General features: G+C 42.6%; 2 protein-coding genes, 2 long non-coding RNA genes and 1 pseudogene across 5 annotated transcripts; all 5 read right to left on the reverse strand.

Moving 5' to 3' along the window:
• Positions 1-2,933: 2,933 nt before the first annotated feature.
• Positions 2,934-8,723, reverse strand: LOC116374852 (uncharacterized). The gene is made up of 4 exons (XR_004210826.1): positions 8,651-8,723; positions 7,060-7,173; positions 6,759-6,867; positions 2,934-3,114 (listed from the first exon to the last, which is right to left on the reverse strand). It is a non-coding gene; the product is annotated as an uncharacterized LOC116374852 (long non-coding RNA).
• A 1,700-nt stretch (positions 8,724-10,423) lies between these two features.
• On the reverse strand, positions 10,424-42,789 carry LOC109895639 (PHD finger protein 19). Of its 2 annotated transcripts, none has more exons than XM_031830401.1 (15): positions 42,591-42,789; positions 41,394-41,607; positions 41,046-41,127; positions 38,793-38,888; positions 37,773-37,867; positions 37,364-37,512; positions 36,889-36,984; positions 34,222-34,290; positions 30,015-30,135; positions 29,832-29,899; positions 29,404-29,550; positions 29,166-29,232; positions 21,442-21,527; positions 20,482-20,577; positions 10,424-14,282 (listed from the first exon to the last, which is right to left on the reverse strand). In XM_031830401.1, exons 2-15 carry the CDS (start codon positions 41,574-41,576, stop codon positions 13,940-13,942), a joined length of 1,698 nt encoding a protein of 565 aa, XP_031686261.1. In that variant the 5' UTR covers positions 41,577-41,607; positions 42,591-42,789; the 3' UTR covers positions 10,424-13,939. The 2 variants fall into 2 exon arrangements, with proteins under 2 accessions (XP_031686261.1, XP_031686260.1); XM_031830400.1 differs by having other exon boundaries at positions 41,394-41,611; positions 42,591-42,787.
• A 1,268-nt stretch (positions 42,790-44,057) lies between these two features.
• LOC109894863 (TNF receptor-associated factor 2-like) lies at positions 44,058-55,710 on the reverse strand (annotated as a pseudogene).
• An 18,543-nt stretch (positions 55,711-74,253) lies between these two features.
• Positions 74,254-240,093, reverse strand: LOC109894862 (fibrinogen C domain-containing protein 1). The gene is made up of 7 exons (XM_031830402.1): positions 239,352-240,093; positions 208,576-209,061; positions 186,897-187,056; positions 186,324-186,460; positions 145,871-145,967; positions 81,870-82,049; positions 74,254-76,094 (listed from the first exon to the last, which is right to left on the reverse strand). The coding sequence occupies exons 1-7, from the start codon at positions 239,421-239,423 to the stop codon at positions 75,832-75,834; spliced, it is 1,395 nt and encodes a 464-aa protein (XP_031686262.1). The 5' UTR covers positions 239,424-240,093; the 3' UTR covers positions 74,254-75,831.
• Positions 240,094-283,330: 43,237 nt separating this feature from the next.
• LOC116374767 (uncharacterized) lies at positions 283,331-285,948 on the reverse strand. Its single transcript, XR_004210708.1, has 2 exons — positions 284,997-285,948; positions 283,331-283,546 (listed from the first exon to the last, which is right to left on the reverse strand). It is a non-coding gene; the product is annotated as an uncharacterized LOC116374767 (long non-coding RNA).
• Positions 285,949-288,358: the final 2,410 nt, after the last annotated feature.

Here is a 288,358-nt window from a genome sequence, read left to right on the forward strand (position 1 = left end):
TAGAGCATTGCAGTTGTCTAACCAAGAAGTAACAAAAGCGTGGATACATTTTTCTGCATCATTTTTGGACAGAAAGTTTCTGATTTTTGCAGAAATATGGAAAAAAAAATTGTCCTTGAAACAGTCTTGATATGTTCATCAAAAGAGAGATCAGGGTCCAGAGTAACGCCGAGGTCCTTCACAGTATTATTTGAGACGACTGTACAACAATCAAGATTAATTGTCAGATTGATGTTGGTGTTACCTTAGTCAGAGATCTATCTCATGTCTCCGCCTTAACAATCGTCGTCCCAAAGGCAGGAAGGCAGCCAACAGGTTTAGGTCTGCATACAGTTAAGCCCATAGAAACGCACTGGGCTTATTTTGGCGAGTGAACCCTCTCACTTCCTCTCTGCCATATAGTCATGCTTGCAAACCAAAGTCTTTAAAGATACAGTGCATTCGGAAAGTATTCAGACCCCTTGACTTTGGCCACATTTTGTTCCCATTCCTCTCTGCAGATCCTCTCAAGCTCAGTCAGGTTGGATGGGGAGTGTTGCTACACAACTATTTTCAGGTCTCTCCTGGGATGTTCGATCGGGTTCAAGTCAGGGCTTTGGCTGGGCCACTCAAGGACATTCTGAGACTTGTTTCCGAAGCCACTCCTGTGCTGTCTTGGCTGTGTGCTTAGGGTCATTGTCCTGTTGGAAGTTAGAGCTTCGCCCCAGTCTGAGGTCCCGAGTGCTCTGGAGCAGGTTTTCATCAAGGATCTCTGTACTTTTCTCCGTTCATCTTTCCCTCGATCCTGACTGGTCTTCCTGCCACTGAAACACATCCCCAAGCTTCACTGTAGGGATGGTGCCAGGTTTCCTCCAGATGTGATGCTTGGCATTCAGGCTAAAGAGTTCAATCTTGGTTTGATCAGACCAAAGAATCTTGTTTCTCATGGTCTGAGAGTCCTTTAGGTGCCTTTTGGCAAACTCCAAGCAGGCTGTCATGTGCCTTTTTACTTGGCTTCCGTCTGGCCACTCTACCATAAAGGCCTGATTGGTGGAGTGCTGCAGAGATGGTTGTCCTTCTGGAAACTTCTCCCATCTCCACAGAGGAACTCTTTCAGAGTGACCATCAGGTTCTTGGTCACCTCCCTGACCAAGGCCCTTCTCCCCCGATTGCTCAGCTCTAGGAAGAGTCTTGGTGGTCCTAAACCTTTTCCACTTAAAAATGATGGAGGCCACTGTGTTCTTGGGGACATTCAATGCTGCAGACATTTTTTGGTACCCTTCCTCAGATCAGTGCCTCGACACAATCCTGTCTCGGAGCTCTATGGACAATTCCTTCGACCTCATGGCTTGGTTTTTGCTCTGACATGCACTGTCAACTGTGGGACCTTATATAGACAAGTGTGTGCCTTTCCAAATCATGTCCAATCAATTTAATATACCACAGGTGGACTCCAATCAAGTTGTAGAAACATCTCAATGTTGATCAATGGAAACAGGATGCACCTGTGCTTAATTTCGAGTCACATATAGCAAAGGGTCTGAATACTTGAAAAAAAATATTTACCTTATTTATATACATATACTTATGTTTAATAAATTTGCACAGAAAAATATACCTGTTTTTGTTTTGTCATTATGGGGTTGTGTGTGTAGTTTGATGAGGGATTAAAAAAACAAACAAATTAGAATAAGGATGTAAGGTAACAATGTCAAGGGGACTGAATACTTTCCGAATGCACCGTATGTTCGCCCTCCGGTTGGTATTGTCATTGGAACAATTGAGTCCTTTTTGAAAAGACTACGGGCAATTATCTATTTTACAAGCATTCTGTACAATAGAAATGAAGTATTTCCTTGTTTACCACGTCAAATCTACTGTGGCAATTTAACTGACACTTTGTATGAATGGAAACCAAGGTTGGTGTAATTTTATTTGTTTAATATTTGTTATCCATAATGGTAATTTATTATCAAGAAAAATAAGAAATGACCCTGGACTGCCTATATTTGAAATACATCAAGTGAATCTGGAGATTGCATTATTTGTGCCAGAAGGAATTGAACCCACGCCAACATGGTAGGCCTGTATGTGCGCGCTGAAGGCAGTGGCCCTAACCGCTAAACCACCCCAGGCCGCGATTAAACTCAATTTTGACAGTTCATTCATTATCTTAGGATACACTAGAAATATATGTCGTTGCCTAGTGGAGACCAACATCTAATGTTGTTATTAAGTTATATAAAATGACGGTTGTTGATATGTATGGTTGAATTTCAAATACTTTTTTGCACATTTGAATGTTGTAGTAATAGGACATAGGCCTATAGCATTTGAGCGAGTGAGAGAACATTATTGTACGATAGAAAGCCCTGATCCAAATGACTCGACTGCCCCAGAATGGAAACAAAGAACTGCTAATTTTTAGCCAATCACAAGGCTCGTTTTAATTTCCTGATGCATCAGGAAAATTCTCTTTCAGACAGCATATGCAGCAACTATATAGAGATGATGACTTGGAATGAAACAAATGTAATATACACAACAACCAAATATTTTATATGGTTAGTAAGTTATAAGCAGTCAGTACCATCATAGGGCTTTTATTAATTGTTTTTCCGTGTTCTTACAGCATTCAATCCGCATAGTGCATTTCATGTCAAAAATAATAATCGAAACCGAAAACCGTGATTTAAGAATCGAATCCAACCTCAAAAAAAGACTAATCGCTCAGCATTAGTACAGTTCATAAGTAATTTCAATGCACTTTTATGACTCAAAGAAGAGTCTTCAACTATAAGGTGCATTTTTGAGCTATCCCAGCTGTGCCCTTGAGGAACTAGAGCAGGCACACTTGTAGTTGTTAAGTTTGGAACACAACCCGGCATCCCCACCATCACACAATTATTGTTCAATCGAGTGCAGGCTCAACTGAATGAACAACAGAGACGGAACACAATATGACATTTTATTAAATAGTTTGGGGTATGGCCTCATCTCCGAGGAATGCTCCTCGGAGCCCGATAGTGATGACAAGTAGCCCTGGGAAGCTGTCATCGGAAAGGAGTAACAATGACGGGCCTCCGGGTTATTATAGCTGGTGGTAGGGAGATGGATGGTTGTAGAAAACTGTTGCTGAAAAACAGCAAGTGGTAGAACATGGGTAAGTTGACATATAAATACATCCCAAGATTTACACCCATTGGAGAGACAAAAGCGATACTTTAATGATTGAGCCCATAGATACATTTGTATTTTTTAGTTAACCAGGCAAGTCAGTTAAGAACAAATTCTTATTTACAATGACGGCCTACCAGCAAGCGTGCAGAATGTGCATTTTTATGCTAAAGGTAAATGACATTCCGCACATGATTAATAGGAAGAGGAGAAGAAAGAGACGCTATGCTGATGATACCTTTGTATTAATTTCCATATAATTGGAGACAGAGTGAATTATGTTATGCTGGTTGATTAAGTTAAACGACATTCAGACCAGCCTTCCTTATTGAACTTTCGTTTTCAAACTACATTTGTTTACGCAATCCTAAAAAGGTCCATTATAAATTGCAATTTGGGTCAGGTGGGCATCATTTGAAAGCTTATTCTATTGCCAACATGACTAGTTATAAAAAGTTATAAAATATGATATTTCATTGTTAGGCTTTCACAATGCAATTCAGGGAAAAAGTTCTTCAATTTGGTGCGCATAAAAGGAGTCATGAGTGCATTCAGGTGTGTGCTGTGGCAAATTTTCTTCACAGAAGACAAACGTCTCAGGGGATGACACCATGTCATCGTGTAACTGTACATCAAACATAGTGATCATAAATGTTGGCTAGGGCTGACCCCATTTAGTCGACTGGTCGATTGTTTGGTCGATGGGCTGTTCGTCATCCGAGATTTCTTTAGTCAAGCAGTAGCAAAAGAAAATATTAAATTATGGTATACAAGACACCTGTCTGATTAGTGCATGTCTGAATGGTCTAATCCTTTGTGGAGGCGGCACAGTACATCAGTCTAAGACATTTGCTACTGAAATTGTATGTGGTTTTATTACGTAAGAACAATGGTGCAACACAAATAAAAATCATACTTTATAACAAATGTGGGGGTTATCCAGTGTTGGATAGTGGTCGCTGTTCGCGGTTCTGAAACACGTAAGTGTGCTGTTGAATTGGCACCTTCTCCTAGACCATGTTGCTATGGTGCATAATAGCAAAGTTACTCAGCATTGGTGTTGAGAACAATGCGGCAGACACAGCAGAAGACGAGAAAACAGTCCTTGCCTTAATTGTCTACATCAGTCTCAACGTCAACAGTGAAGAGGCGACTCCGGGATGCTGGCCTTCTAGGCAGAGATGCAAATAGAAAGCCACATCTCAGACTGGCCAATAAAAATTAAATATTACGATGAGCAAAAGAAGAGAGACCGAACAGAGGAACTTTGCCTAGAAGGCCAGCATCCCGAAGTCGCCTCTTCACTGTTGACGTTGAGACTGGTGTTTTGCGGGTACTATTTAATGAAGCTGCCAGTTGAGAACTTGTGAGGAATCTGTTTCTCGAACTAGACACTCTAATATACCTGTCCTCTTGCTCAGTTGTTTAATAGCCTACTGATTCCGTGAGCACCAAGCCTCAGTCGACCACAACATGATGGATAAACAATTTCACAAATTTGGCTGTTTTTAAATCTTTAATCTGTAATAAAGGCTTTAAACATCTGCCATTTTCAACCGGCATACGGTCGGAGCACTCTTTTCCACTGTTTTTCCACACTTTTATGTTGATGTTTTATCTCTTTCTTTCTTATTTTTTTTCTCTTTTTAATTATCCCCATTCTGACAAACAGCCTTAATTTCATAACCACAAGCAACTTTTTCCAATCAAAGTTTAATTTTCCATTAACTTAAATCTTGGCTAAATTCATTATCAGCACTATGACTCAAATGCAGAAGAAAATGTGTTAGCCTACTCCAGTCCTAAGGCAAGTTAAAGCCTGCACAAAATGTTTTCTGGTGTGATATTAAATTATTAATTCCAATATTTACAACGAGTAGCCTAGTTCGCTATGCTTCCAATTGCTGCAGATGAATACTTTGTATTTTCTTTGTCAAAGATGGAGTGAATAGACAAGACTATACATTGCCTTGCAAAAGTATTCATCCTCCTTGGCGTTTTTTTTCTAATTTGTTGCATTACAACCTGTAATTGAAATGGATTTTAATTTGGATTTCATGTAATGGACATACACAAAATCGTCCAATTTGGTGAAGTGAAAAAAAGAACTTGTTTCGGAAAAGTGGTGGGTGCATATGTATTCACCCCCTTTGCTATGAAGCCCCTAAATAAGATCTGGTGCAACCAATTACCTTCAGAAGTCACATAATTAGTTAAATAAAGTCCACCTGTATGCAATCTAAGTGTCACATGATCTGTCACATTCTCTCAGTATATATACACCTGTTCTGAAAGGTCCAATAGTCTGCAGCACCACTAAGCAAGGGGCACCACCAAGCAAGTGACACCATGAAGACCAAGGAGCTCTCCAAATAGATCAGGAATATATCAGAAACTTTGAACATCCCACGGAGCACCATTAAATCCATTATTAAAAAATTGAAAGAATATGGCACCACAACAAACCTGCCAAGAGAGGGCCGCCCACCAAAACTCACGGACCAGGCAAGGAGGGCATTAATCAGAGAGGCAAAGATAATCCTGAAGGAGCTGCAAAGCTCCACAGAGGAGATTGGAGTATCTGACCATAGGACCACTTTAAGCCGTACACTCCACAGAGCTGGGCTTTACGGAAGAGTGGCCAGAAAAAAAGCCATTGCTTAAAGAGGAAAATAAGCAAACACATTTGGTTATTTGTGCGAGACTTCCCAAACAAATGGAAGACGGTACTCTGGTCAGATGAGACTAAAATTGAGCTTTTTGGCCATCAAGGAAAACACTATGTCTGGCGCAAACCCAACACCTCTCATCACGCCGAGAACACCATCCCCACAGTGATGCATGGTGGTGGCAGCATCATGCTGTGGGGATGTTTTTCCCATCAGCAGGGACTAGGAAACTGGTCCGAATTGAAGGAATGATGGATGGTGCTAAATACAGGCAAATTCTTGAGGGAAACCTGTTTCAGTCTTCCAGAGATTTACCTTCCAGCATGACAATGACCCTCAGCATAGTGCTAAAGCAACACTCAAGTGGTTTAAGTGGAAACATTTAAATGTCTTGGAATGGCCTAGTCAAAACCCAGACCTCAATCCACTTGAGAATCTGTGGTGTGACTTAAAGATTGCTGTACTCCAGCAGAACTCATCCAACTTGAAGGAAATGGAGCAGTATTGCCTTGAAGAATGGGCAAAAATCCCAGTAGCTAGATATGCCAAGCTTATAGAGACATACCCCAAGAGACTTGCAGCAGTAATTGCTGTAAAAGTTGGCTCTACAAAGTATTGACTCAAGTTCTGTTTTTTTTGTCTTACTTCTTGTTTGTTTCACAATAAAACATATTTTGAATCTTCAAAGTGGTAGGCATGTTGTGTAAATCAAATGATACAAACCCCCCCAAAAATATATTTTAATTCCAGGTTATAAGGCAACAAAATAGGAAAAATACCAAAGGGGGGGGGGGGGGTGAATATTTTCGCAAGCCACTGTATATTTTACTACCACTGTACTCTGTTGTTTGTCAGGGAAGTGTTTCATCCCATAGTATAGTGGGGTGATGTTTACAAGTCTGGTAGGGGAGGAGTTGGTGGGGATTTACTCACTGTCGTCTGTGGCTGTGTAGTCCCTGGGGGTGTGGCTGTCTGTGGGCACAGTGGGGGTGTGACGTAGTAGCCAAACTGCCCGGCGCTCCTGCAACAGCAGCGGGTGGATCTGAGGAGCAACCAGGACAGAAGGGAATGAGGGAAACTTAGGCTACAGTTGCTACTGAACAATGGGACAATTCACTCCAGGAGGCTGGAATTCCACTCTCCTTAAAAAGGTACAAATATAGGCCTAAATGATTTTCCATCTCTTCAATACTCACACCATATATTATTCATTATTTGGACAGGGGTTAAATACCTCATTTGTCCAATAGAAGTAGCTGATAGTCGGTAACTGTGCCGAACTTGGGCTTCAGTATGGCAGGCTCAGTGAAAGGCTGGCCGCAGGATATCCATGATGAGCTCTTAATATCTGCAAAACGTGTACAAACTAAGATATTATTACTAACAGTAGTCTATCTGTACATATAAGCAAGTCCCTTTATTGGAATGGATGAAAAATGTGTGCACATAAAACTTAAAATGTCAGCATCCCAGATGGTACAGTGGAGATGTGATCCATGTGAGCTCTGATAAAGGGGCAAACAATACTTACCCATATGACATAGACAACATCAAGACAAGAGGTCGACCGATTATGATTTTTCAAAAAAGAGGACCAAAAAAGCAGATACCGATTAAACTGACGATTTACATAAATAAATATATATATATATATATGTGTAATATTGGTAATTACAACAATACTGAACACTTATTTTAACTTAATATAATACATCAATAAAATCAATTTAGTCTCAAATAAATAATGAAACATGTTCAATTTGGTTTAAATAATGCAAGAAAACTGGTGCAATATGTGCCATGTAAAAAAGCTAACATTTAACATCCTTGCTCAGAAGATATGAAAGCTGGTGGTTCATTTTAACATGAGTCTTCAATATTCCCAGGTAAGAAGTTTTAGGTTGTAGTTATTATAGGACTATTGCTCTCTTTTCCATTTGTATTTCATATACCTTTGACTATTGGATGTTCTAATAGGTACTTTAGTATTGCCAACCTAATCTCAAGAGTTGATAGGCCTGAAGTCATAAACAGCTCAATGCTTGAAGCACAGCGAAGAGCTGCTGGCAAATGCAGGAAAGTGCTGTTTGAATGAATGCTTACGAGCCTGCTGCTGTCTACCACCGCTCAGTCAGACTGCTCTATCAAATCATAGACTTAATTATAATATATTAACACACAGAAATACGAGCCTTAGGTCATTAATATGGTCAAATCCGGAAACAATCATTTCGATTTTTTTTAATTGTGAAATACGGTACCGTTCCGTATTTGATCTAACGGGTGGCATCCCTAAGTCTAAATATTGCTGTTACATTGCACAACCTTCAATGTTATGTCATAATTATGTACAATTCTGGCAAATTAATTACAGTCTTTGTTAGGAAGAAATGGTCTTCACACAGTTCGCAAGGAGCCAGGCGGCCCAAACTGCTGCATATACCCTGACTCTGTTGCACAGAACGCAAGAGAAGTGACACAATTTCCCTAGTTAAAAGAAATTCATGTTAGCAGGCAATATGAACTAAATATACAGGTTTCTAAATATATACTTGTGTATTGATTTTAAGAAAGGCATTGATGTTTATGGTTAGGTACACATTGGTACACATGAGTGCTTTTTTCGCGAATGCGCTTGTTAAATCACCCGTTTGGCAAAGTAGGCTGTGATTCAATTATTAATTAACAGGCACTGCATTGATTATATGCAACGCAGCACAAGCTAGATAAACTAGTAATATCATCAACCATGTGTAGTTAACTAGTGATTATGTTAAGATTGATTGTTTTCTATAAGATAAATGTAATGCTAGCTAGCAGCTTACCTTGGCTCCTTGCTGCACTTGCATAACAGGTAGTCAGCCTGCCACGCAGTCTCCTCATGGAGGGCAATGTAACCTGCGTCCAAAAATGCAGATTACCCAATTGTTATGAAACTTGAAATCGGCCCTAATTAAATCGGCCATTCCGTTTAATCGGTCGACCTCTAATCAAGACTCAAGGGGATCCTTCAATAATCCTCCACCTTTCGCAGTAGGGCATTGGGCTCATTCTTCTGGGCTCATCAATGCTGTGGTACAGACTGGTTAGGTGACTCAAGTCCATCAGGCACAGTCATTTAGCTACTGAGCTTGACTGTTTTCATACTAAAATTAAATTGAGGGTAGGGGAGTATTGCCTATACTAGGCACTGTAGGCAGGCAGCATAGACCATGTCATTACAGGGCAATGCTGTATTTTCAGTAATCCCCATTTTTCTGGAGAATAAGGTTACTACCCGGGGTCAAATGTCCCTTGCTTGTGACATCCTCTGTCTACAAATTGAAGTTGTCTACAGCTTGAAGATGGATTTTTTTTACTAATTTGACGTTAACCGTATGATAGGTTACACCAGTATTGTCAGTTAGTGTGTACCCATATCAGATTGAAGACATACGTTTGAGTTTGTTTAGTGCTCCTCCAGTTGATTTTTTTATTTTTATTTTCAATGGTTGCATCACTCGTCTATATTCGGTCAACTACTGTTTTTACAGGATAAAGCTTTTATCCTGCAACTTAATATCTATATTTTGGTTGCACAACTTGGAAACAAGTAAAAGGAAAGAGACATTAATACAATGTCTCTCTAGGTGCTGAGTGTTCTCACCCGTCTTGACTCATGCGTAACTTATTATTTTGATAGGTAATGTTAGCTGACTGGCCTTTCGCATGAATCGAATGACATTTAACATGAACGTCAACAGTTCTAACGTAGCTACAAGCTTTTAGCAAATACACAGCAGCCCATTGATTTGAGATACATCCCCTTTTCATCGGTGCTTGAGTTGGAGGTTTAATTTAAAACATTAACGTTACTTACCGCAAACACTCATCCAGCCTTGGAATTGACATCGTGAAAGATGGGGTCACCAAATTCTCATTATTTCGTAGAGCGCACTTTTTCACGGGGATAACAAATACAGTGGCGTCTCCCTCGGCTATTATTGTTTGAGGTACTTTTACGTTAAGCATTTTTTCACTTTTCAGGACCATAATTATGCACGACTTCCACAACTTCTTCGCCACGAACTCCGCATTTCAGACTCCAAAGTCAAACTCTCGCTGACACACTGACTGGAGTGTAAAACGCCTTAATTATATAGAAGAATTAACTGTCTGGCATGGACTTGGGTGGGATAAAGTCTCGGTCGGTTGCACTTTTATTTTTTATAAATTACTTTGGGAACTTATGGGACATAGGTGTATTTAGCCTTGCTGAAGATGTCTTCAAACATCATCATTATGACTTTCAATCACAACAGATCTGATCAGTCTGTATCGTGCTATTTTGCTGCCCTCTAGTGCCAGTGATGTTCAACGTTTAGAGAGCAAAGATAAAAGGTTGAACAATTATTAAAGGAAAAGACATGGAGTCTTCTCCTGTAACACTTCACACATGCTGCTCTAGTAATGCTAAAGCCTTTTGTGAACATATGTGGGTATGGTTTTTAGATCATGCACCATTTTACATTTCTATTCCTGTGTGAATCGGGTTTCTTGGGCACCTTGCCGTTACCATGGAGTTAACTGATATGGCATCTATCCAAGGAGCAAATACACACATCTCAAAATGCTTTTAATTACAATTCAAAATACCAAATAAAGATTTTACAAATTACAAATAAAGGATGCACAATACTCGCTGAGAGATATCATTTCTAACAAGCATAGCAAATAGGAGAAATGGAGAAATGTATACAGTATGTTCTCTATCTACATGGGCATGTTACATGGTAAAAAGGCCTATTAATGTAAAACAATGAACAAAGTTTACCATTGACATGTCACTTCAAGAATCATCCAAAAAATTATATTAAATGGAGACTCCATAGGATAGATATGAATCTACTCATGTAAACAATTTGTTTTAGAGTGAATACAGTCATACTGTAATTTAAAGACATAAGAGCATAAATGGTTGCAAAATATCATTCTGGAAAAATATTACAATTAGCTTCAAACTTTTCTTATTAATAATATAAACGCATATAGCATGTGACTTCTGATCACAAATTTCCATATTCATCAATTAAAACTATTTGTAAATAATATTTGGTTATTTAGTAAAAGGAATTGAAAAAAACAATACTTGCATAGTTTAAGATGTCAATAGTGCAATGAAGCAAAGGGGGTTATGCACGTAGAAATGTTAATAGGAAAGCATCATTTATCTTTTATAATGTACTGACTTATTGAAATCAAATATTTATTTTCTGTATCATGTTCATTAGGCAGAAAAAGAAGGAAACAAAATGAAACAGGGAGGGACGACCTGGACTTGTCATATGAAGCCCTAAACACAAATATTTGACACGACCCAGGTTTCACTGTTAGTGAAAAATAAATCAACAGCATATATATATATATATATATCTTGAGGCAACACAGAAATAACTATGGATGGGAGGAATATGTAAAGAAATCTTTGGATATTGTAAGAAAATAAACCAAGACTACCCCTTGAAGTCCATAATATTCTCATTGTAACTTTCTAGATTTAAAATGTCAAAAAAGATCTTACAGTGTCTAAAAGTACTATGTTAAGCTCTCCATCATCTGCATTGCATTTCCGGGAAAATACAAGTTTTGCATCTACTAAGCCAAACTACCTATGTCAGCATAAACAGAGCCAAAGGAAAACCAGGACTATACACTATATAAGAGGTGCTTGCAGTGTTTGCCAGTGTTTCCCCCTATATTCATTTAGCAGAGGCGAGCTGCCGCTGCTAAATTGTTGCCACCACTCCAAAAAATATGAAATTATACAGTGCATTCAGACCCCTTGATGCTTTCCACCTTTTTTTTACATTAAAGCCTTATTCTAAAATGGATGACATTTTTACTCATCAGTACTTTGTTGAAGCAAGTTTGGCAGCAATTACAGCCTAGAGTCTTCTTGGGTATGACGCTACAAACTTGGCACACCTGTATTTGGAGTTTCTCCCATTCTTATCTGCAGATCCTCTCAAGCTCGGTCAGGTTGGATGGTGAGCTTTGCTGCACAGCTATTTTCAGGTCTCTCCAGAGATGTTTAATCAGGTTCAAGTCCGTGCTCTGTCTGGGCCACTCAAGGACATTCAGAGACTTGTCCCAAAGCATCCCCATTATGCTGACACCACAATGCTTCAACGTAGGGCTGGTGCCAGGTTTCCTCCAGACGTGATGCTTGGCATTTAGGCCAAAGAGTTTGATCTTGGTTTCATCAGACCAGAAAATCTTGTTTCTCATGGTCTGAGAATCTTTAGGTGCCTTTTGGAAAACTCCAAGCGTGCTGTCATTTGCCTTTTACTGAGGAGTGGCTTCCGTCTGACCACTCTGCCATAAAGGCCTGATTGGTGGAGTGCTGCAGAGATTGTTGTCCTTCTGGAAGGTTCTCCTATCTCGACAGAGGAGCTCTGGAGCTCTGTCGGAGTGACAACCGGGTCCTTGGTCACCTTCCTGACCAAGGCCCTTCTCCCGATTGCTCAGCTTGGATGAGCGGGCAGCTCTAGGATGAGTCTTGGTGGTTCCAAACATTTCCATTTAAGAATGATGGAGGCCACTGTTTTCTTAGAGACCTTCAATGCTGCAGAAATGTTTTGTGTACCCTTCCTGAAATCTGTGCCTTGACACAATCCTGTCTATGAGCTCTATGGACAATTCCTTTCGACCTGATGGCTTGGTTTTTTCACTGACATGCACTGTCAACTGTAGGACCCTATATAGACACTTGTATGCCTTTCCAAATCTTCTCCAATCAATGTTTTTTGTTAAGGACTGGGGGGGTAAGAAACAGAATCTAGCTAAAACATCGGTAAAATCCTAGAGGAAAACCTGATTCAGTCCGTTTTCCACCAGACACTGGGAGACAAATCTACCTTTCAGCAGGACAATAACCTAAAACACAAGGCCAAATATACACTGGATTAGCTTTTTTTTTTTGCACTGTGCCCAGCCTGCCATAGGAGTCGCTAGTGCGCGATGTGACAAGGACATCCCTGCCAAACCCTCCCCTAACCCGGACGACGCTGGGCCAATTGTGCGTCGCCCCATGGGTCTCCCGGACAGGGCTGGCTCCGACAGAGCCTAGACTCGAACCGAGAATCGCTAGTGGCATAGCTAGCACTGCGATCCAGTGCCTTAGACCACTGCACCTCTCGGGAGGCCCACTGGAGTTGCTTACCAAGACAGCGAATGTTCCTGACCGGCCAAGATATAGTTTTGATTTAAATCTATGGCAAAACCTGAAAATGTCTAGCAATGATCCAACAACCAATTTTACAGAGCTTGAATTTGGAAAATAATAAAATGGGCAAATGTTGCACAATTCAGGTGTGGAAAGCGCTTTGACCTAACCAGAAAGACTCACAGCTGCAATCGCTGCCAAAGGTGCTTCTACAAAGTATTGACTCAGGGCTGTGAATACTTAAGTGAATTAGATATTTGTGTATTTCATTTTCCCTACATCTGCAAAATGGGGTAGTGTGTGTAGATGGGGTATTGTGTAAACAATACATTTAATCCATTTTGAATTCAGGCTGTAACAGAACAAAATGTGGAATAAGTCAAGGGGCATGAATTCTTTCTGAAGGCACTGTAAATGTGGCTTAGATATGGCATATTGCTGTTATTGTGAAATAATTCTAAACAGAAAGTTTTTTTAAATACTGTGAAAAACTATTAATAGAGCAGAATATTGTTGAATTTAGGGACACAGAGCCTGTATTTTAGTAGTGCGCTTTCGACAGTTTTGCTCCCATCCTTTAGAATCAGTGGTATTGTTCTTTCTTGGAACTCTGAGCCAACTCTTTCGCTATTTTTACCATCACAAACCTACTCAAACTAGCATCCGGAACACAGTTTTTCAGGCTTGTTACTATTCAAGATGCTCAAGAGGACGCTACCAAATTGGTTCAATATACCCAAAATAATATTATATACTGAAATAAAGATAGCACTGTAGAGCAAGAGAAAGTAACATGAAAAAAATAAACGAGTACAACCAGGTAGGCCTTGCTATGCCGATCTTGCCCATTACTCCCCCTTCCTCTGCAACACCTCCTGACTGCAGCAGCCAGCCAGTCTGGCCGGCTAGGTCAGTAGGGAGTGGTACCCTCCCATTCAACCAGATACTGCACCTTCCCCTCTGGAGTGACCCGGCGGGCCAGCACCTGGTACTTCTCTCCGCAGGTGAGCCGCCCCGCCGCCCCAAAGTAGTTGGTGATGGACGACTTGAGGTGGGAGAGGGAGGAGTCGTCCTCGCTGATGCTGTCAAAGGTGTGGCTGTCGATCGCGTTGTCCAGCATCGCGGAGGCAGCCTCCTCTCCTGGTAGGCTCAGCTCCATGGGGCTCAGCTCGCTCTCCACCACCTCCTTCTTAGTGGCCAGCACCGTATAGTTAGAGGTGGGCAGCTTCCTCTTACGACTGCCAACATTCTTCCTGCAACAAGTTAGAATAACGGGTTCATTAGGGCATGCAGCAAAAAACATTTGGATAATCCATCTGTAGATGCTCTACAGCAGGGTTTGCCCAACCCTCTCCTCGGTCCCCCCAGACGTTTCGCATTTTTGTTTTAACCCTACACTGACACACCTGATTCAATTGATGATTAGTTGACTAATTGAAATCAGGAGTGCCAGTTTAGGGTTAAAACGAAAACTCTGAAACATCGGTGCGGGCCTGAGGAGAGTTGGGAAACACTGCTCTACAGACTATCAGTAACATTTCAACTAGCTAGCTACTAACCCTTACCTGGCACTAAACTTAACCCTTAACCCTGCCCAGGACCGAGTTTGGGAAACCTTGTCTTATTGGACAAGTCCAGTTAGTCCCTCCCTCTTTCAGTCTGTTTTATTCCATTTGATGCCTAATGAACGTAATGACCCTGATATCAGCAACCTATTGAAACAAAAGTAACGACTGTTTCCTGAATTTACAGCTTTTTGTGCTTTGCTGTGCCACCAGTCATACCTTTGTGGAGTCAAACACTTTTGTACAACTGGACATTGGACACCTACTGCGATTGCGTTACACAACATGGGTCAAGATATGTTTCTTGCCTTGCTGTTAGGAACAGGGCAACATTGAAAGGGGTCATTTTTGGGGTAGTATTAAGTGTGGAGGTGGAGCAATTGAAGTAGAAATTCCTGGTTTTTGTGACACCCGCTGATTGGTGTGACGCAGACCCGGTAGGAAGCATGGTGAAACAGATGAGTCATTGTAGGTCCTTTTGAGTCAGTCTTTACCTGACAAAGTCATATTAGGATATATCAGTTATCCTGTTAGAGCTATTGTGCAGAATCTACTGTGCTGTTTCAGGTGCAATGTTTATGGTCATGTTGCAGCACTTTGTAGGAGGGAGATTCCAAGTTGTGGGAAGTGTGCAGGAGGGAAAGGGATAGACAATTGTGTAGTTTCGGTGGATAAAGTTGTGTGTGTGTCAAATGTAGGGGTGTTGATGATTCTGGGGATCGGAAGTGTCCGGTGCAGGAGAGGCAAGTGGTCAGAGTCAGAGTAGTGCAGAGAGTTTCGTATGCTGAGGCAGTGATGAAAGTGGAGGAGCGATATGGCCAAAATATCATCTCATTGTATTTTTGACGGTATTTTATATTTTTGATTAATAAAAGTTCTACATTTGCTTTATGAGTAGTGTGTGACCCTCTGGTGGCAACAGAGAGTTGAAGTCAGAAGTTTACATACACCTTAGCCAAATACATTTAAACTTAGTTTTTCACAATTCCTGACATTTAATCCTAGTAATAATTCCGTTTGAGGTCAGTTAGGATCACCACTTTATTTTAATATGTTAAATGTCAGAATAATAGTAGAAAATGATTTATTTCAGCTTTTATTTTATTCATCACATTCCCAGTAGGTAAGAAGTTTCTATACACTAAATTAGAATTTGGTAGCATTGCCTTTAAATTATTTAACTTAGGTCAAGCGTTTCAGATAGCCTTCCACAAGCTTCTCACAATAAGTTGGGTGAATTTTTTCCCATTCCTCCTTACAAAGCTGGTGTAACTAAGTCAGGTTTGTAGGCCTCCTTGCTCGCACACGCCTTTTCAGTTCTGCCCACACATGATCTATAACAACAAATGAGCTCCTTTAGTGACGGGGGTAGAACTAGGTCTGTGTGGAAAGCTGCGTGAGAGAGAGAGACTCAAGTAGCATAGTAAACTATAAAAATGGATGTTACACACAGCGTATCACATTTAACAAACCAAACATTCAAATACTGTTATAGAAGGTAAAGTAAAAACCTAAACCGGTCCGTGCATCAATACTGGTATATAATAAAATATGGTTTACCGCCCAGCCCTAGATCCCAGTGGGTAGTAGATTTGTGCCAGCACAGAGGGATAGGTCAACAAGTGAGCTTTGCTTCAGCAAGGTTGGCTTCTTAGCAATGGTTATCAAATGTACTGCAGAAATGGAACGTAAATCACAGAGAATAAATGTTGTGGTGGCAGCTGCAGAGAAGTATTTAGGGATATGAGATTGGACTTCAAAAGAGTTACAGGGTGTGTTGAAGAGCGACGTCCCGTCATCCCAGGCCTTTGGCATGGTGCAGGAGCAGATAGGGTCAAAGTAGTGGGAATGGGGTCGTGGGAAACTGGCAGCTGCAGAGAAGTACCTGGGTGTGCAAGATTTTACTGCAGAAGAGTTAATGGGGTGGTGATTTAAATGTTTATTAAATAGTGGTATATAGGTCTAGGGCTAGTTGGTGGTACAAGATTTTCCTTTTAGGAACAGGAATAATGAAGAGAATGTAATGTAGGTAGGCCGTGACTGGCCTCACACTTTAGTACAATAGGTGGTGGTGTATGCACCTTTAAGTTGGATGCAATCCACCAACCCAATCCAAAAGAAGACTGCGATTATTAACATGACTTGGATCAGCCTCCAGGGGTAGCTGTGGTCCGCTACATGATTTTTCTCTGTCTCATTTTCATGCCCAATAACTGTGCTGCTTTTACATTCCCTCCTCAATGCCACACTTAAAGAGCGACTGCCTTTAAAAAGCAATAAATCCCTTTGAAAATGTCCTGTGTGGCACCCCGTATCTGGTAGTTTCCCCAATTCTTTACACTCTGAACATATCAAACATGCATGCATGTATGTATGTATGTGTATGCAGAGTACCAGAGGGGAAACGGACAGGGCAGAGTAACATCAGTGTAAACATCATCATCACAATCAGTCCTCTCTCTCAGGGCTCTATTTGAACAAACCTAAAGCAATGATAAATCCAAGCACTGGAAATAGCGTTATACAGTTGAAGTCTACATACACCTTAGCCAAATACATTTAAACTCAGTATTTCACTATTCCTGACATTTAATCTTAGTAGAAATTCCTAGTTTCAGGTCAGTTATGATCACCACTTTATTATAAGAATGTGAAATGTCAGAATAATAGTAGAGAGATGGATTTATTTCAGCTTTTATTTATTTCATCACATTCACGGTGGGTCAGAAGTTAACATATACTCAATTAGTATTTGGTAGCATTGCCTTTAAATTGTTGAACTTGGTTCAAACGTTTCGGGTAGCCTTCCACAAGCTTCCCACAATAAGTTGGGTGAATTTTGGCCCATTCCTCCTGACAGAGCTGGTGTAACTGAGTCAGGTTTGTAGGCATCCTTGCTCGCACACGCTTTTTGAGTTCTGCCCACACATTTTCTATGGGATTGAGGTCAGGGATTTGTGATGGCCACTCCAATACCTTGACTTTGTTGTCCTTAAGCCATTTTGCCACAAATTTAGAAGTATGCTTGGGGTCATTGTCTATTTGGAAGACCCATTTGCGACCAAGCTTTAACTTCTTGATTTATGTCTTGAGATGTCGCTTCAATATATCTACATCATTTTCCTGCCTCATGATGTGAAGTGCACCGCCCTCCTGCAGCAAAGCACCCCCACAACATGATGCTGCCACCCCCCGTGCTTCACGGTTGGGATGGTGTTTTTCGGCTTGCAAGCCTCCCCCTTTTTCCTCCAAACATAACGTTGGTCATTATGGCCAAACAGTTCTATTTTTGTTTCATCAGACCAGAGGACATTTCTCCAAAAAGTACGATCTTTGTCCCCATGTGGATTTGCAAACCGTAGCCTGGCTTGTTTTGAATGGCGGGTTTGGAGCAGTGGCTTCTTCCTTGCGGAGCGGCTTTTCAGGTTATGTCGATTTGGGACTCGTTTTACTGTGGATATAGATACTTTTGTACCTGTTTCCTCCAGCATTTTCACAAAGTCCTTTGCTGTTGTTCTGGGATTGATTTGCACTTTTCCCACCAAAGTACGTTCACCTCTAGGAGACCGAGCGCGTCTCCTTCCTGAGCGGTATGACGGCTGCGTGGTCCCATGGTGTTTATACTTACGTACTATTGTTTGTACAGATGAACGTGGTATCTCAGGCGTTTGGAAATTTCTCCCAAGGATGAATCAGACTTGTGGAGGTCTACAATTTATTTTCTGAGTGCTTGGCTGATTTCTATTGATTTTTCCATGATGTCAAGCAAAAAACACTGAGTTTGAGGGTAGGCCTTGAAATACATCCACAGGTACACCTACAATTTACTCAAATGATTATCCTATTAGTCAATTAGCCTATCAGAAGCTTCTAAAGCCATGCCATCATTTTCTGGAATTTTCCAAGCTGTTTAAAGGCACAGTCAACTTTGTGTATGTAAATGTCTGGAATTGTGAAACAATGAATTATAAGTGAAATAATCTGTCTGTAAACAATTGTGTCATGCACAAAGTAGATGTCCTAACCGACTTAGGTTAAACTATAGTTTGTTAACAAGAAATGTGTGGAGTGGTTGAAAGACAAGTTTTAATGGCTCCAACCTAAGTGTATGTAAACTTCTGACTTCAACTGTAGGTCCTGGGGGTGTTTCAGAAATATGTTAGCTATTTTCACAGCCGTAATTATGAATGCAATAGCTGGCGGTGGCCCGAAAGGGCCGGATTTTGATGAATAAACAGTAGTTGTGACGAGGGCTTGGCCCCTCACTGGCCAATCAACGCAGTCCATAGGCTTAATACTGCCTGCGTTTGTCTCAAGTTCTGTAGGTTGTTGTCATCAACTTCAATTCTCGTCCAGGTCCATTGTGGATTGATCCTACCGTTTATTAAATAGCATAGGCTACGGTAATGAGTAATGAGTAATAGCAACAGTATGTTTGGAGTTGTAATTGGCTTCAACGAGCCTAGCCTACATATCTTTACGTATCGCACTTCTCCAAAAATAACAAAAGACTAGGCTCCGTAAATGGTATTGTATGTGAAGCATGTTGTCAATAAGCAAAATACAGCCTTGGCCTACCGTTGATACTGCATTATAGGACTGAATCCTTCAATAAGTTTGGATAAGGGAGTCTTTCGTAAAAACATGAGGCGCTCTTTAGAAATGGGGATGGTTACTTTTATGGAAATGCTACTTTGCAAGACCAGGATAAAAAAGGCAAAACGCATTGCTGTTGAACCATAGGCTTCTTTTGGCTATAAGCCAGAATACAAATGCGCACCTTTCTGATGCTGCTAAACCAGCCTTGATTAAGGAGGGTAGGCTATGCTTGGTTTTGAATCAAATTAAATGAAATTATGTTTCTAAACCAGATGAATTGGCATAAAAGGCACATTTTTCCTTCCATAGGCACTGTGTGTCATGCATGGCTGTGTTTCCGCTCTCAAACTCCATGCCATTATAAACTGCGTTACCATTAAGACCTGCTTTTTGTGGGTCTGAACTTCCCATTAGCTCTGCATGAAATTAAATTTTGCCACCCCTCCCACCTCAGGGCAAGCGAGATGACGATAGACAGGTAAATTACCAAACCTTGCATTAGGGCCGTAAAATGGCAGTTTATACATGACGAAATTGCAAACTAACATGTGCCTCCTTAGTGCCAGCTGGAAATAGAGCCACAGGAGATGTCAGCAGCTCCACCGGGATGCCAAACAGTATGATTTTCAGTCATGAAACAAAACACAGTAAAGGCAAAGACGAATGATTATTAATATATATATTTTTTAAACCTAGCATAGAGTATCAATACACTCTGTATGTCAGACTTCAGAGCCCCTCCCTCGTGCGAGGAGCCAGCACCGAGTGTCGCCAAATTAAGCCAGTCAGTTAGGGAGCCCAGGGGTGTTCGCAGATATCGGGAGGGGTGGTGTTTCACAGTGTTCAAATAATTCTGTCATCGGGGGGTTGTGAATGTGGATAGAGTGAATGTATAGTCACTTCCATTGCTAGGTTCCAACCAAGTTTAAGCAAATATTCAAGCTAATATTGGAAGATGTAGAGGAGCCAACCACATTAAATAATCCAGGACCTCACATCATACTTATTTTTGTGTGCTGTCAAACATGTTTTGGCTCTCCTCAACTCCTCACATAGGACAATGTCCAAGAGCTTAGAAAGCGTGGGAGACAAAATCTCATCTGACAGCCCGGGCTGCAGCGGTTCCAGTCTTATCGATCGGTTTGCAACACATTCCACACAGTGGAGCAAAATAAAGAAGACAGGACCTCCTCCTAATGCCGACACAATGAACAATTTGCAGAGGTAACCGTGCGTGAGGGAGTTGCCTTTTCTAACAATAAAAGTCTTGGTGACTCTCGTACTGTACCTGAAGTCGTAGGAGACACTGGTGGTGGCGGACCCAGAGGTGCTGGCAGCATCTGTGGAGTCCAGGTCAAGACTGAAGGTCCGTCCCGAGCTAGTGCTGAGGAGTAAACAGCGTCAGCTCCGTTCAGACGCTGGAAATAAGTGCTAATCAGAGGATTTTGTGGCCCCTGGACCAGATAGAATAGTCCTATTTTGTCGTTTCTAATCCTAACCTCAAAGGAAAATGTACATTATTACCATGGTCCCTCACCCTGCGACTTGAATTTGCAAGTCACTGTTCTGCGCCCATATAATAAAAGAGCCTGCATGCTAAAGGCGTGTGCATGTGTGAGAAAGTACTATATCTAGCTAATGGAAGAAAGTTCATGTAATGCTTCAAAGCTCCCACAGACTATTTTAGCTGTTCTCATCCTCCAGCTCAGTTCAGGTGCTATAGAGTTATGACCAAGCCTATTCCACTCCTCACATTCCGACAGTGTTAGTCCACTTTTTGGCGTTGCACCAGCTATTCCCCGTCTCTTGATTTTCCTCTAAAAAAGCTTGGTTGATTCTCAACAATCCCCAAAGTGTTTGCCTTTCTTTTATTATTATGCACTGTTCGGGAGATAACCTTTACAGGAAAGCATAATTAAATCCCTTCGTTCGACACATTGATGAAAATCATCAGAGGGGTGACAAAACAACACTGCCAGAGGTTGTCTTTCAAAGGGAAATTCATGTAAATTAAGTAGATAGCTAGGGCCTTGAAAATGATTGCATTCAATCGAAGTCAATGTCAAATGTTTGCAGTAGTACAGAGTTCATTGGAAATGAGCATCTAGACAAAAGTGTTCAAAATTACACTTAGAGCTGGTTTTCAAGACACATTCCTAGATTTAAAATAACTTTAAATTGATAAACTCCATTGAACATGCTACTTAATCTGTCAGGGAAACTGGCCCTTAGTATCCAAACCATTTACCTTTTGAGGCTTTGTAACTCATCCAATGTGAAGTCAAAGATGTTGGCCATATGATGGTTGGTGCTCCAGGCTGAGGTCAGGTCATTCTACATAACAAATCACACACACACACGGTATTATAGTACTCAGCCAGTGTCATAAACAGACAGTCATCATCATCATCATCATTACTACTGTTTAAATGCTACATGCCAGAGATCAACTAGATTCAGCCTGGGGCAATTTTCTTCTTTCATAAGAAGATGATCAGGGGGCCGAAACATAGTTACTAATAATATTTTTTTACAACAAATTGACCGCAAGAAACCCTAACAGATATCATATTTGATATCAATAAAACATTTTATTAACTAAATGTATTTAGGGGTAGATCAGCTTTAATATTGCAGATAGATTGTGGCTTCCATCAATGTAATTGTCTGCGTAATTTTCAATCTCCCATATATATTTTTTGTACAGTACCAGTCAAAAGTTTGAACACACCTACTCATTCAAGGGTTTCCCTTTATTTTGTATAAGGGCTATTTGACCGAGAAGGAGAGTGATGGAGCACTGCATCAGATGACCTGGCCTCCAGTCACCTGACCTCAACTCAATTGAGATGGTTTGGGATGAGTTGGACTGCAGAGTGAAGGAAAAGCAGCCAACAAGTGCTCAGCATATGTGGGAACTCATCTCTGAGACCATCTATTTTTCAACTGTGCTGTGATGTTTCACAAACATTCTGAACCTTTATATTCTCATAATTTTTACAGATTGTAAATTAAAGATACAACATTTCCCTAAGAGTATTATTACATCATTGATCGATTGACTATTAATTTTTTAATCACCCAGCAGTGCTATTTGCAGAGAAAGATTCAGGTAAATGTTGCAATTCTTCAGCTATTCCTGAACCTTCGACCAAAAACCAGCTAAATATGGCCAGTACCAAAATAAATGATCTAATAATTCTCTATTCACAGCAAAATCTGCAGAGCAGGGATGGTTGTGTCCCCATATACTTTTGAAGTCGGAAGTTTACATACACCTTAGCCAAATACATTTAAACTCCGTTTTTCACAATTCCTGACATTCAATCCCAGTAAAAATTCCCTGTTTTAGGTCAGTTAGGTTCACCACTGTGAAATGTCAGAATAATAGTAGAAAGAATAATTTATTTCATCACATTCCCAGTGGGTCAGAAGTTTACATACACTCAATTAGTATTTGGTAGCATTGCCTTCAAATGGTTGAACTTGGGTCAAAAGTTTTGGGTAGCCTTCCACAAGCTTCTCACAATAAGTTGGGTGAATTTTGGCCCATTCCTCCTGACAGAGCTGGTGTAACTGAGTCAGGTATGTAGGCCTCCTTGTTCTATGGGATTGAGGTGAGGGCTTTGTGATGGCCACTCCAATACCTTGACTTTGTTGTCCTTAAGCCATTTTGCCACAACCTTGGAAGTATGCTTGGGTTCATTGTCCATTTGGAAGACCCTTCAATATATCCACATCATTTCTCTCCCTCATGATCCCATCTATTTTGTGAAGTGCACCAGTCCCTCCTGCAGCAAAGCACCCCCCCAACATGATGCTGACACCCCCATGCATCAATGTTGGGATGGTGTTCTTCGGCTTGCAAGCCTCCCCCTTTTCCTCCAAACATAACGAAGGACATTATGGCCAAACAGTTCTATTTTTGTTTCATCAGACCAGAGGACATTTCTCCAAAAAGTAAGATCTTTGACCCCATGTGCAGTTGCAAACTGTAGTCTGTCTTTTTTATGACGGTTTTGGAGCAGTGGCTTCTTCCTTGCTAAGAGGCCTTTCAGGTTATGTCGATATAGGACTCATTGTACTGTGGATATAGATACTTTTGTTCCGGTTTCCTCCAGCATCTTCACAAGGTCCTTTGCTGTTGTTCTGGGATTGATTTGCACTTTTGGAAATTGCTGACAAGGATGAACCAGACTTGTGGAGGTCTACAATTTTGTTTCTGATGTCTTGGCTGATTTATTTTGATTTTCCCATGATGTCAAAAAAAGGGGCACTGAGTTTGAAGGTAGGTCTTGAAATACTTCCACAGGTACAACTCCAATTTACTCAATGATGTCAGTTAGCCTATGACAGCACTTTCCTGAATTTTCCAAGCTGTTTAAAGTCACAGTCAACTTAGTACATGTAAACTTCTGACCCACTGGAAATGTGATACAGTGAATTATAAATTGCACAATTGTTAAACAACAGATTATGCACAAAGTAGATGTCCTAACCGACTTGCCAAAACTATAGTTTGTTAAAACTTAGGGATAGGGATAGGGGGCAGTATTTTTACATCCGGATGAAAAGCGTGCCCAAAGTAAACTGCCTGCTACTCAGGCCCAAAGCTAGGATATGCATATTATTAGTAGATTTGGATAGTGTCTGTGAGTATAACTGAACTGATTTGTTAAAACTTAGGGATAGGGGGCAGTATTTTTACGTCCGGATGAAAAGCGTGCCCAAAGTAAACTGCCTGCTACTCAGGCCCAAAGCTAGGATATGCATATTATTAGTAGATTTGGATAGTGTCTGTGAGTATAACCGAACTGATTTGGCAGGCGAAACCCCGAGCACAATCCATCCAGGGACATTTTTTTTTTAGGTCAATCTGTTTTCCATTAGTTTTCTATGGTAATCCCTTTTTATTAGGAACCTGCTTGCAGTTCCTATGGCTGCCACTAGATGTCAACGTTTGTTTTCGTCCGGTATTGAACACAGTTTATCCAGTCTTAAATTTTTATCGATTATTTACGTTTTAGGATATCTAAGGTTGGATTAGGAAATTTGTTTGAAATGTTTGGACCAAGTTTACAGGTCATTTATTAGATACCTTTTAGTCATGTTGGGCGAGTTGGAACCGGTGTATTTCTGAATCAAATGATCCAAATAAATGGACATTTTGGGGATATAAAGAAGGACTTTATCGAACAAAAGGACCATTTGTGATGTTTATGGGACATTTTGGAGTGCCAACAGAAGATGATCTTCAAAGGTAAGGCATGAATTATAGCGTTATTTCTGACTTTTGTGTAGCACCTGCCTGGTTGAAATATGATTTTCATGTGTTGGTATGCGGGGCGCTGTCCTCAGATAATCGCATGGTCTGCTTTCGCCGTAAAGCCTTTTTGAAATCTGACACTGCGGCTGGATTAACAAGAAGTGAAGCTTTATTTTGATGTATTACACATGGATGTTTTGAGAGTTTTTATTACGAGTATTTCTGTTTTTGAATTTGGTGCGCTGCAATTTCACTGGATGTTGTCAAATCAATCCCGTTACCGGGATTCGAGCGGGAAGGGATCACTAAGAAATTAAAAAGACATTTGTGGAGTGGTTGAAAATCAAGTTTTAATGACTCCAACCTAAGTTTATATAAACTTCCAACTTCAACTGTATATAACATTCTACTGGTTGCAATAATTTGTATAATGATTTAAAATTGAAAAACTCAAAAGTTTTGAATCCAGCGTTCTTTTGTGTATCAGTCCATAAACCATGTGCCATGGAATTGGTACATCGAAAAATCTCTTCCCAACCTACAGTGCATTCGGAAAGTATTTAGACCCCTTCACTTTTTCCAGATTTTGTTACATTACAGCCTTATAATAAAATGGATTAAATAGTCAATCTTCACAAAATACCCTATAATGACAAAGCAAAAACAGATAAGAAAACATTTATGAAATATCACGTTTACATAAGTATTCAGACCCTTGACTCAGTACTTTGTTGAAGCACTTTTGGCAGCGATTACATCCTTGAGTCTTCTTGGGTATGACGCTACAAGCTTGGCACACATGTATTTGGGGAGTTTCTTATCTGCAGATCCTCTCAAGCTGTGTACAGTTGTATAGGGAGCAACGCTGCACAGCTATTTTCAGGTCTCTCCAGAAAGGTTTGATTGGGTTCAAGTCCGGGCTCTGGCTGGGCCACTCGAGGACATTCAGAGACTTGTCCCAAAGCCACTCCTGTGTTGTTTTGGCTGTGTGCTTAGGGTCGTTGTTCTATTGGAAGGTGAACCTTCACCCCAGTCTGAGGTCCTGAGTGCTCTGTAACAGGTTTTCATCAAGGATCTCTCTGTACTTTGCACCGTTCATCTTTCCCTTGATCTTGACTTGTCTGTCAGTCCCTGCCGTTGAAAAACATCCCCACAGCATGATGCTGCCACTACCATGCTTCACCGTAGGGATGGTGCCAGGTTTCCTCCAGATGCTTGGCATTCAGGCCAAAGAGTTCAATCTTGGTTTCATCAGACCAGAGAATCTGGTTTCGGTGCCTCCAAGCGGGCCTTTTACTGAGGAGTGGGTTCTGTCTGGCCACTCTACCATAAAAAGGACCAAGGCCCTCATCTTCTGATTGTTCAATTTGGCCAGGCGACCAGCTCTAGGAAGAGTCTTTGTGTCTCCAAACTTCTTCCATTTAAGAGTCAGGGAAGCCACTGTGTTCTTGGAGACCTTCAGTGCTGCAGATATTTTTTGGTAACTTTCCCCAGTTCTGTGCCTTTACACAATCCTGTCTTGGAGCTCTACGGACAACTCCTTCGACCTCAGGGCTTGGTTTTTGTTCTTGGGACCTTATATAGACAGGTGTGTGCCTTTCCAAATCATGTCCACTCAATTGAATTAACCACAGGTGGACTCCAATCAAGTTGTAGAAATATCTCAAGGATGATCAATGGAAACAGGATGCATCTGAGCTCAATTTCCAGTCTCATAACAAAGGGTCTGAATACTTCCGTAAATAAAGTATCCGTTTTTGCTAGTAGTTTGTTCTAATTTTGTTAGCATTCTGGTGATAGAGGCCCGATGGGCTTTTCTTGCACCCCCCCGTGTGCTATGATGATAATACCATAAATCCCAGGATGAGAAAAGGACAGTATGACGATTTGAAAATCTGGATACCGTCAAAGACTAATTTCAAACCTTGTTTACATTTGGAGCTGATTTACTGGTCTTTTTACAGTCTTTTATAGACGGGTTGGTTGTATAGCAACAAAACCGATGCGTGCAAAACAGACTGGGTTAGCTTAGACTGTTGAGAACCATATTTTGCCTCCACATGTTAATTGAAAACAAATACATTTGCACAATGAGCACTTGTTGTCTCTCAAATACATAGTTAACGATGTTGGTTAGCTAGCTAGCGAATGTTTTTCATATTAGCATAGACATGACAGCAGTCAAAACAAGACATCAATAACAAGATACAACGAGCAGAAACGAGCCACCTACGCTTCCCCACATGGAATCTTCTTTTATTTGTTGCTAGCCATCGGACTGTTCAGAATCATAACGCACACACTTTCCAGGTCACATCGATGCGTGCACATGATTTTCGTGACGTGGTCAGCCAACCCGTATATTTCCAACAATTAATAATAATACGTTGTGTTTTGCTCAGAAAACTTGGGGGCCAAATAAAAATCACTTGGCCTGCGGGCTGCCAGTTGGAGAACCCTACTATATGCTTTGTCTACATTTTCAAATCAGAGCACCTTCCTCCTTCCAGTGAGGCAGTATTAGCTTAATTACTAAGAAATGTCAGAGGTCTGTTGTTTGAGATGAATATGCCTGGGGACCAGACATGCACTGCTCTGTTCAGGGGGATTTGTCAGTAAAATGCCTCAAAGGCCAACTGTAATCCCCTTTTGAGTAGAACTGTGGAGAGAGACAGTGATGAGGGCAATGACACATAAGTTCTTCATGGGACATGGCAGAGAGAAGACAGACTTTTAGAAGATGGACAGTGGTCAGAGGGAAAGAAAAAAGAAGAGCACAGACAAATGGAGAAGGGAGGGATTCCAGCCACGTTGATAACCATCAGAGATAGGAATGAGTGAAAAAACCAGGGGTTTGGATCGTTCAGTGTGGTTGAAACTTGAGGTCGACCGATTAATCGGAATGGCAGATTAATTAGGGTCGATTTCAAGTTTTCATAACAATCGGAAATCTGTATTTTTGGGCACCGATTTTGCAGAATAAAATAATAATAATACCTTTATTTAACTAGGCAAGTCAGTTAAGAACACATTCTTATTTTCAATGACGGCCTAGGAACGGTGGGTTAACTGCCTTGTTCAGGGGCAGAACAACAGATTTTCACCTTGTCAGCTCGGGGGATCCAATCTTGCAACCTTACAGTTAACTTGTCCAAAGCTATAACCACCTGCCTCTCGTTGCACTCCACAAGGAGACTGCCTGTTACGAGAATGCAGTAAGCCAAGGTAAGTTGCTAGCTAGCATTAAACGTATCTTATAAAAAACAATCAATCAATCATAATCACTAGTTATAACTACACATGGTTGATGATATTACTAGTTTATCTAGCGTGTCCTGCGTTGCATATAATCGATGCAGCGCTGGGGGATGATTTAACAAAAGCGCATTCGCGAAAAAAGCACAATCGTTGGACGACTATACCTAACCATAAACACCAATGCCTATCCTTAAAATCAATACACAGAAGTATATATTTTTAACCCTGCATATTTAGCTAAAAGAAATCTAGGTTAGCAGGCAATATTAACCAGGTGAAATTGTGTCAGTTTTCTTGCACGCAGAGTCAGGGTATATGCAACAGTTTGGGCAGCCTAGCTCATTGCGAACTAATTTGCCAGAATTTACGGAATTATGACATAACATTGAAGGTTGTGCAATGTAACAAGAATATTTAGATTTAGGGATTCCACCCGTTAGATTAAATACAGAACGGTTCCATATTTCAAAGATATAATAAATGTTTTGTTTTCGAAATGATAGTTTCCGTATTCGACCATATTATTGACCGAAGGCTCGTATTTCTGTGTGTTATGTTATAATTAAGTCTATGATTTGATAGAGCAGTCTGACTGAGCGATGGTAGGCAGCAGCAGGCTCGTAAGCATTCATTCAAACAGCCCTTTCGTGCGTTTTGCCAGCAGCTCTTCACAAGCACAGCGCTGTTTATGACTTCAAGCCTATCAGCCTAATAGCTGGTGTAACCGATGTCAAATGGCTAGCTAGTTAGCGGGGTGCGTGCTAATAGCGTTTCAAACGTCACTCGCTCTGAGACTTGGAGTAGTTGTATCAACCTTGCTCTGCATGGGTAACACTGCTTCGAGTGTGGCTGTTGTCGATGTGTTCCTGGTTCGAGCCCAGGGGCGAGGAGAGGGACGGAAGCTATACTGTTACACTGGCAATACTATAGGGCCAATAAGAACATCCAATAGTCAAAGGTATATGAAATACAAATGGTATAGAGAGAAATAGTCCTATAAATACTATATTAACGACAACCCAAAACCTCTTACCTTGGAATATTGAAGTCTCATGTTAAAAGGGACCACCAACCTTCATATGTTCTCATGTTCTGAGCAAGGAACTCAAACGTTAGCTTTTTTACATGGCACATATAGCAATTTTTCTTCTCCAACACTTTGTTTTTGCATTATTTGAACCAAATTTCATTATTTATTTGAGGCTTTGATTTTTATTGATGTATTATATTAAGTTAAAATAAGTGTTCATTCAGTATTGTTGTAAATGTCATTATTACATTTTTTTTATATATTTTTTTTAATAGACCGATTTTTTTGTTCCTCCAATAATCGGTATCGGCGTTGAAAAATCATATTCGGTCGACCTCTAGTTCAAACAGCAGAAAGGTGGTTCGATGTGAGGTGTTTTGAGAATGAGGGAGGATCGTGTGACAATCCGAGAACTTACATTGGGAATGGCGTCCTCCAGCAGCCATTTCGACCTTTTCTTCCTCCTCTTCTCTGCCGGGAGAGAGCTAAAGAGACAACTTTCACTTTCTGACCAAACAATAGGATTATTGGGTGACAATTCGGCACAGCCTTATAGCATCATTAACATTGATTAACACTTTCTGACAGCCAAGACAGGCCTCATTGAAATACACAGTTTCCCATGAAAACAAGCATATCACAACGCCGTGAAATACCTGTTCCTGTCTGGGCCTTTCTTTCGTCCTCTCCATCCCTCGTTTTGGGCCCTCTCGGGAAAGAGTTTGGAGGGAGGGTTCGGTGGAACGCGTGTCCTCAGGCGGAAGATGCATTTCCTCTTCTTGATCTCCTTCCCGCAGAGAAACCTGGAGAAATACAGAGGGGATGTTAAGGTCATGGTCTGGTAAAGGAGGTGTGATGTCAACAAATAAACCTTCAGCAGAGTAACATGTCTGTTGTAACAAATACTCTTATCACCCAGAACAAAAAGTAAACAACTTACTGAATGTTGGGGGCCATACTATATTATTGTTAGCTGGACATGAGAATTACATTGGCAGATTCAGTATATGCTGTTGATGGGATTTCCAATTAAATAGTAGTTTTATAATGCATTATCTGAATACAACGGAGAGAGATGTCTTACTTGCTCTTGTAGTTGTTCAGAGCATCAAGGAGATATTGGCCTCTTTCTGTTGGAGGAGTATTGGAGAGCTGTGGGGAATATCAAAATGTTAGTCTGATGCAATTGACTTGAGATGGCATTAATCAACTTCCTATCCGGATTCCTACTCAGAATACAGGCAGGAATTCATTTGGTGGTTCTAACCTTGCCCAAATGGAAATGCTCCCAGTTGTTGCTGACAAAGTTAAGGATCTCCTCCAGCTCAAAGTACTTCTTCTTACTCTGGACTCCCAGGTTGTAAAGTGCCAAGTGCACCACGTCCACCCTGGATAAGAAACCAGGGACAATCAGTGAGCTCAAAATAGAGATGAAATGAGAGGGGAAAAAAGATACGCATGTTTAACAGAAACCAGTCCCTCCAGGATCCCACGATTGCAATTGTTTTTGCCAATTCAACAATTTCCCACATATTATGCAAGGGCTTGTAATATCTTATGCTTCACAGAGTCATGGCTTAATGATGACACTATCGACATACAGCTGGCTGGTCATATGCTGTACCGGCAGGATAGAACAGCACCGTCTGGTGAAAAAAAGGGGTGGCGGACTATGTATTTTTTGTAAATAACAGCTGGTGCACAATATCTAAGGAAGTCTCGAGCTATTGCTCGCCTGAGGTAGAGTATCTCATGATAAGCTGTAGACCACACTATCTACCTAGAAAGTTCTGTATTTTTCGCAGCTGTTTACATACCAACAGACTGAGACATTTAGACAGCATTGAATGAGATGTATTACAAACAAGGAAACGCTTCTAGGTTAGACTACTGCAATGCTCTACTTTCCGGCTACCCGGATAAAGCACTAAATAAACTTCAGTTAGTGCTAAATACGGCTGCTAGAATCCTGACTAGAACCCCAAAAAATGTATCATATTACTCCAGTGCTAGCCTCCCTACACTGGCTTCCTGTCAAAGCAAGGGCTGATTTCAAGGTTTTACTGCTAACCTACAAAGCATTACATGGGCTTGCTCCTACGTATCTCTATGATTTGGTCCTGCCGTACATACCTACACGTACGCTACGGTCACAAGACGCAGGCCTCCTAATTGTCCCTAGAATTTCTAAGCAAACAGCTGGAGGCAGGGCTTTCTCCTATAGAGCTCCATTTTTATGGAACGTCTGTTACCCATGTGAGAGAGGCAAACTCGGTCTCAACCTTTAAGTCTTTACTGAAGACTCATCTCTTCAGTGGGTCATATGATTGAGTGTAGTCTGGCCCAGGAGTGGGAAGGTGAACGGAAAGGCTCTGGAGCAACGAACCGCCCTTGCTGTCTCTGCCTGGCCGGTTCCCCTCTTTCCACTGGGATTCTCTGCCTCTAACCCTATTACAGGGGCTGAGTCACTGGCTTACTGGGGCTCTCTCATACTGTCCCTGGGAGGGGTGCGTCACCTGAGTGGGTTGAGTCACTGATGTGGTCATTCTGTCTGGGTTGGCGCCCCCCCCTTGGGTTGTGCCGTGGCGGAGGTCTTTGTGGGCTATACTCGGCCTTGTCTCAGGATGGTAAATTGGTGGTTGAAGATATCCCTCTAGTGGTGTGGGGCTGTGCTTTGGCAAAGTGGGTGGGGTTATATCCTTCCTGTTTGGCCCTGTCCGGGGGTGTCCTCAGATGGGGCCACAGTGTCTGATGACCCCTAATGTCTCAGCCTACCGTATTTATGCTGCAGTAGTTTATGTGTCGGGGGGCTAGGGTCAGTTTGTTATATCTGGAGTACTTCTCCTGTCCTATTCGGTGTCTTGTGTGAATTTAAGTGTGCTCTCTCTAATTCTCTCTTTCTTTCTCTCTCTCGGAGGACCTGAGCCCTAGGACCATGCCTCAGGACAACTGGGCATGATGACTCCTTGCTGTCCCCAGTCCACCTGGCCGTGCTGCTGCTCCAGTTTCAACTGTTCTGCCTTATTATTATTGGACCATGCTGGTCATTTATGAACATTTGAACATCTTGGCCATGTTCTGTTATAATCTCTACCCGGCACAGCAAGAAGAGGACTGGCCACCCCACATAGCCTGGTTCCTCTCTAGGTTTCTTCCTAGGGAGTTTTTCCTAGCCACCGTGCTTCTACACCTGCATTGCTTGCTGTTTGGGGTTTTAGGCTGGGTTTCTGTACAGCACTTTGAGATATCAGCTGATGTACGAAGGGCTATATAAATAAATTTGATTTGATTTGAATTGCCCTCCCCTCTCCCCCTCTTTTACACAGCTGCTATTCTGTTGTTATCATCTCACTTTAATAACTCTACCTACATGTACATATTACCTCAAATAACCGGTGCCCCCGCACATTGACCATTTCTGTATGAACCTCGCTTTGTGCAAGGGGGCATTGTCATGCTGAAACAAGAAAGGGCCTTCCCCAAATTCTTGCCACAAAGTCGGAAGCACAGAATCATCTAGAATGTCGTATTAAGATTTCCCTTCACTGGAACTAAGGGGTCTAGCCCGAACCATGAAAAACAGCCCCAGACCATTAATCCTCCTCCACCAAATTTTACAGTTGGCACGATGCATTTGGGCAGGCAGCGTTCTCCTGGCATCCACAAAACCCAGATTCTTCCATCAGACTGCCAGATGGTGAAGCGTGATTTATCACTCCAGGGAACATGTTTCCATTGCTCCAGAGTCCAACGGCGGCAAGCCTTACACCACTCCAGCCGACGCTTGGCATTGCACATGGTGATCTTAGGCTTGTGTGCGGCTGCTCGGCCACGGAAACACATTTCATGAAGCTCCCGACGAACAGTTAATGTGCTGATGTTGCTTCCAGAGGCAATTTGGAACTCGCACATGATTTTTACGCGCTACGTGCTTCAGCACTCTGCGGTCCCGTTCTGTGAGCTTGTGTGGCCTACCACTTTGCGGCTGAGCTGTTGTTGCTCCTAGACATTTCCAATTAACAATAATAGCACTTACAGTTGACCGGGGCAGCTCTAGCAGAGCATACTTTTTTAAAGCAATGGGTAACGCTGCTTCGAGTGTGGCTGTTGTCGATGTGTTCCTGGTTCGGGCCTAGGTAGGGGCGAGCAGTGGGACGGAAGCTATACTGTAGGACGGAAGCTATAGACTGGCAATACTATAATGCATATAAGAACATCCAATAGTCAAAGGTATATGAAATACAAATGGTATAGAGAGAAATAGTCCTATAAATACTATATTAACTACAACCTAAAACCTCTTACCTTGGAATATTGAAGTATCCTGTTAAAAGGAACAAACTTTCATATGTTCTCATGTTCTGAGCAAGGAACATTAAAACTTTAGCTTTTTTACATGGCACATATTGCATATTGGCACATATTACTTTCTTCTCCAACACTTTGTGTTTGCATTATTTAAACCAAATTGAACATGTTTCATGATTTATTTGAGGCTAAATGTATGTATTATATCAAGTTGAAATAAGTGTTCATTCAGTATTGTTGTAATTGTCATTATTACAAAAGAAAATAAAAATAATAATGTTTAAATCGACCGATTATACGGTACCGGCTTTTTTGGTCCTCCAATAATCGGTATCGGCGTTGAAAAATCATAATCGGTCGACCTCTAGTGTCCACCTACTTTTGGCCATGTCGTGTATTTTTGGAATAAGGCAGAAAACAATTATATGAGTAATAAACATTAGTGAACTGCCGATTCGTAATGTTTGATTTGGTTTTCTTACCGATGCATGCTTCATTTGGATCGGTTTGGGCTCCCGCGGACCGTTGCACTTGCAGCTTACATATTTGAATCGTGACCGATGCGTATCGGTGAATCGTTACATCCCTACATAATATGGTTGAATCAAACCATATTTTTTACAAATTGGACAATATTGCCATGCAAAACCTCATATATATATATATAAACAAATAAAAATAAATCACACAAAATTCCTTGAAGGCCTGAAAATCTAAAGATGAACTGATTGTAATGTATCTAGAGCTGATAGCAATTAATTAGTGCCGAACCCTCACCTGCAGCATTCACAAGTATAAGGTGCATATCAGATAATAAGGTATGAGTATGACAATGTATTTCATCATCTCCATAAATGGAATTCTCAATTATACATCCCTATGGGTTAGCAGATAAGAAATTGGGTTTAGAGAGAGGTGTAAATGTAGTCCTCTTAATCAGAGCTATTGTGCTGCCTGAATCGTTCACAGCTCCACTATGTGTATTAACACCAATACAGTGCAATACTGTACAACTTTATCTATCCCTACGACATTATGCGCACAAGAGCACAATCATTGCATACATGCATACATCCTGCACTATACGACACAAATGCCTTTTGTATTCTTAAAGTACCCCTGAGTGAGCCTCAGAGGTAGGTAGGAAAATAATAGTAGCCATTTACCATCGGAGAGCCAGGCGCTTAATGTACTCCAGTCCTTTATTACACACGGAACAGATGAACAAGTAAAACCTGAAAGAGAAAGGAAGAGAGATCAGAGGAGGAGAAAGCACAGGTCACATGCCTCAACGGGAAATCAAAATCAATATTGGCCCTCGGTCACCTGGCTACACCTTCGACTTCCATGATATGTCTTATGACTTCCCAGGATTTGCTCTGACCGTAGGGCTGAGCATTACAGTGCATTCGGAAAGTATTCAGACCGCTTCACCTTATCCAAATTTTGTTTCATTACAGCCTTCTAAAATGGAATAAATTGTCATTTTTTTCCCCTCATCAATCTACACAAATATACCCCACAATGACAAAGTAAAAACTGTTTAGACATTTTTAGCTAATTTATTCAACAACAAAAAATGAACTATCAGATTTACATAAGTATTCAGACCTTTTACTCAGTACTTTGTTGAAGCACTTTTGGCATCGATTACAGCCTAAAGTCTTCTTGGGAATGACGCTACAAGCCTGGCACACCTGTATTTGGGGAGTTTCTCCCATTTCTCTCTGCAGATCCTCTCAAGCTCTGTCAGGTTGGATGGGGAGCAACGCTGCACAGCTATTTTCAGGTCTCTACAGATGTTCGATCGGGTTCAAGTACAGCCTCTGGCTGGGCCACTCAAGGACATTGAGTCCCAAAGTCACTTATGCGTTGTCTTGGTTGTGTGCTTAGGGTCGTTGTCATGTTGAATGGTGAACCATCGCCCCAGTCTGAGGTCCTGAGCACTCTGGGTTTCTGTTCTGCACTTTGTGACATCAGCTGAGGTAAGAAGGGCTTTATAAATAAATGTAATTGATCATCAACGATCTTTGTACTTTGCCCCGGTCATTTCCCCCTCAATCCTGACTAGTCTTCCTGCCACTGAAAAGCATCCCCACAGCATGATGCTGACACCACCATACTTCACCGTAGAGACGGTATTGGCCAGGTGATGAGCGGTGCCTGGTTTCCTCCAGATGTGACGCTTGGCATTCTGGCCAAAGAGGTCAATCTTGCCTTCATCAGATAATCTTGTTTCTCATGATCTGAGAGTCCTTTAGGTGCATTTTTGCAATCTCCAAGCGGCTGTCATGTGGCTTTTACTGAGGAGTGGCTTCCGTCTGGCCAGTCTACCACAAAAAGGCCTGATTGGTGGAGTGCTGCAGAGATGGTTGTTCTACTGGAAGGTTCTCCCATCTCCACAGAGGAACTCTGGAGCTCTGTCAGAGTGACCATCGGGTTCTTGATCTCTCACTGAACAAGGCCCTTATCCCCCGATTGCTCAGTTTGGCCGGGCGGCCAACTCTAAGAAGAGTCTTGGTGGTCCCAAACTTCTTCCATGGCCACTGTGATCTTGGGGACCTTTAATGCTGCAGAAATATTTTTAGTACCCTTCCCCAGATCTGTGCCTCGACACAATCCTGTCTCGGAGCTCTACGGACAATTCCTTCGACCTCAGGGCTAGGTTTTTGCTCTGACATGCACTGGCAACTGTGGGACCTTATATAGACAGCTGTGTGCCTTTCCAAATCATGTCCAATCAAATGAATTTACCACAGGTGGACTCCAATCAAGTTGTAGAAGCATCAAGGATGATCAATGGAAACAGGATGCACCTGAGCTCAATTTCAAGTCTCATAGCAAAGGGTCTGCATACTTATGTAAATAAGGTGTTTCTGTTTTCATTTTTAATACATTTGCAAAAATGTCTAAAACACATTTTCGCTTTGCCATTATAGGGTATTGTGTAGATTGAGGCAAAACATTAATTTGATACATCTTAGAATAAGGCTGTAACGTTACATTTGGAAAAGGTCAAGGGGTCTGAATACTTTCCTAATGCACTGTATATCAATTTGATTCATTACAATTGATTTTATAGCGCAATGTTCCAAATGCCTGTATCAAAAGAATCATGTTTTCATGAGCTTTTATGTCTTTCTGGTCTCGTCTCCTTCACTCTTCTGTGCTGTGTGCACTGTGCACAGGCTATGATGTTCAAACAGTTTGAGATGGACAGGAGGGTGTATTCGTAACAGTTACTCTCTTTTTAGCAAGCAAATAGATCCAAGTTGGCTCGACTTTAAATATGAGCTGGCTACTCACTAGCATGTGCCTACTACTAGACGTTGGTCATTATTAGTGCATGTGCATGATTCTGGTTACATTTTCTTCAGAAATTGCATTTTCATAGACAGACTTGAAAGACAGATCAGTGATTACTGAAAAAAAAAAAAAAAAAGCAGGTTAAACTATTTTGATTAAATAATTATTTGTGGGTTTTATGGTTGTGGAAGGCTTATAGTTAACCTAGGTAGAATTTTACATGCAGTTTATTGACCTTTACGTGGTTGCCGATTAAAGACAGCAGCCCCCCGCACCTCACTGATTCAGAGCGGTTGGGTTAAATGCTGAAGACACATTTCAGTTGTACAACTGACTAGGTATCACCCTTTCCCTTATTGCACAACAAGGCTTATTCAGGGAAAATGTTTTTTTTAAATCACAATATACAGTATATCGTAAATCCCCCATGACTTTGAAAAAAATCTAGATATGATTTTTAGGCCATATCGCTCAGCCCTACCGGACCGTGAGAATAAAACCTCTTGTTTGATAACAATGTTACGCACCTATCTCCAAACATCATGGACTCCTGTAGGCACTGGATACAGGCCTCATGGAACCACTGTTGACACCGAAAACACTGCAGCATCTTCAAGTACCACCTGGGTGGAAAGCAGCCATTTAGTGAAAAGTAGTAGTCACTGAATGAGCAACAGTGCTAAGAGGCATCTTTCTGAATCAAATACAGCTGCTGTGCCCATCTGAATCAAATACAGCTGCTGTGCCCATCTGAATCAAATACAGCTGCTGTGCCCATCTGAATCAAATACAGCTGCAGTGCCCATCTGAATCAAATACAGCTGCTGTGCCCATCTGAATCAAATACAGCGGCTGTGCCCATCTGAATCAAATACAGCGGCTGTGCCCATCTGAATCAAATACAGCTGCTGTGCCTTCATTGAGTCACAAAACCTGCTAATGGATTTTAAAAGTGTGGATATGTAAATGCTATGCTACAGTGTGTCTAGCCAGCACACTCACTCTCCAGGTCCTCCACAGTAGCAATAACACTGTTGGTGATTTGTGCGGTGCTGAGAATCCCACTCCAGCTCTGCTGGGTTGTAGGTAAGCACCTGCTTCATGGCCTGCAGTGCTTTTGCTATAGCGCCCTTTTTGAGAGCTCCCCCTTTCTGTGAAGAGAAGAAACAGCCACGTCAACATGGTTCGGCAATAGGACAGTGATCTGTAGGACACATCATAGCGAAATGTTTTAAAACAGAAAACAAAAATGTGTTTTCTTATTGGACATGTTTAGATAGTGCCTCTCCATTTCACTCCTTTTCCAAATGTTTTCTCACTACTGAACTAGACCCTAGATAAACAGTCATTTATACATTATATTAGTCAGTTTTGTTTTCCTTGAGCAGGTTGTTCTATTACTAATACTCACCCGCACAGCTAAAGCAAAGATGCACCTCCTGCAAAACCATGGTGACAAATCCATTGAGCTCTCCACCTCTGGCAGGTGGCACTGCTGGTGGTAACCTGGAAAAACCAAAAACAAGAGGACCAAGACCATTTCAGAACAAACCAAGCATTTGGGTTCCTCCCCCGGAACTCCAAAGTGGCGGAGCTGTCTAAGGCACTGCCTTTCAGTGCTAGAGGCGTCACTACAGACCCTGGTTCAATTTCAGGCTGTATCACAACTGGCCGTGATTGGGAGTCCCATATGGCGGCGCACAATTGGCCCAGCGTCATCTGGGTTAGGGCTTAGAATTGTAAATAACAAATTGTTCTTAACTGACTTGCCTAGTTAAATACTGGTTAAAGGAGGAGAGAGGAGAGAGGATGCAATTGAGATTCTCCCAATGACTTTAATTAAGTGCCATGTAAAAACCGAACCAACGAGACCACAGCCTGAAGACAGGACCTGCAAACCGTAGACTGCAAATGGGACCGGACTCTATAAGACAAACATCCATGGAAAGTACTTAGTTTAACGTACACAGGCTTCAGTAAATTATGTTATGAGTCACAGAGGCTTGGTGTGCACTTGCCTTGTCCAACTTGAAAATGTCCAGTTCCACTTTAACTGTAGAAGATAACTTGATGCAGTTAGGCTACTTTTGATCAAGTTGGACACATTGTCCCCATCTTAAGTTCTGTATGTTGTTCCAGTCCATTTACCACAGTTCAAAGATACAGCTTATGCTTTTAGAGTAAGTGTTAAATCATTAAAAGAGTTAAACAAAGTTATGGAAGTAAATATAGAAGCATACAGAACCCTGTATGCAATAAGCAATGCAATCTCCTTCCACTTAACCATGGCTTGTAAAGAACCAACATCCTCTTGTAGGCTATATCAGGGCAAGATAGATGGGTGTAGCCACACCCTCCTTTAAAGGGGAACTTCACCACTTATGTTTTAATGTTGAAGTGTCAGACTATACATTACTCTACAGTGACTCACCTATTCCACATTTCCCACATATCAGGATCTCATTGTCAGACACCAGCACCATTTCAGAACAAACCGAGCATTTGGGTTCCTCCCCCGGAACTCCAGCTGCATGTTTTGGGAGAGAAGAATAGCATTAGGGTATATTCAATGATGAATGAAGAGCTGGAGTGGGATTCTCAGCTTTCTCATCGTTCAGCTACATGAAACCAACATGTAGACAAAACATGCAAGATATTAAATTAGAAGCAATCGGCAGGGAATTACTGACATAAATCAGCCTTTCAATGAAACGTGACAGTTGAAGAGTTTGAAGGACAGCTAAATCCTTTCGGGAAGTATCTAAATATACCATTAAGTGGCCTACTACATAGTACAAGTGTCGGCTAGCCAATGAAAAAGTGTTAAGGAATAAAGGCCTAAAACAGCTTCATGAGGTTCCACAGAGCTACAGCACAAAATGTCAATGATTTCCCGTTAGGATGTTGTGCAATGCTGTTCAAAGTGGATTACATTACTAATGGCTTTTAGAGCGAGCTTTTGATATGTTGAACCTGTATGGTGTAGATCCATATTATCAGAAGACATACAGTGGGGCAAAAACGTATTTAGTCAGCCACCAATTGTGCAAGTTCTCCCACTTAAAAATATGAGAGAGGCCTGTAATTTTCAACATAGGTACACTTCAACTATGACAGACAAAATGAGAGAAAAAAAATCCAGAAAATCACATTGTAGGATTTTTAATGAATTTATTTGCAAATTATGGTGGAAAATAAATATTTGGTCAATAACAAAAATGTATCTCAATACTTTGTTACATACCCTTTGTTGGCAATGACAGAGGTCAAACGTTTTCTGTAAGTCTTCACAAGGTTTTCACACACTGTTGCTGGTATTTTTGGCCCATTCCTCCATGCAGATCTCCTCTAGAGCGGTGATGTTTTGGGGCTGTTGCTGGGCAACACAGACTTTAAACTCCCTCCAAAGATTTTCTATGAGGTTGAGATCTGGAGACTGGCTAGGCCATTCCGGGACCTTGAAATGCTTCTTACGAAGCCACTCCTTCGTTGCCCGGGCGGTGTGTTTGGGATCATTGTCATGCTGAAAGACACACCCACATTTCATCTTCAATGCCCTTGCTGATGGAAGGAGGTTTTCACTCAAAATCTCACGACACATGGCCCCATTCATTCTTTCCTTTACACGGATCAGTCGTCCTGGTCCCTTTGCAGAAAAACAGCCCCAAAGCATGATGTTTCCACCCCCATGCTTCACAGTAGGTATGGTGTTCTTTGGATGCAACTCAGCATTCTTTGTCCTCCAAACACGATGAGTTGAGTTTTTACCAAAAAGTTCAATTTTGGTTTCATCTGACCATATGACATTCTCCCAATCTTCTTCTGGATCATCCAAATGCTCTCTAGCAAACTTCAGACGGGCCTGGACATGTACTGGCTTAAGCAGGGGGACACGTCTGGCACTACGTCCCTAGCGGCGTAGTGTGTTACTGATGGTAGGCTTTGTTACTTTGGTCCCAGCTCTCTGCAGGTCATTCACTAGGTCCCCCGGTGTGGTTCTGGGATTTTTGCTCACCGTTCTTGTGATCATTTTGATCCCACAGGGTGAGATCTTGCGTGGAGCCCCAGAATCGAGGGAGATTATCAGTGGTCTTGTATGTCTTCTATTTCCTAATAATTGCTCCATTTCCTAATATTGCAGATTCAGTCTTCCCAGCCTGGTACAGGTCTACAATTTTGTTTCTGGTGTCCTTTGACAGCTCTTTGGTCTTGGCCATAGTGGAGTTTGGAGTGTGACTGTTTGAGGTTGTGGACAGGTGTCTTTTATACTGATAACAACTTCAAACAGGTGCCATTAATACAGGTAACGAGTGGAGGGCAGAGGAGCCTCTTAAAGAAGAAGTTACAGGTCTGTGAGAGCCAGAAATCGTGCTTGTTTGTAGGTGACCAAATACTTATTTTCCACCATAATTTGCAAATAAATTAATTACAAATCCTACAATGTGATTTTCTGGATTTTTTTCTTCTCATTTTGTCTGTCATAGTTGATGTGTACCTATGATGAAAATTACAGGCCTCTCTCATATTTTTAAGTGGGAGAACTTGCACAATTGGTGGCTGACTAAATACTTTTTTGCCCCACTGTACATTCATTGAAGATGTTGGGTGTAGTACGTGTGACGTTAATTCACGTTTTTTATTGAACACTGTGACAACAACAATATTCTAGTCCCTCTTCACTCACCATGTTGGATGTCTTTCCAGAGAACCCAGAATTTTGAATTATCTTCAAAAGTGACAAAGCAGCTCTGCTTGGAGGCACTCACCTTGAATGGAAAAGTGAAAACAGCCAGTATGAGGCAGGAGGCAAGTTGTTCACAGCAACCTTATTACAGTTTTATTCTCATAGTGTATTACAATAGATTTTTCATAAAACAGGAATAACAGATGTGGTCCCAGAAAACTACAGAGAAACCATCACAGTTTGTGAATAGCGGTATTTGGGTATTAAATCAAATTAATACAAACCATTGTGTGGCAGTATACTACAGTATTTGACTGATAACAGGAATGTTTTCTATTGAGCACTTACTCTCTGGACCTTCCCCAGGTAGTATAGGCCATCAGACCATCGACACAGGACATACTGGCCCACAGTCAGGCTGCTCTCCAGGTCTGTGAAGCTCCGCTCCCTCTTCTGGGGTAGACGCTTGGCATCCAGCCCCTTCTTCGGCTCCACACTGCAGAAGTCATCTCTGTATGCTGACTCCAACATGCTGCAGCTGGGCTGTCCACACACTACAACACTTCCTAGGTGAATCAGGGTGTTACATCGTCATTTTGGTAGACACCGTATGTCCTCCTGATCACAACGTTATGGAGGTTTAGTGGTGGTTTAACATCGTCCTGTAATTTTGGGGTTGTTGATCACATGTATGTATTATTACTGTGTCATACAAAGCCTACAAAAACATATTTACGACATATGCCCATGCTATCATGAATTCCAGCCCTTCAACATATTTGTTTTAACACCCCTCCCCTGTTCTGAGGCTGATGTCTGATGACTCAATTTTGTCCTGCGTGTAGATCGCAGCACAGCCTACAGGTTTGACTCATCAGCTAACTACAGCCAGCCTGCACATTTGAGTTGGACTTGTCAAAGCAGTCGCAGATTGCAGCACTTGCTCGAGCCAAACAATCGTGCACAGCATTAAAAAGTAACATGGCTTACAAACTTGTAGTAGTTAGTAGGCTATCAAACTATAGCAACTCTCGAATGTAACTTATATCAAACTGATAATAGACTGGTTGATTGGCTAAGTTAACGTACATCAATAAGATGATGGTCATATCGCCAGCTCAAGCTGTTTTAAGTATTTTCTTCTGCAAATCTGATCGGACACTTTTGCATCTCAACAGGATGTCTTCTAGAGTCACAAAACGTTGCTGGCTAGTCTAAAATGCTATCTATCAAATGTAGCTAACTATAGTAGCAATATTGAATATAGCTAGCTTGGTAACTGATAAAGTAGCTGCTAGTGAAGTTAGCCTGTTAAACTGTGCTGCAACTGTCAATGCAATGAAACGTATCTGTTGCTTGGCCCTGGGTATAGTGTATCGCATATGCATTAGGAACATATATTTTAGCTTGCTAGCTAAATGTAATCTATAATGAATAACCGACATATGAGATTGAGCACGTTACATAAAATACTAGTTTGAGACATAAAAACTAGGAGATACAAAAACACATCAAATATAGCTCTAAGGTATCCAGACTTCTTACCCCCTTGATAAACTTCCAACCCAGGTTCGATAAAACTCGAAATATTGTTGTTGCTGTTGAGTAACGTTCCATTAGCGAGGAGTTGTCTCTTCTTGCAAATATGTGTACAGGCGCTAAAGTTCAAACTCTTCTAGTCGCCATTTTTTACTTTTTCCCGCGAATCATTTAGGGTTTTGCCTTAGCTATGTGATTAACATAAACACATCATCACCATACAGGAAGTTCAATATTTCCTCACAAAGTGCGGAGGAACAGCATTTGTTTTCTTCAAATGAGCCCCTTACGTTTTTCAAATCTCTACATGTATTTTTTTTTTCAATCACATATATTTTCACGCACTATTTGTTATTATCAATGATTGTAATACTATCTACGCAACACTGTACTACCACTAGGCTTTACTACCCTAGTCATCATCCTCACCACCACCATCATCACCATAGGACTAATAATATATTTTTGTAAAGAATTATGATTTTGAAATGCCTGCAACATGTATTTAACATTACTGTTGCACGATATTAAATGTATACCTTTTTTTGAATGTAATAAATAACACACAACATTAAACAAATAACATGTTTGGACAAGTCATTTGAGAGGTTTTCAAATCAAATTCCTTGAGAATCCTAGGATTGCTATACTAGCACTGACGTAAGATTGCGGATTCTGCCTTGTTTATTTGAGCTTACTCTCAAGCAAATAAAAAAACATGAAATCCAAAGAGATCTCTATTTACTTCCACTGTGCTGCTGTCTGTTCATGAGGATTTTTCTAATGGCTCTATGCTGAGAGGAAATGTCAGGGATCAACTGAAATGTCATTTAGCAGATGAGTTGAGGGGACAATTATTTTACCAATTCTATGCTTTCTAAAAATCTGTTATGTTATATAATTGCTGATATATATAACTTGTAAGTACTGCTACACTCTTGTAAGACTTTTAAAATGATCTTAAATGGTGAAGTTTTAAGCAATCTAAATGCAACTAATCGAACACCTTTGTAATTAGCCTGCATGAGCCTGTGGATATTGTTTTTTTACCAACTTTGTCTTTTTTTCCCTGGGAGGGGTTCAGATCAAAGACAGGAAATGATATTCAAGAAGTACATAGATAAAGAATCGAAAAACAGTACAAAAAAACATGGAAAAAACACCAAAACACCAAGTTAATAAAATGAAAAGTTGATAATTGGCCTACAGTATCTGTCCCATCTCCCCCCCCCCTCCTTCTTAGTAGGTATGACCCATTCCTATTCCTCCCCCCTACCTACCTACCTACCTACTTGTCTGTCTGTGTAGTGTTTCAGAGGTGGTACATAAAAAACAATTGTGTTCAAATTAAGCACTCTCTAATGAAGGCCTATTTTATTCCATGTGCATAGAAGACTGTCCCTGTGAATTGACTGTCCGACACCACTGTTTTTTCCGTTTTAGGTGAAATTGAAAGAATACTGTACCAGGAGATTACAGGTTAGGCCTATTCCAATGGCCAGAGATGGCCTCCTTCATTTTGTAGCTAAGGTCAGACAGCCTTCAGATGAAATTACCGTCATATGAGACCTCCTGGTGGGCGCAGAGGCTTTCTATCAGGGAGCTGATGACAAGATCTTTCCTGGCCAGTCTGTGCTGCTGCTCTGACACCGACAGGGCAACAACCAATTCAATTTAACTTTATTAATCCCCACAGGGGCAATTAAGAAGTGCATGCGTCAACTATCTTCCCAAATTACAGAAAGGTAGGCTAATACAATCAAGAAAGTAACTTTTGTGATGCTCCTAATTTGTAGTGGTGGAATTGTAGCCTTAGTATTGCTGCACACACCCACTATTCTTGAAGAAAATGAGAATAATAAAATGCTGGTCTGGCTGAATATTGAGGGGGAAGGGAGAGCATCAAATGTCACATCTTGGTTGGATAAAATGGACTGTTGACAAGAATGAATTTCGCCTTCCTGAAAAATATCCATTTATATCCCGCTTCCGCAAACGTTCCTCTCCTACTCTTAAAGTAGAGAGCCTCTTCTCATGCTCATAGAATAACCCCTAACCCCCCTCCCCAAAAAATGAAACAGATTTCATCTTCTTAAGAAGGCATAGTTAGGTTACAAATATCAACATTCTCCACAATAAAGTAGGCCGATACAAACAACAGACATCACGCAGAAAACTGTTGATGTCTGTTGTCAGATACATCTATTTGGTCCCCTCTATAATTTGTTTCTCGCCGAGCTTTCTGAAATGGTATTGTTGTCGCAGGTCTTGACATTGCAATGTAGCTGAATCACCCCCATTATCCTGGTCAGATAACACGTAACTAAATATTATGTTTAGGACCTTTCAATTTCAGCTGACTGTCTGAGATATGTTTGTTTTGAAAATATACAATTACTGCTTCGTTTTGTTTACTGTTCAATAACGTTTTGTTTTGGATTTGAGAGAAATTAGAACAGTGATTTAAGATGACATTTTAAAATATAAAATTACATCGCACTTTTCTGTTAATTAACGGCCGGTGAAAAAAGCAGAGAGACCCTGGTAATGTGTTTTAATAAAAAATGTACACTCAAAACTATTGTTTGCTGGAGATAGAAATCTGTTTCATTTTTGGGGGAGGGGGGTTAGGGGTTATTCTATGCAATGTTACATGAGAAGAGGCTCTCTACTATAAGAGTAGAGAGAGGAACGTTTGTAGAAGCGGGATATAAATTGATGTTTTTCAGGAAAGTGAAATGCATTCTTGTCAACAGTCCATTTTTCCAACCAAGATGTGACATTTGATGCTCTCCCTTCCCCCTCAATGTTCAGCCAGACCAGCATTTTATTATTCTCAAGACCAGTGAGTGTATAGAGCAATTGTAAGGCTACAATTCCACCACTGCAAATTAGGAGCATCAGAAAAGTTACTTTCTGTAATTTGGGAGGATAGTTCACGCATGCACTTCTTAAAGGCCCAGAGCAGTCAAAAAATATATTTCCTGTGTTTTATATATATTTCCACACTATGAGGTTGGAAGAATACTGTGCAAATTATGATAATGCCTTTAGTGTAAGAGCTGTTTGAAAAGACTGTTTTGGTGGGATAGAGTTTTGGCCTGCCTGGTGCCATCAGGTGGTAAATTAGTTAGTGAAACGTGTGGTGGAGCAGGTCTACCCAAGTGCAGACTCAGACGAGGAGACAGGGACAAGTTTTTATTGAAAAGCAGTAGGAGCAGGGTAAGCAAGTCCGGAGCGGAATCCAAGAAAGCAGTAGAGCGGGGGGGGGGGGGGGGGGACTGACGAGGACTGACGAGATGAGGGACTGGAGACAGAGACCAGAGTCAGAGCGGGCGGAACTGTGGCGGAGAGAAAAGGAGCATCAGGCTAGGGAAAACTAGGCTGAACAGGATAACAAGATCTATGCAGGAACAGGCTTGAACCGCAGACTGACTGAGCAGAGGCTATGATCTGGCAGCGTGGAAGTGGCAGGGCTGAGTATTTGTAGAGTTCTTGAATATGGAACAGGTTGCAGCTGGTGGGGATCTGCTCTGCCTCCAGCACACCTGTCTCCACTCACACAGAGAGAGAGGGAGGGAGGGAGAGAGCACTGGGGGAGTGGCAGCAGGTTATGGAGACACAGGATGAGAAGTAGAGGGCGTGGCAGGAGCTGATGTAACAAATAGACCAGTAAGAAAGAGGGTTCCAAACCTCTGTCAATAACAGCTAGTTTTCAGTTTTCCCCTCCGCCTCAGACCACTCCGAGACAGTCCTAAAGTTCTGTGGCTTTCTGCTCCCTTTCGCTGTGGTCCAAAGCTCTCGGCAGACCCCTGCCCTTCCCAGATCAGTGGTGAAAGGGAATATGGGGCAGCAGTAAACATTGGAGACACTGCTGCTTGAGCTGCGCTGTGGGGACCCAACCAATGTCACACTGACCTCGTCCCCAACAAGGTTTTCCACTAGAGACCAATTCTAACTTATTTTGTACAATTCTCAGCGACTGTAGCCCCTGCAGTATAAAACCACAGGAAACCATACACTGGCTATTTATTTCCAGGAGTAAAAACACTTCATACCAGGGCTGAACATTTGAGAATCTCAGCAAGATTGTCAGTGACAGGACTTGCAACTTAGACGAGGTGGTTAGTTTGACAGCTACTGAGTGCACGGCTGGAAGTTAATTATTTGGGCCTGTCTTACCTGTAGCTCTGAGGGGCACATAGAGCGGCAGCATGTCGGGAACACTGACATGTTGTTTGGACAGGCCTTCTCCAGGTGACAGGCCAAGGCCTTTTGCAGCACCATGTGACCACAGCCAATGTTGCAGGGGATCAGGGCATACTCACACTGCTCCTGGTGGTCCTGAAAGAGGATTCAAAACCATTCAGAAATCACAATAAACTAACCCAAAGCTCAGCACAACATTTCAGTGAATCAATCCACTTGGAGGATAAACATCTTGATAGCATCCCAAAGTCAATATCAGCCATCAGGGGCAATTGTCCTCATTAGTTCTAAAATGTATTCATTATTTTGGTACCAATTTAAAATATTTTGTTCTTAAATTGTCTGAAGGTTTTCTTCAACAGGACTTTTGTTTTAGTGAAAAATTGGGCCCTGACCCTGATCTAATTACAGTGGGTAGGTATTACAATGGTCACATGGTGATAAAAAAATCCATTTTTTATTGTATCATTCACAAATGTGTAAAACAGTGTCAATACCTCAAAGTCCTCGAGAATACTCCTCCAGGAGCACCCTTGGTTAGCACAATGCATTTTCAACTCCAAGATCTCCTTATTGATGGAAGCATCACTGAATAACTGCAGTAACACATAGGAGAATTAAGATCAACTTTCAGTACTTCAATTACTAATTCAGTCCTAAATTCAGTCTCACCATGTTAAATTTTCCTCAGAGGGAAAATGTGTTTTATTTTATTTCTACATATCACACCGGTGCAATCTTCAGTGCTAAACTGGTTTAAATAACAATGTTCTCTGGCTGTCATTGTTGTTAGTTGATACACCTTGAAGTGGAACTTTTAAGCTCTGCTGTGTCTCTACCACTCAAAAGCAACAAACACACAAAGCCATTTTATCTCTTTAATCATCATAATAATAACAATGAATCATTCAATACAACAGTAGCTTCTTAAAACTGACAACCAACAATGAACCCACTGTGTAAGTAACAGTCAGAGACAGTCAAGCCTTTGCTTTGTGAGCATACAAGGGAAGAGGAACGTACATATAAAGTAAAACATTTGAGTTACTGTTTAACAAGCTTAGTTTCCATTCCACTCTGATGCTCAAAGTATTCGCTGTGGCCAATTAACCCAATTGAATCAAGATATAGGAGTCATCTGTCCTGAAAATAGACTTTTCCAACTGATATTGATATGAATATATTCAAGGCCTATTATTTTAGCACAACAAACCAAAATCCTACAAGTCAACAAGTCAGACGGTTATGGGGTGTCTCTTCTGCCTAGGATGTTTGGAGGAGCTGATGTTGAACCCCTTTCTGATGCTGAACCCCATTCTGATGCTGAACCTGTCACACCCTGATCTGTTTCACCTGTCTTGTGATTGTCTCCACCCCATCCAGGTGTCGCTTATTATCCCTGGTGTATATATCCCTGTTTCCTGTCTCTCTGTGCCAGTTCGTCTTGTATGTTTCTCAAGTCAACCAGCGGTTTTCCTGTACTCCTGCTTCTATTCTCGTTTGCTAGTGCTCCCGGTTTTTGACTCTTGCCTGTTTTCTGGACTCCGTACCCACCTACCTGAACATTCTGCCTGCCCTGACCTTGAGCCTGCCTGCCACTCTGTACCTTCTGGACTCTGAACTGATTTTGACCTTTTGCCTGTCCACGACCATTCTCTTGCCTACCCCTTATGGATTGTTTAATAAATATCAAGACTCAAACCATCTGCCTCCCGTGTCTGAATCTGGGTCTCGCCTTGTGCCCTTATAGAACCACATGCTGACCAACATGGTCTCATTAGAATAAGTTGAAATAATGCTTTTTTACCAATCTAGTTGTCACGTATGCTGATGTATTAGTTATATGTTACCTACTGACATAGCATATCACTTATCATTATAATGACGTATTTGTTATAGGTTACCTGCTTACATAACATATCACTTATCACTAGAATGATGTATTGGTGAGACACGTCTCAGCCATAGAAATACAATATTGACTTGAATGGGAATGTCCGTTCTAGCCGTTCTCTTTATATGGTCTCAGGGCCTCAGCAATGGACTAATTCACGTTGGACAATTACAACACGTGGCATGTTGTCAACTCTACAGACATTCTAATTACACCAGTCCATTCTAGCATCTTTTCACATTCAATTTCTTTCCTAAACCTTATATCCCCTGAGCGGAGTCTCACCAGAGCAATGAAAAAGTTCAGGTTACTGCAATTCTCTGGTGAGTTCAATTGTATGACCTTTCTGCTAAAATCCAACTACAGGCTCTGATCATGTCTCCTGTTTTGGGGAGCTAAATAGTATGCAATACAGTGCATTCGGAAAATATTCAGACCCCTTGACTTTTTCTACATTTTGTTACGTTACAGCCTTATTCTAAAATTGATTAAATAAAACATTTTCCTCATCAACCTACACACAATACCACATCATAACAAAGCAAAAACAGGTTCTTATAAATGTTTGCAAATGTATTAAATAAAAAACAGAAATAACTTTTTTACATAAGTTTTCAGAACCTTTGCTATGAGACTGGAAATTGAGCTCTGGTGGATCCTGTTTCCATTGATCATCCTTGAGATGTTTCTACAACTTGATTGGAGTCCACCTGTGGTAAATTCAATTGATTGGACAAGATTTGGAAAGGCTGTCTATTTAAGGTCCCACAGTTGACAGTGCATGTCAAAGCAAAAACCAAGCCATGAGTCGAAGGCAGATCTGGGGAAGGGTACCAAAAGATTTCTGCTGCCATGAAGGTCCCCAAAAACACAGTGGCCTCCATTAGTCTTAAATGGAAGAATTTTGGAAACACCAAGACTCTTCCTAGAGCTGGCCGCCCAGCCAAACTCAGCTATCTGGGGGGGGGGGGGGGGGGCAAGAGGTGAGCAAGAGGGAGGTGAGCAAGAACCTGACAGAGCTCCAGAGTTCCTCAGTGGAGATGGGAGAACCTTCCAGAAGGACAACATCTCTGCAGCACTCCACCAGGCCTTTATGGTAGATTGGTCAGACGGAAGCAACTTCTCAGTAAAAGGCACAACAGCCCGCTTTGAGTTTGCCAAAAGGCACCTAAAGGACTCTCAGACCATGAGAAACAAAATACTCTGGTCTGATGAAACCAAGATTGAACTCTTTGGCCTGAATGCCAAGTGTCACATCTGGAGGAAACCTGGCACCATCCCTATTTTTCAGCAGCATTGACTGGGAGACTAGTCAGGAACGAGAGAAAGATGACCGGAGCAAAGTACAGAGAGATCCTTGATGGAAACTTGCTTCAGAGTGCTCAGGACCTCAGACTGTGTCACGAATCCTTCCGAAGATGGTGCCTCTTCCTGTTTAGGCGGTGCTCGGTGGTCGTCGTCGCCGGCCTATTAGCTGCCATCGATTCCCTTTCCTTTTGTTTCTGTTTATTGGGTTTAATTGGGTACACCTGTTTTGAGTTAGTAGGCTATTTAAGGGCACTAGGCCCGCTGGGTATTTGTGCGGGCTTGTTCTCTGTTATTTTGGTGTTGGTGTATTAGTGTTCTCATTATTTTCCGGACAGTTTTAGTCCTGTGTATTTTGGACGGGTTGTTTCATGCTCCCTAGTGTTGGCATGTCGTTGGAATAAATAGATTCACGTACGATATTACCTGCTCTCTGCGTTTGACTCCTCCACCGCACCATTTATAGAAGTCGTAACAGACTGGGGCGAAGGTTCACCTTCCAACAGGACAACGACCCTAAGCACACAGCCAAGACAATGCAAGGGTGGCTTCGGGACAAGTTTATGAATGTCCTTGAGTGGCCCAGCCAGAGCCCGGACTTGCTTTGTCATTACGGGGTATTGTGTGTGGATTGATGAGGGGAAAAAACTATTTAATCAATTTTAGAATAAGGCTGTAACGTAACAAACTGTGGGAAAAGTGAATGGGTCTGAATACTTTACGAATGCACTGTAACTCAATCAGTGTTATCTGGATCATTTATTCTATCCAGCTAAAATATTTACATGTATTTTGCGTAGGAACACAAGTGCTCGAATTGCCAGAAGTAATGAGTAAAGGGGAATGCTTTGGATAACACTAGAAGCACCACTATTATAGAGCCTCTATTTGATTTGGTACCTACCGTAGGAATGCATTGAATCTTGCCTCCCAATGTTAGAGCAGTGCCCTTCCCACTTCATGCTCATTCACACAGCACCTTGGTGTCTGTGTCATGCAAATTAGTCAAATAATGAAAAGAGGAAATGATATTCACACATTTATGTAAACATACAGGGACATGGGGAATTCTTTAAGAGCGGTTTCATTTTTGATTCAATTCATCCCATGTCATTGGTGTTGTTTTTTTACAGGACATTCCACTTATTGAGGCTGCAGTATTACATAGAGACTGAAAAGGTAACTGTAGCCTACATTTCAAATGGTCTTATAAAAGGATATCCTTTGTGTTGTTAAAGCAGGTCTTTCACCAAAGCTATCTACCTATGTGTGCCATAAAAACAGTTTTCCATTTCTCAACTTCATAGAGGCCTGCCATATCATTCCACCCTATCCACTTGTACTATACAAGCATATATGCAAAGTGCAGTAATACTATACATACATTGTCTGATGTCAGTATGCTTGTTTCACTCTCTGAGCTCGCATCCTCTTCTTTGCACATTTCGCAAATGTTCCTAAACAACATCAATGAACATGTGGGATTTGATTTAAATACAATAAACACAAATATGTTAACATAAAAGTGTAATATCTTAACCTTTAAAAACATAAGGGGAAGGCAAAAAAGGGAAATGTAGGCTATATTACATACAAAGACCTGGCAAGAGTGTGATAGGAGGAAATGGTTCACTTTGGTTATGAATGACTTAGAATATAAACAATTGGAATTCCTTAACCTCACTAACCAATGAAAACAAGCGAGGCAGTAGCGGTGGCTGCACAAAGTCTGACGTGCCTCCTTCAGTACGTTATTACAGTTGCTGCACAGGTACTTCTGCTGGGGTACATCATCGCAAATACTTTGAGGAAATCCAGAAGGATACTCATTTTCACCTGGGGCAGATGAATCACTAGAAGTTGTCCTCTGGTTTTAAACTAGACTCCATCTACAAATCACCAAGTTGTTTTAAGATTGTAATTGTCACTATTCTCTCCCACTATATGATGCGTCCATTAAATAGTGTCAACCTTTATCATTTTGAAGAGAGAAAAATTCAGTGGGTTTCCCCCCTATGGTAACCCGGGAAACATGTTAAAACCAAAAACCCCATGTGTGGTGCCAAGCAAAAATGTACTTTACAGTGAGTACGCATGGTGTTCAAATGAGGGGAAAAACATTTCCAGGAGCCAGTTTTCGCAATGCTGTTGTCTCTCCCTTTATCTCTCACACATACACACACACAAACATTTATTGCAGTTTATTTCTCTGAATGTGTGAGGCAGGTTCAATTGCCTCAACTACAGTCACTTCCGCCAAATAGGAAAGTCCCTGTGCCATAATTTTCACACATCCTGCCTGTCATCTAGCACAGAACACCACGTTTGTGATAGAGGCCCATTATTTACATGACAGGTGTGTGCGTATTGTTGCTGTTACTGTCAGTAAAAATGTGTTGTACAGAAGAACTCATCAAATGATCACAACAATGAGCACATTACCAAAACATGTCAACTTTTCATACATTTGTGGAGGTTACTGTTACAAAACACCAAAAAGTGTGCCTAATGACATTCTGCAATTGTCATAGATTAGGGCTACATTAATTGATGCGTCTTGCTGTCAAATTGACTTTTTTGCTGTAGCCTGAAAAGTCGAGACATGGAATTGGGGCTGAAACAAACTGTCCCAGAAAAATGGCATGGTCATCCTAATACACACAGTCAATTTACTAGACTAGGCTACAATGTGTATTACCATTAACTTCAAATAGGCCCAACAGTAGCCAGTGCTGTATTCTAGTGTGGTAAAAAAAAATGTGTCTAAACTCCGATTGCCGGTTGTGGTGATAAAAAAAACGCTCCCTATACTTTCAATGCATTTGTCTGAAAAAGAAGGGTAAACTGTGTTACTCTCCACTAGGCATACACCACTGCCGAGGCAATTTTACACACATAAACATAAGCAGGCTTCAGATAAAGCTGCTTATGCCACGTTCAAAATAACTAGGAACTCATAAATCGCAGAGTTCTGACTTCAGTGCATTCAAGACAACTGGAACTCGGAAAATAACGAGCTCTGACTGGAAAAATAGTTTGAATTGTCATCCAACTTGGAATTTTAATTTGGAAACTCAGGCATCTTTCTAGAACCACGACATTCCGACCTGAAGATCACTGGCGTCATGATTTGACTTTTTTTCCCAGTTGTCTTGAAAGCGCCATTAAGATATCACAACGTTAGCAATTATATTCTGTCATCACACAATCACCATTTAGAAACAGAGAAAATGTATTGATAAAGGCATTGTAAACAGATCATGTGTCATAAAACACAACGTTTCTTTCCTTACGGCTATTATTTGTCATTATTACGCATTTAACAAGTGTATTAGAACATTGACCTTAAACTCTGTAGGAATCCTGGATCTTTGAGATCTCAGAAAAAACGCACTGTACATGTAACTGTGACAGTTCTCAAGGGCACACAAATCCAAAATAATGTAGGCCTATGCCATTGCAAAATCTAACCTCAACTACTTATAGCCTACTTGTTGGATGGCTAGTGATATTGTCGACCATCATCAGCTGATCCAGGAAAGAAAATAAATATTTATATAAAATAATAAAGCTAAATACATGGTCTACTTCTTGTGGCCACGGACAGCACGGAGAACACCAATGATAACACCACAAATGGCGAAAATGATGATTTACAAAGGAACATCTATGCGTTTGTTAAGGGAGCTCAACTGAGGCCGAAATGTAGCACTACTGAGTGGACAGAGCTGCTCTACAGAATTTATACCAATTATGGACAGGGGTACTGTTTGTAGAAATTTGGAAGCTTTTACTTTCATATTTACCACTGCATTTGAAAGAAATAGGAGAATGTTGAAATTAGCATTGTTGTCAGAGTCCGACCGAGGGTGGCTCCCCTTCCCGGTCGGGTGGCGCTCGTGGTCGTAGTCACCGGCCTATTAGCTGCCACTGATGGTCTTTCCTCCCCCTCCTTGTATGTTTATTGTTAGCACCTGTTAGTGAGTCATTAGTTGGGCTTTATTAGACAGCCGGTCCGCCTGTTTCTTTGTGCAGGATTAATCATTGTGACCTTCGTGTAGGTAGTAGAGGAACCTGTTTGTTCTTGGTCGTGTATTTTCTGCTGTACTGTTTTCGTCCCCCGTGTTTGGGGCATTTGATTTTGAGCTCCCAGTGTTGCGTGAGTGCATTAAAAGAGCACAATATTGCACTCTCTGTTTCCTGCGTCTGACTCCACACCCACGACACCCGGAGCGTTACAGAATCCCGCACCCTTTTTGAACGGAGTCAGCAGGAGCAGCGGCCAACCCTCTCCCATCGATGGAGGAACGGGTTCTCCACCACACCACCGTCCTCCATCGGATCTGAGATGGATCAAATGATGGAGAGAATGGACCGATGGGAGAGGAGTGGTCTCCTCTCTCCACCTTCGGCACCCTCTGATGCTCCCGAGGGCTTATGATGGAGCGGCGGCGGGGTGCCAGGGATTTTTACTCCAACTGGAGCTATACCTGGCCACCGTCAGACCCACTCCCTCGGAAACGGAGAGGGTGAGTGTCCTCATCTGCTGCCTCACGGGTAGTGCTCTGGAGTGGGCGAACGCAGTCTGGAATGGCCCGGACTCAGCGAAGGAGCACTACCCAGAGTTTTCCAGCCGCTTCCGTGCCGTGTTTGATCACCCTCCAGAGGGCCGAGCGGCGGGAGAACGACTATTTCATCTCAGGCAGGAGAAGAGGAGCGCCCATGATTACGCGCTGGAGTTCCTTGGCAGCAGGATCTGGGTGGAACGACAGGGCCCTTATTGACCACTACAGGTGTAGTCTCCGGGAGGACGTCCGCAGGGAGCTAGCGTGTCGGGACACCGCTCTTTCCCTGAATGAGCTAATCGATATGTCTATCCGATTGGACAATCTACTGGCTGCCCGCGGGCGTTCGGAGAGGGTCCTGTGTGTTCCACCCCCCAGCCCCTCCGCTCCCATTCCGATGGAGTTGGGAGGGGCCGTGCCGAGGGGTACTGCAGGAGGAGGCCTCCCCTGCACCAGCTGTGGTCGGAGAGGACACACGGCCGATCGGTGCTGGGGGGGTCCGTCTGATCACCCCAGGTGAGTCAGGATCAAACTCACCCAGAACCCTCTGTTGGCCACATGTTTGTCTTAACTTTTTTCCCTCATCCCAGCATAGGGCGCAAGTCGATTCAGGCTCTGCTGGGAACTTTATGGATCGCGGACTCGCCCTTAAGTTAGGGGTTCCGCCGGTGCTGATAGATTCTCCCTTTCCCATGCACTCCCTAGATTGCCGGCCATTAGAGTCAGGGATGGTCAGGGAGACCACGGTGACGCAGGGAAATCATAGGGAGCGTATCAGTCTTTATATTATTGATTCGCCTGCGTTTCCAGTGGTGCTAGGGCTTCCCTGGCTGGCCCCGCACAATCCCAAAATTTTGTGGAGACAGGGGGTTCTCCAGGGGTGGTCAGAGGAGTGTTCTGGAAGGTGTTTGGGAGTTTCCATCGGTGCCATGTCGGTGGAAAGTTCAGACCAGGGTTCCACGGTGTGCATTCCCCCCGAGTATGCCGATTTGGCAATCGCTTTCAGTAAAGGGAAAGCGACTAAATTACCACCTTATCAACCGGGAAGGGATTGTACAATAGATCTCCAGGTAAACGCTGTGCTTCCCAAGAGTCACATGTACCCATTGGCGATGGAGAGATATGTCACGGAGTCGCTGGGACAGGGGTACATTCGGCCCTCCATCTCACCCGTCTCCTCGAGTTTCTTTTTTGTGAAGAAAAAGGAGGGAGGTTTGCGTCCGTGTATTGATTATAGAGGTCTAAACGCCATCACAGTGGGGTATAGTTACCCACTACCTCTCATCGCTACGGCGGTGGAATCATTTTACGGAGCGCAGTTCTTCACAAAACTGGATCACAGGAGCGCATATAGTCTGGTGCGTATTCGGAAGGGAGACGAGTGGAAAACCGCATTTAGTACCACATCGGGCCACTATGAGTACCTCGTCATGCCGTATGGGTTAAAGAATGCTCCAGCCGTTTTCCAATCCTTTGTAGACGAGATTCTCAGGGACCTGTGCGGGCAGGGAGTGGTTGTTTATATCGATGACATTCTGATCTACTCGGCCACTCGCACCGCGCATGCATCTCTGGTACGCAAGGTGCTTGGTAGACTGCTGGAGCATGACCTATTCGTCAAGGCTGAGAAATGTGTGTTCTCTAAACAAGCCGTCTCCTTCCTGGGTTATCACATTTCCACCTTGGGTGTGGTGATGGAGTGTGACCGCATTAGGGCCGTGCTTAATTGGCCGACTCCGACCACGGTGAAAGAGGTGCAGCGGTTTTTGGGTTTTGCCAACTACTACCGGAGGTTTATCCAGGGTTTTGGCCAGGTAGCGGCTCCCATTACCTCACTGCTGAAGGGGGGCCCGGTGCGGTTACAGTGGTCAGCAGAGGCGGACGGAGCTTTCAACAGGTTGAAGGCGCTGTTCATGGATGCACCCGTGTTGGCGCATCCGGACCCCTCTCTAGCATTCATAGTGGAGGTGGATGCCTCCGAGGCTGGGGTGGGTGCCGTGCTATCACAGCGCTCGGGTGCGCCACCAAAACTCCGTCCCTGCGCTTTCTTCTCAAGGAAGCTCAGCCCAGCGGAGTGTAACTATGATGTGGGGGACCGGGAGTTGCTAGCGGTGGTCAGAGCTCTGAAGGTGTGGAGACACTGGCTTGAGGGGGCTAAGCACTCCTTTCTCATCTGGACCGACCACTCGGAGACTGAACCAACGTCAGGCAAGGTGGGCCATGTTCTTCACCCGGTTCTGGTTTACATTGTCTTACAGACCGGGCTGACGCACTGTCCCCCCTTTACGACACGGAGGATAGGTCCACGAACCTACTCCCATCCTTCCCGCCTTGAGGCTAGTAGCACCAGTGGTATGGGAGGTAGACTCGGACATCGAGCGGGCATTACGGGTGGAACCCGCGCCTCCTCAGTGTCAAAAGTACGTGAAAGTACGTGCCGTTTGGTGTTCGGGACCAACTGATTCGGTGTGCTCACGTCCTACCCTCCTCGGGTCACCCTGGGGTGACGAGGACAGTGGGGAGCCTTCGGGGGAGGTATTGGTGGCCCACTTTGGCTAGGGACGTTGAGGTTTATGTCTCCTCCTGTTCGGTGTGCACCCAGAGTAAGGCTCCTAGGCAGATTCCTAGAGGGAAGTTACAACCCCTCCCCGTTCCACAACGGCCATGGTCGCATCTATCCGTAGATTTCCTGACCAATCTTCCCCCGTCTCAGGGGAACCCCACGGTTCTGGTGATTGTGGATCGGTTCTCTAAGTCCTGCCGTCTCCTCCCGTTGCCCGGTATCCCTACAGCCCTACAGACTGCGGAGACATTATTCACCCACGTCTTTCGGCACTACGGGGTGCTGGAGGACATCGTTTCTGATCGGGGCCCCCAATTCACGTCCCGAGTATGGAGGGCGTTCATGGAGCGGCTCTGGTGTGGAACGAAGAGCCCGCTCATCCCGGCGGATCCGCCAGCATCGGGGGCGGCTCTGGTGCGGGACGAAGAACCCGCTCATCCCATGGATGCAGCAATGGACCTGGGCTGAACACTGTGCCTGGACTGGACCTCGGTATCAAGGAAGGCTCCTGCCATGGAGCGGGACTGGACACCAGATCTGGACTGGACAGGGGGGGTGCATTCTATGTTTTGTTTTCTATGTTTCTATGTTTTGGCCAGGTAGTGTTCTCAATCAGAGACAGCTGTCTATCATTGTCTCTGATTGGGAATAATACTCAGGTAGCCCTTTTTCCCTCCTTTCTGTGTGGGTAGTTGACTTTGTTAGAGGCATTATTGCCGAAGTTAAGCTTCACTGTCGTTTCTTTGTTTTCCTGGCTACATTTTCTATAAATAAAAGGAATATGTACTGAGCATACACGCTGCACTTTGGTCCACTTCTTACGACGCCCGTGACAGTATTACTGGTCTAGATCAGCCAATATGCTAGATGTAGTTTGAAGAGAGCAGAATTGGAGAGACTTGCACTTTCTCTTCAGCTATTTTTAATAGCCTACCTTTTTGGAGTGTTCAGACGGAAAAATATGGGTGATCAATATTTAGGCCTTTCTAGGCTATAGCCTAATCATAGGCCTATTTTAGGAAGTACATTTCCTTGGAAAGATAACTGCCCTGTGCTTCTCCGCCATCGCATTGGCTATAGCCTACTCTATTGAATTGAGACCACATGCGCGGGTAGTGAACTTGAAGCAGCAAGAATTATGACAGCGACAGAACATAACCAACATTTTATTAAATGTAACCATGTTTGATCTTTTAGGAAATGTTAGGTTAAAGTAATGAAATACCAAGAAAATATTGTTCATTTGTCAAGTTCCTTTGAAGTGTTGAATGGTCCAAAGCCAAGCATCTATCCTGCAACATTCCTAGAAAATTGTGAGAAGGTTGTTTGCAAAATAACCATATGACAACCACACTCTCACCAAGCTTTAATTAGAGCTACCCTCCTACTTTTTTCAATTTCCGCCTGAAGACATACCCAAATCTAACTGCCTGTAGCTCTAGCCCAGAAGCAAGGATATGCATACCATTTGAAAGAAAACACTCTAAAGTTTGTGTAAATGTGAATTGAATGTAGGAGAATATAACATAATAGATCTGGTTTACATAATACAATGAAAAAAAACATACGTTTTTTAAAAATTGTTGTATCATCAACTTTAAAATGAACAAGATAAAACAAACAATTTCAGTAAAAAATATGAGGGCAACAGTACTTGTGCAAAGTTTCAGAATGATAACTTCCAAAATGAGTGTGCTACATGACATTTATCATGAAGTCACCCAGGTGTCCCACACAAGTAGCCCAAATGTACCCAAGTGGCCAAATTGGTGAAGGTATACATTTTGAAACAAATAACTACCCCCCAAAAATTGAGAAAAAAATATGGAAAAAATATATATACATTTACAAAATAACATGGGTAACTATTTACACACTTTCAATATTTGGAAGACCCTCAGTCCTCTATCAAATCAAATGTATTTATATAGCCCTTCGTACATCAGCTAATATCTCAAAGTGCTGTACAGAAACCCAGCCTAAAACCCCAAACAGCAAGCAATGCAGGTGTAGAAGCATGGTGGCTAGGAAAAACTTCCTAGAAAGGCCAAAGCCTAGGAAGAAACCTAGAGAGGAACCAGTCTATGAGGGGTGGCCAGTCCTCTTCTGGCTGTGCCGAGTGGAGATTTTAACAGAACATGGCCAAGATGTTCAAACGTTCATAGATGACCAGCAGGGTCAAATAATAATAATCACAGTAGATGTAGAGGATGCAACAGGACAGAACCTCAAGAGTAAATATGAACAGTTTAGGGTTCCATAGCCGCAGGCTGAACAGTTGAAACTGGAACAGCAGCAAAGCCAGGTGGATTGGGGACAGCAAGGAGTCATCATGCCAGGTAGTCCTGACGCATGGTCCTAGGGCTCAGGTCCTCCGAGAGAGAGAAAGAGAGAATTAGAGAGAGCATACTTAAATTCACACAGGACACCGGATAAGACAGGAGAATACTCCAGATATAACAAACTGACCCTAGACACCTGACACATAAACTACTGCAGCATAAATACTGGAGGCTTAGACAGGAAGGGTCAGGAAACACTGTGACCCCATCCGATGATACCCCCGGACAGGGCCAAACAGGAAGGATATAACCCCACCCACTTTGCCAGAGCACAGCCCCCACACCACTAGAGGGATATCTTCAACCACCAACTTACCATCCTGAGACAAGGCCGAGTATAGCCCACAAAAATCTCCGCCTCGGCACAACCCAAGGGGGAGGCGCCAACCAAGACAGGAAGATCCCATCAGTGACTCAACCCACTCAAGTGACGCACCCCTCCTAGCGACGGCATGAAAGAGCACCAGTAAGCCAGTGACTCAGCCCCTGTAATAGGGTTAGAGGCAGGGAATCTCAGTGGAAAGAGGGGAACTGCCCAGACAGCAAGGGGGGTTCATTGCTCCAGAGCCTTTCCGTTCACCTTCACACTCCTGGGCCAGACTACACTCAATCATATGACCCACTGAAGAGATGAGTCTTCAGTAAAGACTTAAAGGTTGAGACCGGTTTTGCGTCTCTCACAGGCAGACCATTCCATAAAAATGGAGCTCTATAGGAGAAAGCCCTGCCTTCAGCTGTTTGCTTAGAAATTCTAGGGACAATTAGGAGGCCTGCATCTTGTGACCGTAGCGTACGTGTAGGTATGTACGGCAGGACCAAATCAGAGAGATGGGTAGGAGCATGCCCATGTAAGGTTTTGTAGGTTAGCAGTAAAACCTTGAAATCAGCCCTTGCCTTGACAGGAAGCCAGTGTAGGGAGGCTAGCACTGGAGTAATATGATACAATTTTGGGGTTCTAGTCAGGATTCTAGCAGCCGTATTTAGCACTAACTGAAGTTTATTTAGTGCTTTATCCGGGTAGCCGGAAAGTAGAGCATTGCAGTAGTCTAACCTAAAAGTAACAAAAGCATGGATGCATTTTTCTGCATCATTTTTGGACAGAAAGTTTCTAATTTTTGCAATGTTATGTAGATGGAAAAAAGCTGTCCTTGAAACAGTCTTGATATGTTCGTCAAAAGAGAGATCAGGGTCCAGAGTAACGCCGAGGTCCTTCACAGTTTTATTTGAGACGACTGTACAACCATTCATTTTTATTGTCAGATTCAACAGAAGATCTCTTTGTTTCTTGGAACCTAGAACAAGCATCTCTGTTTTGTCTGAGTTTAAAAGTAGAACGTTTGCAGCCATCCACTTCCTTATGTCTGAAACACAGGCTTCTAGATTGGGCAATTTTGGTTCTTCACCATGTTTCATTGAAATGTACAGCTGTGTGTCATCTGCATAGCAGTGAAAGTTAACATTATGTTTTCGAATGACATCCCCAAGAGCTAAAATATATTGTGAAAACAATAGTGGTCCTAAAACAGAACCTTGAGGAACACCGAAATTGACAGTTGATTTGTCAGAGGACAACCATTCACAGAGACAAACTGATATCTTTCCGACAGATAAGATCTAAATCAGGCCAGAACTTGTCCGTGTAGACCAATTTCGGTTTCCAATCTCTCCAAAAGAATGTGGTGATCGATGGTATCAAAAGCAGCACTAAGGTCTAGGAGCACGAGGACAGATGCAGAGCCTCGGTCTGATGCCATTAAAATGTCATTTACCACCTTCACAAGTGTAGTCTCAGTGCTATGATGGGGTCTAAAACCAGACTGAAGCATTTCGTATCCATTGTTTGTCTTCAGGAAGGCAGTGAGTTGCTGCGCAACAGCCTTCTCTAAAAATTTTTGAGAGGAATGGAAGATTCGATATAGGCCGATAGTTTTTTAAAGATTTTCTGGGTCAAGGTTTGGCTTTTTCAAGAGAGGCTTTATTACTGCCACTTTTAGTGAGTTTGGTACACATCCAGTGGATAGAGAGCCGTTTATTATGTTCAACATAGGAGGGCCAAGCACAGGAAGCAGCTCTTTCAGTAGTTTAGTTGGAATAGGGTCCAGTATGCAGCTTGAAGGTTTAGAGGCCATGATTATTTTCATCATTGTGTCAAGAGATATAGTACTAAAACACTTGAGCGTCTCTCTTGATCCTAGGTCCTGGCAGAGTTGTGCAGACTCAGGACAACTGAGGTTTGGAGGAATACGCAGGTTTAAAGAGGAGTCCGTAATTTGCTTTCTAATAATCATAAAGTTCATGAATTTATCACTGCTAAAGTGAAAGTCATCCTCTCTTGGGGAATGCTGCTTTTTAGTTAGCTTTGCGACAGTATCAAAAAGGAATTTCGGATTGTTCTTATTTTCCTCAATTAAGTCAGAAAAATAGGATGATCGAGCAGCAGTAAGGGCTCTTCGGTACTGCACGGTACCGTCCTTCCAAGCTAGTCGGAAGACTTCCAGTTTGGTGTGGCGCCATTTCCGTTCCAATTTTCTGGAAGCTTGCTTCAGAGCTCGGGTATTTTCTGTGTACCAGGGAGCTAGTTTCTTATGAGAATTTTTTGTTAGTTTTTAGGGGTGCAACTGCATCTAGGGTACTGCGCAAGGTTAAATTGAGATCCTCAGTTAGGTGGTTAACTGATTTTTGTCCTCTGGCGTCCTTGGGTAGGCAGAGGGAGTCTGGAAGGGCATCAATGAATCTTTGTGTTGTCTGTGAATTTATAGCACGACTTTTGATGTTCCTTGGTTGGGGTCTGAGCAGATTATTTGTTGCAATTGCAAACGTAATAAAATGGTGGTCCGATAGTCCAGGATTATGAGGAAAAACATTAAGATCCACCACATTTATTCCATGGGACAAAACTAGGTCCAGCGTATGACTGTGACAGTGAGTGGGTCCAGAGACATGTTGGACAAAACCCACTGAGTCGATGATGGCTCCGAAAGCCTTTTGGAGTGGGTCTGTGGACTTTTCCATGTGAATATTAAAGTCACCAAAGATTAGAATATTATCTGCTATGACTACAAGGTCCGATAGGAATTCAGGGAAATCAGTGAGAAACGCTGTATATGGCCCAGGAGGCCTCTAAACAGTAGCTATAAAAAGTGATTGAGTAGGCTGCATAGATTTCATGACTAGAAGCTCAAAAGACGAAAACGTCATTTTTTTTTTTGTAAATTGAAATTTGCTATCGTAAATGTTAGCAACACCTCCGCCTTTGCGGGATGCACGGGGGATATGGTCACTAGTGTAGCCAGGAGGTGAGGCCTCATTTAAAACAGTAAATTCATCAGGCTTAAGCCATGTTTCAGTCAGGCCAATCATGATCTCTTTCAGTAATGACAGGAATGGAGGTGGTCTTTATCCTAGTGAGATTGCTAAGGCGAACACCGCCATGTTTAGTTTTGCCCAACCTAGGTCGAGGCACAGACACGGTCTCAATGGTGATAGCTGAGCTGACTACACTGACTGTGCTAGTGGCAGACTCCACTATGCTGGCAGGCTGGCTAACAGCCTGCTGCCTGGCCTGCACCCTATTTCATTGTGGAGCTAGAGGAGTTAGAGCCCTGTCTATGTTGGTAGATAAGATGAGAGCACCCCTCCAGCTAGGATGGAGTCCGTCACTCCTCAGCAGGTCAGGCTTGGTCCTGTTTGTGGGTGAGTCCCAGAAAGCGGGCCAATTATCTATAAATTCTAACTTTTGGGAGGGGCAGAAAACAGTTTTCAACCAGCGATTGAGTTGTGAGACTCTGCTGTAGAGCTCATCACTCCCCCTAACTGGGAGGGGGCCAGAGACAATTACTCGATGCCGACACATCTTTCTAGCTGATATGCACGCAGAAGCTATGTTGCGCTTGGTGATCTCCTAACATCGTTGGTGCCGACGTGGATAACAATATCTCTATACTCTCTACACTCGCCAGTTTTAGCTTTAGCCAGCACCATCTTCAGATTAGCCTTAACGTCGGTAGCCCTGCCCCCGGGTAAACAGTGTATGATCGCTGGATGATTCGCTTTAAGTCTAATACTGCGGGTAATGGAGTCGCCAATGACTAGAGTTTTCAATTTGTCAGAGCTAATGGTGGGAAGCTTCGGCGTCTCAGACCCCGTAACGGGAGGAGTAGAGACCAGAGAAGAATCGGCCTCTGACTCCGACCCGCTGCTTAATGGGGAAAACCGGTTGAAAGTTTCTGTCGGCTGAATGAGCTCAACATTCCTACAGCATTTCCTTCCAGAAACCGTGAGAAAGTTGTCCGGCTGCGGGGACTGTGCCAGGGGATTTATACTACTATCTGTACTTACTGGTGGCACACAGACGCTGTTTCATCCTTTCCTACACTGAAATTACCCTTGCCTAACGATTGCGTCTGAAGCTGGGCTTGCAGCACAGCTATCCTCGCCGTAAGGCGAGTGCAGCGGCTGCAATTAGAAGGCATCATGTTAATGTTACTACTTAGCTTCGGCTGTTGGAGGTCCTGACGAATCGTGTCCAGATAAAGCGTCCGGAGTGAAAAAGTTGAGGAAAAAATAAATAAATATATGAACGGTAATTAAAAAGTGAAAACCGTAAAGTTGTCAGGTAGCAAAACAGGTTGGCAACAAAACGCACAGCAACTCGAAAACAAGCCTGCAAGTTGTGACCGGAAATGACGTAACCAGTAACCAAATTGGTGTGAGAGGCCCGATGATGGCTCCGAAAGCCTTTTGGAGTGGTCTGTGGACTTTTCCATGTGAATATTAAAGTCACCAAAAATTAGAATAGTATCTGCTATGACTACAAGATCCGATAGGAATTCAGGGAACTCAATGAGGAACGCTGTATATGGCCCAGGAGGCCCTGCTAAGGAACAGAGCTGGGTTCAAATACAATTTAAACTTAAACTGAGCTTGCCTGGCACAATCAAATCAAATCAATCAAATCAATCAAATCTGTGCAAACCTCTCCCATTTGGCACTCCAGGCAGAGTAGAGCAAACTAGAGCTCAAGTATTTGAAATATTTCCAATAGTATTTGAACCCATGTAACCCATGTCTGCTGAGGAACAGAACAGCAGGAACGCAGCCTTCTTATGGGGTAATGATGACAGTGGCTCAACACAATGATATTATTTAATCCACATCGCTCTCCAGTTCCTCTTGTATTCCTCACATAACAGCCCTGTGCTGTCAATGTCATTGTCAAGTACATCACCAAATGAGTATATTGCTGCAATATGGTGGGATAATTAGAGTGCTTGGCTGGACAGGGCACACACAGATGAGGACTCTGTTAATGCATCAGCTACTTGTTTCCCAGTGCCATAAAGGCCTGCTGTGAATTGCATGATGATGCTTGGATGTTATAGGCTATTCCATTCAACCGTTGAATTCTTAATCGTTAGCTGCCTCATGGACAAACGTGTTTTGAATAGAGCAATAGATAATATGCTTGTTTCAGCAAGACCATTCTAAATATTTGAAATACTTCAAATTTTTTAGACCACAATTTATTTAACCCCCACCTGTGGACGTCGGGCCCTCATACCACCCTCATGGAGTCTGTTTCTGACTGTTTGAATAGACACATGCACATTTGTGGCCTGCTGGAGGTCATTTTGCACGGCTCTGGAAGTGCTCCTCTTGCTCCTCCTTGCACAAAGGCGGAGGTAGCGGTCCTGCTGCTGGGTTGTTGCCCTTCTACGGCCTCCTCCACGTCTCCTGATGTACTGGCCTGTCTCCTGACTTGTGTGGGTTGTAGACTCCGTCTCATGCTACCACTAGAGTGAAAGCACCGCCAGCATTCAAAAGTGACCAAAACATCAGCCAGGAAGCATAGGAACTGAGAAGTGGTCTGTGGTCACCACCTGCAGAACCACTCCTTTATTGGGGGTGTCTTGCTAATTGCCTATAATTTCCACCTGTTGTCCTTTCCATTTGCACAACAGCATGGGAAATGTATTGTCAATCAGTGTTGCTTCCTAAGTGGACAGTTTGATCTCACAGAAGTGTGATTGACTTGGAGTTACATTGTGTTGTTTAAGTGTTCACTTTATTTTTTTGAGAAGTGTATATATATACACACACACACAATGTATTCTAGGCTGATCTATTCAATTAGCCTTGTTCTAGTCTCCGGTGAAGAGTAATTAAAAAGGCATAGATGTGTCGACTGGAGTCAGATAATCAAAAATAGGGATGACACAGAAATAGTTCTGACGCACCAAGGGAGACTCATTTAGAAAATGTAAGTGTTTAATACATTTTGTGGAGAACATTTAAACACAGTATAAGGATTCAAGAAAACGCAATGGACATCACCATATTCAGGGAAATAACACAATCAGGAGAGTTGGCTTAGATTGAAAACATCCAGATGTAATAGTCATTGCAGCATAGACTGTTTCCAAATGTCTGCCTGGTCTCATTCCTTTCCATTCAACACAAAACATTTATGCATCTTTTTTTGGGGTAACAAAGGGGAACAAGGGTGAAGGACATTGTGCATTTAGGGGAAAAAATATGAGAACAGCAGTCAGTTGTCTTCCTATGGGGGAGTTCTTTTGAAGTACATGCACAATTTCATGCCTTAGAAACTTCCCACGGATCGTGGGTCAGGGCTATTAAGGTATTGGATAAGGTATGCAGTTCAGCAGGTCACCACTAGAGGTTCCATAGGTTCTTAGTCACAGACACTCATTTTCAGGGGTTGGGGAGGGCGGAAGGGGGGTGGGGGGTATATAACAGTTTTTCAATCCTTTGGTACATTTTTCACAAGTGTGTGATACATTTTCACAACTCTCAGTACAAAGCTAAAAATAGATCATCAAAAAGGCAGTTGTTACAAAACTAAGCACATTTTCAACTGACTAAGTGCAACACATATCAGTCACTTTTTCACCAAACTTAATCAGTGTTTCATCTAGAAATACACGTTTCACATTGCAATACATGTTCATATAAAGTAATATTCCTTTCACAATGCAATTCTCACATGAATTTTTATATGATTTTTGTTTGTTCTGATATTTCTTAAATGTCTTCCTTTTTGTATTACGCCTGCATTGTTTTGCATTGCTAGGTATTACTGCATTGTTGTGTATTGATAGGTATTACTGCATTGTTTTGCATTGCTAGGTATTACTGCATTGTTGTGTATTGATAGGTATTACTGCATTGTTGTGTATTGATAGGTATTACTGCATTGTTGTGTATTGATAGGTATTACTGCATTGTTTTGCATTGATAGGTATTACTGCATTGTTGTGTATTGATAGGTATTACTGCATTGTTGTGTATTGATAGGTATTACTGCATTGTTTTGCATTGCTAGGTATTACTGCATTGTTGTGTATTGATAGGTATTACTGCATTGTTGTGTATTGATAGGTATTACTGCATTGTTTTGCATTGATAGGTATTACTGCATTGTTGTGTATTGATAGGTATTACTGCATTGTTGTGTATTGATAGGTATTACTGCATTGTTGTGTATTGATAGGTATTACTGCATTGTTGTGTATTGATAGGTATTACTGCATTGTTGTGTATTGATAGGTATTACTGCATTGTTGTGTATTGATAGGTATTACTGCAGTGTTGGAGCTAGAAACACAAGTATTTCGCCGCACCTGCGATAACATCTGCAAATCTGTGTACGCGACCAATAAACTTTGATTTGATACTTCTCATTTGTTTAAATGCATTTGACTATTAATTAATCTAACTTCTCCTAACTGATAATCACTAAACCATTTGGTAAACCTATAGATTTTAAACGGGTTTGTCGACTAATAAGATGGAGAACATAATGCAAGTGTATGTCTGTGAATTAGAAACATAAAGTATATGTACTGTAATATTATGACTTAACTCACAGTTAAATCTGACATTGACAATATCCAAGATGTACTGTATGTAACATGCATCCCCTATACAGTAAACCTGTATCCACAATGAAGTTGCTGGGGTGGGATTCACACTGTTTTAGTCAAATTGCATTGGCCAATACAGTACTGTAATACCATAATATATAGTGCATTCAGATAGGGGCAGCTGGTAGCCTAGTGGTTAGAGCATTGGACAATTAACCAAAAGATTGCAAGATCGAATCCCCGAGATGACAACGTAAAAATGTGTCATTCTGCCCCTGAACAAGACAGTTAACCCGCTGTTCCTAGGCCGTTAATGAAAATAATAATTAGTTCATAATGGACTTGCCTAGTTAAATAAAGGTCAAATAAATAGTAGTCAGACCCCTTAGCCTTTTCAACGTTACAGCCTTATTCTAAAATGTAATAAATAAAATATTTTCCCAATCAATCTACACACGATACCCAATAATGACAACTTTTTCTTGCAACTGAGTATTCAGACCCTTCGCAATGAGGCTCAAAACTGAGCTCAGGGGCATCATGTTTCCATTGATCATCCTTGAGATGTTTCTACAACTTGATTAGGGTCCACCTGTGGTAAATTCAATTGATTGGACATGATTTGGTAAGGCACACACCTGTCTATATAAGGTCCCACAGTTGACAGTGCATGTCAGGGCAAAAACCAAGCCATGAGGTGGAAGGAATTGTCCGTAGAGCTCCGAGACAGGATTGTGTCAAGACACAGATCTGGGGAAGGGCCCCAAAAAATATCTGCAGCATTGATGGTCCCCAAGAACACAGTGGCCTCCATCATTCTTAAATGGAAGAAGTTTGAAAACACCAAGAATCTTCTGCCTGTCTGCCTGACCAAACTGAGAAACCGCAGGAGAAGGGCCAAAAACCTGTGAGGTGACCAAAAACCTGAGTTCCTCTGTGGAGATGGGAGAACCTTCCAGTAGGACAACCATCTCTGCAGCACTTCACCAATCAGGCGTTTATGGTAGAGAGGCCAGACGGAAGCCAATCCTCAGTAAAAAGCACATGACAGCCTGCTTGGGGTTTGCCGAAGGCACCTAAAGGACTCTGACCATGAGAAACAAGATACTCTGGTCTGATGAAACCAAAATTGAACTCTTTGGCGTGAATGCCAAGCGTCACATCTGGAGGAAACCTGGCACCATCCCTACGGTGAAGCATGGTTGTGGCAGCATCATGTTTGTGGGGATGTTTTTCAGCGGCAGGGACTGGGAGACTAGACAGGATCGAGGGAAAGATGAACGGAGCAAAGTACAGAGAGATCCATGATATAAACCTGCTCAGGACCCCAGACTGGGTGAAGGTTCACCTTCCAACAGGACAATGACCCTAAGCACACAGCCAAGACAACGCAGGAGTGGCTTCGGGAAAAGTCTCTGAATGTCCTTGAGTGGCCCAGCCAGAACCTGGACTTGAACCCGATCTAACATCTCTGGAGAGACCTGAAATTAGCTGTGCAGCGATGCTCCCTATCCAACCTGACAGAGCTTGAGAGGATCTGCAGAGAATAATGGGAGAAATTCCCCAAATACAAGCTTGTAGCGTCATACCAAGATGACTCAAGGCTGTAATTGCTGCTAAAGATGCTTCAGCAAAGTACTGAGTAAAGTGTCTGATGCAAATTAGATAACTGTTTTTTATATATACAGTGGAAGTCGGAAGTTGACATACTCCTTAGCCAAATACATTTAAACTCAGTTTTTCACAATTCCTGACATTTAATCCTAGTAAAAATTCCATCTTAGGTCAGTCAGGATCACCACTTTATTTCAAGAATGTGAAATGTCAGAATAATAGCAGAGAGAATGATTTATCTCAGTGACTATTTCTTTCATCACATTCCCAGTGGGTCAGAAATGTACATACACTCAATTAGTATTTGATATCATTGCCATATCATTGCCATTTGGAAGACTCATTTGTGACCAAGCTTTAACTTCCTGACTGATGTCTTGAGATGTTGCTTCAATATATCTACATAATTTTCCATCCTCATGATGCCATCTATTTTGTGAAGTGCACCAGTCCCTCCTGCAGCAAAGCACCCCCACAACATGATGCTGCCACCCCCGTGCTTCACGGTTGGGATGGTGTTCTTCGGCTTGCAAGTCTCCCCCTTTTTCCTCCTAACATAACTATGGTCATTATGGCCAAACAGTTCTATTTTTGTTTCATCAGACCAGAGGACATTTCTCCAAAAAGTACGATCTTTGTCCCCATGTGCAGTTGCAAACCGTAGTCTGGCTTTTTTTATGGCGGTTTTGGAGCAGTGACTTCTTCCTTGCTAAGAGGCCTTTCAGGTTGTCGATATAGGACTCGTTTTACTGTGGATGTAAATACTTTTGTACCTGTTTCCTCCGACATCTTCACAAGGTCCTTTGCTGTTATTCTGGGATTGTTTGTACAAATGAACGTGGTACCTTCAGGCATTTGGAAATTGCTCCCAAGGATGAACCAGACTTGTGGAGGTCTACAATTTCTATTCTGAGGTCTTGGCTGATTTCTTTTGATTTTCCCATGATGTCAAGCAAAGAGGCACTGATTTTGAAGGTAGGCCTTGAAATACATCCACAGGTACACCTCCAATGGACTCAAATTATGTCAATTAGCCTATCAGAAGCTTCTAAAGCCATGCCATCATTTTCTGGAAGTTTCCAAGCTGTTTAAAGGCACAGTCAACTTAGTGTATGTAAAATTCTGATCCACTAGAATTGTGATACAGTGAATTATAAGTGAAATAATCTGTCTGTAAACAATTGTTAAGTAGATGTCCTAACTAACTTGCCAAAACTATAGTTTGTTAACAAGAAATTTGTGAAGTGGTTGAAAAACTAGTTTTAATGACTCCGACCTGTGTGTGTAAACTTCCGATTTCAACTGTATATATACACACATTTGCAAAACTCTGAACCTGTTTTTGCTTGGTCGTTATGGGGTATTGTATGTAAATTGATTAGAGATGTTTTTTCTCCCTTTAATCCATTTTATGATAAGGCTGTAATGTGGAAAATGTAAAGGGGTCTGAATACTTTCCGAATGCACTGTATGCACTGTATGAGACTGCACATTTTTCTATGTGACAACAGTGAGAATGGAACCCACAACTCGTGTTGCTAGTGCCATGCTCTTACGAACGGAGTCATGTACTGGACCACTACACTACATAAGTAGAATATACAAGACATGATTGCTGTTACGTTCCCCAGCAAGAAAACCAAAAATTGTTGCTCAAACAGAAAGGGAATTAACAAAGAGTCACTGACAACAACCAAAACAAAACAAGGTAGGGTTCTCGGAGGGATTCGTAAAAGACACTCATGGGGGTATCCACTGAAAGTTGACTAGCAATAACAACTGTGACCTAAAAAACACCCACCATGAGCACCTTCTAAATTTTCCCAAGAAGGCAAACACTAAACTTAAAGATCAGACAAAGAATGTTTTTCTAGAAATCAAACAGGGAGTGCCAACTAAACCCTCCACATCTCTCAAGAGAAGTGGAGCACTGCACTAGCCACTCTTAAATATCACCTGGGCCAGCACAGGTAAAACACCTTCCCCCTAATGAGATGGCAACCAGCACAGGTGTAACACATACGGACTAATGAGGTGACACCAATCTGTGCGCCCTACGTGCTAACGTGCTAAAGTCCAACCTTTAAAACAAAAATGGAAAACCCCAAAACTTGTAACAATTACGATACAAGTGTAAGATGCCATTCCCATGAGCGTACCATTCTCCTTCAGGCCATGGATCAGGCATGCAATGACCTCAATCCAGACCTATGTCAGGCTTGGATTCGTCATGCCAAAAGGTTTTTCCCCAGATGCATGAACAATGTGGACCTGGGGTTGAGAATGTTTGGCCAAAAGCTCAAGACAGACTTGATGCAAACTAGTGCCTGCTTCTTCAATTTATTTAATTTGTTTCATTTGATTATAGTACACCTGTGATGTAATTATTTCTGTGAATCATTTTTGTGTATGTCGTGTTCAATGATCGCACCTTTGATCACACACGTGATAGAATTGAATGAAATTTGATGTTCAGTTGATTTTAATGGGTAATGCAAGTGTTGTGAAAACAGTTTAATGTACCATAGCATATTACATTTAAAGGGAAATGTATCTTGATTTTTTTGGTATTGGATTACCTGGTTGATAAAATAACTATACTGGAAAAGAAAAGTGTTGGTCCCATGTTTCATGAGCTCAAATTTTAGGCACAAATTTGTTTACATTCATGTTAGTGTGCGTTTCTCCTGACAGGTGTGGAATATCAAGAAGCTGATTAAACAGCATGATCAATACACAGGTGTACCTTGTGCCGGGAATAATAAAACTACACTTTAAAATGTGCAGTTTTGTCACACAACACAATGCCACAGATGTCTCAAGTTTTGAGGGAGTGTGCAATTGGCATGCTGACTGCAGGAATGCCCACCAGAGCTGTTGACAAAGAATTGAAAGTAAAGGATTTCTCCACGTTGTTGGAGCCTCACAACCGCAGACCACGTGTAACCAATAGCACTAAAGCAATTTCAAAAACTGTACTAATATTGTAGTCTACAGTATATCTGTAGAAAAACTATATTTTTGTCCCTTCCCCCAATGACAAACTGACAGTACTCTGTTATTGAGAATGTTTTATTCAATGTCCCTCTTATGGTGGAATTATCATCTAATTGAGTAACTATAATGAGTGATAAGATTAGGCTACAATCATAAGAAATTAAAAACTAAGTTTGTAAAGTGATAAATGTTAGTTCTTATAGTAATACCTTTATTTTAAAATACTGTGATGAGACAACTTTACACATCTAAACACAATGTTTTCTTGTTTTATTCATTTTGAGACAAAAACATAGAAAGTATACTGAATGTCAATCAGAAGATCTGATTATTAAGTGCTCATATTGGACTGAGGGATCTTTTACAACAACAGCTTACCATTATAAACACACTCATAATAATACCAACATTAAAATCTCACTTTAAGTGTGTTTCAGCCTAACTTAAACAGACCTCTCTACCTATCACCATATAAGCAATATTTTCACTCAACCTTTAAATGGAAAGACTAGCCGCATCATGACAAAAACAAACAGTAAATGAAACATAAATACAAAATGCATAGGAGACCACCACATTCCCGGCAAACACACCACACAATGTTGTCTCAATATTGACTCCAAGTTGTGAGCCTCAATGTGCCATTTCTACTTTGTAACAACCCTTTGTCACTCTGACTTTTATAGGCACCACCAGATCTCGGTTCAAATACGATTTCAGGTATTTCAATTACTTTACAAAACAAGTATTTAGATATTACATGTATGAGTCTTACTTCACTTTTTAATCACACTATTTATTTGACCTTTATTTAACTAGGCAAGTCAGTTATTAAGAACAAATTCTTATTTTCAATGACAGCCCAGGAACAGTGGGTTAACTGCCATGTTCAGGGGGCAGAACACCAGATTTTTACATTGTCAGCTCAGGGAGCTGATCTTCGATCTTGCAACCTTTGGGTTACTCGTCCAATGCTCTAACCACTAGGCTACCTTACGTTGGTGTCTCATGAAAGATGCCATGTTACATTTAAAAAACAGCAGGGTTTCAAAAAGCTTGTCGGACATTGAGCAGCGATCTGGTCTGAAGATACGCCTTTCAATGCTAAAATGCCGCTCCACAGCTGCGGAGGATGCTGGGACATGTAAGTACTCAGCAGCAACTCTGCTCAGTGTTGGGTGTGTGTGACTGTGTGTTTTCCAGAATTTCAGAGGATCAGTAGTTGGTGGAAGATATTGGGTGATTAGGTAATCCTCAATATCTTTGTTCTTTTTGATAACATTTCACCAGCCCCATCCCTCAGCAGTTTAACCTCTACAGGATAGGTGTCTCTAAACCGGAGTGGTTGTGACTAGAATGACGTTGTATCCAACAGCCAACTTTCCTGGGACATAGACATGTCTTATATGGGGAGAAAGTTTAAATTCTTGTAAATCTAACTGCAGTGTCCAATTAACAGTAGCTATTACAATGAACAAATACCATGCTACAGTTTGAGGAGTACACAACAACAACAAAAACGTATCACGGCAACTGGTTTGATAGATTCACCTCTGAAGGTAAATAATGTACTTACAATCAGTCATCTTGCTCTGATTTGTCTTCCTGAGGGTCCCAGAGATAAAATGTAGCATCGTTTTGTTTGATAAAATCCATTATGTTCAAATGTATGAACTGGGGTCTACAGTTTGACCCCACTGCTGTCTCTGACTCCACACCCACCCCACCCGGCCATCTAGACGTGTGAAAGTTAGTGTAGAAGATAAAAAAAACATTTATTACCATAGCATTTTTGTATGTTCTCTGTAGTTATGTACTTGAAAATTTATCAACTGACCAATTTGCCATATTTGGGCAAACTCCTGGCAGACTTGATACAAAATAGTGTGCAGTAATGTAATTCTCCACTGGATCAGTCTTAACCTTTGCACACACACTGCTTCCATCTGGTGGCCAAAATCTACAATCTCCTATCTGAAAGTATGGCCTTTCTCTTGCATTTCAAAGATTAGCTACAGGCAGTTAGATTTGGGTGTTCTTTTAGGCAAAAATTGAAAAAGAAGGTCTGATCCTTAAGTAAACAAAACAGTGTTGGGGTGATTGCCTTTGAGGGTGAAGTCCCTTTGAGCAATTAATTGATCGATTTACTTAGAACATATATTCATAGGATTGTATATAAACATCTGGATTTTGCTAAACATTTAGAGCAGAGTATTTGAAATATGTTTGGTGAAAATATATTTGAAAAGGGTTTCAAATAGTGTTCCAGAAAAGTATTTGAGAATACTTTCAAATAAAATTTGATAGACTTTATTTGTTAAATTTTTTAAAATAAACATTCAAATACTCAAATAAAAGTCATTGTTTTGGGCTGTATATTTAAAAATTCTCAAATACACAATAAAAAGCATTTTTAATAGCAGATACAAATGTATTTGAACCCAGGTCTGGAAACTACACAGATGTACAACTGTCTGCTGCCTCCAAGGTATCGAACACTATATCATATCACTGTAAATAATGAGAAAGACATACACTCATACTGTACCAGTGACACAATGTCATTCAACATCTGGGCAGATGAAAAGGCTGCTTTTTGCAGGGAATGAATTACCAGCCGTTGTTGTGTTATGTCACAATGTTTTCGTATTTTTTAAAACTTTGGTTGCCCATAAGGGAATCTCAATTTTTGGTACTCTGACTGAGTAAAGAACACCGTTTGCCTGACTTTATCAATCATCTCCTGTACACACACTGAAGATGACAGACTAGAAGGCTTCAGGAGTAAGCAAAATCCAGTATATTGAAAGGACTAATTTGAGTTGAGTTAAGATAGCATATCAGTGAATAGAATTGGTTCTCAGAGGAGATGAATTTATAGGTTAGAACCTACTGTCTGAGGTTTCCCCCAACAACTGGAAGGCTACACAGATCCAGGCCTCTGATTATAATTGGCACACCGCTGGCCCAGCTCTTTCACGTATTCTCTTCATTCTCTCTACTTTCATTGTAACAGGTCACACATGCATGTTGCTCAAAGCCACTCTTGTGGGATCATTGTATTTGTAAATGTTATGTAAAAAGGCAAGGCTGCCTTTTGTGAAGTGATTGGGTTGGCTTTAAAACCCCTGTCTGACCGATATAATGCTTTGTCATGAATGTGTCTTACTGGGGCACTTCACTGACACATGATCTGTACAAGGTATGTCTAGGGGTCAAAAAGGAGCTAGGGGTAAACCACAAGATCATGTAACTGACTGGGGTTCAAACCTGTGTCTCTTGCGTGTCTCAAGACAGTGTTAACCTACTGAGCTAAAGACTGAGCGTTAGCTCAGGGACCTATCACACGTATTCAGGTCTCAAGCAGGGTTCCTCATCTCGTGAGCGTGGTTCACTGAACCCCCTGCGTAACACTTAGGAGAACTCAGACTGCTGTCAGATGCAAAGTTAACTGTACATACAAGCAGCTGGGACAACCCAAATAAATAGTCGGAAACTCAATTCATTCAATTCAATTTCACTCAAGAGAATGAGAAAAATCCTAACATTTCATATTTCAAAATTCCACAGCTTTCCTTTTAAAAGCACAACAATACTGTGGTTCTGACATTGCCTGCATTATTTTTTTAAAATAATACTTAGAAACATGATCAGATCAGCAAGAAGCTGCAAAAGGTTACAAAACCTTGGAGGTTTCAACACAACACCACAAAATGGTCGACGTTTGGAGGGGATTAAGAATGTTTTTGGACAGGGGTTACAGTACGAGCAGATTAAGGTTCAGAGTCCTTATTCTAATTTTCGGCAGGTCGAGTGTCTTTAATAACGCCTAAGTCCATCCATCTACTGTTTCTTGTGCTATCGGTTCCCTCTCATTTGTTCTCCTCTGTCGTGGCTCTAATCTTCATCTCAGTGAATTTAAGGGAGTACTGCCAGCCCGTCCAGGAGGACCACTCGATGCCGTCGGCGTAGGAGGTGTGCGGCCCACGCAGGTACTGTCCATTCAGGTTGGACGTGTGGCAGTTGCGGTACCACCAGGCACCGTGGTAGAAGGAGGCACAGTTGTTCTCCGAGTGGTCGTTATCTTGGTCCTTGGTGGTGAATTTCATCCCGTTGTGTTTGAGCATTGAGTCACCTTACAAAGACAGACAGACGGGAGGAGGGGTGGGTGCAGAAACAGGGAGGAGAGGGAGAGAGCGAAATAGAGAGAGAGAGAGGGTGGGGAATGAGAGAGGTTGCCAGCATTTTAGCACTTTGACAGGATCATGATGACATGTATGGTGGTATATGTGTGAGAGGTTTAAAAAGAAAGACCATTACTGCTTGGTGAAATATAACATTATACTGAAATAAATGAAAACCACAGGGATGGACAAGTAAATTACTCTGCTATTGTCAGGTTCTGTGTTAGTGAGTGAGAGAGAGAGGGAAATGTGTTGACATGTTAGCTCAGCTGAATCGAACACAGCTTGTTTCCAAAGCTAAGCAGAGTAGATAGAGGTTGATCTGGATAGTATACTTGTTCTCACTGAAGATTATTACCCATTATATACCAGTATGAGTGAATGTTCAGGCAGGAATTGGTGGACTGTGGCTTCACCTTCAATATAGCTCTTTATTTAGGTTGATGGCATGACGTTGAAACAAACATACCATTTTATTATCAATATTGAAACATGGTCAAATAAAATATCTCTAATCAAATATGAAATTCTACATAAATTCAACCACACAATGTTTAATCAATATAGGATAAAAATATTAGTAAAATGTCTATGTGGAACTTTCAACATTTATATAGTTCTGATGAATATGTTGAAATTAGATTGATGTAACAACCTGTTAGTCAAGTTAAGTCAATGTATTTAAGTTGAAGTTTTACCCTAATTTCAATGTTTACAATGTTGGTTGAAATGAGATGAAAACAGTGCTGGTTGATGACGTTTTTCAAATCCAATCTAATTTCCACTAGGATTCCACGTCACAATACATTGACGAATTACATTAAAACAACATTTATTCAACCAGTGTGTGCCCAGTAGGATATGTGTGGGTGGATATGGGTGGTGTTTGTGTGTATCTGTGCATGCTTGCATATGTGTGTGTGTGTGTGTGTGTGTGTGTGTGTGTGTGTGTGTGTGTGTGTGTGTGTGTGTGTGTGTGTGTGTGTGTGTGTGTGTGCAGATCAGAGGAAGACTGGTGGAGAGGCTGTAGGCTGTGGTGGTGGCCTTATTAAACCCTATGATGTATGTCTCAGGGATGTAATGCAGCAGCCAGTGGTGCATTAATCAAATCCCCTCTGTGCAGCACCACGCTCTACTCTGAAGGTGCTAATTCTACTGTGGCTGGACCAGGCAGCTCTTAGCGACAGCTGCTTATTGCCCATATAGCACTAACTCCATTTTTTTGTATGGATATCCTCTCAGATTTGGCTTCCATATCATGCCTCGTAATCATGGGCTGATGGTAAGGAGAAAAATCTCCCCCTAACTATCACATTATGCAGATTACAGATCCTGTTATATATTTCAATTTCCCACCAAGTGCCTCAGACTATAGACTTATTTAACCCTTGTTTTACTGGGTGAGTTGACTGAGAGCACGAAGTTACACTGTAGTTTAAGAGGTTAGATAGGGAATTTAGCCAGGACACAGGGTGAAAGGGAAATTTCTAAAATGTTCTACTAAATATTCATAATCTCCTGCACCACTCCAACATCTACATACAGTAGGTGAAAATGGCACTTTTCTATGTTTTGTAGTAAAAAAAAAAGATAGAGGAAGATAAGTGATTCCAATGACATCATTGGTGTGCATCATGTGATTTTAACCAATTATGAGTAGGCATTTCCTACTAATTTGTTGATGATGTCATAGGAAACACTTGTCTTCCTCTATCTTTTTTTTAAACAAAAAAAACATAGAAACGGCCATTTTCACCCATGTTCATGTTGGGGTGGTGCTGGACATTATGAATATGAAGTTGAACATTTTTGAAATGTCAGTTTACTCCCCGACTCATACAACAATGAAATGGAGTTATTACAGAGCACATTATTTGTTTTGTTCGTGCAGATGATGAAAGAGCATGGTGATAATAATAGTAAAACCATGCAATGCACAAAGGGAAGAGTCAGTTTATTAGGGCAGAGTAGGATGAGTCTGCCTCTCTTCCTATGGAAAAAGTACCCCAGTGTATTGTATGCCCCACCTATTGTACATCTATTCTATTCTGACTTTAACCGCTTCAACACACTCGTGGATTACCGCTAATAAAGGTTGGCAAACTTTTAAATATAGAATAATTGTAAACATAGTGGCAGGATATGATAATGGATGATTAAACCTCTTAAACTCCTTAAGATGCCGTGTAAATGGATGCCTACTGTACCATTATAACAAATGTAATGTAATGTAATGTTGGACACATTTTAATCAAATATCCTGGGAGAAACCTACAATGAGAGCAGCGAAAGTATTTAAACATGCCCCAGAACTCATAATCATATTCACAATGAATACATTAAAAACATCAGAGGGAAATGATGTGCTCCTCCACAAGCATTGTAATAAAACATATTCAACACTCCTGTGGCCCTAGTAATGATATGGTTAAAACACTTTGGTTAGGTAACAAACTGTCATTAAAGAGTTTCTTTCAAGTTCTGAGAGTAAGCACTTAAAAGTGTGAACAGCTAGTGTGCCTAATCAACACAGGTAATTGCACGTTCGCCCTATTTCTCTGCCGGTAGAGTACTCATTTCATGTTTATATATGATACACAATTCTGTAGTATATAACCATAATATTGTTGTTTAGGATAATAGTTCAATAATCTTTGCAAGGATTGAAGATTAATTATCAAAAAGTAAAAGGCAGCGACAGTTTTCTGTGTGAACGGATGCAGAACAAACGGGGGGGAAAGACATACAAGTACCGTCTTAGTCGATATGTGAACATATCCTTTATCATTGGTTTTGACTGTCCCATCTCAATCTGTTCCTCCCAAATGTCACTTATAACTGAAACCAAATATATGAAGAACAAATCATTTAAATCCAGGTATTGAAAGCACACTCAGGACTGTGCTGAAGTCAAAACAGTGCTGCTGCAGAGTAACATTTTATTAAGGTCCAATGCTGCCGTTTTCTAAAATGTCAATATCATAACATTTCTGGGTAACAATTAAGTACCTTACTGTGATTAGTTTTTTTTTACCATTATAATTGAAAACAAACAAACACTACATGTACAAAAGTCTGTGGACACCCCTTCAAATGAGTGGATTCGGTTGTTTCAGCCACACCTGTTGCTGACAGGTGTATAACTTTGAGCCATGCACAGCCATGCAATCTCACAGCCATGCAATCTCCATAGACAAACATTGGCAGTAGAATGGCTTTACTGAAGAGCTAGAGCTGCCCTGGTCAACTGTAAGTGCTATTATTTTGAAGTGGAAACATCTAGGAGAAACAACAGCTCAGCCACACAAGCTCACAAAACTGGACTGCCGAGTGCTGAAGTGCATAGTGTGGAAATATCACTACCAAGTTCCAAACTGCCACTGGAAGCAATGTCCACACAATAACTGTTTGTCGGGAGCTTCATTAAATGGGTTTCCGTGGCCGAGCAGCCGCACATAAGCCTAAGATCACCATGCGCAATGCCAAGTGTCGGCTGGAGTGGTGTAAAGCTTGCCGTCATTGGACTCTGGAGCAGTGGAAACGTGCTCTCTGGAGTGATGAATCACACTTCACCATCTGGCATTCCGATGGACGAATCTGTTTTTTGGTGGATACCAGGAGAACGCTACCTGTCCGAATGCATATTGCCAACTGTAAAATTTGGTGAGGAGGAGGAATAATAGTCTGTTTTTCATGGTTCGGGGTAGGCCCCTTAGTTCCAGTGAAGGGAAATGTTAATGCTACAGTATACAATGACATTCTTGACGATTCTGTTCTTCCAACTTTGTGGCAACAGTTTGGGGAAGGTCCTTTCCTATTTCAGTATGACAATGCCCCCATGCACAAAGCGAGGTCCATACAAAAAGGTTTGTCAAGATCGATTTGGAAGAACTTGATTGACCTGCACAGAGCCCTGACCTCAACCCCATTGAATACCTTTGTGATGAATTGGAACGCCGACTGTGAGACAGGCCTAATCGGCCAACATCACTGCCCAACCTCACTAATGCTATTGTGGCTGAATGGAAGCAATTCCCTGCAGCAATGTTCCAACATCTATTGGAAAGCCTTCCCAGAAGAGTAGAGGCTGTTATAGCAGTAAAGGGGGGGACATTAATGCCCATGATTTTGGAATGAGTTCGATGAGCTGGTGTCCACATACTTTTGGTAATGTAGTGAAGCTTCTTAGCGAAGAGCAACTTTTCAAGCAATAATTTTAGCTAGAACTGTCTGGGAGTGGGGAGGAGAAAATTGAAAACTAGTTATTTTTGGCAGAGAGGTTTGAAACTCTTTCTTTCTTTCTTATTGGTATATTAACTAATTTACTGCCTGGTGAGGCAGGCCAAAACTCTATCCCCCCCAAAAAAGTGTTTTCAAACAGCTCTTACACTAAAAGGGCATTGTCACCATTTTCACAATTTGACACTATTATTCCAAGCTCATAGGATGGAAATATAAACTGAGTGTACAAACATTAAGCACACCTTCCTAATATTGAGTTGCTCCCCCCACTTTTGCCCTGGAAATGAATTGGGGCATGGACTCTATAAGGTGTCGAAAGCGTTCCACAGGGATGCTGGCCCATGTTGACTCCAATGCTTTTCACAGTTGGGTAAAATGGGTGGATGTCCTTTGGGTGGTGGAACATTATTGATACACATGGGGAACTGTTGTGCATGAAAAACTCAGCAGAGTTGCAGTTCTTGACACAAACCGTTGCACCTATGCTGTACCCCTTTCAAAGGCACTTAAGAATTTTGTCTTGCCCATTTACAGTCTGAATGGCACACATACACAATCCATGTCTCAATTGTCTCAAGGCTTAAAATCATTCTCTAACCTCTCCTCCCCTTCATCTATACTGATTGAAGTGGATTTAACAAGTGACATCAATAAGGGATCATAGCTTTCACCTGTATTAACTTGGTTAGTCTATGTCATGGAAAGAGTAGGTGTCATTAATGTTATGTACACTCAGTGTATATAAAACACAGGAAATCACAATTTTGACTGCACCTAGGCCTTTAAACAAACTTCTTTTCTTAAAAAAAAAAAATCCCGGAGCCTCAATTCGTCTGAACAAAAACAACAAGAGAGGATGAAAAGTCAATTTTAATTGATAAGATTGGGAATCAATGTTGCATGAATCCCTGGCAGCAGACGTTTAAAGACAACCTCACTAATTAAATCAAGTGGAAGCCGACTGTTTGTTTATGTCAGGCCATAATAACCTAATGGCCTGCTTTTTTTGCCGTGGCCACAGAGGCATCCTACAGCTTCATCATCCCTGCCCTTTCCAGCAGCCCTGGAAGGTCATGATTTTGTCCAGCTGGGCCCAACCATGAGTGAGGGGCTGAGGAAGGGGGAACCTGAGACTAACGGAGTGGAGGGACCCAATTAATGTCCAAAAGAGCCCTCAGCGACAGAAGAGCTGAACCGTGGAGAATCACACACATATTGCCTGGATGCTGCTGCTCATGATCTACAGCTGATGTAGAACAAACAACAGCCAGAGAAAGACTCTTATACTGGTGAACAGATGTCTGAATTGGATTTTCCTGATATTTGGATGTTTAGAAATTGTATTTCTTCCCTGAGAGGGGGGCATTGACCAATAGGAAGATCAGTACAATTTATAAATGCTTTAAGGGGCATTTATGAAGTCTATGAAACAAATGTGTATGAGCCATAATAAATGGCTACAGTACAGTTGGATATTGCAGTACCTGCAGTGCCTGAGTAATCAGCAATAGTCAGCGGGTATCCATCTTCATCCGGGTCAACGGAGAACAGTCCCACTCCAAAAGCTCCATACTGGGCGAAGGCTGTGCTGTTCTCAAAGTCCTCCAGGTCAATGCGCAGCTCGTAGTTGGCTTGGGTGGTCAGGGCATGCATCCTCTTCAAACCTGAGTTTGAAGACAGAGGAGAGGCTGGTCATGATCTGAATTGAACAGCTGTGATTAACACTAGAACCGATCAAGTTCATGTATTTAAAAACATTATTACTCTGTCCTTTTTGAAGTCATGCCCGTCCGTTCTTGACTTTCCATCAATACATCCATATAACACGCTGTCGGTGTATCTTAATGTTACAAACAAAACTGGAGTTATAACCCGTTTTAGGAGGGCACGTCATTTTTGAATGGTTTCCCCCATTGCCTCTCCTCCAGTGCCCAGCTGATAATCATCCCGATAATTGCCTCGAAACTGAACCTAAACTATATCCAAACTAATTCCACACATATCACAACAGATCAAATAAATGAAGTATGATGGGGAGGGAGAAAGGGGGTGAATTGGTGAGTTAATGAGCGAGGGGAAGCTAACGATGCATGATAATGTAATTACCAATTGAAGAACAGGGTGGGCCATTCCATTGTATTGATCTGTTCTAATTATAATCTCAAAATGGTCGGTACTCTATCAGTCCTCTGAATCCAAACAGTCTTATCCGTCTGATCTGGCCTACTTGGAGTGGGCTACACTGTGAGAGAGGGAGTAATTGTACATGCTGAACGGCTTTCAATATCTGGGAAAAGATCCAAGTCGAGCAGCAGTTGAGCAAGTGTTGGAGAATGTAGTGATGAGGCTTGTGGAACCTTATGATGGCAAAGGGTGAAATGTCACCATGGACAATTTCTTCACTTCACTGTCATTGGCGAACAAGTTGCTTGCAAATAACAAGCCTAGTCGGCACCATGAACAAAGTGAGTCGCTCCCTCCCTCCCTCTGCACAAAATAAGCCACCTGCACAGCTGTTGTACTCCACAAAGGTGCTGTTGAACGACAAGACAACAATAAAGAGAGAACTGTAGACTTACGCAGTACAACCAAACAAAGGTATATCAAAGTGTGTCAAGCAAGTGAAAGTTACGAAGATTTGTGTCAACTGTTAGGATAAGGGATAACAGCTAAATTAAATCCAACTGATGCCATCGTGTGAAGACGAACACAATGTAAGCACGAGCTGACAATAATTGCCTATATTCCTATATTAATGCCATTATTGCTTTTGTGACGATTTTCGCTATTTATTAAGGCCACTTCGTGCTTATATTACTGTTTAGGCTACTGATGTTTTCATAATTTGACCGCACATCTTGCTGATCGTGCGTCTTGCTGGCTGTGCGTCTTGGTGGTTGGGGTATTTATTTTATTTTGTTATTATAAAAAGAAGCTGTTACTGTGTTCCAACACATATGCTTTCTGTTTCATAGTTGTAACAAAGGCACTCATGAATAAAACTGATTGAACACTTGAATTGAGGTGTTTTTTTGTGTTTCTTTGTTTTTAGTATAGCCTACAGTAACATAAAAAAACGAATGAAAATGCTATTGTTATTTGAAATTAAAAAACAATGGTATTCTAATGTTACCCAAGGCCTACATCAACACAGCCAAATTATTATTTTTGTTAGAATTTGCAATTATTGTCAGCTCATGCTTACATTGTGTTCATCTTCATACAATGGTAGAACTAGGTTTGGAAAAATGAAGCACTTACATAACTTTCCAGCATTGAACCATTACAAGGCACAGTAACCAACTTTTTGGGTGTTTTGGACTAAACTTTCATAGAGTTAACCATTAGTTTGCTAAATTGTCCCCCTGGGATCCCAGTCTTGCTGTCAGCCATCGTGGGCAGCGATAGTTGAAGACAAGGCATCTGACAGCCAGAGGCAAGGGTGCTGTAGAGGGGCAACGCACTCTTGGATCAATAGCTCCAGGGGGACCTTATTCCAAGCAGAAAAGAGAGATGAGGCTTTACACCACCCCCCCCCCCCCCCCTCTTTCTCTGCAAGTGCTGTATATGGGTTCTTGGTAAGGAACTACTGTGCTCTGCCTCATATGAATTCTCTTTGTAGGCCATAGACTGGTGTATGTGCTGTACCACCAGGACAGAAAATCAATAGGCCGGGAGGTTTTGCCGCTGCTAAGCCAAGCATGCTGCCTTTCTACAACTGTTGTCGACAGTTGTGGAATACCTCGTATGGTTCCTAAAAGTGAATCTCCCACTGCAGGTGGCCACATTAGTTTTTACTGACTGCTTCTTGCTGTTTGAAATGCTTAGCAGATGCTATAGGATCATTAGACAGACAGCCAGTGAGGATAACATTTAGGAGAAAGTCACGATTAACATTAATCACAGATTTACCGATAATGCTCTGTATTTACACTGTCCTTGCTGTGCTATGGTACGATGGTCTCACTTTTTTTTGTTGAAATAGCTAATGTTTTCACACAGACTTCTTGGAACGCATTGCTAGCACAGTGATTGACCAATTCACTTCAGGGCTGTTGGAGGAGTGTCTAAATCGATTTTAGATTAAGTTAAACTCCAAAAGGTTCAGCACTCGAGAATGACCTTAATACGACAGTGTGACTGGGCATGGAGAACGACACCAAGTAATCGCGCTACACCCTAACCTGCCCCCCTCCTGGTGCAGAGAGACACAGTTCAAACAGCGGGTTCCGCTTGATAGACTCCTCCCAGCAGCCGGCACATCGCCATAGTACGTCATCAGGCATAAACAGTGTTGTTTAATGGATACATTTTTACAGCAAATAGATGGGCTATTTACACTGGAAGGTCGTCATTACAGTCTCGACAATGGCACCCACAGATACAACGGTGTGCCCACTCGTACACCTGTATCGATAGAATGAGATACACTATACAGTACCAGTCAAAAGTTTGGACAAGGGTTTTTCTTTTTTTAAACTATTTTCGACATTGAAGGAACCAAAAAAGTGTTATACATATCAAAAGATATGGCCAAAATATCATATCATGGTTTTTCTTTCTTTTTTGACGGTATTTTATATTTTTGATTAAAAAAGTTCTACATTTGCTTTATGAGTAGTGCGTGACCCTCTGGTGGCAACACATATATTCTAAATTATTTCAATGGGTCTTTCTCCATTTGGATTGTTTTATACTGTTAAATTCAACTTCAACCTAAAATAATTTCCTGCATTTCCATCAATTTCTGTATTTCTTGCACTCATTTGAGATCATTTCAACACTGCCACGATATGGGCAAAAATACTAGGCCTTATTTTTAACCAAATGTTGCAATTGTGATTTAGATCAAAACACTTGGGTGAACTTTTGGAATCATGGAAATGGAAAGGAAACAAAGTGATGTTCTGTGTTTCCCAGGGGACCCTATAAGCTTTGGCTACACTAAATCTTTATTCATGAAGCCAACATATTCATGCTTCACCTATTCCTCTTTGATTTAGAAGATACTGTTGCACCATCACACCTCCCCTTCCGTGCTTCATGGTGGTAACCACATGTGGAGATCATCTGTTTACCTATGTGTCTCTCAAAGAGACGGCGGTTGGAAACATTATCTCAAATTTAGACTCATCAGACCAATGTCCATTGCTCTTGTTTCTTGGCCCAAGCAAGTCAATTCTTCTTATTGGTGTTCTTTGTCACATGCGCCGAATACAACAGGTGTTGAAATGATTACTTACAAGCCCTTAACCAACAATGCAGTTCAAGAAAGAGTTAAGAAAATATTTACCAAATAAACTAAAGTAAAAAAGAATAAAAAGTAACAAAATAAAATAAATAATGGGGCTATATACAGGAGGTACCGCTATAGAGTCGATGTGCGGGGCTACAGGTTAGTCGAGATAATTTGTAGGTAGGGGTAAAGGGACAATGCATAGATAATAAACAGCGAGTGGCAGCAGTGTAGGAGGACAAAGGAGTGTATAAAATCGAGCACAGAGCCATGCAAATTCCATAGACAAACATTGGTAGTAGAATGGCCTGTACTGAAGAGCTCAGTGAGTTTCAACGTGGCACCGTCATAGGGTGCCACCTTTCCAACGAGTCAGTTTGTCAAATTTCTGCCCTGCTACAGTATAGCTGCCCCGGTCAACTGTAAGTGCTGTTATTGTGAAGTGGAAGCGTCTAGGAGCAACAGCGACTCAGCCGAGAAGTGGTAGACCACACAAGCTCACAGAACTGGACTGCCGAGTGCTGAAGCTCATAGCGTGTAAAAATTGTCTGTCTTTCGCGGTTGCAACACTAACTACCGAGTTCCAAACTGCCTCTGGAAGCAATGTCAGTACAATAACTGTTCGCCGGGAGCTTCATGAAATGGGTTTCCATGGCCGGGCAGCTGCACACAAGCTTAAGTTCACCATACGCAATGCCAAGTGTTGGCTGGAGTGGTGTAAAGACCGGCGCCATTCGACTCTGGAGCAATGGAATTGCATTCTCTAGAGTGATGAACCACGCTTCACCATCTGGCAGTCCGACGGATGAATCTGGGTTTGTCGTATACCAGGAGATTGCTACCTGTCCCACCTCATAGTGCCAACTGAAAGGTTTGGTGGAGGAGAAATAAGGTTCTGGGGCGGTTTTTCATGGTTTGGGCTAGGCCCCTTTAGTTCCAGTGATGAGAAATCTTAATGCTTCAGCATAAAATTGCATTCTAGATGATTTTGTGCTTCCAACTTTGTGGCAACAGTTTGGGGAAGGCCCTTTCTTGTTTCAGCATGACAATGCCAACTTGCACAAAGCGAGGTCCATACAGAAATGGTTTTTCGAGATCGGTGTGGAAGAACTTGACTGGCCTGCACAGAGCCCTGACCTCAACCCCATCGAACACCTTTGGGATGAATTGGAACACCTACTGGAAGACAGGTCTAATCCAACATCAGTGCCCAACCTCACTAATGCTCTTGTGGCTGAATGGAAGCAAGTTCACACAGCCATGTTCCAACATCTAGTGGAAAACCTTCCCAGAAGAGTAGAGGCTATTATAGCAGCAAAGGGTGGACCAACTCCATATCAGTGCTCATGATTCTGGAATGAGATGTTCGATGAGCAGGTGTCCAAATACTTTTGGTTATGTATATGAGTTACTTTTACGACTCTCAACTATTGGACCCACCCACAAGCTGGAGCTGTACACGTTATCATGGCATCATCCCTAATATGAAATCCTATGTACTAGTTTTGCCCCTGAAAGAATATGGACTAGAGCGGCTATTCCCAAACTGCGGCAATCCCGTCGGGGGTACGCCAAATAAAAAGGTAATTCAGATTTTCAAACAGTCCATTTCGATTTTCCAACGGGGCTATACCTTTGGGTGATGTTTTTTTTCTCACCTGTGTAGCCGCCTATTTGAGTTTTTGGAGCGAGCATTAAGATGACTATCGAGTAGTAAGACATGTATAAAAGCAATAGATACCATTAATAAGAAGGGGCTAGAAGCGTCTTATATGGTGAGCTACCAAGTGGCTAGGACAGGCAAGCCCCCATACTATTGTGGAGGACTTAATTCTTCCTGCTGCCGCTGATATGGCTTTGTCAATGTTGGGGTACAAGACCAGAAAAACTATACAGACAATGCCTTCATCAAACAACACTGTTTCACAACACATCAGTGACATGGCAGGAGATGTTTTGAAACAATTACTGCTTCGCATACAAGCCAGTGAATTCTATGCATTACAGCTCGATGAGTCAAAAGATGTGGCAGGCCTGGCACAGCTCCTGTTATATGTCCGTTACTTTTATGGGGGGTCAATTAAGGAAGACATCCTATTCTGCAAACGATTGGAAACCACGACAACAGGAGAGGATATTTTTAAAGTACTGGACAGCTTTGTGACATCAAATGGACTTTGGTGGTCAAGATGTGTTGATATCTGTACTGATGGCGCAAAAGCCATGAAAGGGAGACATAGTGGAGTGGTAACGCGAGTGCAAGCAGTTGCTTCCAACACCACTTGGGTATACGGAAGCATCCACTGAGAGGCTCTTGCTGCCAACGGAAAGCTTGACAGCTTGACGTTTTGCACACTCAGTGAAAATGGTTTAACTTTGTTAAAGCAAGGCCCCTGAACTCTTGTGTATTTTCTGCATTTTGCAATGCTATGGGCAGCAACCATGTAACACTTTTTACAACATACTAGAAGTGTGCTGCTTATCAAGGGGCAAAGTATTGACACGTTTTTTTGAATTGAGAGACGAGCTTAACGTTTTCTTTACTGGCCATAATTTTCACTTGTCTGACAGTTTGGATGATGTCGAGTTTCTCACATGACTATCTGGGTGATGTTTTTTCTCGCTTAAATGATCGTAATCTAGGATTATAGGGACTCTACGAAACTATATTCAATGTGCGGGACAAAATTGAGGCTATGATTAGGAAGTTGGAGCTCTTCTCTGTCTGCATTAACAAGGACAACGCAGTTCTTTCCATCATTGTGTGATTTTTTGTTTGCAAATGAACTCAAGTTTACGGACAATGTCAACTGTGATATAGTGAAGCACCTGAGTAAGCTGGGTGTGTAATTACGCAGGTACTATCCCGAAATGGATGATACAAACAACTGGATTCGTTATCCCTTTCATGCCCTGCCTCCAGTCAACTTACCGAGCGTAATCAAAATTGCAACAAGAGGTTCTATGAAAATTTAATTTAATCAGAAGCCACTGCCAGATTTCTGGATAGAGCTGCACATAAAGTATCCTACAGGCACTGACTGTGTTTGGAAAATTATCTAAGACTGAGACTCTCTCCAATACAACCCAACATTGCAGAGTTATGTTCATCCTTTCAAGCACACCCTTCTCATTCGATCAAAAGGCTCCTCAACAGCTTCTACCCCCAAGCCATAAGACTGCTGAACAATTAATCAAATGGCCACCGGACTATTTACATTGACACCCCCCTCCATTTGTTTTGTACACTGCTGCTTCTCAATGTTTATTATCTATGTATAGTCACTTCACCCCTACCTACATGTACAAATTACATCAACTAACCTGTTCCCTCGCAAACTGACTCGGTACCTGTACCCCCTGTATATATTTCCTTGTTATTGTTATGTTATTATGTTACTTTTAATTTTTTACTTTAGTTAATTTGGTTAATATTTTCTGAACTCTTCTTGAACTGCACTGTTGGTTAAGGGCTTGTAAGTAAGCATTTCACAGTAACGTCTACATGTGTTGTATTTGGCGCATGTGACAAATAAAGTTTGAAAAACATTTGAGAGTGCGCTGATCCTGGTGCTAGAGGGGTACGCAGCTGGAGGTTGAATGTTTGAATGGTTACCCAGACAATTTTTTTATTTTATCTTTATTTAACTAGGCAAGTCAGTTAAGAACAAGTTATTTTCAATGGCGGCCTAGGAACAGTGGGTTAACTGCCTGTTCAGGGGCAGAATGACAGATTTGTACCTTGTCAGCTCGGGGGTTTGAACTTGCAACCTTCCGGTTACTAGTCCAACGCTCTAACCACTAGGCTACCCTGCCGCCCCACAACAATTTTGGGGACCAATGGACTCGAGAATTTGACATATTCCAAATACATTCACTGTATTTTTAAGACACCCACAGATAACCCAGTAACTACAGTAAATGAACCAGCACAGCCTTCAATGTCCTCTCAGGGTGAACTTGTGTGGCTGTCAGTGTTGTCAACACAAACCCTCTTTGATACTCATGGCTTTTTAGGCATTGATCGCTGCTACTGCCTGATAATCCCTCTGCAGGGAGCATTTTTCAGAGACTCTGACATTCTCCCGAGCCTGCAGATCACAAGAAACAGAGAACAGGAGAACAACACCGCAGGCAAACAGCTTCCTATTCTTGAATACATTGTCTTAATTTTGGGCAACTACACTGTGTTGTTTGTGCCTTTAAACATGTGCTGAATTCACTGTCCATTTCATCAAACAAAATTGAAATCCTTATTGAATGATAAGCTAAAGGATGACTGGACATGTGAAACTGTGGAGCTCGAGGATATCTTAGACTATATGCATGGTGCACAAACGCAGGCAATGATGTGGGACTGTCTGTATACACTGAGCGGTACAAAACATTAGGAAAACCTTACTAATATTGAGTTGCAGCCCCCCCACCATTTGCCATAAAATCTAATCAAATTGTATTTGTCACATGCGCCGAATACAACAGGGAAATGCTTACTTACAAGCCCTGAAACCAACAATGCAGTTTTAAGTAAAACATAGATGCAAATAGTCTGGGTAGCCATTTGATTAGCTGTTCTTGAGTCTTATTGCTTGTGGGTAGAAGCTGTTAAGAAGCCTTTTGGATCTAGACTTGGCGCTCCGGTACAGCTTGCTGTGCTGTAGCAGAGAGAACACTATGTCTAATGTGGCTGGAGTCTTTGACACATTTTAGGGCCTTCCTCTGACACCACCTGGTATAGAGGTCCTAGATGGCAGGAAGCTTGTCCCCAGTGATGTACTGGGCTGTACGTACTACCCTCTGTAGTGCCTTGCGGTCGAAGGCCGAGCAGTTGCCATAACAGACAGTGATTCAACCAGTCAGGATGCTCTCGATGGTGCAGCTGTATAACTTTTTGATGATCTGAGAACACATACCAAATATTTTCAGTCTCCTGAGGGGGAATAGGCGTTGTCGTGTTGTGTGTTTGGACCATGATAGTATGTTGATGATGTGGACACCAAGGAACTTGAAGCTTTCAACCTGCTCAACTACAATCCCATCAATGAGAATGGGGGTGTGCTCAGTTCTTATTTTTCTGTATTCAACAATCATCTCCTTTGTCTTGATCACGTTGAGGGAAAGGTTGTTATCCTGGCACCACACGTCCAGGTCTCTGACCTCCTCCCTATAGGCCGTCTCATTTTTTATTTTACCTTTATTTAACTAGGCAAGTCAGTTAAGAACAAATTCTTATTTTCAATGACAGCCTAGGAACAGTGGGTTAACTGCCTGTTCAGGGGCAGAATGACAGATTTGTACCTAGTCAGCTTGGGGGTTTGAACTTGCAACCATCCGGTTACTAGTCCAACCCTCTAACCACTAGGCTACCCTGCCGCCCCAATGCCGCTCATTGTTATCGGTGATAAGGCCTACCATTGTTGTGTCGTCGGGCAACACATAATGATGGTGTTGGAGTCGTGCCTGGCCATGCAGTCATGGGTGAACAGGGAGTACAGGAGGGGACTTAGCACACACCCCTGAGGGGCCCCTTGAGTGCTACGTGTCGATAGTGATTTAGGCAGATTACCTTAGTGTTCTTGGGCACATGGACTATGGTGGTCTGCTTGAAACATGTTGGTATTACAGACTGAGTAATGGACAGGTTGAAAATGTCAGTGAAGACACTTGCCAGTTGGTCAGCACATGCTCGGAGTACACGTCCTGGTAATCCATCCGGCCCCGTGGCCTTGTGAATGTTGACCTGCTTAAAGGTCTTACTCACATTGGCTACAGAGAGCGTGATCACACAGTCATCCGGAACAGCTGATGCTCTCACGCATGCTTCAGTGTTGCTTGCCTCGAAGCGAGCATAGAAGTAATTTAGCTCGTCTGGTAGGCTTATGTCACTGGGCAGCTCGCGACTGTGCTTCCAGAACATCTTCAATTCATTGTGGTATGGACTGCAAGGCAGTGTTTCCTCTGCATTCATTTAAGTGTGGCGCTCTGCCATGGCAGAATCATTGCCGCTACACCAAAAGAAACATCATATTTCTACCAAACAGAGTTTCAATAATGTTCTGTAAATCACATTCACTTTTCTTGGTAATAGATCATCTATTATTATTTAGCTCTGTGAGCTGTGGTAGGCAGCCTGCAACTCAAGAAACACAGCGTGCCAGTGACCGGTGTGCAAGTGACCAGTGCTCGATACAGACGCTCTGCAGCGCAAAAAACTATTAACTTGAATCAGCTCAGAGTGCTCCTGCTGAGGAACTGCAAGAAAGGTATGCTAGCTTGTTTATTTGACTAATGTTAGCTTGCCAAAGGGTTAACTACATAAGCTGGCTATAACCTAAAAATTCTACTAACATAATTTAGATCTATAATATTGTTGCCACAATTGTAATGGCATTTAGCTATCCAATATCCACAAGTATGTTGATCATAGAAACATAGTTATCTAACGTTACTAGTCAAGCAAGTTAGCTAGCTAGTTTGTTTGGAACTGTAAGTGCAAGCAAGATAGCTACATTCATCAGTCTTTGATTTGATCTTTTTCTTTTCTCAGATGAGTTTATTGAAATATTTCCAGACACAACAGCAAAAGAGAAAGGGAAGGCAGGGACAAGAGTGTCAGGTAATGTTACCTTACCTAGCTAACGTAAAATCAGCCTGAATTAAATAAAACTTTCTTTAGTAAGCTAACTTTTTAAAAGCTTAAGCTATCGTTTCATAACAAGTGTATGGCTTACTTTACTAGACAGAGAAGAGGCAGAATCTCGGGAGTGAGGTAGGGATGCAGGAGGGACAGAATGGAGGGAAGGAGAAAAGGAGAGAGGAGAGCTGAGAGAAGGAGAAGAAAGAGGAATAGATAAAAGGCCAAGTGCGCACCACCGGCAATCCGGATGAGACCCAAAGTGGCTTAAAATTGACAGACTGAAGCCGTGCCTATATAATATGCCACATGGTTAGTCAGGTTAGTCAAGGGAGGAGGAGGGGGGGGGGGCAGGTGGAGAAGACCAGGGAGCAGTTCTGGGCTCGGTTCAGAGAGGAGGTAAAAAAAACGTTTTCAAATGCTGTGATGAAACCAATGTTACATCATGTGTGTTGGATAAACTAAAACAAATATCTATTTATCGCTTATTTTCTGTTTTTTTGTTGTTGTTGTAATTAAGTCTTGTTGGCCTCCAGGACAGCCGAGACTGGAGGTTCCAACACCTGGAGATTCTGGGGGCCTTCAGTGTGTTGGGACCTCAGGTAGCGTTCTCTAGTAAGATGATAAACACCTTTAACCTGACCCTCCTCTCCAGGCACTTTTTGCAAATGCCAGAGGCTGCTGTGCTGCAAGAGTGGCACTCTTACAAGCAACATGTGCTAGCTGAGGCATTCAAGGTATGGCATGAGTGTGACAATCTTTTGAAAATAACATTTTGCTCAACCCTTTTTCCTGTTGAACTACCACTCTGTTAAAATAAAATAAAATGTTATTTGTCACATGCGCCGAATACAACAGGTGTAGACCTTACAGTGAAATGCTTACTTACAAGCCCTAAACCAACAATGCAGTTTTAAGAAAAATACAAAAAAAAAGAAATATAAGTAACCAATAATTGGTTACCTTGTAGCGGGGGTACCGGTACAGAGTCAATGTGCGGGGACACTGGCTCTTCTTTAATGTTGTACATCTTTCTGTTTTTCATGTATTTTAGACCAGCCTTCGCTGTTTGATGAGCGGGGGCAGTCTTCCCCTGCCTTAGCCAGCTGGCAGCAATCACACTGACCATACCATTGTCTTCCGTTAATTGTGAGAGGGACTTCTCTGCAATGAAACGAGTAAGAACAATTAAATGTGAAAGTAGATCCTCTTTGTCCCTCTCCCTTCTCTTATTATACTTTCTGTTACTTCAGGTCAAAACAGACTGCAGGGAGAGAGAGCATCTAGCCACCTGTGGCTCTCCATCAACACCCCCCCACTCAAGGAGCTCAATTACAGGAGAGCTTTGAAAATCTTTTTTCCCAAAGCCCAGAAGAATAAAGTGCTCTGACAAAGACTGTAAACTATGTCAGAACTAGGTTTTTATCAAAACCTGGAAAGAGATTTCCAATGCTCTCTTTTTGTGCTGAACATGAATAAGTGGGCTCTAATTCATGTTCAGTCAAATGTTCCTCTGTTCATTTTGTCAAGATACAATTATTTATTTAATAAATAAGGTCTCTGTTGTGTTTCTTTAGATAGCTGCAGCATTCAACCTTAAATTGCATCCTGTATACTATAATCATTTTACCAATATGTTACTGAGCTCATTTCTGGGGGTGTAAATTATATTTTAGATGGTTTATTAAAAATAAAAAAGTCACCAGAACTGTCACACCCTGACCTTAGAGAGCCTTTTTATTTCTCTATTTGGTTAGGTTGGAGTGTGATTTGGGTGGGCATTCTAGTTTTTCTATTTCTTTGTTGGCCGGGTATGGTTCCCAATCAGAGGCAGCTAGCTGTCTATCGTTGTCTCTGATTGGGATCATACTTAGGCAGCCTTTTTTCCACCTTTAGTTTGTGGGATCTTGATTTTGTAAAGCCTGCAGAACTTTACGTTCGTTTTGTATTCTGTCGGTGATCATTTTAAATAAAGTAAGATGTTCGCCTACCACGCTGCACCTTGGTCTAATTCATCGAACGTAAAAAGAACCAAGCTTTTCAGTGCTTATACATATTTTGTTTTAGGGGGGAGGACCCTGGAACCCAACAAAAAAGGGGGGACACCTATCTCAAGGCAAAAAATTTAACATTTACGAGCATCAAAGGCATTCATTTGGAAATTAAGCATACTACTTATATTTAAACTGCACTTTCCTGTACATTTCCATAATTGTGTTTAGGTTTTAATTAGACCCTTTGAGAATCTCTAAACCTCTCAAAAATAACATTCTTTGCAGTGGAGACATTTAACAGCATATCCATTATCTCAAACTCAATCTGAACATTCAGATAATTGATAATTGGCAATGCCTTCAATATTTTTGTTAATCACTTTGACACATAAATTAAGACTTATGACTTAAGACTTAAGTCATAATTACTCTTTGCATGGATAAGGTGTTGATGGAATTATTAATAATCAGATAATGAAAGTCATTAATGGCCCCGTGCAGTCAAAAACATGATATTCCTGTGTTTTATATTTCCACACTATGAGGTTGGAATAATGCTGTGAAATGGTGAAAATGATGATAATCCCCATTTAGTGTAAGAGCTGTTTGAAAAGTTTGCCGAGATTTTGTGCCTGTTTTGGTGGGATAGAGTTTTGGCCTGATTGGTGAAATCACCAGGTAATAAATTAGTTAATAGACCAATATGAAAGAGAGTTCCAAACCTCTCTGCCAATAACAACACATTTTCAGTTTTCCCCTCTCAACTCAGACCACTCCCAGACCACCATATCAACATTCTTGCTTGCGAAATTACCTTTTGCTAAGAAGTTATTTTGTTTCTTTCTAACCATTTTAAATGGAAAACTATCACAGTAAGGTACATTTTTACCCATAAATGATTTGATATTGAGATTAAAACAAAAATGAATGTATTGGACATGTAATTATCAGATATGACTTTAGTGAAAAATACACGTAACATAAAGTTGAGGCAGTTGTTTACATCTCAAAGTAGGTTTGAATGGTGATGCCTACATGTCACTATCGCTGAAGTGGAATGATTATGTAGAAACTGCAAATTGGTCAAATATTTGAAGACTTATTCATTCAAAAATAAGTTTGCATACATTTTAAGGTGAGAAATTATTGTACCAATTCTCTGTTTGGAGATTGGCCACATTTGATACACATTGTGGTAGGAGGAAACATTGATCTCTCAACCTGGTTCTGATCACAACTAGACTCCCTTTCTCCTCAGATGCAACATTCCTTGCCATCAATTATTAAGAACACACTGTGCACATCAGCAGCAGCAGCAGGATTCTACTTCTCAGTAGAGCTTGTTCTTGGTAACACATCTAGCTCGGCTGTTCTCCCTTCCCTGTCAGATAATGGCAAAGAGAGGGAGGTGAGAGGTAGAGGAGGACAAGGAGGAGGTGGAAGATGAGGAGGAAGAGGAGACACGAGCTGACTTCATAGAGTACATCACACAGATGTCAGTGCCACCCTTGAGAGTCGCAGGTCTAGTTTAGGGGGTCTTGAACGCCTCTCAGAAAGGGAGATATGGATCCCCTCAGTTTTGTCCTAAATGAATCATCCCGCTATGAAACCTGGGGCCCGCCCTACGTCCCCATATTTTCTAATTTCTGTCTTTCTCTATGGCTTTGGCACCATAGACAGACATACACCACTGCATCAGTATTCATTTGATTTATTTCCAGCGCTTGTCTGCATTGAAGAGGCTTGGGTTTTCTGTGCAGGATTGCTTTGGCAAAACTGTTCTCTGCCTTCAGCGCAGTTCTATGCAAATAAGGGTGAAGATTTAATTAGGCTTGATGCGGCTCTTGTTTTATATTTTACATTCTTCTCTGTGAGAAGAATCCTCCTGGTATCAGCAATTCTGAGGGGAACACTCCCGGGGGAGTCTCCCGAATATCCAGCTAACCTCTGTCATTGTATAACCTCCAGGCTTATGAAATAGCGATTATTCAATTAAAAATAAAGTGCCGTTCTCTGCTAAAGCTGAGCTAATGAAGATTGTACAATAAGGATGGGAAGAGACTCCTCTCCCCATAAGAGGGACTGCATTAGAATAATCCTAGATGTCGTCATCACTCACACACTTCTCTTGGATTTAGCCATACGAATAAGCACAATTGTCTCCCTCTGTTCGTACTCCAACTAAACAAATATTGGCCTCCTAGCTTGGTAGTCAACCACTCTCTACAAAGAGTCAATTCATGAGAAGTTGGCCGTTGGTGAACGCTTTCGTCAAACATGGCATTACCACGGTCCTGTTATGTACAGAAGAATTGAAGTAGCTGAACACCACAGATGGATACATTGTATTTACCACACAAACAGCTGTGTTGGGCTGAGTGATTTATGCACACATTTAAAGAAGACAGTATAATTCATTCAAAGATGATAATTCTCCATCAGTGTATTCACTTATCTCTTGAGATAAATATGACTGGATGCTCAAATCTTTTTGCTGTAAACTCTTCTGAACTATCGGAACTATCAGCAATGATAGCGATGACATTCTGAAATTCTATTCTGGTTGTATGATGGTATCGAGAAAAACGCAGAGATACAACCAAGCTAAATTCACTTTTAGGATCATCAGCATCTTATCTTCCATGGCGTTGACCTGATTTGACCTCCTCGGCTAGTCAGGCTTTTTCTCCCTCTGAGCACTTGGCAAAGTACACACGATTAGTCATTACGCCACTCAGATGCAGCTATAGTAAAAATGAGTGATGGCGAGTTCCAGAGGTGGGACCAAGTCATTGTTTTACAAGTCACAAGTAAGTCTCAAGTCTTAGCACTCAAGTCCCAAGTCGAGTCCAAAGTCAAGACTGGGAAGTCCCAAGTCAAGTCTCAAGTCAAGAAAGACAACTCCCAAGTCAAGTTTCAAGTGCTAAACTTTGAGTTTCGAGTCCTAAACAAGTCATAATGTGCTCTTCACCAAATGTAATACCATTTCATATTTTTAACAAGAGTAAGAGTTAGCATATTAAATTTACGTAAATCATGAATGCTTTTAAAAATATATTTATTTATTACTTTCCAAATAAACTTTAAATTTCCATGGAAATACATGGGTAGCCATGAGAAAGACACATCAATATGACAACAAAAACAAAATATTGTAGTGCTCTCTCTCTCGCTTTCCCTCCAGATATACCCTAGACACATAAATCAATCCTGACATAAAGTTAAACATTTATTAAAAGGTACATCAAAAAACTGCTACTGATCTTCAAGTAGGCCTACAATTTGAACACTGGCCTGAATGTCTGAGATAAAACCTGAACATGGAGACTGTGTGTGTGTGTGTGTATGTGTGTTTGTGTGTGTGTGTAATGCATAAACAGTTTCATTTTTTTCTCTTTTCTCAGGGCCCTATGATGTATTGCATTTGCAAAATACCAAATTCGATAAAAGTCTGTCAGTCATTTGTGCACGATGAGGTCGCGGTATGATGCCACCATGGCTGAAGACACGCTCCACCGGAGCACTGGAGGCAGGCACTGCCATGACCCTGATGGCCACTCGGGACAGTGAAGGAAGATGCTTCATGTTCATTGCCCAGAACAAGAGGGCATTCTGTCCTTCGCATGTGTCAAGGTAGTGACTTAGCTGTAGTGCTGGAGAGGTCCCAACAGCTTTCTTCTGCCTCTTACAGTATGCTGCAAACAGCCCATCTTCTTGTCCAAGACTATGGTCCTCTTGCTCTTCCTCATCAACAAGAAGCATAGCTTGCTCAGTCCCTGCAGCATCTTTCACAATCAGATCTGGCAAAACATGTAAAAGCATAGCAGAAACTAAAGGGCCGGTATTAGAGTATTGGTGATGCAGTGGGTTAAACTGAACAAGTATTATTGTTGCAGTCAATTGTATTGAATTATGAGAAAAAGTTACATTAAACTCAATAATATTTCACTTTCACTCTTTGTGCCACCTGTTCCTTGACCTCCTCCTTGACCAGCACATGGTGCTCCACCCACATCAGAGAAAAAGCCTGATCCAAGGCAGCTGCTTTGAGGTAGACTGGATCTGAAAAGGGGGAAGTGATTCCATCTTGTGTCCTGGCCATTTTCACATTGATGAAAATTCCAAGAAATATTTTGTTCAGGGATGCCTGGAGACTTCTGACCAGGCCGCTCAGGAAATGGACTTGAGGCTTCTGCTGCTCCAGGTGGTGATTCAGGGACAGGACTGAGGGAACAACAGAACTTATTGTGACTATCTTCTCCCCCTGTGTCATAACTGTTGCTTCTCCAAATGGCTTCAGGATGCCCACCAACTCCTTCAACTTATTCCACTCCCCTACTGTGAACAACAACTCCTTGTGCCCAGCCTTTTCTAGAACATGACTGAGCTTTAGATGGTCACGTTGGATAACTGCCTTCACTTGTCTCAGTGTTTAGTTCCATCTTGTGTTGACAGCAGCAGGGATTCAGCCTCAAACACCTCTGTGTTGTGCTTGTATGCAGCAGTGAGCTGATTTTTGATAACTTTGAAAGAGAAGGAGTCATCACTTTTGTTTCTTTCAAGCCATCTCCCACCACCAGCTGGAGAGTGTGATCATCAAGGTGATCTTCGTCATGTACTTCATCTTCTTGTTCAATGGGGAAGCACACTGTGAATGCTTTTCTCATGTTGGCAGCATTGTCACTAATGATATAGTCCAATTTATCTTAAATGCTGTACTCACCACATATGGCCTCAAATTGCTCACAGATTCTTTTGGCCGTGTGTGGGCCTTTGAAGCGGTCACAGGCCAAGAGATTGGACTTGAGCTGTATCCACTCTCCATCTTTCTCCATACAGTGCACAGTGACACCAAGGAACCCCCTCATCTTTCGGTCGGACCAAATGTCCACTGTGACTGAAACAAGGTCTGTGTTGCTCAACTGAATTTTCAGTTTTGAACGTCTCTTTGTAGCGAGGTTCTCTACTTTTGATGTCAATGTTCTATGACACACTGGGCTGTACTTACTGTCAACCACTTACAGAAAGTGACAAAAGCTCTTGTTTTCCACAATAGACAGAGGCAAGTTGCAATAACCAGGTTGGACAGTACTGCATTGTTGATAGCTTTGTGCTGTGGATGATTCATGCTGTACTGCCCTACATGGGTCTCCATGAACTGTGCGCAATCGGGAGATGTAGACACACACACACACACACACACACACACCCATCCCCACCCTGTGTGTGGTTACAGTAGGCTAACATATAGTATGTCAATGGTTTTAGGAAAAGCAGTAACATCATGCAGGATTTAGGCTACCAACTGCCTAGCCAGTTGCAGCTCAATCTTGGGTGCAATGATCACGTTCCCCGCACTGGCTGACTGTGTGGAGGCTCATTGATTTAACATTATGTTAGCCTACATGCTACACTATCACAGTTATATATAGCTGCTATATTAGCCACGACTTACCGTTCTTTGTGCAGCTTCAAATGTTGAACAAATTTGGAAGTTGTTGCTCCTCCGTTTGTTATTTTCTTCCTGCATGTTTTGCAAGTTGCAATCTGTTTTTAGTTGACTACAGCGTAGTCTTTATAACCGAAAATAATAATTTGGGGTATCATCTTTCCAAGGGCTCCATCTGAATTCACCCGCCAACGTTCCTCTGTACTAGCACGCACAACTTTTTCTCCACTGGCACAATTTGATTGGCTGCTGTCCGATTCCAACTGTAATCTGTTAAATGAAGAGTTGACGTGCTGTACACTTTTTTAAATGGCATCCTTATTCATATTTGGGCTTGGGGAGGGTATCAAGTCAGTTCGAGTCAAAAGGCTCTAGTCCAAGTTAAGTCATGAGTCATTGGTGTTAAAGTCAAAGTCGAGTTGCAAGTCATCATATTTGTGATTCGAGTCTGACTCGAGTCCAAGTCATGTGACTCGAGTCCACACCTCTGCCGAGTTCTCAACCGCATCAAGATGGTGCCGATAGAGATGGCAGCTTTGCTTCTAGTCCTTAGGAAACAGTCCAGTATTTGTTTTTTTTAATGTATTATTTCTTACATTGTTAGCCCAGAAAACCTTAAGTGTTATTATATATAACCGGGAAGAACTATTGGGTATCAGAGAGACGTCAATTTACCAGCACAACCAGCAATACGACCATCAATACAACTTTCCCAAAGCAGATCCTTTGTCTGTACATCCCAAAGCATTTGACCTGATTCCAGAGGCCGACCCAAAACAACACCGCCGGAGGAGAGGGTGCCGGAGCGATCTTCTAGTGAGGCTTCGGATGCGCGCACACCACCCACCGCTTCCGAGTATATTACTTGCTAATGTCCAGTCCCTAGTTAACAAAGTCGACGAAATCAGGGCAAGAGTTGCTTTCCAAAGAGATATCCAGGATTGTAACATACTCTGTTTCACGGAAACATGGCTAGCTGGGGACATGCTGTCGGAGGCCATACAGCCAACTGGATTTTCAGTGCATTGCGCCAACAGGAAAACCTCTCAACGGTAAGAAGAAGGGCAGGGGTGTATGTTTCATGATTAACGACTCATTGTGTAATTGTAACAACATACAGGGACTCAAGTCCTTTTGTTTACCTGACTTAGAATTCCTCACAATCAAATGCTGACCTTATTATCACCCAAGAAAACTCTCCTCGGTTATCATCACAGCCGTGTATATACCCCCGCAAGCGGATACCAAGACGACCATCAAGGAACTTCACTGGACTTTATGCAAACTGGAAACCACATATCCTGAGGCTGCATTTATTATAGATGGGGATTTTAACAAAGTTAATTTCTGAACAAGGCTACCTAAATTCTATCAGCATATTGATTGCTGTACACGAGCGAGTAATACACTCAACCATTGTTACTCTAACTTCTGCGATGCATACAAGGCCCTCCCCCGCCCTCTTTTTGGCAAATCTGACCAGGACTCCATCTTGTTGCTCCCCTCCTATAGGTAGAAACTAAAACAGGAAGCGCCCGTGCTCAGGTCTATCAAACGCTGGTCTGACCAATCAGATTCCACGCTTCAAGATTGCTCCAATCACGTGGACTGGGATGCGTTCCATGTAGCCTCAGATAATAACATTGATGTATACGCTGACTTGGTGAGCAAGTTAATTAGGAAGTGTATAGGAGATGTTGTACCCACTGTAACTATTAAATCCGTCCCCAACCAGAAACCGTGGATTGATGGCAGCATTCACGCAAAACTGAAAGCATGTACCATCGCATTTAATCATGGCAAGGCGACTGGAAATACAAACAGTGTAGTTATTCCATCCCTAAGACAATCAAACAAGCAAAGTGTCAGTATAGAGACAAAGTAGAGTTGCAATTCGACGGCTCAAACACGAGATGTATGTGGCAGGGTCTACAGACAATCATGGATTACAAAAAGGAAACCAGCCCTGTTGCGGACATCGATGTCTTGCTTCCAGACCAAATAAACAACTTCTTTGCATGCTTTGAGGACAATACAATGCCACTGATGCGGCCCGACTAATGACTATTGCCCCGTAGCACTCACTTCTGTCATCATGAAGTGCTTTGAGAGACTAGTCAAGGATCATATCACCTCCACCCTACCTGTCACCCTAGACCCACTTGAATTTGCTTACCGACGCAATAGGTCCACAGACGATGCAATCGCCATCACACTGCACACTGCCCTATCCCATCTGGACAAGAGGAATACCTATGTGAGAATGTTATTCATTGACTACAGCTCAGCATTCAACACCATAGTACCCTCCAAACTCATCATTAACTTCACTAGGGTAGGGGGCAGCATTCGGAATTTTGGATGAAAAGCATGCCCAAATGAAACTGTCTGCTACTCAGTCTCAGAATATAGGATATGCATATAATTGGTATATTTGGATAGAAAACACTCTAAAGTTTCCAAAACTGTTAAAATAATGTCTGTGAGTATAACAGAACTGATATGGCAGATGAAAATCTGAGGGAAATCCAACCAGGAAGTACTATTATTTTGAAAGGCTGTTTTTCCATTGAAAGCCTATCCACCATACAAAGACTTAGGACAAAGTTCACAAGCTCTGTGCCTTCCTCTACATGTGCCCAGTCTTTAGGAATTGTTTTAGGCTTTTACTCTGAAAAAATGTGGGAGATACAGCACTTACAATCAGTGACCAGTGGAAATTTCCATTCATCAGCCATGCGCCCTGATTGTGAACGCGCCTTTCTTGTTTCTCCTTTCCTATTGATGAAGCTTTTGTCCGGTTGAAATATTATTGATTATTTATGACAAAAACAACCTGAGGTTTGATTTTAAACATCGTTTGGCATGTTTCTACTAACTTTTATTGTACTTTTTAAAAACTTTTCATCCTGGAATTAGTGCACGTGCCTTCTGCATTCGGATTACTGGACAAAACACGCAAACAAAAAGGAGGTTTTTGCTCATAAAGAGGGACATTATCGAACAAAACAAACATTTATTGTCTAACATGGAGACCTGGGAGTGGCACCAGATGAAGATCCTCAAAGGTATGTGATTAATTTTAATGCTATTTCTGACTTTTGTGACACTCCTTGGCTGGAAAATGGCTGTATGGGTTGCTGTGGCTAGCTAACATAATCGCAAATTATTGCATAGTGTGCTTTCGCCGTAAAGCGTTTTTTAAAATCTGACACAGCGGTTCCATTAAGGTGAAGTTTATCTGTATTTCCATGAAAACACTTGTATAGTTTATCAATGTTTAAAATGTCATTTTATGTGGCTCTCTGCACTTTCACCGGATGTTTGTTTGAGACAATGCATTTCTGACCACAACGCGTCTATGTAAACTCAGATTTTTGGATATAAATATGAACTTTACTGAACAAAACATACATGTATTGTGTAACATACATGAGTGTCATCTGATGAAGATCATCAAAGGTTAGTGATTCATTTTATCTATATTTCTGCTTTTTGTAAATCCTCTCTTTGGCTAGAAAAATGGCTGTGTTATTCTGTGAATAGGCACTCATCTAACATAATCGGTCCTTTCGTCGTAAGGCCTTTTTGAAATCGGACACTGCGGCTGGATTTCCAACAAGTGTATCTTTAAAATGGTGTAAAATACATGTATGTTTGAGAAATTTTAATTATGGGATTTCTGTTTTGAATTTGGCGCCCTGCAGTTTCACTGGCTGTTGATGAGGTGGGACGCTACCGTCCCACGTACCCTAGAGAGGTTAAGTTGAGGCCCTGGGTCTGAACCCCGCCCTGTGTAACTGGGTCCTGGACATCCTGACGGGCCGCCCCGAGGTGGTGAAGGTAGGAAACAACATCTCCACTCTGCTGATCCTCAACACTGGGGCCCCACAAGGGTGTGTTCTCAGCCCCCTCCTGAACTCCCTGTTCACCCACTACTGCATGGCCATACACACCTCCAACTCAATCATCAAGTTTGCAGACGACACAACAATGGTAGGTTTGATTACCAACAACGACGAGACAGCCTACAGGGAGGTGGTGAGGGTCCTCGGAGTGTGGTGTCAGGAAAATAATCTCTCACTAAATGTCACCAAAACAAAAGAGATAATCGTGGACTTCAAGAAATAGCAAAGGGAGCACCCTATGACGGACTGGACATTTGGAGCCCTGGGAGTTTTCCCCTGTGGGCCGCCTGACAATTGGGGCCGATGCAATGCAAAATATAAATAGCCCCAGCCCCCGCTTAAATAAAAATAACCAAGTGCTGTGTGTCTGACTGTCTCAGGTGAGTGGGCTGCTGGCCCACTGCCATTACGGTTGGATATTACATCTGTCAGCCTATCTCGCCCAGCAATTTACTTTTGGTCCAGTCCATTCTAACTTTACCTGGGCCCTGCCCCTTTCCCATCTCTGTTAAGTGGTGACATTTGGATAAATAGTTGAGTGGAGCAAGATGAGCAAGATGAGTGGTGCTGAAAAGCGGAGAGAAGAGTGTCATGATCTGTTTCACCTGTCTTTGTGATTGTAACCACCCCCTCCAGGTGTCGCTTATTTTCCCCAGTGTATTCAACGTGTTTCCTGTCTCTCTGTGCCAGTTCATCTTGTATGTTTCCAAGTCAACCAGCGGTTTCCCCTGCTTTTTGCATTCTCCTTTTTCTAGTCCTCCTGGTTTTGACCCTTGCCTGTGTCTGGACTTTGTACCCACCTGCCTGACCATTCTGCCTGCCTTGACCATGAGCTTGTCTGCCACTCTGTACCTCCTGGACTATGATCTGGTTTTGACCTTTTTGCCTGTCTACGACCATTCTCTTGCCTACCCCTTTGGATTAATAAACATTGTAAGACTCCAACCATCTGCCTCCTGTCTCTGCATTTTGGGTCTCGCCTTGATGGAAGAGGTTGATGTTCCTTGAGGCTGATGTAGCCAAATGTTTTAAAATAACAAATGATTCATTTGGCGCCGTTACCAGTCAATCATCTCAGCCTAGTGAGCCTGAAGGCACTGGCAGCAGAGAGGAGAGAGAGCAGAGAAAGCAGCCTATTGAGCCCAGCGATACCAGTTCAACTTTTAGTCAAGGTTTTGCAGCTGAAGCGATAAGACAGAATACAATAGGGATAAGATAAGCAATGTTTGGGTTTGGCTAGCTGGCTGTTTAGCTATATCGGGTGCCTTTTGTTGAAACAAGTGCTCGTCAATGTCACTTTTTGTGAACCAACAAATCACAGCCTGGATGGGGCAGGACATTAAAAAAAGGTTGTGCTACAGCAAACTTTTGAAATGTTGAACTCATTGTTATGCATGAATGATTATTGACAAGTTAGTACTTAGCATTAAAACCTTTTAGATGAACCACCAATGTAGACCATTTTACTTGCACAAGATTTTAATGACAGAAAAACTAAAAAAATTATAAATGTTGGTTGTGTATTTCATAAACTGCTGTATTGTCCAATTGGAATTAATATTATACTAGTGCTATATAGTATACTATAATCACTATTAATTATACTAACATTATACTATGTTAACATACTATTTTTTATTTAATGTTATAATATTATCCTAATATACTAATTTATACTAATTACTCATCCAGGTTGAGGATAGTTTATCTGCAGTGGACAAATGTAGATTGAGCCACCCCAATTTTTGATTCTTTTAAGAGGCCGAAGTCAGGGGACCTAGGTATGTTTTTTAGTTTCCACCCCCAACTAAATTGTGAAAAGTCTGTGGTGCAGAAGGATTTCTTTTGTAAAGATGGGACCAATCAGGAAGTGGCTGTCATACAGTGAAGAGAACCATACTTTCTTCTGCTTCATTTGTATGGCATTTGAAAAGCCCACAGAGAACAGTCCTTTCATGAATGGAATGGCAGACTAGAAGCGTATCCATCAGAGAGTGGAAGAGCATGAGAAGAGCATTATGCATAGAGGTTAAGCTGAGGCCTACTTTCTAAGGTTCTCCAAAGGTAACATTGAAAGCCTGTCCATCGCCAGTCAGATGTCTGCTCATGGAGAGCAAGTGCGCAGAAGAAGGCAAGTGTTAGAGCACATTATAGATGTTGTTAAAGGCAAGAGGGGTTTGAGCTACAGAGGCATGCAGTCTGAAGCAGCTTATACACTAGATGACAGCAGCATTGACCATGGCAACTTTTTAGAGATGATACATTTGCTGGAAAAGTATATGTGTATGAAAAAGCATCTCACTGACTGCGTAGAGAAAAAAAACTGCTTGAGTCTGGGTCAAGAGGGGGCAGAGGCTCTCTAATCACTATTATCAAAGACTACCATTGATAACATCATTACCACCATCCAACACACAATGCAGGCCAGATTGACACTACGCAGGACACTACGCATTACAACACAAGATCATGCTCTTTCATAGTCAGATATGTGACGAACGTCATCCACGAGAGGCTTGTGGCTGTGGTGAAATGCGAAGCATCCAGTGGACAATACCTTGTCCAGGTACTGAGTGAAGTACTGAAAAACCTGAAGCACATCAGCAAGTGCATTGGCAATTCTACTGATGGAGCCTCCAGTATGCAAGGCCAGTACAAAGGCTTCTCTGCCCTGCTCTCTGCAAAATCCACCAATCAAGTGCATGTGTGGTGCTATGCACACATTTTGAACCTTGTTTTGGCAGACACAACTGAGAGTGTCTTGGCAAGTGGGTCACTTTTTTCTCTCGTTTAACAACATCGCTGTGTTCTTCCGTGAATCCGACCAGAGGGTGAACATTTGGGAGAAGGAGAGCAAGGACCCCAAGAGACAGACGTCTTGCTCCAATTGGAGCGACACGCTGGTGGGCTAAAGACAGTGCCTTAAAGAAGGTCTTTGGAGATTTTTGGGAAATCCAGACGAGGGCCTGTATGTTGATGTCCTTCTCACTCTTTCAACCATACAAGATTTAAAAAAAACATCAACACTACTGCACGGGTCAAGGCTCAAGGATACGTTGAGGGGATGCTGAAGTATGAAACAATACTTCCAGCTCAGATATTCCTCAGAATATTTCAGGTCACCTCACCAGTCTCAAAATATCTTCAAACAAGTGGAATGGACATTCTGTCTGCGCACCGTGTGGTTGTGTCTACAGAGGAGCAGCTGAAAAGAATGGCAAGACATTTTGAAAAAGTCAAGGGCAGCTGCAGACACATTTGTTCTGTGGGCTAACAGGAAGTTGCAGGGATGGGATGAGGAAACAGAGCTGGAGTTAGAGACCACTCTGCCAACGAAAAGGGCTTGAAAGAAGAAAACCATGCCTGGAGAGATGCCACAAGATGAGACTTTTACTGGGGCAGAGAGTGCATAGAGGATTGGTGTCCCTAATCAAATTCTGGATACAGTTATAGATGGCATCCATCAGCGATTTCTGAGTAATGGCACTTTGTATGCCGACATGGCTCTTCTGGACCCTAAAAACTTTAGTCAGATAACACCCAGTGCCAGTGGCCTTCCACAGACAGCCCCCAACCCCAAGAACTAAGCAAATGTTTCATAAAATTTGACAGCAGAGCAATGGTGTCCAATTTACATAGAACTCATGAGTCTGGCAGAACAGTGGACTAGAAGAATGGTGAACAAGAGCTGTTCATCTTTTAGGACTGTCCAGTGTGTTGCTACCGTATTCTTAGTCAGTACAACCTATTGACCGACGCATACCACATCCTGGGCCTTGCTTACAAGTTCCTCTTTACCCTGTCAGTAACCCAGGTAGCTTACGTGCGGAGCTTCTCTACTCTGAAATTCATCAAAGGTAGGCTCAGGAGCACTCTATCACAACAGCACCTGGAAGCTTTTATGCTCATGGCTACTGAGCAAGATGTTTTAATGGCCCTGGGCAGTGACTGGGTCATAGACGGCATTGCTGAGAGAAGTGAGCTGCTGCAGAAATTGCTAATTTAAGGATGTAGGAAATATGCTTATTTTTTTATTCTATGACTTGCCTACTCACCAGTCTTTTCACCAACACATTTCTTCCTGTATTATTTATTTTACTGGTCAGATGGTTCCAGATATTCTTGCCACCTTGCTGCCAGTGCCATTGTGCCTATATGTTCTCCTTCTAGCCAACCTCCTCCCATTGTTCTATTTTACATCTATTTTACTAAAGTTATTGTTACAAATATTGTTTAGTAATCTTGTTTACATAAAGTGTGGCGTGGGTTGTGTGGGTGGTGTTGTATCGCATTTTTTTTTTTTGATGGGCCGGTCTGAGTCAAAAAGTACAGGGCCATTTTTCACCCCCCTATTCGCATCGACGGGACAGCAGTGGAGAAGGTGGACAGTTTGAAATTCCTCAGTGTACATATCACCAACAAACTGAAATGGTCCACACAGTCTGGTGAAGAAGGCGCAACAGCGCTCAGGAGGCTGAAAGAATTTGGCTTGTCACCAAAAACCCTCACTAACTTTTACAGGTGCACAATTGAGAGCATCCTTTCGGGCTGTATCACAGCCTGGTATGGCAACTGCACCGCCCACAACTGCAAGGCTCTCCAGAGGGTGGTGCGGTCTGCACAACGCATCACCGGGGGCAAACTACCTGCCCTCCAGCACACCTACAACACCTGATGCCACAGGAAGGCAAAAAAGATCATCAAGGACATTAACCACCCGAGCCACTGCCTGTTCACCCCGCTTCCATCCAGAAGGCGAGGTTAGTACAGGTGCATCAAAGCTGGGACAGAGAGATAGAATCTGTTTTTCAATCTCAAGGCCATCTGATTGTTAAACAGTCACCACTAGCACAGAGAGGCAGCTGCCTACCTACAGACTTGATATCATTGGCCACTTTAATAAATGGAACACTTGTCACTTTAATAATGGCACTTTAAGAATGCGTACATATCTCGCATTACTCATCTCATATGTATATAATGTATACTGTATCCTTCACTATCTATTCTTTACTAGTATCTATTGAAACTTAGCCGTTCTGTCACTGCTCATCCATATACAGTATTTTATACTTATATATTCTTATCCCATTTCTTTACTAGATTGTGAGTATTAGGTGTTGTTGTGGAATTGTTAGATATCACCTGTTAGACACTGCTGCACTGTCGGATCTAGAAGCATAAGCATTTCGCTACACTCACAATAACATCTGCTAACCATGTGTATGTGACCAATAAGATCAACAAGGTCACACAGCTGTAGAGTCAAAAAATCATATATTCGAAAGTACAAAATGCATTTTATTGAAAACAAGCCTATCCAAATGATCAAATCAAGTTGGAGATACGGAGGAAATATGTTATGGTATGTGGCTAAGATTTTGCATTAGTCAAGGGAAAGTAGTTATGGTATCTGCTTGTAGCTCTAGTCTGTTCATCCCATTTCCAGGCCTTGTGTTCAAAAATCGAGGACTTCCAAGTTGGCTGCAGATTGCAGAGGTATGAATTGGAATGATAAAAAGGCTCAAAGGGTACACAGTGTCTGAAACTAGCAAGTTGATTCTAATTTATTTCAGTGGAAGAGAGAGAGTGACTCGCAGAGTAAGGTAAGTAGTTTGTCTTAAACAATCCCAATCTAAGCCAAACAATGTTTTATTCAACATGGCAGGAGAATGGGCCACACAACATAAACATAAGAGAATTAGCTGTGTGTTTATGTTGCCAAACAAAACAACAGGGACAAGCTGATATCATGGTGGCTCATCTTTAGGAAATTCAATACAATAGGGCTGCTCGCTGGCTGTGTCCATTCAAAGTAGGCGACACTCTGGGAGTGGGAAGTGCTGCATTGTGTGAAAAGGGCTGATTGGAACCGGATTAGGGCCCATTCATTCCCACACCATTTCTCCATGGTGTTATTTGACAAGTAGATATGAAGGAGCACTATGGGAGACGTATTTAAGGAGACCTATGGTTAGAATAGTCTTGACACAAAGATCAAAACTAGTTGTGTGATCAGGCATCACACCAGTGTCACACCAGTGTCACGCTGACAAATAACTAATTATGAGAACGTCTCAGAACAGTTATGCTCTCTTTTGACATGGAGCTCAATGCATTATTGTCAAGATATTGGCAACTACAACAATGTATTCACTGTTGGTGACGCCTGCTAATGCACTCTGTACTATTTTAAGATAACATTCTAGATAAATGAATAGAGGCCATACACATATCAGACTCACCAACAGAGAAGATGGCGCAGTACTGTATGGCTGCCATCTTGCGATCTCCGACCCAACGTTTGCTATTTTCTTTTGGCATTTATCTTTACTTTTTTTTGTACAAAATGTATCCGCTATAATTTCTGAGGATTGACAATAACTTTTTATTTTATTTGTATTTTTTTTTTTACATCAGATCGGCAGACAATTCTGGCTTCAACTTTGACCCATTTGCCCTGGGCTCTTTGTGTAATTCCAACCCAATTTTTGGGCTATCTAAGAGGAAACGCCGGCCAAAAAGAGGCAGGAGAGATTAAGGTGAAGAGAAAACCGGCCACATCTTCCATCCATTCTATTGGCCAATGTACAATCTCTTTATAATAAGATGGATGACCTCTGATCGCGGATTTGCTATTAACGGGACTCTGGTGATTGCAATGTTCTCTGCTTTTCTGAAACATGGCTGTCGGACAAGATACCCCCGTGGCTATCCATCTCGATGGATTCTCCATTCACCGAGCAGACAGGACATTGGATTCAGGGAAACCGTGGAGGGGAAGGGTATGCCTCTTCATAAACAGCAAATGGTGTGCTGACTCTATCGCAGTGGAAGTTTTGGCCCATTGTTCACCCATTTTGCAATACCTGATGGTCAAATGCCGACCCTTCTAGCTTCCAAGAGAGGTTTCCACTGTTATAGTGACTGCTGTATGTATTCCTCCACCTCAAGACAAGAAGAACAACAAGCTAGCATATGACAAACTGTACAAGGCAATAAACAAGCAGGAAACTATGCACCGGGATGCTGCTTTCCAACACATCTCCTTCTCCACTAGGGGCGATAAAGTCCTAGACCACCGTTACTCTACCCACAAGCAAGCATAAAAGGCCCTCCCTCGTCCACTCTTCTGCAAATCAGATTACTCCTGCTTCTTGTCTACAAGCCGAAGCTGAAACAGGAAGTACCCGTGATTCTCCGTTGAGAAATGATCATCCGAATCGGAGGCTATGCTACAAAACTGATTCGCTAACGCTGACTGGAATATGTTCCAGGACTCCGCAGATAGCATCGACGAGCTAAGCACCTCCGTCACTGGCCTCATTAGGAAATTCATCACCGTCCCCACAGTCAAGGTTCGCTGCTTCCCCAATTAAAAGCCATGGATTAACACTGAGGATGGTGCTAAGCTGAAGGACAGGGCTACCACACACACGGCTATCGCAGCCAACCCCGAGGCTACCTCTGAGGACACAAACAAGTACAAGAAGTCCCACTATGACATCTGCAGTGCCATCAAACAAGCAAAATGACAATATATGAACAGGGTGGAATCCTATTACACAGGCTCAGATGCCCGAAGGGAGTAGCAGGGGCTACGTCCATTACGGATTACAAAGCAAGACCCAGCCTTGATCTGCCCAATGATGCCTCTCTACCAGACGAATGCAAAGCATATTATGCACGCTTCGACAAAAACAACCGTGCATGAGGGCCCCCGCTGACCCAGGGGACTGGGTGATCTCGCTCTCCGATCAGGTCGACACCCAGACTGTATTCCAGCGCATGTTCTCAGAGCATGCGCAGAACTGCTGGCAGACATATTCAGTCATTTTAAACCTCTCCTTGTCCCAGTCTGTAATCCCCATGTCTCAAGCTGACCACCATCATTCCTGTTCCCAAGAACTCTAAGGCTACTGTCCTGTAGCACTCACATCTGCAATCATGAAGTGTTTTGAAAGGTTTTGAAAGGCCAGAAGAGGACTGGCCACCCCGCAGAGTCTGGTTCCTCTCTAGGTTTCTTTCTAGGTTCCTGCCTTTCTAGGGAGTTTTTCCTAGCACCCGTGCTTCTACATCTGCATTGCTTGCTGTTAGGGGGTTTTAGGCCGGGTTTCTGTATAGCACTTTGTGACATCGGCTGATGTAAAAAGGGCTTTATAAATACATTTGATTGATTAACTGATTGCTTGTTATAACTCCATCATCCCAGACATCCTAGAGATCCACTCCAATTTGCATACCGCCCCAACAGATCAATAGACGATGCAATCTCAATTGCATCCCACACTGTTCTCACCCACCTAGATAAGAGGAACACCTATGTGAGAATGCATAGCATAGAGTTCAACACCATAGTCCCCTCCAAGCTCGTCACCAAGCTTGGGACCCCGGGACTAAACACCCCCCAACTACGGAGTGCGTCTGCTCTTTCTAAAGATCTAATTTAACTGTACTGTATATAAGAATATGAACCGTGTGTAAATAGTATTTTTGTTGTCTCTTGGTGTCTTTCCTATATACTGTACACTGAGTGTACAAAACATTAGGATCACCTTCCTAATATTGAGTTGCACCCCCTTTCTCCCTCAGAACATTGGAGCATGGACTCTACAAGGTGTCGAAATCATTCCACAGGGATGTTGGCCCATCTTGACTCCAAAGGCTCCCACAGTTGTATCAAGTTGGCTGGATGTCCTTTGAGTGGTGGACCATTCTTGATATACAAGGGAAACTGTTGAGCATGAGAAATCTAACAGGGTCGCAGTTTGACTCACTCAAACGGTGTACCTGGCACCTACTACCATACCCCGTTCAAAGGCACTTAAATCTTTTGTATTGCCCATTCACCCTCAATGGCACACATACATGATTCGTCGTTTACCAGGTAAGTTGACTGAGAAGACATTCTCATTTACAGCCATGACCTGAGGAATAGTTACAGGGGAGAGGGGGGATTAATGAGCCATTTGGAAGCATTAGGTCGCCCTGATGGTATGAGGGCCAGATTAAGAATTTAGCCAGGACACCATGGTAAACAAACCTACTCTTACAATAAGAGCAGCTTTAGTGACAGGTCACCTGTTTAACATTCCATCCAGAAGACAGCACCATGTCCCCAATCACTGCCCTGGCGTATTATTTTGTTTTGACCAGAGGAAAGAGTTTCTCCAACTGACCCTCTAACACCACTTCCAGCAGCACCTGGTCTCCCATCCAGGGACTGAACAGGACCAACTCTGCTTAGCTTCAGAGGCAAGCCAGCAGTGGGATGCAGGGTGGTATGCTGCTGGTCAACACATGTTGCAATTGTCTCAAGACTTAAAAATCCTTCTTTAACCTGTCTTCTTTCCTTCATCTACACTGATTGAAGTGCATTTAACACGTGACATCAATACCACCGGCTAAATCTGAGTTAAAATGCATATTTACTCTGTTCCATCTGACTGCACAATCCACTGACTCATCAGCCCAGCCAAGCAATTTATAAAATTGATCTCCAATATAAAAAGCATCTTGACATTATCTGACATTTCTTTTAGACTAACATTTAGTTTTCAACGGCAGAGATTTGTATAAACCTTGCTTTTTGTCTTTCTGATATTTGCAAAATTGTTTCAATATTCAAATTCATTCTCCAGCTGTCCCATAGTAATGAACGTGTCAAGAGTCGGAAGGAGACAGACAGGCAGCGTTTCTCAACCAGTCGAAATCATGAATCAGCTGGCATCATTTTTATGGATATATACAAATGAAACGAAGTGCAACTAGTTTGCAGTCTTTCCAGCTTCTGTTTGATGTGATTGTTTTAGCTGTGTTGGCTAACTCCTCTGAACAACAGTGTCCTGATGAGTGAGCACAATATCCATACCAGGCGAGATCGCGCCTCATTAGCTCATTGTTATGGATGTATCCAAAAGTTATTTTTTGAAAACAGCTTAAACAAATGCAAATGAGGCTGCTTTGCTGTTATTCTGGCTGCACTTTTTGACCTGACTGTAAGTTAGCCGTAGTTGGTTATCAAGCAAAGGGATAAGAACAATGCCAGGCAATGGAACATTTAGAATGAACGACTGGATCGCGTCCATAGATACAGAACAAAAAAACTGAACGACTGGGTCGTGTTTCTAGCAAATCAGAACAAATGACCAGCCGGCTTGGGTAGCTACCCTAGATTTGTGTCGGGACTATATGTCGTGGAATGGTGAAATTATCATCATTATCAATTCATCAAAATAAAGAAATATAGGAAAATATGTCAATCATTATCTGAATATGTTGTATAAAAGTAGATAATGCCCTCGAAGTCGGTGTTTAGAGAATATATTGGCATGGTTTTCCGGCCTTCAACTTAACAACAACAACACCCATGCCAATGAATCCTCCAAATACCGACTTCTCTGGCATTATCACCTAATTGTACACAGTGTATAACTTATTACATGTTTATTTTCTATTTTGAGTTTTTTTAGTCTATTACTGTTCTGTACTGATTACAGATAGACCCCTGACTACATTCTTTATTCAAGACTATTTATACAACATCATGTAATTCAGTCAAGCAGTAAAATCAGATAAAAAACAGATAAAACTTCCCCTTATGGAAGAGCGCAGACTGTGAAGAGAAACAAACACACAAACATGCACTCCACACACACATACATTTTAACATAGTTTTTTTTCTGCATATTGATTTTGCATTGTGCTGTTCTTGCCATAATATGGACTTGGTCTTTGACCAAATAGGGCTATCTTCTGTATACCACCCCTACCATGTCACAACACAACTGATTGGCTCAAACGAATTAAGAAGGAAAGAAATTCCATAAATTAAGTTTTAACAAGGCACGCCTGTTAATTGAAATGCATTCCAGGTGACTACCTCATGAAGCTAGTTGAGAGAATACCAAAAGTGTGCAAAGCTTTCATCAAGGCAAAGGATGGCTACTTTGAAGAATCTCAAATATAATTAGATTTATGTAACACTGTCACGCCCTGGTCGAAGTATATTATGTTTGTCTTCATTTATTTGGTCAGGCCAGGGTGTGACATGGGTTATTGTGGTGCGTTTTTGTCTTGGGGTTTTGTGGGGTGTCTAGCATAGTCTATGGCTGCCTGAGGCGGTTCTCAATCAGTCAGGTGATTATCGTTGTCTCTGATTGTTCCTGTCTCTGTGTTTGTTGTCACAAGATAGGCTGTATAGGTTTTCACGGTCCGTTTGTTGTTTTGTATATTTAAGTTATTTCATGTATAGTTAATTTTTCATTAAAGAACATGAGTAACCACCACGCTGCATTTTGGTCCGCTTCTCCTTCTACAGACGAACGGCGTTACAGAATCACCCACCACACCAGGACCAAGCAGCGTGGTGACAGGCAGCAACAGCAGAAGCAACAAAGAGAGGAATGGACATGGGGAGATGAATTGTTCAGAGAAGGACCCTGGGATGAGCCTGGAGAATATCGCCGCCCCAAAGAAGAACTGGAGGCGGCGAGAGCTGAGAGGCGCTGGTATGAGGAGAAGCAACAGCGGCAGCAGGAGCAACAATATCGGGACTACACTACTTGGGAGGAAATAGACAGGTGGGCGGTCGACCCAGGGAGAGTGCTGGAGCCCGCCTGGGATTCGCTGGAGCAGTGCAAAGAGGGTTATAGGAGAATGGAGTTGGAGAGACAAGCACGGCGGCGCGGAAGGAAGCGCGAGAGTCAGACCCAAAAATGTATTGGGGGGGGGGGCTCAGGGAGAGTGTGGCAGAGTCAGGAGTCAGACCTGAGCCAACTCTCCCTGTTTATCGTGAGGAGCCAAGGAGGAGACCAGAACCAGAGCCGGTGTTAGAGGTGAGCGAAGCAGAGACTGTGAAGGAGTTAATGGGGAAATTGGAGGAGAGAGTAATGAGGGAGTTGCTAGTTTGGTGCTTTAGGTACGATATTCGTCCGACGGAGCGTGTCGGGGATTTGATGGCACCTGGGTCAGCGCTCCATACTCGTCCTGAGGTGCGTGTTAGTCGGCTGGTGAAGTTGGTGCCAGCCTCACGCACCAGGCCTCCTGTGCACATCCCTAGCCTTGCACGTCCTGTGCCAGCACTGCTCTCAATATCTCCAGTATGCCTTCACGGTCTAGCCCATCCTGTGCCACCTCCACACACCAGTCCTCCGGTGGCAGCTCCCCGCACCAGGCTTCCTGTGCGTGTCCTCGGCCCAGTACCACCAGTGCCAGCACCACGCATCAGGCATACAGTGCGCCTCGCCTGAGCCTTTCTTCTCTCCTGCACTGCCGGAGTCTCCTGCCTGTTCAGCGCTGCCAGAGCCTTTCTCCTCTCCAGCGCTGTCGGAGTCTCCCGCCTGTTTAGCGCTGCCAGAGCCTTCCTCCTCTCCAGCGCTGCCGGAGTCTCCCGCCTGTCTAGCGCTATCAGAGCCTTCCTCCTCTACAGCGCTGCCGGAGTCTCCCGCCTGTTCAGTGCAGCCAGAGCCTTCCTCCTCTACAGCGCTGCTGGAGTCTCCCGCCTGTTTAGCGCTGCCAGAGCCTTCCTCCTCTCCAGCGCTGCCGGAGTCCCCCGCCTGTCTAGCGCTATCAGAGCCTTCCTCCTCTACAGCGCTGCTGGAGTCTCCCGCCTGTTTAGCGCAGCCAGAGCCTTCCTCCTCTACAGCGCTGCTGGAGTCTCCCGCCTGTTTAGCGCAGCCAGAGCCTTCCTCCTCTCCTGCGCTGCCGGAGTCTCCTGCCTGTTCAGCGCAGCCAGAGCTGCCAGTCTGCATGGAGCAGCCAGAGCTGCCAGTCTGCATGGAGCAGCCAGTCTGCATGGAGCAGCCAGAGCTGCCAGTCTGCATGGAGCAGCCAGAGCTGCCAGTCTGCATGGAGCAGCCAGAGCTGCCAGTCTGCATGGAGCAGCCAGAGCTGCCAGTCTGCATGGAGCAGCCAGCGCTGCCAGTATGCATGGAGCAGCCAGAGCTGCCAGTATGTATGGAGCAGCCAGAGCTGCCAGTCTGCATGGAGCAGCCAGAGCTGCCAGTCTGTAAGGAGCTGCCAGTCTGTAAGGAGCTGCCAGTCTGCAAGGAGCTGCCAGTCTGCAAGGAGCAGCCAGAGCTGTCAGTCTGCAAGAAGCTGCCAGATCTGCCAGTCAGCCAGACTCTTCCAGATCTGCCAGTCAGCCAGACTCTTCCAGATCTGCCAGTCAGCCAGACTCTTCCAGATTTGCCAGTCAGCCAGACTCTTCCAGATTTGCCAGTCAGCCAGACTCTTCCAGATCTGCCAGTCAGCCAGACTCTTCCAGATCTGCCAGTCAGCCAGACTCTTCCAGATCTGCCAGTCAGCCAGACTCTTCCAGATCTGCCAGTCAGCCAGACTCTTCCAGATCTGCCAGTCAGCCAGACTCTTCCAGATCTGCCAGTCAGCCAGACTCTTCCAGATCTGCCAGTCAGCCAGACTCTTCCAGATCTGCCAGTCAGCCAGACTCTTCCAGATCTGCCAGTCAGCCAGACTCTTCCAGATCTGCCAGTCAGCCAGACTCTTCCAGATCTGCCAGTCAGCCAGACTCTTCCAGATCCGCCAGTCAGCCAGACTCTTCCAGATCCGCCAGTCAGCCAGACTCTTCCAGATCCGCCAGTCAGCCAGACTCTTCCAGATCCGCCAGTCAGCCAGACTCTTCCAGATCCGCCAGTCAGCCAGACTCTTCCAGATCCGCCAGTCAGCCAGACTCTTCCAGATCCGCCAGTCAGCCAGACTCTTCCAGATCCGCCAGTCAGCCAGACTCTTCCAGATCCGCCAGTCAACCAGACGCTTCCAGATCCGCCAGTCAACCAGACGCTTCCAGATCCGCCAGTCAACCAGACGCTTCCAGATCCGCCAGTCAACCAGACTCTTCCAGATCCGCCAGTCAACCAGACTCTTCCAGATCCGCCAGCCAGGATCTGCCGGATCCAACTACCTGCCTGAGCTTCCTCTCAATGCTGGGCTTCCTCTCAGTGCCGAGCTTCCCCTCAGTGCCGAGCTTCCCCTCAGTGCCGAGCTTCCCCTCAGTGCCGAGCTTCCCCTCAGTGCCGAGCTTCCCCTCAGTCCCGAGCTTCCCCTCAGTCCCGAGCTTCCCCTCAGTCCCGAGCTGCTCCTCAGTCCCGAGCTGCTCCTCAGTCCCGAGCTGCCCCTCAGTCCCGAGCTGCCCCAGTCCAGTGGGGTTCTGGGTGAGGACTACTAGGCCATGGTCGGCGGCGAGGGTGGACTATCCTAGGACGTGAGGGGGAGGAACTAAGACATTGATAGAGTGGGGTCCACGTCCCGCGCCGGAGCCGCCACCATGGACAGACGCCCACCCGGACCCTCCCTATTGTTTTGATGTGCGTCCGGGAGTCCGCACCTTAGCGGGGGGGGGGGGGGGGGTTCTGTCACGCCCTGGTCGAAGTATATTATGTTTGTCTTCATTTATTTGGTCAGGCCAGGGTGTGACATGGGTTATTGTGGTGCGTTTTTGTCTTGGGGTTTTGTGGGGTGTCTAGCATAGTCTATGGCTGCCTGAGGCGGTTCTCAATCAGTCAGGTGATTATCGTTGTCTCTGTTCCTGTCTCTGTGTTTGTTGTCACAAGATAGGCTGTATAGGTTTTCACGGTCCGTTTGTTGTTTTGTATATTTAAGTTATTTCATGTATAGTTAATTTTTCATTAAAGAACATGAGTAACCACCACGTTGCATTTTGGTCTGCTTCTCCTTCTACAGACGAACGGCGTTAAACACTTTTTGGTTACTATATGATTCCATATGTGTTCTTTCATAGTTTTGATGTCTTCACTATTATTTTACAATGTAGAAAATAGTAAAAATAAAGAAACTCTTGAATGAGTAGGTGTGTCCAAACTTTTGACTGGTACTGTATATCCCTACCAGTAATAAAATGGGATGACGTCACTGATTTCCACGCTGGAGCGAACATCGACCTGAGAGACAGCAGGCAGAGGAGAGCTGTGAGATAGATATGGCCATAAAATAATTTGGCCCTAATCTTTGGATTTCACATAACTGGGAATACAGATATGCATCTGTTGTTCACAGATACTTAAAGAAATGAAGTAGGATGTGGTGTGGATCAGAAAACCAGTCAGTATCTGGTGTGACCACCATTTGCCTCATGTAACGTGACACATCCTTCAAATAGCGTTGATCAGGCTGTTGATTGTGGCCTGTGGAATGTTGTCCCGTCTTCTCTTCATTGGCTGTCTGAAGTTGCGGGATATTGGCGGAAACTGGAACAGGCTGTCATACACGTCGATCCAGAGCATCCCAAACATGGGTGACATGTCTGGTGAGTATGCAGGCCATGGAAGAACTGGGACATTTTCAGCATCCAGGAATTGGGTACAGGTCCTTGCGACATGTGGCTGTGCATTATCATGCTGAAAAATGAGGTGATGGCGGTGAATGAATGGCACGACAATGGGCCTCAGGATCTTGTCACGATATCTCTGTGCATTCAAATTGCGATTGATAAAATGCAATTGTGTTCATTGTCCGTAGCTTATGCCTGTCTGCCCATACCATAATCCCACTACCACCATGGGGCATGTTGTTCACAACATTGACATCAGCAAACCGCTCGCCCACACGACACCTTACACACTACACTGTCTGCCATCTGCCCAGTACAGTTGAAACCCGGGATTAACCTGTGAAGAGCACACTTCTCCAGCATGCCAGTGGCCATTGATGGTAAGCATTTGCCCACTGAAGTCGGTTACGACGCCAAACTGCACTCAGGTCAAGACCCTGGTGAGGACAATGAGCACGCAGATGAGCTTCCTTGAGACAGTTTGTGCAAAAATGATTTAGTTGTGCAAACCCACAGTTTCATCAGCTATCCGGCTCCCGCAGGTGAAGAAGCCGGATGTGGAGGCCCTGGGCTGGTGTGGTTACACGTGGTCTGCGGTTGTGAGACCGGGTGGGCGTACTGCCAAATTCTCTAAAATTACGTTGGAGGTGGCTTATGGTAGAGAAATTAACATTAAATGATCTGGCAACAGCTCTGGTGGGCATTCCTGCAGTCAGCATACCAATTGCATGCTCCCTCAAAACTTGAGACACCTACGTCAATGTGTTGTGTGAAAAAAATGCACATTTTAGAGTGGCTTTTTATTTCAGCTCATGAAACATGGGACCAACACTTTACATGTTGCATTTATATTTTTGTTCAGTGTAGATCATGTATAAAGTAATGTCCCAAAGAAAATGACTCCATTAATGGTAGAACGATTAAATATAGGCATTTGTTTTCATATTTAGAAAAGGCACTCTTTGAAATGTGTGCTAAAGTTCAAATTCCTTTATTTAAGATGGCAACAAACCTGAGAGTAAGGAATGATGTAAGGACTGATCAATAGCGGTAACACATTAATTCTGCTAAGAAAGTCTTGTTATGACATCTGTCATCAAAGTTCGTTGGTTTTTAATGGACCTTCCTCCCATTAGCGAACAAAGTGGCCTACCTAGTGAGACATGGGAAAAGCTATTTTGCACAGACTCCATAGCCTACTCTCTATGGAGTTGTTAAAATTCTAATGGGTAGAGATGCAAGGTGACTGCTTATCTAAGCTTATTGAAATCAATGGAACTCGAAATTTGAATATGAAAACAAAGAGTAAAAGTGAGCGAGGGAGAGAGTGGCAGGAAACTAGTGGGTTTGCGGAAGGATTAGAAAGTTACAGAGTCAGCATTCCATTCAGGGAAAGTGGGGCACCGGCCTGACAAGACAAACGGTCATGGCCACATCCCACTAGCCTGCCTTCCCTAGCCTGGATTGTGTTCCTTACGGCACGAAAAGGAACACATTTTAAAATGTTTTGCAACAGAAAACAAAAATAAGTGTGTCTGGTTGGATGTACATGTAAGTCCCTTCCTTTAGTTCCCCAGGCTACCAAAGCCCTGGGTTCCAAAACACATTTTTTTTTAAAAATCCCAACTGCACTGTACAAACTCAGACACTTTCTTTTTACATGATCCTTTCCAGCCTTGTGGCCAGTTCCAGCAGCTATGGTGGCTAACTGGCCAGCACAGTACAGCTCGGCTCGGCTCAGTAGTGTGAAAAGGGTATAAGTTATTTAGATTCCAGTCCAAAATAGACTGTATGCCCCTTACGCCTGCCTGGTTACACTCTTATCATAACATCGTGGCAATTCAAAATGGTGGAAGAAAATCCCAGGCGGATGTGAACACTTGACCTGATATATAACTCACCTCTTCTTAATGCAAAAAGTATGCTTTCATATGAGTTATGCAAATGCAACTGCACGACAACAAACAGAGGTCTATCTCAACACTGCAATGTAACTTTTGGTGACCAAAATCTAAGCTCACAGTTTCAAATTTTAATCAGTTGCTGTTGCTGAAATAGAGTCTGTAGCATGAAAAAAAATTTGCCCGAAAGACATCTGGGTCAAGAGTAGTAACCTACCCAGAACATCAAATGTGTGCCACTTCATATGTTAACTGGTGAGGTGCTTAAAATGCACTCTAATGGACTGTCATTTTTCAGGGTGATGACATTCAGCAAATCTTTGTCGTTGCAGCAAGGTCCCTGCCTGTCCCTGAGATGTGTGCATGTTCTTCTAATCGAGCAGAGTGATGGGATTGTATCGTGAGCAGCACACTCTCTGGATTGTTCCTCAATCACCAGCATGTAATAAGGAATCACTATTCAGACTGCGATCAATACGCCAGGAGGCATTGGCAAATAGGCCATGTCATGAATTAATTACTGGGAGAGAAGAATGTTGTGTGCCGACAGGCCTGGCAGGTAGAATGACTGCCGTTATGATATGTTATGACTGTCATAATCATGACATGGCAGTTGTGTCAGGTCCACACCAGACATGGGATTCCCTCCCTGTGTTTCAAACCAGGGGTACATAAGGGGTCAAAGGATAATTTGATTGGCCAGCTCCATTGACCTTTCACCTTGGGTTGAGTAGGAATTACTGATAGAGGAATGGTGGGATCAATGCGATTATACAGTGAACAAAAATATAAACGCAACATGTAAAGTATTGGTCCCAACAATCCCAGAAATGTTCCACAAGCACGAAAAGCTTATTTCTCTCAAATTTTGTGGACAAATATGTTTATATTCCTGTTAGTGAGCATTTCTCCTTTGCCAAGATAATCCATCCACCTGACAGGTGTGCACATCATCAAGCTGACAAAACAGCATGATCATTACACAGGTGCACCTTGTGCTGGGGGAAATAAAAGACCACTTTAAAATGTGGTTTGCCACAAATGTCTCAAGTTTCGAGGGAGCGTGCAATTTCCAGAGAATTGTATGTTAATTTCTCTACCACAAGCTGCCTCCAACGTCGTTTTAGAGAATTTGGCAGTACGTCTAACCGGCCTATCAACCGCCGACCACGTGTAACCACGGCAGCCCAATACCTCCACATCCTGCTTCTACACCTATGGGATCATCTGAGAGGGGTGCTGAAGAGTATTTCTGTCTCTAGTAAAGCCCTTTTGTGGGGGAAAACTCATTCTGATTGGCTAGGCCTGGTTCCCCAGTAGGTGGGCCTATGCCCTCCCAGACCCACCCATTGCTACACCCCTGCCCAGTCATGTGAAGTCCATAGATTAGGGCCTAATGAATTTATTTCAATTGACTGAGTTACTTATGTGAACTGTAACACAGTAAAATCTTTGAAATGGTTGGATGTTGCGTTCATATTTTAGTTCAGTATATATTAAAGGGCCTTTCTTTCATCTGATATATGTGTGACTGTCCTGGCTCTCGTTGGTGGGGTTTGATGATACAGGGAATACCGAAGGGATCAGGTTACGAGATTGAAAACATTCCTTCTTTTAGAGAGAATGAAGGATAAGGCTTTGGTGTTTTTTGTTCACTTCATCATAAAAAGAAACAGCCATCTCAAAAGTAACACTTGAGCTTCAATAATGGGATTCCAACAGTGCACAAAGCAAGGCTTTTATAATACCTCCTACCTCTGTGGACCACTGAAGCTGGAGCTGAAAGTGTGTGTGTGTACCTGCGTGCGTGTGCATGAGTCTCTCTGCATGGTGTGCTTGCCACTATATTTGAAAGGTGCTTTTGAGTCAGATGCTCCATAAATTGGCATTCTGGGTAAAGGTTTAGAGTTTTATAGCAGAGTGTTGGAATGAACTTTTTATCACAATCTTTCTTCTTTTTATGACTGATAAAAGGGAATGCTTATCTGAGGTCCTCTGCAAGGTTGGTTTTGACTGAATATGCTAATACACTACCACAGAAAAATATAGAATGGCAATTTCAACCTCACCCCTTGATGACTTAAAAATACTCATATTAATATTCATGTCTCCCCAATATCAAAATAATATGCAGATTCATATTTCAGGCTCAGATGAAACATAAATAGCATTTTTATCTTACTGAAATCAATCTGTAGGATCATATTGCCACGACATAAACAATGTAGATAATATCAATAACAAATCAACTATATTTTTTACCCCTTTTTCTCCATAATTGGTAGTTACAGTCTTGCCCCATCGCTGCAACTCCCGTATGGACTCAGGAGAGGGAAAGTTTGAGAGCCATTCGTCCTCCGAAACACGACCCTGCCAAGCCGACTGCTTCTTGACACACTGCTCACTTAACCCAGAATCCAGCCGCACCAATGTATCAGAGGAAACACTGTACAACTGGTGACTGTGTCAGGGTGCATGCGCCCGGCCCGCCACAGGAGTCGCTAGAGCGCAATGGGACAAGGACATCACGGCCGGCCAAACCCTACCCTAACCCGGACCCAGCTGGTCCAATTGTGCGCCGCCTCATGGGTCTCCCGGTCACGGCCGACTGAGACACAGCCTGTAGTGACGCCTCAAGCACTGTGATGCAGTTCCTTAGACCGCTGCGCCCCTCGGGAGGCCCATGAATCAACTATCTTAAACATATAATATTCTTGATTTTGCAGCAGAGTGTGTCGAGTGTGTGTGTGTGTTTGTGTGTGCGTGTGGACGTGACAACAGTCTACTGTTAGGCCTTTGGCCCCATAGAATTAGGAATTTGAATACTATAATGGGTATGAAATGTCTTTTGACAGCATACAAGGTCAGACATTTTGGTCAAGGTGTTAGTCAACCATGGTCAGGAGAAAACTGAGGATGGATCAACAACGTTGTAGAGTGAAAAGAAGGAAACCTGTACAGAATAAAAATATTGGCTGCATGCTATGGGTATGCTTGTCATCGGCAATGCCTAGGGAGTATTTGGGGGGGATAAAAAGAAACAGAACAGAGCGAAACACAGGCAAAATCCTTGTGAAAAACCTAGCTCACTCTGCTTTCCAACAGACACTGGGAGACAAATTCACCTTTCATCAGGACAATAATCTAAAACACAATGCCAAATATACACTGTAGTTGTTATCAAGATGAGATTGAGTGTTCCTGACTGGCCTAGTTACAATTTGAACTTAAATCGTCTTGAAAATCTATGGGAAAAACTTGAACATGGCTGTCTAACAATGATTGACAACCAACTTGACAGCTTGAAGAATTTAAAAAGTATAGTGTGCAAATATTGTACAATCCAGCTGTGCAAAGCTCTTAAGAGACTTACCCAGAAACACTCACAGCTGTAATCGCTGCCAAAGCTGATTCTAACATACAATACATTTTTTAATACTTCATTTTCAATACATTTGTTAAAATGTCTAATAAATGTTTTCACTGTCGTTATGGGGTATTGTGTGTAGATGCATGATCATTATTATTTGTTTTAATACATTCTGAATTCAGGCTGTAACACAATAAAATGTGGAATAAGTCAAGGGGTATGAATACTTTCTGAAGGCACTGTATGTGAGGATGCTGTTAATCGACTACAGCTCAGCGCTCAACACCATAGTGCCCTCCAAACTAGTCAATAAGCTGACGGTCGTAGGCCTGATCACCAATGGCGATGAGACAGCCTACAGGGAGGAGGTCAGACACCTGACAATGTAGTGCCAGGACAACAATGTCTCCCTCAACGTTAGCAAGACCAAAGAGCTGATCGTAAACTACAGGAAACAGGGGCAGGTGCACACCCCCATTCACATTGACGGGGCCACATTTGCGAGGGTCAAGAGCTCAAAGTCGGTGTCCACATCACTGAGGACTTAACATGGTCCTCTCACACCAGCACAGTCCTAAAGAAGGCACAGCAGCGCCTCTTCTCCCTCAGGAAGCTGAAAAGATTTGGCATGGCCCCTCAGATCCTTAGGAACTTTTCTAGGTGCACCATCGAGAGCATGGTTGCATCACCGTCTGGTATGGCAACTGCCCCTCCCTCGACCGGAAGGACCTACAGAGGGTGGTTCGGATGGCCCAGTGCATCACTGGGGGTGATTTCCCAGCCATTCAGGATGTACATGTCAGGCAGTGTCTGTGAAAGACCTGAAAAATTGCCAAAAACTCCAACCACCAGACACATGGACTGTTCTCTCGTCTGGCAGGCGGTACCGGTGCATCAAGGCTCAGACCAACAGACTCCTAAACAGCTTCTGTCCCCTGCCACAAGACTCTTAAATGGTTAACAGCTACTTCTCTCCCTCTCCCACAGATTATCCACACTGACTCTATGCCCACCCACAGGTCTGCACCCATTCAGATACACACACCTTCACTGTCACTCTGACTCACACACACCCTCAGTCACGCACTCATTACTGACGCCACACACTTACACCAACACCAACACACACACAACCCTCACACTGATGCTTCTGCTAAAATTATTATTGATTAGATCTATTACTACCACTACGCTGCTACATTATAAATTGATTATTGATTACCATTACTATTACCTTAGTATCTATCTCTTTATCCTACTACTGGTCACTATTACTCCTGTTTATATGAATATATGACCATAAGTATTTATATATTCCTGCTACTATACCCTTTTCAGCCCTGTTTACATGTACAGTATATCTGCCTATCACACTTACAATGACACTCTTGCACATATACACACTCACACTAACACCCACACACTCACCACCACACACATAAACCCACCACAAATGTGTATTATTATGATTAATTATCCTGCTAGCAGTCATTTTCTCCTAATCCCTGCCTACATGTACATATCTACCTCAAATACTCCAGTATCCTTGCACATTGTACATTTGGTACTGGCATTAACCCTGTATATAGCTTTTGTATCCTTAACTAGCATTGAAAAGGTTAAGAATTTCACTGTACTTATATGAGAAATAAAGGGGTTGGAACCAAAATTATGTAACTTTTTTTTTTCTCCCCCAACTGTTCCCGATCAGCAAAAGAAAGCTACATCTAGCTTGACATTAAATCACTTCACCAATCTGTGCGGATAGAGCAGATTGGTATGGAGCGGGCAAACTATTTTCCTGCATTGGACAGACAAGTGTAGGGTGCGAGATGCGACTGAAACTTTGCTGGTGGGGAGAGAGCGAAAGAGGGTGGAGGAGGAGGCTTGGCTTCAAGTGCTGGGCATCTTGTTATGACATGCATTATCTGAATGAACCCCACAGAATTCTACCTACAGAGGATTGACTCCTATGAAGGACCTTTGAATGTCTGTCAAGACTTCCACCGAAGGTGGCTCCTCTTCCTGTTCGGGCGGCGCTTGGCGGTCGTCGTCACCGGTCTACTAGCTGCCACCGATTCCCTTTTCTTTTTCTGTTGGTTATATCTGTATTGGTTTCGCCTGTTTCTTGTTTGGGGTTTGTTTCAGGGCTATTTAAGCCTTCTATGTCCGCCTGCTTTTGTGCGGGCTTGTTCTCTGTTCTGTTTGTGGGAGGTTGTGTTTTGTTATTTTTCTGACTGTTTGGTGTCCTGTTTGGGTCTGTCATTATTTCACCTGTTGTTTTTGGCGTGACCATACTTACCGGAAATAAATATGTTTTTTCCGTAAACCTCTGCTCTCTGCGCTTGACCCACCACTCCTAGCTACGTGACAGAAGCCCGCACCACAGCATGGTGTCAGCAGGAGCAGCTGCACCCCCTCTCCCATCCATGGCCATCCTCCACCGAATCGGGTCAGCGATGAATCAGATGATGGAGAGAATGGACCGATGGGAGAGGAGTGGTCTCCCTACCTCGCCTCCGGCTCCTCCTCTGCCTGCTCAACCTACTCCTCCGGCGGCGTTCGGAAGCCACCCTCTCCCTCGACGAGCTCATAGACATGTCAATCCGACTGGACAACCTGCTAGCTGCCCGCGGGCATCCAGAACGGGCCCTGTTAGTTCCACCTCCCGGCCCTCCCGCTCCAATGCCTTGGGAGTTGGGGGGGGGGGGGGGGGGGCGCATCGAGGGGAATCGGAGGAGGAGGCTCCTCCTGCACCAGTTGTGGTCGGAGAGGACACACTGCTGATCGGTGCTGGAGGAGCTCGTCTGGGAGTCGAGAGGGCAGGCAGAGCACTTCTCGGTCACCCCAGGTGAGTCAGCACCAGACTCACCCAGAGCTCCCTGTTGGTCACATGTTTTCTCCCTCTCTCCAGCATAAGGCGCTAGTCGATTCAGGCGCAGCTGGGAACTTTATGGATTGCGGACTATTCCTAAGGTTAGGTATTCCGCTGGTGACGATAGATCGACCCTTCCCCGTGCACTCCCTAGATAGCCGACCGTTAGGGTCAGGGCTCGTCAGGGAGGCCACGGTTCCACTGGACATGGTAATGCAGGGGGATCATGGGGAGTGGATTAGTCTCTTCCTTATTGATTCACCTGCGTTCCCAATGGTGCTGGGGATTCCCTGGCTGGCTAGTCACAATCCTAGGATTTCATGGAAACAAGGGGCTCTCCAGGGGTGGTCAGAGGAGTGTTCAGGTAGGTGTAGAGGAGTTTCCATCGGTGCCACGACGGTGGAGAGTCCAGACCAGGTTTCCACTGTGCGCATTCCCTCAGAATATGCCGATTTGGCTATTCGCCTTCTGTAAGAAGAGAGCGACCCAATTACCACCTCACCGACGAGGGGATTGCGCAATAAATCTCCAGGTAAACTCCCCAGGAGTCACGTGTACCCGTTGTCACAGGAGGAGACAGTGGCAATGGAGACATATGTTGCTGAATCTCTGGGACAGGGGACATTCGGCCCTCCACGTCACCCGTCTCCTCGAGTTTCTTATTTGTGAAAAAGGAGGGAGGTCTGCGTCCGTGCATTGATTATAGAGGTCTAAATTCCATCACAGTGGGGTTTAGTTACCCGCTTCCTCTCATCGCTACGGTGGTGGAATCATTTCACAGAGCGTGCTTTTTCACAAAACTGGACCTCAGGAGCGCGTATAATTTGGTGCGTATGCGGGAGGGAGATGAGTGGAAGACCGAGTTTAGTACCACATCTGACCATTATGAGTACCTCGTCATGCCGTATGAGTTGAAGAATGCTCCAGCCGTCTTTCAATCCTTCGTAGACGAGATTCTCAGGGACCTGCACGGGCAGGTGCCGCGCATGTGTCTCTGGTGCGCAAGGTACATGGGCGACTGCTGGATCATGACCTGTACGTCAAGGCTGAGAAATGGGTGTTCTCCAAACAAGCCGTTTCCTTCCTGGGTTATCGCATTTCTACCTCTGGGGTGGTGATGGAGTGAGACCGCGTTACAGCCGTGCGTAATTGGCCGACTCCGACCACGGTAAAGGAGGTGCAGCGGTTTTTAGGGTTTGCCAATTACTACCGGAGGTTTATCCGGGGTTTTGGCCAGGTGGCGGCTCCCATTACCTCACTGCTAAAGGGGGGGCTGGCGTGTTTACGGTGGTCAGCGGAGGCGGACAGAGCTTTTAGTCGTCTGAAGGCGCTGTTTACCAACGCTCCTGTATTGGCTCATTCGGACCCCTCTTTGCCATTCATAGTGGAGGTGGACGCGTCCGAGGCTGGGGTTGGAGCCGTGCTATCACAGCGCTCGGGCACGCCACCGAAGCTCCTCCCCTGCACTTTCTTTTCGAAGAAGCTCGGTCCGGCGGAGCGAAACTATGACGTGGGGGACCGGGAGTTGTTAGCTGTGGTAAAGCTCTGAAGGTGAGGAGACATTGGCTTGTGGGGGACAAGCACTCTTTCCTCATCTGGACTGAGCACCATAATCTGGACTATATCCGGGCAGCAAGGAAACTGAATCCTCGTCAGACAAGGTGGGCGATGTTTTTCACCAGATTTTGGTTCACCTTCTCCTATAGACCAGGTTCCCTTAACACTAAGGCCGACGCGCTGTCCCGTCTCTATGACACCGAGGAGCGGTCCATCGATCCTACTCCCATCCTTCCAGCTTCATGTCTGGTGGTATCGGAGGTGGATGCGGACATCGAGCAGGCATTACGGTTGGAAGCTGCGCCCTCACAGTGTCCAGCGGGTCTTCAGTACGTGCCGCTTGGTGTTCGTGACCAATTGATTCGGTGGGCCCATACGCTACCCTCTTCGGGTTATCCGGGTATTGAGAGGACAGTGCGGGGTCTTAGGGGAAAGTACTGGTGGCCTACTTTAGCTAAGGACGTGAGGTTTTATGTCTTAGAACTCGCCTTTCCAGTGTGTGTTGGGCTACCAGCCGGTCCTGGCACCGTGGCATCAGAGCCAGACCGAAGCTCCTGCGGTGGAGGAGTGAGTGCAACACTCAAAGGAGACCTGGGGAGCCATCCAGGAATCACTCAAACAAGCTGGTGGGCAGCAGAAGAGGAGCGCTGACCGCCACCGCAGTGAGGCCCCCGTGTTTGCACCGGGGGACCGGGTCTGGCTCTCGACCCGAAACCTGCCCCTCCGCCTGCCCTGCCGGAAGCTGGGGCCGCAGTGTGTGGGGCCATTTAAAGTCCTGAGGAGGAAAAACGAGGTGTGTTATAGGTTACAGCTCCCTTCTTACTATCGTATTAACCCCTCGTTTCATGTGTCTCTCCTCAGGCCGGTGGTAGCTGGTCCCCTGCAGGAAGGTGTGGTGCCGGAGGCCCCTCTGCCCCCTCTGGACATCGAGGGGTCCCAGGCGTACACAGTACGTTCCATTCTGGACTCTAGACGCTGGGTGAGGGGCCTACAGTACCTCGTGGACTGGGAGGGGTACAGGCCGGAGGAGAGGTGCTGGGTACCAGTGGAAGACACGTATCTCAGGGCGAGTGCGCGGAGGAGGCACAGGACGTACTGGAGTGTGGAAGCACACTGTAGGCCTGGTGCGTGGGACCGGTACAGGTGGCACCGGGGTGATGACATGCCTTTCAGGGCGAGTGCGGAGAGGAGGCACAGGCCGTACTGGAGTGTGGAAGCACACTGGAGGCCTGATGCGTGGTGCCGGAACTGGTGGTACCGGACGGATGACATGCATCTCAGGGCGAGTGCGGAGAGGAGGCACAGGACGTACTGGACTGTGGCGGTGCACTGGAAACCTGATGCGTGGGACCGGTACAGGTGGCACCGGGCTGATGACATGCCTTTCAGGGCTAGTGCGGAGAGGAGGCACAGGACGTACTGGACTGTGGATGCTCACTGGAGAACTGATGCGTGGGACCGGTACCGGTGGCACCGGGCTGATGACATGCCTTTCAGGGCTAGTGCGGAGAGGAGGCACAGGACGTACTGGACTGTGGATGCTCACTGGAGAACTGATGCGTGGCACCGGGCTGATGACACGCACCTCAGGGCGAGTGCAAGGAAGAGGCACAGGATGTACTGGACTATGGAAGCACACTTGAGGGAGAGTGGGAAGAGCAGGAACAGGACACATGGGATTGTGAAGGCACACTGGAGACCTGGCGTGTATAGCCGGCATCAATTGTTCCTGGAACTTTAACACACGTTTCAGGACGAGTACGAGGAACTGACACAAGTAGCATCGGACAGCTAACATGCTCCTCAGGGTGAATGCCGTGCATACTACGCCAGACCAACAGCTCTCTCTCTCTTCACACTTCTCCAATTTGATCAAAAACCAGCTCGACGGTCTCATACTCTCCCCTCCGTTCCATCTCCTCCAATCTGTCCAATAACTCCTCGAATATTCTCTGACTCACCCCTCAACTTCACCGACTGCTCCATGTGCCCCAAAATCTTCTTTGGGTTTCTGTGGCTTTCTACCCCGACTTCATTGCTGTCCTTTCATGCTCCTAGGCGACTACCTGACTGACTCCATGTGCCTCCCCCCACCATTTTTTCTTGGGGTTTCTGTGGCCTACCTCGTTGGTATAACTCCTCGTAATATCGCCGTTCCGCCTTCGCTGCCTCTATCTCATCCTTAGGAAGGTGATACTCCCCAGCTTGCGTCCAGGGTCCTGCTCCCTCCAGGATCTCCTCCCAGGTCCATTCCTCCTGAACACACTGCTTGGTCCATTTTTGGTGAGTTCTTCTGTCACGTTCGTCATATGAAGGAGACCAAGGTGCAGCGTGGTATGCATACATTCTTCTTTTAATAAAGAAAGAACACTGAACAAATGAACAAAACAACAAAATTAACGAAACGTGAAGCTAATACGAATAGAGTAGACAGGCAACTAAACATAGAATAAGAACCCACAAACACCAAAGGGGAAATGGCTACCTAAATATGATCCCCAATCAGAGACAACGATAAACAGCTGCCTCTGATTGGGAACCATATCAGGCGACCATAAACATACAAATACCTAGACCTACAAAACCCTAGACATACAAAAACCCTAGACAATACAAAAACTAGTGTATCCACCCTTGTCACACCCTGACCTAACCAAAATATAAAGAAAACAGATATCTCTGGTCAGGGCGTGACAGTGTCATCCGAATGGTTTGGCCTACAAATGGAGAATACCAAGATGATTTTGCTCTATGACCCCCACAAGCCTAATGGGACTTGTCTGAAGTCTGATGTGCAAACTTCTGTCTTTGGCTTCTGAACCGTTTGGGCCAAAAACTATATGACCCCACTATAGAAAGGGGAGATTCTCACAAACACAGTGGTGTTCTGAAGGTAACCGGTATCGGTTCAAAAAATGTATGGAAATATGGAGGTAGTTTTGTGCCATAAAAAAGGGGTAAAATATGTATAGGAAAGATACTTCAAAACATTATTACTTATGATTTATTTTTTACCTGTCTGTTTTGCCATTTATGCATGTATTATTCAATGTGTTTCTATGGGCTATAGTATTAACCTGTTAGGCCTCAGCAGAATACCCCTTTGGATAAATTGCGTGCCCATAGTAAACTGAAAAGAAATCTGTCCAAAATTGCTAATATATGCATATAATAATTATTATTGAATAGAAAACACTCTAAAGCTTCTAAAACCGTTTGAATTATGTCTGTAAGTATAGCAGAACTCACAGGGCAGGCAATCTCCCAAACTATTTTTGGGAGCCTGAAATTTGGGGCAACTTTGACGTCATCGCCCCCACCCTTCCCAACCAGCTATGGATCTGGAGACACTTTCTATGTCTTCCACTAGATGTCCTCATTCAGTACAGCGTTTAATTGTGCAAATCCGCGCATTTTGACCCTTTGGGAGGCGAAAGAGTGGATGTTGCGAGAAAATACAAGGTCACGAGAGCGCGCATTTTGGCGAGACGTTCCTTTGTTCCAGATCACCTGCAAAGAAGCACGTTCGTCCGAGAGATTAGATCATTGTTTTGTACGTTTAGAACATCCTAAAGCTTGATTCTGCACTTAGTTTGACCAGTTTAGTCGACATATAATATGTAATTTTGAAGTTTTAATGCGCAACTGTTCGGGACCAGAAGTAATTTTGGACACATTTCAGCTGGAACTCATAGCATATGCTACTATAAAGGCACACGAACTGAAACCAAACGTTATATTAGGTAAGTATGACTCCTTCCACTACATTCTGATCGAAGACCATCAAAGGTAAGGGAATATTTATGTTGTAATTTTGTATTTCTGTTGACTCCAACATAGCGGAGAAATATTGCTTACGTCTGAGCGCCGTCTCAGATTATTAGATAGTGAACTAATTCTGTAACGTTAAAAATAAATGTAACACAGCGGTTGCATTAAGAAGCAGTGTATCTTTCTAACTATATGTAGAACATGTATATTTAGTCAAAGTTTATGATGTCTATTTATGTTATCTGGCGGCACTATGTATAATTTCTCTGGACATTTTTGAGTATTTTCTGAACATGAAGTCAATGTAAATGGAGATTTATGGATATAAATGGCATATTATTGAAAAAAACATAAATGTACTGTGTAACATGTCCTATTACTGTAATCTGATGAAGATTTTCAAAAGGTTAGTGAATTATTTATTTTTTAATCCTGCTTTTATAATTTTATATTTTCTGGGACAAAATGGCTGCCTATTGTCTTTGTTTCGGTGGTGGTCTAATATAAATATGTGGTGTGTTTTCGCCGTAAAACATTTTAGAAATCTGACTCGCTGGGTAGATGAACAAGGTGTTTATCTTTCATTTGAGCTATTGGACTTGTTAATGTGTGGAGGTTAAATATTTCTAAAAATATTTTTGCATTCTGTGCGCCATTCTGTGGGGGGGGGGGGGCCCTTGGGGAACATTTAGCGTGAACACGTTAAATGCCAAAATCAATATTACGCTAAAAAACTACTTTTTAATTAACCTTTTAGGGATAGGGGCAGCATTTTCACTTTGGATGAATAGCGTGCCCAGAGTGAACTGCCTCCTACTCTGTCCCTGATGCTAATATATGCATAGTATTAGTAGTATTGATTAGAAAACACTCTGAAGTTTCTAAAACTGTTTGAATGATGTCTGTGAGTATAACAGAACTCATACTGCAGGAGTAAATCTGAGAAAAATCCAACCAGGAAGTGAGACATCTGAGGTTTGTAGTTTTTCAAAGCTTGGCCTACCGAATACACATTTAGATATGGATGAGGTTGCACTTCCTAGGGCTTCCAATAGATGTCAACTGTCTTTAGAAACTGGTTTGAGGATTCTACTATAAGGGAGGGGCTCATGAGACCTCTGAGTCAGTGGTCTGGCAGTGGTCTGGCAGAGAGCCTTGGTCTCATGACGCGTGCTTCCGAGTTACCTCTCGTTCCAGTGCTTTTTCTGAAGACAAAGGAATTCTCTGGTTGGAACATTATTGATGTTTGATGTTAAAAACATCCTAACAATTGATTCCATACATCGTTTGACATGTTTCTAAAGGACTGTAACGGAAATTTTCGAGTTTTTATCTGGATGAAGTGCCTGCGCCTCATGAAGATGGATTACTGGGCTGAACACGCTAACAACAAAACAGAGATGCTTGTTCTAGGTCCCAAGAAACAAAGAGATCTTCTGACAATTAATCTTAATGATTGTACAGTCGTCTCAAATAAAACTGTGAAGGACCTCGGCGTTACTCTGGACCCTGATCTCTCTTTTGACGAACATATCAAGACTGTTTCAAGGACAGCTTTTTCCCATCTACGTAACATTGCAGAAATCAGAAACTTTCTGTCCAAAAATTATGCTGAAAAATTGATCCATGCTTTTGTTACTTCTAGGTTAGACTACTGCAATGCTCTACTTTCCGGCTACCCGGATAAAGCACTAAATAAACTTCAGTTAGTGCTAAATACGGCTGCTAGAATCCTGACTAGAACAAAACATTTGATCATATTACTCCAGTGCTAGCCTCCCTACACTGGCTTCCTGTCAAGGCAAAGGCTGATTTCAAGGTTTTACTGCTAACCTACAAAGCATTACATGGGCTTGCTCCTACCTATCTCCCTGATTTGGTCCTGCCATACATACCTACACGTACGCTACGGTCACAAGACGCAGGCCTCCTAATTGTCCCTAGAATTTCTAAGCAAACAGCTGGAGGCAGGGCTTTGTCCTATAGAGCTCCATTTTTATGGAATGGTCAACACAAACTACTGCAGCATAAATACTGGAGGCTGAGACAGGAGGGGTCAGGAGACACTGTGGCCCCATCTGATGATACCCCCGGACAGGGCCAAACAGGAAGGATATTGTCGAACTGGGATTCCTGGGAGTGCCTTCTGATGAAGATCATCAAAGGTAAGTTATTATTTATGGTGTTGTTTCTAACTTTGTTGATTCCAAAATGGTGGATATTCCTCTAGCTGTTTTGGGTTCTGAGCGCCGTTCTCAGATTATGCTTTTTCCGTAAAGTAAAAAAAAAAAAATCTGACACAGCGGTTGCATTAAGGAGAAGTCTATCTTTAATTCTGTGAATAACACTAGAATCTTTTATCATGTCTATTATGAGTATTTCTGCAAAATCCCCGGATGTTTTGAAATCAAAACATTACTGCATCTAAGGCGCCAATGTAAACTGCGATTTATGGATATAAATATGCACATTACCGAACAAAACATACATGTATTGTGTAACATGATGTCCTATGAGTGTCATCTGATGAAGATCATCAAAGGTTAGTGATGAATTTTATATATATATTTCTGCTTTTTGTGACTCCTATCTTTGCCTGGAAAAATGGCTGTGTATTTTTTCGACTTGGTGGAGATCTAACATAATCATATGTTGTGCTTTAGCTGTAAAGCATTTTTTAAATCGGACACGATGGGTAGATTAACAAGATGTTTATCTTTAATTTGCTGTATTGGACTTGTTAATGTGTGAAAGTTACATATTTCTAAAAAATTATTTTGAATTTCGCGCGCCTTTCAGAATAATGTTGTCAACCTGCGCTAGAAAGGTTAATATATTTTTTTGATACTTACAGGGGTCCTAAAACTCAAAATCAAATGGCTAAATGATCCATGGTATGACCATCTTAAAACAATTCCATATGTTAGCATAGACTTTTTTTAACTGGTTCATATGCTTTTAAAATAACGGTTCTGTCAGTCTAAATCACTTTCATTATGGGCTCTGATTATGTTCCTCTAAAAATGTTGTTGTTTTCCAGTTTTCAGGTTTTGTTCCCTGAACTGGTTATAACCACCCCATAAAAAATACATTTCAATATATTTAACATTATGTAAAATGTATTTTCAATATACGGGTACAAGTGTAAATGGGTACGATTGTAAATGTAAACTTTGGCAGTGATATACATTTTTTTCCCCACCTCATTTTAATACTATGACATAAAGAGCACATGTTCGACTTCATAAAAAACTAGTTTTCCCCTCCCAAGAGGTAAAGAAAATGACTATATTAAGTACACATCCTGTTATGCCAGTTGGACGCTGGTTACAATGCTCTCGTCAAGTTTGTTTATTTGTGATATGAAAGACATGGAGTCACATCATGACCGATAATGTATCATTTTGTAGTCATTTTTGTAGTCATTTAAATGCATGTTAATGCTTTTGGTTTGTGTCAAGTAGAATGACAATACATATATGGATATATAGATACATATATTGTAGAGTTGGCAACCTATTAGAAGACTTGGAGGCCAGTTTTTTTGGTATCGTAGCTTTGTCTTAGTGCTTTTTGGCCTCCAGTGAGAAGGATTTTCATTCCAGTGAATGTATTATGCATGTGTGTAATTAAAGGTTAAGCTTTGTCATACTGTATGGAGAAAAAAAATATGTGCAAAATATAAGAAATTGGCCATATAATGTATTTAATTAGCTTTTATTTCATACATTTTAAATATATTCCAGAATATATTTAAAATGTGTATATAATGTCCGGTGGAAGCAGAGCAGGAGAAGGAGAAAATTCAGGTAAATAGAAGATGCAAAATCTATTTGAATTTGAAATACATTTTACACGATGTTAAACATATTGAAATATATTTTTCTCCCGTACTGTGTGATACCAAAGAGCCTATTAAAGTTCCATTGTCAATACAGTGACCTCTTCATTACAATATGACTTGGCCAATTTTGTATATTTGCCATATATCTTAATAAAAATATACAATTCTTACAAATAAATTGCTTGTCGTGATGTGTGCTTTATCCAATATTTTAATTTTAATCCCAGCCCCTGTACCCGCAGGAGGTCCTTTGCCTTTTGGTAGGCTGTCATTGTCATGCCCTGACCTTAGAGAGCCTTTTTATATCTCTATTTGGTTTGGTCCAGGGTGTGATTTGGGGTGGGCATTCTATGTTTTGTTTTCTATGATTTTGTGTTTCTATGTTTTGGCCGGGTATGGTTCTCAATCAGGGACAGCTGTCTATCGTTGTCTCTGATTGGGAACCATACTTAGGTATCCCTTTCCCTCCTTTTGTTATAGGTAGTTAACTTTGTTTGTGGCACTTAGCCCTGTTAAGCTTCACAGTTGTTTTGTTGGCGACATTTTATATAAATTAAAGAAAATGTACGCTCACCACGCTGGACCTTGGTCTCCTTCCAACGACGGCCGTGATAGTCATTGTAAATAAGAATTTGTTCTTAACGGACTTGCCTAGTTAAATAAAGGTTAAATAAAATGTAAAATATTTCAAAGCATTTTGGAAAATATTTTACAAAACATTAAATACATTTTATAATATATTTAGCAAATATATCGATAAATACATATTCTAAAGTACATTCTTTAATGTATTTCACTTCCAGATGTATTCAACATATATTATAATATGCATTTGACATACATTTATATATACATTTTATATACATTCTGTAAAAGACAGTATATTGGAATGTATTTAAAATGTATGAAATATTTCACATAGATAGACATGCTTTTTATCTAAAAATACATTTTAAACGTTTTTTCCCCCCCCATATGGGACCAGTTTGGAACCCCTTGTCTTCCATGCTTTTTTCCTCTCCAGGTCCACCAGTACATAAAGAGACTGCTCTGCCTGTAGGTAAAATACATTTCATTAAACACCCTGCTGCAGTGAGCAGCAGTTTTCCTCTTGCCTGCTCCTCTCTTGGAGAATTTGTCAATCTTGACATGCTGATGCTCTGTGGCAGGCCTGTCATTTCAAATCACCCAACCCTGAATTAGGGCTCCGGTTCACTCACTGAGGGCAAATGTAAGACACGCAACCACCCATCCAAGTACACACCTACACTCTTCACACACTCTTCACACACATTCCTAGAGGACAGGTGGAAAGTACAGCAATAAAAAAATGTCCCTGAAGCATCAGTGACCCAAAGAGGCAACTTGAGAAATGTAACATATAAACACGGTATGCAGATTTCAAATTTTTGATGAGGTAGCAACACCCAGCAGTAAATGGCATGAGGAAAAAAGCTATTAATCTTCTTTGTATTGGCCTTTGGGACCAGCCCCTCCCACCAAACGCAAGCATGACACACACACACACACACACACAATTATGTAGAGAATGTATCTAAGCTTTTTCCTTTGAGCTTCACTGATGAATTTCAGCTAAAGAAAGAATATAACAAAGCATGTGTCTCTGCAATCCTGAGAAATAATATTTTCCTTTTACTTTCTGCTGGTGAGATTGGGTTGCTGGGATAAAGTAACGCAATTACCAGGACAGGATCCATTCCTATTCATGATGTCATGACTGTCCACGAGAATCCAAATAGGTCAGATCAGGTTTGCAATGAGGGGAGGTAGATTAGTGGTGATTAACAACTCACGTCCTGAAGATTCAGATCTCCCTCTCCAATACTCACCAAAGGAATGTCCTTTGTTTCAAGAGACTTTTCCCGATGACTCAACTCTAACACGTTCAAAAGCAAATACCGGAACAATATTTCTAGCATTGAATGTGGGGAATGGTCAGCGAAGATCTACAGAACACTAATGTAATTTTGTGATGTCATTAAAAATGTTATAAAGGAAATAAAGTATTTTGGCTACCCACTACATGTATGAAGTGTCCATCCTATGTGTTGTGCATCTAACCTTGACTTTTATTTTATTTTAAATGTGTTAAGAGAGATGTGATTAGAAAAACTATAAGAGATAATTATTTTACATAACTTTGTGCAAGTGACAAGTCATGCCCCCTAGAAATGTCAGAGAGCGTATCAGCCTGACGGAACCGCCCCCTTTCGAACAAACTTTATAATTGATGAGTCAAGAAATGAACATAGCAGACCACAAAAGCGTCTGTTGCAGCTGCATGTTTAAAGTGGTTTGAACTGTATATCTCAACACGAGGTAGAGATTATAAACTCACATCCGGACAATCACTGGTACTGCTGATTAGCTGTAATAAGTATATTTGAAAGCGAATTTAAGTAGGGCCATCCTGTACTCTGCTCAAACCATAGATACGGCTGGCTAGCCTATCTTCAAAGAAGCATCTTCAAGAGCGAATGGAAGGAAAATAAACTCTGTAGTTCTGTTCAGGACTACACGTCAAGTCACCGGATACTGGACAACTACAGAGAAGAACAACAGTAGAAGGTGTCACACCCTGATATGTTTCACCTGTCTTTGTGCTTGTCTCCACCCCCTCCAGGTGTCACCCATCTTCCCCATTTATACCGGTGTTCTCTGTTTGTCTGTTGCCAGTTCGTCTTGTCTCGTCAAGCCTACCAGCGTGTTTTTTTCCATGCTCCTGATTTTCCTCGTCTGTTTTCTAGCACTCCCGGTTCCAACATGACCTCTGCCCTGACCTCAAGCCCACCTGTCACCCTGTACCTTTCAGACTCTGACCTGGTTAATGAACTTCTGCCTGTCCACAACCTGCCTATTGCCTGTCCCTTGTATTTTAATAAATATCAGACTTGAACCATCTTCCTCCTGTGTCTGCATCTGGGTCTTGCCATGTGTCGTTATAGTTGGAACGCTTTTGAACAATCAGAGCCTTACAAGTGTGCCGCGGAAAGGCCCAACTCCATTTCCAAGGCGGCCCTGTCCACTGAGAGAGATTCACGCGGACTCAGGCATTTCACATAAATACATTCATGATTTCTTACTCAAAGCGGGCTGCGGTTTGTGTAGTATATGGTTACTGTAGGTGAGAGTAGTTTCTAAACGTACCAACTGTGGCAAACCTCTTCAAGGTTAGCAGCGTTTGTCACAAATGAAGTGGTCACCAAATCACCCAAGAATGAGAGTTCTTTTGAACAGGACAGTACCTGTGTGTTTGTTTCTCCGTCCTGGTCCACCTAGGCCGTAGGCGAGGTCAAGGATAGCAGAGTTCAGTACACGAATCAGGATCTCGGTAGGTCCAGGTCCAAACGCCAACAGGTAAGTCCAAAACAATCCAGCTCATACATGGTAAATCCAGCCAATCTCTATAGTCTCTTTCTCTATTGTTCATAGATCCTTCCAGCACTCTCTCTCCCTCTTCCTGGTTTTTCTTGAACCTTTATCTGTGGGTTGGCTCCACCTTCTGAGGGTTCCCCTTGCTTCTGGGACTTGTAGTTTTGGCGGTTGGCCATTTTGTGATCTGTAGTTCTGACAGGGCTGGCCATTTTAGTGATCGGGCAGAGCCCGTTTATTAGTTCTTCTCTCACATCTGCCATTTATCACTCGACCCCCTTCTTTGCCACATATCTCTCCCCCTAGATCCGACCCCCTAGGTCGGGCTACCGCATCAAAATATGCGTGCATGCGGGATAACCCATCCCACGTTTCCCATTTCCTTCCCTGCTCTGTGTTTCACGTCAAAATGAAACGGTTGGAGACTCAAAAACCACCGCATCACCCGAGCGTTCTTCTCTTTAGCCCTATGCATCCAGGTGAGTGGGGCATGGTCACTGATGAGGGTGAAGTGGTGCCCCAGCAGGTAGTACTTCAGGCTTTCTATAGCCCACTTTACTGCCAGCGCCTCTTTCTCAACAACTGAGTAGTTGGTTTCCCGTGGTTCCAGCTTCCTGCTTAAAAACAGGATGGGGTGTTCCACCCCTTCTACCTCTTGGGATAGCACTGCTCCCAAGCCGACCTCTGTGGCATCCGTCTGAACCACAAACTCTTTCTCAAAGTCTGGTACCACCAGCACTGGATTACAGCAGAGAGCCTCCTGTAATGTCCTAAATGCTTTGGTGGCCCTTTCATCCCATTTGACCATGTTTGGCCCTCTGGCTCTAGTCATGTCGGTAAGTGGGGCGGCCACTGTGGCATAATTTAGGATGAACTTCCGGTAGTAACCGGTCAGCCCTAGGAAGGCTCGAACCTGCTTCTTATTTACTGGTTTCGGCCATTCTCTAATTGCCTTCACCTTCTTATGTTGGGGTTTGATTAACCCTCTTCCCACAGTGTATCCCAGATACTCTGTTTCCTCTAACCCCACATAACACTTGGCAGGGTTTGCCGTGAGCCCTGCCTTTCTAAGGGCGTCTAACACTGCCTGTACCCGGGCTAAGTGGGATTCCCAATCTGGGCTGTAGATCCCCACGTCATCTAAATAAGCTGCGGCGTATGCTTTGTGCGGTTTTAGGACTTTGTCCATGAGCCATTGAAAGGTGGCTGGGGCCCCGTGTAAGCCGAATGGCATGACGGTGTATTGAAACAAACCGTCAGGTGTTGCAAAGGCTGTCTTTTCTTTGGCCCTGGGGGTCAGAGGAATTTGCCAGGACCCTTTTGTCAGATCAAGGGTCGTAATGTACCAAGCATTACCAATTTTCTCCAGTAGTTCATCTACTCGGGGCATGGGGTAGGCATCAAACTTGGAGATTTCATTTACCTTCCGAAAGTCGTTACAGAACCGCAAAGACCCATCGGGCTTGGAGACCATCACAATTGGGCTAGACCACTCACTTTGTGACTCTTCGATCACTCCAGCTGTCAACATTTTCTCCGTCTCTGCTCTAATCGCGGCCCGTCGAGCCTCGGGTACCCGATATGGCCTCATACTCACTTTTCTCCCTGGTAGGGAAACGATATCATGAGCCGTAACCTCAGTTCGGCCAGGTACCTCTGAAAACACATCTCTGTTTTTCTGGATCAGGGTCTTTACTTCCTGTACTTGCGCTGAGGACAGAGTGGGTGAAATGTTTACTTTGGCTGTCTCCTGAGTGTGTGTGGGGTATGTGACCATTAGTGTTTCTCTCTCTCTCCATGCTTTTAACAGGTTTATGTGATAAATCTGTTCCTGGGGCCGTCGACCTGGCTGTTGGATCCGATAATTGACTTCTCCTATTCTCTCCAGTACTTCATATGGTCCTTTCCATGTGGCTAGTAGTTTACACTCTACCATGGGGATCAGCACTAACACCTTATTTCCCGGTTGAAATTCCCTCAGGGTAGCCTGCCGGTTATAAGTGTGCCGCTGGTGCTCCTGTGCTTGTCTCATGTGCTCTCTGACGATGGGCATGACTGTGGCTATCCTGTCTTGCATTGCCGTGACGTGCTCTATGACACTAGTATACGGGGTGGATTGGTGCTCCCAGGTTTCCCGGGCGATGTCTAAGATTCCCCGGGGATGCCTCTCATATACCAGCTCAAAGGGAGAAAACCACAGCTAGGCTTGAGGAACCTCTCTAATGGCAAACATCAGATACGGCAACATGCAATCCCAGTTTTTCCCATCCTTATCGATTACCTTCCTGGGCATTGACTTCAGGGTTCGGTTGAATCTCTCAACCAGCCCTTCCGTCTGAGGATGGTAAACCGATGTCCTCAACTGTTTCACCTGCCACAGTTTACAAAGGTCCGCCATAAGGCGGGACATAAAGGGGTTCCCCTGGTCGGTAAGGATCTCCTTTGGAACCCCTACCCTGGTGAACAAGAGCACTAATTCCTTTGCGATATTTTTGGAAGCCATCGTCCGAAGGGGAATGGCTTCTGGGTAGCGAGTGGCATAATCTAGAATGACCAGAATGTATTGGTGCCCTCTGGCGGATTTGGCTAGTGGGCCCACTAAATCCATCGCTATCCTCTCAAATGGTGTTTCGATTATGGGGAGTGGCACTAACGGGCTTCTAACAGCTGGTCGGGGAGCTGTTAACTGGCACTCCGGGCACTCTCCACAATGCCGAGCCACTTCAGCTTGAATTCCTGGCCAGTAAAACCTCCTTACAATCCGGTCTCGGGTTTTATCGATACCACGGTGTCCACCCAGAATGTGCCCATGAGCTAGATCCAGTACTGTCCTCCGGTACCGAGTGGGAACCAACAACTGTTCCACCACATCAACCCCTATTTTTGAGACTCTGTACACCAAACTCTTTTTCATGATGAAGTGGGGAAAACTATTAGGCATCATCCCAACATTTATGGGAGTACCATCTACGACCTGCACATCTGCTCTGGCTTGCTGCAGGGTTGGATCCTGGTTTTGGGCCGTCCCAAAATTAGTCAAGGACCCTGCCAGGTCTGCTGGTTCTAGATCGTCATCCTCTGGATTCAGATCGACCCCAGCCCCACTAGTACCGGGCTGTTCGTTATCAGCGAGGTTTGCCACTTCATCCTCCTCCTCCCCTACTAGCACCTGTGATGTTGTCCCCTGGGAGACCTCTTTTCTTGGCTTTGGTTGAAGGCCCCATGCTTCTTCCTGCTTGGTCAGGGTTGTTGGCTTCTCAAATATGCCATTCTTGTGGCCTAACTTCGCAAAGTTAGGAAAGTCTCTACCCAATATTACATCATATGGCATCTTTGGGACCACGCCGACCTCATAATCCAGCAGACCGTCCTCTGTTTGTATGCTCACTAAGGCCGTGGGGTACAGACGGGTATCCCCATGAATGCATGTAACACTGATATCCTGTCTTGTATCCAGTTTATGATTCGGCACTAGGCTTGCAACGACCAGGGTTAGCATACTGCCGGAATCCAGCAGTGCTTCAACCTCTTTCCCTTCAACCTTCACCCTGCACATATGTGTGTTTCTTGATCTTTCAAGTACAGTGGTTACAACAGGACATGCATACCGTATATCATCTTCATTTTCACCGAGGTTACATTGCATTGGCTCTTCTTTAATAGGGCAGTAGGCTGCAATATGTCCTGGTTGATTACAATTGTAACAGATAATAGGGGTTCGGGGGGCAGACCCCTTCGACACCCAGTCCCGGTTTCCGTTTTTTCCCTTAGTGTCTCGGCCTGATTCTGATTCTTTCCTCATGGCCCCACGCTGCTCTCTTCCCCCTCTATATGTTGGGACAGCATTACCCTGTCCGCTGGTTCGCCCATGCCTGGGGAACGGGAATCTTTCCTCCTGTGCCTGCTCAGCTGTTCCTGCCGTACAATACCGTTCAACCAGGCCCACGAGATGGTCGGCGGAAAGTACCTCGTTCTGGCCAACCCATCGTCTAACTTCTTGGGGTAGACCTCGCTGAAACTGGTTGAGTACGATGGTCTCGACAATCTCGGCGGATGACCGGGTCTCTGGTCGCAACCATTTCCGTGCCAGGTGAATCAAGTCGAACATCTGTGTTCGTGGGGGTTGTCCCGGTCGGTAGGACCACTGGTGGAAGCGGTGTGCCCTCACGGTATCGGTCACTCCCAGTCTAGTCAGGATCTCTCCCTTTAGTTTATCGTAATCCTGTGCATCTTTCAACTCCAGGTCGAAATACGCTTTTTGAGCGTCCCCTGCCAGGTATGGTGCCAGAAGCCCTGCCCATTCTTCTTTCGGCCACTTCTCCCTCTCTGCCGTCCTTTCGAAGGTGGTAAGATATGCTTCCACATCATCCTGCGCTGTCATTTTTTAAAGAAAATGATTGGCCCTCCTCTGGGTATTTGCTGAGAAACTGTCCTAACCAAACAAAGCCACAAAAAAAACCTGACTCCCCTTTGGAGTGCTAACTGAACATTTTTTATTTCTCTTCTACCTAACCAGTGGTATGGTTAGTCCATACCCGCATTCTCCACCACGTGTGGCAAACCTCTTCAAGGTTAGGAGCGTTTGTCACAAATTAAGTGGTAAACTGTCACCAAATCACCCAAGAATGAGAGTTCTTTCGAACAGGACAGTACCTGTGTGTTTGTTTCTCCGTCCTGGTCCACCCAGGCCGTAGGCGAGGTCAAGGATAGCAGGGTTCGGTACACGAATCGGGTTCTCGGTAGGTCCAGGTCCAAACGCCAACAGGTAAGTCCAAAACAATCCAGCTCATACACGGTAAATCCAGCCAATCTCTATAGTCTCTTTCTCTATTGTTCATAGATCCTTCCATCACTCTCTCTCCCCCTTCCTGGTTTTTCTTGACCCTTTATCTGTGGGTCGGCTCCACCTTCTGAGGGTTCCCCTTGCTTCTGGGACTTGTAGTTTTGGCGGTCGGCCATTTTGTGATCTGAAGTTCTGACAGGGGTGGCCATTTTAGTGATCGGGCAGAGCCCGTTTATTAGTTCTGCTCTCACATTTCTGCCATTTATCACCCGACCCCCTTCTTTGCCACACAACGTTAAGTGTCTCTCTCCCTCTCTGTCTCGCCCTGCCCTCTTCATCTCTTTTGTAACAAGCAGCCATATTGTTATCAGTCCTCTAGGGACCTGTTTTTAACGTATTAAGGGTGCATGTTTATCCTGTGTTCCCATTTAATTAGCTAGTAAATAAATAATTCAACCAATTTATGTAGTGCATAATAATAAGTAAGGCTCTGGTTTTTGCAGATGCAAGGAGGTTACGACTTGTAACGGCTTTCCTCTTCCTCGTCTGAGGAGGAGTAGCAAGGATCAGACCAATACGCAGCGTGGTAAATGTTCATCTTAGTTTTTTAATAAGAATAATGAACACTGAACAACACAATAAACGACCAAGTGAAAAAACAAAACTGAAACAGTTCCGTGTGGAACAAAACACTGACACGGAAAATAAACACTCACGAAACACAAGTGGGAAAAGGCTACCTAAGTATGATTCTCAATCAGAGACAACTAACGACACCTGCCTCTGATTGAGAACCATACCAGGCCAAACGCAAAACACAACATAGACAAACCCACCCAACTCACGCCCTGACCATTCTAAAATAAAGACATAACAAAAGAACTAAGGTCAGTACGTGACGCGACTGTTCAAAATTATGATATGATATGAGGTTATGATTAATAAGTTGACTGCTTATAGATGTGATAGGTAAAGACCTTTAGGAGTTTAATTCGGGAGATGGTAACTCTTTAATGAACCGCTCTCATGTTGCTCCAGATTGTTACATGATTAATTTAATTGGGTACAATTAAACATAGTTTGTTGATTAGATAAATAACAGTCCTCAGATAAATTTTAAAGTCAAGTCACAACAATGAATGAAACCTGAGAGGCTTATGCTGCTCAGTGTTAAATCGATTTCCAAGATTTTGACGCAAAAGTTATGCTTCCAGTGTTGCAGGTAAGAAAAATGACTATTTTCCTGAAAACCCAGCATAACTTTTATGCAAGCCTAAATTTGATCCAGCTGTCTTATCTACTTTGAATTATTCTAGTGTGTAGAACAAGTTTTAGAATCCCACACCAAATAAAATGTTCTCCTTTCTTCTGGGCAGACTTTGGGAATGTGACAAGAACGTGGAGTGTTATCGAACCAATAGACTGAGTTATTCATGGTATTGATCCTATTTGTGAGTGCTCACCAAGCCAGTGCTCTCCAGTAATCTTGCCGAAGCCGTTGCGGTATGCGTCCCATGCTCGGAAGAAGTTCACTGCGCCATCCTCTCTGCGCTGAATGACCTGGGAGGATAAACAGAAAAAGAAAAACACCCCATATGATTACCATGGCAACATTTCGGTATATTGTTTTGTGATCATAAGTGCCCAAATGCAACCTAACCCAGGGCAGTATTCATTAGTGCACACCATAGCAAAATGTTTTGCAACAGAGAACGAAAATGACCGTTTCTTACTGGACAAGCTCAGGTAGTCTCTCCCTGTTTCAGTCTGTTTTCTTCTGTTTGGTGCCTAGTGAATATGACTCTGAATAATTGGTTTTCGCCAGCCCCATTTGGTGTAAATGACATTGACACATTTGGTGCTGCTTTAAATGATGTGCAGTTTATAAAGGCTTCATGAAGCCTTAATAAAGCCTTCATGAACAGAACATGAATGTGTCACAAATCATCTATAAACATATGTCATGCTCGATAAAAGGGTTCATAAAATAACCACCCTGCACACTCTTGGCATATGTGTTATATTATTATTATTGTATTATTATTATTATTCTACAATGTAGATAATAGTAAAAATAAAGATAAGCCATTGAATAGGTGTGTCCAAACTTTTGACTGGCACTGTATCTCATGATAATGACATAACAAAGGTTGTTTTGATTATTGATAGTATGACTGATGCAGCCGAGTCCACAGTGGATCAGCGCATATGTTTTTATTGATTGCTTCACTAAGGGATAGTACATTTCATGCTAACATTATGCTTTCATTTGTGTTTGGAGCTCATTATCAGTTTAGAAGTTAGAATGTTAGCAAGCTAAAAGTCCCTTACAATGAGCTAAGACATCTTGGCAACATATATTTATTTATTTTATTTCACTTATCTCACCTCATTTGCTCACATCGTATATAGACTTGTTTCTACTGTATTATTGACTGTATGTTTGTTTTACTCCACGTGTAACTCTGTGTTGTTGTATGTGTCGAACTGCTTTGATTTATCTTGGCCAGGTAGCAATTGTAAATGAGAACTTGTTCTCAACTTGCCTACCTGGTTAAATAAAGGTGAAATAAAAATAAATCTAATTTTAAAAAATTTGCTAGCTATAACTGGCATGTTCACGTATCGCCAACCAGGATCAAACTCACCATGACCAATCCATTTGGGTGGTCTTAACCAATCATAGCACAGTATGATATGGCAGTAAAATGCATCCAATTACAATTCAGTATGTTTACACATATGAATATTACATCCCTTCTTTTAAAACAAAATAAAAATGTTACATATTCTAAGCATTTCTTTTGAATACATGCTCTGTAGTTTGAACTCAAGGTAAGTAACCATTTATATTGCATACAATACCAACTGAATCAACATAGACTCGAAACTAGAAACAATAATCCAACATACTGTTACTTTTCAACCAAGGGATTCTCAGCAACTCAGCTTTCACTGTAGAAATAACATCTTATTAACATTTCAAACAAATACAATACCAAAGCATTTCAAGTGAACTTTCAAATAACAAGTTTACAGTCTGGAACTGTTCTAGGGCAGCTATCCGCCTACACCCTTTGACATTTCACAGGTCTAGGACAGCTCTGGGCTTGACCTCTCTTCCTGACCTTGTGCGATATGATGCTGAGCATGCTTCTGTGTCAGTCAACAGTTCTTGTGCTTTTGCAGGTAAGTATGGTGTACATGTTGTGCTGTGTGTATGTTTAGTCCATCACGTTCTCTTTCAGGGGAACAGTTCATCTCATCAGTGTGGTGTTCTTTTGTGTTCAGTAGGTGACGATGATTGCGGCGGTACACCGCTCCTTCTGCGGTGCGGACGTGATATGAACGTTCAGAGTCAGCTGGCTGGATGACGACTGCTGGCTTCCAGAGGCCATGCTCCTAGATTCTAACTGACTCTCTGTCGATCAGTGGTGGCAGTGGTCTAGCTGACCTGTCGTAGTATTGCTTTTGTTGTTGTTGTCTCGTTTTCCATGCATTTCCTTGTAGCTGACGACCTCAGGTTGCAGCTGCTGGTTGTTGCTGGGAAGGAGTGAGCGAAGTCTGCGGATCATCAATAGCTGGGGCTGGTGATTTTAAGTTGTCAACTGGAGTGTTGCGTTATTCAAGGAGACTGAGGTAGGGTTCTCTCGTCTGCTTTTGCTTTATCCATGAGTGATTTAGCAATCTGCACAGATTTTTCAGGAAGACCATTACTTTGAGGGTAATGTGGGCTTGTGGTGGCAAGTGTGAACTCCCATGCTTTTGTGAAGAATTCAAACTCATTTGATTTGTAACAGGGCCCATTGTCAGATATTAAAGTCTCTACAATGCCATGCCTGGCAAAGGCTGCTTTCAGCTTGTGTATCACAGCTGCAGATGTCGTTCTGTGAAGCTTGTCGAGTTCGAAGTACAGTTGGGAGAACAAGTATTTGATAGACTGCTGATTTTGCAGGTTTTCCCACTTACAAAGCATGTAGAGGTCTGTAATTTTTATCATAGGTACACTTCAACTGTGAGAGACAGAATCTAAAACATGTATTAACTGCACCTGTTTGAACTCGTTACCTGAAGAAGGATGAGTACAACCCCAAGAACACCATCCCAACCGTGAAGCATGGAGGTGGAAACATCATTCTTTGGGGATGCTTTTCTACAAAGGGGACAGGACGACTGCACAGTATAGAGGGGAGGATGGATGGGGCCATGTATCGCGAGATCTTGGCCAACAACCTCCTTCCCTCAGTAAGAGCATTGAAGATGGGTCATGGCTGGGTCTTCCAGCATGACAACGACCCGAAACACAAAGCCAGGGCAACTAAGGAGTGGCTCCGTAAGAAGCATCTCAAGGTCCTGGAGTGACCTAGCCAGTCTCCAGACTTGAACCCAATAGAAAATCTTTGGAGGGAGCTGAACGTCCATATTGCCCAGCGACAGCCCCGAAACCTGAAGGATCTGGAGGTCTGTATGGAGGAGTGGGCCAAAATCCCTGCTGCAGCGTGTGCAAACCTGGTCAAGAACTACAGGAAACGTATGATCTCTGTAATTATTGTATACAGTATTAGTATTATTGACTGTATGTTTTGTTTATTCCATGTGTAACTCTGTGTTGTTTGTGTCGAAATGCTACGCTTTATCTTGGCCACATAGCAGTTGCAAATGAGAACTTGTTCTCAACTAGCCTACCTGGTTAAATAAAGAGAAGTAATTGCAAACAAACGTTTCTGTACCAAATATTAAGTTCTGCTTTTCTTTACTTATGTCATGCAATACAATTCACATGAATTACTTAAAAATCATACAATGTGATTTTCTGGATTTTTAGATTTTTTTAGATTCTGTGTCTCACAGTTGAAGTGTACCTATGATAAAAATTACAGACCTGTACATGCTTTGTAAGTAGGAAAACCTGCAAAATTGGCAGTGTGTCAAATACTTGTTCTCCCCACTGTATATGCTGTAGTAGTCCACTGTTACGATGTAGTCCTCGTTGTTCCATGTAAACAGATCGGGTGCCACGACCTGCCAGGGTCGGTCTGGGATACAGTGAGATAACATTGGATCTTTGGTGTTTAAGGGGCGTCGTTCAAGACATACAGTATGGTGCATTTACCAAAAATGTCCTCTATTTGTTTGCACATTCCGGGCCAAAACAAAATGTCCCGTGCTCTCTGTTTGCACTTTTCCATGCTCATGTGTCCAGCATGGATCTTTGTCAAAATCTCTTCTCTGCGACTGGTAGGAATAATGATTTTCTCTCCTTTGAAAATTATACCGTTGATCTGTGATAGTTCATCACGATGGATCCAGAATTCTGAGACGCTGTGAGGGCATTTTCTCCTCTCCTCAGGTCATCCATCCTGTATGACTTTCCTCAGCTGTGCGAGTTGTGAGTCCTTTTCTTTTTCTGCTTGGATCTCCTTCAGTTTTGTGTCACTAACTGGTAAGTTGCTGTACACAGTGTGCACTTGCATGTCCATGCTGTAACGATCTGGGTGTAGTGGGTGCGAAGTCAGGCGCAGGAAGCAGAGAGTTTAGGGTAGTGCTATTTAATGCACAAACGGTGAACATAAGCCACCCCACGAAAACACAGGGCGCACACAAAAACAAATGCCCCAAACACGGGGACTAAAACAGTCCAGCAAAAAATCCACAAACAGGAAAACACGTTTAACCTCTAACGTGCACACTAGTCACACAAACAATCCCACACAAAAAGCAGGCGGGGCCGGCTTGCTAAAAAAAAACGAATCACCAAATAAACCACAGGTGTAACCAATAAACAGACAAGGAGGGGGAGGAAAGAGTCAGTGGCAGCTAGTAGGCCAGTGACGACGGCCGCCGAGCGCCACCTGAACAGGAAGGGGAGCCACCTTCGGTGGGAGTCGTGACACATGCCATCACTGAGGCTGCTGTCCTTATAGGTAAGAAACTTACTGGAGAGTGTGTCTGTGACAGGGTGTCTTTGCCTGGACGGTGAGTGACTGTGAAGTCGTATTTTTGTAGTTGAAGGATAATTCTCTGTAGCCTTAGCGGGGCTGCGGCTAGTGGTTTCCTCATAATTTACTCAAGGGGCTTGTGGTCGGATGCCACAATGACTTGTCGTCCATATATGTACTGATGGAAACGTTTACATCCGAACAGAATGGCGTAGAGCTCCTTTTCGATTCGAGCGTAGTTGATTTCACAGTCTGTGAGAGATTTGGAAGCATAACCGATCGGCTTTGCTTCTTGCAGTAGCACTGCACCTAGTCCATACTTCGATGTGTCCACTTGGAGTCTGAGCTCTTTGTCGGGGTCGTAGTAGGCAAGGATTTGTTCTGGTTCTCTCGTGATCAAGTCTTTCACATTCTGGAAAGCAATGTCATGTTGCTTGTCCCAGAGAAACTCACTGGACTGCTTTAGCAGTTCACGCAGGGGTGCATTAGCATTGGAGAGGCTGGGTGCGAACTTGGCTAAGTAGTTGACCATGCCAAGCACTGTTTCCAGCTCTGCACGGTTCTTTGGTGGCTCCATTTCTGTTATGGCTAAGATCTTCTGTGGATCTGGCTTGATTCCAGTCGCTGTGAGAAGATGTCCCGAAATAGCTGACCTCTGTAGCGCCGACTGTGCTCTTCTCGGGGGTTGAGCCGGGCTCCTCTCTCGCGGGACCTTTGCAGCATCGCGCGGAGGTTTCGGTCGTGCTCCTCTTTGGTTCGACCATAGACAAGGATGTTGTCCACAATTGCCACAACTCCGTCAAGGCCTTCGTACACTTTGTCGATCTTTGACACTGAAGTAGTGTGCTCCCGCTAGCTTGTGTGTGATGCCATCTAGTGTCGGTAAAGGAAAATGGGGGCGTTTGATAGCCTTGTTCAAGTCTCTTGGGTCGAGACATACTCAGAGCTTGCCTGTGCGTGGTTTCTCCACCACCACTAACACGTTCACCCATTCAGTCGGTTCTGTAACCTTGGTGACTATGTCAGATTGCTCCATGTTCTCCAACTCTTTCTTCAGATGGGCACTGAGAGCAAGGGGAATCTTTCTCGGTGGGTAGACCACAGGGGTTGAGTCTGGGTCAAGGTGAATGGTACATTCTCCTGGGAATAATCCTATTCCTGTAGAAACATCAGCCATCTCCTCCAGTACATTGTCTGTCTCTGCTGGTCTTGTCACTGATAAAACTAGCTTGATGAGGTCCATGTCTAAACATGCTTTAAGACCTAGCACTGCAGGTGCTCTAGTGACAACAACATAAAAGTACAACATCATGTCACTTTCCTTGTATTTGCCTTTTACTGCGAGCTGTTCACCACCATAACTAGTCAGTCTGCACGTAGTGGGCTGTAGCTCGCAATCAGATGTCAAGCTGTCGTACTTATTCAGAGAAATAATGTTTACTTGTGCACCCGTGTCTAGTTTGAACTTTAGCTCTGTGCCTTGTGTTCCTATCTCAATGTCAGCAAAGGCTTGCTGTCTCTGATATTTTACTTTTCTGTGTCACTGAATCAATAAACAGTTCATCAGCGTTTGACTCTTTGATTGACATTTAATCTTCACTCACTGTGTGTACTGTTTTCCCATGGTAAGCTCTGCACACGTTTGCAAAGTGATTACATTTACCACATTTAGTACACTGTTTGCCTTTAGCTGGGCAATTTCCTTGTTCTTTGTATCCACAATATCCACATGTTTTGGGGCGTTTTGAGTCTGTGTCGCTCTGTTTTGGAGTTATGTCTCTCTCCGTTCGAAAACACGCTCTCTGTGCACCGGAGGTGTGCTTTGATGTCTGCCTGACTGCGTGCACTGCTGGGTTCACGTGATGCGCTCCTGCTGCTGCTCGAAATGTTTTTCATCTGAGCCTGTGCTAGTTCATGAGTTCTGGCTATGTCGATAGCTGTATCCAGCGTTACCTCAGACTCAACATTCAAAAGTTTCTCTCTCACTCGCGGTGAGTGTATTCCAAATACAATACGGTCCCTGACCATCTCATCCTTGTTTGCATAATCACAGTCTTTCACAAGCAGACGCAGCTCTGTCACAAACTGTTCAAAAGACTCGCTAGCTTCCTGTACTTTCTCATGGAATTTGTACCTAGCGAATATCGTATTGGTCTTCGGCACAACATATGCTTCAAAACGATCGTAGTATGTTTTCAGTACCTTTGATTCAGCCTCGGTTATTGTCCATGTGCTGTATATATCTCTCATTTTTTTCACAGATCAGAGGAGCAGGTAGCTGCATTTTTCCTCTTCTCCTCTGTCCTTCAGAGGACCCGTGAACATTAGCTCCACATGCTGTTTGTACTTACGCCATGCATCGGGTGAGTTTGTAGACTCCCAGTTTGTACTTACGCCATGCATCGGGGGTGTCCTCGGATGGGGCCACAGTGTCTTCTGACCCCTCCTGTCTCAGCCTCCAGTATTTATGCTGCAGTAGTTTATGTGTCGGGGGGCTAGGGTCAGTTTGTTATATCTGGAGTACTTCTCCTGTCCTATTCGGTGTCCTGTGTGAATTTAAGTGTGCTCTCTCTAATTCTCTCTTTCTTTCTCTCTCTCGGAGGACCTGAGCCCTAGGACCATGCCTCAGGACTACCTGACATGATGACTCCTTGCTGTCCCCAGTCCACCTGGCCGTGCTGCTGTTCCAGTTTAAACTGTTCTGCCTTATTATTATTGGACCATGCTGGTCATTTATGAACATTTGAACATCTTGGCCATGTTCTGTTATAATCTCCACCCGGCTCAGCAAGAAGAGGACTGGCCACCCCACATAGCCTGGTTCCTCTCTAGGTTTATTCCTAGGTTTTGGCCTTTCTAGGGAGTTTTTCCTAGCCACCGTGCTTCTACACCTGCATTGCTTGCTGTTTGGGGTTTTAGACCCGGTTTCTGTACAGCACTTTGAGATATCAGCTGATGTACGAAGGGCTATATAAATACATTTGATTTGATTTGATTCGAGGTGAAGGAACTCCAGAACTCTGACACCATGTCTTGTTTTGCACGCTTTGTACAAAATAATAAAATGCAGTACTACAGGATATTTCTTAAAGTAGCTCTTTATTAGCTAGTTATGACTGGCATGTTCGCGTATTGCCAACCAGGATCAAACTGACCATGACCTAACCATTTGGGTGTTCTTAACCAATCATAGCAACAGTATGATATGGTGGTAAAATGCATCCAATTACAATCCAGTATGTTTACACATATGACTATTACGGTAAGTGCATGTATTTTTGCATGCATAGCTTTGAGATATAAATTACTCCAAAAAATGTAGGATTTTTTTGGGATGACTCAATTGCTGGGTTGCAGGCATATGGTCAATAGTTGGGTTGTTTTCTGTAAATACAGCAAGGTTGGGTTGTTGCTGCTGGGTTATAAAGGTTGGGCTATGGATACTTGACCCAGACAGTAGTTTAATTATCCTGCTACCAGCTTGTGAAGTCCATCAGAATACTTGCAAATATACTTGCAAGGAAAATGGCTGATGTTATTTAAATTGTGAAAATGTTAAATAACAAACTTTATGAATTATGAATTTGATGGACATTCAGGTTAAGTAGGTTGTCCTATCATAATTAGGTGCTAGCTAACGTTAGCTTGAACCTTAGCTAACGGCCGTTAGCTAGCTAGCCATTTCTGTACTAATATCTTTGACTGTGGTAACGTTAGCTAACCTTACCCTCGCAACCATGTTCGCGACGCTAGTTTATTGAAGTATTGTTGCATAATATAACTAAATGTACGTTTTTTGATGACGTTTGGCTAGCTAGCTAGCAAGCTAACTATTTCAGCATCGAAGGGTAGCTAGCTAGAGCTACTTTAGCTACCATAGCTAACTTAGTCTGACAGTTCTGGACTGTCTCAGACACTATTTCCCTCATTAGCTAAGTTAGCTGGCTAGCTAAGGTAGAAAAGCTACATTTTACTTATTCTCTATCTGGGGTAATTTAACCAAGATATTCTGCAGGGTTATCTCATGTGTGCATGGTAATTGATTGAGTTAACTTAGTTAGCATTGTCTGACAGTAGATAGCTAACGTTAGTTACCTTACTTTTCTAATATTTATTTGTTTCTGTTCTTAAATGCATAGGTCAAGTCAAAAGTTTGGGAGTAAGTAAAACTGAGAAATATATTTTTGAGAGGGTTTTTTTTTGTTTGTTGGGGGGGGGACACTGATTTTCATTGACCCTGCGACTGGGTTTGAGTGGTTCTCTCAAATGTGTTTTTTCTTCCTTAGGGTTGAAACCTCTCATTGTTTGTATTTGAAAATACAACCATTGTAACAGAAGGGGGCGACGCTCAGGGGCTGTGTGTGTTTGAGTGAGAAAGGCACAGAGGAGAGCCAACCAGTAAAAGCACAGCCCCCTTCATTATTGAAACATTGTGCCGACAACATCAAAGAGCCATTCCAGACTGAAGTCAGGAGGACTTCAATAGTTAGGTGTTAGCTAGACTAGTGATTAACTGCAATGGAAAATTAATTGTCTGGCTACAACATAACACAATTTGCAGTCATATGGGGCAGTCTCACAAGAATTCGAAACCTCATTGGTTGTGGATACAGTGGGAATGTGTGGATTTGAGCAAGTGTGATGTCATTAATGTTTGTGGATATGTACGTAAAGGTTGTCTGTTGATTTTGTCAATGTATGTTTTTGTTGACAAAAAAAACGAAGTAAAAAAAAAAGTCATTGTCTGCTTCATTGTGTTGGCTCTTGGGGACTGCTCACAGGTGTTGACGGTCATTAGTGTCACACTGAGTGTCACACTTTGCTCCTACTCTGGATTATCTTGACCTGTCATTTGGCTGCCCCTGTTACAATAAACATTGTTACTTCACACAGCCTGCACTTGGGTCTTACCTTGATACCTGATAATTAGTGGATTGGCATTGGAGCAAGGTATTCTACTTGGGGCACAGGGTGTGTGTGGTTCAAATCCTATCATGTGTTTATCAACTTTCCCACTGCTGCCAGAAACAGAATCACTCACAGTAAGACTATTTTTTTTCAACTGAGCAATAGTGGATAAGTATCGGCTCATTTATGTAGTGTGAGAAGTGACAGGAGGATGCTAAAATGCTCTTAAGGCACTACTTATAGCTCTGATAAACTGACTTTCTTTTATGCATTTGGGCCTGCTTTTTGCCTACAGTACGTTGCTCATTTGCCTTTAGCTCAACTACAGAAGCGCGTTCTGGTACGCTTTCATTCTATCGCAACAATTTATTTAAAATACAAATGTTACATGTTGGGGATTGTGAAAAGTGCTTTATGAATGAAATAGTTAGGCAGGTAGCCTTTCTTCATTTACCATGCTGATTTCAAGATGTATTTGATTTAGACATTGAAAACATGTTGTTTAGTGTATTTACTACATTTAGTATGTTTTTTTTTTTTTGACTCTGTGAAGTAAATTCATTTAAATTTGTGATTATTTGTGACTATTCGCCAGCTTCAGTTTGTCCCAAAAATGATTTGCATAAAGAAATATGAACTTGCTGTAAATTTTTGGCAAACAGTAGAATGTTCGCCCAAGTTTCCCAGAATTGTTTGATAGAAATTCACAAGTTGCTGCAAATTTACCGCAACAATTTGTCTGTGAAAATATGAGCTTGCTGCAAATTGTGGGAACCTTGTTTTACAGTAATTTTTTTATTTACTTTTGAGTTCTGGGAAAGACCTAAGAGTGTAGTTGCCCTTTAATTCAGTGCTCATGACCTGCACTGTTTGGTTAGCGGTGTTTCTGTAGCTCAGTAAGCGCACATCTGATGAGTTTGCAAATCAAATGCCCACTTGTGGCACCACAAGACAGTGAAAAAACTAGTAAGTTCACCATTATTGATTGTAATTTAAATGAGTTTGTAGTAAAGTGAGTTAGATTACAGAGATACAGTGCCTTGCGAAAGTATTCGGCCCCCTTGAACTTTGCGACCTTTTGCCACATTTCAGGCTTCAAACATAAAGATATAAAACTGTATTTTTTTGTGAAGAATCAACAACAAGTGGGACACAATCATGAAGTGGAACGACATTTATTGGATATTTCAAACTTTTTTAACAAATCAAAAACTGAAAAATTGGGCGTGCAAAATTATTCAGCCCCTTTACTTTCAGTGCAGCAAACTCTCTCCAGAAGTTCAGTGAGGATCTCTGAATGATCCAATGTTGACCTAAATGACTAATGATGATAAATACAATCCACCTGTGTGTAATCAAGTCTCCGTATAAATGCACCTGCACTGTGATAGACTCAGAGGTCCGTTAAAAGCGCAGAGAGCATCATGAAGAACAAGGAACACACCAGGCAGGTCCGAGATACTGTTGTGAAGAAGTTTAAAGCCGGATTTGGATACAAAAAGATTTCCCAAGCTTTAAACATCCCAAGGAGCACTGTGCAAGCGATAATATTGAAATGGAAGGAGTATCAGACCACTGCAAATCTACCCAGACCTGGCCATCCCTCTAAAATTTCAGCTCATACAAGGAGAAGACTGATCAGAGATGCAGCCAAGAGGCCCATGATCACTCTGGATGAACTGCAGAGATCTACAGCTGAGGTGGGAGACTCTGTCCATAGGACAACAATCAGTCGTATATTGCACAAATCTGGCCTTTATGGAAGAGTGGCAAGAAGAAAGCCATTTCTTAAAGAGATCCATAAAAAGTGTTGTTTAAAGTTTGCCACAAGCCACCTGGGAGACACACCAAACATGTGGAAGAAGGTGCTCTGGTCAGATGAAACCAAAATTGAACTTTTTGGCAACAATGCAAAACGTTATGTTTGGCGTAAAAGCAACACAGCTCATCACCCTGAACACACCATCCCCACTGTCAAACATGGTGGTGGCAGCATCATGGTTTGGGCCTGCTTTTCTTCAGCAGGGACAGGGAAGATGGTTAAAATTGATGGGAAGATGGATGGAGCCAAATACAGGACCATTCTGGAAGAAAACCTGATGGAGTCTGCAAAAGACCTGAGACTGGGACGGATATTTGTCTTCCAACAAGACAATGATCCAAAACATAAAGCAAAATCTACAATGGAATGGTTCAAAAATAAACATATCCAGGTGTTAGAATGGACAAGTCAAAGTCCAGACCTGAATCCAATCGAGAATCTGTGGAAAGAACTGAAAACTGCTGTTCACAAATGATCTCCATCCAACCTCACTGAGCTCGAGCTGTTTTGCAAGGAGGAATGGGAAAAAATGTCAGTCTCTCGATGTGCAAAACTGATAGAGACATACCCCAAGCGACTTACAGCTGTAATCGCAGCAAAAGGTGGCGCTACAAAGTATTAACTTAAGGGGGCTGAATAATTTTGCACGCCCAATTTTTCAGTTTTTGTTTGTTAAAAAAGTTTGAAATATCCAATAAATGTCGTTCCACTTCATAATTGTGTCCCACTTGTTGTTGATTCTTCACAAAAAAATACAGTTTTATATCTTTATGTTTGAAGCCTGAAATGTGGCAAAAGGTCGCAAAGTTCAAGGGAGCCGAATACTTTCGCAAGGCACTGTACCTCAATCATTATTTCAAATAATTTCGGTGACTTCACTGCAATAGTTAAAGGTTAAATATATATATATTTTTATTGATAGCTTGCTAATGAAATGCAGCAAAGTAATTACAGCATAGCAATTAAACACTGGAATGGTAGATGTGCAGAAGATGAATGTGCAAGTAGAGATACTGGGGTGCAAAGGAGCAAGATAAATAAATAAATACAGTATTGGGATGAGGTAGGCAGATAGATGGGCTGTTTACAGATGGGCTATGGGCTATGTACAGCTGCTCTGACAGCTGGTGCTTAAAGCTAGTGAGGGAGATATGAGTCTCCAGCTTCAGAGATTTTTGCAGTGCCCTTATCCAAATGCTGTGACGAAGGCATTTCCTAAAAGAACTGCTAACTTTATTTGTTGTTACTTTTAAGATTTAACCAACATGCAGAACCTCCAGCAGGCAGAGAGGCAAGAACACTTTGCCTGCCAGGTCAGGATCAAGTTACGCTAGTCACAGCCCTGTGTAATGTTCAATGTAATTGCATTGCTGGACTTTTTGAAACAATGCATTTGAACAAATGTACAAATAAAAGAAAGTATGGTTTAAACATGTTTTAGCTGTTAGTGAATTTTCTAAGTGTTAATACATTTGTGTTAACATCATTTAGCTGTATGTATGTGTCATGAATCACCAAAGCTGTCTGACTTTCTAGTAAGTATAGCGTCATATAATACAAGGCATTTATTAATGTGTTATGAATGAGCAAAGGGGTCTGACTTTAAAGTAAGTGTAACGGATGTGAAACGGCTAGCTTAGTTAGCGGTGCGTGCTAAATAGTGTTTCAATCGGTGACATCACTTGCTCTGAGACCTTGAAGTAGTGGTTTCCCTTCCTCTGCAAGGGCCGTGGCTTTTGTGGAGCGATGGGTAACTATGCTTCGTGGGTGACTGTTGTTGATGTGTGCAGAGGGTCCCTGGTTCGTGCCCGGGTATGGGCGAGGGGAAGGTCTAAAGTTATACTGTTACATAAGTACAGGCCTCATCCAATATAGAGTCTTATGGATGTGTTATGAATGACAGATGTCCCACTTCAAACTATTACAGGACACTACATGAAGTGTAATTAAATAGGTTATTAAGGTTTGCTGATTTATGAAGGACAACCACAGAGTCATAATTCCAGCTAATCCCTGCCCATTTCCACAATTTATCAGTGGTGTAAAGTAGGGATGCACGATATATCGGAAATGGGCCGATATTAGCTAAGAATGCCAACATTGGTATTGGCCCGATGTCTAGTTTAACGCCGATGTGAAAAACCAATGTCAAAGCTGACGTGGATGCCTATACCATGTAGGTACATGACGCCATGTAAAATTTTCAGCTACACGTGCAACACAGCATTCCTAACCTAGCCCACAATGTCTGCTGTGTGGATCGAGCAGTCAATAAATTGCGCAGTCATTTGAAAGAATAAGAAAATCTCAGCGAGACAACTCAAAGGCGAAATCCATTAACGCCAAGATAATGGACTTCATTGCCCTTGACAATCAACCATTCTCTGTCGTGGGTGATTTTGGCTTTTGCGACTGGTCGAGCATCAATACACACTAATGTTAACAAGTGCGCTATTGTTTCCGATGTTGCCCTACCGGAGTTACACAGTAATAGCTTCACGACATACTATGGAAGGCCGTTTGGGTCTTTGCGTGTCAAAAAAGATACACGTCAAATAACACTATTTGACGGTTAAATAAGCTTTTAATCTGACACGTCAAGTAACACAGTTATATTATAGAATGTTCTGTGTTCTGAATTTGCATGTGCAAGCCAAGCGCCACCACTACTTTCAGTAGCATTATCAAAGCTGTACAAAGTCTGCAAACAAGCAAATACCGGCCACGAAGGATGTGTTTACAATACCGCGTTGGTAATAAAGCATTATTTGTTCGACAGCAACTTCTGTGGTAGCTAGATAGCACCAATACAACCAGCCTGAAAACAATGATAATTTTCACTATACTTAGCAATGATTTAGGAGCTAGCCAGTTACTTAACCCTGTTGCCCAAAGCTAACGTTATAAGCTGACCGGGTTATGTGTTGTGAAATTAGGCACAAAAGTGGAATTTGCGGTTTGCCTTCAAAATAAAAGTACCTCTTTGAAAGTGATGCAGAAGGTGATGCAGAAGGCCATATTTAGACTAGATAATGTTAAACAAGGTTGGAATGTGAAACAATGAAATGGTGTATCAGTCTACTCGGTCACACCCACAGAAGACAACTGTGAAGAGTTTACGCAAATATTAGCATTGTAGCTGTTATCGCGGGACTGTGACTGTGTGAAATCACCTCCCCAGTCAGCCTATTGTGTGTATATGACATTCATATTGCACTGTACAGCTTTACCTAAGGATTGGGGATCAATGAAATGGGGTGACAGTCTACTCAATACCCAATATCTTTTTTCCCAACGTCGTCCTCAGAGTTATCAGACTCCAAAACATCCACACAGTATTGTTTTTCCTCGGGAATAGTGTTCAATAGGTTGACAATAAATGTGGCTCAATTTAAAGTTGTTTCGGAGTCCCGCAATGAGAGCTACGATACTAATGTTCTCTGGGTGTCACTGAGTAGACTGATACCCCATGTCACTGATCCACAATCCATAGGTAAGGCTGTACACTAAAATAAGTGTGCCCCCAATACAATTCTAAAGTATAATACATCCAGTGTGATTTCAACAGATATTTGTCAAATTAACAAATGATTGTATTTTGTTGATGATATACAACAACAATCCAACCTCGTTTAGCATGATTTTTTCAATTATGGAATAATTCTACTATTTGTATGCATTCGCATCACTGTCAATTACATTTTTATTTAGAAGCATACTGCAAAGTCCACTATTGTGGCTAATCCTTATTCTGGCTAGCTTCACAGATGGGTCAGACCACCATTTGTCACGTTCTGACCATAGTTCTTTTGTGTTTTCTTTGTTTTAGTGTTGGTCAGGACGTGAGGTGAGTGGGCATTCTATGTTGTGTGTCTAGTTTTCCCATTTCTATGTTTGGCCTGATATGGTTCTCAATCAGAGCCAGGTGTTAGTCATTGTCTCTGATTTTTTATTTATTTATTTATTTTACCTTTATTTAACCAGGTAGGAAAGTTGAGAACAAGTTCTCATTTACAATTGCGACCCGGCCAAGATAAAGCAAAGCAGTTCGACAGATACAACGACACAGAGTTACACATGGAGTAAAACAAACATACAGTCAATAATACAGTATAAACAAGTCAATACAATGTGAGCAAATGAGGTGAGAAGGGAGGTAAAGGCAAAAAAGGCCATGGTGGCAAAGTAAATACAATATAGCAAGTAAAACACTGGAATGGTAGTTTTGCAATGGAAGAATGTGCAAAGTAGAAATAAAAATAATGGGGTGCAAAGGAGCAAAATAAATAAATAAATTAAATACAGTTGGGAAAGAGGTAGTTGTTTGGGCTAAATTATAGGTGGGCTATGTACAGGTGCAGTAATCTGAGCTGCTCTGACAGTTGGTGCTTAAAGCTAGTGAGGGAGATAAGTGTTTCCTGTTTCTGAGATTTCTGATTGGGAATTCATATTTAGGTAGCCTGTTTTGTGTTTGGTTTTGTGGGTGGTTTCCTGTCTTCTGTCTTTGTGTCTATGCACCAGATAGGACTGTTTAGTTTTTTTCACATTTGTTGTTTTGGTATTTTGTAGTGTTCACGTTTATTGTCTTTATTAAACATGTTGAACACTAACCACGCTGCGCTTTGGTCCGATCCTTCGTCCACAGAAGAAAACAGTTACACCATTAGTCAAATAAGAACTGTCTTATAAATTATGGTTATTTTAGGTGACACCTAGCTATATAGTTAGCTAGCTAACTATAGCTACTGAAATATTTGCTATGTTTTTGGGGAAGAATATTGTTTGCATCCATGAGCCAGCTAGCTTTTTTTTATGACCAGCACTGTAGGAGCGCGAGACAACTTTACCAGCATCATAGTATATGAATCGTTGTGACATATGAAATACAACTGATAGTGTAATCAATGCGTAATAACTACGTAAATAATTGTGACGTGCAGTCATATTCAGGTCCTGATTGGTCAACAAGATTATTTGATTTAACGTGTATCTTTTTCGACATGCAAAGACCCAAATGGCTTTCCATAGAAATCCTGGTTGAGAATGAAACGACTGAACAAATGAACAACAAAACAGCACAGAAAGTAAGTGAAAGAAATATGTTTTATTGGTAATAGGGACATACGCAAATGCCAACCAAATAACTTTTTGGTCAGTGTGTAACCTTTATTTAACCAGGTAGGCTAGTTGAGAACAAGTTCTCATTTGCAACTGCGACCTGGCCAAGATAAAGCATAGCAGTGTGAACAGACAACACAGAGTTACACATGGAGCAAATAATTAACAAGTCAATAACACAGTAGAAAAAAAGGGGAGTCTATATACATTGTGTGCAAAAGGCATGAGGAGGTAGGCGAATAATTACAATTTTGCAGATTAACACTGGAGTGATAAATTATCAGATGGTCATGTACAGGTAGAGATATTGGTGTGCAAAAGAGCAGAAAAGTAAATAAATATAAACAGTATGGGGATGAGGGAGGTAAAATTGGGTGGGCTATTTACCGATAGACTATGTACAGCTGCAGCGATCGTTTAGCTGCTCAGATAGCAGATGTTTGAAGTTGGTGAGGGAGATAAAAGTTTCCAACTTCAGCGATTTTTGCAATTCGTTCCAGTCACAGGCAGCAGAGAACTGGAACGAAAGGCGGCCAAATGAGGTGTTGGCTTTAGGGACGATCAGTGAGATACACCTGCTGGAGCGCGTGCTATGGGTGGGTGTTGCCATCGTGACCAGTGAACTGAGATAAGGCGGAGCTTTACCTAGCATGGACTTGTAGACGACCTGGAGCCAGTGGGTCTGGCGACGAATATGTAGGGAGGGCCAGCCGACTAGAGCATACAGGTTGCAGTGGTGGGTGGTATAAGGTGCTTTAGTAACAAAACGGATGGCACTGTGATAAACTGCATCCAGTTTACTGAGTAGAGTGTTGGAAGCAATTTTGTAGATGACATCGCTGAAGTCGAGGATCGGTAGGATAGTCAGTTTTACTAGGGTAAGTTTGGCGGCGTGAGTGAAGGAGGCTTTGTTGCGGAATAGAAAGCCGACTCTAGATTTGATTTTAGATTGGAGATGTTTGATATGAGTCTGGAAGGAGAGTTTACAGTCTAGCCAGACACCTAGGTACTTATAGATGTCCATATATTCTAGGTCGGAACCATCCAGGGTGGTGATGCTAGTCGGGCGTGCGGGTGCAGGCAGCGAACGGTTGAAAAGCATGCATTTGGTTTTACTAGCGTTTAAGAGCAGTTGGAGGCCACGGAAGGAGTGTTGTATGGCATTGAAGCTCGTTTGGAGGTTAGATAGCACAGTGTCCAAGGATGGGCCGGAAATATACAGAATGGTGTCGTCTGCATAGAGGTGGATCAGGGAATCGCCCGCAGCAAGAGAAAGATCATTGATATATACAGAGAAAAGAGTCGGCCCGAGAATTGAACCCTGTGGCACCCCCATAGAGACTGCCAGAGGACCGGACAGCATGCCCTCCGATTTGACACACTGAACTCTGTCTGCAAAGTAGTTGGTGAACCAGGCAAGGCAGTCATCAGAAAAACCGAGGCAACTGAGTCTGCCGATAAGAATATGGTGATTGACAGAGTCGAAAGCCTTGGCAAGGTCGATGAAGACGGCTGCACAGTACTGTCTTTTATCGATGGCGGTTATGATATCGTTTAGTACCTTGAGCGTGGCTGAGGTGCACCCGTGACCGGCTCGGAAACCAGATTGCACAGCGGAGAAGGTACGGTGGAATTCGAGATGGTCAGTGACCTGTTTGTTGACTTGGCTTTCGAAGACCTTAGATAGGCAGGGCAGGATGGATATAGGTCTGTAACAGTTTGGGTCCAGGGTGTCTCCCCCTTTGAAGAGGGGGATGACTGCGGCAGCTTTCCAATCCTTGGGGATCTCAGACGATATGAAAGAGAGGTTGAACAGGCTAGTAATAGGGGTTGCGACAATGGCGGCGGATGGTTTCAGAAATAGAGGGTCCAGATTGTCAAGCCCAGCTGATTTGTATGGGTCCAGGTTTTGCAGCTCTTTCAGAACATCTGCTATCTGGATTTGGGTAAAGGAGAACCTGGAGAGGCTTGGGCGAGTAGCTGCGGGGAGGCGGAGCTGTTGGCTGAGGTTGGAGTAGTCAGGACTTTTGATACTTAAGTATATTTAAAACCAAATACTTTTAGACTTATACTCAAGTAGTAATTTACTGGGTGACTCACTTATACTTGAGTAATTTTCTATTAAGGTATCTTTACTGTAATAGCTACTGTAAATTGGACAATACAGTATAAATTCTTGTTAATATCAGATATATCTATTTTCTGGGAAATGTTCTTGTTACTTACAACCTCATGCTAATCGCATTAACCTATGTTAGCTCAACATTCCCGCAGGGAACCCTGAAGATAAAGCACATGATTATATCATATTTGACATTGGTCATTATGTCACAGTTATGACACATTTACAAACTCTTTATAAAGCATGACATACAGTTATAGATGCTATGTGAGACGTATGTATTGCTTATGAAGTCATAATAAGCTGAATGTAATTTAAAGCGGGACCGAACAGTCCATATCATGTCAACGTATTATTCTCCTAAATGCCTAAGACACTGTTGTCATGTTCGTTGGAATGAATATTGGACCAAGGCGCAGCGTATGTTGAGTTCCACATAATTTTAATGATAGTGAATCTTAACAAAGACAAAAAACAAATAAGCTAACAACGAACCGTGACTACAGAGATGCTACGTGCACTAACTAACTCAAAACAATATTCCATAACACACAGGTGGAAAAAATGCTACTTAAATATCCCCAATTAGAGACAACGATAGCTGCCTATATTAATGCCCATGATAGCTGCCTCTAATTGGGAATCATACCAAAACACCAACATAGAAAAACAAAACTAGAACCCCACATAGAAAATATAAACTAGACTAAACCCCTAGTCACGGCCTGACCTACTCTACCATAGAAAATAAAGGCTTTCTATGGTCAGGACGTGACAACTGTGCTCGATTTGCATTAGAAACAAGACCAAAAAGCCATCTGTCACAATTTTCACATCACCCTTCAATTCATTTTGCTATCTTAAAAATGCTGAATTCTACGAAAACCAATAGCTAACATAAAACAATGCTCTTTCCCCTGAGAGGTTGGGCTGTCTTTGGTATGCAGATGTCCTTTTGAAATCAAGAGAGAAAAAAAATGAAAACATTCAAACAGCATAAACTTAGGAGGAATGGTGATGTGAATGGCTTCAATAGCTCCAGAAAGTCTGTGTAAACTGTGTGGCCCCCAGGAGGGCTGCTAGGATGCTGATGCATGGCTGGAATTAGAAGTGAGCTTCAGACACTAATTGACTTCTGATCCCTTTATAGAAGATTAATCAGCCAGCCCCTGGATCAATGGCCGATGAAAATGCCAGCGGAGGCGAGATCCACCATCAATGTAAATGAGCTAAGGCCCAGTGCCCCTCTCTCTCTCACATGTGCCACACTGCCAAGCCAAGTTTCCACAGCCAGGAGAGAGACCCTATTCCCAAATGGACTGAAAAACAAATACATTGTGACAGAGGCACCATCTATGCGAAATTCAATTATGATAGTGATACAGTTGAGGTGTTATTCCTCAGAGTGTTTGGCAAAATGACCTCTTAGCATTCTCATCTCTAGCCCAGTCATCTGTGATCCATTGGAGAAGCTCAATTAGTCAATGTTACTAAAGGTGAGGCTCTTTCAAAGCATGTGGAGCCTAATGACTGACCGCACATCTACTCCTCTCACTTCGAGTCAATGTCATTTGATCTGCGTTCAAAATTATGTGGACACCCCTTCAAATGAGTGGATTTGGCTATTTCAGACACACCCGTTGCTGACAGGTGTATAAATTTGAGGACACAGCCATCCACTCTCCATAGGTAACATTGGCAGTAGAATGGCCGTACTGAAGAGCTCAGTGACGTGGCAGTGACGTGGCAGTGACGTGGCACTGTCATAGGATGCCACCATTCCAACAAGTCATTTAATCACATTTCTGACCTGCTAGAACTTCCCCGGTCAACTGTACGTGCTGTTATTGTGAAGTGGAAACATCTAGGAGCAACAACGGCTCAGCTGCGAAGTGGTAAGCCACACAAGCTCACAGAATGGGATCGCTGAGTGCTGAAGCGCATGTAAAAATGGTCTATCCTTGGTTGCAACACTCACTACTGAGTAACAACCTGTCTCTGGAAGCAACATCAGTACAATAACTGTTCATTGAAAACTTCATGAAATGGGTTTCCATGGCCAAGCAGCTGCACACAAGCCTAAGATCACCATGTGCAATGCTAAGGGTCAGCTGGAGTGGTGTAAAGCTCGTCGCCATTGGACTCTGGAGAAGTGGAAACGCGTTCTCTGGAGTGATGAATCACACTTCACCATCTGGCAGTCCAACTGACAAATCTGGGTTTGGTGGATGACAGGAAAATGGTACCTGCCACAATGCATAGTGACAACTGTAACGTTTGGTGAAGGAGGATTAATGGTCTGGGTCTGTTTTTCATGGTTCTGGCTAGGTCCCTTAGTTCCAATGAAGGGAAATATTAACGCTACAGCATACAATGACATTCTAGACCATTCTGTGCTTTCAACTTTGTGACAACAGTTTGGGGAAGGCCCTTTCCTATTTCAGCATGACATTGCCCCTGTGCACAAAGCGAGGTCCATACAGAAATGGTTTGTTGAAATCGCTGTGGAAGAACTGCACAGAGCCCTGATCTCAACCCAATCGAACACCTTTGGGATGAATTGGAACACCGACTGTGATCCAGGCCTAATCACCCAACCTCAGTGCCTGTCCTCAGTAAAGCTCTTGTGGCTAAATGGAAGCAAGTCCCCGCAGCAATGTTCCAACATATAGTGTAAAGCCTTCCCAGAAGAGTAGAGGCTGTTATAACAGCAAAGGGGGGACCAACTCCATATTAATGCCCATGATTTTTAATTAGATGTTCAACGAGCAGGTGTCCATATACTTTTGGTCATGCAGTGTATTTTGAAGTGAGCTGATCTGTGAAGACACTGTAATTCTCTTAATAAAACATGCCAACATTCTGGGCAGGTGCTTTGGGCTACATTCAAAATTAATGTGTTGAGGCTTTACTGAGAATAAATATGTTCACTCCTCCTATCCCCGCTCCAACCCACCACACAGCCAAAGAGATTTTAATTATTCACTCTAATCTGTGGAAATGTTCAATGAGCCACCTCTCGATGATTAATCTGCCAAAATCACCACAGCACCTTGTGTATAAGCCAGTTGATTAAAATAAAAGGCAAATTCTCATGTTTCAATAAATATTTGATGAGTTGGGCTATGACTATTCCCATTAGCGGGCCTGATGCTGGCTTTAATTTAAGGGGTATTTAGATGGTGTAAAGAAACCGGGAGCGCATAACAGGCTGGCTGACACAGTCCTGGGTGTTGGGAGAGATGGTAAATTGGGTGATGATTGATGGGTAGAGCTAGGGGGCACTTGTAATAACGTTGCAGCGAAAAGCGCTGACTCGAAAGCCCCACATGCTGGGTACACACACAAAATAAATATTGTGGCATAAAATCCAAAGGGACGGGGGAAGCGCTCGCTCTCACCCATGTTGTGATGTGTCTGTCTGTTGTGCCTCGCAATACAGAGTGAGTCGCGAAAGAAACTTGACCTATTCCAATGAGTCTTTTTTTTGCCAGCCCCCAATACAGAGCAGTCATTTAGTCATTCACAGTGAAGCACCATGCTAGATCACAGCATTCCACAGAAAACGAGATGACACTCTTGTCTGATGGGCATCGGAAGAGGAATTGTCTGGTGTACACATCCCATAACATGGTATTAGTCCACATAATCACTTGAATAATGCATCCTGTGTGTGTGGGAAGAGCTTAATGATTCCATCGCCGGAAGTCCCTCTCTCAATCTGTCTGGTGTGCTTGGGTGGTCTACTCTGCTGAGAATGTGTTGAGAATTCTAGACTCCCACAGCTTAGGTCTTCATTCATGTTGGGATGGCCTCATAGTCCCCATTTTTTTATTTTTTTTATTTAACCTTTATTTAACCAGGTAGGCTAGTTGAGAACAAGTTCTCATTTGCAACTGCGACCTGGCCAAGATAAAGCATAGCAGTTTTAACAGACAACACAGAGTTACACATGGAGTAAACAATTAACAAGTCAATAACACAGTAGAAAAAAAGGGGAGTCTATATACATTGTGTGCAAAAGGCATGAGGAGGTGGGCGAATAATTACAATTTTGCAGATTAACACTGGAGTGATAAATGATCAGATGGTCATGTACAGGTAGAGATATTGGTGTGCAAAAGAGCAGAAAAGTAAATAAATAAAAACAGTATGGGGATGAGGTAGGTAAAAATGGGTGGGCTATTTACCGATAGACTGTACAGCTGCAGCGATCGGTTAACTGCTCAGATAGCAGATGTTTGAAGTTGGTGAGGGAGATAAAAGTCTCCAACTTCAGCGATTTTTGCAATTCGTTCCAATCACAGGCAGCAGAGAACTGGAACGAAAGGCAGCCAAATGAGGTGTTGGCTTTAGGGATGATCAGTGAGATACACCTGCTGGAGTGCGTGCTACGGATGGGTGTTGCCATCGTGACCAGTGAACTGAGATAAGGCGGAGCTTTACCTAGCATGGACTTGTAGATGACCTAGAGCCAGTGGGTCTGGCGACGAATATGTAGCGAGGGCCAGCCGACTAGAGCATACAAGTCGCAGTGGTGGGTGGTATAAGGTGCTTTAGTGACAAAACGGATGGCACTGTGATAAACTGCATCCAGTTTGCTGAGTAGAGTGTTGGAAGCAATTTTGTAGATGACATCGCCGAAGTCGAGGATCGGTAGGATAGTCAGTTTTACTAGGGTAAGTTTGGCGGTGTGAGTGAAGGAGGCTTTGTTGCGGAATAGAAAGCCGATTCTTGATTTGATTTTCGATTGGAGATGTTTGATATGAGTCTGGAAGGAGAGTTTACAGTCTAGCCAGACACCTAGGTACTTATAGATGTCCACATATTCGAGGTCGGAACCATCCAGGGTGGTGATGCTGGTCAGGCGAACGGTTGAAAAGCATGCATTTGGTTTTACTAGCGTTTAAGAGCAGTTGGAGGCCATGGAAGGCGTGTTGTATGGCATTGAAGCTCGTTTGGAGGTTAGATAGCACAGTATCCAAGGACGGACCGGAAGTATATAGAATGGTGTCGTCTGCGTAGAGGTGGATCAGGGAAGAGCAACATCATTGATATATACAGAGAAAAGAGTCGGCCCGAGGATTGAACCCTGTGGCACCCCCATAGAGACAGCCAGAGGACCGGACAGCATGCCCTCCGATTTGACACACTGAAATCTGTCTGCAAAGTAATTTGTGAACCAGGCAAGGCAGTCATCCGAAAAAACGAGGCTACTGAGTCTGCCGATAAGAATATGGTGATTGACAGAGTCGAAAGCCTTGGCAAGGTCGATGAAGACGGCTGCACAGTACTGTCTTTTATCGATGGCGGTTATGATATCGTTTAGTACCTTGAGCGTGGCTGAGGTGCACCCGTGACCGGCTCGGAAACCAGATTGCACAGCGGAGAAGGTACGGTGGGATTCGAGATGGTCAGTGACCTGTTTGTTGACTTGGCTTTCGAAGACCTTAGATAGGCAGGGCAGGATGGATAAAGGTCTGTAACAGTTTGGGTCCAGGGTGTCTCCCCCTTTGAAGAGGGGGATGACTGCGGCAGCTTTCCGATCCTCGGGGATCTCAGACGATATGAAAGAGAGGTTGAACAGGCTGGTAATAGGGGTTGCGACAATGGCGGCGGATGGTTTCAGAAATAGAGGGTCCAGATTGTCAAGCCCAGCTAATTTGTACGGGTCCAGGTTTTGCAGCTCTTTCAGAACATCTGCTATCTGGATTTGGGTAAAGGAGAACCTGGAGAGGCTTGGGCAAGTAGCTGCGGGGGGGGCGGAGCTGTTGGCCGAGGTTGGAGTAGCCAGGCGGAAAGCATGGCCAGCTGTTGAGAAATGCTTGTTGAAGTTTTCGATAATCATGGATTTATCGGTGGTGACCGTGTTACCTAGCCTCAGTGCAGTGGGCAGCTGGGAGGAGGTGCTCTTGTTCTCCATGGACTTCACAGTGTCCCAGAACTTTTTGGAGTTGGAGCTACAGGATGCAAACTTCTGCCTGAAGAAGCTGGCCTTAGCTTTCCTGACTGACTGCGTGTATTGGTTCCTGACTTCGCTGAACAGTTGCATATCGCGGGGACTATTCGATGCTATTGCAGTCCGCCACAGGATATTTTTGTGCTGGTCGAGGGCAGTCAGGTCTGGAGTGAACCAAGGGCTATATCTGTTCTTAGTTCTGCATTTTTTTAACGGAGCATGCTTATCTAAAATAGTGAGGAAGTTACTTTTAAAGAATGACCAGGCATCCTCAACTGACGGGATGAGGTCAATGTCCTTCCAGGATACCCGGGCCAGGTCGATTAGAAAGGCCTGCTCACAGAAGTGTTTTAGGGAGCGTTTGACAGTGATGAGGGGTGGTCGTTTGACTGCGGCTCCGTAGCGGATACAGGCAATGAGGCAGTGATCGCTGAGATCCTGGTTGAAGACAGCGGAGGTGTATTTGGAGGGCCAGTTGGTCAGGATGACGTCTATGAGGGTGCCCTTTTTTACAGATTTAAGGTTGTACCTGGTGGGTTCCTTGATGATTTGTGTGAGATTAAGGGCATCTAGCTTAGATTGTAGGACTGCCGAGGTGTTAAGCATATCCCAGTTTAGGTCACCTAACAGAACAAACTCTGAAGCTAGATGGGGGGCGATCAATTCACAAATGGTGTCCAGGGCACAGCTGGGAGCTAAGGGGGGTCGGTAGCAGGTGGCAACAGTGAGAGACTTATTTCTGGAGAGAGTAATTTTCAAAATTAGTAGTTCGAACTGTTTGGGTATGGACCTGGAAAGTATGACATTACTTTGCAGGCTATCTCTGCAGTAAACTGCAACTCCTCCCCCTTTGGCAGTTCTATCTTGACGGAAAATGTTATAGTTGGGTATGGAAATCTCTGAATTTTTGGTGGCCTTCCTGAGCCAGGATTCAGACACGGCAAGGACATTAGGGTTAGCAGAGTGTGCTAAAGCAGTGAGTAAAACAAACTTAGGGAGGAGGCTTCTGATGTTGACATGCATGAAACCAAGGCTTTTTAGATCACAGAAGTCAACAAATGAGGGTGCCTGGGGACATGCAGGGCCTGGGTTTACCTCCACATCACCCGCGGAACAGAGGAGGAGTAGAATGAGGGTGCGGCTAAAGGCTATCAAAACTGGTCGCCTAGAGTGTTGGGGACAGAGAATAAAAGGAGCAGATTTCTGGGCATAATGCGCAGACAGGGGTATGGTGGTGTGCGGGTACAGCGGAGGTAAGCCCAGGCACTGGGTGATGATGAGAGAGGTTGTATCTCTGGACATGCTGGTTGTAATGGGTGAGGTCACCGCATGTGTGGGAGGTGGGACAAAGGAGGTATCAGGGGAATGAAGAGTGGAACTAGGGGCTCCATTGTAAACTAAAACAATGATAACTAACCTGAACAACAGTATACAAGGCAAATTGACATTTGAGAGAGACATACAGCGAGGCATACAGTAATCACAGGTGTTGAATTGGGAGAGCTAGCTAAAACAGTAGCTAAAACAGTAGGTGAGACAACAACAGCTAATCAGCTAGCACAACAACAGCAGGTAAAATGGCGTTGACTAGGCAGGGAGGGTCGGATTAACTACACACAGAGCCTGAGTGCGGCTGGGGCCGATAGATAAAACATAAACAAGCAGAATGGAGTACCGTGATTAATGGACAGTCCAGCATGCATCAGCTATGTAGCCAAGTGATCAGTGTCCAGGGGGCAGCGGTGGATGGGGCAGGGAAGCTGGCGAGTATTATCCAGGTTTTAAAAAACTGGCTGGCTGTGCAGAAGGTAAGGTAAAAGCCGCTAGCAGTGGCTAACAATGACTAAATAGCTTGTAGCTAGTTAGCTGGTTAGCTTCTGGAGGTTCTTGAGTGTGTTCTAAAAATAAAAAATAATAGCGATTCCGTATCACATTGGGTGAGGCAGGTTACCGGAAGGTATAAACAAATTAAAAATCGAAAAGAGATTGAAAGTAAATATGGGTCCAGTGAGTGTTTGGGAAGCGGTGATTCAGACGGTTAGCAGGCCTGTGCTAACAAGGTAGCAGTTAGTAGGCCGGGGCTAAACAAGGTAGCAGTTAGCGGACCGGGGCTAAACAAGCTAGCAGTTAGCAGGCCGAATTAGCAAGCAAGGAGATAGCAAGGGCTAGAAAGTTAGCCTTTGGGGGCGTCGCGATGGGGTGAGTCTGTTTATGCCTCTTCATGCGGTGACATCGATAGACCGGTCGTGGGTCTGGATATTGTAGCCCAGGAGTATGCTTCGGTGGTAGCACAGGAGCTCTGGCCGGGCTAGCTTCAAGCTAAGTGGGTGGAAACGCTAGCCAGGAGTAATTATCCGGGGTTGCGGTTAGCTAGTTGTGAAGATCCAGCTGAAAATGTTCCGTTTACGGTGGGAATCCGGTGGGAATCCGGGGATAAAAAAATATAGGTCCGTTATGCTCTGGTTAGAGTTGCGTTGTTCGAACTGGCGAGAGCTTTCCGAGCTAAAGGTTAGCTGATGAGCGGTTAGCTGAAGACCGCTAGCAATGGTTTGCTGACTGATACCTGGTAGTTAGCTGGCTAGCTTCAGTTGAGGGGATCCGGATCCGAAGTAAATATAAGTACTTTAGAAAAAAAAAGCTACATTGGGTGAGGCGGGTTGCAGGAGAGTATTTAGAAGTTGAGGTTTAGCAAAATGTTTTAAAAGATATGCGAAGAAAAATATGTTTAAAAAACGATATATACGATATATACAAGGGACACGACACGACAAGACGTCCGACTGCTACGCCATCTTCGATCAACCGAAGCAAACAGTGAACGTTCCAACAACGTTAGGCAACGTTCCAATGGGAGCCCTATATGGTTTCCAACTGATGACAACATCCCATGACTGTTTTTTAAAAATGAAAACAGAATTTAATGAACATTAGAAGAAGAATATGCCACATTTGTGTCGAGAATGTATTAGCTGAATGTTAATGGGGAAAACATTATAGCCATGTCATGAGAATCTCCATGGGAACCTCAAAAGTTCTGGAAAAACGTACCATATGAATGTTCTCAAAACATCTCTACTAATGTTCTGGGTATACATGCTGTAGGTAACTAGAAATGATTTGCTGGGATGGCGCATGGCAACAATGGAAGAGCTGGCTACTCCTAATCACTTTTGTATTTGGGAGGAGGCGAGAGGGATAGAAGACATTAAAAGGGATCTGAGAATGGTAAATATTTAACTAATGATGGAATGTCTCTTTGTTGATTTTATTACATAAGGAGTTCCTGATTAATCACCTAAGGAATATGTTTAATTGAACTTTGGGGGAAAAACACTGCATTCATTTTCAACCACATCTGATTTTTAATATGCCTCTAAATGTCATCATTCTCCTTGGCACAGATCATATCTCGGCACTCAGAATGATCATCAAATGTTAGTTTCATATTACCCTAATGGACCAGTATGAGACATTAGATAGTCTGTGGCTTGTGTTTCTGTGGTGTGTGCATGGTGTGTTGGAGGGCTGTGTTCCTACTTCTCAAACAAAGCCACGCAGTGCAAAGACACTACAACCTATTCATGTCATTGGACTATTCACTGAAAGACTCTCAGAGCAGCCAAGACTGGCAGAGTAGAATAGCATGCCAATCTGCTGGCTTGGAAAATGAGAGGCCTTTCCAGTGCCAACAAACATGCCCTCTCCTTGTCAATCTGGCAGGGAATATTAGACACCACAAGGCACCGTGGAGAGAACTTGATAACGTACTGTACTCCCCCAGAGCTGTCAATCAACTGAGATGGTAAACTTAGCCGTTCTCCGTGAGCCGCTGCACCGACCCAGACGACTGCTAATACTACGACTGCTGCTACAACTACTGCTACAATGCCTAATACAAAAAAAACCTACTCTTATTACGACCACTGCAACCGTAACGGAGGTCAGTGTGCTGCTAACAATTTAGCTTCCTCCACTGTCCAAACCAGTGATCCTCTGCTTTGCAGCACACGTGACCACCCTCCTTGACTACATACCAACTTTTTTAGCCACCCAAAAGATACAGATTGCATGGCTACATCAGTGTCATTTCGAGCTAGCTGTGGAGAGAGTTTATGGCAACGAGCTAAACTCCTTTACACTACGACGACGACAGTGACACCTACTACAACTGCGATGATGTCTATGACGATGACCACTACCACAACTATTGCTCCTCACAATAGTAAACATAAACAGTACAATATTTGTCATGTTTTTCCTTCAGAGCCATGCAGGAAAACAACCCAATGTCACTCATAACGTACACTCGTGTCATAACACCCATGAGAGTGATGGGAGAAAATAAATAGGCCTACTGGTTACTCATTACTCATCCAAAGGCCCATATAGGGATGAAGGAGGGGAACATCATGTTTTCAGAGCTCCTGTTGTCTTTACACCACATTAGCAGTACAAATTGCTCTTCCCTACAGTATTCTGCTCAACTGAAATTACCCAGCTCCATCACAAGGCTCCATACAGGGCTGTTAATGAGCACAAAATACAGATGGAATACAGTGTCTCCGTAAACCGGTATCCAATGGTACAGCACCATTCAAGTCCAAAGGCATTTCCACTGACATCAGTCATTTGTGCAAGATTGCTGCACCTCCTCCTTGTGTGTCATGACCCCTGCTTTTTCTCTGGCTGACCAACACCAGCTTTCAAAGCCACAGAGCTGGAGTGCATCACTCCACAACAACAAAGGCTCTTTCTTCCAACCGTATATTGTCTCAAATAGATCACACTGCAAAGGATACTTTACAATGCTCTATACAGAATGGATCAATACAAGTAAGCATAAGGTACATCAGTTATGACCACATAGGAATGACCATGTTAGACTACACGGTGATCCAAACACCAGACATACAATAGAGAATAAAGAATATGTACCCATAACTGGCTAGAATATTCCATGCCTAAAAGCTACAGTACATCATTTCAAGAGCTGTGTCTTTATACTGTACATGAGAAAGACAATCTAGTATTGTCTGAAGATGCAAATAGCAGATTATTCTCTGATCTGCCTGTGGCCTACCTGTGCCTCTCCAAATCCATTTAAGGGTCCAATAGGACTCCTCTGGCGCAGGTCTCAATCTAGTAAAGAATCATCTTTGGCCTGCTGATAAGCATTAACTGAATGTGTTTTGGATTATGGAGCCATACTGTCAAAGCAATGCTAACAAGCCAAATGCAATGATGGCGATCTGTGAAGCACTGCTCTACTTACCTTTGCCAATAAAGCCCTTGATATCCTTCTTTTATTACTAATCAACTACTTAGTGCGCTCCAATAAGCCGTAAGGGGTTCAGTTTTTTTATTTGGACACAGAGGGAGCATGGCTGAGGTGGCTGTCACAAGCCGATTGAGGTAAACTTAGATCTTTAGCCTTTGATTGGCTGTTGGATGGTGGCGTAATCAACAGGATCTCTTTCAAGTCTGACTTGTGTTGACAGAATCACAGTTGTTCAAGAGCTTTGAATCTCAACTCAAATGATGTGCCAACATCCATTTGGAGTATGTACCCGGCTTAGGTGGCAAAAGCTTTAGATGAAATAGGGAATGAGTGACACTGAACGAATGACAGTGAAGAGGGCTAAAAAAAGGGCGGGACTACCTGGAATTTTCCAATAAACACACATTTTAATTTTAAAACATTTTCCATTGCATGACCTAAAGAACACAACCATTTTCTGTCTTCCATTGTATCCAACAAAGGTACTGATATACTTACAGTGCATTCGGAAAGTATTCAGAACCTTTGACTTTTTCCCCAAAAATGTATGTTACAGCCTTTTTCTAAAATTGATTCAATAAAACATTTCCTCCATAAATCTACACACGATATCCCATAATGACAAAGTGAAAACAGGGTTTTAGAAATGTTGGCATATTTATACAAATAAAAAACAGAAACACTTTATTTACATGAGTATTCAGACCCTTTGCTATGAGACAGGAACTTGAGCTCAGGTGCATCCTGTTTCCATTGGTCACCCTTGATATGTTTCTTCAAATTGATTGGGAGTCGACCTGTGGTAAATTCTATTGATTGGACATGATTTGGAAATGCACACATCTGTATATATAAAGTCCCACAGTTGACAGTGCATGTCAGAGCTAAAATCAAGCCATGAGGTGGAAGGAATTGTCCGTAAAGCTCCGAGACAGGATTTTGTCGAGGCACAGATCTGGGGAAGGGTACCAAAAAATGTTTGCAGAATTGAAGTTCCCCAAGAACACAGTGGTCTTCATCATTCTTAAATGGAAGAAGTTTGGAACCCCCAAGACTCTTCCTAGAGCTGGCCGTCCGGCCAAACTGAGCAATTGGGGGAGAAGGGCCTTGGTCATGGAGGTGACCAAGAACCCGATGGTCACTCTGACAGAGCTCTAAAGCTCCTCTGTGGAGATGGCAATACCTTCCAGAAGGACAACCATCTCTGCAGGACTCCACCAATCAAACCTTTATGGTAGAGTGGCCAAATGGAAGAGACTTCTCTGTAGAAAGCACATGACAGCACGCTTGCAGATTGCTAAAAGGCACCTAAAGGACTCAGACCATGAGAAACAAGATTCTCTGGTCTGATGAAACCAAGATTGAACGCTTTGGCCTGAATGCCAAGTGGCAGGTCTGGAGGAAACCTGGCACCATCCCTACGGTGAAGCATGGTGGTGCCAGCATCATGCTGTGGGGATGTTTTTCAGAGGCAGTGACTGGGAGACTAGTCAGGATCGAGGGAAAGATGAATGGAGCAAAGTACATAGAGATCCTTTATGAAAACCTGCTCCAGAGTGCTCAGGACCTCAGGCTGGGGCAAGGTTCACCTTCCAACAGGACAACGACCCTAAGCACACAGCCAAGACAATGCAGGAGTTGCTTCGTGACAAGTCTCTGAATGTCCTTGAGTGGCTCAGCCAGAGCCCGGCTTGAACCCAATCGACCATCTCTGGAGAGACCTGAAAATAGCTGTGCAGAAATGTTCCCTATCCAACCTGACAGAGCTTGAGAGGATCTGCAGAGAAGAATGGGAGAAATTCCCCAAATGTAGGTGTGCCAAGCTTATAGCATCATACCCAAGAAGACTTGAGGCTGTATTCACTACCAATGGTGCTTCAACAAAGTACTGTCTATCACAGGCTTTACCTAGCAAAGACGTATAGATGACCTGGAGTCAGTGGGTTTGGCGACGAATATGAAGCGAGGGCCAGCCAACGAGAGCATACAGGTCGCAGTGGTGGGTGAAAAATGGGGCTTTGGTGACAAAATTATGGCACTGTGATAGACTACATCCAATTTGCTGAGTAGAGTGTTGGAGGCTATTTTGTAAATGACATCGCCGAAGTCAAGGATCGGTAGGATAGTCAGTTTTACAAGGGTATGTTTAGCAGCATGAGTGAAGGAGGCTTTGTTGCGAAAGATGTGCTGGAGATGGCTGTTTAACAGTCAGTGGAGTAGTATAGAATACAAGTGGTGTGGTGGCTGTGCTTCCGCAAAGTGGGTGGGGTTATATCCTGCCGGGTTGGCCCTGTCTGGGGGTGTCGTCGGACAGGGCCACAGTGGCCCCAGACCCACCCCCGTCTCAGCCTCCAGTAAATATGCTGCTGTTATATCTGGTGTATTTCTCCTGTCTTATCTGGTGTCCTGTGTGAATTGAATTATGCTCCCTCTAGTTCTCTCTCTCTCCCTCTACTCCCGGAGGACCTGAGCCCTAGAATCATGCCTCCGGACTACCAGGCCTGATGACTCCTGGCTGTCACTAGTCTACCTGGTCGCGTGGCTGCTCAAGTTTCAACTGTTCTGACCACGGCTATGGAACCCTGACCTGTTCACCGGAAATGCTACCCTGTCCTGAACCTGCTGTTTTCGACTCTCTCTCTCTACTGCGCCTGCTGTCTCGACCTCTGAATGCTCGGTTATGAAAAGCCAACTGACATTTTCTCTTGAGGTACTAACCTGTTGCACCCTCTACAACCACTGTGATTATTATTTGACCCTGCTGGTCATCTATGAACATTTGAACATCTTGAAGAACAATCTGGCTTTAATGTCCATGTACTCTTATAATCTCCACCCGGCACAGCCAGAAGAGGACTGGTTCCTCTCTAGGTTTCTTCCTAGGTTCCTGCCTTTCTAGGGAGTTTTTCCTAGCCACCGTGTTTCTACATCAGCATTGCTTGATGTTTGGGGTTTTAGGCTGGGTTTCTGTATAGCACTTTGTGACACCTGCAGATGTAAAAAGGGCTTCATAAATACATTTGATTTGATTTGAAAGCAAAGGGTCTGAATACTTATGTAAATAAGGTATTTCTGTTTTTTATTTTTAATAAATTAGCAAAAATGTATAAAAACCTGTTGTTGCTTTTTCATATGGGGTATTGCGTGTAAATTGTTGAGGAACACAATGAATGTAATACATTTTAGAATAGCTGTAACTAAACAAAATTTGGAAAAGGTCAAGGGGTCTGAATACTTTCCGAATACACTGTATATACACTGATCCAACAATACTCTCCAAACAACTGTCACTTCAACGCAGAGCCCCTCTAATGTCTGCAAAGGCAATCTCGCCTCATCTGGAATAATGTAGAACATGCTACTAGAGATAATACACTTTGAAGTGCACTAGCAGTCTGTACACCAGGGTGGAGAATTCACTCTCATCTAGATCACATTCGAATTGACTTTGTCTTAGATAGATACTGTGTGTGCAGACCCACTGCCCCTCCACTTCCCCCATAGGCCCCCTACTCTTATCCTCATCTCAGTGACACAAGTTCAATTGACTGCTGAGATCATATTTAACCAATTCAGACAGGAACTGTGGAAATGAACTGCTCAAATATTGTGGATGAAAATGACATTGGATTTCCAATTCCAGGCGTCCCGAATGATCAAACCCATTAAGAATTCATATGATCTACAGTGAGCTCCAAAAGTACTGAGACGGTGACAATGTTATTGTTGTTTTGGATCTGTACTCAAGGACCTTTTAAAGGATACATTGACTATGGGGTTAAAATGCAAACCGACAGGTTACATTTAAGGGGATTTTCATCCAACGGTGAACCGTTTAGAAGCTACAGCACCTTTTGTACATAGTCCCTTCATTTTAGGGGACCAAAAGTATTGGGACAAATTCACTTATATGTGTATTAAAGTAGTATAAATGTTAGTATTTGGTCCCATATTCCTAACACGCAATGATTACATCAAGCTTGTGACTCTACAAACTTGTTGCATGCATTTGTTGTTTGTTTTGGTTGTGTTTTAGATTATTTTATGCCCAATAGAAATGGATGGTAAATAATGTATTGTGTCATTTTGGAGTAAATAAGAATTTTTTGCAAATAAGAATAGAATATGTTTCTAAACCCTTCTACATTAATGTGGATGCTACCATTATTAGGGATATTCCTTAATGAATTGTGAATAATGATGAGTGAGTTAAGTTATAGATGCATAATATCATACCTCCAAGACATGCTCACCTCACCACCTCCTCTAACTTTCTCACTCATCATTATTCACAATTCATTCAGGATAAGCCATAATCATAGTAGCACGATTTTGTTTGGATAAAAAATGTTGATATCTCCTCTGTGCACAGTATTTGCTGTGCCGGGGCGATATCACAAGTCGCCAGTGAAACATTGTTTCCGAGGTCGGACAGGCAGACAAATCAGCTTTATACAAACCATCACTGTTGGAAATAAAATGCTAGGCTAGAAGCAAAGGGAAGTCATGTGTTAATAAATGCCTTATTTGCAAAAAATTGGTTGTGTGGCAGAGATAGAATATTTGTCGCATGTGTGTTTGTCTTTAATCCCAGCTATTTGGAATAAAAGTGTGAATCCTAGCCCAGGGCTAAAGTTTAGCCCAAGGTTAACATATGCTTGTGTGAACACAGGACAAGCTAGCCTAGTGGCCAGTCTTAGCCTGGAGCTAATTGATAGCCAGGTTCTAATAACAATGCAGCGTGAAAAGAGCTATTGCATAATTTAAAATCCATAGTGCTGGATAAATGTTGCACATTTAAAGCAAATTCACTGAAATACATTTTTAAAATCCAGAGAGTAGAGAAGATTTTGAATTGTATTACTAATTTTATGCAATTTACACATTTTGCCATGGGCATAGGGAAATATGTGCAGTTTTTAATATGATACATGTATCTGAGTGAGAGTGACTAACAAAATCAATGGGGGTCCCCCGGTCGGTAATTCAAAGTTTAAAAAAAATATATACAAGGACAATTCAGGGACTTAAGAATTCAAGGACACTTGAAAAAGTGGTATGTGCATCAAAAATACATCTAACCTCGAAAAATAAAACAAAACGCCTGCACTACTGAAAATGTCTTTAAGTCGCTGGACTGTATACCAAAGATAAATATTTAAGAAAACCTTGAGCCATAATGAATAATGAATATACAATTCATTTTAACTCTCTTCCTTTTAGCAAATAAAAGAAAATGAAAAAAATATCTAGTTTTGCTAGGAACAGGGACATTTGAACCCTATATGGATTAAATGTGCTTTTTATTAATATCTTTCCCCACTGAGAACTGCATTACAATTCCAACCCATCTGTAATCATGGTAAATCATGACTCTGCAGGATCAATGGTTAAGCCACTTCCTTTAAGTATGCTGGGTTCAGTTGTTTTAAAACAACTTTAATCGCAAGGTCGCATCTTATTTCAGAATCTAAAAGAGACACTCCAAGAATCGTTAGAGTTTCTCCAGACCTTTAGTGGTCATGTAAAATGGAAAAGGAGAAAATATGCCACGGAGTTGCCCCTCTGGTATTAATGTAACTTTCATCTTTTCATCACCTTTTAAAGTCTGCCATCAGAAATAAGACCACGTTCTCGCCAACGTCGTGTCCCAAGCTATGAGAGGCAGAAAAATACAGCAATTATTGAAAAAATTGAAAATGTGGAGAGGACTGCAGAACTGCGGGGGCTCAGCTTGAAAAGAAGCTATAATAGAAAAGAACGTGTCAAACATTATAGGGTCAAATTGAAACTGGATTGCTATATTTTATTCCCATGCTCTGTCGTTCCAGAGACAGTGTGGACCTGTAATGCTGGTGCAATCCCCCCAGTTGATTACAGACAGAAAATGATTCCTGGATGACTGGTTCCCAGTCAGACCATCTCCCTGAGAGGCTGGTTTCATTTACTTTCTCTTTAAAAAGAAGAAAAATTATCTAACATATCAAAAGCACTAGCACTTCTACAACTCTGCTGTTTACAACTGCAACTGGGCCTTGGCCTATATCAAATTTAATAAAAGCTGATGGCATACTATCATTATTGTCTACCACTACAGGACTACAACCATGGTTATAATTTGATAATAATAAAGCATGTTCTGTGTAAGATATTTCAGGATGCTGGGCCTCCAAGGTCTTGACCTTTGACCTCTCTCCTCCAGTGCATGAAGAGTCCTGATGGAGACACTCCCTCATAGGCACATCAGCGCACTAGAGTGTCATAACCCACCAGTCTATTGAGCGCTGGGCGCCAGTGGGGAGAGGCAACCCTGTCACATTGAAGCTGACCCAAGAGTGAAATGGGCAAAGAGTGAATGTCAAGGTTGTCAAAACACACTAATTACGTTCCCAATGTAAATAGGGTAGATCTGGGTTTGTTAACCTCTCTACTGCCACTAGGGTTCGAGCAACCTTCAAAGACAAGCTGCTACAGTCATCACAGTGGGAGTGGAAAAACGTGAGGAGTCCAGATTAACACCCTAGAGTCGATTGACGCACCGGCGTGTCAATGTAAAGTAACCAAATAAAAAAATCCACATCAAATTCCGTCAGTTTAAACTAGATATATCTATTTTGGTTGCATTGGATGCGTTTCCATCCACTGCATCCGCTGATGTCGCACTTCTGCATCTGCGATGAAAGGTGGCAGAACTAGAGCGGTGTTTGTCAGACCATGAAACATCCGGGAAATTGTGTTCTCATGAAAACGTCAGCAGCGTCTGAATGTCTTTTTGGCCCTTTTTGAATGTGTTATTCAATGCTAAATGATCTTAAAACAATTCCATATGTCAGTTTAGAACTCCCTTCCCCAACGGCTTAGACATTTAGGAATTAAAACACCGTCCCAATCAGGTTAGGTGCCCAGTATTTCACAGCATCTCATCTAAAAGAAGGCCTGGTTATGGGGCTACAATCAGTCGGTCAGTTTATTGGCCTCTCCTTCACCCCCACAGCTGATGGTAAGCCAACATGACTGACTGGTCCGTTGTGACAGAGCTCTTTAAAAGAAAAGGACGAGAAAAAAAACTATCTACGTGTCAAAGTGTATTAATTTTTTTCTGAACAAATTTCTATTTAAAACAGAGTGATCTGAGTGACATCTGTCAACTCTGGCTAGTCTCGTGCACTTTGTCAATGCAAGGGATGCCTCAGGGAAAATACCTTCATCCATGCATTCCATTAGGGTCATATGTGTCACGGATCCCTCTGGAACTTTCAATGCGCACACCTGGCCCCTAATCCCACTGATTGTATTTGTATATATGTGCCCTTTGTTCACCATGGTGGGGTGGATTATTGTTACAATGTTCGTTGGTATTTGTGAGTACCTGTGCTCCCATTGAGGGAGACAGTGGGAATGGCCAGTTCGACGACGCTGCGACTGGTCTATCCGGCCCCGCCGCAACTTCGGCAGCTGCATTGGGTCCTGATCGACCCGCACTGGGTTAATGTGATCTTCCTTGAAACCGGTGTCATTGCGTCGGGGGGTACTGTCACCATATCCCTCTGGAACTTTCATTGCACACACCTGGCCCCTATTCCCACTGATTGTATTTGTATATATGTGCCCTTTGTTCACCATGGTGCTGTCGATTATTGTTACAATGTCCGTTGGTGCGTGTGAGTACCTGTGCTGTGTGTTTTTGGCTTCCTTGCCCTTGTGGATTGCACAGATGATTAAGGGTCTCGTCCCGTGTGTTAATCATTGTGCACGTGTGTATTTATTCGAGGTACTCCTCGCTCTTTTGTTTTGGGTTTCTACACTGTGTTTTGTAACGTGTTTGTTTGGTCTTCGTCCGCGTGCCTTTACACGGCACACCGTAATTTGGGCTTAATAAAAAACCTTATTAAGCATTCCTGCGCCTGTCTCCCGAATCATTTATACCAGAGTGAAAACATGATATTATCTGGCTTTCACACGTAATTAGCTCTCACAGTCTCACGTCAGAATTAGCTGTTCATCCATGTATCCCAAACGTCAAATTTAGAAGTGGTTTAAAGGTTAAGTTTAAGCTTTAACTATGAATTTTAAAAGTCAGGATTAGGTTTAGGCATTAACTCTCAAATCTTAAGGTTAGGCATTAACTCCGAATGGTTAAGGTAAGGGTTAAGGTTTGGGATAGGCTTAAAACAAAAAAAATGTTTTCTTGCTGGATTTGAACCTGCAAACTTTGAGTGTCACAGGCAGATGCATATGCCCATCTGCCATCCCCATCCACAGTTCCTGAGCAAAACAGAAACCTACTTGAAGGCGACAGCGCTCACTGTTGTCCCTAGTGGCCACGTTCCACGTGGTCAGACATGGATGGACGTCGAATACTGACTTGTATCACGGGTGACCTGGCTGTTCACACGAGGCTATCAGGCCAATACGATGGTCAACCAAATGGAAGAAAAAAGTATACAGAGGGAAAGAGAGAGAAAGCAGAGAGACAGAGAAAGAGAGTGAGACGCGGCATGTCTGAGTGGGAAGCAGCAGCCGTCCTGTATGTCAGGAAAGCAGAGCTCACAGATCTTCAGCTGTGCAGAGAGAGATGAGGAGTCTGCATCCTCACCTGAAAACTACTGGAGGCCAGCAATGATGAATAAGGTCGCTGTGACTATTAATTCCTTTTAAAAGCTCCATTCTTCGCCTTCCATCGCCCACTGCTGAGATGTGGTCAAGTAAAAAAATGTCTCTGAATTACCAGAAACTAATACTCTCATCTGTGGGAAGCAGTTTGGTCTGTAATCACAGGGTACTATTAGTCTCTTTTAAGATTTTGGAAATCATTGGATCATTAGACTTTGGTCTGGGAATGTGTCTCCAAGTACTCCTATGTTAAACCAAGCTGACACCAAAGGGAGATGAATCTAGAGCCCTGAAAAGCTCAACAAGTCACAGAGGAAACACTGCACTGTCACTATCTCAGCTATTGCCAACTGCATTGTGGAAGTTATGAATATCACACTCTTTTCAGTTTAAAAGGCCATTTCACCACAGCTTCTCTCAGCACAAGCCATCTGGGGGTTTCTGCAGACATTGAGTGTGACTGCAGCCGAGGAAATAAATGGAACTTATTCAAACTCCACAAACAGGATAGGGCTTCCATTTTAAAGGCAAATGATGTCCTGCTGGTGAGCATCGGCAAATAATGCTAATATGACGAACTAAAGATGGTGGTGCAGAATGCCTCATGGGAAATTGCAATATTCAATATCTCTAAAACTGACGAAATAGTAATCCTACACAGATCTATTTACTGTTGGGCAATGACAATCAAGCTGGATAATAACCCCCCAAAACATATAAGACTAGAGAAGTTTATTTATACATTAATGTCCATTTCTCGTGTTTCTTGGCCCAAGCAAGTCTCTTCTTATTATTGGTGACCTTTGGTAGTGGTTTCTTTGCAGCAATTCGACCATGAAGGCCTGATTCACACTGTCTTGACTGGTACTATATATATATATATATATATATATATATATATATATATATATATACTACTGTTCAAAAGTTTGGGGTTGCTTAGAAATGTCCTTGTCCATTAAAATAACATCAAATTGACCCGAAATACAGTGTAGACATTGTTAGTGTTGTAAATGTCTATTGTAGCTGGAAATTGCAGATTTTTTATGGAATATCTACATTGGCATTCAGAGGCCCATTATCAGCAACCATCACTCCTGTGTTCCAATGGCACATTGTGTTAGCTAATAAACACATAGTGTTTATAATTTTAAAAGGCTAATTGATCATTAGAAAACACTATTTCTGATCAATTTGACATTACTTTAATCAACTTTTTTTCTTTCTTCTTTCTTTCAAAAACAAGGACATTTCTAAGTGACCCTAAACTAAAAAATTTAGGGAATTGGAAATTATGCAGACAATTATGTTGATGGAAGCCACAATCTATCTGCAGTATTAAAGCTGATCTACCCCCTAAAACATAAATAAATAAATCCTCATGCAGGACTTTTTTTTAACCTGATGTCATGCTGTCATATCTAAAGTATAATGGCCTGTGCTTGAGGTTGGTCTAGTGATCAACACTGCCGTCTCCAGACAAAACATGGCCAGCCGAGGTTCCAATCTTCATTGTGCCAGTTGCTTTACTGCCCTCCCACTCGACCTATCCCACTATCAGTTCAATGCTTTCTAAATAAAGCAAGACTAACAATGCTCTGTCTACACAACAGTCTAAAAGAACATGAAATGCAAGCGAGGAAGGAACGCTAAGAAGCCGCAGGGTATTATTACCTTCAAGGCACTTGAAAAGTTAATGGGCTTTGTATTTGAAACACATTGTGATTCTTATGGGAAAAAAAGAGAAAGAGGTACTTTTAAGTGATCCTTCATGCACAGAATAATTGGCTTTTTAAGCAATGAAGTATTGGAGGACACTTTAGGAATAGTGATGAGACGGGTAACACAAATTCATTTCTCCAAACATACCCTGAAAGTTGGACCTAGTTAGAACTTTTCTGATAGTGTGCTATTAAAGTGCCTATGTGTTTGATGAATGAGTGAGTGAGTAAAAGGCCATGCTTTTAACTGCTCTGTGATTAAAAAAAGAAAAAGAAACAAACATTGGTTTGATGCATGCATCTGTCTGTCTGTCCATATGTTGTGTGGATGTACTGTACATAGTACATTGTTGTCAAGTACTGGTATCATACCTAAACATGATTGTTTCTTCACAGTAGGGCGTGACACAGGTTGACACACAAAAGAGACACTCACCGTCCATCCTCCTCCATCCGTTGTCATGTCACAGAAGACCTGGAAGCCAGCAGGGTAGTGTGTGGGAAAGACAGAGTAGATCCCATCCTCTCGCTGGCCACTGGTGAAGATATCACTGCAGTCCCGAGGTCTAGATCCTAGCGTGATCAGAAACCCGATTAATTTTTAAATCCTAGAATTTCTCATAGATGTTATTCAATTAAACCAGCGAGCTCCATCAATTTCTTCTCTTAATAATCTGTCCTATCTCTGAATCAACCTAGACAGCTTCACTACACCCTGTCAAAATCCTGTCTGTACCTTATAGAAACGCCATGTTTGTACAAAAATGATTTGGGATGTCAGAGTACGCAAACAGTTAACACAGTTTAAACCTATTTCAATATGAAGCGATGCTTTTTTTTCTCCCTCTAGTGCAATTGTGAACAATAGCCATGTCAGACATAAAATACATCTGGTTCTCTGCAGCTCAAGGGATCAACAATTGTCCAACAGCTGACATGGGGTAGTTAAGAGTTGTCCATGCACTCATTTACTATTTCTCCTTTCACCAGCCACTATCCATAGGCCTACCATTGGAGCAGCCTTTGGGCCGAGTACTACGGACAGGTGCTCTCTGGAGGTCTGCCTTCAGCTTGCTCTTCAGGTTCCCCGTCTCCTTCTGCATGGAGTTGAGTGTATCACTCACGGAGTTCACCACCTTCACCATGTTGATCTGGCTCTCGGACAGCAGCTGGAAAGAAACGCACAAATAGTCCATTGAAGGCCACTCTGTAGTTGAAAAAACAACTAAACAGCAGCCTTGTCACCTGCTATGAAGCTGCCGGATGGGGCTGGAGAAATTACTAACAGAGCTAGGATGAAATGTCCTAACAGTAACTGTTTTGAACAATGTATTTGGATGTAATGCATAGTTAGGAGTACTTGTACAGTATGTACCTGACACATGAAAGTAGTTTTTCTAAAGGATTTCCTCTGACTATAATAATCTCCAGTTGAAGAGGGCATGCAGACACCTCCCATTCTCTCATATCTTAGACATCAGAGATCATGCGATACCACGGCAGGCTCTCTTTACTCGAAACACACGAGGCCATGTGATTACGTTTCACTCGGTAGACATGGCATTAACAGTAAACCCTACACCAGTGGTTCCCAAACTTTTTATAGTCCCGTACCTCTTCCAACATTCAAACTCCAGCTGCGTACCCCCTCTAGCACCAGGGTCAGCGCACTCTCAAATATTGTATTTTTGCCATAATTGTAAGCCTGCCACACACACACACACACACACTATACTATACATTTATTAAACATAAGATTGAGTGTGAGTTTTTGTCAGAACCCGGCTCGTGTGACAAAGAGCTCTTATAGGACCAGGTCACAAATAATAATATAATAATAATCAATCATTTTGCTCTTTATTTAATCTTACATATAAAACCTTATTTGTTCATTGAAAATTGTGAATAACTCACCACAGGTTAATAACTCTGCGATGTTGGGTTGTATTGGAGAGAGTCTCAGTCTTAAATAATTTCCCACACACAGTCTGTGCCTCTCAGATAGGTACGTGGTTGAAAGGGCATCAGTGTCTTAACGGTACGATTTGCCATGGCAGGATATTCTGAGCGCAGCCCAATCCAGAAATCTGGCAGTAGCTGATTCAATTAAATTTTTAAAGGACCGCTTGTTGCAATTTTGCAAGGCTCTCTTGTTCAGATATCGGTAAATGGACTGGAGGCAGGGCATGGAAGGGATAAAGAATCCAGTTGTTTGTGTCATCCGTTTCAGGAAAGACCTGCGTAATTTGCGCACCCAACTCGCTAAAGTGATTTGCTATATCACATTTGATTTTGAGTTGAGCTTGAGTTAATTTTCCCCTCGCAAAAATCATACAATGATGTTGTTAATGCAGACAGAGAGGAGCTCCAACTTCTTAATCATAGCCTCAATTTTGTCCTGCACACTGAATATAGTTGCAGAGAGTCCCTGTAATCCTAGATTCAGATCATTCAGGCGAGAAAAAACATCACCCAGATAGGCCAGTCGTGTGAGAAACTCGTTATCATGCAAGCGTCAGACAAGTGAAAACTATGGTTAGTAAAGAAAACTTGAAGCTCGTCTCTCAATTCAAATAAACGTATCAATACTTTGCCCCTTGATAACCAGCACACTTCTGTATGTTGTAAAAGCATTACTGTACATGGTCGCTGCCCTTGCTTCAACAAAATTAACAATTTTCACTGTAGTGTCCAAAACGTCTTTCTAGCTGTCAGGCATTCCCTTGGCAGCAAGAGCCTATCGGGGGATGCTGCAGTGTACCCAAGTAGCATCGGGAGAAACTGCTTGCACGCACGTTACCACTCCACTATGTCTCCCTGTCATGACTTTTGTGTCATCAGTACAGATACCAACACATCTTGACCACCAAAGTCCATTTGATGTCACAAAGCTGTCCAGTATTTTTTTTAAATCCTCTCCTGTTGTCCTGTTCCAGTGATTGCAGAAGAAGATGTCTTCCTTAATTGACCCCTCATAAACGTAACGGACATATACAAGGAGCTGTGCCAGGCCCGCCACGTCTGTTGACTCATCCAGCTGTCACGCATAGAATTCACTGGCTTGTATGCGAAACAGGAATTGTTTCAGAACATCTCCTGCCATGTCACTGATGCGTCGTGAAATGGTGTTGTTTGATAAATGCATTGTCTGTATAGTTTTTTTGCCTTTTCCCCCAGAATTTCCCCAGCCATATCAGAGGTAGCAGGAAGAATTAAGTCCTCCACAATAGTATGGGACTTGCCTGTCCTAGCCACTTGGTAGCTCACCACGTAAGATGCTTCTAGCCCCTTCTTATTAATGGTATCTCTTGCTTTTATACGGCTTACAACTCAAAAGTTGTCAAAATTCTCGCTCCAAAAACTCAAGCGGCTTATTTTCCAAATTGGCATGCTTTGTTTCTAAATGTCTGCGCAAGAGTGAAGGTTTCATCGAGTTGTGAGATATTACTTTTGCACATATAACTTACTGTGGCTGAGGAAAGCACTACTCCCAATATAAGTGAACCCCAAATCAATGTAGTTCTCATCATATTTGCTCCTCTTCGATGGTCCAACGTCCCTGTCTGTTGTTTGGTGCTTTCCTGGGTAAGGGGACAGTAGCTCTTCGGCTGCATCAGATTCACAACTGTCAGTGTCCATGCTAGCTGGGCTAACAACAAATGTAGAATAACTGATGCTAGCATTGGATGTGCTCGTGGAAGTAGAACAACTTGTGTCATCGACAGGTGTAGTACTTCTGGTAGTAGCAGTACTACCAGTAGAGCTGGTATGTGTCTCTATGGATGTAGGCCTTACTTTTTCTTAAACATTAATAAATTTTCTAGCAAACAGAATCATTAGCAGCTACGTTTGGCTACATATGGACCATTAGTGGAATTCCTGTGAAAGAGTAACGGTTAATGTGATTGGAAGTTAATTATTTGACTAGGCTACCTGTATTTGACAATGTGTTTTTATCCCGCTGAACACTATATGGTTACATTTTTTGGCAGTGAATCGAGGCTACTCAGGCGAGAAAAAAACTCTAAATGGACTTCAACATTTTTTTTATTTTGCGTACCCCCGGCGGCATTGCACGTACCTGCACTGCACAATTGTGTAAAGAAAATGCAATTAGGCTCTCCAGGGTGTACAATCAAAAACGCATCTTTTGACCAATGGTTAAAAGAATATGCTAATTCTGTAGATAATCCTCTAATCCTCCTCTCTATCATAATCCATTCAAATGTTATTTGTGTTTTTACCTATGTAGGATGGTCATAATTAGGGTAACTAAATCAATAGAGGCCAGAGAAAAAAACTGGTCACAAATCTGGAAAATTGCATCATGTCATCTACTGTAGGCTGGATTCTAGCTAAAATTAGCAAACTTTGAGAAAATTTGATTTGAGAAAAATGAATTGAAATCCAAAAGGATCAGAGTTAGGCTGTACCGTTAGTTTATTTCAACCATGTGCGTGTTGAGTTCACGAGGCCAACTAACATTAGTGATGCAGCAGGTGCATGGTGTTAATTGGGGTGTGCCCTAGTGTGATCAATTTGAGCTTTGTTTGGTGCAGCATGTAACTAGCCGGGAATTGAAGGTAACAACATGGCTAATATCTACTAATTTGTTCTTCAAAATGCATAAAACTAAGAATGTTTGTCTGGCCAAAAATGGTTAGATAACTAACGAGCTATATAGCTAGCTACAACACCGACCTCAACATCTTCTAATTTAGTGCTCACGTTAGCTAGCTAGCACACATGGCAGGGTTGTCCTCGGTCATTTAGATTAACATGTCTATAGTGTGTGCTTGTTGTTCAATCCAATATGGCTTGAAATGTATTGGCCAGTTTCTTTCCTATAGATTTGAGTGGTGGTGGTAACTGTTTGTAGCTAGTTAGATAGCTAGCTAGTTTGGTTGACTTCACTGGAATATTGCCTTGCCAAACCCCAGATCCGCAGGCAAGCAGACACCTGTTACATCATTAAAGTGGCATTTGGAACAAATGGTTGATCCACACCAGGGAAGACAAAGGGCAGAGGGTATAAGGGGGCATTTTTTGTGATTTGTTTCTTTATTTTACAGCAACACCATAAAATGTTTGCAACTGACTTTCACTTAAATATTACATTGTGTGTAATTGCATTTTGCAACATTTCACATGTTGGTGAAGGTCCAATACTAAAAATGCAAGAAGTTCATGAAGTTGCAGCCTGAGTTCTCTTATGGAGATTTCATCAATCAAGGTGAATATATGAATTGTCTGATGTATTTTCGAAACTGAACCCTTGTGGCTTGATTTGGGTCAGACCCATTCTGTTGCCACCTAGGTGGCTTATCTCTCTGTATTCTGATTGGTCTCTCTTTTTTGCAGTCACTATGCAGAAAGCCATTTACTCTACCAGCTGGGTTAAGATGGATGTTGTTCCTTTGTTTGACAAGCGTTAAAAATGGTGCTGGAGCAGAAGGCAGAGGTTTTAGTGCCCCTAACCGATTGTTTTTTTGTTCGTTTATCTGCGTTGTTTGTAACTTATTTTGTTACTATTTTTGTACATAATGCTGCCGCTACCGTCTCTTATGACCGAAAATAACTTCTAGACATCAGGACTGCGATTACTCACCACAGACTAGCAGAATCCTTTTTCTTCTTTCACGACTCGAGGATATATGAGGATATATGGCTCCCTCGGGAACAGGCCCCGACCCCAGTGATCTGCGTGAAAGAGAGGCCGGAGGGCGGGATGCCTTCTGAGGAGTAGGAGGCGATCAAATAAAACCCCACTCCCCTCAATTCTGCTCGCAAACATGCAATCTTTGGACAATAAAATGTACGAGTTTTTGGGAAGATTAAACTACCAGCGGGACATTAAAAACGAACATCTTATGCTTCAGGAAGTTGTGGCTGAACGACAACAATATCACCATACAGCTGGCTGGTTATACGATGTACCGGCAGGATAGAACTGCGGCGTCTGGTAAGACAAGGGGCGGCGGTCTATGTATTTTTGTAAACAACAGCTGGTGCACGATATCTAAGGAAGTCTTGAGCCATTGCTCGCCTGAGGTAGTGGTTTCTCATTATAAGCCACATTACCTACCGAGAGAGTTTTCCTCTATATTCTTTGCAGCTGTTTACATACTACCACAGTCAGAGGCTGGCACCGAGATATGAGCTGTATTCCGCCATAAGCAAACAAGAACACCCTCAGCCGGAGACTTTAATGCCGGTTAATTAACTTAAATCAGATTTACCTAATTTCTATCAACATGTTAAATGTGCAACCAGAAGGAAACAAACTCTGGACTACCTATACTCCACACACAGAGATGCATACAAAGCTCTCCTTCGCCCTCCATTTGGCAAATCTGACCATAATTCTATCCTCCCGATTCCTGCTTACAAGCTAAATTTAAATCAGGAAGCACCAGTGACTAGATCAATAAAAAAAATGGTCAGAGGAAGCAAATGCTAAGCTACAGGACTGTTTTGCTAGCACAGACTGGAATATGTTCCGGGATTCTTCCGATGACATTGAGGAGTACACCACATCAGTCATTGGCTTCCTCAATAAGTGCAGCGATGAAGTCGTCCCCACAGTGACCATACGTACATACCCCAACCAGAAACCATGGATTACAGGCAATATCCGCACTGAGCTAAAGGCTAGAGCTGCCACTTTCAAGGAGCAGGACTCTAGCCCGGAAGCTTATAAGAAATCCCGCTATGTCCTCCGACGAACCATCAAACAGGCAAAGCGTCAATACCGGACTAAGATCAAGACGCACTACACCGGCTCTGACACTCGTCGGATGAGGCACGGCCTGCAAACCATTACAGACTACAAAAGGGAACACAGCCGAGAGCTGCCCATTGACACGAGCCTACCGGACAAGTGAAACTACTTCTATGCTCGCTTCGAGGCAAGTAACACTGAAACATGCATGCAGCTGTACCGGAAGACTTTGTGATCACGCTCTCCGCAGCCGATGTAAGACAGGTCAGCATTCACAAGGCCGCAGGGCCAGACGGATTACCAGGACGTGTTCTGCGAGCGAACGCTGACCAACTAGCAAGTGTCTTCGCTGACATTTTCAACTTCTCCCTGTCCGAGTCTGTAATACCAACATGTTTAATAACTTCTTGCGACTATCAAACCCGGATCCGGGAGCGTAATCATAGCCTCAAACTAATTAGCATAACGCAGCGGACATATATCTTCCTACAAAATCTTCCTATTCATGAAAATCACAAATGAAATATATTGAGACACAGCTTAGCCTTTTGTTAATCACACTGTCATCTCAGATTTTCTAAATATGCTTTACAGCCAATGCTAGACAAGCATTTGTGTAAGTTTATCATGGCATAATGCTATGCTAGGCTCTGCTGGCAGCAGGCAACATTTTCACGGAAATAAGAAAAGCAATCAAATTAAATCATTTACCTTTGAAGAACTTCGGATGTTTTCACTCAGGAGACTCCCACTTAGATAGCTAATGTTCCTTTTTTCCAAAAATATTATTTTTGTAGGCGAAATAGCTCCCGTTTGCTCGTCACGTTTGGCTGAGAAATCGACCGGAAAATGCAGTCACTACAACGCCAAACTTTTGTCCAAATTAGCTCCATAATATCGACAGAAACATGGCAAACGTTGTTTAGAACCAATCCTCAAGGTGATTTTCACATAACAATTCGATAATATATCCGTCGGGACAATTGGTTTCTCATAAGAAGCGATTGGAAAAATGGCTACTTGTGTACTTTACGCAAGATTTTCTGCGGGAACCATCATGTGACCACTTGCTAAATGTGGTCCCTTATGGCTATTCTTCAACATAAATGCGTAAAAAGACGTCACAATGCTGTAGACACCTTGGGGAATACGTAGAAAACGTAAGCTCATTCGTAGCTCATTCACAGCCATACAAGGAGTCATTGGCATGAGGCGGTTTTAAAAAATGTGGCACTTCCTGATTGGATTTTTATCTGGGTTTCGCCTGTAACATCAGTTCTGTTGCACTCACAGACAATATCTTTGCAGTTTTGGAAACGTCAGAGTGTTTTCTATCCAAAGCTGTCAATTATATGCATAGTCAAGCATATTTTCGTGACAAAATATCTTGTTTAAAACGGGAACGTTTTTTATCCAAAAATGAAAATACTGCCCCCTAGTTACTACTGACCCGTAGCACTCACGTCTGTAGCAATTAAGTGCTTTGAAAGGCTGGTCATGGCTCACATCAACACCATCATCCCAGAAACCTTAGACCAACTCCAATATCCATATCACCCCAACAGATCGACAGATGATGCAGTCTCTATTGCACTCCACATTGCCCTTTCCCACCTGGACAGAAGAAACACCTATGTGAGAATGCTATTCATTGACTACAGCTCAGCGTTCAACACCATAGTTCCCTCAAAGCTCATCAATAAGCTATGGACCCTGGGACTAAACACCTCCTTCTGCAACTGGATCCTGGACTTCCTGACGAGATAGCCTATAGGGAGGAGGTCAGAGACCTGGCCGTGTGGTGTCAGGACAACAACCTCTCCCTCAATGTGATCAAGACAAAGGAGATGATTGTGGACTACAGGAAAAAGAGGACCGAGCACGCCCACATTCTCATCGACGGGGCTGCAGTGGAGCAGCTTCAAGTTCTTTGATGTCCACATCAACAATAAACTAACATGGTCCAAGCACACCATGACAGTCGTGAAGTGGGCACAACAGAACCTATTCCCCCTCAGGAGACTGAAAAGATTTGGCATGGGTCCTCAGATCCTCAAAAGATTCTACAGCTGCACCATCGAGCGCATCCTGACTGGTTGCATCACTGCCTGGTATGGCAACTGCTCAGGTCTCCGACCGCAAGGCACTACAGAGGGTAGTGTGAACGGCCCAGTACATCACTGGGGCCAAGCTTCCTGCCATCCAGGACCTCTATACCAGGTGGTGTCATAGGAAGGCCCTAAAAAGACTCCAGCCACCCTAGTCATAGACTGTTCTCTCTGCTACCACACGACGGTTTTGACCCTTGTCTGCCCTGAATTCGAGCCCGCCTGCCTGACCACTCTGCCTGCCCACCTACCTGTACCTTTGCTCCCGTCTGGTTAACCTACCTCTGCCTGACCTGAGCCTGCCTGCCTGCCGTACCATACCCTGGCCTCTACTCTGGATTATTGATCCCTGCCTGCCTTGACCTGTCGTTTGCCTGCCCCTGTTGTTACAATAAACATTGTTACTTCACACAGTCTGCACTTGGGTCTTACCTTCATTCCTGATAATGTCAGGGTAGGAGTCAAGAAATGTGCCTAGTTTCCTCGAAAGTACATAATGTCATGATTCCAAAGGTATACAACAATACAAATAGCAAGTTCGTTATCTCACATCTTGGAAAAGATGTGTAATGTACTTCTTGTTGATTAAATTAATGGTAATGTTGTGTTTTGAGCTAGCGCCCAATTGACTCCCATTCACTCCTTGAAGGAGAGCTCTCCTTGTCCAAGAATCACCCAGAAGTCACCGTCCGGCCCATTGACGTAACATGGGCAATGTACACAATGTTAATATGATTCCAATGGAGTTTCCCATCTCCTCAAAAGTATCTCTGGCTCTGATCAACTAACGAAGAGACACGAGAGAGCAGTTAGCTACTTTTGGTCACTAAACTCTGAAAAATCTCAAGGAACATTCAACATTTTCTTTTGGGTTTAAACACTTCTGACACCATGTTATTATCTTAGTCAGATACGACTGCACAGCAGAGCACAAGCAAATTACTCAGCTTCAAAATGTTAGTGATCAATTGAGTAATACCCGAGCCCTACCCATACCCTAGTTATTGATTTAAAAACAGGCACTGCCTGGCCCTAACTCGATGCATAATGTTGGGGCTCGTCGGTCTCGGGTCGGGTAGCAGAGCTTTACTGCAGCAAATTATTTTTGTTTCCCATGTCAAAAATTCTGTGTAAATGCTATTGCAGACAATGCCTTCACCCAAGCTGGGTATTCTAATTGTAAGTATGCTATTGATAGTACCAAAGGATTCACTAGGCATGCAAAGAGCATTTGAAATGCACTGCATTGTGGAAAGAAAAACAAGTTTGAAGTGCTATGGGAACATCAGTGTCAACACTGGCAAGAAATTGCATGTATTTGTTGGAGCATCCTTGAGTTCCTTGTTTCAAACCAGTAACCACTGAGGGGGACAAATGACACGATAGAGTCAAGATGGGAGGGTGGCAGTGGACTTTTTCTGTCTATGATGGAATATATTCTCAGAAAAGACAAGGAACTTGCCAAGATGTTGAGCACCATTCCCACAATACTACATACTGCACAAGTCACACGATATTTAAAATGAAATTATAGTGGGGGATCCAAAGCTACATGCGAGAACTCATTTTCCACTTTGACAAACATGTTCCCTCAGCACAAGAAGCATGCTACACCCGAGGAAAGCTCAACTAATCCAATTGGCATTTAAGGGATGTCTTACAAAAAGACTTGGGGGGGAATGGAATGATCGATTACTCAGAAAGTTCCACAGAGCATCAAGGAGGTTGCAACTCTTCTGAAAAGGTAAGAAACAATCTAGCTGGTTAGTTGTTATTCAAAATCTTAATGGTATAGCCAGTGGCATCATTCAGCAAAAATCTAGGACATGGAATGGCAAAATGACTTCCATGTGTGTAGGGCTCTGTCCATGGTGCTGATGGAGCGCAGCGGAGATTTCGAGCCAACCTTACACTTCTTGGTAAAAAGCACTCAATGGTGTTGGCATTTAAACTTTTATGTTTATTGTGGTATAGTGTGATATAAACAAAATTCCATATAATTCCAATGCAATAACCAAAATGATGCCCCTGATTATAGCTACATATCGTTTTATTTCATCATACAAATAGGTCACTTCTATTATGGTTTTTGTGGTTGTTAATGGAACCGTGCATATTGGTTGTCTGTTAATGGTAGGTTGGCATTGCTTAATTTATTACGTGGGTGGAATTTGATTCACATAGGTGTATTGTGACATATCACAACGTGTTGCTGTGCTCATGAGCGACACGGTTTTCCATGCTTGAAGCAGGCCTTTTGACCCATGTGTTTTGCAAGACAGCTGTGCATGGCTGCAACTCACTGTAGTAGGATGTTTTTGTCATTTGGATCTCCATTCGTCTTTTGTTTACTGTTTGTTTACTGTTAACGCAACTAGCCTAAATATAGATTGTGTCGTGTCTTTATCTATCTGATATTTTGCTTACTAGGCCTCTCTGATACCGCTGTTTTGTTCTGTTCACATTCATTTGTTTGCATTCGCAGTTGTGTCGATATTCTAAGTCAAACTGCTATTCAGTATTTTTATTTGCATGTATGAATAACTAGCTACTACTTTCCACATTTAGTTTGCATTATTTTGGTAAGACAACTGTGTGTACGGCTGCTTTGATGCAGGCTGTTTGTAGTAGGTGAATTACCCAATCTATTACCAAAACGGCCTCACTTTAGTGTGTAGGGCGCTGTCCATTGTGCTGATGCAGTGCAGTGGAGATAGGCTACAGATTTCGCGCCAACCTGTGATTATAAAGCACTCAATCAATGGTCTCGGCATTTGAACTTTATGTTTATTGTGGTATAACGTGGTATAAGCTGAATTCAATATAATTCCAATGCGAGTACCCCCAAAATTGTGCCCCCTCACCGACTCCAACTGCCTCCTTAGTCACTTTATCCTAGCGCTGGGTCTGTTGCCCACGCCTGGTCTACAGTAAGGTGACATCGTCAAAGATGGTGGATAAATTAAGATAGTTCACTAAGGCCGTTTACCGTTGAAAAAAAAGTTCTGTTCCAGTCTCCTTAACTGGGCGTTTCCCATAGACACCAATGCAAAAGCATCTGGGTCTCGTCTACTTAGTTCCTTGACTTTCATTGAACAAGAAACACCCCCCAAAAAACAGCGAGTGAGGTGTCTCGCTTCCTCTTCTGTCTCTGACATAGGAACTCTTTAGAGACCCACAATGCCTCGGGTTTGACATTGATGACAGCGCACCTCATGATCACTCTCGGCTCTCTGCACAGATTCCCTCTCCCAAATGCCCCCCCCCCCCACCTGCCCCTCGTCCCCCTCCCTAACATGCTTCTATAGCAATGTCACTAACCTGTCAATCACGAGTGGGCCTCAAACCACAACGCTGGTATGAAAAATACATGCTATTAGGAGCTTTCTCTGCTCATCTCCTCTAATCTGCTGAAGCCCTCTCTCTCACAGTAGCGGGTCCTACAGCAGTTTGATATACTGTACTTTGAACAATAATATACAGAATGGAAGACTACGAGCAGAGATTCGACAGTATCTGTAGTTCCAGAAATAATGTTGTTGTTTTGTAAATTTGGGCCACGATACATTTTGTCACTGTGGAAATGCTCTAGGATATTATTTGCTTGAACTCTCAGCTTGTAAAAAGTGATGTAGGCCTACAATTCTCATTAAAACATATGTGCCCTAGAACGAAAGAACAATGACAAGGGGGCGCCAAATATAAAAATTGCATTGTGCTATGAGCTTCAGTTATCATTCCTTTTGCAGTTTTTTTTACAAGTGAAAACTCATCCAGAGGTCTCTCCATTAAAATCAATAACTAAATTACCCCACCTCTCTCTTCTTTCCTCTGAAATGTTTTTCTTATCTCCCTCTGGGTACTATTATCAACACTGTCAAATGGCTCCACAGAAAGCACTGCCTGGAAAGCACGACACTCCTCACTTTTACCTGATACCTTGTCTGAAGGAGAAGGCCTTGGATCTCTTCTCTAAATGTACATTTCGCCTGACAGTGTTCCTACAGCTTAGACTATGTGTCTCCGACACTCACTGTGTGAATGTGACTGTGCAGCAGAGTTTGGCTGGCTGTCAATGAGCAGATGCCACTTGGAGACGGGAGGGGGAGAAGTGCCAACCAGTGTTAATTTAACGGCTAGGGTGACAGATGAGTCAAGATGAGTCGAACATTCTTCTTGATTCCGATGACTTTGCGAGGGAAGACATGTTTGTTTCTGTGACAGAGGCTATAATCACCACAGCCCTGATGGAATGTAGCACTGTAGCAACAGACCGGGTATCTATTACCTGTAGTGATCATTCTAATGAGGTCACGTTGATAATGAAGTGGCAGTAGGCATCAGGGCTCATGCAGGACTTTATATTCACAGTGGGAATCAAGGTAGTTAACAGAACCACCCCCTCTCCTTTTGGAATCCCAATCCCTTTCGTATTTCATTATTTAGGACAGTCTAGTAGAAAGGAGACAGACAGATATAGAGGTGCAGTCAAAATGGGAACGGCTCAAACATGTTTAGAACCCTTGGGGGATATGGTCTGTAGTTGACAGAACTACCACAATTTTTTAAATATATATATTTTTTTTTTAACTCGGCAAGTCAGTTAAGAACAAATTCTTATTTACAATGACAGCCTACCAGGGAACAGTGGGTTAACTGCCTTGTTCAGGAGCAGAACGACAGATTTGTACCTTGTCAGCTCGGTGATTTGATCCAGCAACCGTTCGGTTACTGGCCCAACACCACTAGGCTACCTTACGCCCACGAGACCAGACTGACACCATCCACTTCTACCACAACTGTCTAAAAATCCACTTTCAAAGCCCCTATATCTCACACTCTCCTTATGACATACTTAGCTGTTATAATTCCCCCTGATACAGGGTATAAAAGACAATGGGTTAGGAAAGTAGATCTGTTTTTTCATTCTGTTCTATAGTTGAATCCAATATTACAGAAGTTGAGCGAGTTTGCAAAACGTTAGAGAGGTATGAGAGGAGATACAAACACTTGAAACAAAAAAAATGTGTTCCTCTGGCAAACCTTGATAGCTTTGACAACTGGGCTATGGATTATAGTTATTGTCTGCATCCTGACATACAGTACTCAGTACTCTGGTGAAATCTAGGCTCTAGTTACTGTTGAATGGTTCTTGAAAATTGTGTTGCTTTGTATTGTGCAGTTCTCCTTCTGCTGCTACACACTATTAAAATAGAAAGACTCAAAACACCATCATTGTGCAGTAAAACCATGAAAACTAGTGAACCTAAGCCAAGATCTGGTGTTTTAATGTAAACCCAATGTAGGTGTTACAACACACTGAATGTATTTCAAAACAGAACGGAAGTACTCTGAAACACCAAAGTGGTACTTGAATTTAAGAGTGTTGTGAAAACACTTTTTGGTGTTTCAGTGCATGTAAATGCTAGCATTAAAACACAAAAATAATGCTTTTGCAGTCTGTCTCTCATACAATTAAATGGTTTTAAACTTCAAATGGATTATCTCATAAATATTGATTGATGAGGATTTTCATGATGACACTGGGAATTGAATACTTTCCCTAGTGTAGTCTTTGACAATCTCGTTTAAAATGGAGTTTGGAACATCGGTGTGTCACAATGGGTAAATAACGGTTGGGTTTTGATTTGACGATGTCCATTTGCCCACGAACATGGGGTGAACAGCTGCGGTGATGACTCTCTATCCAATAGCATAGACAGTGAGACAGATCTGCCTAGCAGCTCCGACTTTACATATGTCAACACGTCACATACTTTTCAAACTTGAGAAATAGTGCACCAAACACCGTAGTTAGGATGTAAAATTACGCAACTAAAACATCCTCTGCAAAATTAATCACAGATTCCTTGAGGTATCATAGATTCATTCTGTAGATTCTTTTGGAGAGTAAAAAAGGCTTCCACATCTACAGTGTCTCATAGGGGACAAACATCATTAACCAAATGCAGAACCACACCTACAAGACTCAAATAAGTACATGCATGCATACTGTACTTATTAGTTATAATATCATGCAAAGGAGAAGAGTGTTAGGCACTGCAGCCCAAGCCTTTGACTAAGTTGACTTTGCACAAAGTGGTATGGTGATTTGAAGCCGTGATTAGTAGATTTTTGAACATGTCTTGAGTTTGTAAAGAGATACAGTTTAGCTACTTTAAACACCTTTTCAGGGCAAGTTCCCAGTTGATATACCAAAAGCACTTCTCTACTACTAAGTATTCATATTTTACACAGAGATCAGGGGTCGTTCTACACTGATGAATGGAACATTTTGAAGGGCCATTTGTTGTATCAATACCTTAAAAGTCTACAGGAAATATGTCTGATTCGGTTATACGTTATAGATACAAGTGTGTAGTTGCTTTGTGAAAAAGTTTCAAAATGCAACCTATTTTTGTTTTTGCAGCCTTGTCTGCTTAGTGCAGTCAGGTTTCGTCTCATAGGGGATTTTAAAGGACTGTATTTTTAGAGTGCATTAGTCCACAGCCAAATCATTGTGCATGCACGCTGTACTTATTAGAGTTACAATACCCTGCAAAGGAGAAGTTTGTAGGTCAATGCCTTTGGCTGCAACGCCAAAGTTGACTTTGAATAAAGTTGTATGGCGATTTGGACCAGTAATTACACTGAACAAAAATATAAACGAAACATGTAGAGTGTTGATCCCATGTTTCATGAGCTGAAATAAAAGATTCAAGAAATGTTCCATTTGCACAAAAAGCATATTTCTTTAGCACAAATTTGTTTACAGCCCTGTTTGTAAGCATTTCTCCTTTGCCAAGATAATCAATCCACCTGACAGATGTGGCATATCAAACCGCATGATCATTACACAGGTGAACCTTGTGCTGGGGACAATAAAAGACCACTCTAAAAAGCTCACTCTGACCATTTTACACACCCTAGTAGAGTTGATTAGGCTGTTTATGCTATCTAGAGTGTTGCTGATGGCAACAATTGAATTATGCTTTTCTTGCCAACGTTCATTGACACCAGCCATATTCAATGGATGTTGAGCGTTTGTAAATTTGTCAGTTATTCTGCGCTCTGTCACACTCAGATGAGAGTACTCTGAAATCAAGAGTAGATAGCCAGAGCGAATTTACCAGCTACGTCTATCAACAGCTGTCACAGTGATATCATTAATATTCTATTGAAATGGATACTTGCATAGTGGAGTCTTTTGTTAAGACTTGTAGCTAGCTAGCTAAACAATTAACCATAATCCCAACTCATGACTGTACTACCCTGCATGAATCTAATATTACTACACAGATCATAAATGTAACGTTAGCTAGCAAGCCAGCCAGCTAATAGTAAACTTTAACTTGAAATGAAAACAACCTTCTGACAAATGTAGAAACATGTAATATCAGAAAATGTAGCTAGCTAGACTACCTTAAGTGTATACATGGATGGATGCTTCTCCCTCTCTGTCATGGATGCCATGGTTTCCCTTAGTTTGAAGGTGTAATTCGGATTTCAAAACTCGGTCCTCCAGAAAGTGGAGAGCAACAATAATGCAGTTCTACAACGCAATATGTATATTTTAAAAAACGGTGTTAGACAGGATTACCTACACATCCAGCTCAAATAGACAGAAACATGCTACACGGCAGACCAATCCGAACTCATCTCTCGGCATGTTGTGTTTACGCATTTCCAGATGGCATACAAGTTTGTTATTAAGGCACATGAAAGTTCCAGAAGGCATTTCTGCCAAAAAAGTATAGTTTATGCCTAGTTTCCTGAAACAAGTCAGAAATGTGCAGTTTTGTCACACAACACAATGCCAAAGATGTCTCAGGTTTTGAGGGAGCGTGCAATTGACATGCTGACTTCAGAAATGTCTACCAGAGTTGTTGCCAGATAATTTAATGTAAATTTTTCTACCATAAGCCACCTTCAAGGTAGTTTTAAAGAATTTAGCAGTACTTCCAACCGGCCTCACAACCACAGACCATGTGTATGACGTTGTATGGGTGAGCAATTTGCTGTTGTTATAGTTGTGAACAGAGTGCCCCATGGTGGTGGTGGGGTTATGGTATGGGCAGGCATAAGCTACTTTTAGTCGTCTGAAGGCGCTGTTTACCGATGCTCCCGTATTGGCTCACCCGGACCCCTCTTTGGAATTCATAGTGGAGGTGGACGCGTCCGAGGCTGGGGTTGGAGCCGTGCTATCACAGCGCTCGGGCATGCCACCGAAGCTCCACCCCTGCGCTTGTTTTTCGAGGAAGCTAGGGCCGGTGGAGCGAAACTATGACATGGGGGACCAGGAGTTGCTGGCTGTGGTAAAAGCTCTGAAGGTGTGGAGACATTGGCTTGAGGGGGCTAAACACCCTTTTCTCATCTGTACTGACCACCGTAATTTGGAGTACATCCGGGCAGCGAGGAGACTGAATCCTCGCCAGGCAAGGTGGGTCATGTTTTTCACCAGATTTCAGTTCACCATCTCCTATAGACCAGGTTCCCTTAACACTAAGGGCGACGCGCTGTCCCGTCTCTATGAAACCGAGGGGCGGTCCATCGATCCTACTCCCATCCTTCCAGTCTCTGTCTGGTGGCACCGGTGGTATGGGAGGTGGACATGGACGTGTACGCGCCGCTTGGTGTTCGTGACAAATTGATCCGGTGGTCCCACACACTTCCCTCTTCGGGTCATCCGGGAATTGGGAGGACGGTGCGGGGTCTTAGGGGGAAGTACTGGTGGCCCACTTTAGCGAAGGAAGTGAGGTTTTATGTCTCCTCCTGTTCGGTGTGCGCTCAGAGTAAGGCTCCTAGACACCTTTCTAGAGGGAAGTTACAGCCCCTCCCCGTTCCACAACGACCTTCCCCCGTCTCTGTGGAACACTACGATCCTGGTCGTTGTGGATCGGTTTTCGAAGTCCTGCCGTCTCCTCCCATTGCCCGGTCTCCCTACGGCCCTGCAGATGGTGGAGGCCCTGGTTACCCACGTCATCCGGCACTACGGGGTGCCTGAGGACATAGTTTATGACCGGGGTCCCCAGTTCAAGTCCTGGGTTTGGAGGGGGTTCATGGAGCGTCTGGGGGTCTCAATCAGCCTGACCTCAGGTTTTCACCCCGAGCGCAATGGGCAGGTGGAGAGGGTGAACCAGGATGTGGGTAGGTTTCAGCTGTCGTATTTCCAGGACCGCCAGGAGAATGGGCGAGGTACGTCACATGGGCTGAGGTGGCCCAAAACTCACTCCGCCACTCCTGCACGAACCTGTCGCCTTTCCAGTGCTTGTTGGGCAATCAGCCGGTCCTGGCACCGTGGCATCAGAGCCAGACTGAGGCTCCTGCGGTGGAGGAGTGGGTGCAGCCCTCAAAGGAGACTTGGAAAGCCGTCCAGGAATCGCTCAAACGGGTGGGTGGGCGGCCGAAGGTGAGCGCTGACCGCCACCGCAGTGAGGCCCCTGTGTTCGCACCGGGGGACTGGGTCTGGGTCTCGACCCGAAACCTGCCCCTCCGTCTGCCCTGCCGGAAGCTGGGGCCGCGGTGTGTGGGGCCATTCAAAGTCCTGAGGAGGATAAACGGAGGATGATAAACTATCACATTAACCCCTCAATTCATGTGTCTTTCCTCAGGCCGGTGGTAGCTGATCCCCTGCAGGAAGGTGAGGTGCCGGAGGCCCCTCCGCCCCCTCTGGACATCGAGGGGCCCCCGGTGTACATGGTACATTCCATCCTGGATTCTAGACGCCGGGTAAGGGGCCTGCAGTACCTCGTGGATTGGGAGGGGTACGGTCTGGAGGAGAGGTGCTGGGTACCGGTGGAGGACATCTTGGATTCATCACAGCTGAGTGATTTCCACCGCCTCCATCCGGATCGCCTTGCGCCTCGGCCTCCGGGTCTCCCTCGAGGCCGGTGTCGGCGCACTGCAGGAGCTGGGCGTCGGGGAGGGGTGGGGGGGGGTAACTGTCACGACTTCCACCGAAGGTGGCTCCTATCCCTGTTCGAGCGGCGCTCGGAGGTCGTCGTCACCGGTCTACTAGCTGCCACCGATTCCATGTTCTTTACTATTGGTTTTGTCTTGACAGTTTTCACCTGTACCTTATTTGTTGTTAATTTTACGTTATGTGGATGATGTTAAAAATATTTGTTGGTCTCATGTGATTATTAAGGAGCGTCCAGACGCTGCACTTGATGAATTTATGAAATTACTTCTTCCAAATATTGATAACCATTCACCTGTTAAGAAATGTACTGTTAGAACTGTTAAGGATCCATGGATTGATGAGGAATTGACAAACTGTATGCTTGAAAGTGAAGGGGCAAAAGGAATGGCTAATAAGTCTGGCTGCACATCTGACTTGCTTTCTTACTGCAAATTGAGAAATGATGTGACTAAACTCAACAACAACAACAAGAAACTGTATTATGAAGTCAAGATCAATGATATAAAGAATGATGGAAAAATCTTTGGAGTACATTAAATGAAATGAGACAAATTCAGCTACATCTTTCATCGAATCAGATGGATTATTCATCACAAAACCATTTGATTTTGGCAATTATTTTAATGATTATTTCATTGGCAAAGTGGGAAAACGTATGCAGGAAATGCCCACGACAAACATTGAGCAATTATATTCATGCATAAAAAAACAAAAAATGAAAGGAAAGCAGTGCCAGTTAGAATGTTGTTAAGTTAGTGTGGGAGAGGTGGAAAAAATATTGTTAACCATCAATAATGACAAACCTCCTGGCATTGACAACTTAAATGGAAAGCTACTGAGGATGGTAGCTGACTCTATAGCCACTCCTATCTGTCATATTTTTAATCTGAGCTTAGAGTAAAGTCTTTGTCCTCAGGCCTGGAGCGACCTAAGAGTGGTAAAGCGGCCTTCACTGGTTCTAACAGAAGACCTACTCTATAAGCTTGCTGCCAGGTCTTAACAAACTGTTGGAAAAAATTGTGTTTGAACAAATACAATGCTAATTCTCTGCAAACAAATTAACAACAGACTTTCAGCATGCTTATAGAAAAGGGCACTCAACATGTACTGCACTGACACAAATGATTGGTTGAAAGAAATTGATAATAATAAGATTGTGGGAGCTCTACTGTTAGATTTCAATGCAGCCTTTGATATTATTGACCATAACCTGTCGTTGAAGAAATTAAGAGCTATGGCTTTGCAACCTCTGCCATATCGTGGATTCAGAGCTATCTATCTAATAGAACTCAAAGGGTTTTCTTTAATGGAAGCTTCTCTAATGGAAAGTGTGGTGTACCGCAGGGCAGCTCTCTAGGCCCTCTACTCTTTTCTATTTTTTACCAATGACCTGCCACTGGCATTAAGCTAAGCATATGTGTCCATGTATGCTGATGATTCAACCATATACGCATCAGCAACCACAGCTAATGAAGTCACTGAAACCCTTAAACCCTTAATTGCAGTCTGTTTTGGAATGGGTGGCCAGTAATAATCTGGTCCTGAACATCTCTAAAACGAAGTATTGTATTCAATTTTTTTTTTATGGAAAGAATATGGCACCACAACAAACCTGCCAAGAGAGGGCCACCCACCGAAACTAATGGACCAGGCAAGGATGGCATTAATCAGAGATAACTTTGAAAGAGCTGCAAAGCTCCACAGCGGAGATTGGTATATCTGTCCATTTAAGCCCTATACTCCACAAAGCTGGGCTTTACGGAAGAGTGGTCAGAAATAAGCCATTACTTAAAGAAAAAAACAAGCGAACACATTTGGTTCGCCAAAAGGCATATGGGAGACTCCCCAAACATATGGAAGAAGGTACTCTGGTCAGATGAGAGACAAATGTAGCTTTTTGGCCATCAAGGAAAACGCTATGTCTGGTGCAAACCCAACACCTCTCATCACCCGATCCCCACAGTGGCAGCATCATGCTGTGAGGATGTTTTTCATTGGCAGGGACTGGGAAACTGGTCAGAATTGAAGGAATGATGGATGGCGCTAAATGCAAGGAAATTCTTGAGGAAAACCTGTTTCAGTCTCCAGAGATTTGAGACTGGGATGGGGGTTCACCTTCCAGCAGGACAATGGCCCTAAGCATACTGCTAATGCAACACTCAAGTGGTTTAAGGGCCTAGTCAAAGCCCAGACCTCAATCCAATTGAGAATCTGTGGTATGACTTAAAGATTGCTGTACACCAGCTGAACCCATCCTACATGAATTGGCTAGAGCAGTTTTGCCTTGAAGAATGGGCAAAATCCCTGTGGCAAGATGTACCAAGCTTATAGAGACATGCCCCAGAGAATTGTAGCTGTAATTCCTGCAAAGGTGGCTCTACAAAGTATTGACTTTGGGGGGGGGGTGAATAATTATGCACGCTCAAGTTTTCTGTTTGTTTCACAATAAAAAATATTTTGCATCTTCAAAGTGGTAGGCATGTTGTATAAATCAAATGACACAAACTCCCCAAAAATCTATTTTAATTCCAGGTTATAAGGCAACCAAATAGGAAAAATGCCAAGGGGGAAGAATACTTTCGCAAGCCACATTCATTTATACTGGATAAAGCATACATTTTAGTTTACTATAATTTCGTTAGCATGTTCTAACATTCCGTCCATCTAATCAGTTTGCAGTGGTGTATGTACTGTATGTGTGTGTGGGGGGGCCTTCGACAAATGTTTACACAGGTACCTGAGAAGGAACTCCTCTCACTGTGAGGCTGCCAGTGCGATATTGCAGATGATGGTAAAACAACTAATTTAATTCTTACCACGCTCAGAATTGATCTAATGAGTGACTTTGAATGAAGTGCTGAATGGAAAAAAACAGCTGTTCAAGTCAAAAGAGCTGAACGGCCAATACCGGTCGACCTCTATTAAGAGTTGGAGAACATGAGGCTTGTGATTTGAACCAACCAACTTTTCAAAACACGGCAATACTTTTCTTGTCAGTTAATCTAGTCTGGTGAAGCTAGATTGTAGTAGAGAGCGTGAGAAGGACAGGAGATCAACCTTCATGTTATTATTCAAACTAAAAATCTTCATATGCTATACACTTCTATACCAAACATTAGGAATACCTCTTGCACTCAGAACAGCCTCAATTCATCGGGGCATGGACTCTACAAGGTGTCGAAAGCGTTCCAAAGGTATGCTGGCCCATTATGACTTCAGTGCTTCCCACAGCTGTGTCAAGTTGGCTCGATGTCCATTGTGTGGTGGACCATTCTTGATACACACGGGAAACTGTTGAGCATGAAATACCTTGCAGTGTTGCTGTTCTTGAAACAAAACAGTGTGCCTGGCACCTACTACCATACTTCAGTCAAAGGCACTTCAATATTTTATCTTGCCCATTCACCCTCTGAATGGCACACATTACAATCCATGTCTCAATTCTCAAGGTTTAAAAATCATTCTATAACCTGTCTCCTCCCCTTCATCTACATTGACTTGAAGTGGATTTAACAAATGAGATCAATAAGGGATCATAGCATTCACCTGGATTCACCGGGTCAGTCTGCCATGGAAAGAGCAGGTGTTAATGTTTTGTATACTCCGTGTATATGGGCGTCATCAGTTTATGCAGCAGTAGAGCCAAGCATTAAATGGTAGGCCTACATACATAGTTATCAGAAGGTTTACCAGAAGGCTGTTGGCCTGAAATTCAGATGGAGAATAGTGCAGTTATGCCCTTGAGCACAGTAACCTGGCTCATTAACCAGGCTTACTCCAGTACAGAACATACTCAGTTGGAAAAAAATGGGAGAGTTGTAGAAATGACTTTGGATAAAATACACTAAGAAAAGAAAGCATTAACCTCCCACTTTCACTGGGTAAGTGGTGGAATGGGGCTTTGGGGCCTTTGGAGCCTTTAGGGAGGGCCTCTAACCTGTATAAGACGACCTTGCTCCGTCTGCAGAGTGTTGAGCTCTTGTCCCAGGTTCCCCTGGCCTCGCCTCAGAGATTCGTACTCCAACTTAAGCTGGCTGGCATGGCCCGATAGCTTGGCCACCTCCTCAGCCAGCTTCACCAGCAGGGCTCGGTCCTGGCCCTTCACTGACTTCAGGTCCGTGTCATGGTCGGTCAGCGAATGGAGCAGCGATGTCTGCACGGCCTCCATCCGCATTAAGTTGTTGTTGTAGTCGGGGCAGTTGGGGTTGATGAAGATGTTGATGCGCGAACCATCGCCCCGCTCGACTGTCACCAGGGCGTTGCCCTCGTCGTGGTTGGTGGAGATGAGTGGGGGGCCGTCGTTGGTGCCGGGGGGTGGAGCTTGGTAGTGGTTCATGAGTAGGATGGTACCCGTTGCCATGATGGCCAGGAGGACAGCCACAAAGAACAGAATGGTGCACAGGAAGTAGCTACAGCCCATCCTCTGAGGAGACAGGTGAGAGACACAGAGGAGAGAATAGCATGAGATTAGGACCGACTTTACACAAACAATTTCTACAGGTTTTATAGAACATTCATAAAGGCTTCAAAAGCACTACATAGATGCTTCACAAATAATTTATGAGCAAAGTCATACTACACTGAACAAAAAAGATGAACGCAACATGCAACAATTTCAAAGATTTTACTGAGTTACAGATCATGTAAGGAAATCAGCCAATTGAAATAAAGAAATTTGGCCTTAATCTATGGATTTCACATGACTGGTAATACAGATATCTTAAAGATAAAGGTAAAGGCTTGGATAAGAAAACCAGTCAGTATCTGGTGTGACCACCATTTGCCTCATGCAGCGCAACATCTCCTTCGCATAGAGTTGATCAGGTTGTTGACTGTGGCCGGTGGAATATTGTCCCTCTCCTCTTCAATGACTATGCAAAGCTGCTGGATATAGGCAGGGACTGGAACAAGCTGTCGTACACATAGATCCAGAGCATCCCAAACATGCTCAATGGGTGACATACAATGCATTCGGAAAGTATTCAGACCCCTAGACTTTTTCCACATTTTGTTACGTTACAGACTTATTCTAAGAATGATAACATTTTTCTCATCAATCTACACACAATGACCAAATGAAAACAGGTTTTAGATTTTATTTTACAAAGATATTCAGATCCTTTGCTATGAGACTCGAAATTGAACTCAGGTTTCCATTGATCATCCTTGAGATGTTTCTACAACTTGATTGGAGTCCATCTGTGGTAAATTCAAATGATTGGACAGCACACACCTGTCTATTTAAGGTTTGACAGTTGACAGTGCATGTCAGAGCAAAAACCAAGCCATGAAGTCGAAGGAACTGTCCGAGACAGGAATGTGTCGAGGCACAGATCTGGGGAAGGGTACCAAAAAATGTCTGCAGCATTGAAGGTCCCCAAGAACACAGTCGGCCCCAATCATCCTTAAATGGAAGAAGTTTGGAACCACCCAGACTCTTCCTAGAGCTGGCCGCCTGGTCAAACTGAGCAATCTGGGGATAAGGACCTTTGTCAGGGAGGTGACCAAGAACCTGTTGGTCACTCTAATTGAGCTCCAGAGTTCCTCTGTGGAGATGAGACAACCTTCCAGAAGGACAACCATCTCTGTAACACTAAACCAATCAGGCCTTTATGGTAGACTGGCCAGACAGAAGCCACTCCTCAGGAAAAGGCACATAACAGCCCACTTGGAGTTTGCCAAACAGCAATGAAAGGACTCAGACCATGAGAAACAAGATTCTCTGGTCAGATGAAACCAAGATTGAACTCTTTGGCCTGAATGCCAAGCGTCATGTCTGGAGGAAACCTGGCAAAATCCCTACAGTGAAACATGGTGGTGGCAGCATCATGCTATGGGGATGTTTTTCAGTGGCAGGAACTGGGAGACTAGTCAGGATCGAGGGAGAATTGAAGGGAGCAAAGTACAGAGAGATCCTTGGTGAAAACCTGCTCCAGAATGCTCAGGACCTCGAAGGTTCACCTTCCAACAGGACAACGACCCTAAGCACACAGCCAAGACAATGCAGTGGCTTCAGGACAAGTCTCTGAATGTCCATGAGTGGCCAAGCCAGAGCCCGTACATGAACCCGGTCGAACATCTCTAGAGAGACCTGAAAATAGATGTGCAGCGACACCTCCCATCCAACCTGACAGAGCTTGAGAGGATCTTCAGAAAAGAATAGGAGAAACTCCCCAAATACAGGTGTGCCAAGCTTGTAGCATCATACCCATCATACTCAAGGCTGTAATCGCTGCCAAAGGTGTTTAAACAAAATGCTGAAAATAAGGGTCTAAATACTTATATAAACGTCATATTTCCATTTTTTATCTTTAATAAATCTGCATTAATTTCTAAACACCTCATTTTGCTTTGTCATTATGGGGTATTATGTGTAGATGAATGAGGGGGGAAACTATTTAATCCATTTTAGAATAAGGCTGTAATGTAACAAAATGTGGGAAAAGCCAAGCGGTCTGAGATGGTTTCTTACAGTTTGTGCAGAAATTCTTTGGTTGTGCAAACCCACTGTTTCATCAGCTGTCCGGGTGGCTGGTCTCAGATGATCCTGCAGGTGAAGAAGCCAGATGTGGTGGTCCCGGGCTGGCGTGGTTACACTTGGTCTGCAGCTGAGGGCTGTTGGATGTACTGCCAAATACTCTAAAACTACATTGGAGGCAGCTTATGGTACTGTAGAGAAATAAGCAAATTCTTTGGCAACAGCTCTGGTGGGAATTCCTGCAGTCAGCATGCCAATGCAACGTGTAAGGTGCTGCTTCCATGTTTCATGAGCTGACATAAAAGATCTTAGAAATGTTCCATATGCACAAGAGGCTTATTTCTCTCAGATTTTGTGCACAAATGTATTACCATCCCTGTTAGTGAGCATTTTTCTTTTGCCAAGATACTCCATCCACCTGACAGGTGTGGCATATCAAGAAGCTGATTAAACAGCATTATAATTACACAGGTGCACCTTGTGCTGGGGACAATAAAAGACCACTCTAAAATGTGGACAATGCCACAGATGGGAGGGTGCAATTTGCATGCGGACTACAGAAATATCCACCAGAGCATTTCTCATCAACAATCTGCCTCCTACGTTGTTTTCGAGAATTTGGCAGTATGCTCAACTGGCCTCACAACCGCAGACCATGTGTATGGCATTGTGTGGGCACAGATATACCAAAATGAGATCCTGAGGACCATTGTCGTGCCATTGATCCGCTGCCATCACCTAATTTTTTTCAGAGTGATAATGCACGGCCCCAAGTCGCAAAGATCTCTAGACAATTCCTGTAAGCTGAAAATGTCCCAGTTCTTCCATGGCCTGCATACTCACCACACATGTCACCCATTGAGAATGTTTGGGATGCTCTGGATGCTCTGGACACTGTGTTCCAGTTCCCACCAATATCCAGCAACTTCACACAGCCATTGAAGATGAGTGGGACAACATTCCACAGGCCACAATCAACAGCCTGATCAACTCTATTTGAAGGACGTGTTGCGTTACATGAGGCAAATGGTGGTCACACCAGATACTGACTGGTTTTCTGATCTACACCTCTACCTTTTTTTTAAGGTATCTGTGACCAACAGATGCATATCTGTATTCCCAGTCATGTGAAATCCATAGGTCAGCGCATAATTCAATTATTTTAATTGACTGATTTCCTTATATGAACTATAACTCTGTAAAATCTTTGACATTGTTGCATGTTGTGTTTATATTTTTGTTCAGTATATATAGACCTTATAAAGGGTTTAGGACTGCATCCAGAATGGATCACATCAGTGTAGGTATAGTAACTAAAGCAAGATAGACTGTTAGGCTGAATCCCAACATGAGATATTTGTGTGTAAACTCAAACTTGTGCATACATTGTGCATAAATAAAAATCGATATCTTGAAATACTGTACATATTTTCCCTTTCAACTCGTGAATAAATCATTGATTGAGATGGGCAAAAACTATTTAGGATCCAACCTCACCTCAATGAATCCAATTCTTACCCATCTACTCATAGCAAACCACTCTCACCACTAGACAAATTATTCAGTCCACTTCAGTCTGTCTCATAATCCTTAAACACAGAAATGGTTAAATATCCAAGACATACTAACGACGTCCATTGTCATAGAATATAACCTAAATGGGAACTATAGTAGGCTTTGCAATATTTCACTTCCGACTGCTTTGGGCTGACAAGGGGTTTGGAAAACCAACTCCTCTCCGAATCTGCATTTTGTGTTTCTCCTCTTTTGCATCATGGTGCTGAGGCAAGCATCTCTGCAGGGGAGGAAAGGAGAGTGGGACAGGAAATAAACTGGGTCTGGCTTGCAGCTCAATCATCTGTGCATTGGCTAGGCGTCTCCACACAACAGCTCTCTCAACTGTGGGAGAACTAGTGTTTGTTTGTTTGAGTGTGTGTGTGTCGCAATTTATGCGCATGTGTATCTGCATGCATGAACTACTATACCATTGCACTTCAGACAGTTAGCTATTATGACAAATTAAGTGATTGACACAGGAGGGGCAAAGACTAGGACGCAGGCACCCTGTCACTGCCACATTGAAAGCTTTGCTTTGCAGGCACTTTAAACATTTTTTTTATTGGCGTTCAGAGTCATTTTTTGTTATTATATTTTTGGCTGTTTTTCAAATGTCATTGCAATTTGTTTCTACTTGTGTGACCCCAGAGTACTGTTTCCTGCCTATTCCTTGTCTCTTCTCTTACAAATGGCACATACTGATAGCATGGTCGTAATGTCAGCTTCCTCATGCAGTATATATTGCATCCTGGTACTGTATGTACTCTATACAGTTATCTAGTGGACACAATTTGGAGTAGGATGGTTATAAACAGTTCTTTGTGATTGTCGAGAAGCCAAATTACCAGATTACAACCAGGTAGAGATGTCAGTCATGACTAAATTAAGACGTCTGGGAAAGATTGCAACCAGATTGCAACAAGTTAAGAATGTGTTTGTCTGGTCTGTAAGAATATGTTTAAAAAAGTAATTTTATCAGTATTCAACCTGACCATCACGTCACAAAACGTGAACATGACAAAACAAAATACATCAGGAATACATATTGCAACAGTTTATTATATATATATATATATATATATATATATATATATATATAATTATTTTTTTAACATTTGTGGGGGCACAGTGTCATAGAGGATATGAGAAATACAGCCAGTCATTGATTTAGTGCCACATCTGCAGTGGAGCATTCAGCCTGTTAAAACTAGGCCCAGCCTGGCCCATCCACAGTCTGCAGCTACTCCCTATCCTATCCCCCACAGCATCCTCTGCAGGCATTGTCATCTTTATTTTAAAGATAATTAATGTGCACAAAGGATTACAGCCTACTGCGCCATGCTGCACAAGATAAATATGTTACACCAAATAATTCGCTTGTCTGCAAGAATTATTAGCCTTTATTGTAGAGATGAGAACCCTCTGAACACATCTAGCCGAGGAAGAGCAGAGAATACGGGGGCTCTACACTTTTCCTGTGAGCCTAAACATTCTGCTGCTTACCCTTTGTAACGCAATACCAAAGCAGCCACATTGAGCTGTGTGTGTGTCTGTGTGTGTATCACTATTTGAAATAATTTGAAAGCCAGGCAGTCACCTCTCATATCCCATTCTACTGTCGTGCCCTTGAATCTGACATAAGACAACTCAAAAGCAGACATTCATATCTCTGCCACCTCTGGCCCTGTTAGCCACTTGGGTTGGGATTGGAAAAGCACACTGCTGAACAGAGACAATATTTGACAACTTTTATCCGTCCATGCAGCAGAGAGAGAGGAAAGGCTCACTGGGAGTGCAGGCCTGGGCTGCACCAGCAGGGAGCTGTCGAACAGAATGAGCCGCCCTTGTTCCTCTCCTCTACTGTTCTCCACTTTTCCTTTCCTTTCCTTTACCTCTCCTCTATGCCCATCACTCCTTCCCCTCTCGTTTCCTCCTCTCCTCTATCTCCTGTTTCACCTGGTGCTGTCCGACAAGGCCAAGACAGGCAGTGACATTGAACACCTCAAGACTAGGGGAGTTCACTGCTGGTGAGTCACACAGGAGAAAGGGGGTGACAGAACTACTGACTGCTTCTTTAGACTGTGAACGGTGAAGTGTCAAGTACTCACAATGGAATTGAGCCTAACCTAAAGGGAAGGGACATTTTGAGGTGGACCTGTTTTTACATAAAATAAATGTACGCCTCGGATGAGTCTTAGAAATAAGGGCAGATGAGCATACAGCGACTAATGGAAATATTACAACTGTCATAAGATTGTCACATATGTACAGTACCAGTCAAAAGTTTGGACACACCTACTCATTCAAGGGTTTTTCTTTATTTTTAAAATTTTTCTACATAGAATAATAGTGAAGACATCAAAACTATGAAATCATGTAGTAATCAAAAGTGTTTAACAAATCAAAATATATTTTTGATTTTAGATTCTTTGCCTTTGACAGCTTTGCACACCCTTGGCATTCTCTCAACCACCTTCAAGAGGAATGCTTTTCCAACAGTCTTGAAGGAGTGGCCATTTATGCTGAGCACTTGTTGCTGCTTTTCCTTCGCTCTGCAGTCCAACTCATCCCAAACTATCTCAATTGGGTTGAGGTTGGGTGATTGTGGAGGCCAGGTCATCTGAGGCAGAACTCCATCACTTTACTTGGTCAAATAGCACTTACACAGCCTGGAGGTGTGTTTTGGGTCATTGTCCTACAAATGAAAGTTCCACTTGTAGGGCTCCAGAGTGGTGCAGTAGTATAATGCAGTGCTAGAGGTGTCACTACAAACCATGGTTCGTTCCCAGGCTGTGTCACATCCAGCTGTGATTGGGAGTCTCATAGGCGGTGCACAATTAGCCCAGCGTCATCTGGGTTAGGGGAGGGTTTGGCTGGGTGGGTAGGCCGTCAATGTAAATAAGAATTTGCCTAGTTAAAGGTAAAAAATTAAATAAAAATGCAAACCAGATGGAATGGTGTATCGCTGCAGAATGCTGTGATAGCCATTCTGGTTCAGTGTGCTTTGAATTCTAAATAAATCACTGACAGTATCACCAGCAAAGCACCCCCACATCATCACACCTCCTTCTCCATGCTTCTCGGTGGCAACCACACATGTGGAGATCATCCGTTCAGCTACTCTGCATGTCACAAAGACATGGCGGTTTGAACCAAAAATCTCAAATTTGGACTCATCAGTCCAAAGGACAGATTTCACTGGTCTAATGTCCATTGCTCGTGTTTCTTGGCCCAAAAAAAGTATCTTCTTCTTATTGGTGTCATTTAGTAGTGGTTTCTTTGCAGCAATTTGACTATGAAGGCCTGATGCACGCAGTCTCCTCTGAACAGTTGATGTTGAGATGTGTCTGTTACTTGAACTCTGTGAAGCATTTATTTGGGCTGCAATCTGAGGTGCAGTTAACTCTAATGAACTTATCCTCTGCAGCAGAGGTAACTCTGGGCCTTCCTTTCCTGTGGCAGCCCTCATGAGAGCACATTTCATCATAGAGCTTGATGGTTTTTGTGACTGAACTTAAAACCTGTTAAGGCTAGGGCAGAATACTGCCCCCGTTGGTGAAATGCGTGCCCATAGTAAACAGAAAAAAAATCTGTAAAAAATTGCTAATATTTGCATATAATAAATATTATTGAATAGAAAACACTCTAAAGCTTCTAAAACCGTTTAAATTATGTCTGTAAGTAAAGCAGAACTCTCAGGGCACTCATTCTCCCAAACTCTCTCTTGTCATCCAAAAAGTTGGCCCAACTTTGACGTCATCGCCCCCACCCTTCCCAAGCACCTACGGTCCTGGGAACAGTTCCTATGCCTTCAGCGCGGTGTCCGCTTTCAATGGGGCTTCTCATTGTGTGAATCGCGCGCTCACGAGATTAATGACGGCCGAATCCTTTCGGTCGCGCGAGATCTCACGCGCATTCTGCGCCTGTGGTGTCTTTCTTTCAAGATTGATTAAACGATGCGTGTGTTTCTCTTTGTCCTGAGAATTGCGGTGAAGCTATATAGCATGCTAACGCTGTGTTCTGAACCAAGTTTGACAAGTTTAGTCGACATATAATATGTAATTTCGACGTTTTGGTGCGAACTAACTTTACTTTTTGGCTGCATTTCAACCGAAATATGTCGTGTTTGATAACCGAAAGACACAGACTTCAAAACTAAAGCTGTTTTTGGTAAGTATAAACCCTTCCAGGTCTTCTGATGGAAGAACAGCAAAGGTAAGGGAACATTTATGTGTTAAATCTGGGTTTCTGTGGAGGAGCCAAAATGCTAATTCCTGAGCGCCGACTCACATTATAGCCTAGTGAACGAAATCTGTAAAGTTAAAAATAAATGTAACACAGCTGTTTTATTAAGAAGAAGTGTATCTTTCTAAGTATATGTAGAACATGTATATTTAGTCAACGTTTATGATGTGTATTTCTGTTATCTGGCAGAGTTACCATAATTTCTCCAGGCATTGTTGTAGCATTTTTTAGCCATGACCTTCTATGTAAACCGTGATTTATGGATATAATTAGCATATTATTGAAAAAAACATAAATGTACTGTATAACATGTTCTATTCCTGTCATCTGATGAAGATTTTCAAAAGGTTAGTGAATTATTTTACTTTTAATCCTGCTTTTGTGATTGCATCTATTGTTCTACAAAATGGCTATGTAAATTAGCCTATCTTTGGTGGTGGTTTGACATAAATATGTGCTATGTTTTCGCCGTAAAACATTTTAGAAATCTGACTTGGTGGCTAGATGAACAAGGTGTTTATCTTTCATTTGAGCTATTGGACTTGTTAATGTGTGGAGGTTAAATATTTCTAAGAATATTTTTTGCGTTCTGTGTGCTACTGTGTCAGTTGAGCAGTGGGGGGAGGTGCCCTAGCGGGACGTGTGGTGCCAAGAAACGTTGAAAGTTATTGAAATTTTCCGTATTGACTGACCTTCATATCTTTGCTTATTTGAGCTCTTCTTGACATAATATGGACTTGGTCATTTGCCAAATAGGGCTATCTTCTGTATACCATCCATACCTTGTCACAACAAAACTGATTGTCTCAAATGCATTAAGAAGGAAAGAAATTACACAAATTAACTTTTAACAAGGCACACCTGTTAATTGAAATGCATTCCGGTTGACTACCTTATGAAGCTGGTTGAGAGAATCCCAAGACTGTGCATAGCATTATCAAGGCAAAGTGTGGCTACTTAGAAGAATCTCAAATATAAAATATATTTAGATTTGTTTAACACTATTTTGTTTACTACATGATTCCATATGTGTTATTTCATAGTTTTGATGTTTTCACTATTATTTTACAATGTAGAATGAGTAGTTGGGTCCAGACTTTTGACTGGTACTGTATATTAACAATAGCATGGGAGCTTTCCCAAGTTAAAGAGGTCCATTCCAGGCATGATTATTAAGAATCAAGTCAGATGCTTTTAGGAGCTCTTGCCTGTAACATAGCTACAGTGTAGTCTCCTGTACAAGGCCAGTATATGCTTGTACTACATAATGCTGATCAGTGCTATTTGGGAGGCTATCAGGCTATTAATTGTCAGGCGGTGGTTGAATAGCTCCCTGAGCACAGCTTACCCTGATACACTATACACACAATAATCCACTTGAGCAGAAAACCTTGGATCTGAGCTGTTCTAAGATGTGGCCCTTACTCAAACAGAGGAAGCTTGTCCTCGATTTGACTATAACTGTGCTGCAGTTTTCTATTTGGAGGGAGGCAGAAGGGAAATTTGAAATGGTCAAAGCTAGTACACAATATAGTAAATAGAGTGCCACTTGAAACACATACCCTATGAGGAAGAAGGCAGAGGGGAAGCTAGCTCAGATCTCTGTACCATTAGAAAGTAGAGGGATAATGAAAGTCATGAAGTTCTCTCATCTGACCCTCTGGTGTGACTTGAGCAGGGGTGTTGGCATTAACGGTGTACGTGTGCTGTGGATACAGGGAGTGCATGCAGGCTCCAGGATACGTGTCTCATGCTAAAAGCCTGTCACCTAATTAAAAACCTTGACCCTCCTGCCGGCTGGGAATAATGAGGCTGACGCTGCAGCGAATTCATTTAATTACAGTACATGACAAAAATGCCTGGTTCGAGCATTATACACACACACACACACACACACACACACACACACACACACACACACACACACACACACACACCAGAGGAGCAGGATTTTTTATCACTGCAGTCGGTATCTACTTAGCTCATCCTTAATGTATTTTTTTAATGGGGAACATTTACCAAGTGGATTTATATTTCTTTAAATCATGCAGGAAATGTAACTGATGTCAAGACTGTTTGGTCTTCCACTTGGGGATGGGAAAAGACCATGGGTCCTAGATCAGTCTTTGGGCAGACAGACAGTCACATAATGTATACCACTACCTGTGTTGTTGTTTTGCCTCACATTTGGATATCCCGTGTGATGTTAATGCTAAAGCAAACTTCCTGACATTCAAAGTGACCCCTTGTAATGTTCTTAACACACATACAGTGGATTCAATCTGACAGGCATCTGCAAACAGCAGCTGGCACAAGGTGCCAGAGATAAGAGTGGTGAAATAGCTCACCTTCAAGACAAACACGGAATGCTTTCAAGCACACTCAGGAGGGAGTTGGTGCCGTTTCGCCACTGACCTGCTATGATTGTCATCCATTTCTGTTTAATCAATGGTAAATATTGCCTCTGGATGGGTCTATTCAAATCAAATGTTATTGGTCACATGCCTCGTAAACAGGTGTGGATTAACAGTAAAATGCTTACTTATGGGTCATTGTCCAACAATGCAGAGTTAAAGTAGAGGTAAATATATAAATAGTGAGAAGAGGAATAAATACACAGTGATTGCTTTGCTTACCAGAGTACACTGCTGAGAGCCCATTTAGCACATGGTCATCCAAACCCATAAACCAGACTTATGAAGTAAATGGCAAGCTTTTGGGGTAGGGGAGGGCTGCACGGAAGAAAAAAAAAGAAAATCGTTTGACTTTTGGACCCCACAGCCATGGGAGAATAATCCCTGAAAGCTATAAGAGTTGGCCCAAATCAAGAGGAGGATGTCTCATACTGTACATAATTATTTGGGAGAGCACCAATCCATACAAATAGGTCTGTAATAAGGAAACCAGATACTGCGGCTTACCGTTGAGCTTCAAAATGGCTTTAGGCATATTTCCTACTGGGTTCCTACTTTGATGTGGCAAAGCTGCACATCTATAGTGCAAAACTGGGCTATACCGTATATCGATAGCTGGCTACTGTCACGCCCTGACCGTAGAGAGCTTTTTATGTCTCTATTTTGGTTTGGTCAGGGTGTGATTTGGGTGGGCATTCTATGTCCTTTTTCTATGTTTTGTATTTATTTGTTTTGGCCGGGTATGGTTCTCAATCAGGGACAGCTGTCTATCGTTGTCTCTGATTGAGAACCATACTTAGGTAGCTTTTTCCCACATGGGTTATGTGAGTAGTTATTTTCTGTTTTGTGTTTCTGCACCTGACAGGGCTGTTTCGGTTTTCATTCATTCTCTTTGTTAATGTTGTTATTTCAGTGTTCAGTTCAAATAAAAGCATGAACACTTGGCCACAGCGCACCTTGGTCCTCTCCTTTCATCAGCCGTTACAGCTACAAAAAACTTCCTTATGTTGATTACTTTCACTGAAAAAACTCCCTAACATAATTACGTTATCGTACAGAAACACCCAATGTGTCTTGGTGACATGTCCTTCTTTGTCTTTTGAAACGGTCCAGCATATCTAATGAAATGGCCAGAGGGGACTCTTTGTGCTCCGGAATCAGTAGTCAACTTACTCCTCCGCAGCTGGGTGATTAAGACTCAGTCTTGCGTGTTTGTTTGTCTGATCCTTTAGCCAAGAGGGTATAACACACAGGCCACCCTGCTGCTCTGTGTCAGCATTCATTGAATTTCCTCACTGATAGCTGCACCTTTCCCTCACACGACAGTGAGAGCGTATTTAGGACAATACTGAACGATAGATCCATTCAGTGGTAGGGAGGCTGTGTCTAATTGAGAAACTGATAGTGAGTGCAATGGTCATGGCTGTATATCAGCAAAAATGAGGAGAAAGCTCAAATCTAATTGTCGTTAAGCTGAACTGTATTGGTCTTTTACAATGTTAAGATAATGGTTGGCCGGATGCATATTCATCAGGTGAGCAGAGGAAAGATGGGGTATGTACAGTAAGCAGTAACTATGATGCAAAGCCATTCAAAGAAAAGATTAACAGAGGGAAACTCCTTTTTACCTCATATCAGGAAGAAATGATGAGCCTCTATGTTGGGAAGAACTTATTTTATTACGAAAGCGCAATTCCACTGGTCTGCAACCACTGTTCTGTTTGTCAATTCAGCAGAGCGTTCTGGTAGAAACTAAGGAGGACGGCTCTTTTTGGACAGACTGCATTTCTATAAGTGATTTTTTTAATGATAGTTTAAAGGTACAATACATAGCCTCTTAAATGATGCAGAAAAACAGACATGTAATTTTTTTTACCCCCTTTTCGTAGTATCCAATTGTTAGTAGTTACTGTCTTGTCTCATCTCTACATCTCCCGCACGGACTCGGGAGAAGCGAAGCCTGAGAGCCATGCGTCCTCCGAAACACAACCCAACCAAGCTGCACTGCTTCTTAACACTGCACTGCTTCTTAACACAGCCCGGAAGCCAGCCGCACCAATGTGTAGGAGGAAACACCGTACACCTAGCGACCTGGTCAGCATGCACTGTGCCCAGCCCAACCACAGGAGTCGCTAGTGCGCGATGAGACAGGGATATCCCTGCCACCCAAACCCTTCCTAACCCGGACGACGCTGGGCCAATTTTTTTTTACCTTGTATTAACTGCACATGCGTAAATTATAAACATGCTTAATAATTATGGTTTGTTTTCTTTGTGATTAAATTTTTTATTTATTTTATTTTATTTTTTTTATTTAACCTTTATTTAACCAGGCAAGTCAGTTAAGAACACATTCTTATTTTCAATGACGGCCTGGGAACAGTGGGTTAACTGCCTGTTCAGGGGCAGAACGACAGATTTGTACCTTGTCAGCTCGGGGGTTTGAACTCGCAACCTTCCGGTTACTAGTCCAATGCTCTAACCACTAGGCTACGCTGCCGCCCCATAAATTAAACAAGTACCCCTATCCTTTGGGATGAGGAAGTTACTTCAAAAAAGTGCCAGATTGAATCCATCATTATCATAAAGTGTCTTAATGAATACCAGGTAAACGCCTGCAGAAATAGGACTGTATCAGTACTTTCTATAAATTTGGGTGTGGTGTGTGTGCAATGTGCCTAAATGTAGGGTTTTTTAAATGTATTTTTTATTTCACCTTTATTTAATCAAGTAGGCTAGTTGAGAACAAGTTCTCATTTGCCATTGCGACCTGGCCAGTTGCAGACTCTGGGGCCTTTCAGAACAAGTGTATGTAAACAGGTGCACCTCAGCCACACTCAAGGTACTAAACGATATCATAACTGCCATCGATAAAAGACAGTACTGTGCAGCCGTCTTCATCGACCTGGCCAAGGCTTTCGACTCTGTCAATCACCATATTCTTATCGGCAGATTCAGTAGCCTCGGTTTTTCTAATGACTGCCTTGCCTGGTTCACCAACTACTTTGCAGACAGAGTTCAGTGTGTCAAATCGGAGGGCATGATGTCCGGTTCTCTGGCAGTCTCTATGGGGGTACCACAGTGTTCAATTCTCGGGCCGACTCTTTTCTCTGTATATATCAATGATGTTGCTCTTGCTGTGGGCGATTCCCTGATCCACCTCTACACAGACGACACCATTCTGTATACTTCTGGCCCTTCCGTGGAAACTGTGCTATCTAACCTCCAAATGAGCTTCAATGCCATACAAATGCATGCTTTTCAAACGTTCGCTGCCTGCACCCGCACGCCCGACTAGCATCACCACCCTGGATGGTTCCGACTTAGAATATGTGGACATCTATAAGTACCTAGGTGTCTGGCTAGACTACAAACTCTCCTTCCAGACTCATATCAAACATCTCCAATCCAACATCAAATCTAGAGTCGGCTTTCTATTTCGCAACAAAGCCTCCTTCACTCATGCCGCAAAACTTACCCTAGTAAAACTGACTATCCTACCGATCCTCGACTTCGGCGATGTCATCTACAAAATAGCTTCCAATACTCTACTCAGCAAACTGGATGCAGTTTATCACAGTGCCATCCGTTTTGTTACTAAAGCACCGTATACCACCCACCACGGCGACCTGTATGCTCTAGTCGGCTGGCCCTCGCTACATGTTCGTCGCCAGACCCACTGGCTCCAGGTCATCTACAAGTCTATGCTAGGTAAAGCTCCGCCTTATCTCAGTTCACTGGTCACGATGGCAACACCCACCCGTAGCACGCGCTCCAGCAGGTGTATCTCACTGATCATCCCTAAAGCCAAAACCTCATTTGGCCGCCTTTCCTTCCAGTTGTCTGCTGCCTGCGACTGGAACGAATTGCAAAAATCTCTGAAGTTGGAGACTTTTATCTCCCTCACCAACTTCAAACATCTGCTATCTGAGCAGCTAAACGATCGCTGCAGCTGTACATAGTCCATCAGTATATGGCCCACCCAATTTACCTACCTTATCCCCATACTGCTCTTATTTTACTTACTTTTCTGCTATTTTGCACACCAGTATCTCTACTTGCACATGTTCATCTGATCATTTATCACTCCAGTGTTAATCTGCTAAATTGTAATTATTCAATCCTATGGCCTATTTATTGCCTACCTCCTCATGCATTTTGCACACAATGTATATAGATTCTTTTTTTCTACTATGTTATTGACTTGTTTATTGTTTACTCCATGTGTAACTCTGTGTTGTTGTCTGTTCACACTGCTATGCTTTATCTTGGCCAGGTCGCAGTTGCAAATGAGAACTTGTTCTCAACTAGCCTACCTGGTTAAATAAAGGTGAAATAAAATAAAAAATTAAATAAAAACTGAGATCATGTAACACTTAGATAGCACATAGATGGACTTTATTTAACTAACTATGTGACTTCTGAAGGTAATTGGTTGCACCAGATCTTATTTAGATCTTATTTAGGGGCTTCATAGCAAAGGGGGTGAATACATGTGCACGCATCACTTTTCTGTTTTTATTTTTTAGAATTTTTTGAAACAGGTAATTATTTTCATTTCACTTCACAATTTGTGTATGTCATAAGGGAGTGAAAAAACAAATAACTGCTACTGAGTGGGTGGTGCCTGTGCTGTTTTCAAAGTTATTACATTAAACAGAAAAAAGTTGCTATCAGTCGGTTGCATAAAGACTTAGACATCAATGTTAAAATATAATATAAATTAATGAATCACGAGGTGGTAATGGGGTTCGTAATAGTTCAATTATATTTCAAAGGTCACATTGAAATCAGTGGTGGAGAGCAGATGCATCTCAGGGGAGAACTATCAATTAGGAGCCATGTTGCCATAAGATCAAATGAATACCAACCACTAGGTAGAAAATATACATTAAAATGTAAATTCAATGTGTTGTTATTATTTGTATTATTATACATCTCCTTATCCCTCATCTTGACCCAGCCCTGCCTGCAACTACAACGATAAATGAACAGTAAGCTCTCATTTAAGTGGAAAGCAAATGGAAATGTTTTATCACTGGAGGGAAGGAAAGGAAAAGTTTCAGCCACTGGTGGTAATCACAGTAATCCAGTCTGTTCAGTTAGGGGCTCACAGCAACTCTATAGGTCAGAATGAATCAGAACAGAATGCATTAGCTGGGGAACACAGACAATGCCTAGCAATGTGTTGTTTAGAATCTTAGAAGATGTTGGCAGAAGGTCGACATCAGCCATACCAAATGCAAAGGAGTGAAGTCTAGAATACAGAGACCCCACGAGTTTTAAGAAACACATTATCTACTACTGTCTGTTTGAATGATCTCATCGGAAGGCTAATGGACATTTCTGGCATTCTCCTAATGTGTTTGCAGCTTTCCCCATGACTCTAATTTATGATCAACACTTACATACTTCAGTGAAATAACAGTCAACTACAGTTTCCTAGTATGAGAATGGGTGACAGGTAGCCTAACGGTTAAGAGTGTTGGGCCAGTCACTGAAAGGTCGCTGGTTTGAATCCCCGAGCTGACGCGGTGAAAAATCTGTCCTTGAGCGGGTCAATGAACCCTATAATTGAAAAAGAATGTCTGCTAAATTACAAAAATTTATATTTCGTTCTTCTATATCGCTGGTTTAAAAGGTATCAACAATACCATGTACTGTCATTTCATGGCGCTGGAGGGGATTGCTGCCCACGACATGAATAACATACAGCTGGCGGGTTTTATGCTATTTCTGCAGGATAGAACAGTGGCCTCAGGTAAAGCAAGGGGTGGCGGTCTATGAATATTTGTAAACAACAGCTGGTGCACGAAATCTAAGGAGGTCTCAAGGATTTGCTCGCCTGAGGTAGAGTATTTCACGATAAGCTGTAGACCACAATATTTACCAAGATAGTTTTCATCTGTATTTGTTGTATCTGTCTATATACCACCACAAACCGATGCTGGCACTAAGACCGTACTCAATGAGTTGTATACGGCCATAAGCAAAAAGGAAAGCAGAGGCGGCGCTCCAGGTGGCCGGGGACCTATTTTCTACCTGCATGTTAAACGTGCAACGAGAGGAAAAAACAACTCTAGAACACCTTATCCTTCTGGTTCCTGTTTACAAGCAAAAACTAAAGCAGGAAATACCAATGACTCACTCAATACAGAAGTGGTAATTTTCCTAGATCAAGTCAGTAATACCTACATGTCTCAAGTGAAGGTAACCTACCAAAATGACTACCAACCCGTAGCATTCACATCGGTAGCCATGAAGTGCTGTGAGAGGGTGGTCATGATTCATATCAACACCATCATCCTGGAAGCCCTAGACCCACTCCAATTTGCATACAGCCCCAGCAAGTCCACAGAGGCAGCAATCTCAATCTAACTCAGCACTGCCCTTTCCCACCTGGACAAAAGGAACGTGTGAAAATGCTGTTCATTGACTACAGCTCAGCGTTCAACACCCTCAAAGCTCATCACTAAGCTAAGGACCCTGGGACTAAACACCTCCCTCTGCAACTGGATCCTGGACTTAATGACGGGCCGCCCCCCAGGTGGTAAGGGTAGGCAAGAACACATCTGCCACTCTGATCCTCAACACTGGGGCCCCTCAGGGGTGCATGCATAGTCCCCTCCTTTACTCCCTGTTCACCCACGACAGCGTGGCCAAGCACGACTCCATCACCATCATTAAGTTTGCTGACGACACACCAGTGGTAGGCCTGATCACTGACAATGATGAGGCAGCCTATAGGGAGGAGGTCAGAGACCTGGCAGTGTGCTGCCAGGACAACAACCTCTCCCTCAATGTGAGCAAGACAAAGGAGCTGATCGTGGACTAGAGGAAAAGGAGGTTCGAACAGGCATCGACGGGGCTGTAGTGGAGCGGGTCGAGAGTTTCAAGTTTCTTGGTGTCCACATCACCAACAAACTATCATGGTCCAAACACATCAAGACAGTCATGAAGAGGGTGCAACAACATCTTTTTCCTCTCAGTAGATTGAAACGTTTTGGCATGGGTCCCCAGATCCTTAAAAAGTTCTACAGCTGCACAGAGCATCCTGACCGGTTGCATCTCCGCCTGGTATGGCAACTGCTCGGCATCTGACTGTAAGGCGCTAGAGAGGGTAATGCGTACGGCCCAGTACATCACTGGGGCCAAGCTTTCTGCCATCCAGGACCTACAGGTGGTGTCAGAGGAAAATTGTCAAAGACTACAGACACCCAAGTCATAGACTGTTCTCTCTGCTACTGCACGGCAAGCGGTACCGGAGTCTTAAGGTATAGCGGGCAGCATTTTCACTTTTGTATAAATAGCGTGCCCAATTTCAACTTCCTGCTACACATGCCAAGAATCTAAGATATGCATATTATTAGAAGATTTGGATTGAAAACACTCTGAAGTTTCTAAAACTGTTTGAATCATGTCTGCGAGTATAACAGAACTTATGTAGCAGTCTGTTCACTGAGTTCTCATTGGGAAACGATATTTCAGTTCCTACCACTGGATATCACCAGTCTTTGCAATTTATTTGAGGTTATTTGAGGTTATTAATTTGTGCAATGAAGAAGTACGGCCATCTAGGAACTGCGTAATACTGTTGAGAGTTGTGCAAGACTAAAAAAGTAGCTTGGTTTGATGTCTTCCTGTATTGAACACAGACCCGTCTTCAATTTGATCGATTATTAATGTTTAAAAATATCTAAAGTTGTATTACAAAAGTAGTTTGAAATGTTTTGGCAAAGTTTACAGGCAAGTTTTGAAATATTTTGTAGAGACGTTGCGCAATTTGGAAGCTGTTTTTTTCTGCATCAAACACGCCAAATAAATGGACATTTTGAATATATATGGACGGACATATTATTTCTGCGTTTTATGTAGCGCCTGCAGGGTTGAAATATGCTACCCTCTTTGTTTACAGATAATAGCTTCTTATGCTTCGCCGAAAAGCCTTTCTAAAATCTGACATGTTGGCTGGATTCACACATTGACTCGGTACCGGTACCCCATGTATATAGCCTCATTATTGTTATTTTATTGTGTTCTTTCTTAATTGATTTTTTACTTTAATTTATTTAGTAAATATTTTCTTAACTATTTCTTGAATTGCATTATTGGTTAAGGGCTTGTAAGTAAGTATTCGGCGCACTCTGGTGTTTTGGCAAAAACAATGCAGGTGAGTTCCGTATCATATTCATTATTTCTAATCAACATGAATCCCACAGGGCACAGATGTCAATTCCATGTTGGTTCAACATAATTTCGTTGACATGACTTGGAAACCAAGCTGATTCAACCAGTGTGTGCCCAATGGAAGCCAAATGGCCACACTGCTCTGCTTGGTATGCACATTGGAACTGGGATGACTTGAGGCCAGTCTGACAGATTGACATGGCTGGTTAGAGTTCTAAGATGTACTGTAAACCCTGATTAGATTGTCCATAATGGATTATGGTGCTTGACAGTCTTTCAGTCTATGATCTGATGTGACAGATGCCAAGTCCACTCAAAAGTCATCAACAGCATTAATGTCTCTCTACTACACTGTAATTTCCTCTAATTTTAACAGCTTGTGTGTGTGTGTGTGTGCGCGAGCATGCGTGCGTGTGCACATGTGTGTGTTGGTACCACATCTCTCTGGAAGATGCACTCGCTCCTTTCGTTGTTCACTAGTCGGCTACTGGAGGAGTTCAAAGTCATTTGCAACTCCTCTGGGTGGCTTTACACCAGGGTGATCCCTGGCGTCTGGGGTGTCAGTGATAACAGGACTTTAAAAGCCCTCAGGGTTCGCTTAGAGAAATTACCAGATTTTGTATATACTGCTTTGTAAACAAAGGTAAAAATGTCATGTGAAAAAAAATGGGAGGGGGGAAGAGAAAGAAGGAAAAAAAACATACGACTGAATTTGCATCCTGTAGCACAAACTCAGTTCTGGGACACTGTAAAGTCCATGGAGAATAAGAGCACCTACTGCACTGAGACTAGGTGCACAGACATGATAACATACGCTCTAAACACACACATGTACACATGTATTTTGTGTTGTAGATATGTGGTAGCAGAGTAGGGGCCTGAGGGCACACACTTAGTGTGTTGTGAAATCTGTTATGAATGTATAGTAATGTTTTAAAATTGTATAACTGCCTTAATTTTGCCGGACACCAGGAAGAGTAGCTACTGCCTTGGCAGCAGCTAATGGGGATCCATAATTTCTGGATATTTCTGGGATACTTTCTTTCAGCTCATGAAACATGGGACCAACACTTTAAATGTTTATTGTTTTGTCCAGTATAAATGTCTCAAATATTTACATTTTGGAGAATCTCTTATACAATGGGTTAAAGTTATGTATAGTAGCCATAGATGTAAAATTGTAAATAATGGCTACTTCTCAGAAAGTATCAACTGTTAAGGGGAGTAAAACAAGGTTGTCCCTTATCAGCATATTTATTCATTATGGCCATCGAAATGTTAGCTATTAATGGGCTGCAATCCTGTTAGCGGGATGATATGACAACAGCCAGTGAAAGTGCAGGGTGCCAAATTCAAAACAACATAAATCTCATAATAACAATTCTTCAGACATACATGTATCTTATATCGTTTTAAAGGTAATCTTGTTATTAATCCCACCACAGTGTCCGATTTCAAATAATCTTTTCAGCGAAAGCACCACAAACAATTATGTTAGGTCACCACCAAGCCACAGAATGAACACAGCCATTTTTCCAGCCAAAGATAGGAGTGATAAAATGAATCACTAACCTTTGATGATCTTCATCAGATGACACTCATAGGACTTCATGTTCCCCAATACATGTATGTTTTGTTTGCTAAAGTTCATATTTATATCAAAATATCTGAGTTTATATTGGCGTGTTATGTTCACTAGTTCCAAAAACATCCAGTGATTTTGCATAGCCACATCGATTCAACAGAAATACTCATAAATGGAGATGATAATAATCATCAGAATGCATTCCCAGGAATCTCAGGTCCACAATAAATGCTTGATTTGTTCGATAATGTCTGTTATTTATGTCCAATTAGCTACTTTTGTTAGCGCTTTTGGTACACTTATCCAAACGCTGGTGCTGGACGACCAAATCGTCAGACAAAAACTTCAAAAGGTTATATTACAGGTCGAAGAAACATTTCAAACTAAGTACAGAATCAATCATTAGGATGTTTTTATCATAAATCTTCAATAAAGTTCCAACCGGAGAATTCCTTTGTGTCTTGAGGAGGAACGGAACGCATGAAGATATCATGTGCTATGCGCGATACCTGGAACTGGCTCTCTGCCAGTAGTCTGATTCATTCCCCTCTTATTCAGTCCCAAAACACAGAAGCCTCATTAAAATTTCTATAGAAGCTTGACATCTAGTGGAAGCCCTAGGAAGTGAATCTTCATACATATCCCAAGGGGATTTCAATAGGGAATGGGTTGAAAATATACCAACCTCAGATTTCTCACTTCCTGTTTGGATTTCTTCTCAGGTTTTTGCCTGCATTATGAGTTCTGTTATACTCACAGACATCATTAAAACAGTTTTAGAAACTTCAGAGTGTTTTCTATCCAATACTAATAATAATATGCATATATTAGCAACTGAGACTGAGGAGCAGGCCTTTTATTCTGGGCACCTTTCATCCAAGCTACTCAATAGTGCCCCTGCAGTCATAAGAAGTTAAAATAAGATCCAACAAAATTATCAAGGGAATAGAAATCCAGGGCATGTATGCTGATGCATGCTCATGTTTTCCTTTAAATCCACAATTTAAGGACCCCTCCTAAGGATCCCTCCATAGCCTCTATAGCCTCAATTTAAGGATCCCCCTAAGGATCCCTCCATAGCCTCAAAGGATCTAGATCATTTTTCTACCTCTGGATACAACTTTTACAATACTGTCTAGTTTACCAATAAAATGGTCTGATGGTGAAGTGGACATAGTCAGTATTCATATCCTGAAATTTGAATTACATAAACATTCTTTATCTTTTTTCTATCATAGGTAAAGAATCCAAGCAGTACATCTCTCCACAATAGTGTAAAATGTTCATAAATGTGTTCAATTATGTCTTGCCACAGTTTCCTTACATGAATACAATGCCAAAAAGATGCAACACCGTTTCTGGATGGTCATTACAAACGGTACAATTAGAGTTTATGTTTTTCTTAAACATCTTCATATAGTGGTTGGCAGGATAATATTTATGAATACTTTAGAAAATTTTGTTCACAAGAAGGTATATGTGGGGCAACATCCATACTTTTTCCCAACAGATAGTATCTATAAAACCATTCCAATAAGGAATGACATAAGGTATAGATACAACATCCTGCTGAAACAAGGTTCGTATCGCTCTGTTGTTCAATGGACCAAAAGAGAAACAAATCTTTCCTACTGATGAGTCAACAGGGTTAATGGAAGGTAGGTTCCAAGGGTCTGGTATTGAGCCATTCCTGAATAATAAAACAACACCTGAGGGAATGGCATCTAAAACAATTGCAAAATATTTAGGTGTTACAGGGATCTTGTAAAGTGCTAAGAATTCCTTATAACTAAGTAAAAAACCCTCTGCATTTACAGGTTGGCTCACCAATAGGATATTATTTTCAGAACCATTATTCTAAAAACAAAGGAGTATTTGTTTTACAATATATCCCGATTATTCCATATATAATATCTGTGTGGAGAAAATTATGCTTATAAATTAATGACCATGACAAGAAAACATGACGATGAAAAATAGAGTTTCACTGGAACTTTGTCAATATTATAATTGCAAACCAACATGAAGTTAAGGCCACCAAAGGTAAAATTCCACATAGAAGTGGGTCTTCTTAGGAATTGTTTTATCCAATTGATCTTAAAAGTATTATATAAGGTAGTAAGTCTAGAAAATTCAGCCCACCATACTCATAAGTGTTCATTACAACAGTTTTCCTAATGTAATGGGTATAGTTTCTCCACAGAAAGTTGAAAAGCATCTCGCCTATCTCCTTCCTTATTTTACCGTCACGATATAAAGATGGAGTGCTATATGTTAGCCTAGAGATACCTTCAGCCTTAATAATTAGGAATCTTCCTTTTAAAGGTAAGTCACTCTGTAGCCATTGATTTAGATAAGAGGGTTAAAATGTAGTAACCCTCGACTTCTGATCCTTAGTAATGGTTATGCCTTTCTTTCACTGGAATACCATAACATGAAGGTGTCACACAATCTTTGACAGCATGATTTCCCATTTATTAATGTTAAGATATAGACCAGATTCTTTGGAAAAGGATTGTATTATTATTGATTGATATGGGAATTTGGTTAACGTCTTTCAGAAAAACTGTAGTATCGTTAGCCAGCTGGCTTATAATAATTTATTTACCAGCCATGGAAATACCTTGTACAGGACTATTATTGTAAGAAGTTGGGTGATTAATAAAAACAGATACGGAGAGATAGGATAACCTTGCCTAATTCCTCTCTTAAACTCAAATCTAGGTGAGGTGCCATGTTTCAGTTTGATAGAGCTGTTACCATTTGTATAGAGAGTCTTAATAGCCTTACAGAAAAAAAACTAATTTTTCAAGGGAGTGGAAGAGGAACTGATGCTCTACTGTGTCAAATGCTTTATACAAATCTAAAAAATAATATGAAGCTATCCTCGGTTATTAGGTCTGAGTAGTCAAGTATGTCTAGTACTACTCTGATATTGTTAGAAATATGTCTGTTCCTCATAAAGCCAGACTGTGTTTCAACAATGATTGCATCCAGGACTTCTTTAATTATTTTTGCAAGTAGTAAGTATCTTATAGTCATTATTAAGAATACAAATTTATTTATAAATTTCTGACGTAATTCCATCAACACTTGGGGATTTATTGTTCTTTAGATGTTTGATAGACTCTATAATCTCTTCAACTTTAATGGGTTCATCACACTGTTTAGATTCTGTATCACTGATAGAGTGAACAATCCACATATCTGTGGATTCCTGCAGGTATGTAGAGCTATATAATTTCCTGTAAAAATTGCTACAGTATTTAGCGATTCATGTTTGGTCATCTGTAATAAAACCATCAATGTTTAACTTATGGATAGTGTTATTTGTAGAGTACAATGTCTTCCTAGATCTAATAAAGGCTCCTTCTGTTTTTAATCTAGTAACAGTATATTATCCAGATTATTTTGTAACTCAATCAGTTCCATGAGTGAGTCAAAAACGTTGGAGCAGTGAATGTAAGCGATATGGAAGAGATCTGCACCATTTAAGTCAACTTAAAGTGAAAAGCCAGACTGTGTTTGAACAATGTAGGCCTTCTTCTGGTGTAGTCATTCAATAACAAGCTAATACATTATTGAGGTACCTGAGTATTCCAACAAATAGTCACCTGAGGCTTGTTAGGTAATGTTAATCAGTACAAGGAAATTGAGAATACCATGGCTGAAACCATCAATCGGTTCCTTCAGGTAGGAACCTAGAGAGGAATATAGATTTCCAAACAGTTGATGAAGCAAGCAGGCTTTCCCTCATTTCGTGCTTACTTGATCATTGGCCACAACTTGTTCCTTCTTCTATGTCCTCCGGGCTGAGTTGCTCGGCAAAACGCAGACCATGGGACTGAAGGAACACGTTCTTCCTAGCAGCTTTCCAGACAGCATCCCTGTAGAATCTGGCAGTGAAGAGGATGATGATACCCCTTGGTCTTGAATCATTTTGCTGTTGCTTCTTGCGATGCACAACGTCGATGGTGTCACCAACTTTGTTCTTCTCTGCAGGCATAACTTCTTGGCAGATGCAGATAGCCTCTCGTCGCACATCCTCATTCTCCACCTCTGGCACGTCGAAGTCTCAGATTCAATCTTCTTGTGTATTTCTCTAGATCAGTGAGACGTCTATGGAAATCATTTTTATTCTGTTCCACCTTTTCCACACTTTTTTCAACTTTAGCCACTCTCATTTTCACATCCGTGATTTCACCACATGCAAACTCGAGTCTTTTTCAAGCCTCCGATTACCATGGTGTTCGCGTCTACCATTTTCTAAATGGCATCAGACCTGGAGTTGATGAGTAAGGAGAGGGTAGCCACAATGTCAGAGTCCATGTTGGGTTTTTTGGAGGGTGGAGGTTTGCACGGAGTAACTGGTAAAGAGGGGAACTCGTTATCTTCAACAGCATTCGAAAGCATGAGATTATCCATAGGTCAAGTGTAGTTATGGCAGTTGTCTACAGGCACGCTCCTCTCTTGTTGATTAGCAATAGAACAGCTAGCTTCTCCCCCACTTTTTTTTGATCTTGACTTCGCATGGACATGCCAAAATCAATTATCCAATTATTATTCATGTCACAGGAAAGCTCTCATATCTTGAACAAACAAAAATGGCAATAGCAATGACTGTAAACATGCTTTTTTCACAATCTTTATGGTTTGGTGCGGAGTTTGGTAAAAAAAAGTGCCTGTTCAAGATGCCATCTTGGCCTTCCAACCGGATACTCTCATACTACGCTGCACCAGAACTGCGGCAGTGTCATTTCCGGGAAACGCATGCTCAGGCCGCGATCAAATTACAGTTGCTTGGCAAAATTACGCTTTCCATCTCCATTCGAAAGGGATCCCGTATCCAGTCATCTTGTCTTCTGTACTTCTCCGGGAAGAAGTCACAAAACTTTCCCTGCAGCTTGACAAGACGCTGTTTAATGTTTTCAGTGTGTTGCGGTGCACTTTGTTGATCAGGTTCAGAATCTTGATGGAAATAATGTCAATTATCCTGTTAGAAACATGATTTGCCCGAACAGTAAGTTTCATCTTGAAGGCATCCACTTTGTCCCTTTGTTCTAATCAATTGTGTCCCCTCACTTGCATTGACAGATTGAGCGAATTGAGATTATAAAAAAATATCCGCCAGGTAGGCAACCTGTGCAAGCTATTCCTCACAATCCAAATGTTCGGCAAGAGGTGACTTGATTTCCGAAAGAAACGCAGCAATCTACACTCGAAGTTCATAAAAGTGATCCAACACTTTACCCCTGCATGATAAAGCACCTTCTGGTGCTCGCTACCCATATCCCTGCAGAAGGCCTGGAAACACTTGCTTTTCGTGGAACTCTTTTTGATATAGTTAATAACACACTTGATCATATCCTGGAAAATGGTGTGGAGCTCAGGCACCATGTCCTTCGCTGCCAATGCCTCCCTGTGTAGGAAGCAGTGATTCCAAGTTTCACTCGGTGCCCGCTCCAGGATCCGCTTTACTACTCCGGAGGGATTTCCCGTCATGGCAGCTGCCTCATCAGTGGTCACACCGATGTACCCATCCCACACCAGTCCCACGGAGCCCATGTACATATCCATTGTGTTAAAGACAGTCTCTGTGGTGGTGGGCAAATCAGCACTAACTGCTCCAACACTAACATGTTGATGTTTTAGGGTGGCAGGTAGCCTAGTGGTTAGAGCGTCAGACCAGTAACTGAAAGATGTTATTATCCCAGACGTGTCTGACATAGACCATTAAAATTGCATGGCTAGCCACATCTGTGGATTCATCAAGCTGCAGTGTGTAATGGCCATTTGTACTGATGCGCTCTGATGTCTGGTGCATTATGTCCTCAGAGATGTCCTGGATTCTTATCCTCCTGGTGTCAAGTTTGTTGGCAGGTGACTCTCCCAAGATTTCAGTGCACATATCAATTGCAGCAGGGAGTATGAGATCCTCTGCGCTGGTGTGGGATTTTCTGCATTTAGCAATGCACTGGGCGACAAGGTATGATACACAAAGTGTCTTTTCTTGTACCGTGCATAAGTTCTTCAATGAATCTTGTGAGGCCTTCAGATGTTTACTTTTTTTAAGTCAGCTGTCTCCACGCCTTGTATTAACACACTGTAGCCAGTTGCTGAAGTGTCAGACATAGGCATTGTTGTTCTGATTTTAGTTGTCCTTTGTTTTTTTTTGCATTGTTGTTTGCTGTTTTCTTCTGTCTCTTTTGTTAATTCTCTTGGTTGTTGGTGCATTGGGGGGGTTCTTGGGAGTGGGGAATGGAATTAATTTTCTTTTTCTTTTTCTTCTTGGGCGGGACTGTGGGAGGGGTCTCGAATGGTTGAGGGACAGCTATTGGGGAACTGTGGGGGGGATCTTGGAGGGTTCGGGTTCACGTTTTTTGGCCTGGTGTGAGATCTGTCAATGTGCCCTTGAGCAGGGAATTGACCCTGGATGCTTCTGTGTGTCCCTCTGAATGGGAGTCTGTTGGATGACTGGTGTGGTGTAGTTGTTGAGCGGATTCACTGCAAGTATATTGTATGTTTTGGATATTCAATCAAATAAATAACAAAAATAAAAAGTGTCAGACATAGGTAAAACACCTTCCAAAATGAAGGAATGGGCTGCCCCAGTGTCTCGCAGTATTTTCATTGGCTGCTTAACAGCATCGCCACATAAAAGGTTCATACACATCTGAACCAAAATCTTGATGAACTGGAGTGCTCCAACAAGAAGAAACAACCTTTTCTCCCTCTCATTTTTCTGTTTCAACTTAGGACACAGAGACTGTTTCTTTCTCATGGCAGTAATGACAAACTGGCGGATACGATCTTTATCTTTATCTGTGGGCACAGCTCAAGCAGTAATTTGTTTTTCAAGCTCAAAATAGTTTTTGCTCCAACTTTGCCTTTAGTTCTAACTCCCTTAGTTGCACTTTACGGGATGTACTCTACCCGTAGCGCCCTTTTCATCAGCCTATCTCTGAGAGGATTTCCTCCTCCACCAAAACAGTACCGATCAACTCTTTGGCTACTGCTTTTGGATCGTCAGATGCCACTGATGTCATAATGCTTTGCAATGACAAGTAGATTCACCTTTGTACATTTATCTAGCATCTCCCATGTAGGGTTTTCCACAAATGCTTCCAACTCTATGGCTTGAATTTTATAAGCCTGTGCCTTTATGCAACTGTCAAAATGACTCCACCAATGTTTATAACCCCTCAAGGTGGATGTCATAGACAAAAACTACCACAAAAGCTTATTTTGAACATTCAAATATCTGGGCAGAGCAGAGCTTCAGAGTAGGTGACTTGAGCGACTACCATACTCATGGGGAACAATATCCTGGACGCACACCCATTTTGTTACGTTCCCCAGCAAGAAAACCATACATTGTCACTCAAACAGAGAGGGGAAATAACACAGAGTAACTGACAACAACCAAAACGAAACAGGTGGGGTTTTAGGAGGGGATCTGAAAGACACTCATGGGGGCGAGCACTGAAAGTTGACCAGCAACAACAACTGGAACCTAAAAAAGACACAGACAATGAGCACCCACTAAATTTGAGCAAGAAGAGGCAAACAAAAGAAAACCCACATCAAACTTAAAGACAGGAAGCAAACCAAAAAGGTGGAACAAAATTAAATCAGATAAAGGTGACTTTGTCTAGAATTCTTTTTAAATAGGAGCAACAACTAAATGTGTTTCCCCTCCATATCTCTCAAGACAATTAGAGCACTGGACCAGGCACTCTTAAATAGCACCTGGGCCAACACAGGTGAAACACTAATGAGAGGGCAACCAGCACAGTTGTAACACATACTGACAAACGAGGGGACACCAATCGTGGCGCCCTACGCGCTAATGTGCAAAACGTGCTAAAGTCCAAACTCAAAACTGAAGATTTGCTGTTATTGGCAGAGAGGTTTGGAACTCTTTCTTATTGGTCTATTAACTAATTTACTGCATGGTGATGTCACCATGGAAGGCCAAAACTCCATCCCACCAAAACAGTCTGAAATTACAGGCAGTCTTTTCAAACAGCTCTTACACTAAAAGGGAATTATCATAATTTTCACAATTATTCCAACCTCTTAGTGTGGAAATATATATAAAACACAGAACAATCACGTTTCTGACTGCACTGGGCCTGTAATTGCTTCTCTTAAATGGAAATTTAGCTTCTTTTTTTATAACCAATGTTCAATGTAAATGGCATGCTAAGGAAGGGTGCAGATGCTTTTTTTAAAGAAACTTACCCCAACCATCAATTCACCTACTCATCCTGCAGCATGAATAAACATGAACAAATGTTCCAAAAACACACATATGTCCTTTTAGAAACGTGCAAGCTCTCAGTATAGTGATGCACGTCTTTAGATGTTGTGCACATGAAATTGTGTCATTCCGAACTTTATCCGCAACGTTATATTCCATTTTGTTGCGATACCACTCTGTCCATTCTAACAGCAGGCTACACAGAGAATGAAACAGCTGGATAGGGGGAAACAGTTTGGAGTTGAACAAGATGATATATAACGTTGCGGTTAAAGTTCAGAATGGCACAATTTCATGTGTACAACATCTAAAGACGTGCATCACTATATTGGGAGCATTTCAGTTTCTAAAAGGAAATATGTGTGTTTTTTGGAGCAATTCTTTTTTCAGAGCCCCTGTACTGCAGGATGAGGAAGTGAATTGCTGGTTGTAGAAAATAAAAAGTGAAATTTAAAAAAAAGTGTCTGGTCTGGTCATGCCACTTACATCAAAAATAGAGATTTGGTTGAAAAAAAGGCAAACTTCTCCTTTAACATAAATGGACCCATAACTTAATTGGGCAGCAGACCTATTATGCAAGACTTTCGTTCTGGCTTAATTGAGATTATATTGTGTTGCATGAGTGAAGGACAAAATCAAGATTTGGGTTTGGTCAGTTGAAATACTTAACAAAGCAGTCATTAAACAGTGTTGATGATGCAACTGTAACAAACATGTCAATGATAGCTGGTCCAAATGGGAAAGAAATTAATTGGGCTCTCTCTCTGTCTCTGTGTGTGTGTGTGTGTGTGTGTGTGTGTGTGTGTGTGTGTGTGTGTGTGTGTGTGTGTGTGTGTGTGTGTGTGTGTGTGTGTGTGTGTGTGTGTGTGTGTGTGTGTGTGTGTGTGTGTGTGTGTGTGCGCGCTTGTGTGTGTGAAGTCTACATCATACTCATTATGATAATGAGAGAAAAACATGCATGGTGGTTGTCCACCTGTGATAAACAGCTGCTGAGGTTCTGATACCCTGGTTCACCTGTGGCCAGAAATACAGGCTTTCAACTGAACAAAAAGCAGAAAAACACAGGTTTCCTACAGAAGTATATTAGTAACAAGACCCATAATGCTGTTCTCTAATACACAGCCAGAAGAGAGTATCATGCCCAAAAAAAATATAGAATCTCAGACACCAAGCTACATAAAAATACACCAAGCTACATAATACCTTTCGACAAACTTAGCCTAGTATGTATGCCATTTCACAATGCCAAATACTCCACTGAGATGTTTAACTAGCATAGAAGTGCCCTCACTCATTTGTGTGAGTGTTATAAAGTTAATATGTGAGATAAGAAACTGTTTCAACATCAGTTTCCTCCACTTTGCAGTAATGCCTTTTTCTTTTCTTCTTTTTTTTCTTTCTTTTTTTACCTCGATGGATGTTTATACAAAAATCTAATTAAAAAAAAAACACATTTGCAGCTGGACAGCTGGAAGGCTAATGTCCCTATAGATGCACAAATTGTAAAGTAAGTGGACCGACAAAATGAATGAAAAATATTTCAATAAAAAAAACTAAGGATAAATCCCAAAGATAGACAGGATTTAACTAATTTCTGTTTCTACAGGATCATTCGGACATCTTGCCATTTGTCAATTAGAAATCATCATCCACTCAAGCGATTCAATAGCAATTTATGGATTTACCAGTACATTATATACTATTATAATTAAATATGTATAATTCTCATCATATTAGCATAATTTCAAAGTCAAAACAATGAATAAACATAGGTACAGGCTTTCCCTAAATGGGCACATTTAGTTCCCCACCAAATAAATGTGTATTCGTTTTCTGTGTAATTACGTGCAATAGTTTTGCATTATTAGGAGCCACAGTCTATTTTAGGAAATACTTTGATGGTGCCTGCAGGCTTTACACCTGGGTTTTTTGTTTTTGAGCAGAGCAGATCAATTAATGAGTCTGTGCAGCATGCAATGCCTACCTGCGATTTATGCTGTTGTCCATCTTCGAGTTCTGACACACTGTTCATGATTGTCCATCGATCATTGACCATTCTCTGAAATTCTTAAAATCCGAGGTTTGACATCATTGGTAAAGGAAGAGTGTCATCAACATACCAGGGTATATGCGTGTTTGAAATATTCCAAGGGAAAAAAGGTTCTCACACACAAAACTAGGCTACTTCACTGCACAGATCTCTACAATTCTAACGGAGGTCCAGATGATGGGAATCTAGTACTACAAACATGTTGAAATCATACATACTTGTAGGACCCCTTGAAAATAGTTGCTTTGAATTTCCACAATTGTGAAATTGCTACAACGTTCCTTCTTGTTACAGTGTAAAAAAAAATCCACGTGCACTTTGGCAGTGCGCGTTTGATGCGTTGCAGATTTTCCGTTCCTAAAGAAACAAAAATTCACCCCTCGTTAACCAGAATCTAGAATAAAACCCCTTCTATTTCAATTGTTCTCAGACTCAAAATGTTGCCCAGTGTCCTGTCAAGGTTTTACGCGTGGGCTTTGTCCTTGTTAAAATGTGAGAGAGCTCGGGTAAGATATTCAACCGCCTCTGTTTTACCTTAATTTAATAAGCATGAAGCAACTCTCTGATAGGATTCAAGGCGCAGTCTTTCAGATTAGAAGCATATTGCACTTGGCAAGACGTGAAATCCAAGCCTCAACGCGTGTGCCTCCCTCAATGATTCCGTTCGCTGTGCAAGTGTGTGTGCCACTATGTTACATGAATGCCTGTACCTGCATGGGCTTTACGCACCCGTTTCAACTCCCTCTGAGATGAGGATGCAGGTCATTAATTGAATCGCTTAACATTTCGACAGGAGGATAGCTTGTTGCTTTCTTCTTCATGTGATGGAAGTTACAGACATTCAACATTGCCCTTCTATCATTGCCCTTCTATCATTTGCCAGCAGCATACCACCCTGCATCCCACTGCTGGCTTGCCTCTGAAGCTAAACAGGGTTGGTCCTGGATGGGAGACCAGATGCTGCTGGAAGTGGTGTTGGAGGGCAAGTAGGATGCAATCTTTCCTCTGAACTGAAAAATATAAAAAAATCACAATGCCCCAGGGCAATGATTCAAATCATATCAAATCAAATTTTATTTGTCACATGTGCCATATACAACAGTGACAGTGATAACATTTCACCTTAGAGTGAAATGCTTACTTTCAAGCCCTTATCCAACAATGCAGTTTTAAGAAAAATAAGTGCTAAGTAAAAAAATAAAAGTAACAAATAATTTTACAGCAGCAGTAAAAGAACAATAGCAATATGCACATGTAGGTAGAGGTAAAGTGACTGCATAGATAATAAACAGAGAGTAGCTGCAGCATAAAAGAGGGGTCTGGGTGGCCCTTTGATTAGCTGTTCAGGATTCTTATGGCTTGGGGGTAGAAGATGTTAAGAAGCCTTTTGGTACCGCTTGCCATGCAGTAGCAGAGAGAACAGCCCATGACTAGGGAGGCTGGAGTCTTTGACTATTTTAAGGGCCTTCCTCTGACACCGCCTGGCATAGAGGTCCTGGATGGCAGGAAGCTTGGCCCCGGTGATGTACTGGGCCGTACGCACTACCTTTGGTAGTGCCTTGCAGTCAGAGGCCGAGCAGTTGACATACCAGGAATGATGCAACCAGTTAGGATGCTCTCAATGGTGCAGCTGTACAACCTTTTGAGGATCTGAGGACCCATGCCACATTTGTTCAGTCTCCTGAGAGGGAGTAGGTTTTGTCGTGCCTGCTTCACGACTGTCTTAGTGTGTTTAGACCATGTTAGTTCGTTGGTGATATGGACACCAAGGAACTTGAAGCTCTCAATCTGCTCCACTATAGCCCCATCAATGAGAATGGGGGCGTGCTCGGTCCTCCTTTTCCTATAGTCCACAATCATATCCTTTGTCTTGATCACGAGTAAACATGGCCAGTAAACAAAGCACCACATGGCCAGGTCTCTGACCTCCTCCCTATAGGCTGTTTCATCTTTGTCGGTGATCAGTTCTACCGCTTTTGTGTCATCTGCAAACTTAATGATGGCGTTGGAGTCGTGCCTGGCCATGCAGTCATGAGTAAACAGGGAGTACAGGATGGGACTGAACACTCACCCCTGACGGGCCCCCGTGTTGAGGATCAGCGTGGCAATTGTGTTGTTATCTGCCCTTACTTCCTGGGGGCGGCCCATCAGGAAGTCCAGGATCCAGTTGCAGAGGGAGGTGTTTGGTATCAGGATCTTTAGCTTAGTGATGAGCTTTGAGGGCACTATGGTTTTGAACCCTGAGCTGTAGTCAATGAATAGCATTCTCACAAGTTCTTACTCACATCGGCTAGGGAGAGTGTGATCACACAGTCGTCCGGAACAGCTGATGCTCTCATGCATGCCTCAGTGTTGCTTGCCTCGAAGTGAGCATAGAAGTAATTTAGATCGTCTGGTAGGCTGATGTCACTGGGCAGCTCGTGGATGTGCTTCCCTTTGTAGTCTGTAATAGTCTGCAAATCCTGCCACATCCGATGAGTTTCGGAGCCGGTAGGGTGCGATTCGATCTTAGCCCTGTATTGATGCTTTGCCTGCTTGATGGTTCGTCGGAGGGCTTAACAGGATTTCTTATAAGCTTCCAGGTTAGAGTCCCGCTCCATGAAAGTGGCAGCTCTACCCTTTAGCTCAGTGCGGATATTGCCTGTAATCCATGGTTTCTGTTTGGGGTATGTACGTATGGTCACTGTGGGGACGACTTCATCGATGCACTTATTGAGGAAGCCGGTGACTGAGGTGGTGTACTCCTCAATGTCATCGGAGGAATCCCGTAAGATATTCCAGTCTGTCTTAGTGAAAGCATCTGCTTCATCTGACCACTTTCTTAGAAATCAGGAGGATGGAATTATGGTCAGATTTGCCAAGTGGAGGGTGAGGGAGAGCTTTGTACGCATCTCTGTGTAATCTTGATCGTAGGCCATCAATTTTATTTTCCAATGATTCCAAGTTGGCCAATAGAACGGATGGCAGTGGGGGTTTACTCGCTTGCCTACGAATTCTCAGAAGGCAGTCCGACCTCCACCCCCTTTTTTCTTTTTATCACGCAAATTACAGGGATTTGGGCTGGTTCCTGAGAAAGGAGTATATCCTTTCTGTCGGACTCGTTAAAGGAAAAAGCTTCTTCCAGTTCGAGGTGAGTAATTGCTGTTCTGATGTCCAGAAGTTATTTTCGGTCATAAGAGATGGTAGCTCAACATTATGTACAAAATAAGTTAAAAAATAAGTTACAAACAACGCAAAAAAACGACCAAAGTAGCACACTTGTTTATGAGCACGTAAAACGTCAGCCATCCTCTCCGGTGCCATCTGCTGATTGGGGACAATGCCCTGTGTATAGTGTGCAAAGCTGTCATCTGTCACGGCCGTTGCTGGAAGAAGACCAATGTGCAGCGTGCTGAGCGTACATATTCCTTTTTATTTGGATGACGCTGACAAAAACAATAAACCATACAAAAACAACCGTGAAGTTTTTTTGTCACCATCTCATTTTTGAGAGGGTCCTATAAACATTACATGTCTACTGTAAATGTAGGAGTTTGTGCTATAACCTTGAATATGTTGGTCCCCATGTCTAAGAAAAGGTGTTGAATTCACATTTGAGCAAAATCACATACAATGCAGTGTCTCAAATCCTTCTCAAGAAACCAATCAATTCACCCTGTTCATTCTATGTCATTCAAAAACCAACCATCAAATGAAGCCTGTCCGATTTCCGAGGTATAGTTGAAAAGTAGCCTACAATGTGGATTCACAAGCAGTGCCATAATGAATATCCTTGTTGAATCTGTGCAGAGGAAGTGTGTGTCTGTGAGGATGTGACCTGCTCTGGCCATACCAATCATATGAAGAGCCTTCATGCACGGAGGGGTAGAAGCCTGTAATCATCTGGCAGAGTGAGCAGGACTGACAGAGGCAGCCGTCTAATTTGTAAAGTGGCCCTTAAAATGGAGGAAAAATACTATCTTAAGATAAAGCACCAATAAATAACTGCATGAAGAATAGTAGTATATGAAACACATCCCCGAAAGAAGAAAATGTAGATAAATTGGAAAGGAAACTTTCTATTGTTGGGACTGGAGGCTGACGTGAATAGCTTTCCGGTGGAAAGTATGACTTATTTGTTAGCCCGATCTTCAATTTTCTGAATGGAGTTTAAAAGTCAGAAAATTTGAAAGACAACTGAGTCATTGAGTCAGTCAGCCTGTTAAGGTTTTCTGTTGAAGGAGAGGAGGACCAAACTGCAGCGTGGTTATTTCGATACATCTTTAATAAAGATAATAACGAACAATACAAAACAATAAACGTAACGTGACAAAACCGAAACAGCCCTATCTGGTGCAAACATACACAGAGACAGGAACAATCACCCATGAAACACTCAAAGAATATGGCTGCCTAAATATGGTTCCCAATCAGAGACAACGATAAACACCTGCCTCTGATTGAGAACCACTCCAGGCAACCATAGACTTTTCTAGACTACTATACTAAACAACAATCCCATAACCTACAAAAACCCCTATACACAACACACCACATAAATAACCCATGTCACACCCTGGCCTGACCAAAATAATAAAGAAAACACAAAATACTAAGTTCAGGGCGTGACACAGCCATTCAACTAATATATACTGAACAAAAATACGAATGCAACATTCAACAATTTCAAAGATTTTCCTGAGTTATAGGAAATTTGCCCCTAATCTATGGATTTCGTATTAGTAGGAATACAGATGTGCATCTGTTGGTCACAAAAAAACATTTTTTTAAAGGTAGGGGTGTCAGCATCTGGTGTGACCACCATTTGCCTCATGCAGCGTGACACATCTCCTTCGCATAGTGTGGATCAGACTGTTCATTGTGGCCTGTGGAATGTTGTCCCACTCCTCTTAAATGGCTGTGCGAAGTTGCTGGATATTCAAATCAAATGTATTTATATAGCCCTTCTTACATCAGCTGATATCTCAAAGTGCTGTACAGAAACCCAGCCTAAAACCCCAAACAGCAAGCAATGCAGGTGTAGAAGCACGATGTCGAGGAAAAACTCCCTAGAAAGGCCAAAACCTAGGAAGAAACCTAGAGAGAAACCAGGCTATGAGGGGTAGTCAGTCCTCTTCTGGCTGTGCCGGGTGGAGATTATAACAGAACATGGCCAAGATGTTCAAATGTTCATAAATGACCAGCATGGTCAAATACAATTCATCACAGGTTGCAGCAAGTCAGCACCTCAGGAGTAAATGTCAGGAAAAATAGGAGTACTGGCGAGAACTGGAACACGCTGTCGTACACGTCGATCCAGAGCATCCCAAACTTGCTCAGTGGCTGGAAAGTCTGTTGAGTATGCAGGGCATGGAAGAATTGGGACATTTTCAGCTTCCAGGAATTGTGTACAGATCCTTGCAACATGGGGTCGCGCATTATCATGCTGACACATGAGTTGATGGCGGCTGATGAATGGCATGACAATGGGCCTCAGGATCTCGTCACGGTATCTTTGTGCATTCAAGTTGCGATCGATAAAATGCAATTGTGGTCATTGTCCATAGCTTATGCCTGCCCATATCATAATCCCACTGCCCCCATGGGGCATGCGGTTCACAACGTTGACATCAGCAAACTGCTCACCCATACAACGCCATACACGTGTTCTGCGGTTGAGAGGCAGGTTGGGTGTACTGCTAAATTCTCTAAAACGACGATGGACGCGGCTTATGGTAGAGAAATGAACATTAAATGACCTGGCAACAGCTCTGGTGGACATTCCTGTAGTCAGTGTGTCAATTGCACACTCCCTTAAAACATCTGTGCATTGTGTTGCTTTTTTTTGTGTGTGGCTTTTTGTCCCCAGCACAAGGTGCACCTCTGTAATAATCATGCTGTTTCGTCAGCTTCTTGATATTCCACAACTGACAGGTGGCTGATTATCTTGACAAATGAGAAATGCTCATTAACAGTGATGTAAACAAATTTGTGCAAAACATTTTAGGAAAATAAGCTTTTTGTGCATATGGAACATTTCAAGGATCTTTTATTTCAGCTCATGAAACACAGGACCAAAACTTTACATGTTTGCATTTATATATTGTTCAGTATATTTTCCTGCCTGCTCTTTTGTTCCCACGGATGGTGAAACACTAGGTGTTTTATTACTGTTCTTGTGGTAGGATGCCACAGCACTGATCTAAGCCATTGGTGGCATCTATTATTTCTGTCCTCTGTCTTTACTCACACATCAACTGAAAACATTATTAAAAGATTTGCTCTGGCTTATTGTGGTGGTCTTTTGCTCTCCCCCATGTTGCATTGTGGAGCCAGGTTCTTTATAGTGGTGGTGGTGGTTAGAAACACAGTCAATTAACCGGAGGGTTGCTGGTATCAGAATCTCTGGAGCCACCTACTGCCGTTGTGCCCTTGAGCCAGGCACTTTAACCCCTCAAATTTGAGTTACAATGGACAATAACGTTGTATTTTAGATAAAGCATTACAAATCATCTCAGGATATCCTCACAGCATTATAAAGCAATATTCTTATTTTGTGACTTGTAAGGCCTTTGCTGATCCAACTTAGAGCGTATTCAGAAACCCCACAGTGATAACACTGAAACACCAAAGCACTGTAACCTGACTTTACCAAATTGGCATGTCCACGTGAGAAAAGAGTCAACAACAGTGAAGATGAGAGAGACGGACACTTTCAACATGAAATGCACTGATCGATGGCCAAAGTGTACTGATGTCACAGGAAACAAGACATCCTGGCTGCATGTAGGTAAGATGGATCATCATTAGGGTTCTCTCACATGGCAACTGGTAGATTAAATGGTGTATCAGCAATCGTTAGTGATCCATCATTGAGTCAGCAGACAAGACAAGATATTCTCTTTGTACTCTATTCTCTTTGATCAGATTGATGCTATCAATCTGCAGTATAGTGCTGATAAGGGAACACAATTAACAGATGAAAGAACAGAGATGAAAATAGGGCGAGCCTTTGTTTCGCACAATGTATAATGAGAGCCCACATGAGTTCCTTGAGATGAATGACCAGACAAAAGAGGAACCAGTCAATTGGGTTGAATTGGTAGTGAAAGATAAGTTCTGACTCTTAACTTAAATAAATGATGGGATAGATTTACACGAGCTATGAAAATAGCCACGTGTTGAGTTGTGACACCCCAAAAACACACATAAATACATTGCACATTGAATGAGTGCCCTTCAAGAGGGATACATTAATTTTATTCTCTCATTAATAATACCATTTTGAATTTCCTCAGTCTCTCAGTACCTTTTGAAGTCAAATGAACAAATCAAATATTACACACGCATAATACTACACAAGCATAATACTACACAAGCATAATACTACACAAGCATAATACTACACAAGCATAACACTGCACAAGCATAACACTACACAAGCATAATACTACACAAGCATAATACTACACAAGCATAACACTGCACAAGCATAACACTACACAAGCATAATACTACACAAGCATAATACTACACAAGCATAATACTACACAAGCATAATACTACACAAGCATAATACTACACAAGCATAATACTACACAAGCATAATACTACACAAGCATAATACTACACAAGCATAACACTATACAAGCATAATACTACACAAGCATAATACTACACAAGCATAATACTACACAAGCATAATACTACACAAGCATAACACTACACATGCATAATACTACACAAGCATAATATTACACAAGCATTTGCAGAGGGGGTTGAGAAAGGGGGTCTAAAGTGCAGGTGACAAGTGAGTAGAGAGACAACTCTAGTGAGGGCAGGTAGGTGAGGGAAACACTGTGAAGCATTCCTCAGACCTGACAACAGACATGACCGCAGACCTGACTGCAGACCTGACCACAGACCTGACAGCACTGACGTACAGTAGCCTCCTTGGGCATCTATTTTTGCTGAAACACCTCATTGGCTCCATAAACAGGCAATTATTTCAGAAGCAGATACTGCCAAGGATTTGCATTGACAGCTGCATTGTGTTTAGCCAGCGTATTAATAATAAAATAGCGTCCTTCTCCACAATCATTGGGATGGATGGGATGGCGCCGAAGAACATGGTTGCCGTTTTACATTCTCCAAACCAACTGTGCAATTTTGTTATCTTTTTGCATTTTCTGTAACTTATTTTTAAACTTATTTTGTACATAATGTTGCTGCTACCGTCAACATCTGCATCGAGCTAAAGGCTAGAGCTGCCGCTTCAAGGAGCGGGAGACTAATCTGGACACTTATAAGAAATTCCGCTATGCTCTCAGACAAACCATCAAACAAGCAAAGCGTCAATCCAGGATTAAGATTGAATCCTACTACACCGGCTCTGATGCTCATCGGATGTGTCAGGGCTTGAAAACTATTATGGACTACAAAGGGAATCCCAGACGCGAGCTACCCAGTGACGCCAGCCTACCAGATGAGCTAAATGCCTTTTATGATCGCTTTGAGGCAAGCGACACTGAAGCATGCACGACAGCACCAGCTGTTCTGGATGACTGTGTGAACACTCTTGGTTGCCGATGTGAACAAAACCTTTAAACAGGTACATGCACTCAAAGCATGTCAGACCAACTGTCAAGAGTCTATACTACCTACATGTTTCAAGCAGACCACCATAGTCCCTGTGCCCAAGGAAGCGAAGGTAACCTGCCTAAATGATTACCACCCCGTGGCACTCATGTTGGTAGCCATGAAGTGCTTTGAAAGGCTGGTCGTGGCTCACATCAGCACCATCATCTCAGAAACCCTAGGCTCACTCCAATTCGGATACTGCCCCAACAGATCCACAGATGCAATCTCAATCTCACTCCACACTTCCCTTTCCCACCTGGACAAAAGGAACACCTATGTGAGAATGCTATTCATTGACTACAGCGAAGCGTTCAACACCATAGTTCCCTCAAAGCTCATCACTAAGCTAAGGACCCTGGGACTAAACAGCTCCCTCTGCATCTGGATCCCAAAAACACACATAAATACATTGCACATTGAATGAGTGCCCTTTCTGACGGGCCACCCCCAGGTGGTAAGAGTAGGCAACAACACTCCTTAACACTGGGGCCCCTCAGGGGTGTTTACTTAGTCCCCTCCTGTATTGCCTGTTCAACCACGACTGCGTGGCCAAACACAACTCCAACAGCATCACAAAGTTTGCTGACGACACAACAGTGGTTGGCCTGATCACCGATAACGATGAGACGGCCTATAGGGAGGAGGTCAGAGAACTGGCAGTGTGGAGCCAGGACAACAGGCTCTCCCTCAATGTGTGCAAGACAAAGGAGTACAGGAAAAGGCGGGTCGAACAGGCCCCCATTCTCATCGACGGGGCTGTAGTGGAGCGGGTCGAGAGTTTCAAGATCCTTGGTGTCCACATCACCAACGAACTATCATGGTTCATGGTCTAGATATACCAAGACAGTCGTGAAGAGGGCACAACAAATCTGGGCCCCCAGATACTCAAAATGTTCTACAGCTGCACCATCGAGAGCATCCTGACTGGTTGCATCACCACCTGGTATGGCAACTGGTCGGCATCTGACTGTAAGGCGCTACAGAGGGTAGTGTGAACGGCCCAGTACATCACTGGGGCCAAGCTTCCTGACATCCAGGACCTATATAATAGGCGGTATCAGAGGAAGGCCCATAAAATTGTCAGAGACTCCAGTCACCCAAGTTATAGACTGTTTTCTCTGCTACTGCACGGCAAGCGTTACCAGAGTGCCAAGTCTAGGACCAAAAGGCTCCTCAACAGCTTCTACCCCCAAGCCATTAGACTGCTGAACAATTCATAAATATCACCACCGGACAATTTACATTGACCCCTACTCGATGTTTATTTGTTACCCATATATAGTCACTTCGCCCCCACTTACATGTACAGATTACCTCAATTAGCCCGTACCCTTGCACACTGACTCGGTTCCGGTGCCTTCTGTATATAGTGTTACTTTTTATTATTACTTTTTATTTTAGCCTACTTGGTAAATATTTTCTTCTTCTTGAACTGCACTGTTGGTTAAGGGCTTGTGAGGAAGCATTTCACGGTAAAGTCTACACTTGTTGTGTTCGGCGCATGTGCCAAATCAAGTTTGATTTGATTTTGATTTGATTTGATAATGTAATACATTCTAATGACTCAGGACTCACAACCACCACCTCCCTATCAAGGCTTCGGTCTTGAGAATGCAGTTTCACTTCCGTCTTTCATTAATCCACCATCACACACCACCATCTGATTAAAACATAGAGAAAAAAGGACAAGAACAGTAAAATACTGACTTTGTGTCCTAGTTGGCATCTATCCCTGTCTCTTCTTCAGCATGTTGGCCAACCAATCACACCTGCCCAGTAATATGGTTTTATCAGAGAGAGAGAGAGGGTGTCACTGAACCAGTGAACCTGATGTTACTATTTGAGGTAAGTGTTGACTATAATTCAGACAAAGTATTGTTGATTTGTAGGATCAAGAAGTGTCTGATGCTGAGGATCAGATGCCATGAAAAATGTTCTTAGCATCTTTGGTGAAAAGGAAAACATGAGCCAAAATGCTTCCAGTTGCAAAAACACTGCGGAAAATGCTTTCAAGCTTTGAATAGTGTTTGTAAAAATATCCTGCTTTTTACAGAACAATGTGTAATTTGAAAATAAATGTGTTAAGGTGTAAAGAGAGTTCAAAAGGTACTCCAACTAAAAACATGAAAAAGAATAACCCAAGGAGGCCGAGATACAAAAATAATATACTTAATTGAATCCATGCTTGAAAGAATACACAGGGTGACCGTGCAAAGTGTTTAAGCCTTCATCAGTGCTGTACAAAGAAAGAAAAGATCATATGTATATGCAAGTTACGTAATAAGTGCAATGTGATCAATAGACTTGGACTGGAATAAATTGGTTTGAACCACCCACATCTTTCATCATTAAAGACAGCAAACAGTATAACCAAACATGATCAAGGAGATGCATTTGCTAAAAGGGTTCTTGATGTTTTGTTTTATTTGTGATACAAATGTTCTATTTCTATCTGCAGTAAGTGGACACAAATGTCTCAGCTTTTTTGGGTATCCAATTCTGAACTTGCAACCGACTCATTATATGCTGCCTAATAAATCAGACTGTGATACCAATTATTGGTATACGGTCTGAAACAAAGCACAGCAAAAAACTAGGTAAGTTACAAGCCAGAACGTTGAATAAAACTACAAGTGAACTTACTCTACTGGTTGTCTGTGCAGTTGTTCCTTCAGTGGGTTTAAATTTGAGAAAAACTACAGGAAAGTATCATTTATCTGATGTTTTAGAGTGCCGCTCCTGCCGTTGAAATTGTTATCACCTGCCACATGTGCAAAACCATGTAAACACCTGCAAGACTTCGGTTAGTATGCCTGCATGTGCCTTAGGTTACAAGCAAACTAATCTTGATTGCCACACAGAGACCTGCGCTCTGAAATCGGCTTAATCATACTTTCCTGTGGAAAAACCCCATTGACAATCTGCAGAGTAGGGTCAAATATAATTTTATTCAACATTCATGACAGGATGTTAAAAAAAAAAAAAAGTAAATGTAATTGCGCGTGGCTATTCTGTAACATTACACATCATAGCCACAGTGAGATTACATTACAGTTTACCTAAACCCTTCAATGGATTCATCAAGGTTAATTCTGAAATCCATCTTTATAACACAAGACACTGCGATAACCTTCATCCTCTCCACTGCCACACCTCACATAGTCAATTCTCTATTAGATATAGAAGGTACTATACTCTGGAATTCTTATCTTCACATTGCCAAATCCTCATCATCCCTGAATAACTTTAAGCCAAGACTGGGGGTCAGCCTGATGAACCAAACAACTCAGTAATCTCCTCCATATAGTCTCACACACTCACTTGCACACACATAATTTTAACAAAACAAATATATATATATATATATATATATATATATATATATATATATATATATATGTTTTGTGATTACTGATCAATCCATTTATACATTGATAATTAGTAGGATTATGTTTCAACAAAACTTTTTATTTTTGTACTTACAGTTGAAGTCTGAAGTTTACACACACTTAGGTTGGAGTCATTAAAACGATTTTTTTCAACCACACCACACATTTCTTTTTAACAAATTCCAGTGGGTCAGAAGTTGACTGTGCCTTTAAACAGCTTGGAAAATTCCAGAAATGATGTAATGGCTTTAGAAGCTTCCGATAGGCTAATCGACATCATTTGAGTCAATTGGAGGTGTACCTGTGGATGTATTTCAAGGCCTATCTTCAAACTCAGTGCCTCTTTGCTTGACATCATGGAAAAAGCAAAAGAAATCAGCCAAGACCTCAGAAAAAAAATTGTAGACCTACACAAGTCTGGTTCATCCTTGGCAGAAATACTAATTGGGTGTATGTAAACTTCTGACCCACTGGGAATGTGATGAAATAAATAAAAGCTGAAATTCTCTCTACTATTATTCTGACATTTCACATTCTTAAAATAAAGTGGTGATCCCAACTGACCTAAGACAGGGAAGTTTTACTAGGATTAAATGTCAGGAATTGTGAAAAACTGAGTTTAAGTGTACGTAAACCTCCGACTTCAACTGTACATTTAAACTCAATTTTTCACAATCCATATAACCTGCACACCATTTTTTTAAATACATATATATTATAATTGTTTCTCTTTATTATTGTCTGTCACTTGTTTTCCTTCGTTCAAAAAATAATAATTTATGTATATATATATATATATATATATATATATATATATATATATATATATATATATATATATATATATATCAAATCAAATTGCATTTCTCACATGCGCCAACAGGTGTAGATCTTACCGTGAAATGCTTACTGACAAGCCCTTAACCAACGACCAAGTTCAAGAGAAAAAGTATTTAGTCAGCCACCAATTGTGCAAGTTCTCCCAATTAAAAAGATGAGAGAGGCCTGTAATTTTCATCATAGGTACACTTCAACTATGACAGACAAAATTAGATTTTTTTTCTCCAGAAAATCACATTGTAGGAATTTTAATGATTTTTTTTTTAAATTTGATTTATTTCACCTTTATTTAACCAGGTAGGCTAGTTGAGAACAAGTTCTCATTTACAACTGCGACCTGGCCAAGATAAAGCATAGCAGTGTGAGCAGACAACAAAGAGTTACACATGGAGTAAACAATTAACAAGTCAATAACACAGTAGAAACCAAAGGGGGAGTCTATATACAATGTGTGCAAAAGGCATGAGGAGGTAGGCAAATAATTACAATTTTGCAGATTAACACTGGAGTGATGAATGATCAGATGGTCATGTACAGGTAGAGATATTGGTGTGCAAAAGAGCAGAAAAGTAAATAAATAAAAACAGTATGGGGATGAGGTAGGTGAGAAAGGGTGGGCTATTTACCAATAGACTATGTACAGCTGCAGCGATCGGTTAGCTGCTCAGATAGCTGATGTTTGAAGTTGGTGAGGGAGATAAAAGTCTCCAACTTCAGCGATTTTTGCAATTCGTTCCAGTCACAGGCAGCAGAGTACTGGAACGAAAGGCGGCCAAATGAGGTGTTGGCTTTAGGGATGATCAGTGAGATACACCTGCTGGAGCGCGTGCTACGGATGGGTGTTGCCATCGTGACCAGTGAGCTGAGATAAGGCGGAGCTTTACCTAGCATGGACTTGTAGATGACCTGGAGCCAGTGGGTCTGGCGACGAATATGTAGCGAGGGCCAGCCGACTAGAGCATACAAGTCGCAGTGGTGGGTGGTATAAGGTGCTTTAGTGACGAAACGGATGGCACTGTGATAGACTGCATCCAGTTTGCTGAGTAGAGTGTTGGAAGCCATTTTGTAGATGACATCGCCGAAGTCGAGGATCGGTAGGATAGTCAGTTTTACTAGGGTAAGCTTGGCGGCGTGAGTGAAGGAGGCTTTGTTGCGGAATAGAAAGCTGACTCTTGATTTGATTTTCGATTGGAGATGTTTGATATGAGTCTGGAAGGAGAGTTTGCAGTCTAGCCAGACACCTAGGTACTTATAGACGTCCACATATTCTAGGTCGGAACCATCCAGGGTGGTGATGCTAGTCGGGCATGCGGGTGCAGGCAGCGACCGGTTGAAAAGCATGCATTTGGTTTTACTAGCGTTTAAGAGCAGTTGGAGGCCACGGAAGGAGTGTTGTATGGCATTGAAGCTTGTTTGGAGGTTAGATAGCACAGTGTCCAAAGACGGGCCGAAGGTATATAGAATGGTGTCGTCTGCGTAGAGGTGGATCAGGGAATCGCCCGCAGCAAGAGCAACATCATTGATATACACAGAGAAAAGAGTCAGCCCGAGAATTGAACCCTGTGGCACCCCCATAGAGACTGCCCGTCTTTGGCTGCTAGGACCATGCCCCAGGACTACCTGACATGATGACTCCTTGCTGTCCCCAGTCCACCTGGCCATGCTGCTGTTCCAGTTTCAACTGACCTGAGCCCTAGGACCATGCCCCAGGACTACCTGACATGATGACTCCTTGCTGTCCCCAGTCCACCTGGCCATGCTGCTGCTCCAGTTTCAACTTCCACCTGACTGTGCTGCTGCTCCAGTTTCAACTGTTCTGCCTTATTATTATTCGACCATGCTGGTCATTTATGAACATTTGAACATCTTGGCCATGTTCTGTTATAATCTCCACCCGGCACAGCCAGAAGAGGACTGGCCACCCCACATAGCCTGGGGTTTTAGGCTGGGTTTCTGTACAGCACTTTGAGATATCAGCTGATGTACGAAGGGCTATATAAATAAATTTGATTTGATTTGATGTCAGTTCCAGTGACATTTTACTACTCCATGTGAGTAAAGAACAACGGAGGCTGGTGGGAGGAGATATAGGAGGACAGGCTTATTGTAATGGCTGGAATGGAGTTAATGGAAAGGAATACAACATGCGGTTTCCAAATGTTTGATACCGTTCCATTGATTCCATTCCAGCCATTACAGTAAGCTCGTCTTCCTATTGCTCTTTCCATCTCCTCTGGTTCAAGAACAACTTAATCTCACTGCCAAATGCTCATGTATGAATTGCAACAGCCTGATAAACACTCTCATTTTCCCAATCGCAAAACTACAGACATTTGTCATACATGAAAGCGTGACAGGTTAGGTTCAGGCATGCTCATGAGTGGGTAGGTTTAACTAAAATCTAGAGAATCTACAGTGATTTGGCAATAGATATATACTAAAAGGAAGAGGAGTGTCTTTTTCCCCGTAATTATTTACACACAGAAGGGGTTAGCACATGATTTGTCTCCCGCAGATGGAGATGAAAGGTCTTGGAAGCAAAAGACTGTGACAATTAGACATAGAAAGTAGGGAGAAGAGAACAAGCAAAAGGGATGCTTTGGAGGCATAGAAAGTTGACATAGGATTAGTAGTAGAAATGTTCTGATTTTGATTTGAATGCTTTGGTGCCTTGATATTGTTTACATTTCTTTGCGGGGCCCCATAAATGCCAGCATGTATCAAGACAGTGGGTGTTCACTCAAGTAGATTACTGTTGAATGTTTCCTTGCAGCCTCATTATGCGATATGTAATGTATAAACAGCATTGATTATGATTGGCAACGGTGAATGAAACCACTCATGACCTCAGAGGTGCTTTCAACTTTGACCCGAGAAAGGCACAAATATCTATTCAACATAAATGAGTAAGCAAGGGCTTGGCAGATCCAGTGGGATCTGTTTGGATTATGTGTCCATGAATCCGCTGCACATTGACAAAATACAATTAATGTTGGCTAGTTGGTTCAGGAGACTGCTGCCAATGAGAGAGTGGGAGTTCCAAAAGCACAAATACTACTCCGGCAAAGGATTACCACATTTGTTGTTACATTGAGTGATCAAACAGCAATCTTGGAAAGGAAAAGATTAAAACAAATAAAATGCAAATCTTATCTTTCCCAAATATACATTTGTTAATCAAAATAACCAATTCAAAAACCGATGGGATGGATTTTCCATTGGATGGACCTAGCTGGAGCCCAAAGGTAGTGGTCTAGGGGAGTGGACTAAGCCACCGAGAAACAGATGGAGGCACCAGATGGAATCGGTGTATTGACTCCACATTCAATGGGAGGGTCAGCTATTGGTGATACTGCTGTACCTAACGGCGATCCCTTGCAGTGATGGCAGAGAAAGAGAGAGAATCAGGGAGTATCACAACAGTGGAAGCAGCATCTCACAATAATGTGAAAGGTTTTGTCATCTCAAAATAACCTACAGACACTACCTTAATGGTTCCCCAGGCTGTCTATACCTCTCCAATGGCTCTGGGGTACAGACAGAAAAGAGTCATGTTTCCAGAGCTGGATCAGAAGAATAGACACAAAATAATCCAATAGCCCATAGTTTTATTAAGTGCCACCAGCAGCAGGCTGCAATGCCTCGTTGCTAATTCAAGTCCACATTTGTTCCCTCACCTCTCATATACAGTAGTGGGAATTCAACCATCCCTATCAGTTATGAAGACATGCTATAGAATCCCCCTGAATAAAAGGCAATCATTCAATAAACTCGAAATAGGAAGCGAGAGCACGGACATCAACATGCAAAATGCAGATTTGGTTGAGATGGGAATACTTGAGAGTAAATAAGCAGCTAAATTGAGTGGGAGTTGATTTATCCACAAGTGATGACATGCCACTCAATCACACAGGCTCACTGTGCTGCTGTGGCTGCTCTTCTTCGTGGAGCAAGGCAATTCCCATTGTGACATTTCACTGGAACAGAGCCCTGTGTAATGGCATGTTTACGATGAAAGCTGGGGGGGGGGGGTGACATGTTTGGTCCCACCATTTATGTACAAGATATGAAGCAATTAATTCCTCCCTCAAAATAACAACTGGTGTCATGAAACAGCCTCCTAATCAAGGCATAAAGATACATTCCAAATGGAGGAAAGCTTCCTTGCCACAGGTCAGAACGCTAATACAACACAGTAGTGATGGGCAGATTCCGAAGCCACAGCTCTGAGCATATTGTAAACATAATGCACGCAGGCTTCCTCTGTTCAGTTTGAATAAAGGATGGTCATGAAGGGAGCACACTCCAGTCGAGAATTTTGTTGCATTATGCATTACGTTCTTCATAGCACATTTCAGGATTGTACAGTATCCCTATGCATAACTGTTCTACACTATTATCAAAACACGATTTAACTGTGCATAAAGATGTGATGGTTTAAAGGTCTCTCTCACAATCTCCATATGCTCAGCTTTATTTGCAGACCACTGGGCTCTGCGTTGGAAATCAGCAACGCTCTGGTCTGGAGCATAACATTTTGGGGTAGAAATGTGCAGAGAAGCGAGTCAGAGGACATGCAGTGAGGTTATTTTACCATTTGTTTTCAGTTCATTACTGAAAGTCAATGCATATTCAACACATCCTGCACATTCAACCAGAGCTGAACCCTGCTGAGCTGTACTGTGTCGGCTTGGTTATCTACCATAGTTGCTGGAGCTGTGCACGTGAAAATAAAATACTGAGTCATCACAGTACAGTTCCGGTCGGCACAACAGTTTGAAAGTTGTTTAATGGTAATCTCAATTACAAAGGGATACTGTAGCAGGTGTCACGTGTGACACACACGTGATCCAAAAACCTCAATGCAATGCAGCAAGTATAGTTGAGTAGGAGATGGTGGGTACCCTACTTGATTAAGCTCATTTCAGCAAGGCTGCTTATAAAACCGTCTTGATCAGAAGACTGAAATCTGTTCACGTATTTCTGCCAGTCATGCAGAGAGCAGTGGAAGGTTGCTAGGGATCTGTGGGCCTGTTCTACTGCTGCCATTGAGAAGTGAAACAATACAACTGAAAATGGAATTTCTAGAGCCTATCTCAGAATATTCTGGCCCGATTGGAGCCGCTTCAAGACCCCCGCTTTAGGGTGATGAGACAGTACTGAATGTGGCGACATCAGACAATCAACCGCATGGAGTCCCCTGCAGACAGTCAGCCAAGAGTGTGTGTGGGGTGGGGCGGGGGGGGGGGGGGGGGGGGGCTTAGCTCGGAACACACACAAATTCATGACAGGCACTCTTATACAGTCTCTCCAAAAGGGCACCTTGTGAAACTGCCTGTCGCAGAATGATCATAAAAGTGCATTATGGGGGGAAGTTTAGTTTCCCATGGGGTTTGAAAGGAAAAGGCTCTAGAGCAGCATAATCAATATTTTCATTATTGTGACAACTTTCTCATTAGGAATATATAAATGACTGCACAAATTGTAGAACTGAGTTGAATACAAGTTTTAGTATTTCTCATTCCACTTTTTGACCACCACTGAATTAAAGCCGCAAAGACACTGGAGACAATAACCTTTCAGGTTTAGTTCTGTCAAGCACTTCTAACCACCACCTAGGCTTAAGCTCAGCAGGCTAACAGGCTTGTAATGCGAAGACTACCTGGGTTTGAACCCTGCTCAGTCACATGGGCCCTCACATCTTCTCCACTCTGACTCTCAACCGTGGATTGCACGAATGAAAGTAGAGAGTATGGTGAAAGTATACAGACAATACAAGATCTGACACAGAACAAACATTAAGAAATGTCTTCATCTTTGCACTCAGGATATACTGTTTCTTTCTGGTCAAAGTGGAATTCCTGAAATAAAAATTCTAACACACCCTAGTGGTTTTGTCTAGACATATCAATACTTAATAACGGAAAATGCAATCTCTCTTTTAGTGAAATCTTTACCCCATTTTATTTATTTGCTCACTAGAGTGCTGACCAGACAACCGCTAGGTTTGTTCTAGAAGCCACTTTACCTTCTGTTTGTATCTTTGTGGACGGGGAGCAGCAGTCGTCTCTCTCATAGCCTTGACGGGTACAGCGATGTGCTAAGAGTGTTGTGGGAAATTGGGAAGTAGCAGCTCCAATGGGATGGGAGATGGATGAAGTATGGATGAATGTACCTTTTATTGGTAGTCATTCATCCAAAGCTACATACAAAGCTCTACCATGTCTCCTAAATTACAAATGTATTAAATCAATTTATACAGTATGTTCTCATTTTAACTGATCCTTTTACATTACATACAGAATAATCAGAATTATGGCAAATCTAGTATTAATACAGCGATGTAAAGAACAGCTGCTTATTAAGAACTGTAATGGCAATTGATTTCCTGATGGAAGTTGACTAATACATTCTTATTACTGGCTTAAAAATACCTCCTGTTCCATTGTTTAATGATAGAAAATATTAATAAAATGTGTAAACAATTCTAACCTAATCCAGATTTCCTTCTATTTTCAAAGCAGACACAGGTTTTGGGTCAGGATATTGCACGGGGCTGTCATCCTGTCACCATGCTATTAACTCTGAGAGATAATGTTATCCATAACAAACAGTACATAACCATGCAGGCCACAGGTGAGGGAGGGGGCTACAGGCTCAGATACAAACAGTTCGCAAAGTTGTTTTCCCTCGTTGATCTCTTAATCACACAATTATAAGTGACATGCATGCTGTTAATAATTAACCTTGGCTGTCATAACGGCCCCCAGATAATCAGGACAACAAGGCCATCAGGAACACCAACACTCCACATGAAGTTGAACAATTACTCAGGAGAGGAAAATGAAAGTCGAAAAATATTGTTTTGTTGATCAAACACGTTCTAAAAAACAACTTGTCGGACTATACGGAACACACATCTATAATAAACCATCACAAAAAAAACAGTACGAATTGTTACCACATATTTTCTTCATAAATACCAGATAAATAACACATGAAACAGATCTACAAAGAAAAACATTCTGGCCACCACCATATGAATCCTGCTCTTTTCTCACTGGCACCTACACTTATCTTACATTGAAATCCTGGACATTAAGTGAGTGAGATAATACGGGGCAGAGAGAAAAAGAGAGAGATGGAGAGAGAGAAACAGTACCACAGTAAAGTGAAAGGGGGAAACGTAATGGATTCAGGTAGAGCGTTCTTTGGAGAGGAATGGTTGAACAAAACCTGGGGTGACTAAGGCCAAGTGAATGGAGGGAAGATTGGTGGCAAAAGGAAAAGACAAGAGGGTACAGGTAATTAAAGTCCCCGGCAGCCACGGTGGACACCTGCTGTTCCTTCCCAGAGGCCCCTTTTGTTACACGGATTCCACTTTGATCCCACTGCAGCTCCAGTAAACATGACTGCCAGATGAGACATATGACAGGCGGCAGGAGCGCATCTGAATGAGACAGCCCAGGGGAGAGGACAAGTGAGGAGCTCGCTCCAGGAACAGGGTTGCTATCCTTTCCAAGTTGTTGTGAAATGAAGCTTTGCCATGGGGCTAAGCTAGAGCTGCCTCCAAGCAGCACAGTTTATTACAGTTTGCAAACAGTCATAAGCTGTACTCATTTCACTGCCTTCTGTGTCCTGTAACTGCATCATACGGGTAATCGATTTGAGTTCTGACGCGATGCAATCTGGTTCTCAATCCCGACATTGTGTTTAGGGGATAATCTCACAGTGATTTGTGTAGGAGAAGAAACTCAGGAGCTGAAAAATACATGTAGTTCTGCGGAGGTAGAATAAAGTTTAGCAGTACACTGAAGACAAGTAAGGGTCTATTGGGGCTGGTTTATAGTGGTAACAATACATATAGCAAACATGGGAGAAAGCAAACTCCAGAGGTGAAGTTCAGCTGTTTCTATGACCACATGCTCACAGAGTCTTGGAGGAAGTGGCACAGACAGGGGATAAGTGACCTTTCTGAATGTGTGATTGGAAAAGCCTGTCTGTTCAGCATTAATCATGGAGATGGCTGCAGATTAATTAACTTGGAGACATGGGGTTGTATTAGGAAGAGGAAAATCCCGGCATAAACCCACATCTTTGATCACATAACGAACTGACAGTCCTGATCTGATCCTCTCCTTGCTGGCCCAATTCAGCTAACTCCTCGAAATTGAAGAGTCTGTTGACACTGTCCCTGTGCTTCCAGACTTGTTTTCTATGCAAAGGTGTTGGACCTGGGGCTCTGGCCAGGCCAGCTGGACAGGTCAGCCTGGAAAGGACAAGTCGTTAGATTTTGTTATGACTTGGACTGCGTGTTGGAGGTGGCCGTGTGTCTGGGACCGTGTTGTGCTGTGCAGCTGCCATGGTAATTCTCTGGAGCTGGGAAGCTAGCCTGGCAACCGAGAAGAACCTTTAACCTTGCTGGCGCTTCTTAGAAGGGCCTACCGATTATGACTTGGTAATCTGTAGTGAGGAATAACCAGTGACAGAGGTCTTTCCAGGCTTAACCCCAGCAGAGTGTGAGGATAGGTGGGATACTCCGCCAGTGGCCACAAAGCACCCCGAGATATGACTGTGATCTGGTAGGCTGAAATAAAGGATATAATGTAGACTATTCCCGTTTCCCCTTTATCTATGTTCAGTCTGAAAGCCCTGCCAAAATACTGCAGAGTACTAGTGCTTTGTCAAATACTTATTTCAGGTTGCACACACACACATACACAACAGACAAGTTATTATTCCATGCCGAAGACAAGATCAACATGTAGGAGTGTGTCAAACATTTACAGTACACGCTAAGATCTAACAAAATGAAGTAGGAGCCTAACTCGTGTTAGATAATTCACTACATGACATTTACTTCAGTGATAATACCCGAGAAGCTGGCATTTGGAGGACATATTGGCACGGGTGTTCTTAGGCCCAAGAGGAAGTCGAGGGCCAGCAAACCATGCCAATATATCCACCAAACACCGGCTTCGAAGGCATTATCACTTTGAAACAGCAGGTTACCAACATATTCAAATAACGATTGACATATTTTCCATAAAAATGTTATTTTGATGAATTTATTCATACTATTTCATCCTTCCACAAGATATAGTCCTGACAAAAATCTAGGGTTGCTACCCAAGCCGGCTGGTTGTTCATTCTATCGGTTCGGTTGCTCGAGACACGACCCACTTGTTCAGTCTTTTTGTTCTGTATCTATGGATGCGACCCAGTTGTTCGTTTTAAATGTTCCATTGTCATACTGTCTGGCAACGTTCCTATCCCTTACTTGCTAGCTAGCCAACTACAGCTAATTTACAGTCAAGTCAAAAAGTGCAGCAAGAATAACCCCAAAGTAGCTGCATTTGCATTTGTTTAAGCAGTTTTCTAATGACATTTATTTGGATATATCCATAACAATGAGCTAATGAGGTGCGATTTCCCCTGTCATAGAAAATGGGCTCACCTCGTCAGGACACTGTTGTTCAAAGGAGCTAGCCAACAACACAGCTAACACAATCACTTCAAACTGAAGCTGGAAAGACTGCAAACCAGCTGTCCTTCGTTAGGTTATTCCTTTTTTCTGTTGACATTCCTTTGTATATACAGTTGAAATCGGAAGCTCACATACACCTTAGCCAAATACATTTAACCTCAGTTTTTCACAATTCCAGACATTTAATCCTAGTAAAAATTCCCTGTTTTAGGTCAGTTAGGATCACCACTTTATTTTAAGAATGTGAAATGTCAGAATAATAGTAGAGAGAATAGTTTATTTCAGATTTGACTTCTTTCATCACATTCCCAGTGGGTCAGACGTTTATGTACACTCGATTAGTATTTGGTAGCGTTGTCTTTAAATTGTTTAATTTGGGTCAAACATTTCGGGGAGCCTTCCACAAGCTTCCCACAATAAGTTGGGTGAATTTTGTCCCATTCCTCCTGACAGAGATGGTGTAACTGGTTTGTTGGCGTCCTTGCTCGCACATGCTTTTCAGTTCTGCCCACAAATGTTCTATAGGATTGAGATCAGGGCTTTGTGATGGCCACTCCAATACCTTGACTTTGTTGTCCTTAAGCCATTTTGCCACAACTTTGGAAGTATGCTTGGGGTCATTGTCCATTTGGAAGACCTATATGCGACCAAGCTTTAACTCCTTCGGGCTAGGGGGCAGTATTAGGAAGTTTGGATGAATGAGGTGCCCAAAGTAAACTGCCTGTTACTCAGGCCCAGAAGCTAGGATATACATGTAATTGGTAGTATTGGATAATACTCTAAAGTTTCCAAAACTGTTAAAACAATTTCTGTGAGTATAACAGAACTGATATGGCAGGTGAAACCCGTACCTGAGGATTGATTAGGAATGCTGTTTGACTGTTTAGAAGAAGTTTATTGGTAACTTACGGGAACTTACGGGATTCATTTTGTATGCATTTTGAAAGAGGGAAATCTATGGATTACTGAGTCAAGCGTGCCAATGTAACTTACTTTTTTGAGATATCAAGAAGGACTTTATCGGACAAAAGGACCATTTGTTATGTAGCTGGGACCGTTGTGATTGCAACCAGATGAAGATCTTTAAAGGTAAGTGTCACAAGAATTATGTTCTCAATGTTAATAACCCCAATTCAATTAACTACTCAGCCTGAAACCCAGAATTTGTAGGAAACTGGTTGAAATTAATCAGACGGAGGCCCAGCTAAGATAGTCAGAAAATGTATTCACAAGAGCGCGCTAGCCTGTTGTACAAAACAATTAATTTTATACTGGCTTCTCACGCACACACATTCACACAAACATATGCACACACATTCACACAATGTCCTCCTACCCAGCCGACAAAGATTAGGGACCGTGAAAACACTGTGAGAATCACTCCCTGTCCTCTCCCCAATCTCTCAGTGGCCCCTAGCCAAGGTCGGCCCCGAATCCTGCTCAGATAGTCTGTGCTCAAGACACTATAATAGACATATTGTTTGACTGACTAGAACTACATCATTAATTATAACTTCATGATTCTAGTCAATTTCTACAATTATATGGTTTCTGAGTGGAGTATTCTAGTCACTTTCGTGACGCATCTGCTTGGTTGGAAAATGTATGTAATGCTTTTGTGTGCGGGGCGCTGTCCTCAGATAATCACATGGTGTGCTTTCGCCGTAAAGTATTTTTGAAATCTGACAAAGCGGCTGGATTAACAAGATATTTAGCTTTTAAATCATGTATGACATTTGTATTTCCATGAATGTTTCATATTATGATTTCTGTAATTTGAATTTGGCGCTCTTTTACCCGATGTTGTCGAGATGGGACGCTGGCGTCCCAATGATACGTAAGAATTAACTTCCTGACCGATGTCTTGAGATGTTGCTTTAATATATCCACATAATTTCCCTACCTAATGATGCCATCTATTTTGTGAGGTGCACCAGTCCCTCCTGCAGCAAAGCACCCCCACGCTTCACGGTTGGGATGGTGTTCTTCGGCTTGCAAGCCTCCCTCTTTTTCCTCCAAACATAACAATGGTCATTATGGTCAAACTCTATTTTTGTTTCATCAGACCAGAGAACATTTCTCCAAAAAGTACCATCTTTGTCCCCATGTGCAGTTGCAAACCGTAGTCTGGCATTTTGATGGCGGTTTGGAGCAGTGGCTTCGTCCTTACTGAGCAGCCTTTCAGGTTATGTCGATATAGGACTGGTTTTTACTGTGGATATAGATACTTTTGTACCTGTTTCCTCCAGTATTTTCGCACGGTCCTTTGCTGTTGTTCTGGGATTGATTTGCACTTGTCGCACCAAAGTACGTTCATCTCTAGGAGACAGAACACGTCTCCTTCCTGAGCAGTATGATGGCTGCATGGTCCCATGGTGTTTATACTTGCGTACTATTGTTTGTACAGATGAACATGGTACCTTCAGGCATTTGGAAATTGCTCCCAAGGATGAACCAGACTTGTGGAGGTCTACAATTTTTTTCTGAGGTCTTGGCTAATTTTTTTTAATTTTCCCATGATGTCAAGCAAAGAGGCACTGGCTTTGAAGGTAGGACTTGAAATATATCCACAGGTACACCCCCAATTGACTCAAATTATGTCAATTAGCCTATCAGAAGATTCTAAAGCCATTACATAATTTTCTGGAATTTTCCAAGCTGTTTAAAGGCACAGCCACAGGATTAGACCCACCAGTTGTATAAACACAATCAGTGCCATCAGAAAAAATTCACACGTCTTGACTTTTTTTCAAATGTTGTTGTGTTACAGCCTGAATTTAAAATGGATTAAATTTATATTTTGTGTCACTGATCTACACACAATAATCCCATAATGTCAAAGTGGAATTATGTTTTTTAGAAATGTTGGCAAATTATTTTAAAATAAAAAATAGAAATGTCTTGAGTCAAAGTATTTAACCCATTTGTTATGGCAAGCCTAAATACATTCAGGAGTATGGTGTGCTTAACAAGTCACATAATCAACAGTATGAACTCACTCTGTGTGCAATAATAGTCTTCAGCAAGATTTTTAAATGGACTACGCATCTTTTTACTCTGGAAATACATTGAATGACAAAAGTATGTGGACACATGCTCCAAACTCATGGGCATTTGTATGGAGTTGATCCCCCTTTGCTTCTATAAGAGCCTCCACGGTTCAAGGAAAACCTTTCCACTAGATGTTGGAACATTGCTGAAGGGACTTGCTTCCATTTAGCCAGAAGAGCATTAGTGAGGTCAGGCACTGATGTTGGGCGATTAGGCCTGGGTCGCAGTCGGTGTTCCAATTCATCCCAACGGTGTTCATTGGGGTTGAGGTCAGGGCTCTGTGCAGGCTAGTCAAGTTCTTCCACACCGATCTCAACAAACCATTTCTGTATGGACTTCGCTTTGTGCACGGGGCATTGTCATGCTGAAACAGGAAAGGACCTTCCCCAAACTGTTGCCACAAAGTTGGGAGCACGGAATCGTCTAGAATGTCATTGTATGCTGTAGCGTTAAGATTTCTTGTTACCGGAACTAAGGGGTCTAGCCTGAACAATGTAAAACAGCCCAAGACCATTATTCCTCCTCCAACAAACTTTACAGTTGGCACTATACATTGGGACAGGTAGCGTTCTCCTGGCATCCACCAAACCCAGACTCGTCCGTTGGACTGCCAGATGGTAAAGAATGATTCATCACTCCAGAGGACGCTTTTCCACTGCTCCAGAGACCAATGGCAGTGAGCTTAATACCACTCAGTACAGAATAAAAACATTCAAACAAATACATCCTGTTCGCAATAAGGCACTAAAGTAATACTGCAAAAATGTGGCAACTTTAAAACCTTTTGTCCTGAAAACAAAGCATTATGCTTGGGGTAAATACAACACATCACTGAGTACCACTCTTCATATTTTCAAGCATGGTGGTGGCTCCGTTATGCTGTGGGTACGCTTGTCATCAGCCAGGACTAGAGTTTTTTTTGTTGATATAAATAAACGGAATAGAGCTAAGCACAGGCAAAATCCTGGAGGAAACTTGGTTCAGTCTGCTTTCCAAAAGACACTGGGAGACAAATTCAACTTTCAGCAGGACAATCATCTAAAACACAAGGCCAATTATCCACTGAAGTTGCTTACCAAGATGACATTGAATGTTCCTGAGAGGCCTAGTTACAGTTTTAACTTAAATCGGCTTGAAAATCTTTTGTAAGACCTACAAATGGCTGTCTAGCAATGATCAACAACCAACTTGACAGGAGCCTAAGTAGTTTTTAAGAATAATGGGCAAATATTGTACAATTTAGGTGTGCAAAGTTCTTAGACTTGCCCAGAAAGACTCACAGCTGTAATCACTGCCATATGGTTATTCGAACATTAACTTAAGGGGTTGCATAATTATATAATAAAGATATATTAGTGTTTTGTTTTTCAATTTTTTTAAAAATATTTTTTTATTTTTAAATCCATTTGAATCCTACTTTGTAACATCAAACTGCTGAAAAACTCAAGGAATGTGAATGCTTTCTGAAGGCACTGTACAGCACCAATCAAAAGTGTGGATACACATACTCATTCAAGGGTTTTTCTTTCTTTTTTTTTTTACAATTTTCAACATTGTAGAATAATAGTGAATACATCAAAACTATGAAATAACACATATGAAATCATGTAGTAACCAAAAAAGTACTTTTAGATTCTTCCAAGTAGCCACGCTTTGGCTTGATGACAGCTTTGCACACTCTTGGTATTCTCTAAATCACCATCACCTGGAATGCTTTTCCAGCAAGCTTGAAGGAGTTCCCACATATGCTGAGCACTTGTTGGCTGCTTTTCCTTCACTCTGCGGTCCAACTCATCCCAAACCATCTCAATTGGGTTGAGGTCTGGTGATTGATGCAGCACTCATCTGATGCAGCATTCCATCCCTCTTCTTCTTGGTCAAATAGCCCTTACACAGCCTGGAGATGTGTTGCGTCATTGTCCTGTTGAAAAACAAATTATAGTCCCACTAAGCGCAAACCAGACGGGATGGCGTATTGTTGCAGAATGCTTTGGTAGCCCTGCTGGCTAAGTGTACCTTGAATTCTAAACAGATCAATGACAGTGTCACCGGTAAAGCACCCCCACACCATAACACCACCTCCTCCATGCTTCATTGTGGGAATCACACATGCCAAGATAATCCGTTCACCTACTCTGTGTCTCACAAAGACACTGCAGTTGGAACCAAAAATCTCAAATTTGGTCAAATCAGACCAAAGGGCAGATTTCCACCTGTCTAATGTCCATTGCTCATTTTTCTTCTTTGTATTTGTGTCTTTTAGTAGTGGTTTCTTTCCAGCAATTCAACCATGAAGGCCTGATTCACACAGTGTCTTCTGAACAATTGATGTTGAGATGTGCTGGTTGAATTCTGTGAATAATTTATTTGGTTTGAAATCTGAGGTGCAGTTAACTAATGAACTTATCCTCTGCAGCAGAGGCAACTCTGGGTCTTCCTTTCCTGTGGCGGTCCTCATGAGAGCCACTTTCATCATAGCGCTTGATGGTTTTTGCAACTACACTTGAAGAAACTTTCAAAGTTCTTGAAATTTTCCGGCATGATGGACTGTCGTTTCTCTTTGCTTATTTGAGCTGTTCTTGCCATAATATGAACTTGGTCTTTTACCAAATAGGGCTATCTTCTGTATAACACTCCTACCTTGTCACAACACAACTGATTGACACAAATGTATTAAGAAGAGAATAAATTCCACAAATTGACTTTTAACAAGGCACACCTGTAATTGATATGTATTCCAGGTGACTACCTCCTGAAGCTGGTTGAGAGAATGCCAAGAATGTGCAAAGCTGTCATCAAGGCAAAGCGGGGCTACTTTGAATTCTCAAATATAAAAACATATTTTGATTTCTTTAACACATTTTTGGTTACTACACGATTCCATATGTGTTATTTAATAATGTTGATGTATTCACTACTATTCTACAATGTAGAAAATAGTAAAATAAAGAAAAACCCTTGAATGAGTAGGTGTGTCCAAACCTTTGACTTGTACTCTGTGATGGACAGTGATGCAATGTTTTATTTTACATTTGGCACTGTGCCCCATTATTAGGGATAATAGGTGACTGTACAGAATGCCACCTTTTATTTGAGGGTGTTCAGACATATGAGAAATATAAGCACTTTATAGAGCTAACCCCCCCATTGGAACTTGTCATAAGTATTTGGAAAATGTACCAAAGTCATCAGATGTTTAGTACTTGGTCCCATATTGCTAACACGCAATGACTACATCAAGCTTGTGACCCTACCAACTCGTTGAATGCAATTAGTTTGTTTTGGTTGTATTTTGGGTCATGTTTTGCCCAAAACGAACTGAATGGTGAATGATAACTACTCAGAAAGGAAATTACTCAAGTTAAGATGTTTCTGAACACTTCTAAATCAAACCTGATCTTGCCATTCCTAAGAAAAATCATGAATGAATCATGAATATTGATGATTGAGAAAGTTACAGAGGTTACAACAACATGCTATCCTCTTACTATTAACAATAATGTAGGAGATTAGCATTTTGGGGGGAGTGTGATCTTTGTCCCCTTTGTAACTTTCTCGCTCATCATCATTCCCAATTAATTAACGATGATCCATAATCATGGTAGCATCCACAATGATGTAGAGGTGTTCACAAACATTTTGCTTACAAATAAAGGTTCTCCAAAATGACACAATACATTATTCATTATTCACTTTCAATTGGACAAAACATAGTCCAAAATACCATCAAATAAAGGTGACATTCTGTACTGTCACCTCATATGAAACACTTGATGTCAAATCCAAAATGCTGGCGCAAAGTGCCAAATTCCAGCAGCAGTGTACAAATACATATGAAGGGGATTGGAGACAACAGGTACTGTAGTCCCTTACAGAGTGCCAGTTGATTTCTCATTCATAGATAAATAAATATTGCACTCTTTCATAGTGTTATTAGCCATCTGAATATGAGTACATATTGTAATGGTGTTTTGTTTGAGTGTATGGATGTGTGTTGTTTTAGCACGTGTCTAGGCTCCCGGTGTCAGATGGTGGTAAGTCATGTTGCCAGGCAGGATAAGCAAGCTGAGAGGATTACAGACCTTCGTGAAATCAGAGAGCGCATTAACGTCAACGACATGCGGCAGCCTCCAACAGCTTTTAACTTGAAGGATTTAAGGCAAGGATAAATTCTCCAAAGTGTTCCGGAAATAATCCCATGTAGAATGTGCATCTGAACAGTGTTTGTGTGTAACTAGTTGTGCATTTAATTGGTGACTTTAAAATGAACTTCAAAAGCATTGTCACAACACAAGGTGCCACAGGTAACCGGGTTCAAGTTAGGGTACCATTAAACATTAATTTAAGGTGTCCAAGTCTTTTTGGGATGTTCAGGTGGTAGATTGATTGGATTGATTTGTGCTACAGCCATTCCTTTGATTTGTGTTTGTATTTATTAAGGATCCCCATTAGCTGACAAGGCAACAGCTACTCTTCCTGCGGTCCAAACAAGATTAAGGCAATTACATCACCATTTTTTTTAAATAAAAGAGGACATCATACATTATTACACCACTACTCTACCGCTACATTTAAACAATACAAAATGTATAATACCACAATACAACAATATTACAGAATTAAAATGTACATGTGTGTAGAGCGCGTGTGTTAAATGATGACTAGTGTGCATGTTAAATGCACGATCGCGTGCATGTTGATTTTGTCTATCTCCACCAAGACGCATTCATGACACGTAAGTTAAAATACCAAAACCAACTGTGAACTAACTACACTGCTCAAAAAAATAAAGGGAACACTAAAATAACACATCCTAGATCTGAGTGAATGAAATATTCTTATTAAATACTTTTTTCTTTACATAGTTGAATGTGCTGACAACAAAATCACACAAAAATTATCAATGGAAATCAAATTTATCAACCCATGGTGGTCTGGATTTGGAGTCACACTCAAAATTAAAGTGTAAAACCACACTACAGGCTGATCCAACTTTGATGTAATGTCCTTAAAACAATGTCCTTAAAATTAGGCTCAGTAGTGTGTGTGGCCTCCACGTGCCTGTATGACCTCCCAGACCTGGACTAAAGCATCCGCCAACTCCTGGACAGTCTGTGGTGCAACGTGGCGTTGGTGGATGGAGCGAGACATGATGTCCCAGATGTGCTCAATTGGATTCAGGTCTGGGGAACGGGCGGGCAGGTCCATAGCATCAATGCCTTCCTCTTGCAGGAACTGTTGACACACTCCAGCCACATGAGGTCTAGCATTGTATTGCATTAGGGGGAACCCAGGGCCAACCGCACCAGCATATGGTCTCACAAGGAGTCTGAGGATCTCATCTTGGTACCTAATGGCAGTCAGGCTACCTCTGGCGAGCACATGGAGGGCTGTGCGGCCCCCCAAAGAAATGCCACCCCACACCATGACTGACCCACCGCCAAACCGGTCATGCTGGAAGATGTTGCAGGCAGCAGAACGTTCTCCACGGCGTCTCCAGACTCTGTCACGTCTGTCACATGCTCAGTGTGAACCTGCTTTCATCTGTGAAGAGCACAGGGCGCCAGTGGCGAATTTTCCAATCTTGGTGTTCTCTGGCAAATGTCAAACATCCTGCACGGTGTTGGGCTGTAAGCACAACCCCCACCTGTGGACGTCAGGCCCTCATACCACCCTCATGGAGTCTGTTTCTGAGCAGACACATGCACATTTGTGGCCTGCTGGAGGTCATTTTGCAGGGCTCTGGCAGTGCTCCTCCTGCTCCTCCTTGCACAAAGGCGGAGGTAGCGGTCCTGCTGCTGGGTTGTTGCCCTTCTACGGCCTCCTCCACGTCTCCTGATGTACTGGCCTGTCTCCTGGTAGCGCCTCCATGCTCTGGACACTACGCTGACAGACACAGCAAAGCTTCTTGCCACAGCTCGCATTGATGTGCCATCCTGGATGAGCTGCACTACCTGAGCCACTCATGCTACCACTAGAGTGAAAGCACTGCCAGCATTCAAAAGTGACCAAAACATCAGCCAGGAAGCATAGGAACTGAGAAGTGGTCTGTGGTCACCACCTGCAGAACCACTCCTTTATTGGGGGTGTCTTGCTAATTGGCTATAATTTCCACCTGTCGTCTATTCCATTTGCACAACAGCATGTGAAATGTATTGTCAATCAGTGTTGCTTCCTAAGTGGACAGTTTGATTTCACAGAAGTGTGATTGACTTGGAGTTACATTGTGTTGTTTAAGTGTTCCCTTTATTTTTTTGAACAGTGTATATTAATTTTGGGACAGGTCAGAACATTCATGGACATTTAGCTAGCTTGCTGTTGCTAGCTAATTTGTCCTGGGAAAAAAACATTGGGTTGATATTTCACCTGAAATGCTTATGGTCCTTTTTTTAACTGGATCTTTGTAGAATTTTGACACATGTTGAGTCATACAAAAATGTGTGTTCTCTACTCCTACAATTAATCCACAGATCTGAAGGGGAAACCTACTTAGTTTTTTGTTTGTTTTCTTTGATAAATCTTCCCTTGGTCATCTTACTTCTTCTGTGGATTCTATATGGCGGTCGGTAACCAACTAAGGTGCATCACCGCCACCAACTGTACAGGAATGTGGACCTCATTCATCTTTCAATCACCCACTTAGGTACATGCTCATAAAAACCAATGAGTAGATGGGAGAGGCAGGCGTCCAGGATACAAATTAGAACCAAGTTATCGAATAACATTACCTTTTCAAATTCTTGCGGTGCAATGTGGGCTGTCTGGTCAGCATGTTAGTGTGTGTGTGTGCCTGTGTGTGCCTCTTCATGGTTCGCGTTGGTCCATAAGGTGTTGTTTTATGTTGTTTTTTCAAATCCGATTTTACTGTTTACTTGAGTTACTTGACGTGGAATACTGTGTTTCCCAGAGTTTGTTCTGGACTTGGGGACTGTGAAGAGAGGGATCTCGTGGGGTATGCATGGGTATCTGAGCTGTGTGCTAGTCATTTGAACAGACAGCTCGATGCTTTCCACATATCAATACCTCTCACAAAGACAAATAGTGATGCTGTCAATCTCTCCTCTACTTTGATCCAGGAGTCATTGACATGCATGTTATTGATGTTTGTATACATTTAAGGGCCAGCTGAAAAATATTTTGATGTGGGGTGCCGTCCTCAAACAATCACATGGCATGCTTTCGCTGTAATGGCTACTGTAAATCGGACAGTGCAGTTAGATTTAACAAGAATTTAAGCTTTCAACCGATATAAGACACTTGTATGTATATAAATGTTTAATATCCATAATTTTTATGATTATTTATTTGAATTGCGTGCCCTTCAGCGTCACCGGAAGTTGTCCCGCTAGCGGGACGTCTAGCCCTAAGAAGTTTTACATTTTTAACTGACTTGCCTAGTTAAATAAATTAAGTAAAACATCAGTGGTGTAAAGTATAAATACTTGAAAGTACTACTTAAAATCTGTCACGTTCTGACCTTTATTTCCTGTGTTTTGTCTTTATTTAGTATGGTCAGGGAGTGAGTTGGGGTGGGCAGTCTATGTTTGTTTTTCTATTTTTTGGTTTCTGTTTCGGCCTAGTATGGTTCTCAATCAGAGGCAGGTGTCGTTAGTTGTCTCTGATTGAGAATCATACTTAGGTAGCCTGGGTTTCACTTTTGAGTTGTGGGTGTTTGTTTGTGTGTGTGTGTTTGTCACCACACGGTACTGTTTCGGTTTTTGTAGATTTCACGTTATCGTTTATTGTTTTTGTTCGAGTGTTCATTTGTCTTTATTAAAATATCGTCATGAACACTTACCATGCTGCATCTTGGTCCGATCCTTACTCCTCCTCAGACGAAGAGGAGATCTGCCGTTACAGAAACACCCACAAACCAACCAAGCAGCGTGGTAACAGGCAGCAGCAGCAGCAGGAGAGGCAGCGATACCTGGAGAACTGGACTTGGGAGGAGATTCTGGACGGTAAAGGACCCTGGGAACAGCCAGGGGAATATCGCCGCCCCAAAGCAAGGCTGGAGGCAGCGAAAGCAGAGAGGTGGCATTATGAGGAGCTATCACGGCAGAGCGTCTGGAAGCCCGAGAGGCTGTCCTGAGCCGCCAGAGTCTCCTGTCTGTCCTGAGCCGCCAGAGCCGCCAGTCTGTCCTGGGCCACCAGAGCCGCCAGTCTGTCCTGGGCCGCCAGAGCCGCCAGTCAGCCAGGAGCCGCCAGAGCCATCAACCAGATTCCTTTTTCTATGGCTTCCCTAAGGTGTCAACAGTCTTTAGACAGATCACATTGTGTAAGTGGATAGGTGGGGGCTCTCAGAGTGAGTTTTGCGCAACAGAGTAAAGCGGCCATTGTTTCTCCCTGTCCTATTGAAAAACCTATACTCCCGGTTGATATATTATCGAATATATATTTTAAAAACAACCTGAGGATTGATTATAAAAAACGTTTGACATGTTTCTGTGGACATAATGGATTTTATTTGGAATTTTCGTCTGCGTTGTCATGACCGCTCTTTCCTGTGGATTTCTGAACACTACGGGACAAACCAACTGAGATATTTTGGATATAAAAATCATCTTTATGGAACAAAAGGAACATTTGTTGTGTAACTGAGAGTCTCGTGAGTGAAAACATCCGAAGATCATAAAAGGTAAACGATTAATTTGATTGCTTTTCTGATTTTCGTGACCAAGCTACCTGATATTAAGTTTACTTAATGTTTTGTCATGCGACCGATAAACTTACACAACCGCTTGGATTGCTTTCGCTATAAAGCATAATTTCACAATCTCAGACGACAGGTAGATTAACAAAAGGCTAAGCTGTGTTTTGCAATATTTTGCTTGGTATTTCATGAATATGAATATTCTTTAGTCATATTATTTGACTGTGGGGCTATGCTATTCAGCGGTTGCTGATGACAATTATCCCGCTTAAGGGATGGGTAGCGTCAAGAAGTTAACCTCATTTTCTTCCATGTCACCCTGCTCCTCCGCACACTCCACTGGCATCCAGTCGAAGCTCGCATCCACTACAAGACCATGGTATCGCCTACGGAGCAGCAAAAGGAATTACCCCTACCTACCTTCAGGCTATGCTCAAACCCTACAACCCAACCCGAGCCCTCCATTCTGCCATCTCTGGTCTCTTGGTCTTCCCACCCCTACGGGAAGGTAGGTCCCGTTCAGCCCTTTCCAAGCTCTTCTCTGTCCTGGCATCCCAATGGTGGAAACAGCTTCCCCCTAGGAAGCGAGGACAGCAGAGTCCCTTTCCATCTTCCGAAAACATCTGAAACCCCCACAGCACCCACCTCGTACCGACCCCCCCCCCCCCCCAACAAAATTGTATTTTGTGAACTAACACCCACACTAGACTTCCCCTCCCCCTTACAAGCTCTGAATTTGCTGATAGCTACTTTACTGAGGGGGAAAAAATCACTTACTTATGACTATGATATGTGCTTGTTCCATCTAGCTATCTTCAGATGAATGCACTAACTGTATGTCGCTCTGGATAATTACTCAAATGCAAATGTACATCTGTGTTTTAGTAGTTTTAAACCACTAAAACACATTGAACATATGTAAAAAAAAAAAAAAAAATTGATTCTGAAATCAGTTCATGGACTAAGATATTATGTCTTACCACACACAAAAGCCTGGAGGGTCTGGAGGTCACATATGAAAGCCTGGAGATCACACCCAGATCACATACTGTAGCAGGTTGGCAAAAATGTAGAAAAAAAGGCAAAAGACTGAAAATAATGGGCCGAGGGATTTTCAGAAACCATAATTGAATCTGTCACCGTTGGCTTCAAACGTCCTTCAACATTTCTTTATTTAACCCCAGCTGCCCCTGGCTCATCCTAACACAGCAGGGAGCTCTGTTTCTCCAAAATGGACATCAGCACATTCCTCCTCACTGTCCCGTGGACTAGGAACTACTGTATATGTCTCAGTTTCACCCAAGTGCTTGTGAGGGAGGATGACAGAACTCTAATCTCAATCTCTCACTTTCCCCAGCACAATAATAGATTGTGAGGAGGCCCCCCAGGTCGCTGTCAGATGATCCCCCTCTAAGCGTGCCTGCTGACAAGCTCTTGATAACCAACAACTGCATTGGAGTCGAAGTCCATTTATTTTACAGGTCAAGGCCAATTGCAGTGGGGATATAAAAACAAAAGCAGACATTGTTATCTCCCGACCTCCAAAATGTATCTAATTTGATCTCCTGTTGCAGGAGACCTTTCTGCAATACAAAAAATGTCAAACTTGTAGTGTATTTTGAGGTTTAAAAAGGCTTCTGAAGTTTGTAATTTCCATTATGAAAAGTCCATGAATTATTATCTACATTTCCTGTTGCTGTAGCCAACTGGCTCAAATTAAGATCCCACACCTGTAGACTTACTGAGCACAGAGAACATGAGGTGAGCAGCCACAACCATTTTCAGCTGGAATAAGCTATACATTTTGAGTTGCAATTGGCTGACACAGATGACAAGCTTGCGCAGTTCTCATCACACAAACACTACATTAACAGAGGACAGGTCCAGTAGGTAAATCAATTTTAATTGCTACCTGAGAACCGTGGAAAAATGTAGGATTCACTTGGGTTCCGAGTCGGATCTCAGAATTTCGGCTCTGTTGAAACCGCGAAGATCTCTACACTGAAAGTCCAAGGCAATAAAAATACAAATGGAATTGGAATGGAAAATGGAATTCTCGTTTAAACGACTTAGGATCTCATTTGAACAATTAAATTATTTTGTCTAATTAGGCCAGTTTGTTATGCAGCTTGTCAGACTGTGCAATGGTTGCTGCAGCCATTGGTTCGTTGATTCCATCCATTGATATGGTTACTCATTGACAGTTAGCCTAAAGCAGGGCTGCTTTTGAATGCCAGAGCATGTAAATGGCTGAGTGTGGAGCGAGGAGCACAACGTCATTCGAGCAGATTTAAAAAGTGGTGTCAGCCTTTTCTCCCGCTCCAATTTCGCTCTAGTACTGCTCGGCAAAAAGCTCTAGGCATTCTCTACCTAGAATTGTTTTGTTTCCTTTTACTTTTTATTAGGCCCATATGGTTGTAATTATTTAGCCTAGACCATCCACAGTAGCATATTTATATATACTGTGGCTTTGGAAAGTATTCAGACCCCTTGACTTTTTCAATATCTTGTTACGTTACAGCTTTATTCTAAAAAGGATTCAATTACCCCCCCCCCCCCCAATCTACACGCAATACACCATAATGACAATGACAAAGCAAAAGCAAGATTTTAGACATGTTTGCTAATTTATTCAATGTAAAAAAACTAATTACATTTACATAAGTATTCAGACTATTTACTCAGTACCTTGTTGAAGCACCTTTGGCAGCGATTACAGCAGCAAGTCTTCTTGGTCAGGTCCCTCCAGACATTCGAGCCGTTCGAGCCGCTGACTGCAGGTATGTCCACCAGAGCTGCTGCAGAGAATTTAACTGACTTGCCTAGTTAAAAGAATAGCGCTCTGGCATTCAAAAGCAGTCCTGCGTTAGGCTATCAAACAATTGTCAATTCATAAATCATAGAAATGGAATCGGTGAATTAAAGGCTACAGCAACCATTACATGGTCTAACAAGCAGCATAATATAACAAATGAGAGATTTTTTTTTACTAAGTGGTTCAAACGAGATACTAAGGGGTTCAAACGAGATACTAAGGGGTTCAAACGAGATAGTATCTCGCTTGAGCGATTAAGTAAGTTGTTCAAACAAGAATTAAGTATTTTTTGCCTTGGGCTAAACCTGCAGGAGTGAGTCACTGTTTTGATGCATAGAATGACAGGGTGTTGTCCAGGGTCACGCCAAGGTTCTTTGCTCTCTGGGAGGGGGAAAACCGTGCAGTTGTCTACTGTGATGGAGAGGTCTTGGCGCGAGCAGGCCTTCCCGTGGAGGAAGGTTGAGTTTGAGGTGGTGGTACAAAATCCCAACGGGAGGTTGAAGTCGACCAGTACGAATCATCAGGAAATGAACTTATCAAGGTGTCAAGCTCATTGAGGATCTCTAAGTGCACCTGGTGGGCGACAGTTGACAAATGTTAAGCATGTGTGAACAGGTGACAGTGACAGCATATAATTCAAGTGAGGGAGAAAAGAGAAAATCTCTACTTATGCCACCGCCGTGACGACCAGATGCTCTCAGACAATGAGAAAACAGAGTCAGATGAAGAGAGAGTAGCAGTGCTCTCTGGTGTGATCCATATCTCTGTCAGGGCCAAAAAGTCTAGGAACTGAAGGGCACGATAAGCTTAGATGAACTCTGCATTCTTGACCGCAGATCGGCAGTTCCAAACATTGCCGGAGACCAGGAATACCACATGGGTTATGTGTGCAGGGTTCACTAAATTTGAAGGGTTACAGCCAAGGGGTGGGGAGATTCTGTAAAGTCTACAGGGAGAGGAGCAAACAGGTACAGAAAACACATACTTGACAAAGCTTCAAAAGAGCGAAATTAGATCATCTGAAAGTAACTAGGTAAAATACTCAAGTGAGTGGTGTGGAGTCCTCTCTTTCCTTCCTAGAATAACTCTGCAGAACAACTAGGCAGAACGGTCTTTGTTTCGCAGATGAAACCACCGCTGATGTTGAGTGTCATGCTTACTCCTGCTCCCACCCTCTGGCGCTCGATGTCGCTGATCTACTAACCATCAGTCCTGTCAACCCACATTGTGCACATCTGGCAACCATCATTGCACACACCTGCTCCCCGTCATTACGCACACCTGGACTTCACCACCACCCTGATTACTGGCCTCAGTCTTCAGGCAGTATTGGTTTTGGTTACATTCAGTACGCGTCTCCTGTTTTGTATTTTCATCATGTTTATTATTTAACTCACCTTGTGCACTTGCTTCATGACTTACTGCATATACACTGCTCAAAAAAATAAAGGGAACACTAAAATAACACATCCAGGAAATGAATGAATGAAAAATTCTTGCTGACAACAAAATCACACTAAAATTATCAATGGAAATCAAATGTATCAACCAATGGAGGTCTGGATTTGGAGTCACACTCAAAATTGAAGTGAAAAACCACACTACAGGCTGATCCAACTTTGATGTAATGTCCTTAAAACAAGTCAAAATGAGGCTCAGTAGTGTGTGTGGCCTCCATGTGCCTGTATGACCTCCCTACAACGCCTGGGCATGCTACTGATGAGGTGGCGGATGGTCTCCTGAGGGATCTCCTCCCAGACCTGGACTAAAGCATCCGCCAACTCCTGGACAGTCTGTGGTGCAACGCCACGTTGGTGGATGGAGTGAGACATGATGTCCCACATGTGCTCAATTGGATTCAGGTCTGGGGAACGGGCGGGTCAGTCCATAGCATCAATGCCTTCCTCTTGCAGGAACTGCTGACACACTCCAGCCACATGAGGTCTAGCATTGTCTTGCATTAGGAGGAACCCAGGGCCAACCGCACCAGCATATGGTCTCACAAGGGGTCTGAGGATCTCATCTCGGTACCTAATGGCAGTCAGGCTACCTCTGGCGAGCACATCGAGGGCTGTGCGGCCCCCCAAATAAATGTCACCCCACACCATGACTGACCCACCGCCATACCGGTCATGCTGGAGGATGTTGCAGGCAGCAGAATGTTCTCCACAGCATCTCCAGACTCTGTCACGTCTGTCACATGTGCTCAGTGTGAACCTGCTTTCATCTGTGAAGAGCACAGGGCGCCAGTGGCGAATTTGCCAATCTTGGTGTTCTCTTGCAAATGCCAAACGTCCTGCACGGTGTTGGGCAGTAAGCACAACACCCACCTGTGGACGTAGGGCCCTCATACCACCCTCATGGAGTCTGTTTCTGACAGTTTGAGCAGACACATGCACATTTGTGGCCTGCTGGAGGTCATTTTGCAGGGCTCTGGCAGTGCTCCTCCTGCTCCTCCTTGCACAAAGGCAGAGGTAGCGTTCCTGCTGCTGGGTTGTTGCCCTCCTACGGCCTCCTCCATGTCTCCTGATGTACTGGCCTGTCTCCTGGTAGCGCCTCCATGCTCTGGACACTACGTTGACAGACACAGCAAAGCTTCTTGCCACAGCTCGCATTGATGTTCCATCCCGGATGAGCTGCACTACCTGAGCCACTTGTGTGGGTTGTAGACTCCGTCTCATGCTACCACTAGAGTGAAAGCCCCTCCAGCATTCAAAAGTGACCAAAACATCAGCCAGGAAGCATAGGAACTGAGAGGTGGTCTGTGGTCACCACCTGCAGATCCACTCCTTTATTGGGGGTGTCTTGCTAATTGCCTATAATTTCCACCTGTTGTCTATTCCATTTGCACAATAGCATGTGAAATTTATTGTCAATCAGTGTTGCTTCCCCAGTGGACAGTTCGATTTCACAGAAGTGTGATTGACTTGGAGTTACATTGTGTTGTTCCCTTTATTTTTTGAGCAGTGTACGTTAGACTGAGAAAACAGTGGAGACTGAAGTACTAGCACTAATTGCCTAGCAGAGGGGAAGAGCACACCTCCTGCTACTAATTGCGGATTGCCTAGGAGAGGAGAAACCACTCCCCCTACAATTCAGCCACTGATTATGAAAACAACATCAATCACAATTTACACTGCCCCTTACTCCTGGTTGATGTGTTAACAATCAACTGCAAGTCATGATCACTCAGCAGTTCACACACCAGGTAGACTCCTGGGAAGACAGAGCACTTAATTAAAGTAGATGACCGTAGTTAGCAAAAGGACAGTACTAGACAATGACAGTTTATGTCAGAAATTGGAGATATCAGGAGTCCTCTGGCTATAGATAAATTAAATTGGTCAAAGGCTACCCTTCTCTCACCATGTGTTCTTACAGACACACACATTGTGTTGCCTCCCACCCATCCCTTCATTGTGTCGAATCCTCAGATGGTAATGCGATGGGGGAAGGGTACGCCGGCTAACTGGCTTCTCAAACGGCCTACCATACAGCCTACCAAGAAACCACCCCAGCCTTCCAAAACGTCCATCCAGGTTAACCAAGCGGCACACAGGCCAGAGTATGTGAGCAGAGTTTGTAACGGCTCCGCTAAAAAACGCTCCTCGCTCAAAGGAGAAAAAAAAACGTAGCTCCAAATGATCTCTGTTCATTAAAATCATAATTTAACCAACACCCATCTATTTTTGTGACTACCTGGACCTTCCATTTGGTTTTGAAGTATTGAAACCAAACCACATGATTTGAATGAAAAGTATTTTAATAAACAACAGGAAAATTTGACTTTTAAGAAGCGCTCATTATTTCAAATAGACTACATGTCGTATTAAACATCAAATAAACACTCTAAATACTGTAGGTCAGGAGCCAGACAGGGAGCCTAATTATTAATTTATATTATTTCAATTATTGCAAGACTATACTCACAAAGAAATAAATTGTGAATCGTGACACACTAGGCTGGCAGGGACATTAAATCATTATAGTCTATAAATTGCACATATAGGATATAAATTACTTAGAATTAAATACAAATTGCCTCATTAGGCTCCATCTACAGTGCCTTTGAATTTATTGAAATAAATATGAGTTTGGCCTGAGTCTGTGGCTTCAGACTCTTGCGATGGTGCCTGGAGAGCAGGTCAGCAGTGGAGAATACCCTCTCAGCACTTGCAGAGCCACTGGGGATGCTAAACACTATTCGGTTCACTCTTGCCAGGTTGGGTAGGGATGCATAGTTTTTTTTTCTGTAGGTAGGCTTGAAGTATTTTAGGTAAAATAACCCTATCAAAATGGATCCTTGAAAGAGGTAATATGCCAGGCCTATTGGGCCAAAATCAATGATGGCCTATTGTATAGATAATATAATGAAAATGAACAAAACCTTTAAGAGACCTGCTTTTTGTTTGGAAATACTTTGCTACAATGACACACTTAGCTAGCTACCCACCTCGTTCCTTTCTGTTAGCATGTGCATGTAGTAAGTACACCAACATGCTTTCGGGATATGTGTCTTTTCAGATTCCACAATGATTCTTTAGTTGTGGACATCACATCACCACACTCCCTCTCTTGCTCTTGGTCATCCCCATCTTTGTAAGTCACCTTGGTTTTTCACCTGTGGGTTTTATCAGTTTCCTTCTGAAAATATTTACAGTAGCATACTACATGACAATAGCTAAAACAAGGTCTACAGCAGCACACAAGTATACTACAAACGCATGCTGACCAGGCATGCCCTGAACTCGCAAAGTGAGCACTACTGGAGCAAAATTGAAGACGCTCCAGCCTTTGGGAAACTCGCTCCGTGCTCCAGTCAATTTGGGCACGCTACACTCCTTGCTCCGCTCACATACTATAACCCAGGCCAACTAAGCGGCCATTCAGGCCTCAACCCAGGCCACACAGGCCTCAATCCAGGCCTAAACCCGAACCCAGGCCATCCAGGCATCAACGTAGGCTATCCAGGCCATCCAAGCCGCAACCCGAACCCAGGCCATCCAGGCCTCAACCTCAAACCCAGGCCATCCAGGCCTCAACCAAAGCCATTCAGGGCCCAACCAAGGCCAACAAAGCAGTCAATCCAGCCCCTACCAGAGCAGCTAACCCTACCCACAGGCCCCATATGCTCTCCAGGCTGCCAGTTACCGTCATCAGGCTTCATCCCACCAACAGGCCAAGCCCTACCAGGCCCCCACTCAGTATCTGGCCCAGCCTACAAGTATCCGGCTCAGCTCTACCAATCCCCAGCTCAGCCCTACCAGCCTCCGGCTCAGTCATACTAGCCTCCAGCCCAGTCCCCGGCTCAGCCCTACTAGTTCTTGGCTCAGCCTTACCAGTCCCCAGCCCAACCCTACCATTCTCCGGGACAACCCTACCAAGCCCCTGCTCAGAAATCAGCCCAGCCCTACCAAGTTACCAGCTACCCCTAGCCTGCGAGTTACCCTCAGCCCCAGCCTGCCAGCTAATCTCAGCAGAGGCCACCAGCCATTACCAAGCCTCGAGTCATGTGAGATCCATCCTGCACGTCATGCCTCCCTTACACTCCCCTTCCAGGTTAAAACTCAATATAACAAGTCTCAAATATAAGCATTATTTCTAAAGATTTCAACTGTTTCAAAAACATTGTTCTGCTATAATTTTTTACTGTAGGTGTGTTGGACTCAAAGAGACAATTTTGTTTACACTGCCCCGCTTGGAGGGGTGGGGGGGGGGGGGGTGGGGGGGGTTCAGGAGAATGTCATGCACTACCTCTGGAGGTAGTGGTCGAGACCTGAGAAATTCACAGCTTTACATTACAGTAATAAGGCTATTCTCCGTTTTTTGTATTCGATACCTTGTGAGTTTCTCAATTCGTCAAAGTGAGAAGGGCCGTAGCCTTGACCGGCCAGAGTACACTGCCTGGAGATTCACATGAATACATTCATTAGGTTTGCCTCTGGGTCAGGACAAGTCGAGGCTGAGTTTGTCGAAGACATCAAAACAACTCTCTCTATCGCTCTCTCTAGCATAGAGATGCCAATGTTAGTTAAGGAGCAGTTTTGTACAGACTGGAAACAGTCACTCGTGATAAAAGGCTATGCACTCCAACACGTCCTCCATAGTTCTCCCCCAATAAGAGCATTGTTGACATTGAGCTGTCATATCTATGCAAGGCAGAAACGACCCACATGCCGGTTGGTTGATCCCACAGTACCTCCCTTTAAAAATAACACGGTGAAAGCAGTGATGAGGACTCTGTATTTCTGTCACCACAATGTCGGCCGATCACAAAGAATGAGTGTCTATTTTTAAGAGACAAAGGGAAACCTGGTAGGATAGAGTCCTAAAACATTACATTTTACGCCCCTGGGCTACAATTAAACTCAGATGTAGTCCTACTTAGCAGCCCTTCGAGAGGGGGAGAATAAGATGGCACACAGCCAGACGACTGCAGCATCATGAGAATGAGGAGGTCAAGGATTTCAGAGCAATAAACAGTTGGCCTTGATTGCCAGAGAGAGAGAGAGCAGAGAAAACCTGGGTGAAAATATGGCAATGCAACCAGGTTGAAGTCTGGTTGAAATAACATAATTCCAAGCAGGTACAAATCAAAATCAAATAAAATGTTATTAGTCACATGTGCCAAATACAACAGGTGTAGACCTTACAGTGAAATGCTTACTTACGAGCCCCTAACCAACAGAGCAGTTAAAAAAAAATTAAATAACCCTTCGTGTTTAAATAAGAAATAAAGCCTTGACAAAATGCAGACAGTGAAGACAGCCCTCCAGCTGTGGTGAAGAGGATCTCATTTCCCTGCGACATACAGAAATGGTTAAGCAGCGTGTCTCAAGTACTCTTTTACTGCTTCTTATCTACTGGCAGATGTCATGGAACCAGCCTCATGTTCTGAACATTAGAAGGAAATAGTACACAACGGGGGAAAGGACCGACAGAGATAGATGGGGAGTAGGATTAGGGGGAGAGAGAGAGATGGGGGGGAGAGAGCGAGAAAGTGAGTGTTAAGCGGATCGACACGGGGAACCCAAGAGCAGACTCAGGATGAAACAAGGATGAATGAACCAAAATATTTATTGTTACACAGAGAGACATGGAGTGCAGATCCGGGGAAGCTCGGATGAGTTGCAGAAAAATCAGATGTGGAGACTGAGGTTGGCTGAGTACAACAAGGTAAACAGATCCTGAGGAGAATCCAAGGTGGTGATGGTGAGTAAAAACCAAAGCAAGGTAGTTGGGTGGTGAGATGTGGAACAGGAGACAGAGACGTAACTGCAATGAGAGGATAAACTGTGTCAGGCAGGGAAACAGGCACAACAGAGTAACATGATCTTAAGTAATCATAAATGGCTAGAATAATAACTGACTGAGCAGAGACTACAATCTGGCAGAGTGGAAGTGGCAGGACTGAGTATTTGTAGAGGTCTTGATTATGGAACGAGTTGCAGCTGGAAGGGATTTGCTCTGACTCCAGCACGCCTGTCTCCAACCACACAATCACAACGAGAGGGAGAGAGAGTGTACTGGGGGAGTAACTGCAGGTTAAGAAGACACCTGAAGAATACCTGAGGGCGTAGCAGGTGCAGATGTGACAGTGAGAATATCCTCATAGTAAACATCACACAACCATTGATGTAAGAAATTACTTATGAACTAGCACTTGTTTTCTAAGATAAGACACGCTTTCAACGTCTATTCGACGTTGGTTCAACGTAATTTGGTTAAAATGACGTGGAAAAAAACATTGATTCAATAAATGTGCGCCCAGTGGGGACCTTCCAATGAATAAGCAAAGCTCTAAAATGCAATCACCAGAGCAAATAAATCTGACAACACTTTCAGGCTCATTCATCCATAATTGTGGAAACAACTCATTTGAAATGCAGATTACAGTCCAAAATAAAGCTAACATTTAAATTGAACCTGGGTGTCATTACAAACATCTCAACATGGAGCACTGCTCATGTCATGCTGTTTTTGTTTGATTACTACATTAAGGCCATGATACATACTCAGAGTCAGTATTTATGTCATTAGAAGGAATTTCCCTCAACCATGCCCACAAATTGGAGAAAACAAACATTCTTTCCCATTGACCCCCAATGTAAAAGAGACAACTTCGAAGATTTTTTGTTTTACAGAAATAACAAAATAACAATTGTGTTGTTCAATGTAACCAGGTTCAAATTCCCGACCTACGGTTTGCAATGCTTCCACAGAGGGAAATAGAGGCTGTGAGAGCATCCATGTAGCTTCAGGCTATTCGATGGGAAAGAGAGGGAAATTGTGGGGACCTGGCAGGGAAAACATCTAATCACAGGTAAGACATTTAACTTGTTTCGTATAGTCCGTTTGTAACTCCATTCACTCCTTTCTAGCTTTATAGTCCATTTGTTTTGTATTGTTGGTCTTCGCTAGCTTATTGTCATGGTTGGTATATGTAGCTAGGTAGCACTCACATGACTAACGTTAGCTCTGTCATGAAAAGGGGCATGAGGGAAGCCCTACAATACGAAGTTTTTCTAAGTGAGAATGCTTGGGAGCAGGCAATGTTGAAAAGTAATCTTTAGACCTCTTAGTTTTGTTAAATGTACACTGAACGGAAATATAAACTAAACATGCAACAATTTCAAAGATTTTACTGAGTTACAGTTCAAAATCAGTCCATTTAAATAAATTAGGCCCTAATCTATGGATTTCACATGACTGGGAATAAAGTTACCTTAAAAAAAAGTTGGGGGCGTGGCTCAGAAAACACGTCAGCAGCGTAAAATGTTTCCGTCTCATAGAGATGATCAGGCTGTTGATTGTGGCCTGTGGAATATTGTCCCACTCCTATTCAATGGATTTGCAAAGTTGCTGGATATTGGTGGGAGTTGGAATACGCTGTCGTACATATCAATCCAGAGCATCCCAAACATACTCAATGGTTGACATATCTTGGTAGGTATGCAGGCCATGGAAGAACTGAGACATTTTCAGCTTCCTGGAATTGTGTACATATCCTTACAAGATGGGCATTATTATCATGCTGAAGGTGATGGCAGCGGATGATTGGCACGACTGGGCCTCAGTATCTCATCACAGTTTCTCTGTGCATTCAAATTGCCATCAATAAAATGAAGTTGTGTTCATTGTCCGTAGCTTATGCCTGCCCATACCATAACCCCACCATGGGGCACTCTGTTCACAACTTTAATCTCCACAAACCGCTCGCCCACATGACATCATACAGGCTGTCTGATATCTGCCCGGTACAGTTGAAAAGTCAACCGTAAAGAGCACACTCATCCACCGTGCCAGTAGCCTCGAAGGTGAGCATTTGTCCACGGAAGTCGGTTACAACGCAGACGTGCAGTCAGGTCAAGACCATGGTGAGGATGACGAGCATGCAGATGATCTTCCCTGAGTCGGTTTCTTCTTCGGTTGTCCAAACCCACAGTTTCAGTGGCTATCTATGGCTGGATTTGGAGGCTGTCTTGGTTACACGTGGTCTGCGTTTGTGAGGCCGGTTGGACGTACTGCCAAATTCTCTAAAATGACATTGCAGGCAGCTAATGGTAGTGAAATTAACATTAATTTCTCTGACAACAGCTCTGGTGGACATCCCTGCAGTCAGCATGCCAAAGTCATGCTTCTTCAAAACTTGAGACATCTGTGGCATTGTGTTGTGTGACAAAACTGCACATTTTAGAGTGGCCTTTTATTGTCCCCAGCACATGGTGCACCTGTGTAGTGATCATGCCGTTTAATCATCATCTTGATATGCCACACCTGTCAGGTGGATGGATTATCTTGGGACAGGAGAAATGCTCATTAACCGGGATGTAAACTTAATTATGCACAATGTTTGAGAGAAATAAGCTTTTTGTGTGTATGGAACATTTCTGAGATATTTTATTTCAGCTCATGAAACATGGGACCAACATTTTACATGTTGCTTTCAAATTTTTGTTCAGTGTTGTTTTGTAATTGACTAAAACAAGCAGACAACAACAACATTGTATTTGAAAAAGGTGACGTTTTTTGCTGTGAGCCAATTGGGTAACCATTGGGTTATTTTCCCCACATGCGGTTGGGGCTGCATAGTTCAATTTAATAGCAATTGGGACTATTGTAAATTTTTGGGGGCAATATTGCCGAGCAACGGAGTAGGGTCTACAATATCTGCAGACTGCGTGTACTACATGCCGCGCATCACTTATTACACTGCCTTTGAGGCTGCTAACTAGCTTGGACACCAGCACAGTGTCCTTTTCCCCCCATGCCAAAAAAGCACTGCTTTTCTGCAGTTATTTTAACGTTACGGCGAGGGTAAAAACTACCCGATAGTGCCATGCGAGTTCAGTTGGTCACACTTGCTAGCTACTTCCCTCGTCGTAACGATAACGGCACTGAGGGAACGTAGTGTTCGGCAGGCAGGGGCGAAGGTGTCGAGCTAGCTGTCTGCCTCCTTCTTCAGTGGGTTTTTTCGGAGGTTGGTATCTAATATTGGTGCATTACCACCACCTACTGTGCTGGAGTGTGGGCCAGAGACAGCACTAGGAGCTTCAATGCCAGTGCCAGTGGGTGTGGCATGTAGTAAGTGACGCATAGTGGGCACTGCATGTAGTAACCGCAGAAAGACATTATTGGAGCAGTGTTGCAGGCAATGGTTACTGCAACATTTTGCCATTGAAAATGAGTAACCTTTTATTATCTGGGGAGTTTTGATCAGCAGTGCCACCTAGTTAGCAATGTTTTGAAACCCTCCAATCAGAGCAAAGATATGTCATGTGATCATTCTGCCATTTGAAAATATCTTGGAAAACATGGGGACCATTTTTGAGCTCAAGTGAGAAAATCAACTCTCATTTTGGAGTGAAATGTTGGCCATTCACGTTGTTTCCTCACTACAATATATGACCATGATACGTTAATACATACATACTTTGTTCCGTTTGTCATGTTTAACTGACAAAAATATGCATGGTGGGGTGCACACTAATTGGTTAGCCGGCTAACAGGAGCGCATGCAAAGTCAATGAGACATACTGGCTAAATTAGCTAGCTAGCCACATAGATTGTTAGCTAGCTATATCCATTTACATTTTGTTTTCTGTTTTAGATATTTTTAAGTCTACATTATGTCTACATTGCCATTGACTTAGTCTCGCAATGCCTTATTTCCAAAATCACTTCATTGTCATGGCTCCCTAGGAGGTCTGGAAGATTTTGTGAATTTTGTATGGCAGAAACAGTTTGAATGGATTTGGATTAGAAGTTACATTTTAAGAACTGTCCACCCACACGTCCGTAGAAGGGGTGCTGTGTGTATCACTGTTTTCTGTCCAGGTAGGACACATTTTGTAAAGAGTTGTTGCGTGTTCTAATTTCAAGTGCTAGTTTTTAACTTATCAAATGTGGCCAACAGCTGCGATTTATATTTATTTAAACTGAAAGCGGATTACTCTGGTCAAGTCACAATATAGTACGTTCTAAACTAATCTAGTGACAAACACATTTTGCATTGCACCATTCGTCCACATGGCTGCTGGTTGAGTTGTTCTACCACCAGAAAAATCGAATCGAATCACATGTAGTTTTTGTAAGGACTCAAAAAACAGAGGCAGTGGGAGAACCTATTCAAGTAAGTAAATGCCTTTTGAAAATGTAAAATAACTATGTATTAAAGTACTAGAAGTATGTCTCTTTGTAGGCTAACTCAACTGAGCATTACACACTGTTCAGCTAAGGGAATTACATGTCATCAGCTAGTTAACTTTGTATAAACTAGCTATCGTGATGTAATCATTGTAAATTTAAAAAAGTCTCCAAATGCATTTTTAGATTGCAGCCAAGGAAGAGTGAAATTGCAGCTCCAGCTGTCAGTAAAGGATACTGGATAGTGCAGGTAACTGTAGGAGGACATTATGAAAAGATTCTCCAGTTCCAGTTCCTAGGGAAAACCTTTGAGGCCAGAGAGATAATTGCAAAATAATATTCGTTGCTGTCTAATTTTAATATGATGAAGCCTGTTTTCTTTGTGATGTTTTCAGTCCTCAGATACGAAATGCTGTGAAACCCTGTGTTTGCAGATGAAGA

Source organism: Oncorhynchus kisutch, linkage group LG8, assembly GCF_002021735.2.
Source record: "Oncorhynchus kisutch isolate 150728-3 linkage group LG8, Okis_V2, whole genome shotgun sequence".
In the NCBI taxonomy this organism is placed as follows: Eukaryota; Metazoa; Chordata; class Actinopteri; order Salmoniformes; family Salmonidae; genus Oncorhynchus; species Oncorhynchus kisutch.

Coding starts and splice junctions, on each gene's coding strand:
- LOC109895639 (XM_031830401.1), bottom strand. CDS start 41,576: ATGTTGGAGTCAGCATACAGAGATGACTTCTGCAGTGTGGAGCCGAAG. Junction 41,128..41,393: donor ACCTGGGGAAGGTCCAGAGA/GTAAGTGCTCAA, acceptor TTTCCATTCAAG/GTGAGTGCCTCCAAGCAGAG. Junction 20,578..21,441: donor GAGTTACAAAGCCTCAAAAG/GTAAATGGTTTG, acceptor TTTACTCCTCAG/CACTAGCTCGGGACGGACCT.
- LOC109894862 (XM_031830402.1), bottom strand. CDS start 239,423: ATGGTCAATGATCGATGGACAATCATGAACAGTGTGTCAGAACTCGAA. Junction 187,057..208,575: donor AGCAAGGTCGTCTTATACAG/GTTAGAGGCCCT, acceptor GTTTCTTTCCAG/CTGCTGTCCGAGAGCCAGAT. Junction 145,968..186,323: donor CGGATGGAGGAGGATGGACG/GTGAGTGTCTCT, acceptor TTATCCTCCCAG/GTCATTCAGCGCAGAGAGGA.